Below are 206,360 nucleotides of genomic sequence, written 5' to 3' on the forward strand. Positions count from 1 at the left end.
TTATTTTTCGATCTCTAATACTGACTATTAGATCAATTTGGACCCAAGATTTATTTTTTTACTCGTTAATAGATACTGATTGTTAAATTATCATTAGGAATTCACTAGATGCTTAAGAGTCTAGTGATTTAAATAAAAAAAATTAAATAACTTATTAATTTTAATGATTATTTTATAATTATTTACTCAAATTGCGAGTAGTTTACTCTAAACTTAGAAGACTTGATTTATGCTTTCTGCCCTAAAGCCTCTCTCTCTCTCTTTCAGTTCACCATCCAAGAAAGGTCTCTTAATTTCAAACTCTTGTACTCGCCAGATTTGTTGGGTTATCAATTATTTGCCAAAAGTACCCTTTTCTTCATTTTCAATGTCAAAGCCCAAATAGCGCCGCCGTCGAACCATGATCGTTAGAACCTACGGTCGCCGCACCCGTGGTTTAACCAGGACTTTCTCCGACTCCCTAAACGACTACGTTTCCGACTCCCCTCCACTCTCTCAAGAAACGGTGCCGTCTGAGGACGTGTATAGTTTCCCTTTTGCCACTCAAGAGTCATCTTCCTTTTGGCCATCATCACAAGAATTCAACGACGACGTTTATAAGGACCGTGTAACGACAGGTTTGGAAGCATCCCACGGTGGTTTCGGTTTCGACGATTTGGGAAACGACGTCGTAGGGAGATCTAAGAAGCAGAAACAAAGCCAGGTTAAGAAAGAGGTTAGGGATTCTTTAATTCCTTGGATTTCGGTCACTTCGTCTTTGATGGAAGCTCAAGAGTACGGGGAAATGATGGAACATGTTGATGAGGTTAATTTCGCTCTCGATGGGTTAAAGAAAGGTCAACCAGTGAGGATCAGAAGAACGAGTCTTTTGTCTTTGCTTTCAGTTTGTAGTACGGCTCAACAAAGGCGACTTTTGAGAACTCATGGGTATGTTTTGAATTCTTGTCTGAGGGTTTTTTTGGGGGGGGGTAAATTTAGTGATTTGGGCATCTGGGTAGTGTTAATTTTGCGGGGATTATTGAAATTTGGATGTAGATTCTAGTATGATTCAAATGGACTAGTGAATTTTGGGCATCTGGGAAGTGTTAATTTTGCGATCGATTTTTGAAATTTGAATGTAGATTCTAACATGGCTGTTATTTTTATTGATTCAAATGGACTATTGATTTGGGCATCTGGATAGTGTTAATTTTGTATGGGTTTTTGGAATTTTGATGTAGATTCTAGTATGATTCAAACGGACTATTGATTTGGGCATCTGGGAAGTGTTAATTTTGCGATGGATTTTTTAAATTAAAATCTAGATTCTAGCGTGAAACTGCTTTATTGATTCAAATGGATTAAGGGGTGTTTTTGACTCGTGGTTTTAGGCTTTTAGGGTTATAGATTAAAAATGTTGGGATGAGTTTGAAAATTTAAATTCCTTTTGGTGGATCTCTATATTCTCTGAAGTAGTGTTTGGTTGGATTTCAGAGTATGAATTTAGTTCAAAATTAGTATAAGTTCTGTGATAAAACATGTATATATATTAATCTGTTCAGCTTATTTGGCTTTCTGAATTTATACTTTTAAGTTCTTACAGTTGATTTCATTCCCTATCTAAAAGAATGATATAGATAAAAAGATTGAGTGGGTTCTCTGAGTAAATATATATATTTAACCAAGGATATGCATGATGGTTCTATTGTCTTCTGGAGGGTATAATTACTGTGATTTACTTTGCATTCCTTAGTCTGGCATTGCAAATATGTTCATTTCAGGATGGCAAAGACAATAATTGATGCTCTTTTGGGTCTCAACTTTGATGACACCCCAAGCAATCTTGCTGCTGTTGCTCTTTTCTATGTCTTGACAATTGATGTAAGTTTTTCAGTACTTGAAGCTGCAAGAATATATTAGATATCATTTATGCATCATAAGTTGTAGCTTATATACTTTTTCACTTGTTTGCATCCATTTTTTAAGATCACCTTTTGGATTTAGTTAAATCAAATGTTTGGAATATGTTAATAATAGTATTAATTAAGATCTGTATGAATCTATTATGTCAGGATCAAGATGAGCGTCTCCTAGAATCACCTAGTTGCATTCGCTTTCTAATTAAATTGTTGAAGCCAGTCATCCCCACTGCTAAAGAAAACAAAACAGGGAAAGTAGGTTTTAAGCTTTTGGCACTATGCAAGGATGCTGGCATCCAACGAAATACAACTAAATCGTCGGATTCAAGCTCTGCTGAGATTATTTCCAAAGTCGAGGAAATTCTTGTTAGTTACAAGGAAATGAAGTCAAGATGTGGGGATGATAGTGATTTAAGAAGGCCAGAATTAAACCCAAAATGGATAGCTTTGTTGATTTTGGAGAAAGCTTGTTTGTCAAAAATTTCTCTTGAAGGTATTGTATAGAATATCCGGGAGTTTTAAGCATTTATTTATAGATTGTCTTATTGGAACTGTAATGGTAGCTTAAACGGTTAAACCAAACACGCTCACTTATATGTACTTATAAATACATACTCATCTGACTGGTTACTTCTTTCATTCTTTGCTGATTGCTTTCTTTTCTTGCTTTTTGCACTGTTTTGTTCATTCAGATGCAACTGGCATGGTAAGGAAAACTGGGTGCAATTTGAAGGAAAAACTGAGAGAGTATGGAGGACTTGATGTTGTCTTTGAAGTGGCTTTGGAATGCCATTCTGTTTTGGAGGTGTGATCTTGTATGTTATATCTCATTTCTGTTCTATTGCATATCAACTGAAGGAGATTGAGTAATACTGCTTTAAATATTGAGAGAGTCATCTGTTCTCTCTCTTACATTAATCCATTCACTAGGAATTAGCAAATTTTTATGCATATATATATGTTTGACATCATTCATTGTTGATGGTGTATGATATAACGCGATAACTTCTCTGCAGGGTTGGTTGGAGCAGAGTTCGTCTTCTCCTCTTATAGAAGATAAAAAAGATGTGCAGAGCTTGGTGCTGCTTTTAAAATGTTTGAAGATCATGGAAAATGCTGCATTTCTCAGTAGCGACAATCAGGTACTCAAGTCTTGATTTTGAGTTGTTTTGTATTTTATTTTCTTTTTCAACTTGGTTTGTATAACTTAAAACTGCCATTTATGTAAGCTCTTAAAATCTAAATGTCTCACTTCCCCCCCCCTTGATTGCAGAGTCATTTGTTAGAAATGAAAGGGCAATTGAACTCTCATGGATCTAGAATATCTTTTACAAAGCTTGTTGTAAGTCTAATCAAGATTCTCTCAGGTAACTGGTTGTGCAATTACTACTTTGAAACATCTCTTTTCTTTTTGCATCCTCTTTTATCTGTTGAAAGATTTTTGCATTGTGATTTACCAATGTCATTGTTTCCAGGGCTTTATCTTAAGAGTTCTTCTGCATCATCCAGTACTGATAGGGACTGTAGTAGTTCTAAGGAAATGGCTAATGCTGATATTTTTGCTCCAACTGCAGAATATAAAGGTATTAGGCAGTCTGATTAATATCGATAAATATATCTTTCTAGTGGCTGCTACTGGACTTAATCGATTCTTTTTAACTTGGCAGTGGATAGACGTGATGTTGTCTCCACGAGTTCGTCTGAAAAGTCCTCTAGCTTGGATTGGTCCTTCTCTGGAAAGAGCTTCAATACATCCCAGAATGATCCAGGGCCCTCAACTCGGTGGTTGGGTCATTCTGTGTCTAGTTCCCAAACTGCTACTGCATCTTCAAATGACGGTTGTTTACCAAAGATGAGAGTCCATTCTTCTAGTGGGAAATTAGGAAGTTCATTTGATAGAATACCTGGAACAAGCAATAGATCAGGGACTCTTTGTGAGAGATCTGATGGTAATAAAAATGGCAACCAGCAACTTTTAGAGGATAGTCAAGATCCTTTTGCATTTGATGATGAAGATTTTGTGCCTTCGAAGTGGGATGTACTATATGGGGAAAAAAAGAAATCCAGAACCAAAAAACATGGGAAACTCGGGCTAAGAAAGAGAGAAATCCAAGATGAGCATCATTTCCAATTTAAAATGAGCCAACAAGAATCAAGCAATGGGGAAATTTGCCAGAGAGAAAATGAAGAATATCATCATTCTAATGCAACTTCTTGTTCTCAAAGTACTGAAGAAGAATATTCCAGTCTTCTGTCAGACTGCCTTCTTGCTGCTGTCAAGGTATTCTTGAATATGTAGTTTACATTTCATCCTACCATTGCAGTGCTTGTTTTTAGCTTCAATGGGTAATCATACTTTATTCTGCTTCTTGAATCATCCAAATGTATTTGTTGGATTGAATTGGCCTGTGTACTTTGATAGACAAAATTAATAGACAAAATTAAGGTAAAAGTACCATGGAGGCCCCTGTTCCAGTAGTTAGATTGCATTTTGCCCCTTCTACACAAAATCTGGGAAAACTAGTCTCTATACATTAGATTAAAGAGCAAATTGGTCCTATTTGTTAAAAGTTTCATCCGTTAGTACTGCTTAAAACTGTTGCGGTTGAGAGAATGTCTGACATGTGACGTGCCACGGGTATCTCATGCTAATGTACAGGGACCAATTTTAACAACAAAAAATGGATGAAACTTTTAACAAAAGAATCAGTTTGCTCTTTGATCTAATATATCGGGACCCATTTTTTGAGTAGAAGCGGTAAAATGCAATCCAACTCCTAGTATAAAGGCCTCCATGGTACTTTTACCACAAAACTAAACACGTTGATGTCCTATATGTTTTTTGTTACACTAGTGTATGTGTGTGTTTTCTAATATCAAATAGTGGGGCTGTTATCTTGACAGGTTTTGATGAACTTAACAAATGACAACCCTCTTGGCTGTCGACAAATTGCTTCTTCTGGGGCCCTAGAGACCTTGTCTTCATTGATTGCAAGCCACTTCCCGTCATTCTGCTCATATTTACCTCGCATCAATGAAATGGAAGAAACTTCAAGTGACATACCTCTTACTGATTCAGAGTTAGATTTCCTCGTAGCAATACTTGGTCTGCTTGTAAACCTTGTGGAGAAAGATGAATACAACAGGTTAGTTTACCTTTTTCATATTCAGTGCAGTGTTTACAAAGCACTGGGACATAACAATTAAGTGCCATGTTTCTATGCAGATCACAGCTTGCAGCAGCTTCTGTTTGTTTACCAAATTCGAAAGGGTCAACAGAGGAGAGTCGCATGGCTGTGATTCCATTGCTATGTGCCATCTTTCTTGCAAACCTTGGAGAAGATGATGCAGCTGGTGAAGTTCTGTCTTGGGTGAGGACTTCTCTATAAGATAATCTGCCCCCCATCTCTCTTTCCTAGTGGTGTAATTGGGCCAAGCTGAGCCAGAATACTGTTAAGCTTGAGCTCGAGCTTGGCTCAAACTTGATCCAACATCTTTTTTTAAGCTTGAGCTCTGCTTTAGATATAATTGAGCTACATGAGCTCGATTAAGTTCATTTACCAATTGTTGTATTGAAGCTCGAGCCTGGCTCGATAATTAAGCCTAGGGTTAATAATACACATAATAAGGGCAATCACATAATTTAATAATATAAAAATATGAAATGCTCAATAAAGCTTGCGAGCTGTTCGAGTCAAGCATTACTAAGCTCAAATCTGGCTTGGCCAATAACTTGAGTTGCTCGAGCTCGGTTTGATAATTACTGAATTGAGTTCGAACTTTTTCCAAGTTGGACTCGAATAGAGCTTGCGAGTACCGGTGTCTCATTTACATCCCTACTCTTTCCTCACTACTCCTCACAACACGGAGCATTATGTTTTTCGTGGTAGTGGACTTTAATATTTTATCATGTTTGACATGCCTTAAATCTTCATTGTATTGTATCATACAGAATAATGAAGTGGCCTTGCTACAAGAAGAGAAAGAAGCTGAGAAGATGATTTTAGAAGCCTATGCAGCTTTACTACTTGCATTTCTTTCTACCGAAAGGTTGGTGTATTCCTTTTTATCTGCCCCGGTGCTCCTTTCGATATTTTATTACTGAACTGTTTTTTTTCTACTTTCTATTGGCAGTAAGCGCACACGAAATGCTATTGCTGATTGTCTCCCAAATCGCAGTCTATCAATTTTGGTTCCAGTGTTGGAGAGATTTGTGGTACGTCTTTAATTTTAAAATACCATGAAAACAATGAAATTAGCAGCTACATTATCTGTATGTTGGCATCATATTAGAGTTGATTGTAACTTACTCATCACGTGGTTAAGGCCAGGAATTTTGAGCTTTTCTTTTTCTCGACATAAGTTACGAGATATAGCCCTCCAAGGATCCTTCAAAAAAATGAACATACCTGTGTTTAAAATTCACATCCGAGTCCAACTAACATAGATTTTGGCTATAAGGTTTTGTTAGTTGGTCGTGATCATTTTTGCGTGAATGTACTTGAGAGGTCCCTCTATTATAGGGACCTGATCGGTAGTGTCTCTACTATTAAATAGATCAATTTAGTCCCTATGCTATTTAAAAGAATCAAATAAGGCCAAATTGGAATATAGTTAACATTTACTATTTAAAAAATATCATTTATTGTTTAACGGAGTTAATATTTTTAGAGTTTTTATGGTTCTGTAAGTGATATCTTTTGTTTGGAACTGAATTGCAATTAAAAAGATAATAATTTTCAAGAATTTTTTATACTATAAATGGTAACTTTGTTACAATTTGGACTTGTTTGATTTTTTTTAATAGTAGAGGGACTAATTTGATCCAATCCCTGTCATTTTTGTTACATGGTTTGATAATGCCTTTCCTCTGACCTGAAACTATTTACTGGATGACTTTGGGAACATCTTGATGCAATCTCGTAATCTATTAACACACGTCCATTTCTCTTTGTGCAGGCGTTTCATTTTACGTTAAACATGATTTCTCCGGAGACTCATAAAGCTGTGAACGAAGTGATCGAGTCGTGTAGGATACCATGAGAGATCTAATGAAAACTTCTGTACAGCCAACGTTCTCCATTTTAGATTAGCTGCACCACCTGCAGATGAGGACGGGACTTGCCGGAAAACTGTATCAAGCTAAGCTCTCTGTTATAGTGCATTGAACGTTTTGTTTTTGCTTTTACCCACCCACCATTGTTCTTTTTTCTGTATTTCTCTTTTCTGATAATATTATTATTATTCTTTTTGTAACCCTATTTCATCTTCTTCAAGCAGGCCTATACACGTATATGAAAGTGAAAGCATCTTCAATTAGTTTTTCTTTGCCTTGTGTATCTAACGTATATATAGTCCATATATATATAGTGCTAAACTGTGTGCTTCTAGATTTTGTTGATATTTAGATTTGTTTATGAGGCAGATGATTTCTTTTGACTCGTATTGGCTTGGACAATGAAAGTTTTACCTTGGAATAATTTCGGTTTGATCTAAGGACTTTATTTAAATTTAATTATAAACGGTTAAATCTCTACTTGGGGTCTGAAGTTGATAGGGATTTCAACTTTTTTTTGTACGATAATTGTACTTATATTTGTTACATTGGAGTTTGAATTTGTTTTTTGTTTAAATTAGTCCTTGAACTTGACATTTTTTATATTAGAGCTTGAACTTGATAATTGTTTATACATTGGGGCTTGTAAGGTTTTCATGGAAATATCACAAATTAATTTGGACAAATCAAGTTTTAATATGAAAATAATTGTCAGGTTCAGGTTTTCATTTGGTCACGATATTTGTAGTTTACACAATGTTACTTTTAATTCAATTAAGAAATTATTGAAATTTAGTAAATATTATTATGATTTTTGAGAATATTTGTTATTTTATAATTTTATAAAATCTAGAAAAATACACTTGATGAAATTCAAACTTCACTTTATCTATTATTTACAACAATTTTTTTATAAGTATATTTAAGTTTTTTTCACCCATATTGTGGGTGTGTTATAATTTAGTATATATTTATACTATTATTTAAATCACTAACGGTGATAGAAGTTAATTGGACACAAACAGAAAATTTACTAGATAACTGAACTTTTAAAACAAATGTCATGTATTAAAAGGAGTTAAAAAGGCAAAAAAATCTCTCCTTTCTCTTAATTTTAAAATTGAGCAAATTTGTTTTTCTAAAAAAGAATGGAGCAATTTAAAACCTATCAATTTCGAAAGTGAGCAATTAATGACAATTAATCACAAAGTCAATATTTTCATCAATTGTACATGGTTTTGACTGTCATAATAACAAATTTAGCTCTTAAAGTTTGTACATTTTATCAATTTGGTCCTAATTCAATCAGTTTATCCCACAATATGTGTAAATGTTGAGGTTTTTAGAATTAAAGCCAAAATGACACTATATGTAAACATCGAAGGCTGAATTTATTATTTTACCTTTCAAAATTATGTACAATTGACAAAAGATAATAACGCTCGTTGCTCATTTTCGAAATTCACAATGATTAAATTATTCTAATTTTCTTTAGATGGACCAATTTGCTTGATTTTGGAATTGAAAAGGACTAGAGAGGTCTTTTTTACTGGGGTTAAATCACTATTTGAGGCTTAAACTTGGCAACAACTCCTACGTTGGAGCTTGAACATTTTTTTTTGTCCAAGTTAGTCTTTGAACTAGACAATTGTTCTCATATTAAAGCTTGAACTTAACAATTGTTCCTAACTACATCGACAATGAACTACAATTAAAAACAATGTCAGAAGTCCCTATAAGACACTTCAATATTAATGATGCACAAAACCAGTCCTCCAACGCTAAATCAATAGATGCTAAGGTTGGCCCGACCTCCTTCGAAACTTCCTAAAAATGAAATGTCACAAAACCAAAACTAAATGAAACAACTAAGAAAAACACTAGAAAGCTACTAGTACTACCACCGTTATTGCTTTTAAAGAAAATAGAGCGGACTATTATCACCACCGCCACTTTCAAAGAAAGCAGAATGATTTTTTATTTACGCATACTTCCGCTTGATAGCCCGAAACGAAAGGTGGTTAGCAAGGGCCTTGCCCCCCCTCCCAAATGGGAAATTGCTTCTTCATATTCCAAAAATTTATAAAATTTCAAGTTAATATATGATAAAATTATAGTTTGACCCTTTAAAATGTTAAAATTTAAATTTAATCTTTTTGAAAACCAGAAAGATATAAGCAATACAAGGATGAAATTGCATTTTAACTCTCATAAAAATATATAACTTACTCCAAAAAAAAGTTTCTCATTTCACTCATATCGATAGCATCTAATGAAATTCATCCAAAAAAAACCACAAAAACGATTAAAATGCCAAAAATAGAGAAGAACCAAAAGAAACTTTCAAAGAAGAATGAAGAGAAAAATAATAAATAAAATCTATGACTTTTTTTTTTAATTGAAAATGCCTTTGGCTTACGCAAAAATGATGTATCCCTTATAATGGCAATAACAATGACTAGTTTCCTTTTACCCAATTGAGTTATACAATCAACTAAATCACATTACATATGTTTAATCAAAATCGAAATTTTCGGATATCATGATGAGTTTGAATGTGTTTAAGTTTATAAAAATACTTATATATTTAAGATTTTAAGAAATTTATGAGTAATTTAAAATTTTTATCCTCGTTTTTTTAAGTTAAATTTAATTATTAATCTTTCAAAACGAGTGAAATTTACCTTTTGCAAAAGAAATAATGACTAAAACATCAATTTTTAATTATGCTAGCATGACAACTCGAGGGCAATATATGTATACTTCATACTGAGATGACCTATTTGTCTTATATATCACGCTAACAAATAATTTAATAATTACAAAAAAATTCAAAAATAAATTATAAAAAGTTCATAAAAATTAATAAAAAGTACACGTGAATTGTTATGCGAAATGATCAAACTCGACTCTTATTAAAAGATTAAAAGCTAAATTTAGCTTAAAAAAGATAATAATATGAATTTTTATTAAATACAAAAACCAAATAAAATTGGGAAATTCCATTTGATATACGAAATGTTGAAATTTTTACGATAAGAAAAGTACTGAGTTTTAGTAGTTACCAATTAGCTAACTCCTTCTAATACAATAAGAAAAGTCCTAACTTCTTATTCTCATCATTGTCAAATTATGGAAGTTGCGTGTGCAACACTATTTCTATAATTCCAATTCAAAGAAAAGAAATTCCAGGTCTAATTATTGTTTTAGTCCTTTATTATGGTCTAATTATTGTTTTAATCCTTTATTATGTTGAAACTTGAGATTTAATCTCTCTATATTAATAATTTAATCCCTTTACTTCTGTAATGTTATTAATAGGTCTAGATCGATAATAGCGTTAGTCGTTGCTATTAAAGTGATTGGTTGCCTTTTTTGGTAATAAAAACAACCTTTTAAGTCTTTTATTGGCAAATAAATTTTGGGTTTACATGCAAAATGGACCTCAAACTTATGGCTTTCTCACTTAGGTATTTGAAGTTATTTTTTAATATTATGTTGGAAGTTGAGATTTAGTCCCTCTGTGTTAATAATTTGATCCCTCTACTTTTATAATATTGTTAGTGGATCCAAATTGATAACAATATTAGTTGTTGTTAGAGTGATTACAATAAATTTTTTTATAAGAAAAATGACCTTTTTAAGTATTCTGTTGTCAAATAAATTTAGGCTTGAATGCAAAAATAGTAACTAAAGGTTTTTTTTTGTCAAAATAGTACCTAAAACATCAATTTTGCCGTATTTTACCTCAAAAAATGATACCAGTTACTAAGATTTTGGCATGTGACATATTCTTATTGGACATCATACACTTTTTGAGTAAAACGAGATAAAATTGATAGTTTAGGTATCACTTGACAAAAAAAAAAGATACATAAGTGGGAAAGTTGGTGTAGTTTGGGAGGTAAATTTGTAGTTAAGCTATAAATTAATTATTGGTTGAACATGATTAATTGGATTTTCATACGGCCCTAATTGTATCATTGAATAATAAAATTAAAAAAAAAAAGAAATTTCACTCCATGGTGTTTTCAATTTGGACCTACTAATAACATTACAAAAATAGATGACCAAATTCAAGGGCGAAGCTAGAAATTTTTTTTGAGGGTCCAGAATTAAGTTATAAATTTTGATAAGAGTTAAAATGCAATTTCACCATAGTATTAGCTAATATCTTTTTAATTTTTTAAAGGATTGAATTAAAATATTATAATTTTAGGGGGCCAAAGTGCAATTTCATCATACTATTTTATGATTTTATATATTTTAAATGGTAAAAATGTAATTTTTTTCAACTTTTTGGGGCCAAGCCCCTGCCTCCCCGCCCCCGCCACCCTTGACCAAATTCTACCAAATCAAAGGAAAATAACAAATAAAACTTTTCTTCCAATATAGTATAAGGACTAAAAATGTAATTAGACCAAAACATTGAAGCAAAATTCGTTTATATATAAAGCCATGCAACGTTGATCAATCACCATAGTGCTCAAATCCAAAACAATGGCTACGGTTTCCCCATCCATTACCTCTTCGTTCCTTCCAAAAAAATCCAAATTTTCTGTAATTAAAAATCCTAAATCCAAAAACCTTAAATCAATTCCCTGCAAAGCCATTAATGGTGAACAAGAACACCCTCAGCACAAGTTTGATCGAAGGGACGTTCTCATTGGCCTTGGAGGCCTTTATTATGGAGCAGCTAGCCTTAACGATGCAATGGCGGCCCCGATATCTGCCCCAGAGATGGAAAAATGTGGTCGTGCCGATGTGCCCCAAGGTGTCCCGACGACCGATTGTTGCCCACCGGTGTCAAAAAAGATCTTAGATTTTAAACCGCCATTTTCAAATTCACCAGTACGAGTCCGGCCGGCGGCGCATTTAGTCGATGACGAATATATAAGGAAATATACTAAGGCGATTGAGCTTATGAAAGCTCTTCCACATGATGATCCACGTAGTTTCATGCAACAAGCTAATGTTCATTGTGCTTATTGTGAAGGTGCTTATGATCAAGTAGGGTTTCCAAATCTTGAACTTCAAGTTCATAATTCATGGCTTTTTTTCCCTTTTCATCGATATTATTTATATTTTTTCGAGAGGATTTTAGGCCATTTGATTGATGACCCGACTTTCGCTTTGCCGTTCTGGAACTGGGATTCTCCTGCCGGTATGCGGATGCCTGCTATGTTTACGGATACTAACTCATCTCTTTATGATAAGTTTCGTAACTCGAGGCATTACCCGCCAACAACGGTGGATTTGGATTATAACGGTGAGGACGAAGACGAAACGAAAATGAACAAAGATCAAGTGAAAAGTAACCTAAGGATTATGTATAGGCAAATGGTTTCAAATGCTAAAACCCCTAGACTATTCCTCGGTGGACCATTTCGAGCTGGTGATGAACCATATCAAGGTTCGGGTTCTATCGAAAATGTTCCGCATGGACCTGTTCATGTATGGTGCGGCGACGATAAACAACCCAACGGTGAAGATATGGGAACTTTTTATTCAGCTGCGAGAGACCCCATTTTTTACGCTCATCATTCGAACGTTGATCGAATGTGGAGTATTTGGAAAACCATAGAAAATATCAAGAGAAAAGATTTAAATGATCCGGATTGGCTTAATGCATCGTTTCTTTTCTATGATGAAAACGCGAATCTGGTTCGTGTTAAAGTTCGTGATTGTCTTGACCATCGAAAATTAGGTTATGACTATCAATTTGTTGATCTTCCATGGTTGAAAGAGAAGCCAACACCACGAAAGCTAACAAAGAAGAACAAAGCCCCGCCGCCGCCTGTTCCGAGCACGGAATTCGTTTTGGATAAACCGGTGAGGGTGAACGTCGAAAGGCCGAGGAAATCGAGGAGCAAAACTGAAAAGGAAGAGAAAGAGGAGATATTGGTGATTGGCATTGAGTTGAAGGGAGATTTGTTTGTCAAATTCGACGTTTACGTGAACGACGAGGATGATGCAGGTTCGAACATTGGGTCTGAAAATACCGAGTTCGCAGGAAGTTATGTTAATGTCCCAAATAAACATAAACAGGGGAAGACATTGAAGACATGTTTGAGATTAGGATTAACAGATTTGTTGGAAGATTTAGGGGCAGATGATGATGATAGTATTGTGGTGACTTTGGTGCCTAAATATGGAAAGGGTAACATCAAGATTAGTGGCATTAAGATTGAGTTTGATAATTAAATTAATTAATAATTATGGGGTTCAATTATTCATGGTTGGTTTGGGAAAATCTTTGAAATTTTCTAGAGTTCTTTCTTAACTTTTCAACTTCCAAGATTGTTGGTATTATATTTATTTTTCAACTCCTCTTTCATTTGTATAATGTATTTGAATTATATAATTTATTTTTATATAATTAAAAATGAAATAATATTCTCTAAAATAATTTTATATAGGCCGGACCAATCTACAAAAACGAAATGGTCCCTAGTAATCAGTCATCCGTCATATCAAATAAATCATCTTCATCTTTGGTAAATTTACCAAGAGTTATAGTCATAGCAATCTTCCTATTCAACTACTTCAACCATTTCCGAGCACCTTATGTTATGGGGGCGTTGGGGGATTCGATTTTTTATGTATAATTTGATTTGTCGTGCAATACCCCTTATAATTAATTGGTTTTGAATATAAAAAATATTTTCTTATATTAGTCCATAACCTGACTTAGGTAAATCCATGAACTCAATTCGTTTATAATAATTGTGGACATTCATATAGATTTTGGTATAATTTTTAAAAATTAAATATTATATATCTAGTTGTTTTAAATTTAAATTAAATAATACATATTTTATGTTACCTTTTAATTTAATGAAATAATTAAAAAAAATTAAAATTAATTATAATGATAATGATAATTTTTTTTAAACAAATCTAATGGTAACAATGATAATTAAATAATATTTAATTCCTTACATAAAAGTTCACGTAAAATAAATTTTATTTATTTAAAATTATTAAAAATAATACTAATTATCCACCTGTTTATTAATTAGTCCACCTTAGCGTCTTAGACTTTGTAATTAATTATATATATAATTCAAACACAATATTTTCCGTTAAATATAAATACAATCTATGAAATTATAAAAATTTTATGTTAAAATGTTTAAATTAAATTATTTTAAGATGGGTAAATTACTTTGATTTTATCGAAGGCTAAAAACTAAAAATGTTTAGATTAAATGTTTTGAATTTTGGGAGGGGCTAAATAAGAATTTTTCCCATTTAGGCAGCCCCTTGCTACGCCCCTGATCTAATTAGTCAAAAAAAGCAAGCTACGATAGAATTTTGTAAGCTTCAGATACTGGTGTTGTTGTATTTATATTATTTTTTAGGTCAATTTTTGTTATTAGTCCCTATACTATTTGTGAATTATAAATATAATTTTTGTAATTTAATTTGGTAACTTTTAGTCTCTATATATTTTTAATTTTAAAATTTCAATATTGACTCTAACGACAACAGTTAAGCCTGTTAAGTTAAATTATGCTATTAGCCCCATAAGTTGTGGATTTAGCCCTTGCTCTCTGATTTGATTATTTTTAGTTCATATCTCATGTTTTTCAAATTTTCAAATTTTAATTTTGACTCAAATGATAGAAGCTAAATCCATTGATTAAAACAATTGTTGCACACACGTTAGTGAAATAAATAGTAATGTAAGATATTTATTTAAATCACAAGATCGAACCTGAACAATATAAATATATATATAAGATCTGGGAAACAAAAATTGAAAATAAAAAGTGGATCGAAATTTTATACTTGTAGGTAGGTAGAAAAATCGACTGGTAGTTGAGGCATGTCTTTACAATTTCCTTATGACAGATTCGGTCGCTCCTTTGGTGCTGGAGAAACTTTGGTTGACTATCTCCCATGATACAACAACGAGATAATCACGATGAAGATGAATTTTTAAGTAAAAATAAAATGGCTCAGTTAAAATTACGAGTTACTTGAATTTGACTTGTTGGACAACTTGAACTACTTGAATTAGGACATGACTTGACAATAATCAAAATAAATTTTAATTTATTAAGCAAAGGTGAATATCTAAGAGTGAGTAGGAGTGAGTAAAAATTGTTTCAAGTGAGTTTATTTGTAACATTCCGAAATAGGGCCTAAACGGAATAGTGGTTGCGAAACCACAAATCCGGGATAGAAAAAAAATTTATTTTATTATTATTTTGAGGTTCATGGTATGATTACATGATTGTGCGAAAATTTCGTGATAAAATTCTATGCATAAAGTGCTTAAGTTGAGGTTAGGGACTAAATCGAATAATTTGCAAAACTTGCATCTAGAAGTTTTTAGTATGAAATTATTTTGGAATATTAATTAGGAGATCTTAAATGTTAATTTGACCAATTTTAAGTTCATGGACAAAATTAGGACATGGAAGGAATTTTTGAAAGTTTAGTAAGGAGGGGCATTTTGGTCATTTGGTTATTAACATTAATAAAAAGGTAAAAATATGATAAAATTGTATCATCTTCTTCAAGTTACCAGCCGAACCTTACCTCTCTACATAGCTGGGGTTTCTTCAACTTTCAAGCTTCATAGTAAGTGATTCCAAGCCCCGTTTTTAATGATCTTTATGTTTTTGAAGTCCCGGTAGCTCGATAAAGCTTATGCTAGCAATAATTTAAGTTAGGAATCAAATTTGGAAAAATACCCATAGGTGAAATTTGTGTATTTTGATGTTTTATGATGGAATATGAGGTTTTAAGTTATGTTAGACAACTTGTGCTACTTGGTTTTAAGTGAAAACGAGTAAAAAGGCTTAATCGGTAAAAATACCTAATAGTCATAAGTACATGTTAGTGTGTGAATTTGATGTTGTCATAGAAGGGAAAAATGATCAGCATGTCATAAAACATAAGAAAATAGGATGAAGTTTAATTTACGAGCCTTGGGGCAAAAGTGCAAATATGTGAAAGTTTAGGGGCAAAAATGTAATTTTTCCAAAGTTTGAGTAAAGGGTTGTTTTGATAAATGTTGATATTAAATAAGCTAAATTTGCTATTATAGATCAAGAAGAGCGAAATTCGGGAGTAGATCGGGGAAAAGAAAAAGTAAAGGACTAAATTGTAAAGTTTAGTCACATTTTGTATCGAGGTAAGGTTACAGTAAATAAATGCAATATTCTTTTATTTTACATTATTATTGTCAATTTCCAGCATTTATATACTTATTTTTTTGAGAATATTTAAAGTCGAATTTAAGGTGAAGTGACAGAGGAAAAGTGTTAGAAAGCCCCAGTTCAACCCTAGGAATGTTAGGATATTAGGGTTGACAGGACAGAACAGAAATGAGCCATGTAAGTCCATATTATAAATATGGATTTGGAGACAGGATTGAGCCATGTAAGTCCATATTATATATGGCATTGGAGACAGGAATAATTCATGTAAGTCCATGTCAAAGACATGGCATTGGCAGGATATTGATAGACAGGAACGACCCTAGTATCCTTAGTATTCCGAGTGGTTCAATGGGTCAGGATACGAGTTAAATTACAGTGAATTAACAGCAAAGGAAAAGTAGATTAATAATATATGAAATTAAAGCTTATTATGTCTATTTTCTTATGGAATAAGAAAAACAGGTAAAGGTATTATATTTTATGATATATCTGAGTTTTAGTGAAACAGGGTCAGAGCGATTTCTGGATCCCTTGTTTCAACTTTGGAAATTCACCATAAATTGTACAAAAGTAATTAGAAGGTATACTTTATATGGTTATAATCCTTGTTGAGTCTAGTTTTAATAAAAACAAACAGCTTAGTGATATGAATTTTGTACAGGAAGAAACATGGTTCGTAGTAAGAAGAGGTTAGTGCAGTCAAGTTTTGAAACAGAGGAAACTTTAACTAATAAACTGTACTAATTGGCCAAGTCAAAAATTCTAGAAAAAAATTAGTAGATAGATATATGAGTCTAGTTTCAGGAAAAATTTAAGGATCTTAATTTCGAGTTTCGGAACTCAAGATATGAATTTTTAGGCGACTATGACGCAGAATGGCAGCACATTCCGAAAAGCTTAAATATACAATTTAAAACTATTTAAGTGATAGATTAAGTTTAGTAATGCCTCGTGCTCGATTCTGGCAACAGTCTCGGGTAAGGAGTGTTACATTATTAGGCAAAGGTGAATATATTATTTTTAAATACTTCATAAAAATAAATATATATATATATATATAATAAATACATTTTTAACCAAAACTCGAATTCAAATAAAACTCAATTAAATTTAATTGATTTAATCGACTAAATTGAAGATGTTAACTCGATTCAGTTAGGTCAAATATGATCAAAATAGATCAATTAATGGTAAAAGTACCATGAAAGCCTTGTACTAGGAGTTGGATTGTATTTTGTTCCCTTTACTAAAAAAATGGGCAAATTAGCCAATGTACGTTAGATCAAAGAGCAAACTGATCTTTTGCGTTAAATAATTTATCTATTTCTACTGTTAAAAGTTGGTCTTTATACATTAACATGAGGTACACATAGCATGCCATGTGTAATTGTCTGGTTATTCTATCAGTCACGCCAATTTGTAACTGTAGAAATGGATGAAATTTTTAATAGAAATGATCAGTTTACTTTTTAATCTACCCTACAGGGGCTAATTTACCATTTCTTAAGTAAAAATGGGAAAATAAATATGACTCCTGGTACATAAGTCTCCATGGTACTTTTACCATCAATTAAATTATGAATTTATTTGATTAATCTTTGGGCTGGAAAAGAAAAAAACATCCAAACAGAGATGTTAGACTAAGTTTAAACATGATATAAACATATTTTATGCTTGTTCAAGCCTGATTTGGCTTGAAATATAACCTAAAGTTTTGCCAAAATCTGTCCTAATTTGTAAATAGCTAATCCAAACTCATTTTAAGTCTACTCGTTTTTTATTTTAAAAAATAATTATTTTAATTTAATATTTTTATATATTTTTTTCATGTATTAAAATTTTATAGATAGTTATCTTAGTATTTTCTAATATTTACATTATAACATTATATATATCTATAAATTTAACTTTTATATGTTATAAATTATATAATATATATAAAGAACTTAACATATTATATTTATAAATATATAAAACAGGCCGGCTAATCTCGGGTTTTAAATGTTTGAGCTTTAACTCATATTCAAAATGAATTTATTTTTTGTTCAAACTGATTTTTTGAGCTTAGTACATTCACTTAAATACTCTCAAATTTCAGGGTAGCCTTCGCTCTTCAACGGTTAACCCGGCTTATAAATAGTTTATTCCCAAAACCTCACGTTTCAACAATGTCGGTTCAGGCCCATCAACCTATAAACTAATCCAACCCATTTAATTTGATACATAGCTTTGCATATAAAATCCGTCACAATTTCAGGTTTTTTTTTGTTTTTTTTCCCTTCTAAAGCCAGCTGTCTAAGGTAATCTGTTTTCAAAATTCCAGCGAATTTATGATTCTTTTTCTTTTTCTCCCCTTTGGTTCCATGGAATTTGGAGATTAAAACTTGGAATCTTTTTAAAAAAATTTGGGTCTTTTTTTTGGCAGGGATTTTCTTTTTTTTTTCTTGTTTGGGAAATCAAATGGGAGTGAAGGTGTTGTTGCACTGATGTCACTGTTTTGGGTTATGATTCGTCAACTAGCTGAAATTCAAGAACAAATGGTATCTTTCTTTCTTTCTTTCTGTTATTGTTTATTAATTTTTATTTGATAATCATGGATAATTTGATCAATCTTTTTACTCTTGTTTTAAGAATTTGAAGTTGTTTTAGTTCATATATATATATATTAGAAGTTAGCTATGCCCTATATAATAATTTTTTTTTCTATTAGCTGAAATCCAAGAACAAATGGTTTCTTTCTTTCTTTCTGTTTTTTTTTTGTTAATTTTGATTTGATAATTGTGGATAATTTGATCAAATTTTTTTACTCTTGTTTTAAGAACTTGAAGTTGTTTTAGTTCATATATAAAATTAGAAGTTAGCTACGCCCTTATGTAAAGAATTTTTTTTTCTATTAGCTGAAATTCAAGAACAAATGATATATTTTCTTTCTGTTTTTGTTTATTAGTTTTGATTTGATAATTGTGGATAATTTGATCAATCTTTTAACTCTTGTTTTAAGAATTTGAAGTTGTTTTAGTTCATATATAAAATTAGAAGTTAGCTGTGCTCATAGGCCATATGTAAAGAAATTTTTTTCTATTAGCTGAAATCCAAGAACAAATGGTATCTTTCTTTCTTTCTTTCTATTTTTGTTTATTAATTTTGATTTGATAATTGTGGATAATTTGATCAATTTTTTTACTCTTGTTTTAAGAATTTGAAATTGTTTTCGTTCATATATAAATTAGAAGTTAGCTACGCCCATATATAAAGAAATTCTTTTTTGTATTAGCTGAAATCCAAGAACAAATGTTATCTTTCTTTCTTTCTTTCTGTTTTTGTTTATTAATTTTGATTTGATAATTGTGGATAATTTGATCAATTTTTTTACTCTTGTTTTAAGAATTTGAAATTGTTTTCGTTCATATATAAATTAGAAGTTAGCTATGCCCATATATAAAGAAATTCCTTTCTGTATCATCTGAAATCCAAGAACAAATGTTATCTTTCTTTCTTTCTTTCTGTTTTTGTTTATTAATTTTGATTTGATAATTGTGGATAATTTGATCAATCTTTTTACTCTTGTTTTAAGAATTTGAAGTTGTTTTAGTTCATATATAAAATTAGAAGTTAGCTGTGCTCATAGGCTATATTTAAAAAAAAAAATTATATTAGATTTGTTAAAGCATATTATGTTGATAATGTGAAGGTAAAAGAGTGGTTCGAGAACCAACTTACCCTCAAAGTTTTGTCCTGACATGGAAGACAGCTTAGGGGTGTCTCTTTAAAGTCACTAAAGTATGTACTCTTGCTCTCCAGTGGCTTTAAGAGGCATCCTTAGGTTCTATTTAGGGTTAGGGAATAAAAGGCGGCGAGGGTGTGTTAGTTCTTTGACAGCATCCAAAGGGGACAATTCTTTTGTGTTATCAAAAGGGATGCCGCCAAGAGGTCAGGCAGGGGCCCTGGCTCCCCCATGTGGCAAAATATCATTTAAAAATCTAAAATTATAAGTTCATGTAATGGTAAAATTTCATTTTGGACCTTCATGATGATAAAATATCAGTTTAATCTCTTTAAAAATTATAAAATAATAAGTATAAACAATGATAAAATTGTACTTTGATCCCCTTAAAAAGTTGATAATTTAACCTTAAAAGTAAGTTTTTGGCTTAGTCCTTGGTTGTCAACATGATATGCTCTAACAATATCGAATCAATGAAATCTTTAATCTTGATGAGGTAAAATTCCACTCTAAGCTATTCTTGTTTTCATTTTTTCAAATTTTCTGCTTTCTTTTCATTGAAGCATGCTAAGAAACACAATAGATTTCCTTTTAATGGAATATTGAAGCCATTGGAGGATTAGTCTATGCATTTCCTTTCGTTGAAGCATGCGTGAAAAACATAATAGATTTCCTTTCGATGGAATATCAAAGCCATCGTAGGATTAGTTCGTAGGATGAAGCTTTTTTAAGTTTCGAATTGTTTCGTTGTTAGGCTTCCTCCAAGAAAGTGATTACGAGGGAAAAGTGGGAAAAGAGATTGAATCATATTAGAATAAGGAAAGAAGACATGAATAAATTGGTGATGAACTTTCTTGTTACTGAGGGTTATGCCGAAGCTGTGGCAAAATTCCGGATGGAAACGGGAACCAAATGTATCCTACAAAGAAAACAAATGCTTACTCTTGTGCTTTACTTACTATGTTCTTAAAGTAGGAAGTTCTGTTTTCCTTATTGTGGATTAGCTGATATGGATGTTGCAATGATCATGGATCGTATGGCTGTTAACAAGGCAGTACAATGTGGAAACATTGAGGATGCGATTGAGAAAGTTAACGATCTAAATCCCAAGGTAATATGTTTGATTACAATATCAATGTGTTAGACTAAATATGAACTTGTAGAAATTGACTGCTTCGATTTGAAATGACCGGTCCCATGTTTAATGATGCTGTAAAGGAAAAAATAATGGCATGCTATTCTTTTGAAACTGTATACACTTTTTAAAATTCATGTTCATTTTGGGTTTTTTTGGTCAGATATTGGATACAAATCCGGAACTCTTTTTCCATCTCCAACAGCAGAGATTGATAGAACTGATTCGGAATGAAAAAATAGAAGCAGCCTTGGAGTTTGCCCAAGAGGAGCTAGCACCTAGGGGAGAAGAAAATGTAACCTCTTATTTTACTTAAAGTTTTGTATGTATAACTGAATTAATCGGTTTTAGATAATACTCGGATCTAAGATGACGATTTTCTACTGCAGCAAAGCTTTTTAGAAGAGTTGGAGAGGACCGTTTCACTCTTGGTTTTCAAAGATGTTTCGAACTGTCCCGTAAGAGAGCTTTTGGATATTTCACAGCGCCTTAAGACAGCAAACGAGGTCAATGCAGCCATTCTTACTAGCCAGAGTCATGAAAAAGGTTTGCATACTATCGATAACATTTGTTCTTTATCATGGGAGATTGGTCGTAAGTTATTATACCTTCTTGCCTTGGCCCGAAAGATGCCTTGGCCCGAAAGATCATTTTAGCAAGTTACTTGTTCAACAAGTAAAAAAATGCAAATATATTCTCCGTGGCATTGTGCTAGATATCGTTTATGCTTTTAGTGGTAAGTAGCAACGACTGTGCATCTCTGGTGCCTTATTGATCTGTTCATCTTTCAACTGAATGGGGTCGTATTATTAAATTGAATATAGTGCCTAAGTTCAAAAAGGATCGGCGATTGCCCTTCTATGATGATTGTTTTTCGATTCTAACCATTTTTACTCGTGTACATATTGATACTTGCATGTCTTGGTTTGATTTAAAACTCGAGACTATTTCTTCTCTTCAGACCCAAAGCTTCATAGCTTGCTAAAGATGCTGATATGGGCACAAAATCAACTAGACGAAAAAGCTACTTATCCTCGGATAAAAGATTTTTCGAAAGCCACACTTGAAAACCCCGCAGTTTGAAAGGTTAGCAAAATCATTGTAACCTCTTCATTGTGATTATAGCTCCGAATTTATTGGATGTCATTGATTAAGACATGGTTTTTTTTAGAAGAATTAGTTGCCTTTGTTCATAGGAGTGCCCCTTTGTATATTTGATGATCATGCATTTTTTCATAGGGATTCCATTTAACATTTTTTTAAGCAAAAAAAAATATTACTGGAAATTTGTTTTAATTACGTTGACTGGTGTCTGGCATGTATATAATGAAATATATATGTGTGTGTGTATATATATTTGTCCGAAATGCTGTTTTTGACAGATAGTTATTTGGCCTGTCTATGGAAAATGATTGAAACAGTAGGGAATGGAGTTTTGCAATAATATTTTTTTGGGTAAACTACACCCAAGGTCACTAAACTTTTAGGAAGTTTATATTTTGTACACTCAACTTCAAAAAGTTACAAAATGGTTGCCGAATTATTCGAAAGGGTTTTTTTTCATAGGTGAAGTCAAGTGCCCCTTTGTATGTTTGATGATCATGCAATTTTTTCCCTCGAGTAGGGATTCCATTTAACATTTTTTAAGGAAAAAAAAGCTTAATCAATTGAAGTTATATATTTAACATTTTGTTTTTAACTACGTTGACTGATGTCTGGCATGTATATAATATATACATATATATATTTGTCTCAAATTTTGTTTTTGACAGATAGTTATTTGGCCTGTCTATGGAGAAAGATTGAAACAGTAGAAAATGGAGTTTTGTAATCATAATTTTCTTTTTAAAAAATTATGGGAAAGTTGAAGGCATGTCGGATTGGGACCAAACTGACAGTCAAATGATTTGTGTCTGGTTTTAATGTAAAGATGGGGCCTGGGGGGATGGATGGGCATGAGATTTTAAACTATTAGCACCAACATGTGAACCCACACATGGATAACATGCAAGCAATTGCAAAGTAAAATTTTAAAAAAAATCTAAGCAATAAATAAAAGGTAAAAATAAAATATTTATGTAATTTTGATTCCATGGACTCTGGATTTTCTTTAAAATTAATTATTTTATATCTAATTAATTCGAGTTTTAAAAATAGTTTTTTTTTTAGTTTAGATCAATTCTGAGTTGAAATTATTTCGAGTTTTAATAATTGCGTTTGAATTTTGAATTTTTTAGATGAAGTTATAATAATTTAGGGTTTTAATTCTTTTAAATCCATGTCATTTCAAAATATTTATTAAATTTAAGGTTATTTTTATTTGAATTGTTTTGAGTTTAAATCGATTTCATATTCGATTTGCAAGAACATTCTTATTCTTGCCTTCAAAATTCAAATTTCTCCACACAACAATTTAAGTTTAGGGTTTTAAGGTTTAAGATTTAGGGTTTAGTCTATATTTGTTGAATTTTTAAGTTCAACTTCAGATTATACCATCTAATTACTTGTCCAAGTCGAAAGTTTTCTTTAAAAATTGAAAAGTTTTGATAAAAATTTTAGATTCGAAAAGAAATTATTTGTTTAAAATATAGAACGGATTAAACTTAAGTAAAATTGTTCATGGGTTAAGTTGGTTTTTGGTGAAATTTTAGGTCCAATTGATATGCTCGGGTTCGACCTGAAAATTTGACCCAAATTTTGCCCCAACTTGACCCAGATTATATATGCTGAGCTTTGGCTCAGACCAACCTGGTAAGTATTAAGGCTTATAGTATCGATACAATAGGGAATGTATCAATACTTGCTACAAAGTATCGATACGTTGGGGAGGATAGTGATATTCAAGCAATTTTTCTTTAATTTTCAAAATATCGAACCTGAAAACAGTATCAATATCAAGCAGGGTATCAATACTTTTGTAAAAAGTACCAGTACTTTGTTAAGATATCCAGGCCGGATTCAGGTAAAAGAAAATTTACTTAAGGCTTGGCCCGTTTAGAAAACAGATCTCGTTTTTTGTCTAAGCCCATATTTTAGATTTATATTTTTATTCAGAAACTTCTCAATTTTCAGGTGGACCTTTGAACCTGAACAAATGACTCGATTTATAAATAACTTTAAACTTAAGTAAACACAAACCGTTATATATAAGTTTAAATTAAATACGATTCGACTCGATCTTACCCGTAAACACAAATTTTTACTATTTATTCCTACAGCCCAACCATATACTTATAGCAAATTTAATGTATAAATATACTAATCGCATCAGGATCTTTATATAGTAATCAAATATTTAATAGAACCTAGTGGTTTGGACTTTGATGTGGTCACACATTAAAACTATTTATCACCCATTTCCCAAAAGTAGTATTTATTATAACACTCATGCAATCTAATCATTTCATTTTTTGGGATTATTATTTAATATGCTTATTGAGTGGATCTGTCGATAACTGAGTTATTCGTTTAAATTCAAAACTTCATTCGGAATTTAAAAATTTTAGATAAAAATATTAGATTTAAAAAATAGATTTAGACAAAAAATTGTTTAAAATATGAGTTTGAGTTAAACTTAAACAATAAAGGTTCGAGCCTAGTCCGATTTATTTTAAAGTTTGTAATATTTTAATAATATATTTTATATATTATATAATTTATAACACATAAAAATAAATCTATATATAAAATTTATAATGTAAACATTAAGAATGCTAAGATAACTATATATACAATTTTATTAAATAAATATAAAATTATAAATATATTTTATGGACGGACTTAAAATAAGTGGGTTTAGATAAAATTTTAGACTCATATTTCGGACTGGATTTGAATAAGTATAAATGTATTAATATTCGACCCAAATTCAACCCAGCCGATGAACACCTTTGCTATCGAGCTTTGTTTAATTTTAAAGTTGAATTTTATTGGATTTTTACGCGGGAGTTAATTCTTTCCCAACGTTATTTTCTTTATTTGCAAAAATCAAACTCAATACCGAAAATTGAACTTATTATCACTCAACCAGAATTATTCATATTTCTATACATTAAATGGATATATGATTATTTTAGTTGAGTGATAATAAATTATATGATTAATTTATTTTTTTTAAATACATTTTAACTTCATTAACTGTATTAAAAATTCCATTAACAATATATCAACTTTCTTTTACTTGTCAAATTATGGAAAAAATAATAATAATAAAAAAGGTAAATTTACTTAAATGTGGCTAATTTATAAGTTTAAGTTTACATCATCTTTGATTTTATATTAGTTAATTTTTATACATAAAATGGAATAAAAATTTAATCTGTTAAAAAAAATCAAATAATCAAAAATATATTAATATATACTGATTGAGTCTTAGAGTCTTTTTGAATGAACCGTGCATTTATCTCTGATTAGGATAAAAATAACGGTGATAGTAAAATTAATTACTACATCGATGAAATTAGATACTATAGCATTAGATAAAAAGTGAGTTAAATGCAGTGCACTGGAACGCACCACCTATCAAAGAGGCCCTTAACTCGATTGACATGAGTATTGTTGTCAATGCAGAAAGACATAGGTTTGAAAGCGCTGAAGCGCATTATCCTTCCGTTTATGTTTGTAGGCTATAGATTATGTCCAAAGAGTAGATATGATCGTAACTAACATATTAGAAATTATAAGAAATTATTTTTAATGTGTTAATATTTCAAAGATAATTCAGAAATATCATCAAATACACAAATTACCAAATGTGATTTTTTTTAATTTATTAAAATAGAAAATTAATTTCAAGAAATTTCATAATTTGTCTTTCTTCCCTGTTATAAACATCATTTTCTAAGTACAAATAATTTTAAGAAAATCAACAAATTAAAAAAAAAGGAACAGGAAAAGACAAGAAAACCTAAACCACGAGATTTTAAAGAAGGGTACAAATCGACACGTGAACACGTAAAGGAGAAAGGGTAATTAAGTAATTAAACCATTCGGACATCAAGCGTATATTGGTAAGAATAAGAAAGCAGTAAAAGGAACTGCGAAACTCTGTATTCAACTTCTAAGAGTCTTTTCGCGTCATTTAAAAAAAATATATTTTGATTCAATTATTTTATTTTATTAAGGGAGCTATTAGATTGTTCACATCAAATTTTGGTTCCTCGCTTTTCTTGGTGGATTTGCGTTCCCAATAAAATTTTTGAATTTTTTTTTTTTATATTTTCGATTTTTCGGCTTCTTTATTGTTGAATCTTGAGGAATATTTCGAGTGAATTTGATTATAATCTCGATTCCAGTTTTGATTCCGATCTCGTTTTGGATTTAATTTCCTGGAAAAATGGCGAAGCGTGGATATAAGCTGCGTATCCTTCAGCTTAATTTCTTGTTTTTTCTTAGCTTATTTTTGCATTTTTATTCAATTTCTGAAGTTTTTTCTTAGCTTATTTTGCATTTTTATTTAATTTTGAAGTTAGTTCTTAGCTTATTTTGCATTTTATTACGAATTTGAGCTCAAATTTTTTCTTTCTTTTTAATTTTTTTATTAACTATGGCCGTGTTTGGTATCTAAGAAAATAGAGAGACAAGGGAAAAAGAAATTGAAGTAACAAGTGTTGGTTCAAGTGAAAAAATTTGAATATTTTATAAAGATTTATTATTTAGCTGATAATGTTAGTTTGATCTCAAATAATTTCAATTTAAAGAGAAAAAAAAATCCATAAATCTTTGCTTCATTTATCTAACAAATGAAAAAAAAAGGCATTTGGGTTTTTTTTTGTAATTGATTTAATTTGTTTACTAAATTGCTTAATTCCTTGACAAAATGAATATAGAGGAATTTGTGGCTCATACGGCTAATGTGAATTGTTTAAGTATGGGAAAAAAGACACGTAGGCTTCTTATTACAGGCGGAGATGATCATAAGGTCAATGTTTGGTCAATTGGGAAACCCACTTCTTTAATGGTAAGTGTTTTTAGGTTTCTCTTATGCTTAGATTCTTACCAAGTTTAGGGTTTAGTGTGGAATCTCGTATACAATAATCGTTTTTTGATACTCAAACTTGTATTTTGGATCTATAGATGCGTATAAAGGTATCCTTATGTAATAATGTGCAGAGTCTTTGTGGTCATACTAGTCCAGTGGAATCTTTAGCTTTCGATTTGGCCGAAGATTTTGTGCTTGCCGGTGCATCTACAGGTGTGATTAAGCTTTGGGATCTCGAAGAAACAAAGAGTAAGTGTTTGATTCCTCCTTGAGAACTCCACTTAGTTGTAGTATACCGAATTAAAATCGGGTAATAAGTAACTTGTGAAATGCTTGGTGTTGTTCTTGAAGTGTAGTGGTTCGTGGACTTACTGCACATAGATCCAATTGCACTGCTATGGAGTTTCATCCGTTTGGCGAGTTTTTTGCATCTGGTTCCATGGATACAAATTTGAAGATATGGGATATTAGAAAAAAGGGATGCATTCACACATACAAGGGTCATACTCGAGGCATTAGTACGATTCGATTCACTCCTGATGGCCGTTGGGTAGTTTCTGGTGGATTTGATAATGTTGTAAAGGTAATTAGAGATTGCGAAATCATCAGCATGTAACAAGTCATCGGTTTTATTGATCATTTTATCATGTCGTTGTTAAATAGGTGTGGGATCTTACTGCTGGAAAACTCTTGAATGAGTTCAAGTTTCACGAAGGACATATTCGCTCCATAGATTTCCATCCTCTCGAGTTCCTCCTCGCCACAGGTAAGATTTCATTATGAATCGATGAGTTTTTCATGGTTGCATTTCTTTTTCTATATTGCTTGTCGTTGCCATCTTGGTTATTGATAGACTTCCTTAGCCTGTATACGGACATGTACTAAGTATTTCTGAACAGTTGCTCTCTTGGGAATATTGTAATTTATCTGCAACTGAAACTTTCAGGTTCGGCGGATGGAACGGTAAAATTCTGGGACTTAGAAACTTTTGAACTGATTGGATCTTCGAGACCTGAGGTATATAAGTTTATATGTCTCCAAAATATAACTATAGAAGTTCGCTGTACGGCTCTTTCCTTTGCCGAGGATACTTATTTATGTAACAATCAGTCTTTACTTTGATATGTATAAGTGTCTGATTTTGATACCCAAGTTTGAAAAAAATTCACACTTTAAACGAAAAGAAAAATGTAAATACAACTTCCTTTTTTGATAATAAACCTTCTTCCATCATGCTTATATAAAATATTTATGTTGCTTCTTTTCAGGCTACCGGGGTTTGCTCGATTACCTTTCATCCTGATGGGAAAACCCTTTTCTGTGGATTGGATGATGGTTTGAAGGTTTGAACCTTTCATTGTAAAACCATTCGGTTCTTATCCGAATTAAAAAGCAAACTTCTGAATTTCTGTTGTCATAATTGTAGGTTTATTCATGGGAGCCAGTGGCTTGTCATGATTCTCTTGATATTGGATGGTCAACACTTGGTGACCTCTGCATCAATGAAGGCAAACTTTTGGGGTGCTCGTGCTATAGAAATTCTGTTGGAGTTTGGGGAGCAGATGTATCGGTATTTACAGTCGTCCTTTTCTTACATTGTTTTCCCTTTATGTTTGATCAGTTTTTAACTCGAGTGAAATTTTATCTGTCTTAAACTTTCTTCTTAAAAGCATTGTTTGCACATGTCTCAGCATATCGAGCCATATGGGCGAAATGACCATTCCGAGAAGAAATTTAATCTTAAGGGAAGTTATTCATCAGAGAAAGCAGGGAGCGGCATGAGATCAACTTTGGGATCACAGCCCCTATCTCTTGATTACGAGACCAAGGAAATAAAGAACATATATGTTGACAGTAAGCCTCTTTTCCTTTGTTACCATGATTAATATCGCACTTGACTGCTTCACTGATGGCACATAAATGTGAAGGTGAATTTAATTTCCAGATGTTAAAAGGTGGATGTACTTGAGAGGTCTCTCTATTATGGGGACTTGACCAAATGAGTTCCTTTACTATTAAATGGATCAATTTAGTCCCCGAACTATTAAAAAGAATCAAATAAGGCAAAATTGGAATAGATTAATGTTTACTGTTTTAAAAATACTATTTACTGTTCAACAGATTAATACTTTTAAGGTTTTTATGATTTTGTAAATGAAATCCTTTGTTTGGAATTGAACTGCTATTGGAAAAAAATAATTTTCAAGGTTAACTCCATTACAGTTTGGACTTATTTGATTCTTTTTAATAGTATAGGGACTAAATTGATCTATTTAATAATAGGGAAACTAATTGATCCAGTCTCTATAATACAAGGACCTCTTAGGTACCTTAACCATTTTAAACCCATTCTAATTTCTTAAGCTACATTTTGTCTGTCATGATGTTCGGTTTTCCATGAAAAGCAGCTGGCAGTAATACGATTGCTGCACCAAAAGATGGCTCTTTGAGTTCTACAGAAGTGGTGCTTCCGTTGGACGCCAGTGAAATAAGTAATCCAGAAGCTGAGGAGCAGAGTCCTGGAACAGGAGTTAATGCTAAATCTAATGGACAATTAGGTAACAACCCTGTCGTGAAAGAGACTACAAATTCGGTAAAAGAATCTATCACCTTTTCAAGGACAAAACCAGGAATGTTGCTCAGACCTGCTCATGTTAGAAAACCATCAGTCAACAAGTTCGAGGTTGAAAAGCTATCAGCTGTGGTTGAATCTGGAAGGTTAGACACTGCAATGGATATGAATTCTCGAACTAGTCTTGTATTGGAAGATGGAGCTAAAAAACCCTGTGATGAAAAGGATTCAAACATTGAAACCGTTACTGAGAAACCTGAAAAGATGTTATCACCGCAGACACCCTCTAATCAAGAAACTCGTAAGTTTTATTGTACACCGTGTTATCATTTGTGGCATATTTATTTCTTTTATAGTTTTTAATGATTAGTGTTTGGGTTTTTTCTTTATCATTTTCAGGTAATGAATCACTCGATCACAACAAAGGCTCAAACTATGTCAAATTTGTGAATGGAGGTTTGTTCTCTCTTTCCAGCTAAGTCTTCGAATGTATATAAAACGGAATGCATTTTGATCCTTAGAAATTTTGCCATTGGCAGTGGCTGTTGTTCGAGGAAGAACCCGTAGTCTGGTTGAGAGATTTGAACGAAGAGACTTATTAAACTGCAGTGGTGATCTGGCAACTGACAGTATAGCTCCTGCTGTACCTGAAGCAGATAAAACACCGGCCATAATCGTAAGCTTAAGTGACCTTTTCCTGAAGTTTCAAGTTCCGGTTTTTGATTTTATAGATATTAAAAAGAAGCTGTTCAAACCAAACTTTTGCGATTTTGTGACAGGAAGGAGGGACAAAAATATCTAAAACACAACCTATATCGGCCAATGATGTAAGTACTGCCGAAAGTCAAAGTTCTAGAACTGAACCAGCTTCTAGCTGCGAGGGAGGCATTACTGCTAGTCCGATTCCTACAAGGGAATCGACGCCTACTTCCGTTGGGATCATTACTGGAGATCAAATTTCTAGAAGGGAATCAACCTTCACTCCCGGTAGGATGATTGCTCGAAATCAGAATTCTAGAAAAGAATCAACCTTCGCCTCTGATAGGATCATTACCATAAATCGAATTTCTAGAAGGGAATCAACCTCTACTTCTGATGGGGTCATTAAGAAAAACCAAATTACTCGAAACGAATCGACTTCCATTTCTGATGGAATCATTTCTAGAAATCAACATTCTAGAAAGGAAGCTGCTGCTGCTAATGATGTGAGTGGACCAAACGGTCTATATACTGAAAATCAGATTTCTAGGAGGGGATTCAATTCTGGTAATGATCGGAATGTTACTAATATCGAAAGCCGAATTTCAAAGGACGAGTCGATATCTACTAATGACGGAAACCTGACTGAAAGTCTCATGCAAACGCATGATACATTCTTAAGTACTATTCGGTCACGCTTGACAAAGCTACAGGTAAGTTTCACCGCTGGTTTGTGGTAGCCAACTAGCTAATGCTTTTGTTCGTTGGTCGGATTTCGTAATTGATTCGTGGTAACTTGTAGGTGGTGCGGCATTTTTGGGAAAAGAATGACATTAAAGGTTCCATCGGTGCACTGCGTAAACTGCCAGATCATTCTGTGGGTATTTGTTGGAATATTTTCATGTTTTCCAAGGCTCATCATCCATATTCTCTCTTGCTTAGACTCGACTACTTCTGGTGCAGGTGCAAGCTGATGTTATCGGTGTTCTCATGGAAAAAATGGAGATTCTCAACTTAGATCTGTTTTCCGGCTTGCTTCCCGTGCTTATGGGCTTATTAGATAGTAAAATGGAAAGGTATTTTTCGAAATTGAACTTTTTAGTTTTTTCAAAAACTGAAGGCGAAACTCAGTTTAGACATGTAGATGTTATGATGCTCATACGGGTTTTTGGACTTGTGATACAAATAAACAGGCATATAAATATCTCATTGGAGATGCTCCTAAGGCTTGTAGCTGTTTTTGGTCCGATGATACGCTCAACTGTCTCAGCCCGACGTAGTGTTGGTGTTGATCTTCATGCTGAGCAGAGGTCTGTCTTTTCACTTTCTTAACTATTTTTATCAGTTCAAAGAAAGCCACTACGAACTAATCATTGTTTCAAAATCCGAACATAGGCGAGAATGTTGCAATCAATGTTTTATGCAATTACAAAAGATTCAAAAACTTCTCCCACCACTCGTAAGGTAAGTTGCTCAATTTTCTTAATGGCAGTGTTTGTGAAAAAAGTATTATGGAGACTCTATACTAACAGTCAGATTGCATTTTGCCCGCTCTATAAAAAAAAGAACAAATTAATCTCTATATCTTAGATCAAAGAGCAAATTAGTCATTTTATTAAAAATTTCATCTATTTTTAATATTAAAAATTGGCCTTTGTACATCAGCATGAGGCACACATGGCATGCCATGTGTCATTGGTTATTCCGTCAGCTACGATAGTTGTTAACAGTATGAACAGATGGATTTTTTAACAGAAAAAATCAATTTGCTCTTTGATCTAATGCACAGGGATTAATTTATCCTTTTTTATAATCAAGGGGTAGAATACAATCTAATTCCTAGTACAAAGACTTCCATAATATTTTTACCAAGTGTTTGTATATCACGAGGCTTATATGCATGAAAAATCCGGTGATGAACTTGAGTAGCCTAAAAATGGGTTCCTGTTTTTTCCATTGTGGTTTGTGCAGGAGAGGCGGTACGATAGCAAGAGGTGCACAGGAATTGAATCTGGCTCTTCAAGAATGACAGATGAATGCCGCCATATAGATCATCTAGCACTGAAACATGAATGATGTGGTCGAGTCAAAACCACTTAAAAAAAGGCCATTTTGCCGCGGCCGTGTCTGTACCAGACTCCATTAAGTACCGTTGAAGATGGATGAAGCTGCATGTTTCTGTTTTTTCCTGGTAAATTTTCCTTGCTATTCTTTGATTCAATATACAGTGATATTTTGCTATCTTTTTGTTAATAATGTATGTGTGCATGTTCTAATGCAAAGATGTACTCTTTAGCTATGAAATTCAATGATAATATATCAGATTCCTTGGAATCAATTTTTCTTCTCTTCTTTGTAACAATAAATAGTAATATCTTAATTATATGATTAAAATACAAATTTTTATATATCAAATTCATATTTCTGAAATTATAATATATCAAATTTTATATAATATATGTTTATAAAAATAAAGTAATTTCGATATACGATATTTGACTTTATTCGATTCTTTTTATCAATATTATTATAGATTCTAATCATATTTATTCTTTAACACAATATCTAGAACTGTCTATAATTCCTCTCTAATCATAATGCGTTTCAGCGTACTCGAACTGGCGTACTCTTGCATTGGCAACAATGCCCATATCAATCGAGCTAAGACTTAATCGGTGACTTTATTTGATTTTTACATTTATGATTCTAAATTGATTTTATCAAGAATTTTTGTTCTTGATCCCGAAATAATTTTCTCAATCTATCCTAAGAAATTAAATATTTTTTTTATTAAATTACATTGTTGCATTAATAATAATAATAATGAGATCCATAGTCTCACATGAAATATGTAATCATGGACCTAGTATGCATAGTAGCATTCGATTTTATTTTATAAAACCCTTAACAAAGTTGAATTTTTTTTTATTGAAAGCAAATATAGATTTGATAATTATAGTATTCTTATTATACTTATGGGATGAATTTTAAAATTATACATTAATTTTGATTTAATGTGTAATTTGATACATGAATTTTAATTGTGGTTTAAATGCATACATAAAATTTTAATTTTGATTCAATCATGTACATTTAAAAAAATAGTCAATTTATTTTTATATTGGAAATATATAATTATATGTGTATGTAATATATAAGCATAAAATAATGTTATATAAATAGTTGTGTTAATAATTTGTGAGAATTTGATCAAATTAAAATTTCGTGTATAAAATTACATAAAATTAAAGTTCATGTATAAAATTACACATTAAATCATAATTTATGTATAGTTTTGAGATTTATCCTTATATTTATCTATATAATGTTAATATAGGTATAACGATAAATTTAGCCCTTAATGTTTACTTCTTTTGTCATTTTGATTTTTCTTCATTTTTAGGTCATTTTGGCTCCAACCTATAAAATTTAGTTGAATTGCTTGCTCTTTGACGAAAAATTTGATTAAACTATTAAAACTTTAAGCATTTTATGTATATTTCATTGTTAACATGGATAAATTTTCTAAAATATTTTATGAACTTTTTTAATTTTTAATTTTTTGAATTTTTTGAATTTTTATGAATTATACATGGATTGCCACGTTAGTGGTCATATCAATACCGTTAAAATTTTTACAATTTAGTCATTTTTTGATGTAAAAGTAATCAATTTGACTAAATTTTAAATGTTGAGAGTCAAAATGATAAAAAATAAAAAGATCAAAATAACAAAAAAAAGTGGACCCTAACTTGTTAGTTTTGTCTCGTAATGTGACACGTGGTATATTCTTATTCAACTCGTTCATTATCTAAGTAACTTGAGACAAAATAATAAATTAGATACCTGACAAAAAAATCCGGGTAAATTATATTTACTGTCATTAAATTATTAGTAAATTTATGTTTTAGTCACTTAATTTCAAAATGTTATAAAATGATCACTAAATTATTCAAAAGCTTTTACTTAAGTCATTAGGCTATTAAAGCTACTGTATGGCCTTCTTTGTATGGGCGAAGCAATAAATATTTTTGAGGGGGGTCGGAATAAAGTTGTATATTTTTATGATAGCAAAAGTGAAATTTCACCATTTTAATAGCCTATATCTTTATAAATTTTAAAGGATTAAATTAAATTTTTTTCTCATTTTTGGGGGCCAAAGTGTAATTTTATCATATACTAATTTAAAATTTTTAAAATTAGAAAATGACTAAAGGTGAAAATTTCCATTTTAGGGGGTCGGGGCCCCTGTCAGCGCCCTTTGGATCCGCCTCTACTTCATTGTTCACAATCTGCAACAATCCAAAGCTCTTCTTTTTCTCTTCTATAGTTTAGTGTTTTTATTTTTATTTTTATGAAACAACATTGAGCGTTACGAAGTTGTAAATCAAAACTTTCAAATTGTTCAGTAAACATGTTTTAACTTTTTAAAGTTTAGTGACCAAAACGTAAACACACTAATAGTTTAGAGTCCTTGGATGCAGTTTATCCCAAAAAATACATACATGAAAAAAAACTATAAAATTAGGAGATTAAATTTATAATTAAGCCATAAAATAATAATAAACTTAATTAATCTCACAAATTACTCAAATCAAATATATTATAATTTTATCTTGCTTAAAAAAACATAGTTATTCAAATTAGTCCAACTTTAACTCAATAATCATCAAAGCCTAAATTAATTATTTTCATATAGGTATATAAATTTTATTTCCTTTTCAATTCACTCAACCCCTTCCTCCTTTGCATGATCTTAGATATTTTTTTTTTACTTTGAGCTTAGATATTTCTTGCTTTTTCTTTTAGGGTTAAATTGTTATTTAGGGTCTAAAATTTTTTTAATCCGAGTTAGGCCCTGATTTGATAATTGTTTCAAAGACTTGAATTAAGTAATTGTTCCACATGAGCTTGAACTTTTTTATTTATTTAAGTTAGTCATTGAAATTGACAATTATTCTCATATTAAGAAACGAACTTAGTAACTGTTTTTACATTGGGGCCCGAACTTTAGACTTTTTAAGGACTAATGTTGACAAAAAAAATCTTAATGTGGGAATAATTAGCAAGTTCATGGCCTAATTTGAAAAAAAAAAGTTTAAGTCCCAAAAAGAGATTTAACCATTTCTTTTAAATTGAAAAAAATATATAAAGGAAAACAATTATCCATTTACACCTCCCATGGTTGCTTTTCAACTCACCCATCCCCTCCTTCCTCTGCATGAGCTTACATATTTCATTAATACTGAATTTCACTGAAAAGAAAAGGTTCAAGAACAAAAATCCATGTGAGAGGCTGCGAGATAGTGAAAATGAAGTTAAAAAAATCGTCAGTTTCAATACACTGTTGTTAAAATCGAAGACGAAGATTAAGTGTAATTGGAGGAGAAGAAATGGTGTGCTGTCATTGTGGGAATCGTCGGCGACCCGTTGCTCGACACCTCATATAAACCCAGTACTTTACAAAAAAAAAAACTCCATTTCCCCATGCAAGCAAATGCAATAAAAACAAAAGGTTTTTATTTTTTCACTAACGTTTGTTTCCTTATATTTTGTTCTTATGGTATAAAGCTTTGAAATTTTTTGAATTTCTGTGGCTTTATCTTCTTTGGGATTTATCTGTAATTTTTCTCTGTTTTTGCCGATTCATTGAAGACAAGCCATATTTATGCAAAGGTTTAATTTTCTATAGCTTCAGCTTTGATCAGTCAAATCGTATCCTTTTATTATTCCTTTTATTATTTAAGTTTCTATCATCTCTTCTCAGCTTATGTAATCTCAACAATGGTGGGTGGTAGTTTTTTTTTTTTCTTTATGCTGCTTCTCCTGATTTTTATTCTTGATTTTAATGATAATAGTAATGGATCGTCTCTTTGTTTAAGTCCAATTTTTTTCAAATTTTAATTTGTTTTCTTCTTGGAATTGAAGAAATTTGAGGGAGTTTAAGCTTGCTCTTTTTAGTTCAATACTCTTTTTTTGTCTCTAATTTTTTCTATCTCAAACTTTCAACTTGGTTCTTTAATTTTTCTTTCATTTTGTATTTAGATCTCAAATACTTAAAAAAAAAAAACTCTTTTTTTTCCCCTTTTTTTGGGAAGATATCGTATATTTTCTTATTATCCAAATAGAAAATCTGGGTCTTTTTTGTTATTATTATGATTTATAGCCTTTCATTAGAAAATTAAGTTAGGAGCTTATTTATTTATTTTACATACAGCTTGTTTTGGAAGGTAATATAAAAAGCTTTGATTGTCTATGAAGACATTTAAATCATGGCATGCACTTATCAACAAAAGAAATGCTTTATATGAATTGGTAATTTTCAGTACTTTTTTTTTTTCATTTTATTTCAGATTTTGAAAAGTTTCAAAGCTTTCTAATATTTATGATGTTGTTTGCAGGGAAAAATTGGATTTAAAATGAAGCAGCTTCCATTTATGGGAGTTATATGTATAGTTATGTTGTTCATTGTGTATAGAACCGCAATTTATCAATATCATAAGACTGAGGTAAATCAATTTCACTGGTTTTGATTTAGTTTTTAGTTCATTTACTTTCATGTTAGGATTTTGATTATTCAGAAAAAAAAAATGGATTCACTCTGTGAGGCTATATTTTGATCTCTTGTAATTTGATATTTTGTTATTTTCAGATGGAAATGAAATTGTATCGATTCGAAATGGTGAAGGTAAGCTTGTTAATACTAGTATATTCCATGTCTAGGAGCTCATGGAACTTGAAAACTTAATGTGTGATCCTTAATTCATTAAGCGCTCGAATCAGTACTAAATTTGGTTGCAATTACCTCGTTGTCATTGTTTTCTTGATGGAAATGAAATTGTTTTGTTTTGAAATGGTGAAGGTAAGCTTGTTGATACCAGTATACTCCATGTCTATGAGCTCATAGAACATGAAAACTTGATGTGTAATCCTTAATTCATTAAGTGCTCGAATCAGTACTAAATTTGGTTGCAATAACCTCCTTGTCATTGTTTTCTCGATGGAAACGAAATTGTATCATTTCAAAATGGTAAATATAAGCTTGTTAATACTAGTATACTCCATGTATGTGAGCTCATAGAACTTGAAAACTGAATGTGTAATCCGGTAAAAGTACCTTGGAGGCCTATGTTCTAGAAGTCAGATTATATTTTGCTCCTTTTACTCAAAAAATGAGCAAATTAGTCCCTGTACGTTAGTTCAAAGAGCAAATTGGTTCTTTTCATCTATTTGTACTGTTAAAAATTGGCGCGACTGACGGAATAACTAGACAAGGATATGTGTACAGGGACCAGTTTTTAATAGTAGAAATTGATGAAATTTTTAACTGAATGACCAGTTTGCTCTTTGATCTAATGTACAGGAACTAATTTGCTCATTTTTTTAGTAGAGATGCAATACAGGGGCCTTCATGGTAATCCTTAATTGATTAAGTGCTTGAATGGGTACTAAATTTTGTTGTGTTTTCCTTGTTATCATTGTTATCTTAGTTTATTTATTATGTTCATGGCTAGGATTATCAGCAGCCTTCAGGGAAATTGAGAAGTTTGCCTCGTGGTATCATGCAAGTGCGTTCAGATTTGGAAATAAGGCCACTTTGGATGAGTAGTAGTTCGCGACAGGTTTAATGACACTATTATTATCTGTTGGGTTTTTTTTTCTTTTCGTTATTGATGTGAAAGGGTCATATTGTTTTACACTTGTTCATGTTGTTGAATTAGTTGTTTTCTTATTACAGGCTAGTGTTAACACGAATAAGAACTTGCTGGCAATGCCAGTTGGTATCATGCAAAAAGAAAACGTTGACGATGTTGTGGAAAAGGTATTGCTTACTGTCCTTCTTAACTTTCAGATTCGATGAACTACACATTCTTTTTGCCTAATTTTGTTGAATTCAGTTTCTTGCAGCGAATTTTACGATTATTTTATTCCATTATGATGGCAATGTGGATGGATGGTGGGATCTTGATTGGGGTGACAAAGCCATTCATGTAGTAGCTCATAACCAAACAAAGTGGTAAAACTCGATGTTGCTTGAACTTGTGTGATCTCCTTGATTCAAAATATAAACCCTTTTCGTAGTTCAAGCAATAGGATAGTCGGGGAAATACAGTTTTATATCGGATTCTTCTGTCTTGGGTTATCTATGGCTTTATTGTATCCATATTCTTTCTATTGTAGTTACTCGATTGAATTGCCAAAACCAGTTATCATTGTTGCTATTTCAGGTGGTTTGCAAAGCGCTTTCTACATCCCAATGTCGTGTCAATTTATGACTACATATTTCTCTGGGATGAAGATTTGGGGGTGGACCATTTCGATCCGAAAAGGTAATTTGTTTGTTTCATAATGACGAGAAAATAATTTCCTTTGAGGATAATCCGAATAGTTTGAATAATCAGCAATTCTTTCTTCTCCAGGTACCTACAAATTGTAAAGACAGCAGGCTTAGAGATTTCTCAGCCGGCTTTAGACCCGGATTCAACAGAAATACACCATAAAATCACTATACGTTCAAGAACAAAGAAGTTACATAGGTGAACAGCATGGTCTCCGACAATTCATAAAAAACTTACATATTATTATTTCTATACTTAAACGAGAAGTTTTGGCTAGCACAGGAGAGTCTACGAGCTCAGAGGTAAAACGAAGTGTTCAAAAGCAAGTGAGGGGCCACCATGCTCTGGGTGAGTTATGATATCATCGGATTTCTAGGTAGCATGATCGAATGTTCTTTTAGCAATTTTACGACAATTTGTCAAATTAATTGAAAAAAAGGGATATGCTTCCGTTTTCGTTTTCTGAACTATATCTGAGTTCCTCTGCTATGAGCCAGTAAAGCCATCGGTCATTTTCCGGTCACTGAGTACTAATATTTATCATTCATGTTACCTTTGTAGATTTGTGGAGGGAATGGCTCCGGTTTTCACGAGATCTGCTTGGTATTGTGCATGGCATCTTATACAGGTAATTTTTTATGTTGTCCATGTCTGTATGGAACTATAACGATGTCACTGTTGATTCTTTGCTTTGTTTTCTGCCTCGAATTTTCAATCTTTATCAATGCATGCATTGTTTTCTAACTAAGCCTTTCTTTGTGTCCTTTTTTCTTTTTCCCATTCAGAATGATCTTGTTCATGGATGGGGAATGGATATGAAACTCGGGTATTGTGCACAGGTAAGATTCGCTTTAAGCTATTTTAGTACTACTTTCCATTTTCCAACTACTCGTTCTTTTTGTTCATTTCCACGTTTCGTTCTTGTAAAACATATATTTCTGCAGACAGTTGGGAAATATAAAAGATTATTTACGCATGCTATAATATTCAGGGTGTTCGTTCGAAGAAGGTAGGTGTGATCGATAGTGAGTACATTGTACATAAGGGCATACAAAGTTTGGGTGGGAGCAGGTATCCCGCAACAAGGACAACCGTAAAGGTTCTACTTCGCCACCTTCATTCATATTTTTCTGAACTCTTTGGTAATATATTTCTACAAGTTTATTTATTGCGGTCCTCGATGTAATTTGCTCATAAGCAGCATAGAGAATAGGTATTTGCTTCAAGGAGTCTTTGTCAACGATGCTAAACACCGAGTGCCTAAACCCGAAATTCCTTTCATTGTTAGCTGCCAACATTTGGCAAAGTAACCATATCATTGGTTTTTGGTTCATCCTTATTTGTTTCTTTGAATAATTGGAAGCCTTTAATTCTTCCATCTCACTTGTTCTGCACTGAGTTTTTTCTTGTCATATCATCAAGGTTAAATACAAATACCGGCTCATCCGGGGAGTCATGCTGATCTAGATTACGTATTTCACTTGCTTCCTTAATTGATTTTCCTTCCAATGTGCAGAGAAATGGGGCTTCGGGTTTTGATCTACGAACCGAGGTGAGATTATATTTCTTCAATCTACTCCCTTATACGAACAAAAGAAATGGCGTTGAACATTGTAGATTGGACCCTTATGCTATAAGAAAGTCCGATCTATATAGCACGATATTGCCGCCTGGCTTTAGACAATAACTCCTTGATAACCATATCAAGTAGTATAATGGATATTGTATCCATTAGGTAAAAGAAAGATCGTTGGCACTCAATAGTAATCGCCTCAATACCAGACTTTTCTTGTTATGGGCTTCTTTGTCACCCCGCAACCCTCGAATTTACAATGATTTGTTATATTCGAGCCGAGCCGAGTCGAGTCCAAAATACTACTAAGCTCGAGCACGACATCTGTTCTAAGCTTGACGAACTCAAGTAGTTTGAGAGCATTAATGTCTCATTTACACTTCTAACTACCGCACAGATTCGGAGGCAATCAACATGGGAACTTGAAGTCTTTAAAGAGCGATGGAATCGAGCCGTGGAAGAAGACAAGAACTGGGTAGATCCATTTCTAAGGTATCAGAGCCGCAAAAAACAGACGTCAACACATTTACGTAGTTAGATATGTTTGATGGGTACTTGCACATAAGTAGTTCCTCACCCTTACTCTCATTTTAGACTACCTTCTGAATACGTAGAAACGTGTTTTACATTTACACTCTGAGTCTGAGTAATTTATGTTTTATTATTAATTTAATTTTAATTTAATAATATTAGTTTTTTTATGTTTTATTGTTAATTTAATTTTAATTTAATAATATTAGTTTTTCTTTCATAATGGTTTTTTTCGGAGTTTTTAATCGATTATTGTAGATAATATATATTACCCAATTCAAAGGTTTAATTCACGATTTGGTATCTAAATTTTGTTTAATTACTTTTTTATACCTAAAAACTAACAACTTAAAAGAAAAAAGGGTTGGCCAATAAGAACCAATCAAAACTTAACATGTCATTTGATGACATGGCGCTTTGACCAATGATATGCCATGTTGACCCACTCAAATTATCATGCCGCACAGCTTAAATCCGTGTCATGGGTTTGTCATTGGGTTGTTTAACCTTTAAAATCAAAAATTTCTTGTATTATTATTTTTTAACATTAGTAAATTTCTTCTCTTTTATTTGTAGTTTTTCTCAAAAAAAGGTTTTCACGTAAAACTGACGTATTTTTTTTATTTTGCAATCATTCCTACCATCATTATCGATGTATAGAATAACATTTCAGATCTCAAGTCTCGACTCTCGACACAAAAACCTTTTTATTTGGGAAAATAAAGATATTTTAGAGTTCGGGAGAAAAATTATGGGTTGATTGCGTCGAATGAATAGATTTGATCAATAATCAAATTTTTTGTCCGACTTATATAAGTCAAATTTTGAATAAAGTTTTACGAAAATGCTTATCTAAATTTATTATTTTTTGATAATTCATATTTTGAATTGTATTTGTCTTTTTTTTTATGTTAATTATATTTAACATTATAGGGTTATCTAAATAATTAGATATTAATAGTTCATATGATGATATAATCATATTTAATACATATTCTCATGTTGATGATGATGTTAATGTTTTTTTTTTAAAATTTTTATTACCATTACAAATTTAGGAAGAAATTTTAGTGAATTATAAGAGGAAGGTAAAACACTAACAGCAACACAATGAGTACGGCTCGAACCCAAATTTCACCTAAGACAATGAATACCTTGATCATTAGACGACCCCACAGAGTTCAAAAAAATTTCTAATTGATTTCTAGTGCCAACATACGGGCCAACACATCAGGATGCCAACAGTTTCAGTCTCTAATTCTGTATTTCTAGTTGATTCGGTTCCATTATTAATTGAATTTAACTTCCATTAATCATATTAAATAGAATTTTAAATATTTTAATTGTTAATTAAATAAAAATTTATTTTAACTCTGCTATAGTCATTTTTATATATTCAATGTACTCTACGTGTAAAAGAATACATAGAGTTGAATATAGTAAAATAAGAAATTGAATGATTTCATTAAAATTGTTTATTTGAAAATTTCTTGAAAAGATAATCATAAGTTCTTCTCTCCATCGGAACAATAGGAACATCATACTCATTACTAAAGTTATTGAAGAGATGAAATATAATCAAAATATATTTCTTTTTATCAGAGGTTGAATCGATCATCATCAGAAGAATTAGGTCAAAAATTAAGTTACATTTTGAAAAAAAATACTATTTCCATCGAAGAGAAATAAATAAAAAGTTTTTATAAGAATTTTATAAAATCGAGAACGAAATTAATTGAACCAAAATAATTTTGATTAACCCCAAATTAAAATATCTAAATAATACATATTAAAAGTTAAAAATGAAAGCATAAAAACTTGATAAAATTAATTTTTTTCAACTTTGATCCTGAAAATTTTTACCCATATTATTCTCAAAACTTGACTTTTTTTTTTCTAATTTGTTCATAAATTTAGATTTTATTAAAATACGATGACGAGACGTTTTAAGATTATGTAAATTATCTCTTTAAATTTTTTATTTTTTTAGGTGATGACATAACAGAATCTAAGTTTAGAGACCAAATAAAGAAAAGTGATCAAGTTTAGGAATTAATGTAAGAAAAAAATTGAAGGACCAAATTATAAAAAAATTACCAAAATTAAGGACTAAATGTTATTTTATCCCAATAATTTCCAACACACGTTATAATAAATTCCACCCACATGCACTCCTCCATTTTCTCTCTGCAAAACATACAAAGAGCCATTACCATTATATGCGAAGCTGATCTTTTCTCCTCTCTTTTTTCGTGATTTTCCTTTTCCCTTTAATTTGATCTATCAACATAAAATTTTCTCGCGGATTTACTCATTTTGTGATGATCTAAGGTGGTTTTTTTTTCATGATTTTAGTTTTTGATCTTCTGTTTCTTCATGTTGTTTCAGCGTATTTTTTTCTTTGTTGGTTTTTTCTGTTTGGTTCCCTAGAAAATCAGATAGAAAGAAAAGAGCATTAGTGATCGATGCGGAAGAATTCATAAAAAAACTCATTGTTTTTTTATGGAGGTTAAGCTATGGAACGACAAGAGCGAGAGAGAAACTTACGAAAATTTCGCAGAGATTTACGCCATTATCAAAACAACAGAAAAGCTCGAAAAAGCTTACATAAGAGATATCATTTCATCATCTACATACGGACCTGAATGTCAAAAACTCATCGCCCATTTCAAAACCCTAGCTTCCGCTCTCAAAGATACAATCCCCAGCATCGAACGCTTTGCAGACACGTACAAAATGGATTGCCCAGCCGCTTTATACCGTTTAGTAACCTCTGGAGTACCCGCCACGGTGGAACACCGTCGTGTTTCGACGGAAGGAACGGCTGCCTTTGTGGCGGAATGCGTACAAAATTTCATTACTGCCATGGATTCATTGAAGCTTAATATGGTGGCGGTCGATCAATTGCACCCGTTATTGACCGATCTTTCATTGTCGCTCAATAAACTTAGTATTTTGCCGGTTGATTTCGAAGGGAAGATGAAGGTGAGTCAATGGATTTTGATGTTATCGAAAATGGAGGCAGCAGATGAATTGAAAGTAGAACAAGCTAGACAATTACATTTTGATTTGGAATCTTCTTATAATTTGTTTATGGCAGTTTTGCCTAATCGTAGTATTGGATAAGTGATGAAGCTTGAGCTGCAGCAGCTTCAACCCAGCAATTCAGCTCAACCTAGTGATGCTTGAAATTTTGATCTGAAAATTTAATAAATCAGACATTTGTTTTTATTTTGGTCAAATTCTAGGAAAGGTCTTTGTACCATGTATTTTTTTTATCAATTTAGTCCTTTACTTATAATTTGATCATCTCTAGTCTTTACTTTTTTGAGCAGTTTACGGTTAAAGTATGAAGGATATCCCTTCATTATAGGGATTGGATCAAATAAAAACTTGAAAATATCTTGAAAATAGTAACAGATATAACATTTATTGTATAAAAAATATCTTGAAAATTATTCTTTTTCAATCGCAGTTCAACTTGAAACAAAATATTTCATTTACAGAATCATAAGAACCTTTAAAATAATAACTTTGAATTTGGCTTGTTAAATCTATTTGAATTTGGCTTTATTTGATTCTTTTTAATAGTGTAGGGACTAAATTTGTCCATTTAATAGTAGAAAGACTAATTTGATCAAATCTCTATAATAGAGGGATCTCTTAGGTATATTCACCCAAAATTTTTCATTTGTTTCGATTTAGATCAAATTCTATACAAGGTCTTTATACTATGTATTTTTGCATTTTAGTCATTTACTATAATTTTATTGGTCCTTTACTTTTTAGAAATTAATGTGTATTTTTAGTCTTAAATTAAATCTCTTTCGTTAATTCCATTGGAACCCAAACTTATACCAATCATTACTGATTGAGTATTAGCTCGATTGGCATAAACATTGTTGCCAATTAGGAGGACGTGGGTTCGAATGCGCTAAAACACATTATCCTCCTATTTATGGATTGAAGAGAGACTATGGGTAATTCTAAGCATTGTCTCAGAAAGAGCTAATATAATCAGAACATACAATGAGGTTGTTCATATTAGAACTTATTATATGTGTAACAAAATTAACTTCACTTTTAGTTATTTATTTTTTAGAACAACACATATCCTTTTGAATTCTATATAATTTGATCTTACCACAGGCAGAGAAGAAGAAAATTTACTATGTCAAATTTAAATGATACAAGAGAAGAGACGGCTACGTCTAGTCTAGTTATAGGTTTGTAAACTATATTCTAATTAAAGTCAAATAGAAGTAAATGCGGTAAGGTTAAAGCACATTATTCTAATCAACATCAAATAGAGGTAGTATACTTCTATAATAATTTCATTAATTGTGCAGCTTGTACACCATATCTTGCCACTTGTATTTTGTTTTAACAAGAATTTTCGTCACATATCTCTAACAAATTCTACAAGTATTGTAGTATCATTTCATCAATACTAGAAATATAGTATACCATCTCATAACACCTCATTTCCAACGTCAAAAAAATAAAAATAAAACTATAAAAAGTTCATAATTAAAAAAAAATGAATACACATGGATTGTCATACGAGCTGTCATATTTAAAAAATTAATGTTTTAGTTAATATTCTCATTAAAATAACAACAATTGCAAATTTTTTTGAAAGGTTAACAGTAAAGTTTGGCTCTTTTTGAAAAGTTAACGACCAAATTTAGCTAAAAAAAAAGAACGAAGGTCAAATTCATAAAGATTAAGGACTAAATTTATCATTATGCCAATTAAATAATATTACTCAGGGATAATGTCACATTTGATACTTGAATATCAAGTACCACAATAAAAACACGTATTAATAGTTCATGCATCACATTAGACATTTTCGAAGTACATGTATCATATTGGACGTTTTAGAAAAGTTGAAAATTCGAGTACTACATTGAACATTTTTAAAGAATATTTTATAAAAATATAATCATCTTATTTAAAGAAAAACTAAGAATATATTTGGATTCAAATATCCAAAATTTATAATATAAAAAAATAAAATGAATATTGTCATCCAAATTCAGATATATGAATTCTCGAGTTCGAATCACAAAGATTGAAAAATTTCGAATTCAAAAGTTGATAATACCAGTTAAAAAAATCCGAATCTGTAATATCCGAATCCGGAAAAAAAAATTTGATCGGATGTTGAAAAAATAATATCACATATAAAGTATTTAATCATCACCATCATATCTTTTTCGTCTTTATGAGAGTTATGATAGTTGGCAACAATGGCAAAAGGATGACTAAAATGAGAATAATCGCAGCAATAATCGCTATACACGTCCATTTCCTCGACGCTTTTTGATGTTCGCGCGCTTCTTCGAGTTGTTCCGTACCTCGCCGGACGAACGAGCTCGCATGCGCGACGTTGCTTTCAATATCGTTCAATTGTTGACCTTGAGCCTCGACGAGTGCCGCCATGTCGAGGAAGATCTGGTGGAGCTCAATCAAGTTCTTCTCGATTTCCTTAACGGCGTCGTGTCGTTCTTGGATCTCGGATATCGTGTCCATGATTCGACCTCTTCCTTGTTCTTGAATCGCACGTTGAAGGAAACTTTCACTTTCGCCGCTTGAAATCAAGTTCTCGATCGTGTCTTCATCAGGTTTTTCGCCGGTGATCGTGAAATATCGACGTTCAACGGTTTCTTTATATTCCGATTGCATCCTTGCTCGTAAGCTTTGAAACTCGTCCATCATTACTTTCAATTTCTTGCCTAACCCGCTAACGACGGATGTTCGAGTCCGATCTGAAGATGAACCGGGTCCACAACCCGGAACATTCCGGCTCGCGGCGTTCGATTTTTCCAAGGCTTCAAGCTTCCCTTTAATGACTTTCACTCGTTTAAGAACCTGTTCCACATCAGAATCCATACGAGAACGTAATTGCTTCATTGTTTTAGCATTATGCGCCGTTTTACATTCTTCATTGGCTTCTTGCAGTGCTTTATAAAGCTTCTCAATGCCTTTCATGTCTTCTTTAACATTTTCAACATCTTCGAAGAACTTATCGAGATTAACCGTTTCATTGCCGGCTTCAATATCGTCCATATACGCTTGTTGTTTCAGGTCAGTATATTTCCTGAACGAACTTGAGATTAAATCGTTCATTTTGCCTCAATTTATTATTATTATTATTATTTTCCAATGAAAACAGGGTTTTCTTTTAATTTTGATGAAGTAAATCTAAAATTTATTTCTGAATTTGTAATAACGTCTTCTTTTTTCTTGGATTTGGGTCTTTCTCCCTCTTCATTGACTGCTAATTAGCAATCCTAAGAGGAAGATGAGGTGACCCAAAGGAGGAAAAAAAGACACTATCATCAATCAAGGGAAAAAACAAAAGGCATTCCCTTTTATGTTTTGTAAGCAAAAGAAAATAGCTAATCTAAAAAAAGGCAAGGGCCATTTTTGTTTTTTTATTTCATTGGATTATCAAGATATAGCTTGGTTGACCTGGTCATCCCTTTTTCTATCCATTAATCACCCAAAGATTAAAAAAATAATAATAAGTGTAAAAGGATTTTTTTTAATACATTTTGATTGTTACGTAGTTGAGTGTAAAAAAAATAGGGCTGATTAAAAAAATAATTTATCATCTTTTATCCTATTAACACAAGAAAGCTCGTGTATATTCATAGTTTTCCTAAATAGTATAAAAAAACATTGTAAATTCAATTTGTTGATTTATTTTTGTAGGTATTTTGATTGTCTTTACAGGTTGTGATAAGACAAATAATAATGTTTATTGTTGCTCAACCTCTACCAGTCACCAATAGTTTCTCTTAGTAAGTAGGTTGGCTATAGATACCAATAGTTTCTCTACCAGTCACCAATAGTTTCTCTATCAGTCACCAATAGTTTCAAATGGTGGGTTATTGTTGGTTTCTTAATTTGTTTAAGTTTTGATAATATTTTAAAATAATAAATGATTTCATGAGTCTATTTGTACCATTTTGTTTTAAATTTTATATGATTTTTTTTGTTTGTTTTCCATTGTTTTATAAGTTTCCACTTTTGAAAGTTTTTGTCTAGCATTGTACAAGTTTATTAATCTTATTTTTGCAAGTGATTTTAGGGATTATTTTGTCACTTTCCTTTCCAATTTGATGAATACTCGGCTCTTTTATCGATTCTACCCACTACTTTAGACCATTAAGGTTGATTTCTTTATCGTGATAAGTATTTGTAATCACTCCAAATATATCATGCTTAATTTGTGAAAAATTCAATAGTCAATGTACCATAATTGTTTTATTAATGCAAAACATTTATCGTTTTGATAGAGCTTGTCTTCATCGCTAATAATGAGTATTTTTTCTTCCCAAATGATATGACTCTATTTATAAATTTAATTAATAAACTTTCTTTTAAAATAATATGTAATTTTTAGGGTTTTTTTCCATAGCCTTTATATTTTTTTTCTCAATTATTGTTTTTTTTTTAATAAAACCGGCAACTCAATGAACATTCATAAAAAAATCTATTTATCATAAAAAAAATACCTATTTACATATATTATGGTGTCCTTTGCTCTGACCAATGAAAATTCCACATAAAACTTCATGTAAAAGGATACCAATATTTTATATGGTTTATAATTAAATTTACATAAAAAAATTGATATATAATTAATCTAATTTAAAATATAAAAAATGAATAACTCAAAGTTTAAAGAGAACTTATTACCATTTATGGAGTAAAAAATAATAATTTTTGAATTTTTGAAAATTTCATATTTATAATTTTTTTTAAAATATTTTTTATTTTTTTATAATTTTAAAGAATTATTAATTTTCAGAAATTTTAAAAAAATTTAATTGAAAATGCAAAAGAACTTTTAATTTTTAATTTTTAAATTTTAAAACATTTTTTATAATTATTTATGTACTTTTAACAAGTAAGGATTAACTTGACAAGAATAATAAATATTGAGGCTAAAAGAGTTATTTTACTTTTCTTTATAACAGCCACATGACCAATTCTATGGCAAAATTGATGGAGGGACCAAAACTTCTAAATAATATAAAAATTTAATATTTTAAAATTAAAATATAAGGACTAAATTTTAAATTTAAAAAAGTAAAGATTTTTTTGTTGACATTTAACATTGTTTTATCCTCAATAATAGGACGGTCCTACGTGCTATATGCCATTTTGACACCCAGCATGACCACTCAAACATGTTAATGTTTACATCATCAATTATGTGTCAATGTTACGTGCCACGTGTAATTTTATATATTTTTAAAGGATGAATTATACTGATAGTCACTTAATTATTAGTATTTTCTTTTTAGTTATCAAATTATTAAAAGTTACAAAATAGTCATTCAATTTTTTTTTCTTTTGGTTACCTAACAATTTGAATTTTTTTTTTTAGTCATCAACCGTTAAATTACTAACGGAAATATAACATGACAGCTTTTAAAATTCGCATAATAATAACTTTAACCCTCAACATTTATACATTGTGTCAATTTAGTATTGATTTCAAAAAAATTAGCCCTCAAAATTTACACATTATGTAATTTGTTGTTGCTTTTACAGCTCTAATTATATTTGTGATATTAAGAGTTAATTTTAAAAGGTTGGTAAAATATGAAAATTACTATCTTAGATTTTGGGTGTTCCTGTTTTTTTATATATTTCTGATCAAAGATAGTTGATAGATTTGCTTTTTTAGCATTTTAGGTGAAAATGTCACAAATAAAAGTAAATTTTAAAAAAAAGACTAAATTACATAATGTGTAAACATTGAGGGTTAATTTTTTTAGAATCAAAACAAATTGATACAATGTATAAATGTCAAGGATTAAAGTTACTATTATGCCAAATTTAAAACTGTTACATCATCTTTTCGTCAACCATTTAACAACCGGTGACCAAAAGAGAAAAAATTGAATAACTTGATGACCATTTTGTAACTTTTCATAGTTAGTTGACTAGGAAAAAAACTTACTGGTAGTTGGGTGACTACAAGTATAGTTAACCCTTTTTTAAACCTACTTGGGTGACTACTGGTAATTGGGTAAACTACATAAATGATCATCTTATTATTAGAAAATTTTTTGTTAAGTCACTCGACTTTAAAAATTACAAATTAGTCATCCAATTTATCATTTTTTTTATATTATTTTAGTCCAAAATTATTAAAATACTAATAATTTGCTAACTTATTCGTTAACTTCGTGATATGTATTTTTTTAATCATTATTTTTTCGCATAATTTCCATGTCATTTAATAATTAATGTAAAAAAGCTAAACTATTTAAATGTTTCATATAATCAAAGAAAAACATTATTTAACTTCAACAAGTTGTAAACTATTTGAATATTTTCATTTAATTCATTAAACTATTCGAAATTTTTTAATCAAGTTACTGTACTATTAAGTTTCTTTTATTAAAAAGTTCAGCTAGTGAATTTCAAGTGACGATTTGACGATCGATGCGGTAGATCAACACCCATCAATGAGTAGAAGAACACACCTTAGATCCAAGTAGATACGAAGTTCAATGTTGAAGATCGAAGAAGAAAATTATTTGAAATTTAGTTTGCAGATTCGTGACATTCAAAGTTATTTCATAAAAAATGAAAAAAAACTAAACTGCAAAAGAGAAGGGAATGAAAGCTTTCAATTGATGCAGGTGGTGCAAACATAGAATGTTATATAACAACAGTTTTAACAACCCAACAACTTAAATGAAAATTTATGAATGGTTTAGTGACCATTTTGTAACTTTTTGATGTTAAGTGACCAAAATATAAACATACTAATAACCGTAGATGACATTTTTTCAATGATACTAAAACAGCGCCTTGTTTGGCCAGAAAAAAGGCAAATCAGTCAATTCCCAATTATTACGCTTTATAATTAAATAAAACAATAATAAGTTTAAAAAAACAAATGAGTACGGCCAACATAAGAATTAAATATAAAAATATAAAAGAGTACGGGCAAAAACTAAAAAAGAAGAAGTTAAATTACACTTAAGGTCACTTAACTATTAGTAATTCTACGTTTTGGTCACTTAATTTTAAAAAGTTACAAAATTATCACTAAATCATTTAAAAGTTTCCATTTAAGTCACGTGGTTAGGCTGTTAAAATTTCTACTGTATGGCCTTCTTTGTTTGCACCACCTGCACTAATTGAAAACTTTCTTCCCCTTCTCTTTTATAGTTTAATTTCTTTTTCATGAAACAGTTTTGAAACATCACGAATTTACAAACCAAAATTTCAGATAGTTTTCTTCTTCGATTTTCGATACTAACCGTCAGATCAACTTGGATATAAGGTATGTTGTTTTACTCATCAATTGGTATCCACGATACCAATCGTTGAATCATCACTTCGAGCTCGCTAGCTGAACTTTTTAATAAAAAAATTTTATTAGTTTAGTAACTTGAATAAAAACTTTCAAATAGTTTAGTGTGGGATATTCAAACAGTCGATTCAGTTATTAACAGAACTGAATTAAAAAATATATTATATATAATATATATTATTTAATTTGGTTAATTACTCGATTTCGAACCTAATTAACCGATAATCAAAATTTTAAGAAATCATTAATTGACTAAATTAAATCCGGCCACCGACCGATTAACTAAATTAAATCGATTCGATTGATTAATTCGATTTTAATTGAACTATTAACACCCTGATTTAATTATTTAAATGAACATATTTAAATAGCTTAATATCTATTTTATAATATTTTAAAGTTAAATGGTTAAAATGTAAACTTCCTATAATTCTGATACAATGAGTGTAGTTTAACGAAAACATCCTACGGCTCTGATCTGATCAGAGCTTGTGACTGAGAATTTAATTTATGCGAATCCGACCATTTAGCTAAAGTTACAGAAATTCGTTACTTCAAAACAAGAAGGAAAATTCGCCGACTTTTCCTCGGTGCTTTTTAATTTACAAAAATCCAAATTTTCCGTCTTTTCGCTTTTCTATGATAAATGATAAAATACTATTTTTTCCTGGAAATTTGATAGAGAGAGAAATTTGTTTTTATTTGTTTGTTTATTTATGTTGTTGAATAAATTTGATTCGCTGTTGAAGGGAAAGGGCGAATTTTTAAAAGTTGCGTTTTTTTTTCTCGGGAACCAAACAGGTTTTTCAGTGTGCAGCAAAATGGAAACAAAGTACATTGAGAGATCGAATAATATGACGAGTGAGAAAAGATGTTTGGATTCGAGTTCTGGAGATGAAGGACCTGATAGGAAACGACCTGCTCTCGCTAGGTTTTATCACTTTACTCTCTCATCTTTTCAGTATTTCAAAAATATTTTCAAATCAAACACTTTTTTTTTTGTGTGTGTGTGATTTTCTTGATGTAAAAAGAGAATGTATTTTATTGAACTCTTCAGTGAAGTGATATTGGAAAAAAAAAAGTTGTGCATGAGAAGTTGGATTTCTTTATAAAAAAAAAAGTAATAATTTTGGATTATTTTAATTATAATTTTTTTTTTCAAATAAGTTGAGTAGAGAGAAAAAGGTGATGATCATTGTTTTTATGTGAGTGTTTTCTTTATGGGTGTTAGTATAAAGTTGCAGTATCTTAACCTACAAAGCTTTACTAAACTGAAAAAAAAAATCCATGGCTTTCTTGCTTATGTATATATGCATGCATGCATGCATGTATATATATATACATTTTTGTTTTGTTAACATAAAATCTTTGACCTTAATGCAGTGTGATTGTTGAAGCTTTGAAGGTGGATAGTTTACAGAAACTATGTTCATCATTGGAACCTATTCTCAGAAGAGTTGTAAGATTCTGGATTTTTTTTTTGGTTAAATCAGTTTTTGGGTTTAAACTTTGGCAACTTTTCTCATATTGAAGCCTGAACAGGTTTTTCGGTCCAAGTTAGGCTCTGTACTTGCTAATTGTTCCCATATTAAGGCTTGAATTTTTTTTTTATCCAAGTTAGTCTCTGAAAATCCTAAAGCTCAGGTCCCAATGTAGGAAACATGCCAAGTTCACGGCTTAACATGAACAAAAAAAAAAATTCAGTCCTAAATAGTGATTTAACACTTTCTTTTATTTATTTAACTTCGTACTTAGTTCATGTTCTAATTTGGTACATGTAATGTGAGCAGGTTAGTGAAGAAGTGGAACGTGCGTTAGCCAAATTAGGCCCTGCCAAACTTACTACTAAGTATGTAAAATGGTTTTGCAAAATTTCATTATGTGTTTCCACTTCTATTGTGCTTATGATAATATTTTTGTTTATTGTAAGCCCTTCTAAGCTTATTGCTAATTATGAACTCTTTGTTTATTCTCCTTAGATTTTGTAATAATATTGAAGAAAATGTTTTTAATACTTCTGGAAGTTTTTCTTTTCACCTTTTCTTTTTATGGGTAAAACTATCATGTAGGCCCTGTAATAGGAGTCAGATTGTATTTTTCCCTATTTATTAAAAAAATGAGCAAATTAATCTTGGTGTATTAGATTAATGAACAAATTGATTTTTTTTCTGTTTTTACTGTTAAAAACTGGAGTTGCTGACAAAATAACTAGAAAGTTACATCACGTGCACCTTATTCTTAAATGATGTCCAGGGACTAATTTGCTCAATTTTTTGAATAGAGGAAACAAAATGCAATCTAACTCCTAGTACAAGGGTTTCTATAGTACTTTTACCCTGTTTTTGGTCATTGATAAACTTCCATGATGATTTACTCCTAAATAATGAAGTAGAGTTTTTGGAGGTACACTGGTGTGTACTTGTGTATTTTGTTTGTTTTTTCTTGAATGTATCCATTACTGTTGTGCTTGTGATGACTGATAACATTATTGTCTATTAGACTTTGTGGTCCTTTATTGCTTTCAATTTAAGATACCATGTTCTGCACATATTTTATTTGACAAGGTTGTATTATATGTGTCCAAATACATTTATGATTGCCTCTCTTGAGTCTCGATTGACTGTAATTGATCCGTTTTCATGTTGCCATTAGTGTGTTTTTGCGAAGTTGTGATAATGGTGCCTTGTGTTTTTGTTTACACAATGCAGGTCTTCCCCTAAACAGATTGAAGGGCCTAATGGAAGAAATTTACGGCTGCACTTTTGATCTGGGTTGTCCCTTCCTCTTTTTACTGGAGGGAAAGTTGAAGGACAACAGGGTGCTGCTATAGATATTGTTTTGATCGATGCAAACACGGGACACGTCGTTACATCAGGTCCAGAGTCTTCTTTGAAACTAGATGTTGTGGTGCTCGAGGGTGATTTCAACAACGAGGATGATGATAATTGGACTGAAGAAGAATTTGATAGTCATGTTGTTAAGGAACGTGACGGGAAGAGACCATTACTAACCGGAGATCTACAGGTGGTGTTGAACAAAGGTGTAGGAACACTAGGGGAGCTATCGTTTACCGATAACTCGAGCTGGATTAGGAGCAGGAAATTCAGGTTAGGTCTAAAGGTTGCTTCTGATTGTTGTGAAGGCTTCCGTATTCGTGAAGCAAAAACCGATGCTTTCACTGTTAAGGATCATCGAGGAGAACGTAAGTTCTTAACTTTCGTTGTTTCTAAAGTTGTTTGAGAGTCAGTAAATCGTTACAATTTCATTCTTTTTCATTAACAGTATATAAAAAACACTATCCACCCGCATTAAACGATGAGGTTTGGAGATTAGAGAAGATTGGTAAAGACGGGTCATTTCACAAGAGGCTTAATAAAGCTGGAATTTTCACAGTTGAAGACTTCTTACAGCTCGTGGTTAGGGACTCGCAGAGGCTGAGAAACGTAAGTGTTTCTATCCATAAATCACTCGTAAATATTTTGTTGTTCCGTTTGTAACTGATTTTCGATCCGTTTCTTGTAGATACTTGGAAGTGGAATGTCTAACAAGATGTGGGATATTCTAGTGGAACATGCGAAAACTTGTGTTCTAAGCGAGAAACTTTATGTCTATTACCCCGATGACGCGAGAAGTGTCGGCATAGTCTTCAACAACATCCACGAGTTGAATGGCTTAATCGCTAATGGACAGTTTTATGCATCTGATTCACTTTCCGATGATCAGAAGGTAAAGAAACTTGCCGGTTTTGATATACGTTGTGAGAAAACTTACAATCGTTACAATCTTGTAGGTTTATGTGGATATCTTGGTGAAGAAGGCATACGAAAATTGGATTCATGTTATAGAGTATGATGGCAAGTCTTTATTAGGATGTAACGAAGATGATAGTTCGGATACTTGCCGAGCCAAACTTCCGATGGATCTGCATACAAGTTCGACTAGTCAACAACAGATTCTACCGACTCTGTCAGTTCCAGTTCCTACAGAGCAGCCTTCTATGGATTCCGATCTAGTTGTCAGAGGTATAAAGTTCCCGGTTTTTTTCAAACTAATTTGAGTACATACCGTCTTGTAGCCATGCTTGTTATTGATCATGTTCTCCATTTTTCTAGGTTATGACGATAGTATGGCAGGTAGATTAACGAATGAACTGCAAAACGTACACCTTAATGCCGCGATTCCGTTAAATGGTGCTTCATTCCCTCTACAAAACCCGTTGGTCAACGATGATGAACTAGTCCATGGTCCATCTCAGTCGACCGTGCGAGGTTTCAATAATGTTGGCACTTCGAATATTCCTAAAGAAGTTGAGGATTTCTTCTCGGAGGACGAGGAGATGAGAATGAGAAGTAACAACGAGATGCTAGAAAACGAAGATATGCAGCATTTGATTCGTATATTTAACATGGGAAATCAAGATCACATTCCGTTTAATGCTTCCGACGATAGCCATCCTTATTCCTCAACATATATGCCCCCTACCTTGGCTTTGAATTACGGTTTTGATAACGAAACTTCTTCTTCATCCGGAAAAGCTGTAGTCGGGTGGCTCAAGTTAAAGGCAGCTCTTCGATGGGGTATCTTTACTCGGAAAAAGGCTGCCGAAAGGCGTGCACATCTTATTGAGCTCGATGATTTATAAATGTAACCTATCCCGATACAATGTTAATAATCTCCTTTCCATCTCCCTGCTCGTGTCTAACATAAATCCGATCCAACCCAACCGAAGACTCAATAACCGGAGTTTTGCTCTTTGAGATCTTGTATTGCTTCAATTCTAACTTTGTCATCCAGCTTCCATAATAATTGGCAGGGTTTTGGTTTGGGGCCGTCTTAACACCGGAAGCTCGAAATGTTATTGAGGGGAACGTGTTCCGGCATCAGTTGAAGTTGCCGGTGTAACATATGTAACTACTTAAGATGACTAGCATCTTTGCTCTGTAATTTATGCCACGTGTACAAGTTTATAAATCTAATGTTAGTGGTAGTGATGACATTGTATCAGCTTAATGAATGTAACTATGTTTTTATTTAACCCTTCAGGTTTTTTTCGATAAAACTAAAAATTAGATTATATTTTGTTCTCTCTACTAAGAATTAGCTTTTCTATTAAAAAGTTTCATCTATATTTATTGTTAAAAATTTGTCATTTTATGTGATCATAAAGAATAAGTGACATGCCACGTGTTATTGCTTAGTTATTTTTTTAGTAATGTCGGTTTTTAACGGTAGAAATGAATGAAATTTTTAACAATAAGTAGGGGTGAGCAAAACTCAATTAGAACAAATCGGAAAAAAATTGAATTTCGAGTTAATCGAATTGAGTTATTCAAGTCAACTCAAATAAGTAATTCGAGTTTGAGTCGTGTTCAATTTTGACAATTTGAATAACTGATACTGTCAATTTTAAAAATGAACAAATTGGTTTCTCTTTAAACAAAAATTACAAAAAAAAATTGTAAAATAACTTTCAAAATTTTAAAATATTTATAAAAATTCCAAAATTTATATATTTTCAAAAAATTATAAAATTTTTAAAAAGATTTTAAAGAATATATAAAGAAAGTTAATTTTTTTTAAAATTTTCTAAAATAATAATTTTGGGACCTAAATAGTTAATTATTAGTGTTTTCTCTCTTTGTGTATAACTGTGGTTCATAAGATCTTGAGAAGGCCATAAGCGGCAATTTGACAGCATAGGGAGTTAAACGAAAATTTTTTAAAATGTAAACTTGTTAATAATGTAGTGACAGGTGTAATTTATCCTAAAACTAAAGCAGTGCGTGCCCACAAATACCACCGACACCTTTAGACATTTCCCAGGCCTTTAACAGTTGTATGGATGGGTACAGAACAATGAAATTACTTGGCAGTATTAGTTAATGAAATTCAAGCAATGGAGGTTGGTATGATTGAGGAATACGGACAGCACGATGGTGGCTGCAATCTGGTCCCCGTCGCCGACGGCGAGTTTTTCATTTATGATATATCCTTTCCTTTTCGGTTAGTACATATCTCTGCATGCCTTTCTCTTAGGGTCGTTTTCTGTCTATGATTATACATAGAAAAACGTGAAGGACCCGAGAATTTGACCCGAATCACTAACCTGGTTGGACAATCCGGTACGTCGTATTGGAAAAAAAAAATCGCCGTTGCCGGGGATCGAACCCGGGTCGCCCGCGTGACAGGCGGGAATACTCACCACTATACTACAACGACTGTCTTGACCACATGCTAATGTAATACATATTTATGAAATTACAATTTTTGGAAAGGTTAAATTCTGCTATTAGTCCTTATACTTTGTGAAAGTTGTGGATTTAATTCTTGTACATTTATTTGATCAATTTTAGTCCCTGTACCTTTTGAACTGGTCAATTTTGGTGTAACCCAAACAGTAACAATTAAATCTGTTTGTTTGAGTTCAATTACTAGTTAGTCCATGTTATTCAATTTAATCATTCTAAGTTCTTATATTTTTCAAATTTTAAATTTTCAGCCTTGATGCAAATGACCATCGCTAATTCATTAACTAAATTTTAGTAACATGTCAAAATAACAAGTTGACATAGCATTATATGTATTATAATATATTTTTCGACTTTTATTTTGGAAATAGAAGACCTTAACTTAATAAATTTGATAGTTATCGTTTGTTGAGGACTAAATTTTAAAAATTTAAAAGCAAAAGGCTTAAAAATAAACCAAATTAAAGTATACATTTGATAAATTGGTGGTATATAGAAATTTATACATCAGTTGATGACTATCATCAAATGTTTATGAAATTAATTTTTTTTTTATTTCTTTTGAACGATACGGTATCTTTTAATTCATGATTATATATATATATAATTATAATTTGTTAATGTATCAAATATTAATTCACATATACGTGATCAAGTTTTGTTATTAGTTTTTAAATTATGTGCCGGGTTTAGTTCCTGTATCTTAATTTAGTTATTTCTAATCTTTGTACCCTTTGAATTGGTCAATTTTAATCCCTAAACTCATCCAAACCGTAACAATCAAATCCATTTGGTTAAATTTTACTATTACTCTTGTACCATGCTTAAAGTCGGCAGTTTAGTTCATGTTCTCCAATTTGACCGTTCATGTTCCCTATACTTTTTAAAATTTTGAGATTTCAATTTTGACCAAATATTATACATGTGATAATACATTTGTCGTGTAAAATTTTAAAAATAGCATAACTTAATGAATTTAGCGGCTATTGAAATTTTAAAAATTCGAAAAGTATGAAGGTATATTGCATATCTAATGAGAAATGAATATTTAAAACAATTACGAATCTTAAATATGAATCATAAAATAAACATGAAAAATAAAATAAAATTAAATATCACATCCCATAGCATAAAAGTTTGAGCCAGAAATATAAATATACATATATATATACACACACGCAAATTACATTAAATCAAACAAGAAATTTTTTTTATTATTTTCAAACTTTACTTCTAAGAATTTTCTGGAAAGCTACAGTTACATCAACATTTGAACCAATTAATATTGCAACACTTGACCTAATCTAGGAGTAGTTAAAAAAAAAACAATGCAACTTATATATGATTGTTAAAGATTTAATTTGTTATTCTTTTCGGTTCGGGTTTTATCTTATAATTCTTTGAAAATTATTTTTTAGAAAAAGTTATTACGTATGGTTATACTCGAATTCAAATAACAGTATGAATTCAAGTACAATTATATGTGATTATTTCTTCAAGTATTAAATAAAGAGTTTGTATTTTATGAAATTATCACCTTTTTAAATACTTGAACTCTTGATAGGAATTGAAAAACAAAACTCTCACAAAAAATAATATGTATCATATTTAAAATCTAACTCCAAACTCAATTTTCAGAAAATACAGGAATGGACGGTGAATTAATTTTGATTTTTAATCTATTGTAATTGAATGGTATACCAAAAAAGAATGTCTAGGAAGAAAGAACCATGAAATTGGGAATGATGAAAAGGTCCAAACTCTTTCAACTATGTTTCATGTCTTAATACAGTGATTAAAATCCAAAGAAATGGATACAAACATTGTAAGCAAGATTTAACCATCTTTTAAGAAGATTGATGTTGCTACATCTTTTGTCTTTTTTATTACAAGACAACAACTCCACTTTTTTGTGTTTGGATTTGGTAACTCAGACAATTGTCCATCTTGGAATTTGTACTTTCCCAACACATTTTCTCTATATGTTTCCATGGCTTGCATTATTGCATTTATCATTATTTTAGTATGTTAATTAGGTTAATATTGTATTTTTCATTATTTTGGTATGTTAATTAGGTTCTTCTTATATGATATATTATAATGGTGTTGGTATGGAATTAGATTAATGGATTTGATCGATTATAACGAAAATTAGTAAATATATTAATTTGGATAGTTATATTGAGTTATTTTAAGTGAGTCGTTTGGAATCACTATTCATCTGTGAATCAAAATCATTTAAGTCGATTTATTAATTCAAAGAAAAAATAATAATTAAATATGACCAAAATCTAAAGAAAATCTAACCCAAAAGATTAAAAGATAAAAATAAAATTAAACACTAAATTCTACTGCTGTAAACTACAGAGTTTATCTCAAAGTTTAAGTTCATAGTTGTTTGAATTTGATCAAAATGGTCGGTCAAGTTGAGAATCAATTTAAGTATCAATTTGGAGGGTGGCATCAAACTGATTGACCATGAATAAGTACGGACCGATTAAACTCACAGTGGAATTGATTTTTTACTTTTATTAATTTTTAATAATTTATTTAATCAAACCATTTGATTCGACAAATCGGTGGCTTGACCTATTTTATCACCAATTAGTTTTGAACATCTTGGTTAATCTATGGTAAGTTATTTATTGAAATTGTTAGTCATAAATGAACCTATTTCAACTAGGATTTTAAGAATGATAATGTTAATGTTTTAATTAAATTCAAAATGTTCATATATTTTATTTTGAACAATCGGATTGAGAACCAATGTTCCGATCATTTCCATCATCAGTGCAATTATGAAAATACGGTGTATAATTAATGTGAGCATCAACACATGATAATGGTTGAACTCACACCCCTTATATTACAACAATGTACCTACAAAATCAAGAGATAAAACCTTGTCTCGATTCACAGACAACATCAACTAGTTGAAATTCATCAATTCTGAATAAATGATATTTCAAAAACTTCAACTCAATTTAGAGATAAAACTGACTCGTCAAAGTCCATCAACTCTGAACAAACAACACTTCAACAACTTATCCGAAAAGAATAGCGACTCAACAATAATATAAAAATATTAAGCCACAATAAAAGAAATTTTAAAAAAATGGTGATAACCTTCACAGGTATCTGTATATAAACCCCTAATGACACACTCCCCATTAAAGAAACTGAAACCATTTATACTTCTACAAATTTTCTCTTCTTTTTGCCAATTGCCACTTAAATTTTCCCTTAATGGAAGAAAACGAGAATCGAAATACCGGAAATGTGAATCAAAGGGAATATTTGAAATCCATTGAATTCACAACAATGATTTGTTCTTCAAAAACAATTTCAAACCTTTCATTAATTTCCTCCAATGATCCATTTATTTCCTCAATTATCACTCTTTACATTTTAATCCTTCTTTATTTCCCTCAAAGCTTTTTTTCCCTCAAACTCCTTTTGATTTTCACTGCATCTCTTTTATTCTCCCTCTTTCGAAAACCCATCGATGAAGTTAAAAAACGGAGTTTCAACAACGGGTCGGATCTAAAACCGACTCGGAATTTGTAATTCGGAGTTTCGAAGAATTGTTCGTTGAATCGGACGTCGGAGCTCCGTTGGAAGTGATATTTGAAGGCGAAGAAGAAGAAGAAGAAAAAGAAGGGGAGTACTGTAATGAGGATTATTATTACCCGGATCCGACCCGTGTTATCGAGAGGTATCCTTCGTTGTCGTTGTGTTACCCGGAATCGGATTCCGATAGTTCTTCGTCGGAGATGGATTTTCCGGTGATTGGAGAATGGGTTTCGTCGGAAATGATGTGTTATGGATGGGAAGAGGAGGAAGATAAAGAAGGGATGATTGAGATTGATTTGGATTTTCATGAGGAAGAAGATAATTTGATTGAGATTGATATTTCTTGAAAAAGGGTTTAATTTTCAGCTAATATTGCATTGATTTAATTAATTAAAAAAAGTTGAAGTGAAATATATTTATAATTTATATTTTGTTTAATTTCATCATGTTTACTTTTATAAATTATTTTATATGATGAAAATAATTATCTTTAATATTATTTAAGTTTAGTAGTATTGGCATTATTGTCAATGCAGGAAGAGATAGGAGATATGATTAGAATTGATAATGAGGGTTGTTCGAAGAAAATCTTAAATGGGTTGCTCTAGACATTGTGTTAAAAATTACAAATATGATTAGAACTTATAAGGAGATTGTTTAAAAAAAATCTTGAATCGGTGATTCCAGGCATTGTGTCAAAAAGAGTAGATATAATCAAAACTTATAATTAGATTGTTAAAAAAAATCTTGAATGGGTGGTTCTAGGTATTGTGTCAAAAGAGCAGATATGATCAAAACCTATAATGAGATTGTTAAAAAAAATTTTCTTGAATGGGTGGTTCTAGGCATTATGTCAAAAAGAACAAATATGATCAGAAGCTTTAATGAAATTGTTCAAAAAAAATCTTGAATGGGTGGTTCTAGATAGTGTCAAAAAGAACAAATATAATCAGAACCTATAATGAGATTGTTCAAAAAAATCTTGAACGGATAGTTCTAGACATTGTATCAAAAAGAACAAATATGATAAAACCTATCATGAGATTATTCAAAAAAAATCTTAAATGAGTGGTATGAGTCAATAAGATGCTGACTCAATTATATTATTTGAAGAAACTTTAGTTTTATTTTATAAAAAAACTCAATAAAAAATTTAAAAACGATTGAATTTTAATTGTACTACTTATAGTAAAATAGCATTAATTTTATCACTACACACTAATTTTATTTAAATATATTATTTACATTTTAATTGTATTATGCATGGTTTATTTCTTTCATCAATTATATATCTATACTATCATTTAAACTTCAAATTGAGTTGGTGTCACGAGTCAATACGGCACCAACTCAATAAAATTACGAAAATATTTTTTCATATTTAAAATAAGTTATATTCTTTGAAGATATGTTAATTTTTTTTATCTTTTATTTTAATATTGTACATATTTAATGTATTATTAATTAATTTCAAATAATCAAAGACGCCAAAATTTGAACCATATGTGTTGACTTAATGGTTAGAGTGTTCACCGCCCTAGGTGTGGCTTGAGTTTAAGTCTTGTTGTTAGAGCTTTGCCCTCCTTTTATATCATATATGCTCTTTTTGATACTCTCTCCAACTCTTAAATAGAAGAATAATGTGTTTTAACACACTCGAATTCATATTCTATTACACTGACAATAATACTGATATCAATCGAACTAAGACTCAATCAGCTAATATAATTAATTTCGATTAGTATTTATATTTACAATTATAATTGAATTTATAATTATACATTGTAACTTAAGAAAAGATAACCTCATCCATGAATAAACGATAACTTCAACTAATACTTGCTGAGGAAAAAGAAATTAACAATCTATCTTTTAAAATCCCTAGAAACTGTATTTTATAGTTTTAAAACTTTCTTTTTAGAGCCTCCATGATCGAAAACTCTTTCAATTAAGTCCCCAGCAACTCAAGTACATAACAGTTCTAAGAGACTCTTCTGCTTGCTTTAGCTTCTCATTGTTGGTCGTCTTTGAAAGTACTCCATGATTCAGTGTTCTGCAAAAATGGCTAGCTTGCTTTGATGATGATGATGATGGAGAAGAAGGATTTTTCAAAGAGCTTAGATTAGATTTCAACTTTGATGCTTGGTCTTCCATTACTAAGAATTTTAATTTTTTTATTCTTGAAGTTTTTGTATATATATATATACACAATTCAATTGGAACTTGTTTTTAAGCAATATGTTGACTTGAAAGAAAAGCAAAAGAAGAAACACAAGAAGATTCCCAGATATGTGGAGGAAAAGGGGACAGTTTTGAAAGTTTCTTTCCCGTTGATTTTATTCCCACGTAAAGTTTATTAAAGGGATAATATCACATTTGGTACCTATACTTTAATAAAATGTTCAATATTATACCTAAACTATCATTATATATATATATATTATTATGGTACTTAGTGTGAACTCCGTTAGTTAATTACTAAACCAGCTAATATAAATTTTACACGTAGAATTTTTTTTCTCTAAGCCATTAAGTTTACATGGATAATTTAGCATTATCTGAACAACTCAATAAAACAAAAAATAAAAATAAAAATAAAGTAACTAAACATATGGTTAATACAAAAAAAGTAAATACTAACTTTACATGAAATAATTACAATAATATATTATTTAAAAATCAATTAAAATATTATTTCAAATGGAAAATTTGATGTGTCAAAATTTCATTGGCTGATTTAGCAATTTACTAATGGTATTATCATCAGGTATCATAATAAAACACATATTGATAGTTCGAAAACCACATTGGACATTTTCAAAGTACGAGTATCATATTGGACGTTTTATGAAAGTATAGATACCAAATGTTACATTATCCCTTTATTAAATAAGGGTAAACTACACCCAAGCTTGCTAAATTATTATTAAGTTTGCATTTGATCACTCAACTTCAAAAAGTTACAAAATGGTCATTGAACTATTCGAATGTTTTGATTTAAGTCACTGAGTTGTTAAGTCTTTTTTCCAAAGCTCAGCTAGTGAGCTTCAAGTGATGATTCAACAATTGGTATATTGGATTAGTACCAACCGACAAATAGAAAACATACCTTATATCAAAATTGTTTTTATGGTTAGTGTTTGAGATCAAAGAAGAAAGTTGTTTAAATTTTGGTTCATAAATTCGTGATATTCAAAGTTGTTTCATGAAAAAAAATTGTAGAAGAGAAGGGGAATGAGAACTTCTGATTGGTGTAGGTAGTACGAACAAAGAAGGGCATACAACAATGACTCTAACAATCCTGTGACTTAAATTAAAACTTTCAAATAGTTCAACTATCATTTTGTACTTTTTTTAAGTTGAGTGACTTGAACGTAAACATACTACTAGTTTAATTACCTTAGGGGTAGTAATTTACTCATTAAATAATTCAAGCTCAGAACGATCAAAACATGAATTTACTTAAATTCGAATCGATCTAAATAAAAAAAATTATGTTGTGTTGATAAAGATTGAGGATTAAAATAGACTTGTTAATTATGATACGAATCTAAACCCCAATTAGTCCAATTTTAGGACGACCAACTGTGTATACCACAATGGCCCAAACTCGAAATAATCTAAACCTAAAACTGCCCCAACATGGTCCAAAAACCAATGGAATAATTTCACTTGAAAACCCTATCAATTAGAGGTGTTCATGGGCCGAGCCGGGTTCGGGTCGGGCTCAACTAAAAAATCATGCCCATTTATTGGGCTCGGGCCGGGATGGGCCCAAAAAAATGGGCCTAAAATTTTACCCAAGCCCGACCAGGATAAAAATACTAAAACTCGGGCTCGGCTCGGCCCACTCGTATTAATTTTTTATATTATTTTAAAATATATATAATACATCAAAAATAAAAATATCAAAATAAATATTTCCCAACAAATTGAAAATAAATTTTGAAAAATATGTAGACTTAAATAACACTAAGATAAATGCAACTTAACAAGCAAATGCTTCAAAAATAATAAAAAAATTAACAAATGCCTTTAAAATAATAAGAAAATTAACAATAAAATAAATTTTATACAATATCCAAACAATAACAACAAAATAGTAGCAATATAATAGTAAAATTGTAGCAAAATAGGGAGAAAACAACAAGAAAATAACATTCAAAAATAAGAAAAATATGCAGATTTTTTTTGTCCTTTAGTGAATTCGGGCAGGGCCGGGCCCGGGCTAAAAATACCTTACCCGAGGCCCAGCCTATTTTTTTAACGGGCCTTATTTTTTTTGTCCAAGCCCATTTTTCGGGCCTATATTTTTGTCCAAACCCTCCCACATTTCGGGCGGGCCTTCGGGCCGGACCGGGTAGCCCGGCCCATGCACACCTCTACTATCAATACATCGAAATGGTCCAAACTCAAAATTACCCGAGTCTAAAATAAATTGAACTCAAAAATTTTTCAAAATTTTAAAACAAACTCAAATTGATCCAACCAAAATTAAATGCAATCAGAAAACTAACTCAAAATGTCCCATTAACATGTATAATTCTAAATAATAATAATTGATGTATCGTCAATACATAAGTTTCATGTATCACGAGTAAATAACAACATTACATAAAACAAAAATAAAGTACAATGATTATAAATAAATATCAATAATTTTATTTAAACATAATTAAATATTAATTATATTTATTACATTTCTCTCAAGTTTTGAGTTTCGAGTCTAGAGTTGTTTAAGATTTAGGAACTATATTAGATTTCATGTGTAAGGTTTATATTGAGTTTTGGGTTTCAAATTTGTGCATGTTTAAATGAAATTATTAGTATTTATTTATAAGGCATAATGTCAAAATTGACCCTCGATATTTACATCTTTTGTCAATTTAGCCCTTATTCCTTTTTGAGCTAAATTTGACCATTAAGCTTTCAAAAAGAGTCTAATCGTTTTTTAACGAAAATACTGATTAAAACATAAAATTTTAACGATGTTGGTTTGACAACTGGCATGGTAGTCCACAAGTATTTTATGTTGATATGACACTATTTCACTTATATATCATATCATCAAATAATTTAAAATTGATAAAGATATTCAAAAAAAAAATTATAAGAATCCATAAAAAATCAGCATGGAGTACACATGGATTACCATGTGGATTGTCATGTTTCAAAATTTAACGTTTTAGTTAGCATTTCTGTTAAAAAACAACAACAATACAACATTTTTTTCGAAAGATTGATGGTCAAATTTGACTATTCTTAAAACGTCGAGGGTCAAGATTTTAAAGAAGAAAAAAAGAATAAGGACCAAATTGAAAAAAAAATATAAATGTGGAAGGCTAAAAAAAAATCAACCAATTGACTTTGACATCATTTAGATTCAAACCATAAGAAAAGTTATGGACAAAACGTGTAAAGAAAAACAGACTAAAATGGTTTAATTCTCACAGTAAATTACTTTGAAATTTCATCTCATTGTGTAAGAAATAGCAAATTGGTGAATATATTTGTTAGGTCCCTTTGTTATAAGAAAGGATTAAGATTAGTCCCTTATTATCAAATGGATCAATTTAATCCCTATACTATTAAAAAGAATCAAATAAATCTAAATTTTAACAGAGTTAGCATATACTACTATTAACAAAGCTTGCTGACGTGGCATCCATGTGACAATTCACGTGTATGATATATCAACAAAGTATCTGTTAACTTTTCCATCTATTTTTGGACGATTTGACAAATAGCATAAGTTTAAAGTTTAAAAAAAACGAAAAATTAAATACATGGCTAAAATAATTTTAATTTTTCGTCAAATTTGAGGGTTAAATAAATCATTATGTCTATTGAAAACACTTTTTACATGATTTTTTTATTATAAAAATTTTATTTTATTTTCTACATAATCATTTTAGCTAAAATAATTTAGGGTAATATTGATTTAGATTAATTAATAGCATTATAAAAATAGAAAATCGAATTATCCAAAATTAAAGTATAATTACTAAATATCTAATTGACGCATAATATATATATATTCAAGGGCAAAGGTAAAGGGGGTAAATATATTTATCTTTAAAATTTTATAAAATTACTTATTAGTATAATGGTAAAATTATACATTGACCCTTCAAATTTACGATTTATCTTTAATTTCTTAAAGTGAATTTCTGACTTCGGCTTTGTCTGCATCCCTTCTATTTGCTTGATATAGAAGTTACCCTTGATTTATTTTTGTCCTGTAAGGATAGTATAATAGTTGATTCTGTATTAAATTTGGTTGACATCATTAATATTTGACAGCTAGCATTGTCTCCTTTTAAAATAACTTATGATAAATATTAAAATTTGAAGTTATGATTTCAACTTTGATATGGAAATTTATTGAGAATAATAACAATTATAAAAAAAAGAGCATCAAAGTCGATTGAGTGTTAACTTAATTGGCATTGTTACCAGTACAAAAAAAATATGAGTTTGAGTGTGCTGAAGCGTATTATTCTCTCTTTTAAAGGTTGATAAATGATACAGGGTTCTAAATATTCTATCAAAAGAGTGTTTAAAAAAATTAAAATATCGATATTACTTCGTAACCGAACCAACCAACTTAATATTAATAATTTAAAATATTTATATCAAATCCCAACCCAATAATTTACAACTAACATTACCACTAACACTAACACTAACATAGCCCAATAAGAAATAACATAATCAAAATAAACAAATCTAAAAAGAAGAAGAAGAAAAGAAACCCTAAACACTGCTTAGTCTCCCTCATCGTTCCATTAGTCGTCTCCAAACGGCGGCATCTTCATCTTACTATTCGGCCTCCCTATTTCAGATTCTTTAAGGTATTTCTATACCTTAATTTTTTGTGGGTTTTGATTTTTTTGTGTGGTTATTGGCAGTGGGCAATTGTTGGCATTAGAATGTTGGTGTAGTTGGAACAATTGTTAAAATTTCATTAAAATGCTTTTGTTGGCAGTAGGCAATTTCATTTGCTGCTATTGCTTGTATTTTGTAGCATAATGGTGCTTTGTAGGGAAATTGCCAAATTGGTGTTAATCTTGGCAATTGGTAGGCAACTGTACTTGTTGGCTTTGGAATGCTTTTGTAGTTGGAACATTTTCATTTGTATTTTGGATTTCAATTTCGCAGTATGCTAAATGTTTATGTTGAATTTAAATTTGGTAGTAGGAAAATTTTAATGTGGTTGAAGTAGAATCTGGCAGTAGCTTATTTTTATTGGCTATGAAAATATACATTGTCTCTCTCTCTCTCAAAAAGAAAAAAATGTTGGTTAACCGACCGAACCGACTGAAGTTAAGTCGGTTATGGCACTTCAAGTCGGTCGGGTCGATTAATTTAACTGATTGCTCACCCTTACTGAATGCTGCATACCCTTTCTTTAAAATGTCAAAGAATATTGGTTTTTGGACACTCCAGGAAAAAAAAATCACTTCCAAATCTCTGATCTGAAAGTTGGTCAATGCAGTAAAAGTAATAGATAATTGCTTAAGAATAGGATTTTTCACACGGTTAAGACTTTAGCAATATGTGTAAATACTAGGATAGTGGATTTTATTTTGCCTTAGTGGGAATATTAGCTTTGGAACTGAGTGAGGTACACTGTTTTTAATTCTTCTAATTTTATGTTTTATTTGTGTTTTTTATTTGAAGTTGAACATATGGCTGGAGGGGAGAAGAAAAAGTCTGGCGGTGGTACGTTTTTCTTGGGGCTTGTTTTGGTTAGATTTTATTGTAAATGCATGCATGAAGGTGTGGTGGTTTCTATGTTTGTGAATGATTTGTTGTTGTAGGAGGGAAAAAGAAGGAAGTGAAGAAGGAGACTGGTTTGGGTCTTTCCTTTACCAAGGATGAGAATTTTGGGGAATGGTACTCTGAGGTATGTTTTGTAGCAATTATGCAATGATTTAGTGCTTGTTATACTAAATTGGGATCTTAATATCTTATTATTATGTACTCATTTTGGCTTGTTTTTAGGTTGTTGTCAATGGTGAAATGATTGAGTACTATGACATCTCTGGATGTTATATTCTTAGGCCATGGGCAATGTCAATATGGGAAAACATGCAAGTGAGTCATATGATCTTTCTATATTGCATTTTATATAGTAAATAAGTTGAAGTTTTAATTGATTATAAGGAAAAAATTAGTTATGGATGCTAATCTTTGATCTTTGTTTCCTTTCCTTCCTTTCGTGATTAATTTATCCATAACGTGAAATTGTAGACGTTCTTTGATGCGGAAATCAAGAAAATGAAAGTCAAGAACTGCTATTTCCCTCTTTTTGTATCTCCAGGTGTTTTGCAAAAGGAGAAGGATCATATAGAGGGTTTTGCTCCCGAGGTGAGAACTAAGTTTTTTTTTGGCATGATGACATTGTGATTGTGGAATATGCCTCAGTTTGAAGTTTCTACTTTTCTTTAATTTTTTTCTTTTTTGAAGTCATTTGAAACTAATTTTTAGGATCCTGATCTAATCAGGTTGCTTGGGTGACAAAATCTGGTGAGTCTGATTTGGAGGTGCCAATTGCCATCCGCCCAACTAGTGAGACAGTTATGTATCCCTACTATTCTAAGTGGATAAGAGGACACCGTGACTTACCTTTGAAGCTTAACCAGTGGTGCAATGTTGTTCGATGGGAGTTTAGCAATCCCACACCATTTATCAGGTAGTTCGTGTTAAACTCCGTTGTCAACTTTAGCTCTCCATTATGATCCTACTTCCTTGCCCCCTGCCCGTTCCACCTGGTGGATGAGATGATCTATGCTATACATGTAATGAGATGCTAATTTTCAGATAATTTTCTAATATTGGATCAATTTTCTTAGCATTAGTTATTAATGTTCACAGATGTGTAGATTATTTTCTCAATTCTTTCAATGGCAAGATTTTGCACTGCTAACTTGATGCTTGATTGTAGGAGTCGTGAATTTCTATGGCAGGAAGGGCATACTGCCTTCGCAACAAAGGAAGAGGCAGACACTGAGGTAGCGGTCTTAAATTTTTTACTTTTGGGAAGTATTTAAACTTAGAGAGGTGAAGTTTGTCCACTGTGCTGTTGGAATCCAATGGACTTGGTTGCGATCAGCCTTTCAAGATTTCCATTTACTTTGACCTTCTCAAGCCTATCGGGAAGAGAAGAGAAGATAAATAAAGGGGGAGAAAAAGATATGTGGAAATCTTGCATGGCTGATCCGTTATTCCTCCACATTTACCAACAACTGGCTTTTGGTTTAAAACAGCATTATTGCCTCTGAATTTCTGAATTAAGTATTTAAGTAAGCATTTCAGAAAGTTAATATGAGATGTTTTATAATCATCAATAATGTTAATATACTTTTTCTGTTTGTTTTTGCAATGTGTAAATAATCAAATAGTTCATTGCTCTTACAGATAGCACTTTTCTTGCCTTTTGAAGTATCGTTGAAGAATGTGCCTGCGTATTAGAACCTTGTATGTCTGTCCAAGTACGGATTGTTTTGGTGAATATATTATGGAAGGACTGATGTACTAAAATTTACATGCTGAGTTATATGTACTTTATAGTTGAGTTTACTTTGTGCTTATAGATTGTAGACTTTACCTCCAGAATCTAACATGCAATATATTCTCATTTTCACATCATTTTTGGCATATTGTGCTGTTAACAAACCTGGAAAAACAGGGACTTATTAACCAACAACAGTGGTAAACATGTCTGCTGGATCACTTTAAATATATCTAAATTTTTGTTATACTTTAGGTTCTTCAAATATTGGAACTATACCGACGTATATATGAAGAATTCTTGGCAATTCCTGTTACGAAAGGCAGGAAGAGTGAACTGGAGAAGTTTGCCGGTGGACTTTACACAACCAGTGTTGAGGTATAGTATAAGCCTGCATGTAATAACAATTTGTACTTGTTCTAATCAATGAACTTGAATTGTCTGCTTGATTATTGTTCTTTAATCTAAAGTGAGGAGCTTGTAATCTGATCATAACATGATAGGCATTTATTCCAAACACTGGGCGCGGTATTCAAGGTGCAACCTCCCATTGTTTGGGCCAAAACTTTGCAAAAATGTTTGAGATAAACTTTGAAAATGAAAAAGGGGAAAAGTCTATGGTCTGGCAGAATTCCTGGGCATACAGCACTCGAACGGTAAAACAATTTTCTCTTTACTTTATGTGGTCTTAGCATTTATTAATTCAAGTTCCTTGTGATACCAACCTGCCAATTATATTTTGTTGTTTGAGGTGATTACACAGGCTTGCTAGTCAAAAGAATCCCTAACTACTCATATAATTTCGTTTAATATTCTTCTCTCCTTATTCATGTTATTCTCCTTATCCTTTTTTTTTTTTTCAGATTGGGGTAATGGTGATGGTTCATGGGGATAACAAAGGCTTAGTGCTGCCTCCAAAAGTTGCAGCTTTGCAAGTTATTGTGATTCCTGTGCCTTACAAAGATGCAGATACTCAAGGTATCTTTGATGCCTGTGCTGCCACCGTGGCAACCCTCTCTGATGCTGGTATTCGTGCTGAAGCTGATCTTAGAGAGAACTACTCACCTGGTTGGAAGTACTCAAACTGGGAAATGAAAGGTGTTCCCCTAAGGATTGAAATAGGACCTCGAGACTTGGCAAATAATCAGGTGAATCCCCACCCCTTTTTTTCTCATTTCTGCTTTCCTTCTATTCTTTTATGTATTATTTTCTTATTATTGAAACCAGAATGTGTTTTATTGGACAGGTGCGTGCAGTTCGCCGTGACAATGGAGAAAAGACTGATATCTCTAGAGTCTTTTTGGTTGAACAAGTAAAAGGAATGTTGGATAAGATTCAACAGAATCTATTCGATGTGGCAAAACAAAAAAGAGATGCCTGCATTGAAGTTGTAAAAACTTGGGACGAGTTTGTAAAAGCTCTCGGGCAAAAGAAACTCATCTTAGCTCCTTGGTGTGATGAGGAGGTATGACTTGAATTTGCAGAATCCATATTTATAGGGATCATGACAGTTTAGCATTTAATCGGTATTGTTTTAATGCTTATTTGTTACCCTTTTTTCTCAGAATTGCATTGTTAATCGTCATTAATCTCAAGTATTTTGTCAGGCACCAACATAAGTTGGATCATATTCTAATCTCTCGAGGCATATGTTGCTCATTTTTCTTAAATGATGTTTTATGTTTTGTATATATAGGAGGTGGAGAAAGATGTGAAAACTCGAACAAAGGGTGAGATGGGAGCAGCTAAGTCTCTTTGTACTCCATTCGAACAGCCTGAACTCCCAGAAGGTACTTGACTCCATCCATGCAGGCATTTCTTTTTAAGTAAAAGGATACTGCATCAGCAGGTAGTGCTCAGTAACTGCCTAAAAATCTTTCTGTGAAAAACTGCGAAAATTATTGGAATTAGAGAAATGATACTATATTAAGTGGAATAGGAGAGGATATATATATGCGAGCTCATAGATGTGAGGAATCAAAGCTTCCTCTAGTTGCTATATTTGTGAACGATGGTAGAAGTCCCATGGAGGCCCTTGTACCAGAAGTCTAATTGCATTTTGGCCCGCTACTAAAAAAAGTGGCAAATTAGTCTTTGTATATTAGATCAAAGAGAAAACTGATCCTTCTTTTAAAAATTTTATCCAATTCTACTATTAAAAATTGGTCTTTGTATGTCAATATGAGGTACACGTGGCATGCCAAGCATCATTGTCTTCTTGTTCTGTCAGCAACATCAGTTTTTAACAGTATAAAGGGATGAAATTTTTAACAAAAAGGACTCAATTTGCTCATTGATCTAACGTACAAGGACTAATTTGCATTTTTTTGAGTAGAGGGGGCAAAATGCAATCTGACTCCTAATATAAGGGCCTTTATGGTACTTTTACCTGTGAACAATGCAATCTTTTTATCATGGTGTGAACTTTGTAAAATCCACCTTGCATTAGCATGGAGGAAAATCGTGTAGATGCAGTTCGTTTATTTGTAACTTTGCATCTACAGAAGAAAAGAATACGAGGTAAAAGCGAAATATAGGATATTGTATGCGTTGTACAATTCTTTACTCAGCCAAAGAAAATATTATGCAGGTACTAAATGCTTTGCTTCTGGGAAGCCTGCAAAAAAGTGGACCTATTGGGGCAGAAGTTACTAAGATTATTTGCCTTTTGATAACCGTCTCCTTCTCATGGTCCATCGGCTTGGGTCATCGGGCCGTTCTAAACAGGGAAGTTTTCAATTTAAAATTATGTGAGACTGATTAGAGGATTCAGTTTTTAAGCATTTATTTTCCTTTTTCTTTTTTGGCCGAATTTTGCTTTGCTACAATAGATATACTGTCTTATCTGGTGTTGCTCCTTTGTGGATTGTGTTTTAAGCATTTGAAAGAGAACACTAATGTACTATAGGATGGTATAGGCAAATGCCCTTTTGATGTTACTCTTTTTTATTATAGAAGTGGAAGTGAGCAATATAGTTTTTTTTTTTCATTTAATTTTGAAGCAAATAGGTAAAATTATAAAGAAATTGATGGTTAAAGCATGTTGGTTTATTATTGTGCTCTTGTATACTCGAATAGACTTGACAGCAATTAGATTCAAACCATTAAGCTGTTGACAAAATGTGTAAGAGAAAAGACTCAAATGATTGGCCCTTTTAGGCCATTAATTCTCACTGTAAATTACTTTGAAATTTCATCCCATTGTGTAAGAAAAAGCGAATTTCACATTGGCCCTTTTATGATTTTACAAATGAAAATAGTAAATGTTAATTATATTACAATTTGATTCTTTTTAATAGTATAGATATTAAATTGAAATGTTTAATAATAGAGTGACTAATTTGATCTAATTCCTATAATAAAGGGACTTGACAAATGCTTTCACCTAAACAACGGGGGTTTTTAAAAGGTGTTCTTTCTTATGATATTATTTCACCAAAATTGAATTATAAATTTTTGAGATGTCAAATATAGATTTTATCATGTATTAATTTATGATTTTATGATTTTTGAAAGGATTAATTTAATTTTTTTTAATTTTTGAGGGCCAAAGCATAATTTTCTTCTATTTTAATTTATAATTTGATTATTTATAGGGGTTATAATTGTAATTTTCTAATTTTGAGACCAAGGCTCTTGCCTGCCTCCTTGTATTTGCCTCTGGTGGTGTGTGGTTTTTTCAGTTATGGATTCAATTTTGTTGGTTCTTTCAACTGATTATTAGTTTTTAAAATTTCAAATCAACCCGATTAAAATAATCGACTTAATTTAATATATTTTCAATTATTTATAATATTTATAATTTATAATTTATAAAATATAAAATAAATAAATATTATTCAAGCTCAATAATTAAAGTAGGTTAACTGGTTGAGTTGACCCACCTATGTCGATTCTTAAGCTTTAATTCGGCCGAATCAGCTTTTGTAGATTATGAACAATTAAATCAGTTTAATAAAAAAATTGACCGAAAAAAATCAAATGCTCCCCTACGAGATATCAATCAATGAAAAAGAAAATAAGAAAAACTTACCACTATCAACATGAAAGTACTAGTAAAGTAAAGTATCTGATTATGTTCCTACATCTAATATCGAGTTTCGATCCGTTGTATGCGAGGATTGACATTGATTTGAGTGCGAGTGGTTGATATACAAGGGTAAGTGAATAATACATGTAGTTTAAATTTGATTAAAAATTAGAAAGAGTTAAATTACTTTTCGGGGTCTGAATTTAGCAACTACTTTTTGATTTCGACTTTTTGTTTGTTTCAAGTTAGTCTTGAAGTTGGCAATTGTTCCCATATTGGGCATAAACATTTTATTTATCCATGTTAATCCCTAATATTTCTTGAAAACCTTAAGAGAACAATTACCAAGTTCAGACCCCAATATGGAAACAATTGACAAGTTTGGGAGCCAGTTCAAGTCCCAATATGGTAACAGTTGCTTAATTTATGCTCCAATATGAGTATAATTAAGAAGTTCAAGAACTAACTTAGGTAAATAAAAAATTCAGACCCTAAATAATAATTTAACCCAAATTAAAAAAAAATCACTAACCTCAAGCCTTGTTGGAAACTCTTGCTCCTTATGAAATAGTCAAGAATTCTTCTCTACACAATGGGATATTAAATCGGGTTGAGACGATAATATCTATATCCAAGGGAAAAGGTGAAGGTCCGCTCGAAATACGAGATGGTTTGATTAAAAATATTAGACTAAAAAAATGAGCTTAAACAAAAAATAAGTCTATTTAAAATATGAGTCAGGCTCAGACTTGAAAACTAAGGCTTGAGCTTAGTTTAGCTGGACTTTTTTTTTATTTTAAATTTTATAATATTTTATATTATGTAATTTATAACATATAAAAATTAAATTTATAATAGTATATAATACTAATTTTTTTTAAAATAATCACCTTATAATAAAAATTCAAATGATATACAAGAACTAACCCGAGCCAGTAGGCTTCCCCAATGCACCTATATCCTAAAGCTCGCCCCCATTACGACAAACGGAAATACAAAAACCATCGGACAACATAATACTAGTTAAACAAGCAAAAATACTAGCAGTATATAATACTATTATAATGTAAACATTGAAAATGTTAAAATGATTATATATAAAATTTTAATAAATAAAAAATATAAATATATTTTTTAAAAATAAAATAGGCGGACATAAAATGAGCTTGAATTAACTACTTACTATGGTTGAGCTTAGCAAAATTTTAGATCCATATCCGAACTAGGTTGAACTTGAGTAAGTATATAAAATTTTTAAAAATTCTAATTACGCCTTCCAAAGGTTTTAAAAAATTTAATTATATCCTTCAAAATTTATTTTTTAAAATTAATTAAACACCCAAAGTTTTTAGAAATCCTTATTAAGCTTATTAGATCCCCTCGAAATTTTTGAAAATTTTAAGTAGGCTTCCCCAAAAATTTAATGGGCTCGTTCCACAATCGTAATCATTTTAATAAAAGCTGAATTTTTAAAATTTTAAAAGTATAAAGACTAAAATTAATTAAATTAAAATATATAAACTAAACCCGTAATTTACACATAATACATAGATTAATAGTAGAACCGTACTTTTATTATAAATTAAGGTATTTACATATAATTTCTCAACTTCTTTTTCTTCATATTATGATAGGTCAACATGCATTGAAGGCAAATGTCCTTGTCTTTGAAAAAACAAAAACTATCCACCGGCCAAGCTAGCTATAAAACATGTTGCTGATGATGTCCTTTCCACCGTCCCCCAACTTGTCAATGACATAATAATAGCAACATGTCATTGCTTATGTTGTTACTTATTGTCTAATAATTTCAAGAATGCTTAATACATGTTTAAGTTGCGGATTAAGTCTTAGTTCAATTGGTATCGATATTGTTGTAGTGCAGGAGGATGTAAGTTCGAGTGCGTTGGAGTGTATTATCCTTCTATTTAAGTTAGAGGGACTATGGGTAGTTTTACGCTTTGTATCAAAAAGAGCAGATCATAAGAACCAATAATGAGATTAATGTTAAAAAAGAAAATGCATAATACTTGTTTACGTTACCGATTGAGTCTTAGTTCGATTGGTATTGGTATTGTTGCCAATGAAAAAGGACGTGGGTTCGAGTGTGCTGAAGTGCATTATCCTCCTATTTAAGGGTTGAGGAAAGGCTATGGGTAGGGATGAGTAAAATTTGATTCGATTCGAAAAACTCGATAAAAAATTTACTACGTCATTTTGATAAATGTTTACTCACTAAGTTAAAAGGCAAAACCATTATATTGTTTATGTAGTTAAATAATCGATCCATGTAAATGCAACATTGAGTATTAATAATAGGATTTTTTGACTCGATTCAACTCGACTTGATCGAATACTCACCCCTGGCTATGTGTAGTTTTAGGTTTTGTATCGAAAAGAGCAGATGATAAGAACCTATAATGGAATTAATGTTAAAAAACACATAATACATGCTTATAATAATTAAATTTAGACTGTTTGTATTGATTAATGACTAATGGTGTAGTTAACGTTTTAAGTCGATTCAAATTTACTCAGTTTATTGGGTTTGATTTTAGTTTTAGTTTAATTAATCAAGTTTTTTTTTTAGTTTTTAGTTGTATTGAAATATTTCGATTCAAATTTGAATTTGAGTTTATACAAAAATAATCGAGTTGAAAATCATGAAAGTTGAACTCAATTTTGTTATATTTGATAAATGTGTTTAATTGAGTAATTAATTTGAGTGATTCGATTTTTTATTTATCTGAATGCTTAGAAAATACTCTTTTCTTTTCTTTTTTTTAAAAAAAACTTAGAAAAATGATTAAAATATGTTGTTAGTTATTATACTTAATAGAAGATTGAAATTTAATTCCCGTACTTAAATTGTCAAAAATTAAGTCTAATTAATGATAACGTCAATATTTTCCGTCAAATTTCATTTTCAACGTAGTTGTGTAATTATACAAATTTTAGAAGCAAATCATTATAAATTCAATAAGATAACTTTGATAGGAGACAATTTTTAACGAAAAATAATAACAATGAGAATATTAAGCTAAAATTATTTATGTTGTCAAAATCTTGAGGCTTAGGCAAAATTAGGGGTCCAATCGAGTCAACTCAAATTCAAATAGTGACAAGATCGAACTTGACTCGAAATCTAAGGTTGATCAAACATCAATTTTTAAGCCCAAACTTGGCTTGAGACTAAATTAAACTACTCAAGAGCTCGATTAAGCTCATTTATCAATTTTTATATTCAAGTTCGGTTAATGTTGTTCGTACTAAAGGTTTTTTTATATAATAAAGGTAAACATGCAATTTCATAATATAAGATAAAATAAAGAGTTTGATTAAGCTTATAAGCCATTCAAATTGAGTATTATGATGCTCAAATTCGACTCAATCAATGGCTGAAGCTTAGCTCGATAATTAGCAAACCAAATCTTAATTTTTTTCAAGTTGAACTTGAATAACTTATGAGCACTAGTATATTATTTACCATCAAGGCAAAAACGTGAGGAATTAGGATTCAATGCTAAAAGTATCATGGAGGCTATTATACTAAAAGTCGGATTGCATTTTGCCTCCTTTATTAAAAAAAAGAGAGGAAAATTAGTCCCTGTACGCTAGATAAAAGAGCAAGCTGGTCATTTTATCAAAAATCTATCCATTTTTACTGATAAAAATTAGTTCCTATGCATCAGTATATGGTACACGTGGCACGTCATATTTAACTGTCTGGTTATTCCACCAATCACGTTAGTTTTTAACAGTAAAAAATATATAAAATTTTTAATAGAAACGACTAATCTACTATTTAATTTAATATATAAAATTTTATTTATTTATTTTTAAGCAAAAAGAACAAAATACAATTTGACTCGGGATTTGGCTTCCATTGTCTTATTTTGTGAAGAATCTTTTTCGTCATCAACGTTTTGTTTACAAAAGCAATCGGTTCTCCCTTGCATGATTTGTTTCCACGGCCCCCACCACCGCCGACTTAACGATTGGCTTTTGTTGCATTCCATGATTTAGTGCCCTATTCATCAAGGCAAACACTCAACCATCACCATCCGTTTATCCACGTCATGTGGGAACATCCCAAACCAAAAGTGGAATTAAGGGTCCAGATTTGTCTGTCATTTTCTGATCTCACAGCCAGTTCTCCTTATTTATTCAGCATTTCAGTCTCCCACCAAAAAGAAACTGTTTTCTAAATTATAACAACAGGTAGCTACCACTGCCAACTCTAAACATGTCGTCATCGCACCACCTCTATGAGCTAGATTCCGCGACGGATTCCGTCGCATCCTCTCCGCGCTCCGAACACCATGCTTCTCAAGACGGTCATATACGTGTACGGTTCATGTGTAGTTTCGGTGGTAAGATCTTACCTCGTCCGCATGATAATCAGCTCCGTTACGTCGGCGGTGATACTCGTATCGTCGCCTTTCATCGCTTCACCTCTTTCTCATCGTTCATCAATAAGCTCTCTAAACTCTCAGGCAAATCCACTAAACTCTGATTTTTGAATTTTGAAATTTGAATTATTTTTGAATTTACATTTATTTTGATTATTTTGAATTTTGTTTTAGGAATTGGCAACGTGAGTGTTAAGTATCAGTTTCCGAATGAGGATCTTGACGCTTTGATTTCAGTGACGACCGATGAAGATCTCGAGAATATGATGGAAGAATATGATCGGCTAGCGCAGAACCAAAACCCTCGACAACTGGCTCGGCTTCGGCTTTTTCTTTTCTCTAACGGCGATGATGAGTCACGAGCCAGTAGTATCAGCTCACTTCTGGACGGCTCGGTTAATCGTGAAAACTGGTTCTTCGACGCACTTAACGGCGGCGCCGTCGCCGATGCTTCGAGGCTTGAACGTCTACGATCCGAGGCTTCGTCTATTGTATCCGAAGTGCCCGATTATTTATTCGGGTTGGAGAACTCCGATGAGATCCAACCTCGTGACCCGAAATTAAGGACACGTCAGCTTTTGTATGAGAATAATTCGGTTTCGGATCCCGGTTCTCCTGCCCCGGTTGTTTCTTCTTCTCCTTTTTGTTCCACGTCATCAGCTACTGTTGTACCTTCAGTGGCTAAACCGGATAATCCTGAACCGGTTTTGAAGTCAAAGCAAAGTCAAACGGACAGTTTCGTGGAGCAACCCGTTTCGCAACCGACCACATATTCGGGTACTCCGATGTGGCATCATTATGTTCCGGATTCTCATTATTCTGCTCCTGCCGTACAACAAATACCCGTTTATTATGTTCCGGGTCATGTACAACCCGGAAATCATCAGGGTCAAGCTCAACCCGTTCAAATCCGTACACAGTATGTCCAGCAGTATCCGAATTCATCGGGTCAAGTACCCGTAGGGTATCATCAACAAGTTCATGGTGCGGGTCAAACATACGGGCAAGCACCACCAGTGGATCCTTATGACCCGACATGGAGAGTGGCTCATGATGAGAAACAGCCTGTATATTATGGAGTTAGAAATTCGGGTCCTATGCAAGTTTACCCAGGAATGGTGGTTCCGGGTGGGAAGGAACTGGATCGAAGCGGGTCAGACATGGCTCAGGGTCGGATCTCTCGGTCGGGACAGTAATTATTTGATTATATTTGTGGCAATAATGGCATGGTAATTTTGTTTAAAATTTACCAATGTTGAATGAATTGGAAGTAAAAATGAGTGTTTTGCAATGCTGCGTCGAGTGATAAGGACCTTGATTTTCTTTACGTAAAGTCACGAGTTTGAGTCTTGTTGGAAGATTTTTCCCTCATTATAGAGATCCGACTTGAACTTAGTTGAAATCAAATGTAATTACTAAACATTGGTTTCTCATGCAAAAAAAAAAAAAAAGGATTTTTAAAAGTTGTAAATAATAAATATTGTTTTTGAATTTATAAATTATTCAAAGTTGTATGTAATTTCGATTAGCATTCTGTAACATTTTAAAATTAAGTCATCAAAACGTAAATTTACAAATAATTTAGTGGCATTGGATATAGTTTACCCTAATTTTTATAATATATTCATCGTATTTATATATACATGTTTTCTTTCATTAGTTTATCATAATTGTGAACGTAATGGATGCTATTGTAATCAATCGCGATAAAATATCGAGAGGAGTTCAACAAGACAATTATAATATCTCAACTTCAACATCAGAATTTAGTAAGGCTCGTTCGAATTTGCAATGATGGGGAAGAAAAGATGCTCATTTATGAGTTCATGTCAAATGTACAAAGAGCTTTGATATCTTTTTTCTTGGTTAGAGCATCTTCACATCTTTTTTTCTTTTGTCATTTTTAAAGCTAAAATTTCGATTCTTATACTTTAATTTGACATAATTTAATATTTTATTTTTATATTCAATTATATTTAAATAAATTATTTGTATTTCTTTATAAATCTTTCACGATTTTTTTATTTTTTTAACGATAATATATCATGTTAGTATTCAATAATTGTGCATGAGACTCATACACTAACAATGCATCAAATATTATTCTAATCTAATGTTTCTTTACCAATTTCTAAGATTTTTTTCATTAAATTTTAATCTAAAATAAATCATCTGACGTTCAAACAATGATTAATCTAAAATAAATCATCAAACATTCAAATGATGAAATATAATGATTATATCACACCCGAATAGATCATGAAAGGACAATTTTCAGAGAATCCAATGTTTTCAGCTTTGGGATATTGACTCTAAAGATTGCTAGTGCAAGAAAACTCAAGTTCTCTAATAGGGATTAAGCATAAACAGAGACTTTAAAATGGGTATCAACTTAATAGGCCCAAGCCCAACAAGGCCCAAGCCCAATAAGGCCCAAATATATTTACTTAATGTTTTTTTTTCTTTTATATAATAATCATGTCACTTATTAATCTAATGCTTATAGCTTAAAAGCTCTAATCCATGTTAATGAAGTCTTGTTACAATTGACATAAGTTGAGGTTTTAGATTTTGAAACCATTTGCAATGTGTAGGTTTCTCTCTTATTTTGTTCGTATGTCTTGTGTGGGTTTTGTCCATTTTTTTCATATTAGTTTGTTCTTGTTTGGTTCTTCGTCTGCTGTGTATAGTATCGATTGGTTTTACATTATAGTCGGCTGAACGTATATTTGTAATAGGGTTAAATTCTATTATTACTCCTTGTACTTTACAAAATTTGTGGATTTACTCTCTGTACAACTATACTCATTTTTAGTCTCTATACTTTTCAGAATATAAAATTTTAATCCTCACTAAACGATAATTGTTACATTCATTAAGTTAAGTTATGCAATTTCCAAAATCTAATGCGGAAAACATATTACCATATGTGTAATGCCATGTTAACTTGTTATTTTCACATATTACTCACTAATAAGATAATTGATTAATGACCGTCATTTATATCAAGACTTAAGTTTCAAAATAGATTTAACTGCTATAGTTTGTGTCAAAACTAAAATTGATCAATATGAGAAGTACAAGGACTAAAATTGATCAAATTAATATATATGAACTAAATACACAACTTTCATAAAGTACAATGACTATAACGAGATTTAACCTACTTATCATGTATTTAAAAAAAAAAACTTTAACCCATTTATCTAAAAGACTAACACTCACTAATCATTTCTTAAAAATCATCTGCAACTTTTCAATTTGGTCCATATTTCGACACCGACATGAGCAAAAGCAATAGCCACAAAAACTTATTCAAATCCAAATGGAATAAAGCCTAACCTATGAAAATGAATAGATCTAAAAACAAGAGTCTAATTGCAAATTCTGTTTTTTATACCAAATTGTTGAAAATTTGTAGAAATCAAAGACCCAAAAAATAAGAACTTTGAATTCCAATGCCTAAAAAGTTTGATTTAGCCATTTTAAGCAATGGGAAAATTGTGGAATGAAGACAAAAATAATTTGGGCTTTCTAGTTTTTAGCAATGTGTGATCCAAAGTCTTTTCAAAGGGAAAATTTATGAGGTGTACACATGTGGGGGACTATTAGGTGAGGAAAATTTTGCCAAAAAATGCTAGACCAACCTTGTCGGCAGTGAGTGAATTTGATGCTAAGTATAGTGAGAAGAAGACCAAAAGGAATTATATCATTTACATTATGGTTATAAATGGGTATAAGTGTTAATGAGCCGAGTCAGACTAGGTTTAGGTCATATCAAGACTAAAAGGCTTGTAGTAGCACAATATTATTCAGTGGTATTGTGCATTTATTGAATAGAAAATGAAAAGTATAAGTCTCATGCCTCCAGCATTTTATTTAGAGCTTGAGATTTCATCTTGAATCGTGTCAAATGGACCTTAACATCTATAAATATCGAGGTCACGTTGTAAGAAATATATATATTTTAATCGATAAAAGCTTTTTCGAGAAAAAAGAGATACTAAGTAAGTACAATTTGCCAAGTTCGAGAACTACAATATATATATTAACCATTTTAAAATTGTGTAAACTCATAATAGTGATAAAACACCATTTAGTCCCTGAACTTGATAATTTTTTCCAACTTAATCTATGAACAATTTTTATCCACATTACTTTTGAAACTTGACAACTTTTCTCAGTTTTAATCCATTTGATGACATGACACTATTATATCGTGCTATACCAAATTAGGAAACCATGGGTGTCAAGTCTAGGCCCATTTTTGAGCCTGCCCGAAAATGCCAAAAGAGTCAATTTTACTATTTAAAAATTAATAAAATAATAAAATATTTTTTATTTGATATTATATATAATTAAATTTTAAATTTTAAAATATTTTTATTATTTACATTAAATTCAGGCTAATAAAGCCTGACCCAAAGTTTAAAAATCCTTGTCCAAGCACGATCGAACTTGGGTCTAGCGAGCGAGCTACCCGACCCTTGGACAAGTCTATTACTTACATCCTAAAATAATTAGTCTAGTAAATTTGAATAGATTGGGTTGGGCTAGAGGTGATCATGGGCCGGGCTAAGATAAAATTTTAGGCCCGTCTACTAGGCCTGGGCCCGGTTCGGCCCAAAATATGGGCCTAAAATTTGTCCAAGCCCGGCCCGAAAAAAATTACTAAGCACGAGCCCAGCCCGGCCCGACCCATATTAATTTTTTTCTTATTTTATTAAATAATTTTTTTTTAAAATATAATAAATCAAATATATTTAAAAACATAAAACAAATATTAAAACAAATAAAAATAATACTAAAACAATTCTTAAAACAATACACAAATTAACAATATAATAAAAAATAGTTATATTAAAAATTTAAAATAATTTTAAAAAAATAAAAATATATATATTAATATATAATTCGGGCCGAGCCCGGGCCAAAAAACTCTTACCCGAGGCCCTGCCCATTTTCTAAACGGGCCTCGTTTTTTTGCCCAAGCCTATTTTTCAGGCCTATATTTTTACCCAAACCCTCCCATTTTTCAAGCGGGCTTTCGGGCCGGGCCGGGCCGCCCGGCCCATGATCAGCTCTAGGTTGGGCTATATATTTTCCAATTAATATGGGTTAGTCTTAGCCAAAATATCGAATCCATATTTTTTGTCTGACCAGAACAAAAACTATTAAGAAAACCTACCTAGGTTTAACCCTAGCCGAAACCTAACCCATAAACAAGTCTAAAATCAATTTCAAAGATCTAATTATAAATTATTATCTGTACCAAATTGTCAAAAGTTTGTAAAAATTAAGATCCAACTATAAAACTCTACTAATAAGGCATTGGCTTGTTGGTTGAGGCAGAAGCTTTGGGTTCTTTAGTATCAGGATTTGAGTCTCACCATGTGCGATTGTTACATGTAAGTCTTCGTCACACCATGTGTGTATGTCGAGTGTGGGTTTAATTTGATTCTTTTCGATTCTCCTTTTAGTATATATTGTTGTATTAATTTGATATCACATTATAATTGGTCAAACATCTATCTGTGTCGTGTTTGTATTCTATACCTAAGAAAATGTGGAATGAAGCAAACATGTTGGAGTTGATAGACCCAACAATCAATGGTCCAAGTTTTCAAAAGGAAATAATGAGATGCATACATGTGGGACATTCAACGGGAAATAATGAGATGCATAAATGTGGGACTATTATGTGTGTAAAGCTTGGCAAATGATAGACCAACCATATCAGCAGTGACTTTGATGATAGAGGAATTATACCATTTCCATGATAGCTATTAATGGTAAGCCCCCTTGATTTTTCTCTAAAATTTATATTTATTTAGGGGTTTTTTCTTTGTTAGAACTGGTTTAATTATGGTTTTAGTCCTTCTAATATGTTAAAATTATAGGATTTAGTCATTTTACATCAATTTATCATAATTTGATCCCTTTACTTTTAATGGTATTAGTAGCTTCAAATTGATAAAACCGTTAGTTGTTGTCATGGATTATTTTTAAACAACTTTAAGCATTCAACTAATACGTAATTTTTTTATTGGTTGAACGTGACTGATTGTTTTTGCGTGACCTTGACCATGTGACTAAATAACAATAAAAAAAAAAATCATGTCATCACTTTAATGACAACGATCAAATTATGTCAGATTTAAGTAGACGGATTAAATTTTAAATTTTTGTATAGTAAAGAAACTAATATCATAATTTTACTAAAATTAATTAATTAATTAATTTCAACCAATTTGATTTTTCATTTTATTTATTTTGGTTTTTACTAAATTTTATAAATTTTTTATCCCAAAGTATGACTTAAATGATTTCGATATTCATAAGTGTTGAAATCTTAAATGTGAATAATATTATACAACATTTATAATATAATATATTAAGTATGATTATATTTTACCTTCTTGTAAAAGGAAAAGTACATAACAACAAGTGGTCGAGTGCAATGGTAAGGCACATTGTATTCCTAAGAGGAGAACGTATATTCGAACCTTGTAGACAATATTGTTAGGAGAGGCAGCTACGAACTCCAAACATGAACCATAAAACAAAATCGAATTTTGCTCCGACTCACGAGTACCTTTATTGTTTCCTATTATAAAGGGATACATCAAAATTAATAAAATGGTATTTTTTTCGTTTGACCCCAAAACTTACAATTCAATATCGACCCCCAATATAAAATTTATGTTGGTTTTGCCCCTAGTTCTAATTAAGTTCATAAAGAATCAATATCATATCAACTAGCTCATATCGTCAGCCTAGTAGCCAGCTTATGCATTAAATGCTACTTCAAATATGACCTTAAGGAAATTTAAAACGAATGATACAAGTTATCAGTGATGAATTTAGAGATTAAGTTTTTGGGGGTTAGTAAAATTTTCAAAGATTTTAAGAGTCTAATGAGAATTTTTTTTTAAACTGGTGGTCTAGTTAAAATTTTAAAATTTTTGTGAGATTAATAAGAATTTTTAAATACTTTAGTGAGTTTAATTAAAATTTTCTAAAAAATTCAAGAGAAAAATCATAATTTCTCGAATTTTTCCTTTATTTGGGGAAGGGGGAACACCGTCCATCTCCGCAAGTTATCTTACAATAGGCATATATGCATTTAAAATTTAATCCACGTGGACCATGCCATGAGGGCTAGGCTAACAAAATGAGTTAATGGATAAAATACTCATACTTTTAGAACTCAAATAAAAAAAATTGAAATTTAAGGAACAATTTAAAATCTAGATCATGGTTTGAGGACATATGATGAAATTAACCCTTACATAATAAAACATGTGACTCATGCTTAGATATATACTAAGTTTGGTGGTGGAAGAAGCCGTGGAGAGCTAAGCTCCTTGAACAACAAATATCACTTTGTCGATATCTATTTCCATGGTCAAAAACTTCAAGTCACTAACATTTCCAATTGTAAAAAAGTGATTTTGACAGTTCACAAAGTGGAAGAAGGGAATAATTTTCCAGACACACCCTTTGAATCTTCTATTCCGTGTTCATATACGCATATAGTTAACATCTCTTTTTGTTCTAAGGAAGTAATAACAATCTCTGCAATTTCTCAAAAGAATATGATATGGGAACTAAGAACAAAAACCCATTTTCTGTTTCTTCATTAATCTTTCTTTTTTGTTGTTTAGCTCGGTTTTGCTATGGAGTTGATATAATCCGACAAGGTGAAACGATGAAAGATGGTGACAAGTTGGTGTCTGGTGATGGGGTTTTCGAATTGGGATTTTTCAGCCCTGAAAATTCAAGCTTTAGATATGTTGGGATATGGTATAAGGTTGATACGGAAGCTGTTGTTTGGGTTGCAAATAGAGATAAACCAATGGTTAACACAAATGGTGTTTTGAGGATTGGGGTTGATGGTAACTTGGTTGTTCTTGATGGGAATGGAAGTTCAGTTTGGTGGTCTGGTGTTCCAAGTATTTTATCAAACACCTCATTTGCAAGACTACAAAAAAATGGGAATTTGGAGTTGTCGAATGATACCAGGGAGGTGATTTGGGACAGCTTTCATCATCCAACTGATACATTTTTGCCTGGTATGAAATTACCTGTGAGTTTATCAATGGGGGAGGTTCGTTGTTTCAGGTCATGGAGATCAGCCATTGATCCTTCATATGGAAACTACAGTGTTGGAACAATTGCTAATGGAGGTCCACAGATTGTAATATGGGATCAAAGTGGAAGAAGAAGATGGAGAAGTGGTCAATGGAACGGAGTGACTTTCACAGGTATTTCTAACTTGAGTGACACTGCTAGTTTCTTGCATGGATTCAAGCTTTCAGAGCATGATGACAACGGGACACGGTTTTTTACGTATGAGCCGTCGAACTCTTCGGCTTTGTCACGGTTCCATATCCGCTATGACGGGACGGTACGACAGTTCAGGTGGGATGGGAAGAAATGGACTAAGTTGCTATTACAACCTGGTAACAAATGTGATCTTTATAACCATTGTGGGAATTATGCAACATGTGATTACTTTGTTTCTTCAAGTACTTGTAATTGTTTAGAAGGGTTTAGGCCAAAGTTTGAAGATCAATGGAGTAAAGGGAATTGGTCCGGCGGGTGTGAACGGAGGACTGAACTGGAATGCCAAAGGGGTAAACCGGATGGGTTTAAACGAATGAAGTGTATGAAGTTACCCGATTTTTCGAACTTGGTACCTGTAAAGAGCAGAGATGATTGTAGACAAAGTTGCTTAGGAAATTGTTCATGTACTGCATATGCATATGTTTATGGTATTAAATGTATGATATGGATTGGAGATTTAGTTGATGTTCAACATATTGATCAAAGTGGAAACCTAGAGTTCTTTTACCGCCTCAATCATTCCGATTTAGGTAATTTTTGATCCCTGAAACTTGCTTTTTTTCTTGTTCATGACATGATTGTTTGATATATTAGTGAAATCCCATCATTTATGCACATATGACTTGTTTAACACCTTTGAATTTCACTTTACAAACATAGATGACAAGAAGAAGATATCTAATGGTGTGATAGTCATAATTTCTCTGGTGGGAGCGTGTTTCTTGGTGGCATTTCTATGGCTATTATGGAGATACAAGAAGAAACTTAAAGGTACGGAACTCTATTCGTTAGCTTTGAATTCATGTTCAACACTCGTATTCGTTACTTACATCCGAGTTTGAGTATGTTTGTTTGCAGTTTCATCAATGGTGTGTTGCAAGGACAAGGATGCGGTCGTTCTCAATGAGTTTAAGTCCAGCAGGTTGGAATTTTCAGCAGGTTTTTCAGGACCATCTGATATTCTTATAGATGGGGATCAAGTTAATCGACCAGAGTTACCAATTTTCAATTTCAGCACTGTGGCAGCTGCAACCAACAATTTTTGTGAAGAAAATAAACTTGGACAGGGAGGTTTTGGTGCTGTATACAAGGTAAGTGTCACAAATCCGTAATAATGGTAATGCAAAACAACCCGGGTTTCAGTATGCCTCGGCCGTATTGTCCTATACATTGGGATTTTGGTCATGAAAGTACTGTCTTCTTTGAGTACCCCACCGACCTATCTAGCCTTTGTTGTGTTGCGAAAAGGTTGGTTTATAGGGAAACATGGGGAAGACGTACTGAAACCCGGGTTGATTCTGAACGTGATAACAGTTACCGTTTGTTTTAATCGAACAGGGAAAGCTTCCTGGAGGACAAGAAATAGCTGTAAAGAGGCTTTCAAGGCAGTCAGGGCAAGGGTTAGAGGAGTTCAAAAATGAGATTATACTACTTGCCAAATTGCAACATAGGAACCTTGTTAGATTATTGGGCTGCACTATTCAAGGGGAAGAAAAGATGTTGATTTATGAATATATGCCCAATAAAAGTTTGGATAACTTCCTTTTCGGTATGTTTCTGGTGTTGCTCTAGTTTTTCATTTTTCTTGTAGTACCGTGTATGATCATAAAACTTTGTGGCAGCCAAGCAAGCAGAGTTGGACTGGAGAACCCGAGTCGGCATCATCGAAGGCATTGCAAGAGGACTTCTTTACCTTCATCGGGATTCGAGGCTTAGAATAATTCATAGAGACTTGAAGGCTAGCAACATCTTGTTAGATGCTGAAATGAACCCAAAGATTTCCGACTTTGGCATGGCTAGAATATTTGGGGGTAACCAAAATGAAGCTAATACGGTTCGAGTAGTTGGCACATAGTAAGCACCAACATGTTCATAGATAATGTGTTACATATATGTACATTGCCACCCGACAACCCTTGTTATAGTACCACAACCACTTAGCTCCGTCAACTATGTCTCTTTTGTTATGTTACATTACAGACCTAACGAGAGACCATGGAAGAGAACAACAAACCTATTAAGAGATGACATGTGGCCAAATCACACATGCTCATTGACTCCCGTTTCCGAATTTCATCCTTACCATCCTCTTCCCTAAAATCACATGCTCATTGACTCCTGTTTCCGAATTTCATCCTTACCATCCTCTTCCCTAAAATTTTCCTTCCACTACACATACAATACAATTTTTCATGAGAAATGTATCATGAAAGTTCCTGTATTATGAATTAGATCGCATTTTGTCTCATTTACTAAAAAAATGAGCAAATTAGTCCATGTATTTTAAATCTAAGAGCAAATTAGTCTTTTAGGTTAAATTTTTCATCCATTTCTACTATTAAAAACTATCATAGTTGATGGAATGATTAGATAGTTACACTTGGTGTGCCATGTGTACCTCATATTAATGTACAACAATAATTTTTAATCGTAGAAATGGATGAAAATTTTAACAGAATGACCAATTCACTCTTTAATCTAACTTACATGGATTAATTTGCTCAATTTTTAGTAGAGGGAGCAAAATGCAATCCAACTCCTAGTACAAAGACTTCCATGGTACTTTTACCAGTTTTTGCCTAAATAGGGTGAATCGACCTCAGCTTCCTTCACACCACCTTTTGCATCAACATAAAAAACTCAAGTTTCAAGCAATTTCACTGATAGGTATAATGTTTTTTTTCTCGAATTGCAGTGGATATATGTCACCTGAATATGCAATGGAAGGCTTGTTTTCAATAAAATCAGATGTTTATAGCTTTGGGGTATTATTGTTGGAAATCGTTAGTGGACGAAGAAATACAAGCTTTCGCTCATCCGAATACACAAGTCTTATAGCATATGTAAGTAGCGAAAACAAGAAGAAAGTTAATTTTGTTTAGTTTTATGGAATTTGATTGAATTGTTTTGTTTCTTTCAAGGCATGGCAACTTTGGAACGACGATAAAGCAATGTACATCATTGATCCTTCAATTCGGGAATCGTGTTGTCCAAAGGAAGCATTGAAATGCATACATATAGGGATGTTGTGTGTGCAAGACTCGGCAATGTATCGGCCGACGATGGCAACCGTGGTGTTGATGCTTGAGAGCGAAGCTCCTACACTTCCTAAGGTAAGGCAACCCACTTATAGTTCATCTAGAAGATCCATTGATGACCAACCTATTCCTAACGGTCAAGAAATTGTATCTTCAAATGATGTCACAATTTCAATGATAGCCGGAAGATAAATTTGCTTGCTTTCCACCTTTTACGAGTATGAAGATACGAGCTTCCAATTATTAAAATTATATATAGTAGAATTGTTGTAGTCAAACTTGTATAGACTTTCTAGATACTTTAACTCAATCAAAACTCATCTTTTGGGTCGTTATTTATCGTGGTCCAAAATTTTCCTTGAGAAACATTAGGATGACCCAAAATTCAAATATTTCGATGAAAATATTTTAATAACGGATCATTAATTTCTTAAAATGTTTTATTATAATTTTAGCCAATTTAAATGATTCAATCGATAAAATAAATTTGATTTAAGATAAAAATAATTTATCGAATTTAAATTAGAAAAAAACAAATTCAATTAAGGTGGTTTGTGTCTATTATTATCAATGGTCATGACCCCCCCCCCCAAAAAAAACATTTGGACAAGTGTGTGCTCTGCCTTCCCCCACGCTATAAATTAATTGGTATTTCGAGACAGGAGACTAAGAGTATGTAAGACTTGAAGTTTGGAGTTAGAGTCGAGCGAGCTCATTTTAATTCTGCCTCTCTCCCGTACTTAAACTCTTCCTCTCCTCTTACCTTCAGCTTTAGTTACTCTACTAGACAACTCTTCATTCTACCTTTAAAAATGGTTAATAAGAACTCAAAAATTAAAATGAGGGGTGAATTTAGAAATTTTTTTTAAAGGGATAGAATTGAATTATATTTTTTTGAGTGGTTTAAAATATAATTGTCAGTTATTAAAATTTTTAAAGTTAGAGGCCAAATTACAATTCTACCTTATATTAAATTATAATTTCAATATTTATGAAGTTGACTGATTTGTCAATTTTTTATTTTTAGGAGGTCGTGTTATTGTCTGGTTGTTCCATCAACCACATTGGGATTTAACAAAAAAATTGATTTACTCTTTAATCTAACATATGAGGAATTTTAACGTAGAAAATTAAATAAAAGAATATATAAATCCACGTGTCATCCTAATATGCTTTGGCTCACAAATTTGGACTTTGAGAAGAGTTGACTTTACACGGGTACCACTAATTGAAAGGACCCCGAAATAGTAATTTCAGGCCAATAACGGAGGCTCGTGGGAGCCGTTGTTCGGTCACCACGGCAATTTTCTTTTGGTTGTGTCCTTTTCAATGCTAATCAATTTATTGTCTTCCGTTCCCGTTCCGTTCCGTTCCATCCGTTTCGTTACGTATTGGCAAACGCGTTTCCGAATTTACCCCTCTCAATGCGTTAATGCTGGAAATAAGGCTTTAATGGTCATTAATGAAAAAGTTGAGAGAATGATGACTTTTTAAAGCCCCTCAAAAATCTAGAGTTCCTTTCCCCTTATATTTCGCCAATAAACCCTCAATCTAATTGGTGCCAACTCAGCAAATATTAAATCCGATCATTTTTATGGATCGGATTTTAATTCGGTTGACATTATTGTTGTTGTTGTAATAATTTGAAGGATATTGATTCGAATAGGTAAAAGTATTATGGAGGCTTTTGTATTAGGGTTAAATTACAATTTTCCCACTCTACTCAAAAAATTCACAAATTAGTCCTTGTATGTTATATCAAAGAGTAAATTAGTCTATTTGTTAAAAATTTCATCAATTTTTACTATTAAAAATTGGTCACTGTACATCAATCTAATGTGCACGTGGCATGTAGCATGTAACTATTTATTTATTACGTCAGTTATGCCATTTTTAACAGTAAACTTAGATGAAATTTTTAACAGAAATGACTAATTTACTGCTTAATCTAACGTACATGGAATAATTTGCCCATTTTTTTGAGTAAAAGAGGCAAAATATAATTTACTCTTAGTACAGGAACTTCCATGATACTTACACTTAAGCACATAATATCTTTCGTTTTATGTCTTAGGATATTATGGGTCGTTTAGACATTTTATATAAAAAGAATCTGAATTTTTTTTTATGCATATCGAATTTATATTTTTTTATGTATTATAATCATATTAAAATAAAAGGGTAAAGTTAGAAATTTTTTCTTGGGGTCAAAATTAAATTATAAATTTTTACAAAAGTTAAAATGCAATTTTTATCATTTGTTTTTAAGGATTAAATTATAATTTTATCATTTTTGAAAGACTAAAGTGTGATTTCATAATTTTACAACTTTTAAAGGGTTTAAAGAGTAATTTTCCCATTTTAGGAAAAAAGCTATTCAATATATAAAGTAAAAATTGGAAACACATAAGTATTCTTATAATATTAATTGATAATTTATAAAAAGATATTTTAAAATAAATTATTGATGTCATTAAAATAGAATATTTAAAAATTTAATTTTCCAAAAGAAAAGAATATTAAAAGTTTTAAGTGAAAATTATGAAACAAAAAGCAAACACAAAGTATCATAAATGCATTCTTATTAAACATGGAAATTAGTTTCTCAACAACATCTTTGTTTGGAATGAAATTAAATTATCCAAGTAAGCCGAATTTAAAAATTAATTATATATACTAAAAATTCTATCACAGGCGTATGTATGTGGAAAATACGGATTTAGAATATAAATATGTTCATAATGTTTAAGTTCTTCTTGACACTGTTTTTCGTAACAATGAGTTAAATCAGACAATTTCCCTAATTTGATCGAATATTATTTTTTAAATTTATTTTGATAAAATAACATTAAAATATTATATGATAAAATCCAAAGCCTTCGCTCTAATTTATAAATATTTTTTTAGTAAATAAAAAATCAATAAATTTATCTAATATTTTAAAAAATATTTTTATATAGAATTTTTAAGTTTGCATTCATTATTTTAAATATAAAATATTTATTTTTATATTATAAAATTAAAATTAATTATAAATTAAATAAAAATATTTATTTTTTTATTTTTTTAATAATTTAATGCCACATAGTAGATTTTTGTTTGGATGGCGTTGTAGTCATTTCATGAGCTATAACTACCTTTTATATATATCAATAAAACTTCTTTAATGAAATTGTCCTTAATACCCTTTTATTATCTCAGAGTCCTTAATCCGAAAATTCAAGCTAATAGGAGGGGCATTGTAGACATTTCATAACCAATAACTACCCTTCACAAGCTAAGTCCTTTGGGTGTCTGTTTTTTTATTTAATTTTTGTCTGTGTGAATTGAAATGAAAAAAAAAGTCATAATCTCTCATCACAGTTTCCAAAAACCTCATAAAAACCCTTCTTTAAAAGCTCTTTGAGAGATTAGAACAAGGGCTGAGTCATTTTGTCCGAGTTGGTAACGCGATGTCGACTCAGCTTCCGGACGATTTCAAATGCCCAATATCTCTCGAAATAATGTCTGACCCCGTTATTCTCTCATCGGGTCATACTTTCGACCGGGTTTCAATCCAACGGTGGTTAGATTCCGGTCACCGTACTTGTCCGATTACCAAGCTTCCCTTACCTGAACACCCATGTCTTATCCCTAACCATGCTCTTCGTTCCTTGATTTCCAATTATACCCTCGTCTCCCCTTCGAAATCACAACCTTGTTCTCAGCCACAAACCCTTGTTTCCGCTTTGACGTCCCCTTCGTCTCCTATTGGAACCAAGCTTGACTCGCTCACTCATCTTGCCGGACTCACTAAGCGTGACTCGTCGCTTCGCCGCAAACTCACTGAGTCTGGGGCTGTACCCGCTGTTCTTAAGTTTGTTGACTCGGAGGATCCGGTTTTACAAGAAAAGGCACTTTCTTTGCTCCTTAATCTCAGTCTAGATGATGATAACAAAGTGGGTTTAGTTGCAGAAGGTGCGGTAAACCGGGTCGTTAAAATATTACGTATTGGGTCACCCGATTGTAGAGCCATAGCTGCAACGATTATAACTAGTTTAGCTGTCGTTGAAGTGAATAAAGCGACGATCGGAGCATACCCAGATGCGATTCCGGCGTTGGTTCGGCTTTTAATTGCAGGTAAAGGAAGGGAAAAGAAAGAGGCAGCAACAGCTTTATATGCAATTTGTTCATTTACTGATAATAGAAGAAGAGCTATTGATTGTGGTGCTGTGCCTATATTGATAAATTTATTGGATTTAGGGTTGGAAAGGGCTATTGAAGTGTTGGGATTATTGGTTAAATGCAAAGAAGGAAGAGAAGAAATGATGAAAGTTAATGGGTGTGTTAAGGTTTTGGTTAAGGTTTTAAAGAATGGGAGTTCAAGAGGGGTTCAATATGGGTTATTTACTTTGAATTGTTTGTGTAATTATAGTGAAAGTTTTTGTTTTGAAGCAAGAAAACAAGGGGTTTTAGGGATTTGTTTGGGGTTAGTGGAAGAAGAAAATGAGAAGATTAAACGATATCTTTCGAATTTGGTTCAAACTTTGAGTGGAAACCATGCTATTGGATGAATCAATGCATCAATGGTGGAAATGGAAATGGAGGTGAGTTGTTTTTGTTTAGGTTTCTTGTACAAAAAGGTGGAAAAAAGATTAGATTTTTGTATCTTTGTATATTTGAATAAAAGTGGAACATGATGGAATAGGGAAGGATTGTTGTTCTTCCTTGGTTTTTGGATGTTGTAGTGAAAAACAAAGAATCAAAATTTAGTTGACTTGAATCATAGTTTTGTGCTTAAAAGCATGTTTATTATAGTTTTTGATCTCTTGTCTATTTGGAAACTTTTGTTCTTTTATGGACTTAGGGATTGAATAATTAGATTCATTTCGGTTACAATTGTGATTGTTTTTCCGTTTCGTTCGATCGATCGATTTGCGTAGAACTTTTGTCTTATTTAGTTCCTTTTGTGTTTATTATGAGTATGATGTAGTGGAATGCAGTATTTCCCACTTGCTTTCTTTATAAATACACTGCTAATATCACCCCCGGATTTTTTCCTGATGTTGTAAATGTCCTAAAGCATTGAATTTTGGTGATGTTGCATATCTGTTTCATTCATTTGCAGATGCTGTAATTGCTTACTTGAATACGGTTTGTATGCTTTCAGTGTTGACAAATGAATATGCTGGCATAACTGGTTGATTGTTTCTTGTTTTTGTGTTGAATTCAACATTTGGACTGGTACTTTGTCTTGAACGATACCAAAGTTGTACCTCGAGGCTTTCTTCTTGGTGTATGAAGAAAAAAAGGCCGATGTTTATATTCTTCTTTCAGTATAAAATAGAATAGATTTGATGTGCTTATGTTGAGTGAATGACCGATTGTTGTTAACCTTGTATATGATGATTTTTCGATGGATCATGCACTCTTTAGCTTGGCTAGGCACGTCAAGGTTGAAAACTTCGGAAAAAGGTATGTCCTGTTGAAGTTTTATCTCTGGTTACTAGAGATTCTCTTAATATGGCTTATTACATGGTTGAATGACATTTTGTTGGCTAAAGCTTCATATAAATTGCTGCTTATGTAGATACAGAAACTTGAAAAATCATCGAGTGCTTTTGAAAACCTTGAATCGAGCAAGATTTCGCCCTTTTAATCTTTTGGTTTGGAGTAGTGTAGGTGGCTTACATTTGCAGTAGTGTAGGTGGTTTCTTTGCAATGATTGATTGTTATATAGACCAGCAGTGCATCAATAGTAAAAGTTCATCCTTGTTTTATAAGGGGCCTATGTCTAAGTCTTTTTTTTGTGCAAAGGTCGTAGTCCAATGATTTAGTTTCAAGTTTAGGGTTCGGGTCTAGTTTTAGGTTTAAGTTGGCAAGTTCATAGTTGTTTATAAGGGCCTAGCTCTAAGTTAGTAAAAGTACCGTAGAAGCCCTTGAATTAAGAGTTAGAGTTAGATTGCATTTTAATTTCTCTATTTCTGTTAAAAATTTCATCTATTTCTACGGTTAAAAATTGATTCTTATACGTAAGCATGAGATATATGTAACATGTCAATTATTACTTTCTAGTTAGTTAAAAGTTAAATAGATGAAATTTTCAGCAAATAAAATTTAATTTAGAGTGCAAAATGCAATCTAAATTTCGGTTTGAACGAGGGAAGTGCTCAGCAGCCAAGAGAAAGATGAAGTATTTGTGAAGCAAAAAAAAAGCTTAATGTGACAGACACAAATTTTCATATCCACACGTCATGGATGTTTTTAAAGACATTGTTTGGTCTGGTCGGAGAATATAATATTATTATATGTGTTGGCAGAGTTATGTTGAAGCTAACCATAGCATGCGTGTCAAAGGTAAAAACTAAAAAGTAAATTTGATGTATTAAAGAAGGCCATCACATCACATCGTTAGTGAAATGTCTACTGCAAGGATCAAAGTTTATGATTTTTTAACTTTTCTGATAATATTTTTTAATGCTTTGAATTTATATTGAAAAGAAAGTGTGTATTTTGAGCTTCAACAACCCCTGTTTTTCTTTCTTTCCTTTAATTTCTTCATTTGCTGTTTATTTGATTGTGACACAATCCCAACAAGCAAACCAATATGTAAATAAATAATTAAAAGAAGGAACAGATAAAAAAGGTGATGAAATTCCAAAGAGCTTTCCAATGAGATGGGAGATACCATCTTTCCTCGTTGCTGCCTCCTTTAAAGGCAGGACCTCAGAGATTGATTCGGTTCATTAGAGATTGATTCGGTTCATTAGCTTAACTGATTTAACAGTAACCGATGGTTGAAGTATTCTAACTCTTAATATAAGGATTTTCATGGTAAATTTTATTTTTCCGCAATTACAATAAACCCTGATGTCAACCGAAACTAGACAAGAGATCCATTTATAAATCATGATGTTCAATCTTTTATTGCAAATGGTATGAAATGAAGAGCATTTTCCACCTAAGAATCAATGATAAAAAAATTAATATACATATGCTTCAGATGGAAATAAATCATTTTTCACATGGTACCCACAAATATTATGTACCTCAAATCATTTTCCTAGCTGAAAATGGAAATTTATATGATTTTAGTATTTTATTAAGACAAGGAATCTAGCTTTTTCTCTAGCATTTTGGCCTTTCTAAGTGCATCTAAAGCCTCAGTTTGTTTCCCAGACCTTTTTAAGTTGACTGCCTTGACCTTTTCAGCTTTGATCCGCTCTTCCAACAGGATTCTCTCTTGGTTGACATTGTCAGTTTTTGCGATGTTGTGCTTTACGGGTTCTGGTCTTTGAGGGCTATGTTCGATCGTACTAGAACCATCTAATCCAATAGCTTTCAGGGCAGATAAAAGTTGAGGATCGAGAAGATCCTCAACAGCTACATCATCTGATTTTCCTCCCCCGGTGTTTGTTGAATCCTGACCAGATGATTCTTCCAACCGTGCCTCAAGAGACTTGGCTATTTCAAACTCAGCTTCTGCTTCTTGAAGCTTACCTTCTCTTCGGAGTTTCAAAGCTTGGCGCTTATGACTAAGGGATTCTTGTTGCAGCTTGAAGCGATCACGTCCAGACAGTGGTTTTGGAGCCAAAGTTGATGCAGCCTTCTCTTTTGTTGCATCAGAAGGGAAAGAGGATGCAGATATTGAGCCATCATTTGTGTCGGCTTTTGGTGGAGTGCCGTCTTCTGTCAGGCTCTTCTCCAACAGTTTTGCTAGCCGAAGTTCTTCTCGAGCTTCTGCTAATTTTCCGTCTCTCTTCAAAGCAAGTGCCTTCTTCTTATGAGACAAAACTGCTTGCCTAAGTGAATCTTGGTTGTTCTCAGAAGCAAATCCCTCGCCCAAACTTGCATCGATTGCATGTGTTTTCTGCTCTCTATTCACTACCCTACCTTTTGCATCGGTATCTTCATCGTTGGTTCTAAGATCTAGGGAAGACAATGGAGCATCAGTTTTAGCAAGAGAAGATATGTGGGATACAAAATCACCTTTCACTTCATTTTTCGAAAGCCCTTGCTTCTCATGGTTGGCAAATGATTCGGCATTTGTAGGTTTACTGTCTTTGTCCTTGGACAAATCAGAAACAAGCTCTTCTTTCGGAGCTTCCAATTCGGCCAGTTCAGATTCCAGTGACTTCGCCTTTTCCAACAAGTCCTCAGCCTCTTCAGCTTGTCCATTTCGTCTAAGGGTGAGAGCCTTTCTTTTCAAGTTTAGAAGTTCTCTTTCAATTTCCCTTTTACTTCTTGGTGGCGAAGCAGACATACCCGAAGAGGGTTGAATAACAGATGGACAGCCAGAATGCAAGGACTCAGAGGAGTGCTTTTCGTGCTTAGTTACCGGTTCAACTTCGTCCCCTTTCCAACCCAAATTCTTTAGCATCGAGAGCATAGCTGGATCAGTCATATCATTCTCCGTAACATTTTCATCTGCTTCTTCCACAACACCTTTTTCATTCGGCCACTTCGGTTCGACCACTTTCTGTGGTGCTTCCATTTCTGCAATCTCAGCCTCTAATGCTTTAGCTGTTTCCAGCACTTCCTCTGCCTCGTCAGTGTTTCCTTGGCGCCTAAGCGAAAGAGCTTTCCTTTTTAAGCCTAATAGCTCCCTCTGTATTTCAGCTTTAGTTCTTCTCGATGCCTTAACCGGGATCTTTGGAGGAGATTGAGTCGAAGAAGATTGAATAACTTTTTCAGAATCCTTTTGTTTAGAATGTTTTGGCAAAGAGTTTGAAAGTTCATCATCATTTTCATTCCAACCTAAGTTCTTTAAGATCGAAAGATACGTCGGATCGTGCAGGTCTTGTTCTGTAACATCTCCTTCAACTGGAAGAGTTTCTGACAAACTATGGTGCTCGTCTTTCAAAGTTACCTGCGCAGCCTTTGTGTTGGAAGTGTTGTCCATTTCTTCAAGTTGCTGCTCAAGAATCTTGCCTTTCTTCAATTCTTCCTCCGCTTCATCGAGTCGTCCTTCCCTTCTCAAAGCGAGGGCTTTCTTCTTCAAACCCAAAAGCTCTTTCTGAACCGCCAATCTACTCTTTCGTGGAGGTTTTAGATCATTGTCATCACCCAACTTAACTGACTTCTTTGATATATCAGCAGATTGAGGAGTTGGACCATTTTGATGAACTGTAAAATTCCCAGCCTGAGAATCGTAGCTTTCAAGGTCCTTCTCAAGTAACTTTGCCTTCTTTAACTGTGCCATTGCCTCCGCAACATTACCAGCTCGCTTCTGACTAAGGGCCTCTCTTTTTAACGAAAGAATTTCATTTAACAGAGCCTCCCTGTTAACAGGAGTAGACCGAGGCATAATGTCTTCACTTGGATCAGAATCCTCGGCCCAACCTAGTGATTTCAAAGCAGCAGCTATTTCCGGATCATCCATATCGTTATCAGTTACTTCAAAATTATCATCAATGCCGATATCATCACCGGTTCCCAAAAGTTGACCAAAGTCAAAGCCTTCTGTATGCTCATACTGAACTAACATATCATCTTGTTTATCATTACCCATGCTATTAATTATAGCAGATAGCTCATCATCCGAATCATCAGCTCCGGCCAATAGTTCTTGTTCCTCGAGTTGCTTCTCCAAGACTTTAGCTCTCTTTAGTTCTTCTTTTGCTTCTGCAAGCTTCCCCTCACGCTTCAACATGAGAGCCTTTTTCTTAATGGCAACAACCTCCATCTTGTCTGTGCCATGTTTGCCACTTTTCTTCGGCATTTCTCCGAGAAGTGAGGAGAGTTCACCTTCCAAACTCATAGCTGCAGATCCTTTACCCTCATTATGTGGATCCATATCAGACCACCCGAGTTCCCTGAGTTCAGCTGCCAGGTCATCCTTACCCACTTGAGTAGAGGCCTTATTTTTTCTGCTGACGGCATCTTTGCTCTGGGTCTCGGAAATATTGCTAGACGACAAACTTTTTTTACGGTTTTTTCTTATATATATCTCCAAAGACTCAGCTTGTCTCTCTAGCTCTTTTCCTCTTTTAAAGGCTTTCAGAGCTTCCCCGGGTTTCCCTTCTCCTTTTAGAATCTTATACTTTCTTTTTTCCTCCACTGCTTGCTGGCGTAGTTCCTCGGGACTTGAAGATGCCATATCATTCTGCATACGCTGATCAACAGACTGACTTCGATGTATTTCTCCTCCCCTGTCATGAACACTGGAAGACGATGAACTGCTATTTGCCCGAGCAACAGTAGGAGTCATATCATTGTTGGAAGTTACTCTTAATGAAGAGGATTCCTTTATGTCGACACCAAGAATCTGGTTCAAAATGTCATCCTCGTTTTTAGCAGCCGGTTTTGAACTACCTGCATGAGCCAGCTAAATCATTTAATATATCGACAGAAATCCTTCGGATGAGCAAATAAACAAGTGCCCCACATGCAAACTTAAACCGGCAAATCTAAATTCAACATGCTCGTAAATTAGTTTTACAGGGAGGACAAAAACTCAATAAACCCAAAACACCGATTTCTAACACCAAACCTATCATTGATTAAATGCAGTACACAGTTAAGAAAATGATACCTCTCCCAGCTCTACTTTTGTGTCCATGGCGCAGCTCAAATCGTGCGGCCTCTTCTAGCGTTTTACAAGGTTCGCAGATACGAACAGGTGAATCACCCTGTCCACGCAAAACCATTCTCTTCTGAGTACAGGAACCGCAAAATAGGCCCCCACAACGTCGGCAGTGATGCTGGTTTATCCAGAGTTGATAAAGAAACATTAGTAATTAAAACAATTATTACCAATAAGAGGAAAAAAAGGATCATGCAATAATTATCAGACAAATTCCTGAAGCAATGTAAAATACTAAAATTTTATTGACGGGATTTTGACCTCTCAGGGAGAAGTCTGCAAAGTGTCTGACTCCTCAACAGGTTCGATATTGGGCCCGAGGTGCCTATGTTCAGTTTTATTTCTAGCTTTCATCTCCCAACTCTGCTGAGAGCCCGTGCTAGTTCACAAAATAACTCTACCAAGAGCCTGATATGGTGACGGGTTTATAGAGCCAGAGTGCCTTAGGCTCTCTGTAAAGTCACTCTGTAAACCAGCTTGGGCTCTCAACAAATTCAGGAGACAAGACCCGAGATAAAACCAAACATAGACACTCCGAGCCCAGTATCCAACCGCCTGAGGAGTTCGTCAACCCTCAATGGACGACAGTACACCAACTTCTACCCGAGAGGTCAAAATCCCCTCAACAAATTTCAAGTAGAACAATTATCACCAAAAAGAAAAAAGGATTTGACTATGAATTTTATCTACCAAGGAGCATCAATAAGTTAAACCAACAAAGAATCTCGAATTCCAATACAATCATTCCATATTTATTGACGGGACTTTGACCTCTCAGGGAGAAGTCTGCAAAGTGTCTGACTCCTCAACAGGTTCGATATTGGGCCCGAGGTGCCTATGTTCAGTTTTATTTCTAGCTTTCATCTCCCAACTCTGCTCAGAGCCCGAGCTAGTTCACAAAATAACTCTACCAAGAGCCTGATATGGTGACGGGTTTATAGAGCCAGAGTGCCTTAGGCTCTCTGTAAAGTCACTCTGTAAACCAGCTTGGGCTCTCGACAAATTCAGGAGACAAGACCCGAGATAAAACCAAACATAGACACTCCGAGCCCAGTATCCAACCGCCTGAGGAGTTCGTCAACCCTCAATGGACGACAGTACACCAACTTCTACCCGAGAGGTCAAAATCCCCTCAACAAATTTCAAGTAGAACAATTATCACCAAAAAGAAAAAAGGATTCGACTATGAATTTTATCTACCAAGGAGCATCAATAAGTTAAACCAACAAAGAATCTCGAATTCCAATACAATCATTCCATATTTATATCAAAAAATTCCACGAGTAATCTAAAATACTAAAATTTCAACTAAAATCAAAAGAACCCACAAATTTGGAGAGTAAAAAAAAGAAATTTGAGATATGGGTATTGAAATAGAGATTAAAAAAGACAAGAATCCCTTAAAAAATAAAAAGGGTCAAAAGCAAAAACCTTGCGATTGATGAAAGTGAACTGAGAAGAACATCCTTGGCAATGAGAAGCGTCAACTACCCAATTATTCCCTCTCAATGAAGGCTTTGCAGGCAATCCGATCTTCTCCAACATATCGCAAAAAAATAAAACAAATCAAAATCAAAGGTCTTTGATCTTTGATCTTTCTTTTTCTTGGGATTTTTTCTCTTTATTTTTCGATTTCTTTGGGTAGATTTATTGTAGAGAGGGGAAGTTAAAATATGAAGTCTTTTTAGACTTTTTCTTTTCTCATATAAAAAGTAAAAGGGTTGATGATGACTACTAACACGATGCAACGACGTCGTTTATGGATTGGCTTGAAGGGTATGGATAACTCGCTTATAACTAGATACCAAATTGAAAGGAGTTTCAGCCCAAATCAAACTATTGGGTTGTATCGATTTCGAGTTAAATCAATCTAAATTAAATTAATTCGGGTTTAAATTATTTTTAATTCGAGTTATTTTATATTTAAATTATTTCGAGTTTAGATTATTTTAAATTTATTTATTAAAATTTTTGTATATGACGTTAGGTTGGAGTTATTTAATTGATTTCTTTCAAGTTTGATTAGTTTTTATTTTACGAAAATTGAGGAAGATCAAGTTGTTAGAAAGCATATGAACTTGAACTATTGCTTTTTTGCTAATTTGTTGCATATGAATTGATGAGCTTCGAATTTTGTTAACGATGACAAAAAGATTTAACAGTGCTATCCAGTCGGACTAACTTATTAGTTTTCGTAAGTACGAGAATCAAAGTCTTAGATTGCATTAGAATGATTAACTTCTTAATTTCCATAAAATATACAGATGAAAAGAGGATGAAAATAGTCCATTATTTGAATTAGGCACCTTTGTCGATAAATGGAAGTAAAGAGAAATCCTAACAAGTTTTTACGACACTCTTAACCGATAGAACCTTGATAAAATGGATACTTACTCGTTCTCCTGCATGTTTATGTCTCATCTAGAATCTAACGTGGAGATTGTAACCTCATTTCTAGTGAATCGATCTGAATTATTATAATTTGACGATGCTGAAGCCGGTGTCTCTGATTGCACAATGGTTTGCACAAGGGTGGCACTATTGGGGTTCATAAAAGCCGGTGTCGATGGCATCAACATTGATACAGAAGTATCGCTAAGCATAAGAACGACCGAGTTCATGGACGGTCTATTTTCATCATTTTCTTGAACACATAGCAACCCTATATGAATGCATCTCGTCATTTCGCTTCTTGACCCACGACTACTGCCCCTCAAATACTCATCTACCAGATTTAAACTCGTTCCTTCTCTCCAATTTCTCCAGGCCTGCGAATTTTCGATAGATCGAAAACGACAATATTTTGTAAGTTGATACGAGTCGTGGAAAACGACATCTGGGTCATAAAACATTAGTGTTTTTCAACTTACATATGTAAGAAGATCCGCCCCATTGTTATGGAAATGGCTGATTTTGTCACCACTAATGATTTCCAAAATCAATACACCAAAGCTGTAAACATCAGATTTAAGTGAAAGCTTCCCACGCTTTACGTATTCCGGAGCCATGTATCCACTATACACAATAAACAGGTAAATGAATTTCGATTACTTGGCTTTCAAGGAAGGGCAAATTGAAACTTACAATGTTCCTGCAACCCTTCTTGTATTATCTCTAGTCTGGTCGGCTTTGAACAACCTTGCCATTCCGAAATCGGAAATTTTGGGGTTCATTTCTTCGTCTAACAGAATGTTCGAAGCCTTTAGATCACGGTGAATGATTCGATACCGAGAATCTTCGTGAAGGTAAAGTAATCCTCGAGCTATTCCTGTTATGATTTTGTACCTTGTGTTCCAATCTATCAGTAGCCGTTTGTTCGGATCTATGAATCGATGAAACAATATGAACAAAAAAAATTACAAATTGGCTGTGACTAAATTCGCAAGGACTGAAATGAAAATAAAGAAAATATTAGTACCAAATAGAAAATGATCGAGGCTTGAATTAGGCACAAACTCAAATATAAGAAGCTTTTCTTTTCTTTCCAAGCAAAACCCTTTAAGCCTAACCAAATTCCTATGTTGAAGCCTTGCCATTAACATGACTTCATTCTTGAATTCGTCGTCGCCTTCTCCAGATTCATTAAATAATCTCTTCACAGCTATCTCTTGTCCATCATCAAACCTACCCTGTAATAATAATGATAAAACACGAAATTCGATTAAATCCCGATATTGTTCAATATTTGAATCTCAACAATATAAATACCATAGAAGCCTTTGCATTAGGAGTCGAACTATATTTGCCCTCACCACTAAAAAAATGGGCAAATTAATCTCCGTACGTCAGCATGAGATACACGTGTCACTCCATATGTCACTGTCTGGTTATTTTATCAGCCACATCAGTTTTTAACAATACAAATGGATGAAATTTTTAATAGAAATGACTAATTTACTCTCCGATCTAGTGTACAAGGACTAATTTATCCTTTTTCTTAGTAAAAAGGACAAAATACAATATCACTCTTAATACAAAAACTTCCATAATACTTTTATCGAATCCCAGTATATATATATAAATACCTTATAAACAGCACCAAATCCACCTTGTCCAAGCATGTTATCATGGGAGAAATTGTTTGTTGCCTTTATTACAGATTTCAATTGAAATTGAAGTGATTCCAATTCCAAACCATTATCCTTGTCTGCATTATTAACACATGAATATTAACCACTTTGAACATAAAATTTCAGTTCATCTTACATGACAATGACTTACTATTCATGTCTTGTTTTGACGATTTCGTTTTTCGTCGAAGGACGAAACCGGCGGCAACTATTGCTACAAAAACGATGACCGGCACGACGATGATTGTAATAGTTTTTGATGAAATGCTTTCCTTATTGTCTGCACAAACGGATAACATTGCAAAATGCAATAAGGAATATGGGAGTGATTTTCAAATTTCACCTAAGGGTAAATTACATTAGTAGTGAACTAATTATTAATATATTTCTTTTTTGGTACTATTCATTTGTAGCTTTTTTGGTCACTAGCGGCAAGTTGACTAATGATAACAACTTTTAAAATTAGCATAATATAGCAACTTTAACCTATAATATTTATAAATTATGGCAATTTAGTCTTGATTCTAAGAAAAATGTAACACTCAAAATTGAAACACCTGAAAATTCAAGATAATAATTTTTATTTTTTTCAATTATTTTAAATTTAACCCTCAATGTCGCAGAAAAATAAAATTACAAGACTAAATTACATAATGTGTAAATGTTAAGAGTTAATTTTTTTATAACATCAAAACAAAATTGACATAATTTATAATGGTTTAAGGTTAAAGTTGCTATTATATCAGTTTTAAAAGCTACGGTCATTAGAGTGACAATAAAAAGACGAAATCGAATACTTAGGTGACAAAAAAAAAAGTAGTTCACCGTAATACTTAACCTTTTATTGTTGCTAATGGATTATCGATCGAATCAGGAGGCGGAGATGAAAGCGATAATCGTACGGTATCGGCAGTAGGCGAAAAGAACATATACAAATCCCACCGCATACGGCAACTCGGCGTTTCGACGTAACCGCCTTGATAAGTACGACAACACGCGGTATACCGACGAATCAATGTCCTTAAACAAGTTAAGCAATTACTTTCGGACAAATCCGGTGTACATTGCATTAATGCTTGAATTTCCTCAGCCATACCAGTTGCATATTTAAGCTTTGAAGATCCCATTGAAGCTTTTTTGGCCACAGCTTCCATTAATTCACCCCAAAGCTCAAAAAACAACGTTAAATTCGATGCAACATCTGTAATAGCATTAGGGTTAATCCCTTCTTGTATAGGTTCCAATGCTAATACACCAGATAAAGACTTATCGGAATATCGAACAAGACATGGTATGTCACCATCCCATGAGAATGCTTCTGTTTGGTTTTTACAACTTGATAGTAATTGATGAGCTGTAAAATTGACATAAACGAAACAATCTTCTCCAGACAAATCACCTCGACATAGTGCTTGAGCATAAACTCTGTTGAGTCCTTCACCAATGGAAGTATTGAAGAAACCACCATTTTTAGACACGTTTGTTGGGAGAGAAGTGAGGAGTAGGTTACGGTTTCGAGCAAACGGCCGACTGTTGGTGGTGAAGTTATTACCAGTTTCTAAACAGGTTTGGGCATTTGTGAGAGAAATAACTAAGATTATTACAAGGACGAAAGCAAAAACTGGGTTGTTGAGATACATTGTTTTCAGGTAAGGGTGATGATTTTGGTGAATACAAGGGGTTATAAAAAATTTCATGACCATGATGGCTCTGCCATGTGAAAACACAACTTTGAAACTCGGTTTGGTTGAATGGAAGTAAGGGAAAGTTGCCTTATTTTAATGAGACTGTGTCCGACAACACGTGTAGAATATGGCCTAGTGGTACTATAATATAATTCTTGAAGAATACATTCTTTTTATAAAAAAAATTGCTTTAGCCTAGAATTTACTCGGTAAGATTATCTAAAATTACTCAAAATTCCTTTTTTAATTCATAAATATGAGAATAATATTTTTCAGTGTACTCGAACTCACTTCTTCCTACATTAACAATAATATCTATATCAATCAAGATAAGACACAATCGACAAAATTTACTACTTTCAAATGAATATCGCGAAGAAAAATTATTTTTTCTTTCATTTCTACTAAACATGGCAATGAGCCAAGTTGTCTTAGAAAGCATCAATTTTTTGGATAAATAATTTAAATTCATGCTTAAGACATTTACTTTTCTTTTTAAAGACATTATTTTTTTTTAAAGAAGTATCATATCTTCGAAGGAATAATTTACACTCGTGTTTAGGAGTATAAATTTTTTTTTTCGATATAACAATTTAAGCTTGTGTTTAAGAGCAATATATATAATAATTTATGGAAGCATCATCATTTTTTAAATTAATAGCTTAAGCTCTGGTAAAAGTACTATGAAAGCCTTTGTACTAAGAGTTAGAGTGCATTTTTCTTCCTCTATTCAATAAATGAGCAAACTAGTTTTTTCTGTTAAAACTTCATCCATTTCTACTGTTAAAAACTGACGTCGTTGGCAAAATAACCAGATATTTACACCTAGCATGCCACGTATACTTCATGTTGAAATACATTGACCAATTTTTAACAGTAGAAATAAATAAAATTTCTAATAGAATATAATTCGACTCTTAATATAAAGATTTTTATGATACTTTTCCCCTTAAACCGGTATTTAAGAGCATTACAATAATATATTGGTCAAAATTGTCTTCCTATACACTAAGTTTCTTTAATATTACACTTTCCAATATCTAATTGATGCAATGACTAATAATTTGACATTGCAATTAAAAAAAGGTCCACTACACCACTAGTTGTACCATTTTCTAATTTGAAAATTTTAATACGAGAAAAATGATCCATTTGTTGATAAGTATTAGCTCAATTGACATCGTTGTTGTTATAACAATTTAAACTCGAGAGATAAACGTCGGGTTTCTAAATGATAAATCATTCATGAAAATATAACGATGGAAGGATGGATTTGATGTTGTGATTCGAATTTTAAATCGGGATTTGATCAAATATCGTGTTTTTCTATTATTATAGGATAAGCTTGATGATAGACAAAAAAAAAAAGTTGTGAAGAGATTATTTAATAAATTTATGCAAGGTGAAAAGAAGGGCTTCTTATATTTGAGTTTGTGCCTAACTCAAGCCTCGGCCATTTTCTATTTGGTACTAATATTTTCTTTTATTTTCATTTCAGTCCTTGAGATTAATTCAGTCACAACCAAATTGCAATTGTTTTTGTTCATATTACTTCATGAATTCATAGATGCGAACAAGCATCCACGAATAGATTGGGACGCAAGGTACAAAATCATAACACGAATGGCTCGAGGCATACTTTACCTTCATGAAAATTCTCGATATTCAATTACTCATCAAGATCTAAAAGCTTCGAATATTCTATTAGATGAAGAAATACATCCGAAAATTTTCGATTTCGAAATGAAATGTTTGTTCGGAGCCAACCAAAATACGTATATATACATATATATATGTTGCGGCTCACTCCTCAAATGTTGAAAACTTGCATGCATAACGGAATGATAATTCAAGTATCGAAATAAACTAAAAGTTACTTTATATATCGAAAGAGAAAATGAGTATAAATTTAAAACAGAGATATTATTATATTTAGACCAAAAATTGGCAGATAAATAGATTATATCTAGCTTAAGATTGCATCAAATAACACAGCATCATCGAGGATCTAACTCAGTAATCGATACTTCATTGATCGACCATGGCGTTGATCGACTGGTCGATTGATCGGATTCGAGCTCCATGTTTGGCATCTTTCCCTGGGTTCTCGAGTTACAAAAAAATGCAGGTTGGTTAGGTACTGGAAGTGTTACAGAGTAACTGTTGAGCATCATAGCAATGGTAGCCATTGTTGGTCTTTCAGCTGGATCTTCTTGAACACATAGTAACCCGATTTGAATGCATCGAATGAATTCGTTTTTCGAGTAATTATCTTTCAAGACAGTGTCCAACAATTCCAATGGTGTCCCATTCTTCCATTGTTTCCAAGACTGCAAATCGTTCATCGAGTAATTATAAATAGATAATCGAAATAACAAAGGCAAAAAACGAATATACTCACGTAGCTAATTAGGTCATCGGCGGCATCCGTTCGGTAGAAATTACTGTTCCTTTTGCCACTTATAATCTCCAAAACCAGAACACCGAAACTAAAAACATCCGATTTCACGGAAAATTGTCCATGCATTGCGTATTCTGGTGACATGTAGCCACTGCAGATCAATACCAATGTTAGTATGATGCCAACAACTGTACAAATATCATGGATGCTCTTGTACTAGGTGTAAAAATATCAAACAGTAAACTGGTCTCTTTTATTAAAAATTTTATCCATTTCTACTGTTAAAAGCTGACATAATTGACAGAATAACGAAATAATGATTTGTTGTGTGTCATATAACTCATGTCAATGTATAGGGACTACTTTTTAACAAAACGACTAATTTACTCTTTGATCTAATTTACTCAAACTAAATGTTAACAAAATGCATTTGAACTCTATTATAAGGGCCTCCATGATATTTTTTTCCCGGTTAACAACTTTCAAAGAATTGCTATATAACAAGTTATGTTTTACTTACTAGGTACCAACTACTCTTTTTGTAGTTCCTTGGGTTTGATCTACACCAAAAATCCTCGCCATCCCGAAATCCGAAATTTTTGGGTTCATGTCACTGTCCAGTAATATATTGCTCACTTTAAGATCACGGTGTATGATTTTAAGTCGAGAATCTTCGTGTAGATAAAGAATTCCTCGAGCAACTCCTACTATGATCTTGTAACGTGTAGACCAATCCAATTGTGCTTGTTTCTCAGGATCTAAATGAAGAAAAATAAGCATTTTTGTTCACACTCTTGGTAATCTATGAAATCAAATTCAAAATCCCAAAATTTTCTTACCAAAAAGAAAGCAATCCAAGCTCTTGTTAAGGACAAATTCATAAATTAGTATCTTTTCTTCTCTTTCCAAGCAAAATCCCAATAGTCGCACTAGATTTCTATGTTGAAGCTTGGCAACTAATAGAGCTTCATTTTTAAATTCTTCAATACCCTGCCCTGAACTTCTTGATAGCCTTTTAACAGCTATTTCTTGTCCATTAGGAAGTGTACCCTGAGAAAAATGTACAATATTAACTCATTGCGAAGTAGAATTCAATAGGTCCGGATTCGAATTTCAACATTTGCAATGCTTTCTGAACAAAAAAGATGTAATGATAAACGATTTTTAATAAGAATGCTGACTAAAACATGAAATCTTTAACGATGATGGCATGACAATTTGCATGATAGTGTATGTATACTTTATGCCGATAATACACGTGGATTTTCATATAAGCTACCATGTTTTAAAATTTAATGTTTTAGTTGTATTTCCGTTAAAAAAACAAAAACAAAGGCCAAATTGACAAAAATTATAAACATTAATACCTAAATTTATCATTATGTCCAAAAAAAGAAATACCTTGTATACTTCTCCGAAACCACCTTCACCTAGCTTGTTGCTATTTGAGAAGTTGTTTGTGGCAACTTCTATAGTGCTAAAATCATATTGCAAGGACTCAATTGTGGATATATCATCTTTTGCTGTTCAACCAAATAAAAAATGTCATATTTCTAATGAAAGATCATCAAATAAGAGGGTTTATTTGAAAAAATTTTATAAAATTTAAACCCTAAATAATGCATTAACCTTTATATAAACACAAAAATTATAGGGTCATAACACCCTCAAAACAAAGATTTCTAATGCTCAAAGAAAGAATCTATCTTACCATTTTCTTCTTCTACAGCTTTGTACTTCCTCCTTGCTCTCCTTTTTAGTAAACAACAACCCAATAACAAGAGAAGAACAGAGACAGCAATTGGAGCAATAATTGCAATAATTATTGGCAATGTCTTCTTGCTTTTTCCTGCACAGCCAACATCTACTTTTGAGTGGTGAAGATGTGAGAAAAGTTTATAAAAGTATTAGAAGTTTTGTATTAAAAGTTGTAGATGAAAGAGTAAATTGATTCTTTTTATTAAAAATTTCATTAATTTTTACTATTAACGATTACCCTAAACTTTGAACGGTTTTCTCTTTTATCTAACTTAGATACACTAATTTGCTTAATGAAATCGAGCTTCCATGAGTAAATTTATGGTAAAATTTCACTTTTATTTGCCAAAAATGAAAAAAAAAACAAACAAACCAGAAAGTATGGCTGAACCTGGAGTTATTGCAGGAGGAGTTAATGGAGGTGGTGGAACTGAAACTGAAACAGCTGTTTGGTTATAAAAAGGGTAAAGTTCATATCTAATGCTACAACTCGGTGTCAACACTCTTCCCCCTTGTTTCCCATCGCAACAATTAGGCAAATCAGCAATAGCTCCTCTCAAACACGTATTACAATCCGAGGTTGTCAGGTCGGGTGTACACTGTAAAAGACTATACAATGTTTGAAACCCTGAAACGTTAGCTTCTCTGGTCGCAAACTTCTTCAACGGCAACGTATCATTCAAAGCCAAGGCGGCTCCGTCGTTCATCGTGGTGGCCAATATCTGGTTGAACCGTTCTTGGTTCGATACATTCCCCGTGTTTATCAAATAAAACTTCGGTACCACCTCCAGAGTTGAAAAGATTGATTGATTGGAGTAATGAATAAGGCAATTATCGTACCAAATGACAGCGGTTTTCTCGACGGGGCAACGTTGAATGACGTCTTTAGTAGCTGTTGAAACACAATCTTGACACCCTTTGGTTGAAACATCGCCTCTGCAGAGAAATAAACCGTAGACGATGTCGGAGTTGTGTTTTCCGGTGGTTGCGTTGTGGAAAAAACTACCGGCGGTGGCGTTGGAAGTAAGGGAAATGAGCAAGCGGTTGAGATTGGTTTCGTAAGTGCTGTTCGGTGAGAAAATGGTGGTGTTTGGACAGTTATGAAGGAGATAAGTTTGTTGTTGAGCTTCAATGGTGAAGCTAAACAAGGACAGTAACAACAAGAAGAAGAAGAAGAACAGAGACATGTTTCTTTAAGCTAAGGCGGTAAGTGAAGGCTGTTTATCGGTGTCGGAAAGACAGATTGAACCTGACAAAAGCAAGTGGTCGTATAAGTCAAGATGAGTTATTATAGGCATTTACGTGTCTTTGATGAATTGGTGATGGAATTGATCATATATAGCAAAATACAGCACTCACACATGTATCAGGTTCGAGGAAGATTAAAGAGTAGATTAATAATTTTTTAACGTTTTATTTATATTCATAGTTAAAAATTAGTGTAATTGACAGAATATTTAAATAACTATATATGATATGTTATGTATGTGTTACGCTAATATTTAAGGATTAACTTTTAATATTAAAAATGAATGTAATTTTTAATAGAAAAATTGATTTGTTCTTTAATTTACTGTATAGTGACTAATTTGCTGTTTTTTTTAGTAAAAGAGACAAAATATAATTTAACTTTTAGTATAAAGATTTTATGGTATTTTTGCCAAAGTTTTAGCAACGTAAACTAATAAAGTGAAGGCTTTTTAGGTGTTAGAGTACTTATTATCGAACTTGAAAAAGCAAGTGGTAAAAGTATAATAGATGTCTTTGTATTAAGGGTCAGATTGTATTTTGTTCTTTCTATTAAAAAATAGGAGAATTAGTCCATATACGTTAGATTAAAGAACAAACGGGTTTTTCTGTTAAAAATTTCATTTATTTTTATTTATAAAAACTGGTCATTATACATTAGCATGAGATAATATCATTGTCTGGTCATTCCGTCAGCCACGTTAGTTTTTAATAGTAAAAATAGATACAATTTTTAATAAAAGAATCAATTTACTTTTTAATCTAACTAAACGGATTGGTAATTGAAGTTAACCAAACAAATTCATTACTACTATTTGGATTAATACTAAAATTGACTGATTTAAAAAATATAAAAACTAAATCTATAATTTTTATAAAATATAAGTACTAATAACATAATTTAAACCCAACTTGAAAAAGCAAGTCGTCATGGTCAACAAAAGTTATAAAGGCATTTAATTTGGTAAGGAGATAATGATCAAAGTACTCTGTTCACATTCATGGTGTCTTAAAAGACGCAGCCCCACAGACTGACGTTTCAACAAATCTAGTTGACGTTCACATCATGGTTATCTAAATTGATTGAATATATTCTTGAGATTCGTTAGAGTGAGAATCGGTGGGAACAATTAGTTCGGAGAAAGATTTTAGATTAATTGATTCGTGAATTGGTATAGGTTAATTAAATTAGATTAGAGAATTAATTGAATAGGTTCTTTATATATTTTTTTAAAATTATAAATTATTTACGTAATTAAACTATTTAGATAGGTTGGATAAGTAAATTGATAACCTGACCGGTTTGACTATCAGTTTGATTCTGAAAACTTTGGTTTATACTGTGTATCAATGGAAAAAAATTTATAATGTAAGAATTTTTTTGATAGGGTTAATATATCATTTGGTACCTAAATTTAGCTTTAATTTTTAATTTGTTATTTAAGTTTTTTTTTGTCTTAATTTGGCACCTGAGTCTGGTTTCAATGTATAATTTGATACTCAGACTAAATGACATCATGTAACTCGATAAATGTTTAACATACTTGCTCTAATAAAAGAAAATAGGTACTTAATTGAGAAAAAAAATGAGATTAGATACCAAATTGAAAATTGATGCCCAATTTAGGTACTTAACTGAGACCAAAAAAAAACTTTGGTAGCAAATTGATTATTGAAGCCAAACTTAGGAACCAAAATGGGACAAAAATCTCAAGTACTAAATTAAATGTTAAAACCAAACTCAGGTACCAAATAGAGTATTAAACCTTTTTGACAATAAGATTATTAGAATGTAGGGTAAATTGCATTAGTAGTCATCTAATTATTAGTAAATTTCTTTTTTAGTCATCCAATTACGAAAAGTTATAAAATGATTACTCAACTATTTGTAAATTTCTTTTTTGATCACCTAACTATTCAATTTTGTCTTGTTTGGTCACTATCTGTCTAATGGTGGCAACCTTTAAAATTGGCATCATAGTAACTTTAACCCTCAATAATTATACATTATGTCAATTTAATCTTTGGAATGTTAGACCTTAATTACTATTCCAAAACTATTACTCTTTGGAATAGTGAAATAATATATATTTTTTTGTTTTGGTATTTTTATATCCGTTTTACGGTCCATGTTCAGAGTTTATAGTTGTCGCTCTTAATAATGTCGTCTCCAAGATTTGAACTTATGTCTTCCCTCAAGAATATAATGAGCCTTACCATTGTACCCAACACTTGTGTACAGTGAAATAATATATGATTAAATGAAACACAAATTTGAAATTGGAACCTCATTAACAGAACATACTCTATCATCAGATCAGAGGGTTGATTTGGGTCTACAACAACACGCCCAACAGGTTCTGTTGGTTGAGGGAAGAGATTCCCAACATGAGAATTACAGATGACATGGTTGATCTATCTGTTGGGTCTTCTTGCACGCACAATAACCCAATATGGATGCATCGAAGCACCTGAGTGACCACACATGACTCAACAATCAATGGATCTATTAGCTTCATTCCTTGACCTTCAGACCATAGTTTCCAAGCCTGTAATGGTTACATAAAATTAAAATCGAATACCCATTTTGCCACTATAAGTATTGTGATGACGGGTTATTTTGAGTTACAACAACGAATAAATATATTTTTAAATTATTTAAAATATATTTATAATTTATAATATATAAAATAAATATATATTTTTCGATCCCAATAACAAAAAGTCGGATAAGTAGTAAATAAACTAGGCTAGCTAAATTCTCTAGAATCTGATGATACTAACCGGCCGTGTCACCAGTTCCGTTTGCTGAAGGAGGCAGAACCGGCACCGGGGGCTTCTGATTCAACACCATGATTCTTGGTTATGCTAGTCTCGGGTGATACGTCTCGAGGTGTTCCATAAAACTGTTCCACCTCGTACCTGATATTACAGCTCGGTGTAAGAACTCATCCACCCTGTTTCCCAACCGAAGCTTTTGGAAGTTGAGCAATAGCTCTTCGTAGACATGACCGACAACCTGCAACCGAAAAATCAGGGGTGCATTGAACAAGTCCATACAACATCATGGAACTCCAAACATTAACTTGTTTAGCTGCATACATGTTAGAAACATTCGAAATCATCTTTGTTAGATCCTCGAATCTCTGCAAATTCATCCCAATGGTTTACATCTTGAAGGTTCCATGCATAAAGAACAGGTGAAAGCTCCATGATAGAGAAGAAAGATCTATAGGAATAACGCACTAGGCATTGATCATATCATATGATCGCTTCTTTGTTACCGGGACACTGGTTTCCGATCTCAGCGCTTGCTGTGTTAATGCAGCTTTTGTAGATATCGGGTTTAATATCACCTCTACAAAGGAAAAGGCCATAAATTTGTCTGGTTCTACCCCCTTCAAGGTCCTTGCTCCAGTTTCAACTCCTCCTTAGTGGCGGATCCGCTAGTCGTGAGTACAAAAACCCTGATTGTTTGAGCTTCTCTGGCCACGCCTTTCCCTCCCGGCAACGATAGTTGGTTGTGTGGGCTAGTGTTTGCATCAAATGCATAATATATTCATGAACATATAATTAAATAAACAAACACATTTCTCATTTTATATATACATATATATATATTAATGAAACATAATTATTGATAATGACGACAATAATATTAATGTTTATTATTTATCAATTAAAAAGTAAATGAGTTTATTCATGAACGTATAGGAAGATTCATTTAACCGAAATGAGCATGACATTTCTTGTTCTTCCAAGCCGGCAAGATCGATCCTTTTGGTCCAACTCCAACATCACAATTGACATGCATCTTATGGTGCTTAGCATCCCATATTCTAATCTTGTATTTGATCACCGACGTTATTTGCAACCGGAAAACCACCTTCCCTTGTTTCCTAGCATTCATGAACTCCGGCCAACGCTTTCCGGTCACCGTCAGCTTCACCCCACAAAATTTACCATACAACATCGTAGTTGTCCTTGGTCCTTGTAAGAAGGGTTCCATCAATGGTGTCCACCCGATTTGTTGATCCTTGTAAAAGACCAATCCGGCCACGGAGTCGTAATAGATTCCGTTGTGCTTGTTGGTGTTACGGGCGGTGACGTTGAACGTTATTCGAGAATCGTTGAGCCCCGACGGTTGAGCGAAACCAGGGACGTTGAAATCGATGATATGAAACGTTGGACGATGAGGGCGTAAACTAAGCCATAGAATCAATAAAATAGTGCCAAGTAAAAGAATAGACAAGAATATGGTAAGCAGTTTGGTGAAACCCTGGCAATACTTCCCCAGCTGGACCGCCGCCATTGTTTGGACTGGTGGAGGTGGTTTTGGCTCGGAGATGGAATCAAAGGGTGTTTTTCTGCTGTGTTGATTACGTGATCTTAAAAAGGGAAGGGACGTTTAAAGAATTTGTACCCTTTTTGCATGGCGAAAGAAAAGAATAAGGCCATTATCGTTTAATGGATAAGCTATCCATGTTCATAAATGATCTGTGTTTTGGATATGTAATGCTATGATTATGTTTAATTACCACATAAATGATCTGTGTTTTGGATATGTAATGCTATGATTATGTTTAATTACCACCCCAGAGGACAACTTCGAAACTTAGTCTAAAATTTAGGAGGGTTTAGATAAAAATATTAAAATTGAAAATAAATTTAGATAAATAAATTAGGCTCGTTTAATATGGTTTGAGCTCAAACTCAAACATTCAAAGCTCGATCTTGACTGATCCGATCTATTTTATATATATAACACATAAAAACTAAATTTATAGTTAAATATTAAAAAAAATATTAAGATGCTTATATATAACACACAACTATTGAAATTTAATTATATAATTCTAGTTTTAATATTGTGTTTAATCAGACTAGAAGGATGAGGTTGCGAGTAAGTTTTTATTTGTTATTTCTTTGTTCGAGTCGAGTAGAGTTTAATTTTTTTTTAAAATCAAGCTCAAGCTCGATTTGTCTAAAAAGTTCATATTATTAAATTTAAATAAAGATATTTAAAATTTATTTTTTAAATCAAACCAGGTCCAAATTCGACCCAAATCGAGCTAAACTAGGTAGGTCACCCAACTTATGGACAACTCTACTTTCACATTATATCTTTGGGTAAACAGCCAAAATAGTCACTTTTGTTTATCTCAGGTTACATTTTAGTTACTTATGTTTGAAATGTTACATTTTAGTCACTTACGTAATTGCGTTGTAACATTTTAGTCACTGAGCCGTTAATTGTCGTTAACGGCATAACGGTAAACTAACGTGGCACGTTAAACCATCATTTCAAACAAATAATTTAGGCTAATTTATACAACCAGTCCTTATATTTTTTTTTCATTTTGATCAATTTAATTTTTTCTTCTATGTTCTTCTAACTTTTTTTTCTCATTCTCTTCTACTTCTCCCTATGTTTTCCTCCCATTTTCCATTTCTTTTATCGTAGTTTTTTTCTATATTTTTGATTTGTTAAAACTAGTCCCTATACTTTTATTTTTTTGAACAATTTAATTTTTTCAAGTGAGGAGAGCTTTGTGGACTAATTTTAACAAATGGAAAACATAGAAAGACTACATTAAAAGAAATGAAGAAGGGAGGAAAACAGAGGTAGAAATAGAAGAGAATGGAAAATAAAAAAAAACATAAAAGAAAAAAATTAAATTGCTCAAAATGAAAAAAATATAGGGACCAATTGTAGAATTTAACCTAAAATTTTCATTTGAAATGATGATTTAACGTGCCACGTCAGCTTACCGTTACACCTTTGAAGGCAATTAACAGCTCAAAGACTAAAATATTACAACAAGATAACGTAAGTGACTAAATCATAACATTTTAAACAAAAGTGACTAAAATGTAACCTAAGGCAAATAAATGAGACTATTTTGATAGTTTACCCTATATCTTTTTATAAAACTATTTATACCTTTTGTCCTACTTTTATTATAACGAGTATCTCTTCTTATCGTTGATTTAAATTCGGATTTGAGTTGAAATAACTTATTTAGTTATGAATCAGTGACGGATCTTGTTATTAAAGACAACGGTGGTATCAATCATAGGGGTGTTCAATCGGTTAACTGACCGGTTAACCGACTCGAACTACCATTAACCAAACTAAAATTTTTTCAAAAAAAAATTAACCGAACCAAACTTTTTCGGTTAATTCAGTCGGTTAACCGAATTAACCGAAATTTATATGTTTTCTTATTTGTGGTTAAAACAAGTATAAAACATATAAAAAATTAATCGACTTAACCGACCGATTAATTTATATTTCCAAGAAATTAACCGAACCAATCGAATACTTATATATTATAATATTATTAATTAAATTCAGTTAATTATGTTAACCGACCGATTTCGAATCAAATTAACTGTTAACCGAATTTTCAAAAAATTATTAACCGACTTTCGACCGCATTAATTTAGTTAACCGATCGATTAACCGAATTCTGTTAACCGAATTAATTCGATTTTACCCGAAATTTACACACCCCTAATCAATCATAATTCCAATACACATTACATTAAAAAAATAAAATAAAAATAAGAATAATTACGTAACAACGGAAGAACCAAATAAAAGAATTTATAGTCTTTTTGCATGGCGAAAGAAAAGAATAAGGCCGCCATCGTTTTAACGAACAAGCTATCCACGTTGGTAAATGATTTGTGTTTTGGATATGTAAGGCTATGATTATGTTTAATTAATACGAGAATAGTAGATCTGTTTATGGGCTGGATTATTCGTTTAAAGTTTAAAATTTAAGAGAATTTTGATAAAAATATTAGGTTTGAAAAATAAGCTTGGACAAAAAAAATTAGACCTGTTTAAAATATGGTCTGAACTTAGGCCTGAATCCGATCCACCTTACATATTTTCTATTTTATATAAATATTATGTTAGTTTTATATAGTATGTAATACATAATATATATGTAAAAACTTTTTATATATAAAATTATTAAAAATTAAAATTAAAATTTATATATATATATATATAGACGGGCCTAAAATGGACTTGGCCTAGTCATTTATAAATATGGACAGACTTGGGCAAAACTTTAGGCCCATATTTTGGACTGAGCTGAGCTTGGACAAATATAAAGTGTGTTGATCCCAACTCTAACCCGACCTAACAAATAAACACCTGTAGATAATAGTGTGATAAATACAATATAAAATATCCAAACATGCTTATGTTAAACTACAAAATAGCTCTTGTTGATGTCGTGATACAACAAAGAGGAGACACGAAGGAGGATGTGATGGTGGTCATGTAGGCCAATTCACCCAATCGGGGCGGAGAGCCAGGGGTTACAAGGAATGGGGGGGGGAGTATGAAGGCTAACTGCTGAGAGTAAGTTGGCAAAGTATAGACTTAGTATGTTGAAGAGTCTATCCTCTCTTCCTCGTTATTGGAGGTATCTATAGGCGGGGTCTCGTGGAAGATGGTGTTAACGTGTTGGACCTACTATCTAACCATCATTACGAAGCACATGGGATCGATGTCTTCGATAAGATGAGAATGTCTGTAATGGGATAGATCCTGTCATTCCTAATTTGTTATATGGAGCAGTTAAACCCATGTGGGATTTTGTGACCAACGACATAATGTTCATAATAGAAGGACGAGGGCTTGGAGTTGCGGGTGGTTCTTGCTTGTCTAGATGATTAGGACAAGAGGTGAAGCTCGGGGGTGGCCTTCTGATTGGTAACTAATGGATTTGTTGTTCAAGTGTCATTATTTGGACAGAGGAATATAACAATTCTTATATTATGAGATTGAATAATTAATTTAATTATATAATTTAATTTTTTTTATTATGCTTATTTAGAATAGAAGGATGAGTTTGCGATTTCGTAGAGCAAGTTTTAATTAGTAAGTCATTTACTTGTTCTTATATTTTCGCATAGAGATGTCTATGAACCCGATCAGATAGTAACTTAATATTTTAAAAGATTCAAGCTTAATCTCGACTCGTTCAAAAAGCTCATGTTACTGTTTAAAAATAATAAAATATATTTATATTTTTATAATTAAAATCAAATAAAAATAAGAATAATTACACAACAATGGAAGAATCAATTAAAATGAAAATGAGAAAGAAAAAACATGTTATGCAAGAATCAACTGAAATAGACAGGACATTTCTTGTTTTTCCAAGTCGGCAAGATCGTTCCATCGGGTCCAACAGCAACGTCGCAATTAACATGCATCTTATGATGTTTAGTATCCCACGTAGTAACCTTAAATCTAATCACCGAAGTTATTTCCAATCGGAAAATCACCGTCCCTTGTTGCCTAGCATCCATAAACTCCTTCCAACGGTTACTATTCACCGTCAACGTCGCCGCACCAAACGTACTGTACACGATCGTAGTCGTCTTCGGTTCTTGGTAAAAAGGGTCCATTAACGGAGCCGACCCGATTTGTTGATCCTTATAAAAAACTGACCCGACCATGGAATCGTAATAGATTCCAATGTGGGGATTAGAGTTCCTGTCTGTCACGTTAAACGTTATTTGAGCGTTCTCGAATCCCGAAGGTTGAGACAAACCAGGAACATTGAAATCAACAATGTGAAACCTAGGACGATGAGGACGTAAACTAAGCCATAAAATGAACAACACAATGCCAACAAATAAAAGAAGAGACAAGAATATGGTACATAAAATCTTGATGACTCGATTGGTTAAGCTTTCGCGAACACGGTGTGCGTAATAACGGGCAGTATGGTGGCGTTTGATGGGTTGAGGTTGCGGTTGCGGTTGCGGGGTTGGTTGGTTCGGGTAGTCTTGTAGGGTGTACCGGATCGGCAACCTGTCCGAACGGGCCATTTTTCTTTTCGAGAAGGTTTTCGGAGACGATTTTTTGGGTGATGAAACGGAAGTGTTGCTTATGTAGTGGCCTATTACGTGATCTACAAGGAATTTGATGTCTTTTTGCATGGGGGAAAGAAAGGAATATAAGGCCATTGTTTATTAGGAGTTTGGATGTAATTTTGGTGCTTATAATCATTAATTAGAACAACTATATATATATATATATATATAATGATATTCGAATAGCCAACTTGAAGGTATAAAGGTATCTTCGTTGCGTATAGGAACTGAAAAGCATGTGTAAAATTTGGATAAAGAATAAAGTTACTATACTATTTGGTACATGAGTTTGGTTTTATTTTCAATTTAGTACTTAAGTTTTTTATCTCAGTTTGGTATCTAATTTTGGTTTCAATATTCAAATTAGTATCTGATTTTGGCTTCTATGTTCAGTTTGGTACATGTGTCAAATATTCATTGAGCCACATAATTCCATATTGTTCGAGTACTAAATTGAATATTAAACTAAACTCAATTACCAAATTGAACATTAAAATTAAACTTAGATACCAAATGATTTATTAACCCTAGAGAATCTGATTTTCAAATTATTAGGTGGCAGAAAATTTGTTTATTGTTTAAATTATAAATATTCTAGTACGGATAGAATATGATTTTAACATACTTTACAACTACATTCATATTTAATAAATATATATATTTTTTAAATTGTGATTCGGGCCGAATTAATGTATGATATCATTATGTTTTATGTTTACTAAAGTTTGATCCAATTCAAAATATAAGTTTAAAATTTTGTCTAAACTCGTCCATATTTGTAAAAACTAATTCAAGCTTGTTTTAGGCTAGATCATATATATATATATATATGTATATTTTAAAATATATATTGTTTTAAATTTAATAACTATTTTTTATACAAATGCCTAGAACTACCTATAATCCCTCCTCAACCCTTAAATAGGAGGATCAAACACATCTGAGCATGCTCGAACCTATATCTTCTGCACTGACAACAATATTTAATATTTTAGATTATTTTCTTTTGTTAAAAATTTAAATTTAGACAACATATTTTTAATGTTTACTTAGTATTCTATTATTCTATATTTAATTTTATGTGATATAATATATAAAAATAAAATATATATTATAAATTGATGTCGGGCCTTGAATATTAAAGCTCAAGCCTAACTATTATTTTAAACGGGCCTAATTTTTTATTCAAGCCCATTTTCGGACCTCATAGTTTTATCCAAGCGCTTCCATATTTCATATACGCTTTGGAGCTTGAGTGAAATCCGTTCCATAAATAGGTCTACTAAAATTCGAATACGAGCATTTATATCTTTCATTATTTTTATGTTGAGGCCTCCTACTAGCAAAAAAAATGAAAATAGCCCATTAATATTTTGGGTCTTATTACTTATTGGGATCAATAATGTCTAGTATTTGGGCTACAATATTTGTATATACAATTTGTACCAAGGTTGAGTTCTACAATTTGTATTTAATATCATGTTTAACATATGAATACGACGATATGACTTTTAAAAATTTTTCAATATGATAATATTCATCTTAAACACGTAATTATGACAAGTATTTATACATAAATTTAATGTTTAAAACTACCAATAGTCCCTCCTAATTTTAGGAGGATAATATGTTTTAACGCACTCGAACCTACATTCTTCTACACTGACAATAATGTCGATACCTATAGAGCTAAGACTTAATCGATAAATTTGCGTAAGTATTGGCTCAATTATTTTATTGATAATCCACTTGGTTGGTTCAGATTTCAAAGTTTGGACTTTCATGATAGGCGTCTATTTATCAATGGTAAACTGAAATTGAAATTTAAAAATATGGATTAATACATTATTTGGTACTTATATTTAGTTTAAATATTTAATTTGGTACAAGAGTTTTTTGTCCTAATTCAGCATTTAAGTTTGGCTTCAATGTTCAATTTGGTATCTGAGTTTTTTCAAATTGATACTCAAGTTTTTCTTTGTCCCATACAAGTACTTGAGTTTGACTTCAATGTTCAATTTGGACTACGTGATATTGTTTAGTTTGAGTATCAAATTGAACATTGAAACCAAATATAAGTACCAAATGGTATATTAACCCTAAAATATTAATACATATCCCTTTCGCACATTTACTCAACAATTTCGAAAGTGAACAACTAAGGATAATTAATCGATATTAATGTTTTTCATCAATTGTACATGATTTTGATTGATATAATAATAAATTTAGCCTCAAAGTTTACACGTTCTATCAACTTAGTCTTGATTTAACAAATTTAGCCAAAATATGGAAACACCAAGGGCTAATTTTTTATTATTATATCAGTCGAAATTATGTACAATTGGCGTAAGATATTAATGTTGTGATTAATTGTCCTTAGTTACTCACTTTCAAAATTCACAGAGATTAAATTGCTCCAATTTTTTTGAAAGTGACTAATTTATTCAATATTGAAATTGAGAAGGAGCGAAAAGATATTTTTATCTTTTTTTTTAAACATTAAATATAAATAATAATAATTAGCTTTTTATCTTTTTATCATATCTACTCTTTTGGATACAATACCTAGAACTACCCATAGTTCCTCCCCAACCTTTAATATCTATAAGTTACGAATTTAGTCACTGTACTCTAATTTAGTCATTTTCAGCCCGTGTATTTTCCAAATTTTAAAATTTCAATTATAACCCAAACGTAGGATTAAATTCATTAAGTTAAGTTTTGTTATTTTTAAAATATTATGTGGCAAACGTATTAGCACACGAATAATGTCATGACAATTTGTTTTTTCCATATAATACTTACGAAAAGTATAGGGACTACAATTGATCAAATTAGAAAGCAAAGACTAAATCCACAACTTATGCATAATACAGAATTTGACCTAACGAATTTAACTGCTACCATTACGATTAAGGCTGAAATTTTAAATTTCAAAAAATATGAAAATTAAAATTAATCAAATTAAAGTATAGCGATTAAATCTATAACTTACACATAATATATATGCTAATAACAGGATTTTACCAAATAATAATAAGCTGAAGCAAAGCCAGAATAATTTTTTAGGGGGACCCGAATGAAATTTTAATTTTTTTATAGTTTATATCTTTATAATTTTTAAAGGACTAAATCAATTTTTTTTATAATTTTAATGGACCAGAATGTAATTTTATCTTTACTAATTTAAAATTTTAAAAAATTTTAAAGAGTCTAAATAGTAATTTTTCATTTTAGGGGAGTTGGGGCCTGCCACCCTAGATTCGGCTCTGATAATAAGATAAGATGAGATTACAACCCAAAATTCAAAGTTAGGTTAAATGAAATGAAAGAAAATGCCAATGCACAATTACTATAACCAAACAAAGAGAAGTAGTTTATTTAAAGCAACTTCATATTTAATTGACCACTATATTTGACTTGTAAATTCACCTACCCTCAATCATCAAATAATATATAATTATTACTTGTAATGGCTTTTTTTTTTTACATTATAAAACGATAAAAATTAAATATGAATTTTGATTTTGTTCGATTTTATACATGAAATTTTGATTGAATTTAATTTTTTAAAAATTACTAACAATATTATCGAATTAACACTATTTTATGTTGGTATATTATATATAAAAACAATTATATCAATCCACTATGAAAATAAATGTATGTACCCATGATTTCTTTAAATTGCGTACAATTGAATTAAAATTAAAGTTTTATACGTATAATTGTACCAAATCAAAGCTCATATATCAAATTATAAATTAGATCAGAATTCATGTATAAATTTGATATTTATCCTTATTTTAAGCAAGCATACTTTTTTATGCAAACCCTTTTTTGGGTTTAATACTTTTGTCTAAATTCTTTCAAATTTCAAGTAAATCTTTAAACTTAAGCGAATAACCCGAACAGATTTAGATTTTACGGTATAATTCTTTTCCTCTATACATAACAATATTTTCTCTCTCTATGGTTAGTTTTTCAACTCTAACATAAATATTGCAAACATGATCTATTGGAGGGTAGAAGTCTTAAAAGAACAAGTTTCACACCTAATACAAATTATCCCACATGTATTCAATGAAATTCCATATGCTAATAAGTAGCACAAAGTCCCTTTAATTAGATGAGGAAGGTTACCTCCTTCGTCTTCTTTTCCTCTTTTCGGTGCCTATATTAAAATAAAACTTTGCACTGTTTTATTGAGTGATTTATGGTACATTTTGCTCGATCGAGTATATGTGATTGTTACGTATGAGTTTTGTTCTATTATATTTCGAAATTTTTTATATTTCTTTATTATTTGGACATATATTTATAATTAAACTCTCGAAATATGTGTTAGAGTTTGTATGACCTTTTATATCAGTACGGACTATATCGCACAAGTTGAACCTGTATAGAACTATATTTTTACTATTTGATTTTAATTAGAAAATAATTTTTTAACCTTAGTGAATTTCTTCTTCAAAAAAGAATTTTCACGTAAAATCTGCTACTCAAACCAAATACTATTTTTTTAGTTTAATTTATAATTAATCCTTGTATTAAAATAAAGAAGCATTAAAATTTAATACGGTCCAACAGATACTAATTTAAGATTTAATTAGCTAAATTAAGCATTATTTTTAACTCAAAGCACAAGCTCATGTGCGTAATTGTTCACCTAAATTATATGATAATGGGAAAATACATGAGCCACCAGCAGCATATCCATTCTCCACCGCCACAAATGTTGGCACCACCACATGTGCTGTTCCATTAATCATTATGGACCAACTCTTTTCCTAAATTATCTCACAGTTTCCTTAATTTTATGATTATTATGCAGTACTTGAAGGCATTCTCAATATATTAATTTACAAAATAATTTTTTTTTAAATATTGAGAATTGATTTTGTTGAATATTTTATATTTAGGATTAAATTGACAGAATGAGTAAACATTAGAGGACTAAATTTGTTATTAAACCAATAAAAAAATTCACATCAATTTTTCGTTATTCATTTTAATGGCAACTAAAATACTTGATTTCGAAAAGTTTAAAAAAAAATTCAATAATTTAGTGATTAAAATAGAATGAAAACAATAGTTTAATGACATTTTTTGCATTTTACCCTTTAAAATATTGACAAAATCTTATGCTCAAATGGAATTGATTGCACAAGTGTTTTATTCATGAAGTGTAAGATTACCTCTATTAATAAGATTATTGGAATGTAAGATCAATTAACACATTACCGAGTATGTTAAATTACCATGTTTGATCCATTTAGTTGTAATGTAATATATATTTGTTGTTTTATAAAAAATGCTTATAACTACTCATAGCTCTTCCCTAACCTAAAAATAGGAGGATAATGTGCTTCAGCACACTTGAACATAACTCTCTTATATCAATAATAATACTCATATCAATTAAGTTAAAACTCAATCGGTAGAAAAAATTATGGTTGAATTAATGCAATGATTAAAAAAAAAATGATGAATGATATGGAAATTGTCAGCCAGCAGAAACTTAGTGCGACATTGACGTTTAGAGTCCCATGGGGGAATGGCCATCAATATCTTAATCATCTTAGAAAATACCACACCACTTAATTACTTTAAGGAATTGAGTTTGGCACGCAATTGCTAATGTTGTTGATGCATGCATAGTGTAATTAACTCAATCTTTCAGCAGATGCTATGGCCATTTCAACTAACAATTTCAGGTCCCACACTATACCTGTCTAACTATAATTTGGATTCATTTAAATCCAACATTTTATTTGGCATTATTCATTTTCGTTTTACGGTTTATATTCAGAGTTCATGACTGCTTTTTTCAATAACATCGTCTTTAAGATCTGAACTTATGTCTCCCTTTAAGAATATACTGTGCGTTACCATTGCATTCAACACTCGTTGATGTTGAAATCTAACATTAGGTGTATATACATATATATATATTGAATGAAAAATCGAAAAGAATTGAATAAAACCCACACATGATATTCGCATATGGTGATAGGGACAAAGTAAAAAAAAAAAGAAAGTTTTAGTGGAGCCTAAAATGAGTAAAAAAATTTAAGTGACCAAAATGCAATTTCACCGTTATATTGATTTGTGATTTCTCAAAATTTAAAGAGCTATGTAGAGAATTTTCTATTTTGGGGACTAAGGCCATTGCTTGCCCCTCCCTCTGCCCATGCATGGTAAGACTAGAGCCCCGCATATCACAATTGCATATTATAAGACTTGAACCTAGAAAATTAAGGACCCAAGACCTCCAATTTAATTAAGGCATTTGGTCTAATATTTTTAAATTTATGTTTATTTTATGAACTCAAATAATTTAGATATATATTTTTAATTTTATGAAAATTGATAATTTTTTTTTTACTTTGTCAAAATTTAGTCACGGTAATTTATAACAATTGAGAAATTGGTCTAATTGTTGGTAAATACATGAACTTAAACTATTAATTTTTTGATAATTCGTTGCATATAAATTATTGAACTGATTGATTTCTAAGTCAATAATTTAACGATAAAATCTAACCATTTTTGTTCAATCGTATCAATTTCTGAATTTTCATAAAATATAAGATTATGATAAATTAAAACAGAGGAATTATTTTTTTCCAATTTTCGTACTTATAGGGATGGAATTTGAACTATTAATATTGAACCTAATTCTATAAACAAATGTTGGGTGCAATGGTAAAGCACATTACATTCCCAATAAAAGGCACAAGCTCGAGTTTTGGAGCCAACATTATTGAGAAAAATAGTCATGAACTTTAAACATAAATCGTAAAACTTCATCAAATATTACCTTTTTAATTTTAATTTAGTTACAAGATTTTTACAAATTTTATATACTTTTAGAAGTTGAGTGACTTTTTTAACTTGTTATGGATTTCTAGAAGCTCTCTAAAGGTGGTCCTTGCTTTGAACTCATACAATCACAACATCTTTAAGTTACTTTTGATTGATAATTTTCGATTTTTGCGATCATTATTTCAACATCTATTATTTTATTAGATTCGTCGGAATGCTAATAAGATTACTCATTAGTCATCAGCTCGTTTGAGTGGACCTTATTTCAAGCAAGCCCTCATGTTTATGATTATATCCTTTCTTACTTGTTGAGTTTTCTACAATTTCATGCTACTGATAATACCCGTGAAGAGAGGCTTTTAAGTTTGGTTGAATAGAGTGGGCTAAAGCCTCAGGTCTAATTTTGTCATCTTTTATAAAAAAAATTATATTTATAATTTATATATTAAATAATCAATCATTGTCACTAAATTTTAAATATTAAATCTTGGGTAAGTTTAGGGTTTTAGTCACTAAATTATGGACAAGTTTTCATTTTGGTCACTTAACTAAAAATGTTACAAATTGGTCATTGAACTATTCGGATATTTTTATTTAAGTCAGTGAACTATTCAAAAGTTTTTATTTAAGCCACTATGATGGAAAAAAAGTTTTCGATTAATACAGTTAGTGTGAACAAAGAAAGTCATATAACATCGATTTTAACAACCCAGCGATTTAAATAAAAACTTTTAAATAGTATAATGACAAATTAAGTGACCAAAACGAAAACTTACCCATAATTTAGTGACTAATGGTGTAATTTACCCTTTACTTTAACTATATAGAAATAAACACAATGAAAGAAAATACAAGGGAGAAATCTCAAACTTATATATGAACTTTGATTCAATGTACAATTTAATACATAAACTTTAATTTGGTACAATTATACACATGAAACTTCGATTGTGTTCAAATGTATACGTAAAACTTTAATCTTGATTCAATCCTATAAATTTAAAAAAATAAATACATCAATTTATCTTCAACGTACTCAAACGTATCTCCTCCTACTGCATTGACAACAATAAACATACCAGTCGAGCAATCCTACTTATTTAGAAGTCACTACAATTGCTTGAAGTACAAATATTTTTTCCTATTATTAGCAATAATCTACATCAATAAAAATCTAAAATTTTCACAAATTTCTATTTATAAATTAAAATTTCCTATTAAGAGTATACCAACTCATTAAACAACCCATCATATAAAAAGCCTCCACAATTCCAAATCCTACATCCTGCATTTGCATGTATTTGATCACATTTTTTCCCCTTCGTCTTAACCAAATTCCCATTTCAAATTTCCTTCCTTCATTGATTTTTATGTGTTTTTTTTTTAAATCTCTCTGCAACATATATCAGTTAAAGCTTCAACCTTTATACCCAAATACAAGATTTTGATTTTAAAAAGGCATCAGTCTTTGTTCTTTTGTGTATAAATCACGAGATTTGTTTGGTTTATAAGAAAATATTTTATTCCTGTTTGGAAGATTTTCTTCACCATTTTAAAGGGTGTCTCTGTTTTTCTTTCTTTCGTTTTATCTACCAATCAAGTGGTTTTGAAATTTTGATTTAAAGAGTTGCCCAATTGGATACGCAATCGTTGACGCTCTATAAAGTCTTGATTTCACCTCTTCGTTTCATTTTCCCGAGAAAATGTTGGACTTGACGGAAAATCCCAAGTTGGTAAGTATAATTTCTCTGGGTTTTCTTCATTTTTTTCCCGCTTATTTACTGTTCAATAGATTTTTGTTTTCATCATCATAATCAATCGTTTCATTTCTAATATAAATCCTTGAAAAAAATTTATCTTCGAATTTGGGGATAGGATTTGGCATCTTCCAATGAGATTTCAACACAAAAAATCTCAGTTTCGGATCATATAAGTGGGTTTCAATACACAGCTGATAAACCTGATAGCTTTGTTATCGACATGGATAGTTTCTCTCATGGAGGACTCAATAAAGAAATCAATCAAAACCCAAGAATCACAGTAAGTTTACTTTCTTTCTTTTTTCTGGGAAAATTTTCAAAACTGTATTTCTGAATTACACGTGTTTACAACTCAATAACACTGTTCATGCATGTGGGAAAATTTCAGTTTTTTTTTTTTAAATAATTTGCAGAAAAGCCTTTCTCGTAAAGGGTCTATGAGAGGGGACAAGAAGATTATAACTTCAAATTGTACAAATTCTAATGATAAAGACTCTTTTGTTGCCACTTCACCTAAAGGTACAAACTTTTAGCATTAATTGCTTAGGTGTTACCATTTGCTGGGTTTTTTTTAACTTTTCCCAGTAAAATTTTCCCAGAAAATTAAAAAAAAAGGGGAAATTTTGGCTATGTTATCAGTTTCCTAGTTAAATTCCTTGAATCGTTTAAATCTAACTTGTTAACAATAGGGTAGCTCTTAGGTAGTATTTAGCTAAGTTACTCAGAATTAAGCCTTTTTGCCGGATTGGGTTTTTTCCGGCTATATTTCCTAGCCCGTTTTCCGTCGAATATGTGTCGAAAACATGTACTCCGAACTAAATGAAGAACTGGAGCAATATAAGTATTTAGGGGGTAAAAGTATCATGGAGGCTATTGTACAGTCGGATTGCATTGTCCAGATAAAAATTCCATCCATCTCTACGGATGAGAATTAATCCTTGTTCTTACATATAAGGACTATTTTGCTCATTTTTTGAGTAGAAGGGGCAAAATTTAATCTGATTTCTAATACAGGGGCTTTCATGGTATTTTTACCGTATTTAGGGGTACCTGAATTTAAGTAATGCTGGTGCTTGGTGTTTAGTAAGCTATTGTCCTTTTCATTGATGTTCTTTGTCTTTGATTCATGTTTTCAATGTTTTCTTGCAACTTTTTGTGGTAAAAATTGCCTTTTAGTCTCCATAGTTTTAACTATTTTCTTCGATTTGGCGTCGAGTGATCGGATTGCAACTTCTCTGGTAGGGTCTAACACGGTTGAAAAGCCAACAACGGTCTCTGTAGGGTCTACCGATCGGACCAACAATCCACAAGTTCATCATCAGATCACCATTACAACCGGCAATATCAAAGCTCCCCCTGACAGCAGATTCAGTCTACTACGGAGAAGCAATTCCCGACGGTCTTCTTCCCCATGGGTACTCGATCCCAAGAGGATTCTCTTTCTCTTTGCCACCTTGTAAGTTTTCCAAAACCTATCATGTACAATTTCTATTTCAACAACTTCAATTTATTGAAACCAAAACTTTGCCGGGTTTTCCAACAGGTCGAGTATGGGAACGATTTTGTTGATATATTTCACATTGTCAATCGGCAAAACCGACGGAGACGAGAATGGTTTCGATTAGCTCATAGTCGGAACTATACACACCACCAACTTATTTGCTAATAGCAATACATCGCAACATAACATACAACACGGCGAGAAACCGAAATCGAAACCAACACGAGTGGTTGATAACGAGGCTCGTTTGAAGAAAAAAAGGAAAAAAAAAAAGGAGGAGGAATGTAAAAAGCTTATTATCAACCATTGCATTAAAGGTAGCAACAAATCTAGAAGAAGTTGCCAGCTTTTTTTTAGGCTCTTAGAGAAAAATTTTGGAGATGAGGACAATACATACTTCATTGTGACAAAGATGGAATTTTCCCTTTTTAATGTATGTATGTATGTATGTATGTATGTATGTATGCATGCATGTATGTATGTATGTATGTAAGAGATGAAAAGAACATGATATGTTTTTAATATTTTTTTGTGCTTCATAGTTTATGTATCCTTAGTTGACATATGAAATGGAGGATTTATACCATCTGCTGATACTCTTAACCTTTACTTCTCTGCCTTCATGCCATTCCTCCGTCAACCACCCTTATCTCCACTGAGACGTGTTTAAATTGTAAATTTTTTTTTTGTCTAAAATGATAATTGATTATTAGACCCGATGTAAAATTTTAGGCCTATTTTTTTTTAAAAATGGGTCTAAAATTTTGTTCAAACTCTATCCAATTTAAAAATGTTGAATCTGATTTTGGTTTGCTCGTATTAATTATAGTAGCAAAATTGACAATAAAACAAATTGTTAGACAATATCTAAACAATAACAATAAAATATTAGCAACGTAATAGCGACATGGCAGTAAACCAGTAACAAAATAGTTTATTCGGGTCGAGCCCAAACAAAAATTTTACATGAAGCTCGACCTGTTTAGAAAATAAACCTTATTTTTTGTTCAAGCCCATTCTTTGAATCTATATCTTTATTCAAATCCTCTCACTTTTCGACCGAATCTTCAAGCCTGGAAGAGTGATCCGACCCATAATTAGGTCTGCTTATGATAGTTGGATAACTATACTTGTATTTCAAGAGCAAATATGAATTTGACCAACTACAAAATAAAATTAAACTAGCGTAATCACTAATAAATAAAAATACGAGTAAGAATTTAGTTAAAATTTCATATATACTATTAGATATATAATATGACTAAAATATCGCAATTGTATATGATATAACTCAAACCTAGATGCTAATCAACTCAAGATTTGGTGTTTTGTTAAAAAAGGGCTTTACCGCAACACTCAAACCAGAGTATGAAGCTAAATACTAAGGATGGGCAAAGGAAAAAGAAACAAAAATATGCATGTCTGAGCCCGGGTTCGAACCGGGGACCTCTAGTGTGTGAAACTAGCGTGATAACCAACTACACCACCCAGACGATTAATGGTGGCTTTTCCATCTACAACTATAAAGATAAAAATAAAAGCAAATTGAATATAGAGATGTAATTAAATAATCATAAAAAAATATTTAAAATAAAATTTTGATGTAGTTAATGTTTTTGTGAAATTGATTTATCATTTGAGCAATTTTTTTGAATATTTATATTATCATTCTTCTGATAATTATATGTGAAAAAAATTCAGTGAAATATATATGTTTCGTCTTATTTCCTTTCGATTAATATACATGTTTTTGTTGTATATGTTAAGTCATTAATCTTAACCAAATATATTCTCGATTGGTGTTATGTATTGTAATTATTTTTTCATGGTTTGATGAAGTAGTAACTAAACTGATATAGTTGTACCTCTGTATTAAATACATAACAACGTGAAATAATTAAAACACGATATAACATGAAAATTATATAAATACATAAATATATCAAATTTACATATAATGAACTATTAACATAAAAAAATATAGAAATTCATAACAATTAGACATATATATTCTCTTTAAAAGTATGCTTAAAAGTCGTGGAGGGTGGTGCCAAGGGGGCAGACAGGGCTCTGGCCATCATTTAATAGGGGAAAATTGTAATTTTTACTTTCTAAAATGTATAAAATTATAAGTTAGTACATGGTAAAATTACACTTTTTTTTCTTCAAAAATGATAAACTTTTGATTTAGTCATTTAAAAATTATAAAGATATTTAATAATACAATAGTGAAATTGCATTTTAGCTCTTATAAAAACATCTAACTTAATTTCGATCCTTCTAAAAAATATTTTTGACTTTGCCACTAAAATCATGTAAAACGTGAGACGAATTGACTCACACTAACACACAAATTATTTTTTAAATCGAGTCTCTATGATAAATTAAGTGGAAAAAAGAAAAAAAAAGATAGCAAAAGGATGGACAAGAACCATTCATAGACCAATTCTAGAAGTAATTTAAGATATGATCGATAAAGAGAAATAAATGTATCAATGATAGATACAGAATATAAGAAATTAATAAGGGTAGACTATTGGTTCTTTTCACATGCAATGAGACAAAAAGAAAATATTTTCAATGTTCATTGATGTTTGCTGCTCGTACAGTGAATCTCATTCATTAACTGTCATTTTTAATATCATTTGTCACGTCACATATGAATTAATTGAAATCATGTTTAATCACCATCTTATTTAGACTTATGGCGATAGACCATTTGACTAATTACCCTTGACCCACTAATAGGGATGTGACACGTGATACCTCGAGATTGTAGCTAAGAATGTAAAAGTCCCCAACTCTGATTAGAAAAGGGATCCCTTATCTTCTTATTCTTCTTCTCTCTCTCCTCCTTCAACCTTCTTACCCAACTTAAATATCACCTTCACCTGAATAGCTCCCATGGTGGCTCTCCGTCTTGTGCTTAACGGGGTGAACTATCCAACTACACCATTATCTCCACCATGCCAGATTCAAGCATCAGCAACTATATTTGACTTCTTTAGACTGTTCGTTACAATGTTGTCAATATCGTATCAGAGGATATATTATTTTTATACTAATACTGGTACATACTAATATCTTTGAGTAAAATTATTACATATTAGATTTATAAATTTTTATTAAACTATCCTACTCATCAAAGTGAATTCCTAACCATGTCTTAGATGAGAATCAATTTGAAGGTTTTCCAAAACCCATATCATATTTCCTTGTTTTCAACCTCTAAAACAATAATAGCTAAGATTTCACCTTAAAAGACCCTTCAAAAAAACAAGAACATAGATCTACAAGGTTGCCTAAACCCATTATTGAGTGCACTAAAATATACGTACAACCTCTTAAATAGGATATTTACCGTTAATAGTAATGACAAGTTTTTTCCCCGTAGGTATTTTCCGAAGAGGTAAACAACTAGTAATGAGACGTGCTCCATTTCCATGAACAAGGATTGAACCGCCAACTACATGGTTAAGGAATGATCTAGCACACCATCCTTGATTCAAAACTTAGCCATTGCACTAAAATCATCGTACAACAATTTCCTACTTCTCTTACAAACAAAATTCCCTATTAACACTTCAAGATTTTTGTTTAAGGTTTAGAGTTTTTGAAAATGGTTTTCTACAATGTTTTTAGAATCATATTTGTGGTTGAATCGATCAAATCATTAAATTTCAATTTCATCGGTTTAAATTAAATAAATTGTTAAAAATTTTAAATAAATTAAAAAAATTTTATAAAATTTGTTTCAATCACCTGTTAACCATTTATCTTAACCCGATTCAATTAATTCGTATTGGTTCACGGGTCAATTTATTTTTTTGTTACTCTCCAAATCAATACCTCAAGTTCAATTAATTCAAATGGACAGTTAATTTTTTTTTTTTACACTTTTGAAAATAAATTTTTTTGAATTTTTTATAATTATTTTAAAAATTTTAAAATCAGGATCAAATTAAAAAAAATATAAACACATTAAAGGTTAAATTTATTGAATTTTTTAAAATTAAGATCAAATTAACTAAGGTTGTAAGTATCAATGTTAAATTTATTATTTCAAAGAAGCCGAGTACAATACCTTTAATTATTGAGAGCAATATCGATTGTTCGGTCAACATGTAAGGATGAATAAGAACCATACATAGGTAATGAGAGATAAATGTATGACTGATAGCTACAAAACATTTATAATATAAATATAATAAAATTATTAAGGGTGGGCTACGTTTCTATTTGGCATGCATTGAGACCAGAGATTGTTTTCAAATCTTCATTTATTGATGCTTGTTGGTGGAGCCCTTCCACAAATTTTTTTAGTGGGCCATAAATTAAATTATATATTTTTTTAAGATTAAAGTAAAATAAAAGTAATTTTTTTTTAATTTTTTGGATTAATGTACAATTTTATCATTTATTAGGGATTAAATTACAATATTTCCATTTAAGGGGAGGTTAAAACCCCTCCCTGTTTCACTTCTAAATTCGCCCCTGTTGTCTACCAAACAGTGTCAAGTTAAAAAGTTCAACATCTCGAAACCCTAAAACTCCGATCCTCTTTGGCATGTGCATGAGCATAGTGTCTCATGCCAACATAGCTCTCTTCACTACAATCTAACCATAAGAACTTGCACATAGCTCTTACAATAGCATCAAGAATAATCATGTAGCATAAGTGGGTAATGGTTGCATAAAGAACTATTTGCAGTGGTGGAGCTAGAAACTGTATATTTTTACAATGGTAAAAATATAATTTTATCATTTTAATAGTTTATATCTTTATAATTTTTAAAGGATTAAATCAAAATATTATCAATTTTGAGGGGCTAAAGCATAATTTTACTACTATTAATTTAAAATTTTATAAATTATAAAAAGTTTCTAGATGGGTGCTTGCTAGCCACTGGCTCCACCACTACTTATCAACTAGCCTACGAAAAGCATTTGTTTTATTGCAACCCAAAACCAAATGTATGCCTAAATATCATAATCCTTGTTTTCAATATGCAGCTCAGTGACTGTCTACTTAAAAGGTATTCGAGTTGAAAAAAAGAAGAATTTTTTAAAATCGAGATTAAATTGATTAAAATTGTAAGTATTGAGGATTAATTTTATTATTTTATCAATAAAAAATTGACAATTTTAGTATATCATTAGATATTTAACAATAAAATGACTAAAAATTATAGATTTAACAATGAAGTACACCAAGAGCATAACTTAGCTTAATTTTTAATACAAAATTAGACTGTTAAAATTTATCGTAGGTCTTTGTACTCTTCATAAATTTGGAATTTAGTCCTGTACTTTTTATTTCTAAGAGTTAGTCCCTCTACTTTTCATATTTCAAAATTCAAGTTAAGTTGTTAATATTGTTAAATTTTTTAGGTTAAACTCACTAGGTAGTGATGTAATTAAAAAATGACATTGTAACGAACTTGAATTTAACAAAATAATATCTAACAGTGCCACTAGTTGGACCTGAACTCTAAAATTTAAAAAGCAGAGAGACTAAATTTCTAGAAATAAAAGTACAATAATTAAATTCCAAAATTTTGAATAATATAAGGACTTATGATAGATTTTAACCAAACTAAAAAATATATTTATATTTCAATTTTTTTTTTCAAATATTGAAATTAAATCTGGAATTTTACAAAAATGCCACTTATAGTTGACCAAATAAATAGCTTCTTTATTAAAACATCATTAAAATATGGTTTTAAAAGCAAAATATAAAAAGTAAAGGGGGTTTAATTTTACTACTTTATCTTTTAGATCCATACACATTAAAATATGCTAAAAATAGGATTGAATGTGCATAGGCTCACATGGAGAAAGTGTCTACCACCTACTCAAAGATGTAGAGCATAAAAATATGTTGGGGTTTTGGTTAAAATCACAATTTAGTAACCCTAAACCAAAATAAGAAAAATGAAATTTTTAGGGTTTAAAATGGAAAAAACCCAACTTTTGAATCATTATTAGAGGTGATCATGGGTCAGTTGGGCCGGATTTGGGCTAGCTTCAATAGAATTTTAGGTTCGTTTTTTAGACTTAATTCGAAAATAGGTCTAAAATTTTGTCTAAGTTCAACATGGATAAAAATGCTACAATCCGAGCCTAACCTGCTCGTATTAAAATACATCAAATACACTAAAAACATTAAAATAAATTTTTCCCAACAAATTAAAAATAAATTAAGAAAATATTAATATTTAAATAACATTAAGATAGATGCAACTTAACAAGCAAATATCTTTAAAATAGTAGCAATATAATAACAAAATGACTCCAACACAACAAAAAGCAACAGATTTTTTTTTTTGTAAATTTGGGCCGAGCTTGGGCCAAAAAAGCTTACCCAATGCTTGACTCATTTAAAAGGCGGGCCTTTTTTTGTCCAAGTTCATTATTCGAACCTATATTTTTTCCCAAACTCTTTTAATTTTTAAACTGGCCTAACTTGCCCATGATTATGTCCGATCATACTATATATTTAGTCTTGACATTTCAATTCCTTAATTATATTTTTTCACATCAATATCAAACTTTTAAAAATATTGACCCACCACTTTTTTTTCAGAACATTTCTTTCCATTGGAATTCTCTAAATTATGCATGTGTATGGATTGAATTAATGTTAGGTGCACTAGTTAGGGACGAAATTAGAAAAAAAAGAAAGTGAGAGGGGTTTGATTTATGAATTTTCTGAAAAGCCAAAAATATAAATTTCTCTTTGTATTAACATAAAATTTTCATTTTATTGTTGAATTAACTTTAAAAGGACTATTTGGGTAATTTAGGAGGATTAGGAAGACGATTCAAATTTGAACTTTGGAATTGGATTAGTAATTTAACTAATCAGGCTATCGATTCGTTGATCCGAATTATTCAATTTAAAAATATTAAAAAAAACTCAATTTAATTGTTGATTTCAATCTATCAATTTTTGTTCTAATCTATTTAAAGTCATTTTCTAGACCAGTATGGGGATCAATCCAATTTACTTCAAACATTATTAAAAAAAATAGATAAAAAATCTCCAATTATAGGATAATTATGAAATTGGATAAGGACACAAATATGATTGACACCATGATAAGATGTTCTATCCTTAACACTAGACATGTAGACAACTACATGAGATTAAGACAAAAGACCAAAGAATCTTTTTTCATTAATGCCCTCAACTACCCATCAACCTAGTTAGACCACCAGAGCTCCTCTATCTGTCATTCAACTTACTACCCATTCTTACATATTTTATTTATGTTTTCATCCAAACACATGATCTAATCATTTCCCCTCATTGGCTCTGTTTACTTCATTTCTAAGGTCCCTAATTAATTATCTCCCTTCCCTTCAATCTTCAAAACTCCATTAATGGCTGACTCTCAACATTCCTCTTCTGGTAAAACTTATGTCAACTCTCAAGGTACCTCTCAAATACTCTTTCTTTCTCACTTTTAGATCTTTGGGTTTTGATTGTATGCATGTATGTATGTATGTATGTATGTATGTATGTATGTTATGGGTTATGGATACTCTTAAGCTTTGGTATTTTTTTTTATATTACAGAATTTAGTTCAGAGGAGGAAACAAGTGAAGAATCAAAGCTTAAATTCTCTGAAGATGAGGAAACACTTATAATTAGGATGTTTAATCTGGTTGGAGAGAGGTAAAGTCTCTTTAATTTTTGGGTAAATTGCACTAGTAGTGACTCAATTATTAGTAAATTTATTTTTTGGTCAACCAACTATGAAAACTTACAAAATAGTTACTCAACTATTTTTTTTTATCATCCAACTATTTTGAATTTTTGGATATTTTCATTTTTAAGTTAGTCAACTAGTAACCAAAAGAGACAAACTCAATGACCAAAAAAGAAATTTGCCAATAGTTGGGTGTCCAAAAAAAAGAATTTACTAATAGTTGGGTGACTACTAATGTAGTTTACCCTTAATTTTTTGAGTTAAATATGCCATAAGTCTCTATACTTTTCAAAATTTTGAAATTTAGTCTTATTTTTTAGTTTCAAAATTCGGGTTTAGCTGTTAACATTATTATATATATATTTAGATTTGTTAGTATACTATTTTGAAATTTAAAAAAAAATATTTTAATATTTATGTAATTAAGAAAATATCGTTATAATAAACTTAAAATTAAGAAAATAATTTTAAAAATTTTAAAAATTAAACTTGAATATTAAAATTTAAAAAGTAGAAAAATTTAATTTCATATTTTAGAAAAGTACAAAAATTTATAATATATAGGAAGAAATCACTGCTGACACTGTTGCCGGAAAGGTAATAAAATCTGACAAGACTTTTTATTAACAGGTGGGCTTTAATTGCTGGAAGAATCCCTGGTAGAACAGCTGAAGAAATTGAAGAGTACTGGAATACCAGGTATTCAACGAGTGAATGAGAAAAAAAAAGGACATTTTTAAAGAAAGGGGCAAAATTTGAGGGACTGGATGGCAATTATGGGCAAGAGAGCAATGATGGGTATTTGTTGTAGTCACCAAAAAAGGGTCAAGAATATGGTATAATCGGTTCAACCCGACTTAGAAAATTGAGCATTGTTGTTTGATGTTTTGGGGTTTTCTCTTGTTTTGATGAACTTTTACTATGGGGGGGATGTCTCCGTGGCTTTATATATACTTTCAATAGCCCAAGGATGTTTCTTAGTTTATTATGTGTGTTTTTTATCCATTTAGTCTTCAAGTTTTAATTTTTCAGCATTTGGGAATGAAATTGTACAAAAAGCAAAAATGCTTGAATCATAAATTTGAGGGACTAAACTACAATTCTACTAATATGTAATTTCATAAAATTTTAATCACAAATCAGCCATTTTGAGGGACATATCCTTGATATCATGTTTATCATTGGAATATCTACAATTTTTTGTAAAATTTAAACATTGAATACCCAAATCTACTAAATATCCACATTTAGAAAACATAGTATTTTTCAATAACAATTTCTTTTAAAAATTGAAATATTCGAAATATTCAAATCTAAATTCGTTATTTGTATAATTGTTGCCTAAACTTTTTTTTTTGTCCAAGTTAGTCTTTAAACATAGTAATTGTTTTCACATTAGGACTTAAACTATAAGGCTTTCAAGGAAATATTAGGGACTAACTTGGACAAAAGAAAAAGGTTCAGGCCCCAATAATAATTGCCAAATTCAAGAATTAACTTGGACAAAATATAAAAAAACATTCATGCCTCAATGTGGTAATAATTACCAAGTTCAAGAATTAACTTGGATAAAAAAAGATTCAAGACGCAATGTGAGAGTATTTGCCGAGTTCAAACCTCAAGAAATGTATTAGACCAACTTTACAAACAATAACTAGTTCCTTGTTAGTCCAGCTATAGACATGATTAATACATACTTGAATATAAAATGAGATTATCTGTTTTCTAGTACAAATGATCAGAGAGAGGACTACAAAACATGCAGCATCAACAATTTTATGCCTCTTTTGATCCAAGTAGGTGAGTTAATAATGATAAATACCAGTTATGATATCTACTCAACGACCAGCTTATATCCCCCTGCGATTATACGTTACTCTGCTTGTAAAGCTTGGTGTCGAGCACTTGCTTACCGCACATCGCGCATACGCCTGCACAACATGAAATGCCCCCTGAGAGAGACCACACGCACACAAAACATCATGAAAAAACAATGAAATGGCTAGATTGAGACCTTTGGAATAAGCACAAGTGTGACAGTACTTGGCATCTTGATGCACTTGCTGCTTGCAAATGATGCACTTTGTATTTCCATAAGGTGTCCATCTGCAAACAATGGATTTCAAATCTAAACATAGACATACAAAAAACGAAATCCCCAGAATCATACGTGAAAATTAGATGGGACAACTCGGCCTTATAAGAGCACTGCATAGTTTTTTTCGTTACAAGTAAGCAATTATGTTACAATGGGGGGAACAGGGAAGAAATTTACAAACACAGTTTGCCACCGAGCCAGTAGCGTGATTGGTGAGCATTGCATAGTTAATCAACATACAGACACAAGAGGGAACCACATATTCAAGTTACTGCACAAATGACAAAATTAATGGTAAAAGTATTATGGAGACTTCTGTAGTAGGAGTGAGATTGCATTTTGCCTCCTTTACTCAAAAAATGGGCAAATTAGTCCCTGTACATTAAATTAAAGAGCAATGGTCTTTTCTGTTAAAAATTTCATCTATTTCTACTAATAAATAAGAGTGTAGCTGACAAAATAACCAAACAATTGCATGTGGTGTGTCATATATACCTCAAGCTGACATACATGGACCAATTTCTAAAGGTAGAAATAGATAGAATTTTTAACAAAAGGTCCAATTTGCTCTTTAATCTAACCAACAAAGACTAATTTGCTCTACTTTTTAATGAAGGATACAAAATGCAATTTAGCTCCTAGTATAAGGGCCTCCAAGGTACTTTTACCAAAAATTAATAGCACAGCTGAAAGCATAAAACCCAAGTTTTGTTATAGACCAAACCCAGAAAACGAGCACTAAAATAAAATTATTTTCGCAATGTCAAAGAACCCTAAACCCCAAATTCTAAACTCAGAAGAATTATCAATAATTTACACTAATAATCAAGTCATGCTTTAAAGAAATTATCTGACCAACAAGTTATTGCTACAGCTCAAATTAAAATTTCTGCCGGATTAAATAAAAAGAAACCCAATTGCTTATGTTTTGCAAATTTGTAAATGAACTTTGTAAAACTTGAAGAAGGAGGGCAAAAAAAAAAAAACAATTAAAAGAAAGAAACAAAGACCTGTGCTTTTTCGATAGGAGTTTATTCTCGTTAACTTTCCGGCCACCGCTTTCGGTGGTGTTGCTGGCGCCTTCCTTCCACTTATCTGGCACTATCACCTTTGATAGCTTCTTCTGACCTACAAATGAAATTAATCAAACCCATCAGAAATTTTCAGATTAGATCAAATTAAACAAAAACTAGTTTAAATTAATTGCAGAGTAAGAAAAACTTACACTTCTCGCACACCATTGGAGTTGATGGCTTTTTTCTGCAAATTTTCCCCTTTCTGTATTTCGAAACCGAAACCGAAACCCTAGGAATTTTGGGAGTTTAATTTAAGGTTTAAACCTGTTTCGGCCCCTTTAGTATAATGAAATTCTCACTTTGACCCTTTTATTTTCTTTTTTCACTTGGCCACTTTACTTGTATTCGGTCCATTAATCATTTCCATTAAAACAAACGGCATAATAACCTTTTTGGCCCTCAAATTTTACAAAAAAAATTTATTTTAACCCTATATTTAATTTTTTTCTCTTTTAGCCCTTAAACTTGTATTTTTTTTATCAAATCACTCTAAAATAGATGGAAAAGTCTGTACCTATTAATTTTGCTGACATGGCATACATGTGAATTATCACTTAGATGACACATAAGTATTTAATTAATTTTAAAAAATGTAAAAGTATTAAAAATATATATTTAATTTAATAATTTTTCACTGTTTGCTCTTTATTATCTACGTAACTCTATATAAAAGGAACCTCCCTTTATTCACAATTCTTTTTCTTTTTGCATTATAAAAAAAATGGTAAAATTCAATTATGATTATTTATTATGCGAAAATTTGAAATTTAGTCCTTGTACATAGTTATATATAATTTGAAAATAATTTTTTAAATCTAAAAAATAGGTAGATTAAATTCTTAAAAATTGTGGAGTGTGCCTCGCATTTTGGACGAAACAGAGTTGAATCATCACGAGGAAGAGCCAACATCCCGATGACGCGACATGTGACATCCCAATGAGCTAATAAACGACGTCACGAAGTGGCGACGTGTCCCCCACTAGACTGAGTTTCTTCTCTTAGTTAAACTTATTTATCTTTATCCAGTCGAACTCTAATAACTCTAGGGATATTTTAATCATATTAGCCTATGAATTTCAGCCTATAAATAGGGCTTTTAGCAACTCTTCAACAACTTAACAAAAGAGAGTTTAAGGGAATTTTGTGTTTCAACCAGAGCGCTTTGTATTTTTCGGGATTTAAGGGTTTTGTTTTGTTTTTTCTCCATCTTATACTTTTTTCGGTTATTTGCCATTTAGTGAAGTTTTCTTTACTCATAAATTTTTATCCTCTTTGGAACAGTTTTTTACATTAATATTTGTGTCTAATTTTCTCTATTTGTTCTTGTTCGTTGCTTAATTCGGATTTATCCTCGATAAAAATAAAAATAAAAGTAAAAGAAGTAAATTTCAACAATTGGCTATACAAAATGTTGATTCATGCATATGATCATGGCATCCGAATCTCAACATTTTATAATGATTTTCTTTGTAAAAAAGGCTATGTGTTTCCTACTAAGAGACAGCTGCACCTAACGTGACTGCAACACTAATCATCAACCTTAGAAAAAAAAAATCTCAAATATTGTGATTTTTCAAAAGAAAAAAATATTTTTTTTTCTAGTTATATCTCTTCCCTAACCTCATCAATAGAAGGATCGTTCGTTTTATTGTGCTTGAACCTATATTTTTTTACATTAACGATATTATTCATGTCAATTAAATTAAGACTCATTCGGAAAAAAGCTGTATTAAATTGCAAATAGAGGTGGTAGAGTAGAATATATACATTATAGGGCAAATTGAGAGGAAGATATTGTTAGAAAAAAATCTTTATATTAAAAGATATTTTCAATCCATGTGAGTTGCACGAAAGATCAATTAAAATTTCTTGACAGATATGAAAGATTCGTTTATGTTTAAACAACAAAAAATGGGTTAAATTCTTTTTTAGTCCCTATATTTTAAAATTTTTAAATTTCAGTCCTAACTAAACGGTATTTGTTAAATTCATTAAGTTATGCTGATTCTTTTTTTCTTTCAAAATCCTATGTATACGTCAAGATTGGAATTTCGAAATTAGAAAAAGTATAAGAGAACATAGACTGATACTACAACTTTACACATAGTACAAGAGTAATAATAGAATTTAGCCGCTACCATTTGTGTTAGGATTAAAATTTTTAAAATTCAAAAAATATAAAGACTAAATCTATCATTTATGTATAATATAAGGACTAATAATGGAATTTTACTATAAAAAAGATTCTTCTAACATATAAGAACAAGCTCAACACCACAGCTTACTCGCTTCACAACAATATTGTCACAAATCATATAAGCTTTCTTAACCAGCCATACCATCCAATCTTTGTCTTACTTTTTGTCTTCAAGCCGTCATTTCCTTCATTTTGAGGTTTCTTAAAAAAAAAACAAAGAAATTACATTCTGTTCTTTGTCCAGTATCATGGCTACCAAGATCAAAAGGTTATACAAGAAATTCAAAAACATTTCACGAATTTTTGGTAAGGTCCTTTACTTACTGTCTTTGAACATGTTTCATGGGTTACTTTTGTTCATAGTGTTGGGTTTTTTTGAAAATGGCATTTTGTTGTTGTTGTTGTAGCTGTGAAGGAGAAAAATATGGAAATTGGGTACCCTACAGATGTTAAACATGTTACTCACATTGGTTGGGATACCCCTTCCCACAGTACTGCACCGAGTTCGGTATACATTCTCTATTACGTAACTAGTTTCAATGTCTTGAAGGATCTTTAACTTGTTTTGGGAAAAGTTTTTAAAGTGTCGTCTGCCAAGAGTTAATGGATCCTTCAATGGTAGAGGTATTATGTTAGGGGTGCCTATGTTTGGTTTTATCTCGGGTTTTGTTTTTTAATTGATCCATGGAGAGACTTAACAGGTTTACAAAATGGGAGTGTCTCGCAAGTTTAAATCCGTACCCTTATATACCATTTGAGCTAGTCAGTTGACAAACCCCAAAAATAAAACTGAGCACAGATAACCCGGACACAATACTTCCATCGTTGATGGGTTCATCAACTCCCAGTGAACAATACTTTGAAAATTTCTACCAAAATGAGTCCGACTTCCCCCGACAAATTTGTATAGGTATCTTTAATTTTTGTCTTGACATATAGTACTTAAATCTATGCAGGAGAATGAATTCAATACTAGGGGTTCTAATTTTATTTCTCTTTCAACATGGTCCTCTCAAGGTGCGTTTCACTTTACCTTGTGAATTATATTGGTCTCGAACTTAGCAATTGGATTCAGTTTGGTATTTATATTTATTTTTTGTCCACTTTGACACTTGAACTTGATAACTAGATTCATTTTAGTCCTTAAACTTGAAAATTTTAAAAGTTTGATGACATGGAACAATCTCAAAATATCACAAACAGTGTTTTAATAGCTAGATCAGTGATTGAACAGGTCAAACCACCAGTTTAGCTATCGAATCAACAATAATAAAATAATTAATTAAAAATTCATAAAAAAATTTTAAAATATTATTAAATCGGTTCAACTGTCAATTTCTATCCTAGTTTTAAATTTTTACCAATTTCAATTAGTTCTTGAGTCAATCTATTCAATTACTTTGTTCGGACTGTTATATCAATCAATTCTTAGACTGTCTGATCTAATCCTATTCCAATAACATTAGTCACGTCATAAAATCTTAACAGAACCCAAATTTAAGGACAAAAATGAATCTAGTTACCAAGTTTAAAGGCCAAAAATTATATCATCCCATTATATAACATTATGATAAAGTTTTACTTAATGGTTTTTTTAATAGATTTTGAACAATCCATGGGAAGCGAAACTGCAAGAGATGAAAGTAAGAGATCACCTCCATTTCTTGGATCTTCAAAATGTTTTTAAGAAAGAAAAAAAAAAGGGACCAAAATTAGATGTACTCGAGGAAATATTACATAAATCCCAGTATTCTTAAAAAATTTAGGATTTCGTCCTTATACGTTTATTTTTAGGAATTTAGTCACTCGACTTTTTATATTTTAAAATTCAGATTCAATTGTTAACATTGTTAAAATTTTTTATTAAATTCATGTTATTATAACATTATTTTTTTAATTACATGACTATCGACTGATTTTTTTTCCAAATTTAACAAAAAAAAAGAAGAGGTTTAACAATATTAACAATAAATCTAAAAAATAGAGAAACTAATTCTTAAAAATAAAAGTACAGGTACTAAATTCTAAATTTTTAAAAAGTATAAGGGCTTATGATATTTTTAACCTCATTTTTTTTATTGCATATTGAAATTGGACCCCGCTGGGCTCAATTTTGATTCCAAACTATAATTTTAGGCATTTATTGATAAATCAAGTGATATATTTACGAGAGCTTGAGTATAATTTCACCATTTTATTGGCATATATCTTTATAGTTTTTTAAATGACTAAATTAAAATTTTATCTTTTGAGGAGCTAAACTATAATTTTACCATTTATCAACATAAAATTTTATAAATTTTCAATGGCTAGATAGAACTGTAAGTACATGTATACTTGGGGCAATAATAGACTGGATTTGACATGTTAAAAAAATAGACTATTTTTTGTTTTTAACATGTCACATCCAAGCTGTCTTTGAAGTAAGTATATGTTTGATCCACATTTTTTTTGTGAAAAAAATAATCCATCTGAATCGGATCTTCCATAAGACGTAAGCCAGTTCTTCTATCTCGTACAGTCTTAACAATCCTATCTGTAAGTTTATTATCTTACCGAGAAGCATACTAAAGACTCTAATGACATAGAAGCTTCAATAATAAATGAATTCTTTTTACCAAAGTGGAATTAAAACCCGCAAGTATTTCATCCTGGATGATATTAACTGCTTCGATGCTATCGGTTAGAATTAAAACTCTCTTAAACTCCTAATGATTTAAATTTTTAAATATACTTTATGTCAGATTTGATCCATCAATTAGTGTTGATCTAATGACTAAACTATGAGAAGGATGTGGTTGATATGACAACGATACTTCCGACAATCGATTTCAATTTATAAAAAAAGATAAGGATGAATCAATCTATGATACAAAAGTTTTTAGTACATTGTCATTAAATTTAGTTGCTATGTAAACATATAGTATAGTAAATGCATCTGATAAAAGAAATTAATAGACGGTGAAAAGTTGGTGGAACAAATTCATTTAACTCACTCTCATTTTAGCCTTTTTCACTACCATGTGAAAAATACCAGTCCCTTACTAAAAAAAATGGAATTTTTAGACCTTTCCATCATTGTTTTGGCCCTTATCTTCCTCCGTCTATGGTGGCGCTACTGGCCAACCACCGGTGGTGGACCTAAGAACCTCCCTCCAGTTCCACCTGGTTGGCCACTTGTCGAAAACCTAATTCAAATCATCCTCCAACGTCAACACTTCATATTTATAGTATGTGGTTTACGTAAAAGGTATGGTCCCATTTTCAGCATGCAAATGGGGCAACGCACCATGGTGATTGTGACCGACTCAAGGCTTATCCATGAAGCCCTAGTTCAAAGAGGACCTACTTTTGCTTCCAGACCGCCGGACTCGCCGATCCGGCTTGTGTTTAGTGTCGGAAAACGGGCTATCAACTCGGCTGAGTACGGACCTTTATGGCGAACCCTAAGGAAGAACTTCGTCACCGAGGTAATAACCCCTACGAGAGTGAAACAATGCGGTTGGATCCGTAAATGGGCGATTGAAAACCACATGAAGCGAATTGAAAGCGATGCAATGGAGACTGGTGTCGTTGAGGTAATGAACAACTGCCGACTCACTATATGTAGTATATTAATCTGTTTATGTTTCGGAGCAAAGATCTCCGAACAACGGATTAAGGAAATTGAAAGCATATTAAAAAGATGTAATGCTAATAACATCGCCGCAGCTACCGGATTTCTTGCCGGTTTTAACACCGTTGTTTCACCGGCAAATGAAAAAAGCTAAGGCATTAAGGAAGAAGCAATTGGAATGTTTGGTCCCATTGATAAAAGCAAGGAGAGCTTTTGTGGAGAAAGGTGAAAACCCTAACCAAGAAATGGTGAGTCCACTCGGTGCAGCCTATATAGACTCGTTGTTCGGACTCGAACCTGATAAAACCCGAGGTCCATTGGGTGAAGAAGAGTACGTGACGCTATGTTCCGAAGTGATTAGTGCCGGTACGGACACGTCTGTTGGCACATAATTAAATTAATCTTGCACAAAATAAATTATGAAAAGTTACGAATGTGAAGAGGTTGAATATGAAGAGTTAATAATACAAAGAGACTTGAAGATGAAAAGTTACACACATGCATGGATAGTCATAACTCTTATAGTATTTAAGTTATGTAAATGAATAGTCACAACTCCTAGCATTTAGTGATATAGATGAATAGTCACTTACAACTCCTATATAAAGAGTTGTATGTGATGAAGAATATTATTGAGTGAGTGAAATAAAAATTAATCAAAAGGGTGTTTTCTTTCTTCCATAAAAATTATTTCTCTTTTCATTATATTCTTTATTATATTCTTTGTTTTATTTCTCCAAATTTTGATCAATTTTCTACAAATTGGTATCAGAGCCAGGTTCGATCAAAATGAACAATTCTATTCCTCTTTCTTCCATTCCCCAATTAACCAAAGAAAATTATGGCAAATGGAGTATCCAAATGAAGGCTTTTCTTGGATCTCTAGAAGTTTGGGAGATTGTTGAAAAAGGTTATAATGAAGTTGAGGCTGAAGAGGAGGAAGGATTAACACAAGTTTAAAAAGAGAGTCTAAGAAAATCAAGGAAAAAAAATCAGCAAGCCTTATTTTGGATATATCAAGGAGTTCAATCATATGAAGCGGCTTGGGAAAAAATAGCTTGTGCCACCACGACAAAACAAGCATGGGAATTTTTACAAAATTCATTCAAAGGAAATGAAAAGGTGAAAAGAGTTCGGTTGCAAACTCTTCGAGGAGAGTTTGAAAGATTGCAAAAAACAGAGTCAGAATCAGTTTCTGATTACTGTTCACGGGTTTTGTCCATAGTCAATCAATTAAAAAAAATGGTGAAACTATGGATGATATTCGTGGTGTTGAGAAAATCCTCCGTTCTTTAGATTCCAGATTTGACTACATTGTGGTTGCCATTGAAGAATCAAATGACTTGAGTACCATGACTATTGATGAACTCACAGGTTCGTTGTAAGCCCATGAAGAAAGATTAAACAAGAAGAAAAAGGAAGTAGATCTAGATCAAGCACTCCAGTCAAAGTTGTCTCTAAATGAGAAGAAGGGAGATTTTAAAAATCAAAGAGGGAGAAATCGTGGTCGTGGAAGAGGAAGAAATTTTAGAGGAAGAGGCTCAAATGCTCGTGAAAGAGGTGAATATGCAAGCACGGAGAATGGATGGAAAGAAGCCAACCAAAGTCAAAATTTTAGAGGATCACAAAGAGGACGTGGACGTGGAAATCAAAGAGGAAGAGATCGTGGCTATTTTGAATGTTATAATTGTCGCAAACCTGGTCATTTGGCAAGTGAATGCTGGTACAAAAAAGAAGAGAAAAATGAAGCTAATATAGTACAAAATAATCAAGAGCAAAAGCAAGAAACTTTGTTGCTCGTATCTCATGGTGGAGAGATTGATGATGTCTGGTACATAGACAGTGGTGCTAGCAAGCATATGACAGGTAACAAAAATTTATTTTCGAAGTTCTTTGAATCTGATTGTGGAGAAGTAAAAGTAGGAGATGGAAAAGCTTACAAAGTTAGCGGTGTTGGTGAGTTGGAGTTCAAAACAAAGCAAGGAAGGGTAGAGAAAATGTCTGAAGTTTATTTTGTTCCTGGTCTTAAAAATAATCTGCTTAGCGTTGGGCATCTTTTGAAGAAGGGGTATGATATTTATTTCCGTGACATGGCTTGCTATTTATCAAAGAAAAATCAGGTTGTTGCTAGAGTTGGAGTGGCATCAAATAATCTTTTCTCTCTTACCCTTCAAAGTCAGAATATGTCTTGTTTTATTGGTGCTCATAAAGGAATTTCAAAGTTATGTCATGATAGATATGGACATTTAAACTATGGAAATTTGAAGATGCTTTCAAGGAAGATGATGGTTAGAGGTTTACCAAAAATCGATCGGCTTGATGATGTTTGTGAAGCATGTCAACTTGGAAAGCAACACAAAATTGCTTTTCCTTCTCAATCCTCGTGGAAAGCAAGAAGACCATTACAACTTATTCACTCAGATCTTTGTGGTCCAATGACAATTTCATCTTTGGGAGGTAATCGTTACTTTATCTCTTTCATTGATGATTACTCAAGAAAGATATGGGTGTATTGTGTCCAAGAAAAATCAGAGGCTTTTCAGAGATTCCAAGATTTCAAGGCAGAAGTGGAGAACTTTACTGGGCTAAAAATTAACACATTGCGTACAGATCGTGGAGGTGAATATTTTTCAAAAGAATTTGAGAAATATTGTCGAGATAGTGGCATCCGGCATGAAATGACAGTTTGCCATACACCTCAGCAAAATGGTGTGTGTGAAAGAAAGAACAGAACAATTATGGAAATGGCTAGATGTCTTCTTAAGAAGAAGAGGTTATCAAGAAGATTTTGGGCTGAAGCTGTTTCTTGTGCAGTTTATCTTATAAATAGATCACCGACAAGAAGCTTGGAGAATTGCATACCACATGAGGCGTGGTATGGTATAAAGCCTAGTATTAGTCATCTTAGAGTATTTGGGAGTGTTGCCTACTCTCATATTCCAGATGCAATGAGAAGCAAGTTGGATGACAAGTCAGAGAAATGCATTTTCATTGGCTATAGTGAAAGAAGTAAGGCATACAAGTTGTACAATCCGGTGACAAAGAAGATTGTGATAAGCCGAGATGTTCGGTTTGATGAAAATTCCATGTTTGAAGATATGGAAATTGAAAAGGAAAATTTGCCAATTTTTCCTTTTGAACTTGAAGAAGAAGAAGAGGCAGTAATTGAGAATGCTGAAGATGATGCTCAAGTAGGAAATCTCCTGCTTCCCCAAGTTCTTCATCAAATTCTTCTTCATCCAGCCCGATCCGAAAAACTAGAAGCATCCAAGAGTTATATGATGTAACGGATGAAGTTGTGCAAAATGATGTTGTATTCTTTGTCTTCTTTGCAGGAGAAGATCCAATTTCTTTTGATGATGCATATCAAGAAGAAATATGGAGGAAAGCCATGAAAGAAGAGATTTGCTCAATTGAAAACAATGATATATGGGAACTCACAGATTTACCGCCGCACAAGAATTCAATTGGAGTCAAATGGGTGTACAAGACAAAGATGAATCCGAATGGCTCTATCAACAAGTACAAGGCAAGACTGGTTGCAAAATGATACAAGCAAAAGGAAGGAGAAGATTTTACAGAGGCATTTGCTCCAGTTTCAAGACTTGAGACAGTTCAGTTACTTATTTCTCTTGCTGCCCCAAAACAATTGGAAAATGTTCCAAATGGATGTAAAATCTGCGTTTTTGAATGGTGTTCTCAAAGAAGAAGTCTATGTTGATCAACCACCAGGGTTTGTCAAAAAAGGAGAAGAAGAAAAAGTTTACAAGTTGAAGAAAGCTTTGTACGGGTTGAAGCAATCACCCCGAGCTTGGTATAGCCGAATCGATTCTTATTTTCAAAAGTGTGGATTCCAGAAATCTCCATATGAGCATACTCTCTACATCAAAGGCAATTATCAAGGAAGATTCATGGTTGTTAGTCTCTACGTTGATGATCTTATTTTCACAGGAAATGATGTGAAGATGTTGAAAGAATTTCAGCACTCAATGATGGCAGAATTTAAGATGACAGATTTGGGAGAACTTCATCATTTTCTTGGTATTGAAGTTCATCAATCCAAGAAAGGAATTTTTATTTCACAAGAGAGCTACGCAAAGGAAGTTCTAAAAAAGTTCATGATGGAAAATGCGAATCCAGTCTCTACTCCATGCATTACAGGTCTGAAGTTATCTAAAGAGGGTGAAGGAAAGCTTGTCAATTCCACCATATTCAGAAGTTTGGTTGGGAAGTTGATGTATCTGACTTCGACAAGGCCTGACATCGTGTATGCTGTTAGTTTGGTGAGTAGATTCATGGAGAAACCTTACTCCAATCACTGGGAGGCTGCCAAGAGAATATTGAGATATGTGAAGGGAACCATTGATTATGGAATTTTCTATAAAGCTAATACATTAGTTGATCTCATTGGTTATACGGATAGTGATTTAGCAGGAAGCATTGATGATAGCAGAAGCACTTCTGGTTATGTTTTTCACCTTGGTAGTGGTGCAGTTTCATGGAGTTCAAAGAAACAATCAGTTGTGGCGCTTTCGACTACAGAAGCTGAATATATCGCTGCGTCTTATGCAGGATGTCAATTGATTTGGTTACGTGGAATTTTGGAGAGTCTTAAGCAGAAGGAGAGCAAGTCAACGATTTTGTTTTGTGACAATAGTTCTACTATTTCGGTCACAAAAGATCCAGTTCTTCATAAAAGGACAAAACACATTCGCATTCGTTATCACTTATTGAGGGAACTAGTGAATAATGGTGATATTCAAGTTGAATATTACAAGACAGAAGATCAGATGGCTGATATCTTCACAAAGCCGCTTAGTGGACAAGTCTTCAAGAAAAATGTTGAAAGGCTGGGAGTTCGAAGCAAGTTTAATTTAAGGGAGACATTGTTGGCACATAATTAAATTAATCTTGCACAAAATAAATTATGAAAAGTTACGAATGTGAAGAGGCTTGAATATAAAGAGTTAATAATGCAAAGAGAATTGAAGATGAAAAGTTACACACATGCATGGATAGTCATAACTCTTATAGTATTTAAGTTATGTAAATGAATAGCCACAACTCCTAGCATTTAGTGATATAGATGAATAGTCACTTACAACTCCTATATAAAGAGTTGTATGTGATGAAGAATATTATTGAGTGAGTGAAATAAAAATTAATCAAAAGGGTGTTTTCTTTCTTCCATAAAAATTATTTCTCTTTTCATTATATTCTTTATTATATTCTTTGTTTTATTTCTCCAAATTTTGATCAATTTTCTACAACGTCAGCGACGACGGTAGAATGGGCAATGCTTCACTTGGTGATGAATCAAGATATCCAAGATAAATTGTACCATGAAATTGTTGAATGTGTGGGCAAAAATGGGGATATCAAAGAAGAAGATGTCGAAAATATGGCGTATCTTGAATCCGTCGTTAAAGAAACTTTTCGACGACACCCTCCGAGCCATTTCCTTTTATCTCATGCAGCTATAAAGGACATTGAGCTTGGTGGCTATAGAATTCCAGCAGGGGTTCATGTTGAGTTCTACACTGCATGGATTACCGAGGATCCAGATATATGGTCGGATCCGGGGGAGTTTCGGCCCGATAGGTTTTTGCGAGGTGACGGGGTTGGTGTCGATGTGACGGGGACTCGTTCAGTGAAGATGTTGCCGTTTGGGGCCGGGCGACGGATTTGCCCCGCTTGGAACCTAGGTGTTTTGCACATAAAGTTGTCGCTTGCAAAGATGGTACAAGCTTTTAAATGGCTGCCGGTGCTGGATTCTCCGCCCGACATGACGGAAACTTATGCTTTCACTGTTGTGATGAAGAACCCTCTCAAGGCTGTCATCTTGCCTCGGTAAGAAATTCAAAGGGGAAAGAGAAATAAAAATGCTTGAAGTTTTAGTTTACATATAGTTAGGTTCATTAGGAAGACTTTCTGTCTTGGATGCTTAATCATGTATGTCATGCTAAAAAGTGCAACATTCTCTTAATTAAGCCCTTAATTAAATGTTGTCCATGATTACTTATAATAATGAGACATTCCTAATATAAACATTAGCTTCAAAATGATATTTTTGAGTAATTTACCCACAAATTCTGTGGTTGAGGCAGGCGAATTCCATAACAATGGGGAAAGGTCCAATATCCATCTAATTTGATCCAATTTGATTGGAAATTGGGAAAGTAACAAAGAATAAGCAAAATAGAAAAAATAATAATAAGAGTAAATTGTCAGTCTGGAATTTTGAGCATTATAAAGAAGAGGCTGCCATAAAATTACAGGCCACTTGGCACTCTTTATTGCTAGCAGAAGCTCTTTCTGTTGTTAAAACAATTAGAGAATTAAATGCAACATTGATTGGTCATTGAAAAATTGGGGGTGTTAGGTGTACAAATGATTCACGGAGAGGGGTCTGCTTGGATTACTTGAGTTAGTGAATATATGTTAAGGGGTAAGAGTTTTCTGGACGTGGTTCCTACTTCGATGAGTAGCAGGAATTGGTGGAGAGTAAGCTTTTGGTTGCTGCCAATTCTCAACAATTTGCTAATGCTAAAGTGAATATTTCTCGATTGTGGGAGATAAAAGGCGGAGTGATATCGTTTGCTATTGTTCCCTTTGCATATTCTCAAGTATTCTCTTATTACTTGGATGGTTATTCTTAATAGACTCCTTACTCAGAACCACTTGCTCGCTTTTGAGATTTGTTGCATTTTCTATATGGAGGCCACGTGATAATATTTTCTTTGAGTGTAAATTTTCAAGGAAGGTGTGAGCAGTTTGTTTTGCAGCTTTACACAATGCAAGAGTTAATTTAGGCAATATTAAAACTTATTACTATACTGAACCTGCTTGAAATGCATATTTGTATGTGATATGGAGATAAAAGAACAAGAGGTATTTTGATGCATCTTTTTTGATAGAAAATGCTATCTTCATGCAAATTAAAGAGATTTATGTAGACTTGTTTAGGAAGAAGATCCATCAATAGAGATATTTTATTAGTGCTTTACTTTGTGCTTCTCGGATATCATTCTTCATGCAAATTAAAGAGATTTATGTAGACTTGTTTAGGAAGAAGATCCATCAATAGAGATATTTTATTAGTGCTTTACTTTGTGCTTCTCGGATATCATTAATAAATTTCGGAACCATATTATTAGTTAAACAATATACATATATCAAAACGTTTGAGGTCTGGTCTGGATATACACAACAGACCTAAATTGTGTTTGTACAATACAAATAACTCAAGGGGGGAAAAACAAAAACAAAAACAAAACCAATCTAGGTTCCAGCCATGCGTCTAAAGGATGACCAGAACCAAAGAGAACTGATTAGATCAAGGAAAAATCCTAGAATTGTCATAATCATCATCATCCACCACTCATTCGGGGATGCTTTGCAGCACCGGTTTCCATGGCCGAGGCGGCTGCTCCTCCACCTCATATAAATCAGCGCCACCGTTAACCACCCCGGACAAGAATTGTTCTAGAGTCAAACCTTGCAGTTCCACCTTCTTTACCAATTGCTCCAGCTCCTTTCTAGAAATGGTTATCTTCACTTCTCTGCTAGTATTTTGCACGTCTCCTCGCTTGCCACCGCCACCAAGCAACCTCTTCTCCTCCGTAATGCTAATCCCACCACCGTTATCTCCTCCTTTTCCGTGAGCTGACACCATAGCTTCCCAATCATCATCATCATCATTATCAACGACCCAAGATGACTTTTTTTGGTGCCTCAAACAATTCCCCATGACAGCAAATACTATGAAAACTTTCAAGGAAGAAGAAGAGAGATCTTTAAACAAGGAAAGGTTTAGCGTATTTATATAGAAATGAAGGGTGGTGACCAAGGTTCCTGGAATTATAGGTCGCTGTAAATGGTGATGTCAGCAGCTAAGGTGAGAGGCAGCTTCGAGCTCTGTCGTGGCTGTGACGGTGACAGTGGGGCCAAAGAAGGAAGCCACCTTTTATAAATTATAATAATGGATGGTGTGAACAGAGAGAAATATGGTATCTGAATCTTCCATTGTTTTCTCTCACGTATGAGCTGCCATGCTTCTACGTTCAATTTATTCCTTTTACTAACTTACTTTTCCACATTAGCAGTTGAATTTTTCAACTATATAGCTAATTAAATATCTTCTAATTCATCTTCTAGATTGGGTTTGCTGATATTGACTGACTTTTCCCCTTTTTCTTTTCTTTTTCCTAATTGCATGGGTGCTTGGAAGAATGGCTTATTGATATTCAATGTCAATAATTGCCAGCAAACTTTGTTTATTTACATACTGATGATGCAATGAAGGTGGTGTGTTGCGAGACCAATTTGGAGATTGAATTATCGATTCTAACCATGTTTTAGGTAATTGTTGAGTTTTTAATGTTAAGTTATGAGATATTTGGGATGATTTATTCCTATTACAAAAAAGGAGTGCTTTTTAGGAAGCCTAATATAGTATTTAATTTTGGGTCAAGTCGAGGGTATTGTTGAGGGTATATCATGCGGGCAAAAAACCATCTCATTGCCATCTTTATATGTATTGCCGATTCAACTTTTCTTGTGGAGTTTCAATACTTACTTAGGTTCTCTTCGACATTGCTTATGGGGCCCAAAAAATTACTTTTTCAACCCCATAAGTAATGAGTTTTTGAGTTTTAAAGTATCCAAATTTTGCATTTTGAAGCTCGAATTATCAAAATTTCTTTATATATTAGCTAATTAAATTATTTAAATATACTTAATTATTATATTTTAATTTTTTAAAATATTTCGTGCATCATTAATTTTACAAATAATTTATAAATTACTTAAAAAGTATTTAAAAATTAGTGTATAATTATATTAAATTATTTTATTTTTTTAATTTCTAACATCATGTCTAAAATAAATATTTTAGCTTTCAACCGTAATTTTCAACCGCAATACCAAACAATTGAAATTAATAAACCACACTTTTTTATAACACTAATGTGAAACTAACTCTTATAATCGTTAATTACTCGAATTAAGAGTCGAACATACTACTAATAAATCGCACGACTCTGGTTTGATTAATGACATCGATACACATCATCTAAATTTTTTTAAAAATAAACTGAAATAATTTCATTTTGAACGATGAATAATCATTTAATTTACTGCCAGCACATCAAATATAAATTAATATATATTAATTTAAAATTTTTTAAGTTTTTTTTTAAAATTTTAATATTATAATATGCCATATATATATAGAAGTTTTCCCTTGTTATTTTCTTGAACGTCTCAGTCGCTAACTTGGAAAAGGTGGTGGATTAAATAATGAAATAAGTTATGGATATATATATGTATATATATATATCTTAAACGTCAAAAAAGGATGGCATGGAAAGTTAATTACCACGTTTTCTATGGTTTATGTTGTAGTGTATATAAATATAAATATAATATCGAATTAAGTTTTATTTCGATTGGTATAAATATTGTTATCAATATAAAAAGATGTGGTTTCGAGTGTACCGAGGGGCTATGGGTAGTTTTAAATATTGTGTCAAAAAGAGCAGATATGATCAGAACCTATAATAAAATTGTTCAAGAAATATATATTCATTAAAATTTAGATATAAAAATTAAATGTGTTTTTTTTATTGAAATGGTAAAGTTGAGATATTGAAGATCATGATGTTTTGGGTTCAAAACTATCTGTATTGACCGGAACACTTTGTTTGCGTAGTAAACCAGAACAATAAACTATGGGTTTCGTTTCGGTGCAAATTCTAGTTGGTACCAGCCATACTGGTGCTTACGGTGCAATTTCGGTAAAATAAATTTGTTTTGCTTCTTTATTTTGAGTTTGTTTAACGATAAATTGTATTTGCATATACTGTAGCGTAAGATAAAAAATGAATTAAACGCACCCCACCATCCATCCAAACAGTATGTCTACCGGTACGATACTAACTACCTTAATATTAAAACACGATTAATAAATGACACCAACATAATCCGTGGTTATATGTAGGTGAAGGTATTACGTAATCATCTAGAAACCAACATTAAATAAAAGTCAACATCCAAACTATAGTTAAAGTAACAAAAGATCAATCATAAATAAATATTTGTATGCAAAAGGGAGTGAGTAAAACTGGATCACCTTTGAGTATCAAACTTGTTGACTTCATGCCCTTTTCAAGACCTTCTAGATTGCTTTGGAAAATCAAAATTCTACTTTCTGGCCACCTTAAAATTTTTTTTTATGGCTTCACCTTCGGGCATCAATATTTTTGTTTTCAAATTAGTCCTTGAACTTGATATCTTTTTTTTAGGTTAGTTTAGTCTTTGAATTTGACAATTATTTTTATATTAGAGCTTGAACTTTTTTTTTCAAGTTAGTCTTTGAATTTGGCAATTGTTTGTATACTGGGGCCTAAACTTTGGCTTGATACAAATTAGTCATTGATATCTACTTGAAAACCCAAAGTTCAAACCCCAGTGTGGGAATAATTGTCAAGTTCAGGCCTTAAAGTGAAAATAATTGTCAAGTTCAGGGACTAACTTGAACCAAAAAAACTTCAAGCCCTATTGTAAGAATAATTGTCTAGTTTAGACTTCAATGTGGGAACAATTACCAAGTTCAAAAATTAACTTTGACAAGAAAAAAAGTTCAAGTCTCAATTTGGGTGTTGTTGATGGGGCTTGAACTTTTTTTGTTCAAGTTAGCCCTTAAACTTGTTAATTATTTGCACATTAGGGCCTAAACTTTCGCTTGGTACAAGTTAGTCTTTGATAATTACTTAAAAACCTCAAAATTCAAACCTCAATGTGAAAATATTTACCAAGCTGAGGCCTCAAAGTGAGAACGATTGTCAAGTTCAACGGCTAACTTGGATAAAAAAATTCATGCCCCAATATAGGAATAAATTGTCTAGTTCAGACCTCAGTATGAAAACAATTACCAAGTTTAGAAATTAACTACGACAAGAAAAAAATTTAAATTTCAATATTGGTGTTGTTGATCGTTCGGGCGCAAATAATGATTTAACCCTTAATAAAAGTTTCCAGAACAATTTGTGACAATACATTTTCTTGTGTTTAATTTCTACGTTACCCAAATAAAGATGGTAAAACCAGTACACCATATGGTTTGAAAGAGTCTTAATGTAAATATTCAAGAGAAATGACCTTTCCCTTTCAATTACTATTTACTTTATTACCCAACTCTTACTTTTCTTGGGGTAAAATAAAAAAATCTAAATCGACTCTTATTTTAGATCGACTCTTAATTTTAAAAGGTTCTAATTATATTCTCAAATTATCAATGTTATATCATTCAGGTTATTTCATTATTGAAACATCTAATTTAACCATTTAATGATTCGTAAACCTTATACGACGTAATTTAAAATGAAAATTGTAAAGAAAAGTAAAATGTTGTCACGTAACTTTTAAAATTAAAAGTGAAACCCAAGATTTTTACGATATTAATTTTTACAATTTTCATTTTTTATTTAAAATTTTCATTTTAAATTATGTCATATAAAAATCCGATGTCCCATTTAATGGTTAAATAAACGATATTAGTAGCAGAATGATTTTATTAATATAACATCGAAAGTTTTAATTACAAATTTAAAAACCAGTAAGTATGATATCTTTTTCGCAATTTTCAAGCTATAATAATTTTATTTATTTATGAATTGCGAATTGAATAGAGGGCAGCTAAGCTCATGACTATGGAAGAAAAAAAAACTAATTTATGATAAATAAAAAATAAAAAAGAATTATTGTTTCTTGCAATTTATCATACTATTAATAAATTTATATTTTGATCATTTAATTTCAAAAAGTTGCAAAATCCTTATTAAATTATATGAAAGTTTTAATTTAAATTATTGAACTATTAAAATCACCATTATATAGCCTTCTTTATTCTATTAATAACTTTGAACATCACGAATCGATAAACTAATATATGAATTGCTTTCTTCTCCAATCTTAGACATTGACTATAAGATCAGCTTAGATCTGAGATATTTCTTCTACTTATCGATGGGTATTATTCTACAATATTGATTGTTGAATCGTCACTCAAAGCTAACCAGTCGGAATTTCTCTATAAAATCAAAACTCTTATAATCTTAACTTGAATCTATTAAACCTAAGACAATGAAAATGATCAAAACTCTTATAATCCTAACTTGAATCTCAATCTGAGATCAACTTGATCATGAAATAATCTAAAATCAAGAACAACCAACCTATACCAGCCATACCCTTCTTTACCCTTTGTACTATGCCCCAAACCAACAAAATAGCAATGAAAGTGTTATCAGACAAGAATAATTGAACACATGATAAACTAGTAAAACAAAATGCTCACTCTGTTTCCCAATTTTCTTTCCTTACACATTTACAACCAATACAGAGGGAAATACCATAAAAAGCATACAACCATTGTGGAAGTGAATATCATAATTGCAACAAGGGAAGAGCTCATTGTCCTCATCAAGCAAGATTAAATCCATGTAGAAAGCACTACAATAACAAAGTCTTAAATGCAGCTAACCAATGTCCAAAGTGCGTCTTTAATACAGCCTCAGAGAGGGAATTAAGCTCAGGCAAACCTGGAGATATCCCTTTCCGTAGCAAAGCTATTGAGGCACTTCTAGGTCCGGTCTTTGGTCAAATACCTCCTTAGTTGATTCATCTGGGAATGCATCTGGATAGGTAGCCATAATTTTTGCCTTCATGCTCCTACAGAGAAAAAAAAAAAGTGAAGAGAGAGTGGGAGAGAGAGAATTCTGGATTAGCTGGGATTTAAATCGGTAGAGCAGCCTCATGTCAGGAAAACTGCAATATGCTGAAAAGTCAATAAATCCACATAGAAATATAGGCAGAGTAGATGTATGGAAAGCAGACTGATATTTATCCTGAAATCCAAAGACTGCTAATTGAAACGGGTCTATGATGTTTATCCTGACATTCAAACTTCGCTAATTGAAGCAGAGACCATAGTTCTAAATTACAATCAGTTTATACACTCTCTAAGGATCTAAATGTAACTTTTAGTGGGACACATGCCTATGATTGTCCAATAGAGGTTGTACGACTGCAGTGAAAACCATTTCCATTTTCACTTTATCATTAATTTTAAAATTATCAAAATTAATTGGTTGTATATAGGTTTCACGAAGTTGCACGCCAAGGGAATTTAGAGAGACTAAACATGCTGTGGGTCAGTTATCACATATATTGCTGTTATCATCTGCAAGTTGTTTTCCTAACAAAACAGTTTATATTTCAAACATAGAAAAGCTCCCTGCAGGATAATATGGTCTGTATCTCAATGCTAGAAATTATAATGTGTTGCAAAAGAACCTTCAGATATATTACAATCATAGAAAACTATAGAAAGAAAATAACTTTTAATTAATAAAAATCTCATATGTAATCAATCAAAAAACAATAAATATGAGAGCACTTATACCTAAGCTTTTGAAAGATATAATCAAGGTCTGACTTCATAGACTTTAACATGCGAGTATTCCTTGAAAAGTCACTAGAAACCTCCGCAAAGCAATTTTCTGAGTACTCATTAAAATGAGATAAGACCGCGTTGCTGTCTTGTAGCCTTCCCAAGCTGCAAATTGTGGCACCAAAAAGGAAAAGCTATAATAATGCAGGAACAAAGATTGTTACTCAAATCGAAGCTGTATTTTGCAATCAAAGCAGGGAAAAAAACAGAATAGTTTGAACAACATTCCATTGTAAATTTATAATCATTTTGGCAACACTATTGGAGGAGAAGTCCTGCTCTCTTTCAGGACAAATGTTTCTGCATAAAACAACCATGTAACATGCCTTCAGCTTTGATATATGACTCTCTCAAGTCACGTTCTGGATGCATGTCAGGAGCAATACCCCTTTTCACCCTAGTCCTGTAGACAAGGGCATCGAAGTAAAGTGTTATGTGGACATAGGCATCTGGTGTCTGACATAGCATCTCCAAAGATACAAGATAAAAAATCATGTTTATGTGGACATTAATTTTTGTTTGCAATAGCTAAATGAACAAATCCTTATGTTTGATTCCAGGAAACACCTGATTCCTACATCGAACTAGCATCTTGACACAAAGAATAGCTTATTAAGGAGATTATACAACATCAACATTATAAAATCACGGACAATAAGTAGCTGCTACCGATTGATAAGATCAACGAAGACAGGGTTATCATGCTTGAGATGGTAGTATTGCCTTGTTAACATGTCTCTATACATAATAGAACAAGATATCCTTATGATTTTATAATCTATACAACATGATAACCACTAACTACTGTTTAGTTCCAGCAATGAATCATAAAGGTTTGACCTTCTGATAAACACTAATGTTAATCACAAGTAAAAAGTAATAATTTGTAATTCACTGAGTCCAGCTCTACGAAGTAATTATAGAAAACAAGAGAAACTTTAAGAGAACATACAAAAATGAATTATCATACAGCTAAAATCAAATCCAATCATGTCAATGGAAGAAAAAAGTAAATAGAAAAGGGAAAAAAAGTACATGAGGAGCTGCAAATGCTTAAGAGAGTCCAAATCATTGGCATCGATTAGGGTTTTGAACTGACGAGACACCTCTTCCGAAGCTGCTTTCATCGATTCAATTTCTTTCTCCGTTTCCTCCATTCCTATTTTTGTTTCTTTTTCCTCCCTATTTTTTTTCATAGTTTTCTTAAGCTGTGCGTGGAACAGAAAACTGTAAGGGATTTATAGGGAAAAGAAAATGGTCTTCGATAGGGATAATGGCATATTTGCCCCCTGTACTTTAACATAACTTTCAATGTGGTACCTAAAGTTTTTAAATGTTCAATGTAGGTGTTCATGGGCCGGGTTTAGCTGGGCTTAAGTATGATATTGACATATTTTATACTTATCCAAGCTCAGCCCAATCCAAAATATGATCATAGAATTTGTTCAAACCCGTCCATATTGGCAAAAGACTAACTGTCCATATAATTTTTTTAAAAAATATTTATATTATATTATTTTAATATTAAATAATTTTATACATTTTTAATTTATTAAATTTTTTATATAGTTATCTTGATATTATTTTAATGTTTACATTAGAGTGTATTATATATTTAGTATAGGTTTATTCTTTTAATGTGTTTTAAATTACATAATATATAAAAATTACATAATATAAAGTATTATAAACTTAAAAATGGACCGCACTTAGGCCTTGAATATTCAAGGCAGAGCCCCACTCATATTTTAAGCGGGTCTAATTTTTTTGTCTGAGCTCATTTTTTGGGCTTGATATTTTTACCCAAACTCTCTCAAATTTTGGGCGAGCCTTTGAACTTGGGCAGATAGCCTAGCCCATAAACAGGTCTAAATGTTCCTTTTTTATTTTACTTTTATTTTCCAAAAAGGTATCTGAATCTAATGGAATTAAAGTGTAACGTGACAATATGTCACAGGTCATGGATCAAAGTCCATCATAAAACACTGCAAATCTAGTATGAAAATTAGGTTAGAACAAAACATTTGGTCTTGATATTAGGCTCGTAATTTATACTGTGCCAACATTAGATCTATATGAATAGACCTTCTAGCTAGGTAGCCTTTAAGCACCCTAACAAGCACATTAAGAGAACACAAGTAAAAAAGCGTAAGAGAATATTAAGGGTTGGTTTGAATGGGCGATTAGGTGCGTAGTGCGATTCATTTATCTTATTTTTTGTCTCACACTACAATATTGCTATAGTATCTAATCTAATCGCCACCGTTGTTTTTACACTAACTGCAGATAAACACACTGCTCATCTAAACCTACCCTAAAAGTGTTATTGTTTAACATAACGTTTTATAATATTTTGAAGAAAATATGAAGGAGAGCAAGACGGTTAGAGGTGTTCATGAGTCAAACCAGATCGGGTCTAAGCTGAATATTAACATATTTTATGTTTACTCAAACTCGATTCGAAATATAAACATAAAACTTTGTCTAAATTCATTCATAATAATCTATTTTTGATTTAAACAAATAACTCAATGTTTAAACAGAAAATAACAAAAATAACTTAAACTAATAAAAGTAAATTTAGATATTAATCTATTTTGAGTACATTATGAATGGAATTTGCATTTAGTGCGCCCCTCCCATTAAAAATGGTTTATTTACCTAAAATTAAGAATCAACACCCCAAAATACAATGGTTCTTATTTTATCCCAATTTAACCAAACAAATTTCTCCAAAATATTCAATCTCATCCTCAAATGTTTTTCTTTTAAACAAACCAACTTAACATAAACCAAAATACTAAATAAGAAATTTAAAAAAAAAACAGCAAGAGAGAGAGAGGAATTTTCTCTCTCTTCTGTTCTTTTGAGGGGTTTTTGGGTGATTTTTTTAAAAATTAATTTAAAGGAAGAGGAAAATGGTGAAAAGGGTAATAACATATATCAGAAAATTATAGTCTGCGGAAAAAGAAAAAAAAAGTTGTCAGGGAATTTTTACGTGATTTCTGGGTTAGTAAACGGCGGCTGACGGCGGTGGAATGTTGTCGGAATCTGGACATTAAAAGTAAAACACCTTTCTCTTCAAATTTGGTCTCAACCAAGAAAAAAAAAAGTGAGAAAAATTCTGACTTTAATCTGTGTTTCTTCTTTTGCTTAAAAAACCAATCTTTTTTGTTTAAAATTTTGTTCTTATTTTTCATATAGATGGGCTGTTGTAGCAGCAAAAATAGATTAACAGGATGCAGCAGTTATAAATCAGGCAAACATTCGATACCAGTTCAAGACCAAAAAGTTGTTGTCGTGTCACAAACACAGGTTCCGCAAGCAAAGCAGCGCCACCACAACAACCACCCACAACCACCATTAGCCAACAAAACAAGCCAAGTGAAAGTACAAGGCACAGTGTTAGGGAAACCATTGGAAGACATTAGACAATATTACACACTTGGTAATGAACTTGGTAGAGGTCAGTTTGGGGTTATTTATTTATGTACTGAGAATTCAACAGGTCATACATATGCTTGTAAATCAATATTGAAAAGGAAATTGACAAACTTACAAGACAAAGAAGACATAAAAAAAGAAGTACAGATTATGCAACATTTGTCTGGTCAACCAAACATTGTTGAGTTCAAAGGTGCTTATGAAGACAAAGATTGTGTTAATATTGTAATGGAACTTTGTGCTGGTGGTGAGCTTTTCGATAGAATTATAGCTCAAGGTCATTATTCTGAAAGAGCTGCAGCTGCTATTTGTAGACAAGTGGTGAATGTGGTTCAAAATTTCCATTTTATGGGAGTTATGCATCGCGATCTTAAGCCCGAAAACTTCTTGCTTTCGAGCAAAGACGAGGATGCTATGTTGAAAGCAACCGATTTCGGTTTGTCTGTCTTTATCGAGCAAGGTTAGATGTCGAACCTTTCGACTCATATTGTTGATTGGTAGAGTTTTCGTGCTCGTGTCCTAAGTACTAACCCTTTTGAAATCACAGGGAAGCAATATCGGGATATTGTAGGTAGTGCTTATTACATAGCACCCGAAGTTCTTCGGCGTAGTTACGGGAAAGAGATCGATATATGGAGTGCTGGTGTTATCTTGTATATTCTACTCTGTGGTGTTCCTCCGTTTTGGGCTGGTAAATAGACATTTTGCTCGTTTTACATGTTGTTTCCAACTCTGTTTATGTCCTGTAATGTTTAGATGTTCTGTTCGGATTGTATTGTAGAAACTGAGAAAGGTATATTTGATGCTATTCTTGAGGGTGAACTTGATTTCGAAAACGATCCATGGCCTTCGATTTCCGAAAGTGCCAAAGATTTAGTGAGGAAGATGTTGACAATGGACCCGAATGAACGGCTTACGGCTGCGCAAGTTCTCGGTTTGTTATCTTTTCGATATTCGGTTCTCGTTCCCGGATTTTGATTGTTGTGCTTTTGATTGATGTATAATGTTGGTATGGTTAGAACATCCTTGGCTGAGAGAAGGTGGAGAGGCATCGGACAAGCCGATAGATTCTGCTGTTCTATCGAGATTGAAGCAATTCAGAGCAATGAATCAGCTTAAAAAGCTTGCATTGAAGGTAACACTTTCTAACCCTATCAAACAAGTCTCAATTTTGCATTAAACGGGCGTCAATTGGTGCTGTGTACTCGTTTTCGTGTTCTTCAGGTCATTGCAGAAAATTTGTCCGAAGAAGAGATTCAAGGTCTTAAAGCAATGTTCAAAAACATTGACACGGATGAGAGTGGCTCAATCACTTACGAAGAACTAAAAGAAGGTTTGGCTCGTCTCGGATCGAAGCTCACTGAAGCTGAAGTCAAGCAATTAATGGAAGCTGTAAGTACTTTTATCTACCTACTCGATTTTTACCGTCGCTCGGTTTGCTTAATGTTCGATTGCAGGCTGATGTGGATGGAAACGGAACCATAGACTATATCGAGTTTATCTCAGCTACAATGCATAGGTACAGACTCGAAAGAGACGAAGACCTGTACAAAGCGTTCCAGTATTTTGATAAAGATAACAGTGGGTGAGTTCCGAAATACGATAAATTATCTACAATTAATGATTCTTTGTTCATATATGTATATATGTGTGTATGCAGGTTCATTACGATGGACGAACTCGAGGCTGCTATGAAGGATTACAGAATGGGTGATGAAGCTAGCATCAAGCAAATAATCTCCGAGGTGGATACCGATAACGTAAGTTTCGCTTTTGAATCAAACTCGGGAACTTCTTCAATATTACATTACCGGTACTAATGCCGTTTTAAATCAAACAGGACGGAAAGATCAACTACGACGAGTTTTGCGCTATGATGAGGGGTGGAGCACCACAAACCGCAAAGCTTTTTTAGATGCCTTCTGCGGTTCCGTTCGAGTTGCTGAAGGTTGAACTAACCTAATTAACAGTTCCGGGACTATTTTCCGAGCTCTTTTCGCCGAGAAAACGAGGATTTGGATTCGAGATTTGTTGGACAACAAAAAGGCATTATTGTTTGTGTATATCTATTTATCTATCATTTTCCAAGTTCTTTTATTGATCATCCTCTGTCCCCTTCTCTCATTACTCTTCAAAGTGTTTCAATAGTAACGTTGTTTAAATCTTGCCTTACTCTTTGCTTATTACGACTTTCTTCACTGACTTAAGCATCGGAGTACGCTCGAGAAATTTAGTTTAGCTTTGGGTAATCTTTTTCCAGACGAAGCTAGAAAATTCCTTTAGAGAGTTAGAGATAATCATAAATGGTTGGACGGTCATATTACTCATTTACCATGCATAAAGACGTAACACCTCAAACATGACTATAACATACGATAAACAGTAAGATTATGTCGGACCTAAAGATTATGTATCATTTTCCGACGGCGAGTTGTGTTTCGATCGCCAGTACTTCTCGATCTCCTCCGCTGTCCTTCCACGGATTCTCCCAGCAATCAAAGACCACCTGATCCATGCAACCACACATCAAAACATTACTACAAAACAATCACATACATACATACATACAGACAGACAGACATACACACAAAACAAGAAAGTGTAATAACCTTTGTCCAACTAAATTAAACATTCTTGCGATAAGCATCTCTTCATCCTCAGAGAATTTCACTTTCGTCTCATCTGCAACACCATAAAAATGATTAAGCCAAGAGACTTCTGTAAAAAAGAACATAAAATAAATATGGAACCTTTGAGTTTCAAGTCATGACTGGTACACCCATTTCTCGAACCATGACCATCAAAGTCTCCCATGATTTCTTTTTTCCTATACAACAAGAGCAGAGCTAGTCAGGTTGTAACCATGCACGGTGGTGATGATGGTGATGGTGTGTACTGATATTTATTTGATAAAAGATTCAAGCAAGACTGTTAGTTCAACATCAAGCTGGTTTTGGAATTTTGTGTCTAATTGATGATTACAGAATAAACAAAGTTCATTGCTTTGTTGATTTGTTTTGTCTCTGACAAGATCGTCAAATCTTTTTTACATTATTACTGGCCGAAAGCTGTCACATTTTTGTTTAAAGAAAACGAAAGACATGCTTCACACGTGTTTAGATTTTGTTTTCTTGTCATTGTTGGCATCTGCAATTTGAAGCATCTATAGTAATGATTAGGCAAATTAATGGGTAAATTCTATCTTAGGTCACTAAATTATTAATAAATTTACGTTTTAATCATTTAATTTCATATAGTTATAAAATGATATTAAATCATTAGGCCATTTAATCTCCAAGTGACGAATTAATAATCGGTAAAGTAGAATAATATCTTTAGATTCAAGTCGTCAGAAATCGAAAAAGAAAGCTATTTAGATTTTAGTTTACAAATTGTAACATTTAAAATTATTTCATAAAAGAAAAACTAAATTGTGGAAAAAAGGAGAGCATGAGCTTTGATTGGTAAAATTTTCGATTAGTTCAATAATTATTTTGTAACTTTTTGAAATTAAGTGATTAAAACGTAAACTTATTAAGAATTTAGTGACTTTACGTAAAATTTACCCTAAATTAATTAACTATTATTTTTATATTAATTACAACTATCACACGTTACTAGACTATCACAAAAGCATGTTTATCCATACAAACGTTGAAAACCATTTCTCATGTCAAAAATTTTCACTTAATTATTTTCAATTACATTTTTTTATATGATATCATGAAGATAGCTAATAGTTTATTGAAGGGAGTTCGACTCGAAGAAATTTTCAAAATGTAATTCGTATAGTTTGTCTGGGTACAAGTTCAAACAGTGAGAACTCTCGTCAAATTTTTAAAAGACATCCTTCATCCTTAATAAGAAGATATAAATTATTACCACGCACCCAAGATGTGGGCTCTAAGCTATAACCAATAAATTAAGCATAGGAGATGTTATATATACATAAGCATAAATTAGCCTATGAATAGTGTAGATTCTGAAATTTTCTGATTGTAGCGTTATTGTACTATAATGTTATATATAATAGACAAAAATTAGCTTATGAATGGTGTGGATTGCAGGGACCGAGACACCCGTCGAACTACATATTATCGTGGCATGAGAATTGAGGTTGAATTTGAATCGACCTCATGGAAAACCAAGGGTAATAATCATTTTCCATAACTATATCGTACCAGTAATTAGCATAATTGAAACCGGAGCGGATAATGACCGGAATATATCATTCCAAGTCGCATAATTTAAACATGCATATGGCTAGCTTATACTACTAGGTACCGGTTTATTCGTGAAGTAGCAGCATCACATGTGCTTAGTCCATTCAGAGTGTTCTTGTCGCAACCTTCAATTACCGAGTTCCTTCAGAAAGTCTTCGTTGTCGACCAGGACCTGCCGGCACAAAACATAACCATACACATATCATGAGCTTGTCAACATAAACGTTACCGCTATTACGAAAAACTTACGGTTTTCCAACCATCGGGGTCTAGGAAAGAGGTGATTTTAGTGTTGAGTCCAGGTATTGGCCCTGGTTTCCGAGTAATTTGTCCCCCGAGTTCTTGTATAACATGTTCCACAACCTCACCACTTTTGTAAACATCATCGGTACTAATAGCAACCTGGAACAAGAAAGATAGTCATTGAAAAAGGGCAATAGACTCAGACTAACCGAGATGTTCGTTGCAAAAAAGGGTTCGAAAACCGACCTGTGCATATGCATTTCCCTTGGTATATTCAGTCACTCCGTAATTGTAAGTCAACTCGAGAACGGTAGTCTCGTGTTCTTCCGCGTACCCCATCATGGCAATGGAGTACTGTCCAAGAAACACAATGAAAACGAATTAGGCTTCTTTCAAGGCTAAAGGATAAACTAAACTAAAGTCGAGTCCGACGGATTATACCTTGTATTCAGGCCTATCAACCTTCTTCAGTAGCTTCATCCCGAGTGCCTGCAATGCACACACACACACGAAGAAAAGTGATGAAATTACCGACTCATCGAAGTTTTAATCAACGAAAAGCTTATACCGCACTACCTTTTCGTAGAATTTGACAGCGCGATCCAAATCCCCGACACGAAGCATTACTTGACAGAGTGGATCAAGAATGGAATCTCTTTGAATGAGTTCAAAAACATAACCATCAGGATCTTTAACAAAAGCAATGACCGTCGATCCGCCTTTAACCGGACCAGGCTCTCTAGTAATATTACCGCCTTTCGCACGAATGTCCTCGACCATTTTGTACACCTAAAACAAACAGAATCAAACACATAACCACCAAGCATTACCTTCATAGCAACAACTACAATGAGTATTCCACAAGTAAATGAACTTACATCGGCTGTCGCAATCGCAAAATGCCCGAAACCGGTTCCGATATCATACGAAGTTACTCCATAATCTGTAAAAACAAAGGTACAACTCAGAGTTAGATAGTATTTTGCTCATTCTACTTAAAAAATGGATAACATAGTCTCCGTGCATAACCTGCCATGTTTACCTCACGCACTATAGTTAGTTTTTAACCACGAAAATGAATGAAACTTTTACAAAAAAACGTATTTGCTCTTTGATCTAACCAACAGCCGATGGGACCTTGTAACAGATCTATAACATGTTTGATAACCAAAGAAACGCCAATTTTCAGACAGAACATACTATATGTTAACTCCATGACGAAATGAGATTCTTCTGGTCCAAATCCAAGAAAGGCATTGGAATATTTCTCTTCAGGAATGTCTCTTTTTCTTAACAGCTTCATCCCAAAACATTCGGTGTAAAATCTGAACCAGAAAAAAAAAGAAGAGAGGACATTGAAACATCAAAACAGAACAAAATGAAGAACAAACACCCCAAGTGTAGAAAAACAAAACATACTTGATAGTACGGTCGAGGTCACCGACACGGTAGACAGCATGAAGGAGGCGGCGGTTGTCTTTCTTCGGCCATTCTAATAACTCAGTACTGGGAACTGCAGCTGAGCCTTGAGCCATTTTTTTTCAACAAGTTCAAAAGCTCTGTAATAGTATCTGAAGTTGAACCATGTAAAATAAAAATTTAAACTTTACAAACAGAAAAAGTTCATATTTTTTTCCCACATAATAAAAATATGATTTTGATCAAAGAGCTTACCAGAGATTAGAAGAGTGAGTGAGTGAGTGAGTTACTGAATGAAAGAACCGCCTTTTATTATCAACTACAACCATTGAACAGCAAATTTATGATTTCTGTATTTTTCTTCATCATCTCTTGCTAGTGGGCCAGAAAAAAAAAAAAAGAATTGAGAGCACGTGTTGCTCGTGGTCCCGGGGACACTAATTAGGCCTCTTTTTTTATTATAAAAATACTCAAAACTTTTGATTATTTACACAAATAACCTATTTTGAAAATTATTTACGTAAATAACCCACTTTTGAATAGTAAACATATCATTACCTGGTTTTAAAAAAAAAAAATTTTGGGTGTCGCCGTGGCGACACCGAACTGAAATATAATTATATAAAACGTTCAGAGACCTGATGAAGCAATTACCTTTTTAGATTGGCATAAATTAGTGGCTAAAATTAATCTACCTTTAGATTAAAAAATTAACAAGTCTCAAAATTAGTGGCACATATTAATATAACTTTAAATAAAAAATAAAATAAAATAAAATAATCCTTCTCAAAAAATTCGGAGCAATTTAATCTTTAATAATTTTGACATTTGAGTATTAATCACATGCTTAATGTTTTTCATCAATAGTATATAATTTTGATCGGTATAATAATAATTTTAGCCTAAAGTTTATATATTCTATCAATTTGGTCTCGATTTAACAAATTTAACCCACAAAATTTGTGTAAATGATGAAGCTAAATATGTCGATTTTTTTAGAATCAAGACCAAATTGACAAAATATATAAATATTGATGGCTAAATTGTTATCATACTAATTAAAATTATGTTCAATTGATGGAAAGCATTAATGTCGTAATCAATTATCCTTAATTACTCACTTTCAAAATTGACAATAATTAAATTGCTTTGATTTTTTTAAGAGGGACTAGTTTATTTAATTTCAAAATTAAGAGGGATTAAAGAAGAAATTTTACCAAATACAAATCTAAAAATGTAGTCGAACGTATATATATATAAATGTGTGTGAGTGGGGAGTACAAAGGTGATGAGCAAAAAAGGTAAAGATGAAAGGGACAATTGGTGATAGAAAGTAGTTGTCTTTTGCAGCTTTAATGGGCTTTTTAAAAGAAAACAACAACATGAGGACTAAATGGAATATATTCTTTTTCCATGTCTTTTCTATAAAAAGATTAATTCTCACGTGTGTAAATTTGAGTGGGTTTTCTTGGCTTAGTTGACACATGGCTAAAATTATTAAGATTTGGATTATATTTTGCTAATTTCTACTTAAAAAATGAATAAATTAGTCTTTATACGTTAAATTAATGAGCAATTTAGTCCTTATGTTAAAAAATCCATCCACTTTTGAGATTAAAAATTGGTCCCTATACAACAAAATGTGATACACGTGGGTTGTTTAGTTATTCTGTCAACTACGTTAGTTTTTATTAATAAAAATGGATGAAATTTAAAAAAAAATGATCGATTAGCTCTTTGAGCTAATGTGCAGAGACTAATTTACCCATTTTTAATTAAGGGTTGTAAAATGTAAATTAACTCTTACTCCGAGAACTTATATAATACTTTTAACCGACATAGATGCTATTCGATTGGTATTTTATTGGCCTTGTAGCTTGATAATATATGTTCCTTGGAAAATTTAAATTAAATTTTTATATTTTTATTTTCAGCAATTTAGTCTTTCTATTTTTTCGAATTTCAAAATTTTTATATAATTGTTCATATCGTTAAATTTTATCTACTAAATTTATTAGTTTGATATTTTGAATTAAAAAAAAATCATTTGTTAAACATGTAACAAAGAAATTTACATTATAATGAACTTCAATTTGACAAAAAAAATTGTAATAGAAGAATTAAATTCATTGAAATAAAAATAAGGATAAACTACATCCAAGGTCACTATACTATTAGTAAATTTACATTTTGGTCACTCAACTGCAAAAAGTTACAAAATGGCCACTAAATCACTAGGGTATTAAGTTTTATTTATTTATTAAAGTCCGGCTAGTGAGCTACAATCAATGATTTGTTCATCAGTATGAAGGATCAAAGCCCATTAACAAATAAAAGAATATATTTTAGATCTAAGTCGATATGACAATTAATGTCAAAGATCAAAGAAAAAGTTTTTTGGGTATTAGTTTGCAGGTTCGTAACGTTCAAAGCTGTTTTACGAAAAAATTGAATTGTAGAAAAGTAGAAGATGATTGGTGCAGACAGTGCGAACAAAGAAGACTATACAATAGTGATTTTAATAGTCCAATGAATTAAATGAAAACTTTTGAATAGCTCAATGGCTATTTTGTAACTTTTTGAAGTTGAATGACCAAAACATAAACTTATAGTTTAATAACCTTAAGTATAATTTACCCTAAAAATAAAAGGATCAAATTGCAAATGTGTAAAATTACATACACTTGTTGCTCAAAGGTAGACCATTCGCCCAGTTTTTTTAGTTCAACAGACCATTAGCCCAGCTTGAATAAGGTATTGGACAAGACTGTATATAAATGGGTCGATAATGGCCACGTGTATCTTTACATAGACCAACAAGATTATATGTTGAATTGAGTTGTTCATGAGTGGGTCAAATCGAGTTTGGATTGGTTAAGAAAAAAATTAGGTCTATTTTAAAATTTTGAATTCGGTTCGATCTGTAAAATGGGCTTAAAATTTTGTTCAAACTTGATTCAGATAAAAAAATATTAAAACTCAAGCTTGACCTGACCCATCAGTATTAAATTTTATTATCTTTTTATATAAAAAATATAATACATTAAATACATTAAAATTATTAAAATAAATATTTCCTAATAAATGAAAAAAAATTAAAAAATATACTTAAATAACACTAAAATAAGTTGAAATACCTTTAAAATAGTCACAAAATTAATAATAAAATAAGAGTTATACAATATTCAAATAATAATAATATAGTAATAATATAAAAACAAAAACAATTTTTTTTTGTAAATTTAGGACGGATTGAGCTCGAATAAAAAAAACTTTCTTGAAGTTTGACCCATTTAAAAAATAGGTAGATTTTATTTTATTATTTAAACTCATTTTTCAAGTTAAATATTTTTATTCAAATTTTTTTACTTTTCAGATAGCGTTTTAAACCGGGCCGGGTAGAAATCTATGCCCAACCTACTTCCAAACCAAACCGCAAAAGTGTTGGAACCTCATAATCCAAACGCGGCAAAATTGGAACTCAAAAAGGCTTCTTTTTGAACTTTGAAAATGGCGTTTGCATTTGCACCACTTCGATTCTTAACGTTGAACCCTAGACCCATCATCATAATCTCAAAAACCCTTAATTTCCCCCCTTTTCCATCCCCAAATTTCAACCCCAATCCAAAAACCATGTCTTGGTCTTGCGCCAAATGCACTTTCCTCAACTCCCCATCCCAAACCGCCGCTTGCAAAGTCTGTCTCTCACCTCCGTCACCGTCACCGTCTTCGCCGTCTAAATGGGCTTGTAAAGCTTGCACTTTTTTGAACCTTTACAACAAATCCAACTGTGAAATCTGTGGTACAAGGTCTTGTCTTTCCAGTTTCGATGATTTGAAAGTTACTAACTTTAACGATGAATCCGATTCCTCTGTTGGGTCTGTTTTCTTGCCTTTGAAGCCTTGTAATAAAAGGAAGATCAGGGAACCAAATCTGGGTAATGAAGATTGTATCGAATTGGGTGGTTTTCGTGGCATTAAAGCCTCCAATAAAGCTGTTCAAATAGAGGGTCAGTTTTTATTTTCTGGGTTTTTGTTTCGGTGCGTTAAAACTATTAGTTTTTGTTGAATAATGTATTGCCATTACCATTTGTATTTAACCAATGTGACTAGGATGAATAAATGTATCAATTTTTCAAAGAAGGTCCTAAAATTACTATGGAGGCACTATACTAGGACTCGTATTGCATTTCTACCATTAAAGGCTAGTCTTTGTTTGTCAGCACGAGGTATATTGTTTGGTTATTAGTTTTATCAGTAGAATTTGAGGATAAATTTGCTCTTTGATTTAGAGTAGAGGGAGCAAACTGCAATTTGACTCTTGGTACAAGGGCTTTCATGATACTTTTACCCTTTGAAACTATTATATAATGGGATGAAAATGTTGTAACTTGTAAGCCAAAAAGAAGTTTCATTTTCAATCCTAGTGTTCTGTTTATAACTTCATTGTATGTCTTATGGCAACAGGTAGTAATTCAGGATCCATTAAAGCTTCATTGAAGATATTGAGCTACAATATTTGGTTTAGGGAAGATTTAGAGGTTCACAAGAGGATGAAAGCTATTGGTGACCTTATTCAACTTCATTCCCCTGATATCATTTGTTTTCAAGAGGTTACTCCGATGATTTATGACATTTTTCGTGGGTCTAACTGGTGGAAAGGGTACCGGTGCTCTATCTCAGACGACACGGCGAGTTTGAGAGCTTACTTTTGTATACAGGTATGTTTTGATTGCCATAATTATGTGAAGTTTTTTATGCAAATGTGTATACTTACTATATTGTTTTGCAGTTAAGCAAATTCCCTGTGAAATCCTTTCGTCGTGAACCTTTTGATAATTCGATAATGGGGCGAGAACTTTGCATGACTGAGGTTGAAGTTTCTGGGGGTGAAACAACGCTTGTTGTTGCTACTACCCATCTCGAGAGTCCGTGTCCTGCTCCGCCGAAATGGGATCAAATGTATAGTAAGGAACGTGTAGAACAAGCGAAAGTAGCGATCAATATTCTCGAGAATAAGCCGAATGTTATTTTTGGTGGTGATATGAATTGGGATGACAAATTAGATGGTCAGGTTCCTTTAACTGATGGATGGATTGATGCTTGGAACGAGTTAAGGCCTGCTGAAGATGGATGGACGTATGATACCAAATCAAACCAGATGTTATCGGCAAATCGTACATTACGAAAACGACTAGATCGCTTTCTATGCAAGCTGAATGGTTTTAAAGTCTGTGCAGTCGAGATGATCGGGGTAGAGCCAATACCAGGTTTATCATATACCAAGGAGAAGAATGTGAGGAAAGAGAAGAAGTTATTGGAACTTCCTGTTTTGCCAAGTGATCATTATGGCTTGCTTTTAACAATCTCAAGTCAGTAATGCCCGGTCTGGCATCATATATGGTTCGGTTTAAGCTCGAATTGTTCGTCTATTTTCATCCGTATTTGCAGTCATACTCGTATGCCGATTTTGTATAGACTAGTAACGGACTATGATGCGAATGGTTTGCAGCATTTAGCTTTTTTTGTATGAAAACTTCCATGTATGGAAATCATATGATCATTTTGTCCATGCCATCCAATTTTCTTAGTAATGATTAATGAATTAGTATACGTTTGAACATGAGGGTGTCACTTTTAAAAGGGTGAATGTACCTCTATTTTGGTCTAAGGTTAAATTGGAATTGGTCTAAGGTTAAATTGGAATAGAGTCAACATTTATCGTATAGGGATTAAATTGATCCATTTAATAATAGAGAGATTAATTTGTTTTGGTCCTTGTAATATTGGTTGGATTTGGGGTAGATTTATGTCTAATATTTGTATATTTTATGTTTGTCTAAGCTCGACTTGATTTAAGTGTGTGTGTGATTATCTTTCTATTTAAGGGTTAGAGAGAGATTATGAATAATTTAAGTATTATATAAAAAAGAATTACAATGTATTATGCTAAAATACGTCCTCCCTCTACCAACCCATCCAACCTACTCCACTTTTCTCCATTTTTATTTTTTTAATTATTGATAAAATTAAAATGGGTTTGAATAATTAAAAAATAATATATATTTTTTTTCTATGGTGAATAAAAAATTAATATTTTCATTAATTTTGAATTTATACTTTTTATGGTCATCCAGATAAGGTGCATGATTAAAAGGTTAACTTGTTTCACGTTAACGGTCACATGACAACTCAAGTATGAAACGTAATTCGTGGTTGTTTATTTTAATAATATCATTTTTAAGGTTCAAATCCACATTCTATTTTTAAGAATGTAAATCATCTTGCCATTGTACTCAATATTTAATGATAAATAAATTTATTTTGAGAAACGACAAATGAGATTTGATTTTCGGTTGAATCCTTTTAGCATAATAATCATAAAAATCATTAGATTGCAAGTATAGTCGATTTTGTTACTATAATTATTACGAGTCACGACACATAAAATAATTAAAAAAATATTGTAAAATTAAATTTTGTCTCACTTAAATTAAAAAAAGATAGGATTATTAGTTTCATTACCTACTCCACCATCTCTAGTTGATTAATAGCATAATATATTGAATTAAATATATGCAGTCTCATAACACCATAAGTATAAGGAAAATGGTTTTGTACAATTGTTTGTGTTTTTTTATTGGATTTGGTTAAGACCAATGCATGTTGTATAATAATGTAATATTATTTGTCGGCTATGGTTGACTTCACAAGACAATTTTGGATTTGTCTTTTGACTTCAATGTCCTTTTTTCATTATTCGCGGGGGGCAAAATTTCATTTGTCCCTTTGAAACGCAGTAATTATCGTATAATGATCGTCGGGTACTGAACTTTGTGGTGTATAAATAGGTGATCATGGAGATGGAGAGTGAAACCAAGCAAGTGTGGGTCTAGTTCTTAGTCTATTCCCAAACAATGGCAGCAATGGATGCTAAATTGTGGTATCTGGGTCTTGTTTTTTTAAGTATTGCTGGTTCTTTAAGTCTTGTTGTTGGAGGAGGTGATGTTGGGTATAATGGTGATAATGGGGATGATAATCGTTGTTTATATAGAAGATGGCGAAGTTGTGGTAGTTTCTTTGGTGGTGGAGGTGGAGGAGGAGGAGGTGGTGGGGGTGGAGGTGGAGGAGGTGATGCTTCAAGTAATGGTATTGGATATGGAGAGGGGCATGGTGTAGGAGGAGGTGTAGGGGGTAGTGCTGGTGGGGGTGGTTTTGGAGGAGGTGGTGGAGGTGGAACTGGAAGTGGTTATGGTAGGTTTGGTGAAGGGTTTGGTCATGGTAGTGGTTTTGGTGCAGGAGCAAGCATAGGAGGAGAAGGAGGTGGCGGTGGAGGCGGAGGAGGTGGTGGTGGTGTTAGTAAAGGTTCTAGTGGAGGTTATGGCCATGGTAATGGTTATGGTGCAGGTATTGGTGGTGCAAGTGGAAGTGGAAGTGATGGGATATCAAGTGGTGGTGGCGGCGGAGGAGGGGGAGGTGGTAGTGGGGGTGGTTCTGGTGGAGGCTCAGGTCATGGTAATGGTTTTGGTGCAGGTCTTGGGATAGCTGGCATTGAAGGAGGAGGAGGAGGTGGTGGTGGTGGTGAAGGCAATGGTGGAGGTGGTGGAAATGGAGGAGAAGGATATGGACATGGGGAAGGCATGGGAATGGGAATGGGAGGGGGTTCAAATGTTGAGAAAGGACATGGTGGTGGCAAAGGTAACATGGGATTTGGTATGGGAATGGGAATGGGCATTGGGGTTGGTTTTGGAACAGGAACAAGTGGAGTTAAAGACACAAATACTGAACATGGTCATCCTTAGACCTACACATGCATGGTTTCACCTTCTACAATGGATATCCTATGTCTCATGTTCAAGTTTAGAAACTTCGAGATTTGTTTGTCAAATAAACCTCTTTCTTTTGTTTTCTAATATGCATGCATGCATGCATGAATGCTTTAATCTACTTTTCATCATCTCTATAGTATTGAAGGCAGATATTTTCATTTTATCAATATATTTAAATGAATAAAACGAGTCCAGAAAAATTAATTTTTGTAGATTAAAAAGTAAAAATGGAAGATATTAATTTTAATTTAAAATTTTTTTAAGAGTATTATTAGTACAAATATAGTACAATTATAAATATAAATATATGTCGAATCAATTATAATGTAGAATCAAATCAATACAAAATATAACGAATAAAAAATTGAAAACAATCGAACCAGACTAAAAAAAATTGAAAAAACTCACATTTAACGTATTTACAAAATAAAATGAACCATGGAGACAATCAAACCAAATCGGATTCTAATTTTTTTTTTTAAAATAGGAGTTGAGAAATTGCTAGTAGAATGATGGTACTATTTGTGTTTAAGTTATTGGGCTTAAAATAAGTAATCCTTCAAAACGTTGATCGACATTTTGCTTACATCATAATGGAAGAAAGAAAATGTGAAACATATTAGGGGTAATCAAAGCCATCCAATCAGGACCCTTTCCTTCAGGGTGTTAAATTACCTACAACAAAGGCAATAATAATAACATTCAACTATTTTACTATAGTATTTCCCTTTGGGTTTGCATAACTTAGTGTCCATCTTACAAAATTGTGTACATGGTAGAGTGGGACGAAGGGCGAGGTAAAGCATGTCAATAATGGAGTACTGTTGGATTTGAAAATTGTAGTAATCACTTTCTTATTCTAATTTCCAAAGAATGCGGTTAATACATGCATCAACCATGAAATTCCTATTTATATTCAATTTTGAATCTATGTCTTGTATACATCATTATCTTACAAATTGTACAAATATATGTATACCATTGGTTAATTTAATGAATGAAAGAATGAAATAAAGAATCTACACATCAAAAAATATTGGATCAAAAGAGCTTGCTTGCAAATTCATCCATGGGGCTTCCTTCTATACGAGAATAGCTTGATTTTTTGGCAACATCTCTTAGTTCTGATAAGCTTCTTCCCAATTGCAATGCCACTTTCATTTCAAACAACTCCCCATTTTCTCTTTTCTCCACATCACTTTCCTCCAATGTTGATTCAATCGATTCTTGCATATGTTTAAAGAACCCGGCGTTGTTCCTGTACATCTCGAACACCATACCAACTTGGCCACCGTGCTCGAAGGTGTTCACAGCTGAAGCTAAAGCTCCTGCGACAGCCGCCACTGTTGCCGCCCAAGGACCGTTGGAAGAAACCATGAAAGCCGATCCTAGAGCTGCTATTCCAGTTAGCAATGGCCCTGATGTAGCTAAAACTTTGTTCATGTTCAAAGCCTTGTTGCCTAGTCTCTCGTAATCTTCACTGTCTTTTCTCTTTATCACTTCAACCACTTCTCTCATTTCCATTTCCAATTCCTTGGTCCACCCATTTTTGTTCTTCAATGTTTTGTTTGAGTTTGGAGACTGTTTTGTAGGCCACCAAACAGCAGGCTCTAAACTTGCAGGGAATTTGTCAAGCATAACACCAAGCAAAGGAAGAGGGTAAGCTTTGTCAAGTGCCAACACTTTCTCCATGGCATCATTCACGTCATCTTGGCATGGAGAACCAACAGCAAGTAGGGTTTTGATTTGGGATTGCAGCTGCTTAAACAATCTCGTGGCATTACGTTGCTCTTCCACAAGCTGTGAGGGTTGAATCTTATTCATCAATACCAACATCCCAGTGGCTGCTGAGAACATCACACTGGATGCCAACTTCAAACCCATAGCAGAAACCCCAGCGCCAACGCCAGTTACGGCGGCGACACCTACCATTGTTGTGGCGGTGAGGGTAATCATATTGATGGAGTTGAGTAGAAGGGTGTTCCAGTTATCTCGTTGTTCCCCAATGTTGTTATGCATCTCCACTCTGTCACCTATCGCCTCTAAGATGGCATACAGTTGAAAGGTAGCCGTTGAAACAGATGAGGTTTGTTGAACCAATGGTGTGCTATGAACATTGTTTTGGATTGGGATTTTGTTGATGAACCCGTCTTTACTATTCAATTCATCGGGCTGTGTTTTGGGTTGTTGTACTTTAGGGGCTGAAAATCTTACCGATGGGAGCTTTGGGATGGATATAGCAGCACGGATTTGGTTTGAAGAAGAAGATGATGATAAGAGAAAATTAGAAGCATGTAAAGAAGCCATATGTATATATGTATATATGTATGTATGTATATATATGAAAAAAAGAGAGGAAATATAGAAATTTGGTGGGTTGATTGCAGGCTTTGAGCAAAGGAAATTAAAGAAGGGATTTAGAGATGAAAGGTGAAATGGAGGCGTACTTATAGCAAGCAGTGATGGATAGCTGATTTGGTCTGCTAATTTGACTGTCTGATTGAATTGACCAATCTTTGTTACATTAGCTGACCTATTAAAAGGTTGTTTCGTTCAATGTTATATAAAAAATAAAAGGAAAAACTAACATTCAGTCCTTAAATTCAACAATTTTTTAATTTTAGTCCTTCAGTCTATATTAATCTCATAATTTACCAACTTTTTCCATTTGGATTCATGTGACAATATGACATTCTAATATCGTGCAACGCCATCACCAAAAAATTATATTTTATAAAAGAATTTAGGTTATGATGTGATATAATGTCGGAGTGTCATATCATCATATAAACCAAAATTAATAAAATTGTCATTTTCATAGATTAGTATAAAAAAATGTTTACAGACCAAATAGAGAAAATTTTAAAAAAATTAAGAACTAAATATTGACTTATCTCAAAATAAAAATAAAAAAGGGCTCAATATAACATCTGATACCTAAACTTGACAATTTTTTCTTAATTTGATACTTATGTCCATGAAATTAACTAAAAATTTGACTAAAGTAAGTACACTTATCAATTAATAGTATAGCTACGGTGAGCAAAGAACAAAGCAACAAAGAACAAATCAAGTAATTACTGTCTTTTTATTATTTAACTGAATAAATCGAGTGGTTGATTAAAACTAAAATTAATTAAATTAATTCACTAATGAACACAATAAAGAACAAAACAAGAAAATAAACGATTAATAACCAAGAAGCGAAACAATACCCAGGAAAGAATTCACCTAGATTCCATCTGTCACTATCAATCTGAATTACGCAATTTCTTTACTTAATATTTTGATCCGTAGAAATCTCTAAATCATATTAATATCTCTTTCAAGAGTAAAAGCAATTGATTCTAGGTTGATTAATTGAAAATTCTTTCTAATTAAAACCCCTATTATGGCATTAACTTGTGCTATGGATTTCCCTACTAGATTTGACTCTAATCCAGTAGATTTATTTCCTTTTTACTTATTTAAAAAGATAAAAACCAAAATAATTTTTTATATTTTCTTTTGGTTTAATGTATAATTTAATATTTTAGTATTTAATTCGAGTTTTAGAGTTAATTTGATAAAAATTCATCGTTAAATAATAATATTAGCTATTAAATCAACCCTAAAATCAGAATTAAATCACATACATAAATGAAAACTTAAACATATTCACAGTTGACACTAATTTGATTCTATTAACAAAATCACGAAAAATTCGAATCTAATAATATTAGATAATAATCTTTTGCGTACCAAAATATATTATTTTTGTCAAATACATGTAAGGAATTAGACTAAATAATAGCACAAATACTAAATGATATATAAAACATCTTTTGACTTTTTTTGTTTTTAAACATGGCTGAAAGCAACAATTCTTACATTTATAAATTGTTTATTCATTAATTAAGAAATATTCTGAGCCTCAAGTAATTGACAACTTGTTTAATAAAATAGATTTATTGTGACTTAAGTTTTCCACCTTTGCTCCATTACTTTTGGAATGGTGGCTCGGTCTTAATTCTAATTAAATAATAAAATTATACAAATATTAATATAAAAATATCCAAAAAATGTGAAAAAAAATTTATCAAATCAAAGTAATTATATAAAAAAATATTTAGAAAAAAAAAGTGAGACATGGCAGGGAATTACAAGGCCATGAAGTAATGTTGTTACGAAAGAGCTAAGACAAAAAGACAGTCCCTAAAGACCGGAGGCGGTTGTCTGGTTTGAAGGTTTTATTACTCGTTTTTGGTGTTGAATGTTAATTGCTAAGACTCGGCCAACAGTTGGGTGACATCCCAATACCATCAAACATGAGCCGTCTAATTTGTATGCCAACGGACAAATGTTGTTCAATTGTAGTTCATGTTTCAAAGGTTTAGACCTTTTTCTTCCCTTTCAAACCCCATTCAGTTTGAAGCTACACTCTTTCAAATTGAAATTCTTTACTTGCATGTAATATTGTTTTAAAGGGTCAATGGAACGATTTTAATATTTGCTTGTGCCGTCCCTGAAGTTATTACAAATAACTCATAAATATAAAATGCAATGGAAAAAGAGAAAGAGATTATGAATATATTTAATATTTATGTAAGTGACGATGATATTCAGATTTTAACCTGCATGGCAAAGAGGGAAGACGGGGTGATAGATTTGACAATACTTATCCCCATCTCTCTCCATTATCATCCTTACCTATATCTCAATGACCGTTGAAGCAAAAATAGCGATTAAGAGTATTAGTTCATTTGACATTGATATTATTGAAGATTTTTAAAGGTTGCAAGTTTAAGTGAATTTTAGACATGTATTGTGTTGCTCGTGTGAGTATTAGTTTAGGTTGAATGGTAGAGTAGAACATATATATATAAACTTAGATCAATTCTTACATGAACTTGAAAATTTGACTCGAATAATTTAAACTTAAATCTTATCGAAAATGAATTAGCTATAACAATTAAAAAAATGAAATCTAAATAATTTAAATTTAAAATGAGATAAAAAAAAAACATGAAATGACTCAAAGTAGGTTACATATGAAGAAAAAACAATAATCAATTCCAAAGGATATGGTAAATGAGATACGTTGATTTGTATGCATGAACCATGAAATTTCTATTTCTGTTCATGATTCAACCTATGTCTTATGTATATCATCATCTTCCAAAATTGTACAAATATATGTATATCATTGGTTAATTGAATGAATGAAAGAATCTATACGTCAAGGACTATTGGATCAAAAGAGCTTGCTTGCAAATTCATCCATGGGGCTTCCTTCTATACGAGAATAGCTTGATTTTTTGGCTACATCTCTCAGTTCTGATAAGCTTCTTCCCAATTGCAATGCCACTTTCATTTCAAACAACTCCCCATTTTCTCTTTTCTCCACATCACATTCATCCAACGTTGATTTAATCGATTCTTGCATAAGCTTAAAAAACCCAGCGTTGTTCCTGTACATCTCGAACACCATACCAACTTGGCCACCGTGCTCGAAGGTGTTCACAGCTGAAGCTAAAGCTCCTGCGACAGCCGCCACTGTTGCCGCCCAAGGACCGTTGGAAGAAACCATGAAAGCCGATCCTAGAGCTGCTATTCCAGTTAGCAATGGCCCTGATGTAGCTAAAACTTTGTTCATGTTCAAAGCCTTGTTGCCTAATCTCTCGTAATCTTCACTGTCTTTTATCTTTATTACTTCAACCACTTCTCTCATTTCCATTTCCAATTCCCTGGTCCACCCATTGTTGTTGTTCAATGCTTTGTTTGAGTCTGGCGACTGTTTTGTAGGCCACCAAACAGCAGGCTCTAAACTTGCAGGGAATTTGTCAAGCATAACACCGAGCAAAGGAAGAGGGTAAGCTTTGTCAAGTGCCAACACTTTCTCCATGGCATCATTCACGTCATCTTGGCATGGAGAACCAACAGCAAGTAGGGTTTTGATTTGGGATTGAAGCTGCTTAAACAATCTGGTAGCATTACGTTGCTCCTCCACAAGCTGTGAGGGTTGAATCTTATTCATCAATACCAACATCCCAGTGGCTGCTGAGAACATCACACTGGATGCCAAATTCAAACCCGTAACAGAAACCCCAGCGCCAACGCCAGTTGCGCCGGCAACACCTGCCATGGTTGCGGCGGTGAGGGTAATCATATTGATGGAGTTGAGTAGAAGGGTGTTCCAGTTATCTCGTTGTTCCCCAATGTTGTTATGCATTTCCACTCTGTCAGCTATAGCCTCTAAGATGGCATAAAGTTGAAAGGTAGCCATTGAAATAGATGAGCTTTCTTGAACCAATGGTGTGCTATGGACATTGTTTTGGATTGGGATTGTGTTGATGAGCCCATCTTTACTATTCAATTGCTCGGACTGTATTGTGGGTTGTCGTAATTTAGGGGCTGAAAATCTTACCGATGGAAGCTTTGGGAGGGATATAGCAGCACGTATTTGCTTTGAAGAAGAAGACGATGAGACGACAAAATTAGAAGCTTTTAAAGAAGCCATATATATATACATATATATGATTAGGAATATTTTGAATGGAAATTTAGAAAATTAAAGAATAGATTTGTAGATGTTTTAGGGACGAAAGGTGAGGGACTGCGATTGAGGCGCATTTATAGCAAACTGACGATAGTTTAGGCTTAGCTGCTGATTTGGTCTGCTAATGTGTTGGAAAATCTGACTGTCTCCTTGACTTGACTTATCTTTATTACATTGGATGACCTATTAAGAGGTTGTCTCGTTCAATGTTATATAATAGGTTAAAACTTGCCGCGAGTCCCTTTAGTTTTCATAAAATTGGAATTTAATCCCTGTACTTTTTCTTTTAGAAACTCAGTCCTTCTGCTTTTCAGATTTAGCATTAATAAATTGTAATTATAATCTCTTAAAAATTATATTAAGGTTATTAATTTTAATGTATATTTTTATCAATCATTCACCATATTATTTGTTCAACATTAAAAATATTTCATTCTTTAATTGAATTGGTCAATAATAGACTAAACTAAAAATCAAGGATCACATTGATAACTATATGAACACAATTGATTAAACTCAAGTTGGTTTCATCTTTGATTTTTAATTTGAAAATCATATTTTTTTTATTGAATTAGTAAAGTAGTCTATTTGATTATTTAATGTTGAATATATGAATTTCCTTTTTACTTATCTACAAGACAGAGGCTAAATTACTAATTTTTTTCCCATTTTTAGTATTAAATTTTATAATAATCGTTTTGATTTTTTTTTCACCTTTGCTCGAGTATTTGAAAATATTTTAAGTTTTGAATCGAGTAATTAATTTAATTTAATTTAATTTTCTAATTTGAATAAATCTGAATAAAATTCTCTCATTTATAATTAATTTTGTCATTGCGTTAAAGCTTTATTGACAATCAATTATATAATGTTTAAGTACATATTGTCTTTCGTTTTAAGGGTTTTAAAAGAGTTATAAGTAATAATAAAAATTGTATAATAAACTAGGACCAAATCAAACTAAATTCGGGCTAGGGTATGAAAAAGATATAGGTAAATTCACTTTTTATGACTTGAGCTTGGCAACGGTTCTCACATGGGGGGTTTAGATATTTTTTTGGTCCCAGTTAATCCTTAAATTTGACAATTCTTTTTACATTTGATCTTGAACTTTTTATTTGTCCAAGTTAATCTCTAAGCTTGGCAATTGTTTCCATATTCGTACTTTAACTTTTTTGTCTAACTTTTTCTTAAGGAAATATTAGGGACTAATTTAAAAAAAAAATCAAGCCCCGGCATTAACCCAAAATATTTTAAAATCATAAGGTAGTAGAGGAGAGCATGTAGTAGGCTTGGGTTGTAGCCGAAATGTTTTCAAAACATTTGTAATCATCCCAATATATATTAGAAAAACAATAAGACATTAAGTAATGTTGTTACGCAAGAGCTAAGACAAAAGGAGCGTTGGTCCCTAAAGACCCTCGGCGGTTGTCTGGTTTGAAGCTTTTATTACGCGTTATTGGCGCTGAAAGTTAGCCAAGTTGCTCAACACTCAGCCAGCAGATGGGTGACATACCAACGAGAAATGGTCTAATTTGTAAGCCAATTATGAAGACAAGGGATCAATGTTTTTCAAATCTCCTTCAAGTTTCAAAGATTTCCATGCAATCCATGCATTCCTCAAAGCCAATTCATTTTAAAGGCACGCATTGAATTGTTTCTACCAGCCTCTTCTCTTCAAATCTATTTGCCTAATTGGTCCCTAAAATCGTTTTAAATGATCAATCGAACAGTTTTGGTATTTACTTGTGCCACCCGATGTTTTTGATTTACTATTTTACTTTTACATGTTTAGCTTTTAAAAGTATAAAAATAAAATAATATAGTAATTTTATTTCATCTCTTACAAAATGAACAATTAAGACAGAAAAATTAAGCAGATTAAATATTAGTTCAATTGACATAGGTGTTGTTGAAGATATTTAAAAATTATAGGTTTTAGTGAATTTAAATTTGTAATGTGAGCTTCATGTGAATACCATTAATTGGGGGTTTAAATTATAATAAAAATGTATGAAAAAAACACGAAAATGACAAAAAAAAATTAAATAACCCAACCCATAATAACCTAATTAAATAACTCCTCGTACAAACTCAATCTAAAATGAGTTGGACTAACAAATCTAATATAACTTCAACTCCAAATGTCTCCACCACCTAACCAATTAAGTAAAATTACACGATTAGAAGGATATGAAAACAAAAAATAGTAATCACTTTCTTATTCCAATTTCCAAAGAATGTGGTTATGATACATTGATTTGTATGCATCAACCCTATTTATATTCAAGATTGAACCTATATCTTGTGTACATCATTCATCTTTACAAAATTGTACAAATATATGTATATCATTGGTTAACTGAATGAATCAAAGAATCTATACATCAAAGAATATTGGATCAAAAGAGCTTGCTTGCAAATTCATCCATGGGGCTTCCTTCTATACGAGAATAGCTTGATTTTTTGGCTACATCTCTCAGTTCTGATAAGCTTCTTCCCAGTTGCAATGCCACTTTCATTTCAAACAACTCCCCATTTTCTTTTTTCTCCACATCACATTCATCCAACGTTGATTCAATCGATTCTTGCATATGCTTAAAGAACCCAGCGTTGTTCCTGTACATCTCGAACACCATACCAACTTGGCCACCGTGCTCGAAGGTGTTCACAGCTGAAGCTAAAGCTCCTGCAACAACCGCTACTGTTGCCGCCCAAGGGCTGTTGGAAGAAACCATGAAAGCTGATCCTAGAGCTGCTATTCCAGTTAGCAATGGCCCTGATGTAGCTAAAACTTTGTTCATGTTCAAAGCCTTGTTGCCTAATCTCTCGTAATCTTCACAGTCTTTTCTCTTTATTACTTCAACCACTTCTCTCATTTCCATTTCCAATTCCTTGGTCCACCCATTGTTGTTGTTCAATGCTTTGTTTGAGTTTGGAGACTGTTTTGTAGGCCACCAAACAGCAGGCTCTAAACTTGCAGGGAATTTGTCAAGCATAACACCAAGCAAAGGAAGAGGGTAAGCTTTGTCAAGTGCCAACACTTTCTCCATGGCATCATTCACGTCATCTTGGCATGGAGAACCAACAGCAAGTAGGGTTTTGATTTGGGATTGCAGCTGCTTAAACAATCTGGTAGCATTACGTTGCTCTTCCACAAGCTGTGAGGGTTGAATCTTATTCATCAATACCAACATCCCAGTGGCTGCTGAGAACATCACACTGGATGCCAACTTCAAACCCATAACAGAAACCCCAGCGCCAACACCAGTTGCGGCGGCAACACCTGCCATGGTAGCGGCAGTGAGGGTAATCATATTGATGGAGTTGAGTAGAAGGGTGTTCCAGTTATCTCGTTGTTCCCCAATGTTTTTATGCATCTCCACTCTGTCAGCTATGGCCTCTAAGACGGCACAGAGTTGAAAGGTAGCCATTGAAACAGATGAGGTTTGTTGAACCAGAGGTGTGCTATGGACATCGTTTTGGATTGGGATTGTGTTGATGAGCCCATCTTTTCTATTCAATTCCTCAGACTGTATAGTGGGTTGTCGTAATTTAGGTACTGAAAATCTTACCGATGGGAGCTTTGGGATGGATATAGCGGCATGGATTTGGTTTGAAGAAGAAGATGATGAGAGGAGAAAATTAGAAGCTTGTAACGAAGCCATATATGTATATATGATTATGAATATTTTGTATGAGAAAAAGAAAGCAGGAAATTTGGAGATTTTGTGGTAGAAATTTGATGCTTTGAGGAAAGGAAACTAAAGAAAAGATTTGGAGATGAAAGGTGAAATGAAGGCGTATTTATAGCAAACAACGATGGATAGCTGATTTGGTCTACCAATGCGTTAGGAAAATTTGACTGTATGATTGAATTGACTAATCCCCTCTTATATTGGCTGACCTATTAATAGGTTTGTCTCGTTCAATATTATATAATAGGTTAAAATATGCTATGAGTCCTTATACATTTCGTAAATTTATAATTTAGTCCCTATATTAGTTTCTTCTAGGAATTTAGTCTCTCTACTTTTCAGATTTCAAAATTTAAGTCCAATTGTTAAAATATTAAAACTATTTTGTTAAATTCAAGTTCATTATAACATCATTTTTAATTACATTGCCATTTCCTATCAAGTGAGCTTTTTATTATTATTATTTCAAAATGTCACATAATCAAATTTAATAAAAAATTATAAAGACTAAATTCCAAATATGTGAAGAGTGTTGGGACCTATGGCATATTTTAACCTATATAATAAAACAAAAGGGATAAAAGTAATATATAGTCCTTAGACTTAGCAATTTTTCTCAATTTAGTCCCTAAACATTTTTTGTCCATGTTAGTTTTGGAACTTAATTTTTTTCTCTAATTTTAGTTCATGTAATGACATTCAACTCTAATATTGAACCACACCATCACCTAAAAATTATATTATTTTAAAAAATAATTAAGCGATGCATAACAAATCTCAAGATACCATATCATCACATAAAAAATTGAAAAAATACCAAATTGAGGGACTAATATGAAAAAATTAAAACAACTAGAAGTTAGAACACACACAAGTTACAATAGAGCAACATTTTTACTTTTTCAATCATATTATTTTTAAAATGCTACAAATTTGATAACAATTTTTTAAGAAATAAATATAATATATTTTAATTGATACATATAATTAAATTCGTGCTTTGCGCGGGATAAGAAACATATTGATAACTATATAAACTCGATTAAACTCAAGTTCGTTTGTTTGGGTGTTTGATCTTTGAATTCAAATTCGAGTCTACTTGAAAAATTATATTGAGATATATATAGAGTCAGAGTTGAGAAAATTTGAGTTATCGATTTTTTATAACTTCCATTGTTTTATAATAATTCTATCATCTTCCAAATTGACAACACATAGCATTTAATAGTCATTTATGTTTGTATAAATTTAGGTTTTGGTCATTAAACGTTATAAATTATGGTCATTAAGGGTGTAACAACAAGCTTATATCGCATGCTAATTCAACATCTTTATTATTTTTATTTATTTTTTAAAAATATTGAATATATAAAATATATGATAAAAGTAAGAGAAAAGGAAAAAAAAAGTCGAGTAGTGAATCAAATATGAATTCTTTAAAATAATTAAATCGGTCCTATGCGGAAAATTCATGGCATTCATAAGAAAAAACATTGTTGAATTGACGTGCCACATCAACTTACCATCATATCTTTAACAATAGTTAACAATTGAGTGACTATAATGTAATAAATTGATTAACATAAGTAATTATATAATAAATTTTTAAAATTACAGAAACCTTATGACCCATGAATGATGTGAATTTGCTCGTGCAATTTGGTTCCTTTATTTGATTAAATGGAATATTTCAATTTTAGTCCCTTCAACTGTCAAATATTTAATTTAAAATTTTTTGAACGAAACTTTTATTTGACTCCCAAAATTTAAAATTTTCAATTCAATCCTCCAATACAAAATTTTTGTCCAAACATAAATCGGGTTGGGTCCAAACTATCTCATTATTTAGAAAAAAAAAACGAACTAATAAACAGTTAGAAGAAGCGGAGATATCCCGACTAAGTTCAAATTTTAAAAATAATATTAGTAAGAGAGTTTTACTTAAATATTACTCTAACTTAATTGAAACTAAATTTATTAAATCGTAAAATAAATGAAGACATATGTGATTATAAAAAATAATACGAGTTCCAAACACGAATGACAAGAGCAGGACATGGCTAAGACAAAAGGACCGTTGGTCCGGATGGACCGGAGGCGGTTACTGGTTTGAAGTGTTTATTACACATGTGTTGAAAGTCAGCCAGGCTGCTAAGACCCAGCCAGCAGTTTGGTGACATCTCAATACATCATAAAATGAGAAATTTTCAGAAGGGTTAATCTGAATCAATTGTAAAGTTGAGGTATTAGAGTTTTTGAAATTTCGAGTTTGAATCATATTGATATTAAGAGTGAACATTCAATCAAATCTAATTAAATCGAATGAAAAAATTTCGAGTTAATCAAATTAACGAGTTTTTTTTTTCAAAATCAATCTAATTTTTAAAAATAATTTTCAGATTAAACGTCACCATTGGTGCAAATGAACATCATTAATAACTAGATTTGTTGTAACATTTCAATGAAACAAACACATTTTTATTATTCAAAAAATTAAAATATCAAAAAAAATATATATTACTATTTATATAAATTTATAATTAAAATTTTTAAAAAATAATTTAATTATTAAATATAATTAGGACTAACCGTCTCAAAATTAGAGTCATTTTACGAGTTTCTCGACCATAATTGTTGAAATCGAACCAGTCCAAGTTTAGTCTAGACTAGACAAAGAGGTTAATTAAGTTGGACTACGAACACTCTAAATTACTCCAATTCCAAAACAAATGTTTTTTTAATGTTACAGTATTATATTAAACAAGTTGAGATTTTTTTTTGTGAATTTCAAAAGAATGGCAGATCCTAAAACAACATGATTAGTATGACTCGAACCCAAGCCGCACTTGGGGCGATAAATACTTTAATCATCAGACTATCACACGATATTCAAACAAGTTGAGATTCGAGAATGAATAAACAAATTATAAATATAAACAATATTGGTTTCAACTATGTTTTTTTTTTAAAAGTCAAAACATGTTTTATAAGAAAAAAAAAAGGTTGTATGATTTTTCTCAATTATATTGGGAGATCAGTCTCATGCAATATTAGGCAAAATTAAATGACATAAAAAATAATCAAATAATTTTGTCCAAATTTAATAAAAATAATATTAATAAAAATAATTCGACTCAAAATTCGACTCTATATAATAAAATTTTACAGACATCTAAAAAGGAGAAGGATCTACTTTTTCTTCTCTACTTCTGAACTAGAATCTCCTCTATCTCCGTATTTGTTGATCAACGCATCTAATAAATCATCAATCAATAAAATTTTCAATTACTCTTAAATTAAAATTCAAAGATGAAATACATGAAGAAGATAAATCTTAGTTTAATCCAATGACTTATTTTGCAAGAAAATATATGTAGGCAACAAGAAAGATTATTTTACTTTATTAAATGGTGCTGTCATAATCTTCTTTTTTATCTACTTTATGCATGGATAGTGTTATACTTTTTATTGATTAAGTCTTTAATTCGATTGGTATCGATATTATTATCAGTGCAAAAGAATATAAGTTTTGGTATATTAAAACGCATTATCTCCCGATTTAAGAGTTAGGAAGGATTATATACACGGTATCAAGACGAACTTAATATTTAAAAAATGGGTATAATTTTTAATGTTATAATTTGAATTTAATAAATTATAAATAATTGAAAATAATTTGAATTAAAACACATTCAAATAACTTCAGTTTTTTTTTTGTTTTTTTTTACATGGCATTGAAGGAAATAATTATAATTTATAAACTCTTAAAAGGTCAGCAGCCAAGTAACAAGACTTTGTCAAGTTTCTAGCGGTGGGTCAAAGTTTTCAAACCCATGAGGGCAGACCAAATCAGCAGCTAAAGCCTAAGCCATCGTTGTTTGCTACAAATACGCCTCCATTTCACCTTTCATCTCCAAATCTTTTCTTTAGTTTCCTTTCCTCAAAGCATCAAATTTCTATCACAAAATCTCCAAATTTCCTGCTTTCTTTTTCTCATACAAAATATTCATAATCATATATACATATATGGCTTCGTTACAAGCTTCTAATTTTCTCCTCTCATCATCTTCTTCTTCAAACCAAATCCATGCCGCTATATCCATCCCAAAGCTCCCATCGGTAAGATTTTCAGCCCCTAAATTACGACAACCCACTATACAGTCCGAGGAATTGAATAGAAAAGATGGGCTCATCAACACAATTCCAATCCAAAACGATGTCCATAGCACACCTCTGGTTCAACAAACCTCATCTGTTTCAATGGCTACCTTTCAACTCTATGCCGTCTTAGAGGCCATAGCTGACAGAGTGGAGATGCATAAAAACATTGGGGAACAACGAGATAACTGGAACACCCTTCTACTCAACTCCATCAACATGATTACCCTCACTGCCGCTACCATGGCAGGTGTTGCCGCCGCAACTGGCGTTGGCGCTGGGGTTTCTGTTATGGGTTTGAAGTTGGCATCCAGTGTGATGTTCTCAGCAGCCACTGGGATGCTGGTATTGATGAATAAGATTCAACCCTCACAGCTTGTGGAAGAGCAACGTAATGCTACCAGATTGTTTAAGCAGCTGCAATCCCAAATCAAAACCCTACTTGCTGTTGGTTCTCCATGCCAAGATGACGTGAATGATGCCATGGAGAAAGTGTTGGCACTTGACAAAGCTTACCCTCTTCCTTTGCTTGGTGTTATGCTTGACAAATTCCCTGCAAGTTTAGAGCCTGCTGTTTGGTGGCCTACAAAACAGTCTCCAAACTCAAACAAAGCATTGAACAACAACAATGGGTGGACCAAGGAATTGGAAATGGAAATGAGAGAAGTGGTTGAAGTAATAAAGAGAAAAGACTGTGAAGATTACGAGAGATTAGGCAACAAGGCTTTGAACATGAACAAAGTTTTAGCTACATCAGGGCCATTGCTAACTGGAATAGCAGCTCTAGGATCAGCTTTCATGGTTTCTTCCAACAGCCCTTGGGCGGCAACAGTAGCGGTTGTTGCAGGAGCTTTAGCTTCAGCTGTGAACACCTTCGAGCACGGTGGCCAAGTTGGTATGGTGTTCGAGATGTACAGGAACAACGCTGGGTTCTTTAAGCATATGCAAGAATCGATTGAATCAACCTTGGATGAATGTGATGTGGAGAAAAAAGAAAATGGGGAGTTGTTTGAAATGAAAGTGGCATTGCAACTGGGAAGAAGCTTATCAGAACTGAGAGATGTAGCCAAAAAATCAAGCTATTCTCGTATAGAAGGAAGCCCCATGGATGAATTTGCAAGCAAGCTCTTTTGATCCAATATTCTTTGATGTATAGATTCTTTGATTCATTCAGTTAACCAATGATATACATATATTTGTACAATTTTGTAAAGATGAATGATGTACACAAGATATAGGTTCAATCTTGAATATAAATAGGGTTGATGCATACAAATCAATGTATCTTAACCATATTCTTTGGAAATTGGAATAAGAAAGTGATTACTATTTTTTTGTTTCATATCCTTCTAATCGTGTTTTACTTAATTATTTGTTACTCCAACTCATTTTGGTTGAGTTTGTATGAGAAGTTAATATATAATTAGGTTACACTGGGTTTGGGTTATTTAATTTTTTTTTTGCCATTTCGGTGTTTTTTCATACATTTCTACTATAATTTAAACCCCCAATTAATGGTATTCACATAAAGCGCACATTACAAATTTAAATTCACTCATACATGCAACTTTTAAAGATCTTCAATAACATCTATATCAATTGAACTAATATTTAATCTACTTGATTTTTTTATCTTAACTGTTCATTTTGTAAGAGATGAAATAAAATTACTATAATATTTCATTTTTATCCTTTTAAAAGGTAAATATGTAAAAGTAAAATAGTAAATCAAAAACATCGGGTGGCACAAGTAAATACCAAAACTGCTCGATTGATCATTTAAAACGACGTTAGGGACCAATTAGGCAAATAGATTTGAAAAGAAGAGGCCGGAAGAAACAATTCAATGCGTACCTTTAAAATGAATTGGCTTTGAGGAATGCATGGATTGCATGGAAATCTTTGAAACTTGAAGGAGATTTGAAAAACATTGATCTCTTGTCTTCATAATTGGCTTACAAATTAGACCATTTCTCGTTGGTATGTCACCCTTCTGCTGGCTGAGTGTTGGGCAACTTGGCTAACTTTCAGCGCCAATAACGCGCAATAAAAGCTTCAAACCAGACAACCGCCGAAGGTCTTTAGGGACCAACGCTCCTTTTGTCTTACCTCTTGCGTAACAACATTACTTCATGCCCTTATCATGTCTTATTAGTTTTCTAATATATATTGGGATGATTACCAATGTTTTGAAAGAATTTCTGCTACAACCCAAGCCTACTACATGCTCACATCTACTACCTTATGATTTTAAAATAAATTGGGTTAATGCACCGTTGTTCTTGATATTTTATTTTCAAATTCGTCCCTGATATTTTCTTAAAGAAAAAGTTAGATAAAAAAGTTAAAAGTACGAATATAAGAACAATTGTCAAGTTTAGACATGAACTTGGACAAATAAAAAGTTCAAACTCAAATGTGAAAATAATTGTCAAATTTAATGATTAACTGGAACCAAAAAAATATTCAAGTCCCCTAATGTGAGAACCGTTGCCAAGTTCAAGTTATAAAAAATGAATTTTCTTATATCTTTTTTATACCCTAGCCCGAATTTAGTTTGATTTGGTCCTAGTTTATATAATTCAAACTTCAAATACATAGAAAAAAATTTTAGTTTAAACAAATGAATTTATAAAGTTTTTATTATTACTTATAACTCTGTTAAAACCCTTAAAACGAAAGATAATATGCACTTAAACATTATATAATTGATTGTACAAAATTATTTATAAATGAGAAAATTTTATCCAAATTTATTCAGATTAGTAAATTAAATTAAATTAATTATTTGATTCAAAGTTGAAAAAAAATCAAAACGATTATTATAAAATTTAATACTAAAAATGGAAAAAAAATTAGTAATTTAGCCTCTGTCTTGTAGACAAGTAAAAAGGAAATTCATATTTCAACATTACATAATCAAATAGACTTTACTAATTCAATAAAAATATGATTTTCAAATTAAAAATCAAAGATGAAACAAACTTGAGTTTAATCAATTGGGTTCATATAGTTGTCAATGTCATCCTTAATTCTTTAGTTTAGTCTAGTATTGACCAATTCTTTTAAAGAATGGAATTTTTTTAATGTTAAATAAATTATATGGTGAATTATTGATAAAAATATACATTAAAATTAATAACCTTAATATAATTTTTAAGAGATTATAATTACAATTTATTTAACGAAATCAGACTTGAATTTTAAAATCTGAAAAGCAGAGAGACTGAATTCTTAAAAGAAAAAGTACATTAAATTCTAAATTTATGAAAACTAAAGGGACTCGGGGCATGTTTTAACGTATCATATAACATTGAACGAGACAACCTCTTAATAGGTCAGCCGATGTAATAAAGATAAGTCAAGTCAAGGAGACAGTCAGATTTTCACCAAATCAGCAGCTAAGCCAAAACCATCGTCAGTTTGCTATAAATACGCCTCCATCGCAGTCCCCTCTCCTTTCATCCCTAAAACATCTACAAATCCATTCTTTAATTTCCTTTCAATTCAACCCACAATATTTCTAAATTTCCATTCAAAATATTCATAATCATATATATATTTATATATATGGCTTCTTTACAAGCGACTAATTTTGTCGTCTCATCATCTTCTTCTTCAAACCAAATACGTGCTGCTATATCCCTCCCAAAGCTTCCATCGGTAAGATTTTCAGCCCCTAAATTACGACAACCTACAATACAATCCGAGCAATTGAATAGTAAAGATGGGCTCATCAACACAATCCCAATCCAAAACAATGTCCATAGTACACCATTGGTTCAAGAAAGCTCATCTATTTCAATGGCCACCTTTCAACTTTATGCCATCTTAGAGGCCATAGCTGACAGAGTGGAGATGCATAACAACATTGGGGAACAACGATATAACTGGAACACCCTTCTACTCAACTCCATCAATATGATTACCCTCACCGCCACAACCATGGTAGGTGTCGCCGCCGCAACTGGCGTTTCTGTTATGGGTTTGAAGTTGGCATCCAGTGTGATGTTCTCAGCAGCCACTGGGATGTTGGTATTGATGAATAAGATTCAACCCTCACAGCTTGTGGAAGAGCAACGTAATGCTACCAGATTGTTTAAGCAGCTTCAATCCAAAATCAAGACCCTACTTGCTGTTGGTTCTCCATGCCAAGATGACGTGAATGATGCCATGGAGAAAGTGTTGGCACTTGACAAAGCTTACCCTCTTCCTTTGCTCGGTGTTATGCTTGACAAATTCCCTGCAAGTTTAGAGCCTGCTGTTTGGTGGCCTACAAAACAGTCTCCAAACTCAAACAAAGCATTGAAGAACAACAATGGGTGGACCAAGGAATTGGAAATGGAAATGAGAGAAGTGGTTGAAGTGATAAAGAGAAAAGACAGTGAAGATTACGAGAGACTAGGCAACAAGGCTTTGAACATGAACAAAGTTTTAGCTACATCAGGGCCATTGCTAACTGGAATAGCAGCTCTAGGATCGGCTTTCATGGTTTCTTCCAACAGTCCTTGGGCGACAACAGTGGCGGCTGTCGCAGGAGCTTTAGCTTCAGCTGTGAACACCTTCGAGCACGGTGGCCAAGTTGGTATGGTGTTCGAGATGTACAGGAACAACGCTGGGTTCTTTAAGCTTATGCAAGAATCGATTAAATCAACGTTGGATGAATGTGATGTGGAGAAAAGAGAAAATGGGGAGTTGTTTGAAATGAAAGTGGCATTGCAACTGGGAAGAAGCTTATCAGAACTGAGAGATGTAGCCAAAAAATCAAGCTATTCTCGTATAGAAGGAAGCTCCATGGATGAATTTGCAAGCAAGCTCTTTTGATCCAATATTCTTAGACGTATAGATTCTTTCATTCATTCAATTAACCAATGATATACATATATTTGTACAATTGAACAACATTGGTGTGTTGGCATATAAATTAGACGACATGTTTGATGGTATTGGGATGTCACCCAACTGTTGGCTGAGTCTTGGCAATTAACATTCAACGCCAAAAACGAGTAATAAAACCTTCAAACCAGACAACCGCCTCCGGTCTTTAGGGACCAACTGTCTTTTTGTCTTGGCTCTTTCCTAATAACATTTTCATGCCCTCGTAATATTTCGCTACCATGTCTCACTTTTTTTCTTTCTAAATATTTTTTTATATAATTACTTTAATTTGGTCCGACCGATATGATGTACTTGTTTTACAGAAAATAATTTATAGATAATTCTTTTTCATATTTTTTTGGGTGTTTTTATATTAATATTTGTATAATTTTATTATTTAAATAAAATTAAGACGGAATGGAGCAAAGGTGGAAAACTTAAGTGACAATAAATCTATTTTTAAAACACCAAAATCTATTTTATTAAACAAGTTGAGACTCAGAATATTTCTTAATGAATAAAAAATGAATTTTTGCTTTCAACTATGTTTAAAAAAAAACCAAAAAGTCAAAACATGTTTTATATGAAAAAAATTGTTTGAAAATTTAAGAGTCCCTATGATTTTTCTAAATTATATTAAGAGATCAGTCCCATTCGACTTATACGAAATTTTTAGTGTGTAATTCAGATTTTAGAGTTGATTTTATGAAAGTTAATTTCTAATATTATTAGGTTTGAATTTTTTGTGATTTTATTAATAGACTCAAATCAGTGTCAATTGTGAATTTATTTAAATTTTCATTTATGGATGCAATTTAATTATGATTTTAGGGTTGTTTTAGCAAAAATTAATAACTAATATTATTATCAAAACATGAATTATCATCAAATTAACTCTAAAAATCGAATTAAATACTAAAAAATATCAAACTCAGGTACCAAATTATACATTAAACCAAAAGAAAATATAAATTATTTTTTTGGTTTTTATCTTTTCAAATAAGTAAAAAAGAAATTAATAGCTTCGACTTCAATACTATATTCAAATCGAGCAAAGGTGACAAAAAAAAGTATTTTAATAAAATCTAACACTAAAAAACGAAAATTTAAATTAGTATTTTAGACTTTATCTATAGAGGAAATTCATATATTCAGCATTACATCATCAAATAAATTTTACTAATTCAATAAATTAGTATTTTAGGTTTTGTCTACAAAGGAAATTCATATATTCAAATATGTTTTTTTTTTATTTCAACTTGTCAAACGCTTTCACAAATTACTCGAATACTAACAATGTTATTTAATCAATGTATAGATGACATGATCTCTTTTTTTTTGTATTTTATATGTTTAATTACTTTTAGTTTTATTTATTTAATTATTTTATTAATTAAAAATAATGAATTTCTTTTAATTTGAGTTTTTAAAGCTCTTTTTTTCTTATTTAATATCAATCTGTTAAGCATAGCTCAATATCAAAATTTATTAATTAACATGAATTTCCTTTAATACTGACAATATTTTTTAAAAACCATGTGGCAGGTAGTGTCGATTGTGCGAATTTGCACTATGATTTTTAGGATTTTCAGGCATTTTAATATGTATATATGACAAAAATAAGATGATAGGAGAGAGTCGTCATAGAATATTTAAGAAAACAACTCAAAAAACACCATTGAAGCCGATTTTAAAGCATATTTTCGTCAATATTGAAGATTCGCATTTGATTTCTTAAGAAGCTATAGTGAGTTTCTTTGTTTCTTGTGGTTATACTGTTGTCTCTGGATGTTTTTATTTTCAAGTATGAACACAATTTTCTAAATACCTAATGAGATGAACCCTATGATGAATTCCATTTTTTAATTTTTATTTCATGCAATAAATATTTAGTTTCTTGTTCTCAATTATGTGTGCTTAATTCTTGGTTTAATATTTCTAAACTATTGATCCATGTTTGATGTGCTTAAATCAAAGAAGGAATAAACCCCGTTTAAGAGTAGATCTTGCGTAATTGAGTGGAGTTGCATGCAATTTTAGAAATAGGACGAAATAAATCTATTAGATTAGAGTCAAATCTAATAGGGAAATCCATAGCAAAAGTTAATGCGATAATAGAGTTTTTAATTAATCAAACTAGAGTCAATTGCTCTTACTCTCAAAACAGATATTAGCATAATTTAGGGATTTTTACGGATCAAAATACTAAGTAAAAAAATTGCGTAATTTAGATTGATAATGACAAATGAAATCTAGGTGAATTCTTTCCTGGATATTGTTTCGCTTATTGGTTGTTAATCGTTTATTTTTTTGCTTTGTTCTTTGTTGTGTTCATTAGTGAATTAATTTAGTTAAGTTTAGGGGTTTTCTACAAAGGAAATTCATATATTCAATATTACATCATCATATAAATTTTACTAATTCAATAAATTAATTTGTCTACAAAAGAAATTCATATATTCAGACATATTTTGCTTGATTTGGTGTAATAAATTAATTTGTCTACAAAGGAAATTCATATATTCAAACATATTTTGCTTGATTTGGTGTTTAAACTTGTCAAACGTTTTACAAATTACTCTAATATACTAATAATGTTATTTTTTATGAGGTAGCAAAAATAATCAATGTATGATCGACATATGAAAGTTGACATGATATTTTTTTTATTTTATATGTTTAATTACTTTTAGTTTTATTTATTTAATTATTGTACTAATTGAAAATAATGAATTTCTTTTAATTTGGGTTTTTAAAGCTCTTTTTTTTCTTATTTAATATTAATTTGTTAAGCATAGCTTAATACCGAATTTTTTTAACATGAATTTCCTCTAATATTGATAATATTTTTGTAGCATAACAAAAAAATTTTAACACCGTTAGTGTTTTGCATAATTTTTATAACATTTATTAATAAGTTTAGGTACCAAATTGAAACTAAAAGAAAAAGCTTAGGTATCAAATTAGGAAAAAAAAGCCAAGTTTATGTACCAAATTAAGAAAAAGTGTCAAGTTTAGGTATTGGATATTATATTGAGCCCTTTTTTTGTGAGATAAGGGAATATTTAGTTCTTAAATTTTTCAATTTTTCTCAATTTGATTTCTAAACTCTAAGATTATACCACGCCATCACCAAAATTATTTGATAAAAATATAATTTTTAGGCAATGGCGTTGCACAAAATTAATATGTCATGTTATCACATGAATCAAAACGGAAAAAGTTGTTAAATTATGAGATTAATATAGACTAAAGGACTAAAATTAAAAAATTTATTGAATTTAAAGACTGACTGTTAGTTTTTCCTTTTATTTTTGATATAGCATTGAACGAGACAACCTTTTAATAGGTCAGCTAGTGTAACAAAGATTGGTCAATTCAATCAGACAGTCAAATTAGCAGACCAAATCAGCTATCCATCTTTGCTTGCTATAAATACGCCTCCATTTCACCTTTCATCTCTAAATCTCTTCTTTAATTTCCTTTGCTCAAAGCCTCCAATCAACCCACCAAATTCTATATTTCCTCTCTTTTTTCATATATATATACATACGCATATATATATATATACATATATACATATGACTTCTTTACATGCTTCTAATTTTCTCCTATCATCATCTTCTTCTTCAAACCAAATCCGTGCTGCTATATCCATCCCAAAGCTCCCATCGGTTAGATTTTCAGTCCCTAAATTACGACAACCCACTATACAGTCCGAGGAATCGAATAGAAAATATGGGCTCTGTTGCGCAGAAGCGTGTGAAAGAGTAAAATTATTGTACTGAAAAATCACACTAAGTTCAATTCCCAGGAAAGAGAGGTGGATCACGAGGATCGCTTACATACCAGATCTTTCCTAGCCAGAATATCCCTCTATCGTAATTTAATAGCACAATAAATCACTACAATGACACTTGCAAAATATGCAGAACAAAAAATAAAGAACACTAGAATTTTAACGAGGTTCAGCAAATTTTGCCTACGTCCTCGGGCACTACCAAATATATTTCACTCCAAAAATACAAGTGAAAGTTTACAAATAGGGAGAGAGAACAATTGCCTTAAGTAGAGAATGGCAAGTGTGGGATGAAGAAAGTAAGCAATGGTTAGGCCTATTTATAGTTGAGGTTCAAGGATCAACTTGCAATGTCCCTATACAATTAGGGACCAAAATTGCAATTATCCCATGCCAACTTTTAACCCAACTTGCCAACCAATATTACTTTCTACTTTCGGTGCCCACCCCATTTGACTTTTCAAACAATGGTGGGTTCCAATAATCTCCACCTTGAAGATTTGATTACGATAATCTTATCTTCACACAATTCTTTCTGCTTTTGACAACAATACTTGATAGTGCCTTCTTCAACTGTTAAACTTGCAGGATATTAATCAAGTTCAAACAATGTTCGAACTTGGTTGCTGTTACCACCTTGGTCATCATATCTGCGGGATTATCTGCAGTCTTGATCTTCTGAAGACAAATTTTCCCCTCTTCAATAATTTCCCGCACAAAATGGAATCGTACGTCGATATGTTTTGTACGTGCATGATAGACTTGATTCTTTGCTAAATGAATAGCACTTTGACTATCACAATACACGTTAATATGCTCCTGAACCAACCCCAAGGTTTTAGCCATACCTTGTAACCAAATAGCCTCCTTTACAGCCTCTGTTACAGCCATGTACTCGGCTTCTGTGGTTGACAATGCAACTGTAGACTGTAGTGTAGACTTCCAACTTATTGGTCCTCCAGCAAGTGTAAACACATAACCGGTGGTTGATCTTCGCTTGTCCAAATCACCGGCATAGTCAGAATCAACGTACCCAATAACACCTTTACCAAGTGTATTATCCTGCTTGAACAGTAATCCAACATCCACGGTCTTCTGAATATACCGTAGAATCCATTTCACAGCTTGCCAATGTCCTTTTCCAGGATTATGCATATACCTGCTCACTATACTAACTGCCTGTGAAATGTCGGGTCTTGTACACACCATTGCATACATCAAGCTACCCACTGCATTAGAATACGGAACTTGCAACATGTATTCTCGTTCCGTATTCGTCGAAGGAAATAGTTGTGCAGAAAACTTGAAATGAGAAGCCAACGGGGTACTTACAGGTTTTGTCTGCTCGTTCATGCCAAACTGCTGTAGTACCTTTTTCAAATACTGCTTCTGAGACAAGCTAACTCTATCATGAGCTCTATCTCTCCATATTTCCATGCCGAGAATCTTTTTAGCTTCTCCTAGATCTTTCATCTCAAACTCGAGATTGAGTTGAGTCTTCAATCTTTCAATCTCAACTTTGCTCTTAGATGCTATTAGCATATCATCAACATATAAGAGCAAGTATATGAAAGTTCCTTCTTGTAGCTTCTGAAAATACACGCAATGATCAAATTTACTTCTTGTGTACCTTTGCCCTTTCATGAACTGATCAAATCGCTTGTACCACTACCTCGGAGATTGCTTCAATCCATAAAGCGACTTTGTCAGTTTGCAAACCCAATTTTCTTTTCCAGCAACCTTGAATCCATCTGGCTGAGTCATATAGATTTCCTCTTCCAAATCACCGTGTAAAAACGCGGTCTTCACATCAAGCTGAACTAGTTCAAGATCATATTGCGCAACCAAGGCTAGCAAAATCCGAATAGACGAATGCTTCACAACTGGAGAAAACACTTCATTGTAGTCTATTCCTTCTTTCTGAGCGTAACCCTTTGCTACTAATCTAGCCTTGTATCGAATTTCATTTTTATCAGGAAATCCTTCCTTCTTTGCATATACCCATTTGCATCCAATTGCCTTCTTTCCCTTGGGTAGTGTCACCAACTCCTAGGTCTTATTTTTATGAAGAGACTGCATTTCTTCATTCATTACTTGCTTCCACTTTACACCATCAGGGTTACTTATTACTTCTGTGTAAGTAGAAGGAACATCATCATCTGTAATTGGAAGTGCATAGGCCACTATATCATCAAAGCGAGCAGGCTTACGAATCTCTCTTCTTGGCCTTCTATATGCAATTGAATCTTGTTGCTGTAGAGGTTCTTGGGTAGGAACCTCTTCATCATTTGTCCCTTCAATATTAGCTGGATCATCGTTAACCTTTTCAAGCTCCACCTGCTGCAAAGTACTACTGGTTTTGTCATCCTTTTGTGAATCCTTGTACTTCAACATGGTTGATTCATCAAAAGTCACATCTCTACTGAAAACAATCTTCCTTGTATCAGGACACCAGAGACGATATCCTTTTACTCCATCAGTTATACCCAAGAATAATGCTTTCTTTGCTCTTGGGTCTAACTTAGATTCTTTTACATGATAATATGCAGTGGAACCAAATACATGCAAAGAATCATAATCAGTAGCAGATTTACCAGTCCACATCTCCATAGGAGTTTTTCCATTTATTGCAGCTGATGGCAAACGGTTAATTAGATGGCACGCATATGTAACTGCCTCAGCCCAAAATTCTTTGCCCAATCCAGCATTGGACAACATACATCGAACTTTCTCCAGTATAGTTCGATTCATTCGTTCTGCCACCCCATTTTGCTGTGGTGTATCCCGAACAGTGAAGTGTCGCACAATGCCCTCATCTTGGCATACTTGTAGAAATGGATCGTTTTTGTACTCAGTACCATTATCTGATCGAAGTCGTTTGACCTTTCGACCAGTCTGAGTCTCCACCATCTTCTTCCATTTCAGAAATGCATCCAAAACTTCACTTTTTCTTTTCATTAGATACACCCATACTTTTCTTGAATAATTATCAACAAAAGTAACAAAATAGTGCATACCTCCCAAAGAAGCTACTTTGGTAGGTCCCCACACATCACTGTGAACGTAGTCCAGAATTCCTTTCGTATTGTGAATTGCTGGACCAAATTTTACCCTCTTCTGCTTGCCCAGAACACAATGTTCACAGAATTCCATTTTGCAAGAATTTGCACCTTTCAATAAGCCTTGCTTCACTAATGTCTGCAAAGCTTTTTCACCAGCATGTCCCAATCGCATATGCCATAATCTGGTAGCCTCTGAATCTACATCTTTTGTAGAAACTGTTGATGTTGATCCAATAACTGTACTTCCATTTAAAAAATACAAGTTATTTCTTCTTGTGCCTTTCATCACCGTCAGTTGCCCAGCTACTACTTTTAGTAATCCATCTCTCAAAGTGATTGTGAGCCCTTTAGATTCTAGGGCACCTAATGAGATGAGATTTTTCTTCAGGCTAGGTACGTAGCGAACATCTGTCAAGACTTGGATTGAGCCGTCGTGATTCTTCAATTGGACTGTACCCACTCTCATTGTCTTACAAGCACTATCATTGCCCATAAGAACAATTCCACCTTCTAGCTCTTTAAGACTAGAAAACCAGTCCTTATTAGGACACATATGGTAAGTACATCCTGAATCCAAAATCCACTCATCCGTTTGACATGCCATTGCCATGCCAACCAAGCTAAAGTCTGACTCCTCATCATGCTCCGCTACACATGCATTAGAAATAGCCTTGCCCTTTTGTAGCTTAGGACAATTCTTTTTCCAATGCCCTTTTTCACGGCAAAAGGCACATTCATCTTTGGCGGGTCTCCCTTTGGACTTTCCCCTTCTACCAGATTTGCTGCTGTGTGAACGACCTCTTACTGTTAAGACTTCTGCGGTTGTATCTCTGTGATCTCTTTTATCTTTCTTTCGAGTCTCAGATCTATACAACGCACTACAGACTGCATCAAATGTGATCGTGTCCTTCCCATGAAGCAATGTGGTGGTAAGATGATCATATTCATCAGGAAGGGAATTCAACAACAATAATGCCTTGTCTTCATCTTCAAATTTCTCATCCAAATTTAGCAAGTCTGCTAAAATTTTATTGAATGAGTTCACATGGTCATTCATCGACATACCGGGTGCATACGTGAATCGATAAAGTTTCTTTTTCATATAAAGCCTATTTTCAAGACTTTTCGTTAGAAACTTTTCTTCCAGTGTATCCCATAACTTCTTCGCTGATGTCTCCCTCATGACAGAGTACTTCTGCTCTTTGGCCAAACATAGGCGGATTGTACCACACGCCTGTCTATTGATCTTGGCCCACTCCTTGTCATCCATCTTGTCAGGTTTTTCTTCAAGGGCTATATCTAGCTCTTGCTGACATAAGACATCCAGGATCTCACATTGCCACATACCAAAATTATTGGTACCGTTAAATTTCTCTACTTCAAATTTTGCATTTGTCACAGTAGTCCTTGCTGATGACGATGTTGCTGCCATTTTTCTCCTTAATCCCAACTACTGTATACGTGAACAGTACCGTATACGTGAATAGTGCCGTATACGTGAATAGTACCGTATACGTGAATAGTACCATATACGTGAATAGTGCCGTATACGTAAATAGTACCGTAAACGGTCGTATTCCCCAAGTACGAACCTGGCTCTGGTACCAATTGTTGCGCGGAAGCGTGTGAAAGAGTAAAATTATTGTACTGAAAAATCACACTAAGTTCAATTCCCAGGAAAGAGAGGTGGATCACGAGGATCGCTTACATACCAGATCTTTCCTAGCCAGAATATCCCTCTATCGTAATTTAATAGCACAATAAATCACTACAATGACACTTGCAAAATATGCAGAACAAAAAATAAAGAACACTAGAATTTTAACGAGGTTCAGCAAATTTTGCCTACGTCCTCGGGCACTACCAAATATATTTCACTCCAAAAATACAAGTGAAAGTTTACAAATAGGGAGAGAGAACAA

At 32.2% G+C, this 206,360-nt stretch overlaps 31 protein-coding genes, 2 non-coding genes and 3 pseudogenes across 45 annotated transcripts; 20 read left to right on the plus strand and 16 right to left on the minus strand.

Annotated features, from left to right (window-relative positions):
- Window positions 1-204: 204 nt before the first annotated feature.
- LOC121230899 (wings apart-like protein 1) lies at window positions 205-7,288 on the plus strand. Its single transcript, XM_041116441.1, has 13 exons — window positions 205-927; window positions 1,761-1,860; window positions 2,052-2,391; window positions 2,591-2,703; window positions 2,915-3,040; window positions 3,172-3,265; window positions 3,374-3,481; window positions 3,566-4,179; window positions 4,803-5,044; window positions 5,125-5,269; window positions 5,851-5,948; window positions 6,033-6,114; window positions 6,858-7,288. The coding sequence occupies exons 1-13, from the start codon at window positions 401-403 to the stop codon at window positions 6,939-6,941; spliced, it is 2,673 nt and encodes an 890-aa protein (XP_040972375.1). The 5' UTR covers window positions 205-400; the 3' UTR covers window positions 6,942-7,288.
- Window positions 7,289-11,430: 4,142 nt separating this feature from the next.
- LOC121230900 (polyphenol oxidase, chloroplastic) lies at window positions 11,431-13,370 on the plus strand. Its single transcript, XM_041116442.1, has one exon. It carries the CDS (start codon window positions 11,455-11,457, stop codon window positions 13,156-13,158), a length of 1,704 nt encoding a protein of 567 aa, XP_040972376.1. The 5' UTR covers window positions 11,431-11,454; the 3' UTR covers window positions 13,159-13,370.
- A 4,939-nt stretch (window positions 13,371-18,309) lies between these two features.
- Window positions 18,310-22,339, plus strand: LOC121202876 (protein GID8 homolog). Its single transcript, XM_041116443.1, has 7 exons — window positions 18,310-18,430; window positions 18,556-18,670; window positions 20,609-20,768; window positions 20,859-20,965; window positions 21,153-21,284; window positions 21,379-21,535; window positions 21,951-22,339. Exons 2-7 carry the CDS (start codon window positions 18,617-18,619, stop codon window positions 22,070-22,072), a joined length of 732 nt encoding a protein of 243 aa, XP_040972377.1. The 5' UTR covers window positions 18,310-18,430; window positions 18,556-18,616; the 3' UTR covers window positions 22,073-22,339.
- Window positions 22,340-25,997: 3,658 nt separating this feature from the next.
- LOC107960200 (katanin p80 WD40 repeat-containing subunit B1 homolog KTN80.3) lies at window positions 25,998-32,578 on the plus strand. Of its 5 annotated transcripts, none has more exons than XM_016896487.2 (18): window positions 25,998-26,349; window positions 26,818-26,948; window positions 27,101-27,218; window positions 27,326-27,552; window positions 27,633-27,735; window positions 27,916-27,986; window positions 28,238-28,312; window positions 28,396-28,539; window positions 28,661-28,823; window positions 29,375-29,842; window positions 29,941-29,997; window positions 30,081-30,217; window positions 30,321-30,953; window positions 31,043-31,117; window positions 31,204-31,316; window positions 31,434-31,550; window positions 31,636-31,704; window positions 32,212-32,578. In XM_016896487.2, exons 1-18 carry the CDS (start codon window positions 26,325-26,327, stop codon window positions 32,267-32,269), a joined length of 2,784 nt encoding a protein of 927 aa, XP_016751976.2. In that variant the 5' UTR covers window positions 25,998-26,324; the 3' UTR covers window positions 32,270-32,578. The 5 variants fall into 5 exon arrangements, with proteins under 5 accessions (XP_016751976.2, XP_040972379.1, XP_040972378.1 ...); XM_041116445.1 differs by having other exon boundaries at window positions 29,968-29,997; XM_041116444.1 differs by having other exon boundaries at window positions 26,023-26,349; window positions 29,378-29,842.
- Window positions 32,579-35,405: 2,827 nt separating this feature from the next.
- On the plus strand, window positions 35,406-40,853 carry LOC107960199 (uncharacterized). 6 transcript variants are annotated; one of them, XM_016896480.2, is made up of 15 exons: window positions 35,406-35,755; window positions 36,458-36,555; window positions 36,642-36,749; window positions 36,893-36,928; window positions 37,755-37,862; window positions 37,979-38,062; window positions 38,139-38,257; window positions 38,469-38,570; window positions 38,661-38,777; window positions 38,862-38,927; window positions 39,141-39,207; window positions 39,365-39,418; window positions 39,571-39,678; window positions 40,096-40,131; window positions 40,550-40,853. In XM_016896480.2, exons 2-15 carry the CDS (start codon window positions 36,496-36,498, stop codon window positions 40,688-40,690), a joined length of 1,206 nt encoding a protein of 401 aa, XP_016751969.2. In that variant the 5' UTR covers window positions 35,406-35,755; window positions 36,458-36,495; the 3' UTR covers window positions 40,691-40,853. The 6 variants fall into 6 exon arrangements, with proteins under 6 accessions (XP_016751969.2, XP_016751972.2, XP_016751970.2 ...); XM_016896481.2 differs by lacking the exon at window positions 35,406-35,755 and adding an exon at window positions 35,775-35,916; XM_016896482.2 differs by lacking the exon at window positions 35,406-35,755 and adding an exon at window positions 35,935-36,027.
- A 1,979-nt stretch (window positions 40,854-42,832) lies between these two features.
- LOC121230901 (vacuolar protein sorting-associated protein 28 homolog 1) lies at window positions 42,833-43,981 on the plus strand. The gene has a single exon (XM_041116448.1). It carries the CDS (start codon window positions 43,186-43,188, stop codon window positions 43,807-43,809), a length of 624 nt encoding a protein of 207 aa, XP_040972382.1. The 5' UTR covers window positions 42,833-43,185; the 3' UTR covers window positions 43,810-43,981.
- Window positions 43,982-45,852: 1,871 nt separating this feature from the next.
- On the minus strand, window positions 45,853-47,252 carry LOC107961522 (syntaxin-124). The gene has a single exon (XM_016897634.2). The coding sequence runs from the start codon at window positions 46,816-46,818 to the stop codon at window positions 45,895-45,897; it is 924 nt and encodes a 307-aa protein (XP_016753123.2). The 5' UTR covers window positions 46,819-47,252; the 3' UTR covers window positions 45,853-45,894.
- A 4,386-nt stretch (window positions 47,253-51,638) lies between these two features.
- On the plus strand, window positions 51,639-56,072 carry LOC107960197 (calmodulin-binding protein 60 D-like; annotated as a pseudogene).
- A 1,112-nt stretch (window positions 56,073-57,184) lies between these two features.
- On the minus strand, window positions 57,185-57,256 carry TRNAD-GUC (transfer RNA aspartic acid (anticodon GUC)). The gene has a single exon. It is a non-coding gene; the product is annotated as a tRNA-Asp (tRNA).
- Window positions 57,257-60,452: 3,196 nt separating this feature from the next.
- On the plus strand, window positions 60,453-61,252 carry LOC121230902 (uncharacterized; annotated as a pseudogene).
- Window positions 61,253-67,517: 6,265 nt separating this feature from the next.
- LOC121230903 (proline--tRNA ligase, cytoplasmic) lies at window positions 67,518-73,314 on the plus strand. Its single transcript, XM_041116449.1, has 13 exons — window positions 67,518-67,712; window positions 68,542-68,583; window positions 68,682-68,767; window positions 68,866-68,958; window positions 69,115-69,231; window positions 69,369-69,556; window positions 69,809-69,875; window positions 70,631-70,753; window positions 70,879-71,031; window positions 71,239-71,523; window positions 71,622-71,840; window positions 72,072-72,165; window positions 72,966-73,314. Exons 2-13 carry the CDS (start codon window positions 68,550-68,552, stop codon window positions 73,028-73,030), a joined length of 1,524 nt encoding a protein of 507 aa, XP_040972383.1. The 5' UTR covers window positions 67,518-67,712; window positions 68,542-68,549; the 3' UTR covers window positions 73,031-73,314.
- A 5,273-nt stretch (window positions 73,315-78,587) lies between these two features.
- On the plus strand, window positions 78,588-80,108 carry LOC121230905 (uncharacterized). The gene is made up of 2 exons (XM_041116452.1): window positions 78,588-78,901; window positions 78,992-80,108. Exons 1-2 carry the CDS (start codon window positions 78,652-78,654, stop codon window positions 80,011-80,013), a joined length of 1,272 nt encoding a protein of 423 aa, XP_040972386.1. The 5' UTR covers window positions 78,588-78,651; the 3' UTR covers window positions 80,014-80,108.
- Window positions 80,109-86,167: 6,059 nt separating this feature from the next.
- LOC121230904 (G-type lectin S-receptor-like serine/threonine-protein kinase B120) lies at window positions 86,168-90,539 on the plus strand. 2 transcript variants are annotated; one of them, XM_041116451.1, is made up of 8 exons: window positions 86,199-87,696; window positions 87,827-87,937; window positions 88,025-88,088; window positions 88,182-88,257; window positions 88,505-88,715; window positions 88,789-89,020; window positions 89,862-90,009; window positions 90,088-90,539. In XM_041116451.1, exons 1-8 carry the CDS (start codon window positions 86,421-86,423, stop codon window positions 90,394-90,396), a joined length of 2,427 nt encoding a protein of 808 aa, XP_040972385.1. In that variant the 5' UTR covers window positions 86,199-86,420; the 3' UTR covers window positions 90,397-90,539. The 2 variants fall into 2 exon arrangements, with proteins under 2 accessions (XP_040972384.1, XP_040972385.1); XM_041116450.1 differs by having other exon boundaries at window positions 86,168-87,696; window positions 88,025-88,257.
- Window positions 90,540-93,500: 2,961 nt separating this feature from the next.
- LOC107960194 (U-box domain-containing protein 8) lies at window positions 93,501-95,000 on the plus strand. The gene has a single exon (XM_016896474.2). It carries the CDS (start codon window positions 93,657-93,659, stop codon window positions 94,755-94,757), a length of 1,101 nt encoding a protein of 366 aa, XP_016751963.2. The 5' UTR covers window positions 93,501-93,656; the 3' UTR covers window positions 94,758-95,000.
- Window positions 95,001-97,158: 2,158 nt separating this feature from the next.
- Window positions 97,159-102,449, minus strand: LOC121230906 (myosin heavy chain, non-muscle). The gene is made up of 3 exons (XM_041116453.1): window positions 102,200-102,449; window positions 100,718-100,886; window positions 97,159-100,497 (listed from the first exon to the last, which is right to left on the minus strand). The coding sequence occupies exons 1-3, from the start codon at window positions 102,311-102,313 to the stop codon at window positions 97,286-97,288; spliced, it is 3,495 nt and encodes a 1,164-aa protein (XP_040972387.1). The 5' UTR covers window positions 102,314-102,449; the 3' UTR covers window positions 97,159-97,285.
- A 578-nt stretch (window positions 102,450-103,027) lies between these two features.
- LOC121230907 (putative receptor-like protein kinase At4g00960) lies at window positions 103,028-106,557 on the minus strand. The gene is made up of 7 exons (XM_041116454.1): window positions 105,677-106,557; window positions 104,990-105,118; window positions 104,794-104,915; window positions 104,187-104,397; window positions 103,853-104,090; window positions 103,639-103,783; window positions 103,028-103,536 (listed from the first exon to the last, which is right to left on the minus strand). The coding sequence occupies exons 1-7, from the start codon at window positions 106,539-106,541 to the stop codon at window positions 103,186-103,188; spliced, it is 2,061 nt and encodes a 686-aa protein (XP_040972388.1). The 5' UTR covers window positions 106,542-106,557; the 3' UTR covers window positions 103,028-103,185.
- A 1,828-nt stretch (window positions 106,558-108,385) lies between these two features.
- Window positions 108,386-111,996, minus strand: LOC121230908 (cysteine-rich receptor-like protein kinase 10). Of its 2 annotated transcripts, none has more exons than XM_041116455.1 (7): window positions 111,056-111,996; window positions 110,636-110,773; window positions 110,326-110,447; window positions 109,764-109,974; window positions 109,445-109,682; window positions 108,925-109,075; window positions 108,386-108,853 (listed from the first exon to the last, which is right to left on the minus strand). In XM_041116455.1, exons 1-7 carry the CDS (start codon window positions 111,867-111,869, stop codon window positions 108,521-108,523), a joined length of 2,007 nt encoding a protein of 668 aa, XP_040972389.1. In that variant the 5' UTR covers window positions 111,870-111,996; the 3' UTR covers window positions 108,386-108,520. The 2 variants fall into 2 exon arrangements, with proteins under 2 accessions (XP_040972389.1, XP_040972390.1); XM_041116456.1 differs by having other exon boundaries at window positions 111,074-111,995.
- A 3,658-nt stretch (window positions 111,997-115,654) lies between these two features.
- On the minus strand, window positions 115,655-116,242 carry LOC121230583 (NDR1/HIN1-like protein 10). The gene has a single exon (XM_041115501.1). It carries the CDS (start codon window positions 116,240-116,242, stop codon window positions 115,655-115,657), a length of 588 nt encoding a protein of 195 aa, XP_040971435.1.
- A 3,708-nt stretch (window positions 116,243-119,950) lies between these two features.
- On the minus strand, window positions 119,951-120,959 carry LOC121230909 (NDR1/HIN1-like protein 26). The gene has a single exon (XM_041116457.1). The coding sequence runs from the start codon at window positions 120,928-120,930 to the stop codon at window positions 120,082-120,084; it is 849 nt and encodes a 282-aa protein (XP_040972391.1). The 5' UTR covers window positions 120,931-120,959; the 3' UTR covers window positions 119,951-120,081.
- Window positions 120,960-128,897: 7,938 nt separating this feature from the next.
- On the plus strand, window positions 128,898-131,515 carry LOC121230910 (uncharacterized). The gene is made up of 5 exons (XM_041116458.1): window positions 128,898-129,401; window positions 129,544-129,708; window positions 129,842-129,947; window positions 130,671-130,884; window positions 130,972-131,515. Exons 1-5 carry the CDS (start codon window positions 129,372-129,374, stop codon window positions 131,051-131,053), a joined length of 597 nt encoding a protein of 198 aa, XP_040972392.1. The 5' UTR covers window positions 128,898-129,371; the 3' UTR covers window positions 131,054-131,515.
- Window positions 131,516-132,348: 833 nt separating this feature from the next.
- On the minus strand, window positions 132,349-132,422 carry TRNAV-CAC (transfer RNA valine (anticodon CAC)). Its single transcript has one exon. It is a non-coding gene; the product is annotated as a tRNA-Val (tRNA).
- Window positions 132,423-138,107: 5,685 nt separating this feature from the next.
- On the plus strand, window positions 138,108-139,632 carry LOC121230911 (MYB-like transcription factor ETC1). Its single transcript, XM_041116459.1, has 3 exons — window positions 138,108-138,370; window positions 138,514-138,613; window positions 139,278-139,632. Exons 1-3 carry the CDS (start codon window positions 138,319-138,321, stop codon window positions 139,363-139,365), a joined length of 240 nt encoding a protein of 79 aa, XP_040972393.1. The 5' UTR covers window positions 138,108-138,318; the 3' UTR covers window positions 139,366-139,632.
- Window positions 139,633-140,248: 616 nt separating this feature from the next.
- Window positions 140,249-142,162, minus strand: LOC121230912 (cysteine-rich PDZ-binding protein). Of its 2 annotated transcripts, none has more exons than XM_041116460.1 (4): window positions 141,971-142,162; window positions 141,756-141,873; window positions 140,662-140,753; window positions 140,249-140,578 (listed from the first exon to the last, which is right to left on the minus strand). In XM_041116460.1, exons 1-4 carry the CDS (start codon window positions 141,984-141,986, stop codon window positions 140,514-140,516), a joined length of 291 nt encoding a protein of 96 aa, XP_040972394.1. In that variant the 5' UTR covers window positions 141,987-142,162; the 3' UTR covers window positions 140,249-140,513. The 2 variants fall into 2 exon arrangements, with proteins under 2 accessions (XP_040972394.1, XP_040972395.1); XM_041116461.1 differs by having other exon boundaries at window positions 140,249-140,599; window positions 140,691-140,753; window positions 141,971-142,138.
- A 3,931-nt stretch (window positions 142,163-146,093) lies between these two features.
- On the plus strand, window positions 146,094-153,633 carry LOC121230913 (cytochrome P450 77A4-like; annotated as a pseudogene).
- A 1,383-nt stretch (window positions 153,634-155,016) lies between these two features.
- Window positions 155,017-155,385, minus strand: LOC121230584 (uncharacterized). The gene has a single exon (XM_041115502.1). It carries the CDS (start codon window positions 155,383-155,385, stop codon window positions 155,017-155,019), a length of 369 nt encoding a protein of 122 aa, XP_040971436.1.
- Window positions 155,386-159,973: 4,588 nt separating this feature from the next.
- Window positions 159,974-162,371, minus strand: LOC107960181 (kxDL motif-containing protein 1). Its single transcript, XM_016896464.2, has 3 exons — window positions 162,184-162,371; window positions 161,101-161,253; window positions 159,974-160,367 (listed from the first exon to the last, which is right to left on the minus strand). Exons 1-3 carry the CDS (start codon window positions 162,342-162,344, stop codon window positions 160,265-160,267), a joined length of 417 nt encoding a protein of 138 aa, XP_016751953.2. The 5' UTR covers window positions 162,345-162,371; the 3' UTR covers window positions 159,974-160,264.
- A 1,568-nt stretch (window positions 162,372-163,939) lies between these two features.
- LOC107960180 (calcium-dependent protein kinase 33) lies at window positions 163,940-166,757 on the plus strand. Its single transcript, XM_016896463.2, has 9 exons — window positions 163,940-164,260; window positions 164,353-165,052; window positions 165,140-165,283; window positions 165,374-165,526; window positions 165,612-165,727; window positions 165,817-165,984; window positions 166,050-166,177; window positions 166,253-166,352; window positions 166,433-166,757. Exons 2-9 carry the CDS (start codon window positions 164,353-164,355, stop codon window positions 166,505-166,507), a joined length of 1,584 nt encoding a protein of 527 aa, XP_016751952.2. The 5' UTR covers window positions 163,940-164,260; the 3' UTR covers window positions 166,508-166,757.
- Window positions 166,758-166,886: 129 nt separating this feature from the next.
- LOC121230914 (transcription factor CPC) lies at window positions 166,887-168,943 on the minus strand. The gene is made up of 4 exons (XM_041116463.1): window positions 168,877-168,943; window positions 167,343-167,419; window positions 167,202-167,274; window positions 166,887-167,098 (listed from the first exon to the last, which is right to left on the minus strand). The coding sequence occupies exons 2-4, from the start codon at window positions 167,404-167,406 to the stop codon at window positions 166,999-167,001; spliced, it is 237 nt and encodes a 78-aa protein (XP_040972397.1). The 5' UTR covers window positions 167,407-167,419; window positions 168,877-168,943; the 3' UTR covers window positions 166,887-166,998.
- On the minus strand, window positions 168,710-170,876 carry LOC107960179 (lactoylglutathione lyase GLX1). The gene is made up of 9 exons (XM_041116462.1): window positions 170,733-170,876; window positions 170,478-170,629; window positions 170,259-170,383; window positions 169,937-170,001; window positions 169,635-169,847; window positions 169,500-169,547; window positions 169,305-169,412; window positions 169,065-169,217; window positions 168,710-168,987 (listed from the first exon to the last, which is right to left on the minus strand). The coding sequence occupies exons 2-9, from the start codon at window positions 170,591-170,593 to the stop codon at window positions 168,943-168,945; spliced, it is 873 nt and encodes a 290-aa protein (XP_040972396.1). The 5' UTR covers window positions 170,594-170,629; window positions 170,733-170,876; the 3' UTR covers window positions 168,710-168,942.
- Window positions 170,877-173,891: 3,015 nt separating this feature from the next.
- On the plus strand, window positions 173,892-176,046 carry LOC121230915 (uncharacterized). Its single transcript, XM_041116464.1, has 3 exons — window positions 173,892-174,486; window positions 174,944-175,197; window positions 175,269-176,046. The coding sequence occupies exons 1-3, from the start codon at window positions 173,988-173,990 to the stop codon at window positions 175,854-175,856; spliced, it is 1,341 nt and encodes a 446-aa protein (XP_040972398.1). The 5' UTR covers window positions 173,892-173,987; the 3' UTR covers window positions 175,857-176,046.
- Window positions 176,047-177,393: 1,347 nt separating this feature from the next.
- LOC107961065 (glycine-rich cell wall structural protein 2) lies at window positions 177,394-178,278 on the plus strand. The gene has a single exon (XM_016897307.2). The coding sequence runs from the start codon at window positions 177,394-177,396 to the stop codon at window positions 178,276-178,278; it is 885 nt and encodes a 294-aa protein (XP_016752796.2).
- A 1,068-nt stretch (window positions 178,279-179,346) lies between these two features.
- LOC107961064 (probable F-box protein At4g22030) lies at window positions 179,347-180,612 on the minus strand. The gene has a single exon (XM_016897305.2). It carries the CDS (start codon window positions 180,610-180,612, stop codon window positions 179,347-179,349), a length of 1,266 nt encoding a protein of 421 aa, XP_016752794.2.
- Window positions 180,613-183,538: 2,926 nt separating this feature from the next.
- On the minus strand, window positions 183,539-184,804 carry LOC107961521 (probable F-box protein At4g22030). Its single transcript, XM_016897633.2, has one exon. The coding sequence runs from the start codon at window positions 184,802-184,804 to the stop codon at window positions 183,539-183,541; it is 1,266 nt and encodes a 421-aa protein (XP_016753122.2).
- Window positions 184,805-187,045: 2,241 nt separating this feature from the next.
- Window positions 187,046-188,863, minus strand: LOC107961520 (probable F-box protein At4g22030). The gene has a single exon (XM_016897632.2). It carries the CDS (start codon window positions 188,509-188,511, stop codon window positions 187,246-187,248), a length of 1,266 nt encoding a protein of 421 aa, XP_016753121.2. The 5' UTR covers window positions 188,512-188,863; the 3' UTR covers window positions 187,046-187,245.
- A 3,648-nt stretch (window positions 188,864-192,511) lies between these two features.
- Window positions 192,512-193,960, plus strand: LOC107961519 (probable F-box protein At4g22030). The gene has a single exon (XM_016897630.2). The coding sequence runs from the start codon at window positions 192,568-192,570 to the stop codon at window positions 193,831-193,833; it is 1,266 nt and encodes a 421-aa protein (XP_016753119.2). The 5' UTR covers window positions 192,512-192,567; the 3' UTR covers window positions 193,834-193,960.
- Window positions 193,961-196,269: 2,309 nt separating this feature from the next.
- Window positions 196,270-197,523, plus strand: LOC107961063 (probable F-box protein At4g22030). The gene has a single exon (XM_016897304.2). The coding sequence runs from the start codon at window positions 196,270-196,272 to the stop codon at window positions 197,521-197,523; it is 1,254 nt and encodes a 417-aa protein (XP_016752793.2).
- The last annotated feature ends 8,837 nt before the right edge of the window (window positions 197,524-206,360 follow it).

Source organism: Gossypium hirsutum, chromosome A06, assembly GCF_007990345.1.
Source record: "Gossypium hirsutum isolate 1008001.06 chromosome A06, Gossypium_hirsutum_v2.1, whole genome shotgun sequence".
Classification (NCBI taxonomy): domain Eukaryota; kingdom Viridiplantae; phylum Streptophyta; class Magnoliopsida; order Malvales; family Malvaceae; genus Gossypium; species Gossypium hirsutum.

Bases quoted from the DNA above. Each gene is read 5' to 3' on its own strand.
- LOC121230905 (XM_041116452.1), top strand. From the start codon at position 78,652: ATGTCGTCATCGCACCACCTCTATGAGCTAGATTCCGCGACGGATTCC. The intron at 78,902-78,991 runs GCAAATCCACTA...ATTTTGTTTTAG, and splicing joins TAAGCTCTCTAAACTCTCAG to GAATTGGCAACGTGAGTGTT.
- LOC121230900 (XM_041116442.1), top strand. From the start codon at position 11,455: ATGGCTACGGTTTCCCCATCCATTACCTCTTCGTTCCTTCCAAAAAAA.
- LOC121202876 (XM_041116443.1), top strand. From the start codon at position 18,617: ATGTCACTGTTTTGGGTTATGATTCGTCAACTAGCTGAAATTCAAGAA. The intron at 21,285-21,378 runs GTAACCTCTTAT...TTTCTACTGCAG, and splicing joins CACCTAGGGGAGAAGAAAAT to CAAAGCTTTTTAGAAGAGTT. The intron at 21,536-21,950 runs GTTTGCATACTA...TCTTCTCTTCAG, and splicing joins TAGCCAGAGTCATGAAAAAG to ACCCAAAGCTTCATAGCTTG.
- LOC121230583 (XM_041115501.1), bottom strand. From the start codon at position 116,242: ATGGCGGCGGTCCAGCTGGGGAAGTATTGCCAGGGTTTCACCAAACTG.
- LOC107961521 (XM_016897633.2), bottom strand. From the start codon at position 184,804: ATGGCTTCTTTAAAAGCTTCTAATTTTGTCGTCTCATCGTCTTCTTCT.
- LOC121230909 (XM_041116457.1), bottom strand. From the start codon at position 120,930: ATGGCCTTATATTCCTTTCTTTCCCCCATGCAAAAAGACATCAAATTC.
- LOC107961065 (XM_016897307.2), top strand. From the start codon at position 177,394: ATGGCAGCAATGGATGCTAAATTGTGGTATCTGGGTCTTGTTTTTTTA.
- LOC121230915 (XM_041116464.1), top strand. From the start codon at position 173,988: ATGGCGTTTGCATTTGCACCACTTCGATTCTTAACGTTGAACCCTAGA. The intron at 174,487-174,943 runs GTCAGTTTTTAT...TTATGGCAACAG, and splicing joins TAAAGCTGTTCAAATAGAGG to GTAGTAATTCAGGATCCATT. The intron at 175,198-175,268 runs GTATGTTTTGAT...ATTGTTTTGCAG, and splicing joins GAGCTTACTTTTGTATACAG to TTAAGCAAATTCCCTGTGAA.
- LOC107960194 (XM_016896474.2), top strand. From the start codon at position 93,657: ATGTCGACTCAGCTTCCGGACGATTTCAAATGCCCAATATCTCTCGAA.
- LOC107960199 (XM_016896480.2), top strand. From the start codon at position 36,496: ATGAAGACATTTAAATCATGGCATGCACTTATCAACAAAAGAAATGCT. The intron at 38,258-38,468 runs GTAAAACTCGAT...TTGCTATTTCAG, and splicing joins GCTCATAACCAAACAAAGTG to GTGGTTTGCAAAGCGCTTTC. The intron at 38,928-39,140 runs GTGAGTTATGAT...TTACCTTTGTAG, and splicing joins GAGGGGCCACCATGCTCTGG to ATTTGTGGAGGGAATGGCTC.
- LOC107961519 (XM_016897630.2), top strand. From the start codon at position 192,568: ATGGCTTCGTTACAAGCTTCTAATTTTCTCCTCTCATCATCTTCTTCT.
- LOC121230899 (XM_041116441.1), top strand. From the start codon at position 401: ATGATCGTTAGAACCTACGGTCGCCGCACCCGTGGTTTAACCAGGACT. The intron at 2,704-2,914 runs GTGTGATCTTGT...ACTTCTCTGCAG, and splicing joins AATGCCATTCTGTTTTGGAG to GGTTGGTTGGAGCAGAGTTC. The intron at 3,041-3,171 runs GTACTCAAGTCT...CCTTGATTGCAG, and splicing joins TTCTCAGTAGCGACAATCAG to AGTCATTTGTTAGAAATGAA.
- LOC107961064 (XM_016897305.2), bottom strand. From the start codon at position 180,612: ATGGCTTCTTTACATGCTTCTAATTTTCTCTTATCATCATCTTCTTCT.
- LOC107960200 (XM_016896487.2), top strand. From the start codon at position 26,325: ATGGCGAAGCGTGGATATAAGCTGC. The intron at 27,987-28,237 runs GTATATAAGTTT...GCTTCTTTTCAG, and splicing joins TTGGATCTTCGAGACCTGAG to GCTACCGGGGTTTGCTCGAT. The intron at 31,317-31,433 runs GTATTTTTCGAA...ACAAATAAACAG, and splicing joins TTAGATAGTAAAATGGAAAG to GCATATAAATATCTCATTGG.
- LOC107960181 (XM_016896464.2), bottom strand. From the start codon at position 162,344: ATGAAAAAAAATAGGGAGGAAAAAGAAACAAAAATAGGAATGGAGGAA. The intron at 161,254-162,183 runs GTACTTTTTTTC...CACAATTTGCAG, and splicing joins AAGCATTTGCAGCTCCTCAT to CTTGGGAAGGCTACAAGACA. The intron at 160,368-161,100 runs GTATAAGTGCTC...TTTTCTCTGTAG, and splicing joins TATATCTTTCAAAAGCTTAG to GAGCATGAAGGCAAAAATTA.
- LOC121230908 (XM_041116455.1), bottom strand. From the start codon at position 111,869: ATGTCTCTGTTCTTCTTCTTCTTCTTGTTGTTACTGTCCTTGTTTAGC. The intron at 110,774-111,055 runs GTTTGTTTGTTT...TTGGCTGTGCAG, and splicing joins AGGTTCAGCCATACTTTCTG to GAAAAAGCAAGAAGACATTG. The intron at 109,683-109,763 runs GTAAGAAAATTT...TTCTTCATTTAG, and splicing joins CTTGGATTGCTTTCTTTTTG to ATCCTGAGAAACAAGCACAA.
- LOC121230904 (XM_041116450.1), top strand. From the start codon at position 86,421: ATGGGAACTAAGAACAAAAACCCATTTTCTGTTTCTTCATTAATCTTT. The intron at 88,258-88,504 runs GTAAGTGTCACA...TTAATCGAACAG, and splicing joins GTTTTGGTGCTGTATACAAG to GGAAAGCTTCCTGGAGGACA. The intron at 89,021-89,861 runs GTAAGCACCAAC...CTCGAATTGCAG, and splicing joins GTTCGAGTAGTTGGCACATA to TGGATATATGTCACCTGAAT.
- LOC121230912 (XM_041116460.1), bottom strand. The intron at 140,754-141,755 runs GTCTTTGTTTCT...CATTGTTTGCAG, and splicing joins CTCCTATCGAAAAAGCACAG to ATGGACACCTTATGGAAATA. The intron at 140,579-140,661 runs GTCTCAATCTAG...CATGTTGTGCAG, and splicing joins CACTTGTGCTTATTCCAAAG to GCGTATGCGCGATGTGCGGT.
- LOC107961522 (XM_016897634.2), bottom strand. From the start codon at position 46,818: ATGAACGATTTAATCTCAAGTTCGTTCAGGAAATATACTGACCTGAAA.
- LOC121230903 (XM_041116449.1), top strand. From the start codon at position 68,550: ATGGCTGGAGGGGAGAAGAAAAAGTCTGGCGGTG. The intron at 68,959-69,114 runs GTGAGTCATATG...GTGAAATTGTAG, and splicing joins CAATATGGGAAAACATGCAA to ACGTTCTTTGATGCGGAAAT. The intron at 71,524-71,621 runs GTGAATCCCCAC...TTTATTGGACAG, and splicing joins GAGACTTGGCAAATAATCAG to GTGCGTGCAGTTCGCCGTGA.
- LOC107961063 (XM_016897304.2), top strand. From the start codon at position 196,270: ATGGCTTCTTTACAAGCGACTAATTTTGTCGTCTCATCATCTTCTTCT.
- LOC107960180 (XM_016896463.2), top strand. From the start codon at position 164,353: ATGGGCTGTTGTAGCAGCAAAAATAGATTAACAGGATGCAGCAGTTAT. The intron at 165,053-165,139 runs GTTAGATGTCGA...TTGAAATCACAG, and splicing joins GTCTGTCTTTATCGAGCAAG to GGAAGCAATATCGGGATATT. The intron at 165,985-166,049 runs GTAAGTACTTTT...GTTCGATTGCAG, and splicing joins TCAAGCAATTAATGGAAGCT to GCTGATGTGGATGGAAACGG.
- LOC107960179 (XM_041116462.1), bottom strand. From the start codon at position 170,593: ATGGCTCAAGGCTCAGCTGCAGTTCCCAGTACTGAGTTATTAGAATGG. The intron at 170,384-170,477 runs GTATGTTTTGTT...TTTCTGGTTCAG, and splicing joins GACCTCGACCGTACTATCAA to ATTTTACACCGAATGTTTTG. The intron at 169,413-169,499 runs GTATAATCCGTC...TTTCTTGGACAG, and splicing joins TTGATAGGCCTGAATACAAG to TACTCCATTGCCATGATGGG.
- LOC107961520 (XM_016897632.2), bottom strand. From the start codon at position 188,511: ATGGCTTCGTTACAAGCTTCTAATTTTCTCCTCTCATCATCTTCTTCT.
- LOC121230914 (XM_041116463.1), bottom strand. From the start codon at position 167,406: ATGGGAGACTTTGATGGTCATGGTTCGAGAAATGGGTGTACCAGTCAT. The intron at 167,275-167,342 runs GTTCCATATTTA...ATGGTGTTGCAG, and splicing joins TCATGACTTGAAACTCAAAG to ATGAGACGAAAGTGAAATTC. The intron at 167,099-167,201 runs GTTATTACACTT...TGCATGGATCAG, and splicing joins TTTAATTTAGTTGGACAAAG to GTGGTCTTTGATTGCTGGGA.
- LOC121230910 (XM_041116458.1), top strand. From the start codon at position 129,372: ATGTTGGACTTGACGGAAAATCCCAAGTTG. The intron at 129,402-129,543 runs GTAAGTATAATT...ATTTGGGGATAG, and splicing joins TGACGGAAAATCCCAAGTTG to GATTTGGCATCTTCCAATGA. The intron at 130,885-130,971 runs GTAAGTTTTCCA...GTTTTCCAACAG, and splicing joins CTCTTTCTCTTTGCCACCTT to GTCGAGTATGGGAACGATTT.
- LOC121230906 (XM_041116453.1), bottom strand. From the start codon at position 102,313: ATGTTGGAGAAGATCGGATTGCCTGCAAAGCCTTCATTGAGAGGGAAT. The intron at 100,887-102,199 runs GTTTTTGCTTTT...TGGATAAACCAG, and splicing joins TCACTTTCATCAATCGCAAG to CATCACTGCCGACGTTGTGG. The intron at 100,498-100,717 runs GTATCATTTTCT...TGGCTCATGCAG, and splicing joins CAAAAGTAGAGCTGGGAGAG to GTAGTTCAAAACCGGCTGCT.
- LOC121230911 (XM_041116459.1), top strand. From the start codon at position 138,319: ATGGCTGACTCTCAACATTCCTCTTCTGGTAAAACTTATGTCAACTCT. The intron at 138,371-138,513 runs GTACCTCTCAAA...TTTATATTACAG, and splicing joins AACTTATGTCAACTCTCAAG to AATTTAGTTCAGAGGAGGAA. The intron at 138,614-139,277 runs GTAAAGTCTCTT...TTTTATTAACAG, and splicing joins TTTAATCTGGTTGGAGAGAG to GTGGGCTTTAATTGCTGGAA.
- LOC121230907 (XM_041116454.1), bottom strand. From the start codon at position 106,541: ATGGTCATGAAATTTTTTATAACCCCTTGTATTCACCAAAATCATCAC. The intron at 105,119-105,676 runs GTTAAGTATTAC...CCGTTTGTGCAG, and splicing joins TCCATTAGCAACAATAAAAG to ACAATAAGGAAAGCATTTCA. The intron at 103,537-103,638 runs GTAAGTTGAAAA...GAAAATTCGCAG, and splicing joins GGGCGGATCTTCTTACATAT to GCCTGGAGAAATTGGAGAGA.
- LOC121230901 (XM_041116448.1), top strand. From the start codon at position 43,186: ATGGAGGTTAAGCTATGGAACGACAAGAGCGAGAGAGAAACTTACGAA.
- LOC121230584 (XM_041115502.1), bottom strand. From the start codon at position 155,385: ATGGGGAATTGTTTGAGGCACCAAAAAAAGTCATCTTGGGTCGTTGAT.